Here is a 275,607-nt window from a genome sequence, read left to right on the forward strand (position 1 = left end):
ACACTCTCCTCCTCCTAGGAACACTTGGAAGGCTCTGGAACCCTGAGTGCTTCTCACTCAGAGAGGCCCACACCTGCGCAATGGCACCACCACAGTCAGGTATCCGATCCTGGCCCCTGCCTGGCACGTGACTTTGAACAATGACTTACCTCTGTGAGCCCAACGGTGAACCCAGAAACACTGTTTCTGCCTCTGTAAAATGGGGAGGATATTAACACCTGCCTCATCTGTGGCTCTGCATTAAAGAATCAAAACCCGAGGAGGGCTTGGTGGAGCCCCCAGCACGTATTCTAGAAGCAGCCAGCAGTGCTCTTGCCACAGGGATCTGAGACACAGAGAGGTGCACACTTTCTGTGATTTAAAACTCTCAAGAGCCCCATGAGGTAGATGACACCATCCTCTTTTTATAAAAGAGGGTGAGCAGGACTTATTCTTACATTGAACATCTATTGAGCACCCACTGCATGCAAGTCATGGGGCCAGACCACAGGGCGCACAAAGATGAAAGGGCACGATGTGGCCATGGTGGCCCACAGCAGGAGCCTCACATCCAGCTGGGGATCTATGTGGCTGGAGTCCAGGTCCTGGGGCAATAGGGGTGAAATTGAAAGCTGGACACAGAGCCCTGGCTGAGTCCCCCACAGCAGAGGAAAGGACAAAGTCCCAAGGCTAGAGTCTGAGGCCCCACTGCAGACCAGAACTCAACAGCAGGAGTGGACTCTCCCACTGCAGCCCTGAAAACACAAAATACTGTGGCTGGAGCAGCCACACCAGCGAATCTCACAGGCACCATGTTGAGCCATAGAAGCTAAATGTAAAAGAGCATGTAGTGCACGCTTCTGTCTGTGAAGTTCAAGAACAGACAGCGTGAATCTAGGGTGATAGAAGTCATCATTGCAATTTGTGGGGAGGGAAGCATGAGGGAAACTCCCTATCTTGAATTGGGCGAGTGGTGCACACAGAAGTTCTCATAAATCATGTATAAAATTTATCAAGCTGTACACTTAAGATGTGTGCATTATAATGTAAGTTATACTTTAATAAATAGTATTCTTTTTTAGAGACAGGGTGTCACTGTGTCTCCTGGGCTAGAGTGCAGTGGCATGATCATAGCTCACTGCAGCCTCAACCTCTGGGGCTCAAGCAATTCTCCTGCCTGAGCCTCCCAAGTAGCTAAGACTACAAGTGCACACCATCATGCCAGGCTAACTTTTTAATTTTTTGTAGAGATGTGGTCTTGCCACATCTCCGAGAGGAGAGTGGCCTTTCCAGGATCTCCCAGCTGTCGTGCAATGCAGCAAGGGTTTCCTTGTATATTTAGCAGAGGCCAGCCTGACGCCAAAGCTCTTGAGGAGGCTTGGGAGACCTCACCTGTGGCCAAGACTGGGGCTACAGGTGAGTTTCCGCCCAAATAAGCTGTGGCTCAGGATCTGAGTGGTAAGAAGGGGAGCCAGTCAGGGGTTTCCTAGTGCTGCCAGCCTCCCAGAGTAGACCTAGCTGTTTAAGGTAGGGCATAAGGGACACACCTTGGCCCCTCTGGCCTCTAGGCAGGCCTGGTGTCGAGAGTGCCCCTTCAATGGTTCCTCCATTCTTGCTTGGGCCCCAAGAAGAGAGGCAGAGGCTCATCTGGGCCACACACCTGCACTTCCGGGAGGCAAAGGTCTAAGAACCCATCCCCACCCCCCTCTGCTTTTCCAGAGCAATAGCATTGGCTCAGCAGAAATGCTTTCTGTGCATCTGAGTCACCCAGGAACGGGCACCTTGCCTTCTGTACAGTGTGGGCTCTGTGCATGTTCATGGGACAAATAAACGGCAAACAGATAGGCTGTGAGTAAATCTGGTGCAGATGGGAGCTGCAGGGGACTCTGGGGCGCCTGGTCCTGAGACAGCCTCTGGAATCTTCTGTGCATCTGGCTGTGGTCAAAGCGGTCTTACTGTTTGGTATAGGAATGCTCTTGCCTGGCCTCTGTTCTTGAGCCCCCTCCACCAGCCCCTCTCTGGAATTTATTTACAGCTGCCCTGAGAGATCTGCTGCAGGACCTGCCTGGAAGCCCTGCTCAGAGCTGGATGCAGGGACCCCAGGCCCAAAGAGGAGGAAGTGTGAGGCCCCACCTTCAGTGCAAGGTTAAATGCAGGCCAGAACCCAAACAATGTCCCCATCATGGGCTCCCCTGTCCTTGCCACACACATCAGAAGCACCTACTATGTGCCAGGCCCAAATGTGGGACACAGAAGTGACCCAAGCCGGACCCTGCCTTCAAGGTGCAAGGGCAAGTGACAAGAATATGCATCCTAGATGAGGGGTTTTATTGAGCACGTACCATGTGCTAAGCTGTGTAATAAATCCTTCTACATCTCTTACTCAGTGCCAGGAGCAGTTAAGAGTGATTGGTACCGGCCGGGCGCAGTGGCTCACGCCTGTAATCCCAGCACTTTGGGAGGCCAAGGCGGGCGGATCAGGAGGTTATGAGATCGATCGAGACCATCCTGGCTAACACGGTGAAACCCCGTCTCTACAAATACAAAAAAAATTAGCTGGGCATGGTGGCAGGCACCTGTAGTCCCAGCTACTCCAGAGGCTGAGGCAGGAGAATGGCGTGAACCTGGGAGGCGAAGCTTGCAGTGAGCCGAGATCGCGCCACTGCACTCCAGCCTGGGAGATGGAGCAAGACTCCGTCAAGAAAAAAAAAAAAAGAGTGATCAGTACCTCTCTCATCTCCACTTTATAGACAAGGGAACTAGAACACAGAGAGGTCATGTGACTTCTCCCAGGGTGCACAGCAGTAAGTAGCAGGAGGTAGAAGTTCAACCCAGGCCTGTGTGGACAGCGTTGAACCATCAGCCACATGAGAATGACATCAGCCAAGGTGGCAAGCCCTGAATCTCAGAGGAATTCCTTAACAGGCCTGAAAGGAGCAGTGGCTGGGTCTGCTGATGGGAGTTGGAGGGAACTTAAGGGTCCCTCATGGGGGATGGGATGAAGTCACACTGGGGAAACCAAGGCAGCAGTCAGGAGCCACTCACTAGGAAGGGGCTGCCAGACAGATCTGAAAAACATAGAACTCAGTGGAAAAGAGGAAAAATGGAAGGAGGCTGTAGCACCCACCACCTACCTATATTAAAAACTCACAAAGGCACAGGACTCAGGAGCCCACTCTCTGGCTCCAGTCTGTAATCAAATGCCTGCTAGCTGTGAGACCTGGAGCCAGTTCCTTTAGCTTTCTGTGCCTTGATTTCCTCAAATATAAGGAGGACGTGGTTTGAGCACCTATCTCAAAGGCGCTTAGCACATAGTATGTACTCCATATGTGATTATTGAATGAACAACCTCACTATGTGTTTACAAGGACACGTGCAGACAAATCATCCAAGTTCAGGGATGCAGATCCTGTTGTCAGTGGGGAGCAAAGGAGAGGCATGCGGAATTAGGATCAAGGGAGAACATTGGTAAATTAAGTTTAGAGGGGACCCTGTTCAGAAGGGGACCCTGTTCAGAGAGGGACCCTGTGTAGCCTTGGCAGCATGCCATGAACCCTCTGCAGCACTGGTACCAATAAATCAACATTGACAATGAAAATAAGTCACCCTGTGTGATGCCTATGGGCCTGACTCCTGGAGAAAAGGCAGAAGATCACCCCCAGGACCTGCAATCTGCACACTCCTACCTGGCTCAGCCAGGATGACGGCCACCTCCGTCTTTCATTTACCCCTTGATGCTCCCTCCATAAGTGGTTCCTGGAGACCTGAAATGGGCCTCATCTTCCTCTCAGCACCTTGAGGGAGCAGAGTTTGGCTCTCGAGGAGCATGTGTGGACACATTTGTCTTCTCCTCCAAGTATTTCCTCCTTCCTCTCTTCATTCTTCAACCCATACATCCCTTCACCACCTTATTCATCTACTTCTTCATTGGTTCATTTGGTCATTCACTAAAAAATATGTCTCAAGTACCCTCTGCATGCCAGGCTCTGTGCTGATGCTGTGGACACAGTATAGATAGGAAGATGTGGGCCTGGTCTCACCCTTGGACCTCAAAATCTATGAGGGAAATGATCAATACTCAATAAACAAACAATGGCACACAGGGCTAGAACCATGAAGGAAGAAAGTGGGTGATTGAACTACAGACCAGCCCGGAGGGCCTATTTAGACGAAGTGATTAGGACGGGGGACATCCTTGCGGAAGACTGTCCCTGGAAGTCCTGGGAAATGGGACATTCCAAACAGTGGTATGATCTCCCCACACTTGAGTGCATCCATCCCTCTGCCCATCCATCCATCATCTACTGAATTCATTCCTTCCTTACTTATTCATTTATTTGTTCAACACATGAGGAAGCTGGGTCTACCTGGGGAAGAAGTTGTTTGAAGCTGCACAGATCTGTGTTCAGATCACAATTTTGCCATGTACTAGCCAAATGGCAGGGAAATGTTACTTATCTCTCCATGCCTCCATTTCCTCATCTGTCGAATGGGGATAATAATGTCTAATGGGAGACTGGTTGTGAGAATGAATTGAGATGAGGATTTGGTGAGATGGTGTCACCTGGAACACAGCAACTATTGTTCTGGTCCACTGGCCAGACACTTAGTGTTTGCCCGGCTCTTGCGGGGATGGACACACAACCACCCAATCGTAGCAGCCTAGGCTGCGGCCCATACTGTCTCCTCTAATCAGGAAAGTGGGGACACACCAATTATCCCCTTTTGGCCTCCTGAGGACCCTATCTGGTAGACACTAACATCATTTCTTTAAACAAGCAAAACTGAGGCACAGAGAGGTTGTTGATTGTCCGAGGCCCCCAGTAAATGGAAGAGCTGGGGGACACCTTGTCATTCTGCCTCCAAATCTACCATCCTGGCCAGGTCACTGGGCCGTTTGTTTTCAGTTTCACTGACATCGAAGAATGGCAGGTGCCCATGAGGCCCACCGGGTCATGTGAGGTTTCACCCACAGGTGGAATGGTCAGCACTTTGATCATGTTTTGGGGTGCCTGCTTCAATTGCTCGAGACCATTGGATTTCCTAAAAATGATGGTGGAGTTCAATGGCTTCCAGCTCTGCAGGATCTTGTTACACTTAACATTGAGAGGCTTTGGCAGGTCAAGCTGTCTTGGAAATGTCTGGTCCTGACTCTGTGCCTTGTCTGAGGTTAAGAGACTTTAGTTTCAGCCTCAGATCTACTACTCATACGTGTGCTCTGAAACCATCTAGCATCTCTGAGATGTGTTCCACCTATTTCATAACACTGTCTGCCTTGTAGTCATGAGATGCTCTACAGCACAGAGCCTGTTCATACTTAGTGTTCATCAAAAGCCAAGTGAGCCTAGATTGGCCCCTAACACCTTGGGTTATTTATTAATGACACCTGTCAACAATGCTGGCCTCCTAGGATTTATTTTTTGCTTTGTTTGTTTGTTTTGTTTTGTTTTTTGAGACAGTCTCGCTCTGTCACCCAGGCTGCAGTGCAGTGGCGCGATCTCGGCTCACTGCAACCTCTGCCTCCAGGGTTCACGCCATTCTCCTGCCTCAGCCTCCCGAGTACCTGGGACTACAGGTGCCCGCCACCATGCCTGGCTAATTTTTTATATTTTTAGTAGAGACGGGGTTTCACTGTGTTAGCCAGGGTGGTCTCGATCTCCTGACCTTGTGATCTGCCTGCCTCGGCCTCCCAGAGTGCTGGGATTACAGGTGTGAGCCACTGCGCCCAGCCTGGGATTTGTTTTTAAGCATCAATAAATTAATGAGAAGAAAATGACTGACATTTATTGGGCAGTCCTTATGTGCCCCCCACATACCCTGCCCTTTAATTTTACATATATGATTTTAGTAATCTTCATGTATCAATTAGTATACAACTTGACTCCAACAAATGAAAATTCAGACTAACTACAGTTTAAGCAATAAAATATTAAATTATTTCACGTAATGAGAAGTCTGAATGGTGTTTCCAACAACAACATGAAGTCCCAACAACTCAGACCTTTTTTTTGCTTCCACTCTGCCATCCTCAGTTTGTTGACTTTTTATTTTCAGCCTCATATACCCAAAATGGCTGCTGCAGCTCCAACCATCACATTTGCACACAAGGAAAGAAAAGAATGAGTAGATGGTCATTCTCTTCCTGAGGAAGGGAATCTTTTCTAGAAGACCCTAGCAGGTTTCCCTTATGTCTCATTGGCCGGAATTGGATCAGAGGCACATCCCTAGGTCAGTAAATGGAGAAATCATCAGCACCATCTCTTCTGGGGTCATGTCTATAGGGATCATAAACCTCTTCCATGAACACAAGCCTGCTGCTACCTCCAAGCAGCCACACATGCTTCAGCATCCCTTGTTAATAAGCTACAGGAAAAGAGAAGAGAAGGAGTAACTGTCATTTAAACCTCAGTGTCGAGTATTCCTACTGAGACCTGGAGATGCTGAGAACTTGCCAAGGTGTGAGAGGAGTTGCAAGGAGGCCATTGTGGTTGGGCATGGTGCACGAAAGGGAGAGAGGAAGAAGTGTACAGGGAGCTGGCTGGCCCAGGGGCCACGCCAGGACTGGGGATTCTGTGCTGTGTGATGGGCAGGCTTTGGACAGTTGTATCCAGAAGATGATCTATACATGACGCTAGTTCAAGGATTGCTCTGAGATGTGTGGATGGTAGAAGGTGGGCAGGGAGGCTGGGTATCAGTCAGGAGGCTGTGGCAGTGGTCTCCATGGGGAGCACAGGGCTGGACTAGGACAGCCCATAGAAGACATCCCATCTCCTTTCTTGCCTAAGGAAGAGACTCAGTGGCAGCAGTGCAATAAGGGTACAGGCCAGGAACCCCAAGCCCCCAGGGATAGCAAGCATCCAGAGACACGTGGGGACAGCTCCAGCACCAAACGGCTTCTGACCAATGAGCAGAGAAGGCAAACAGCAAATGCGTTACCGTGGCTTTCACGTGTCATGAAGGTGATGCTGTAACCTGAGCCTCAGAGCTCATTTTATTTGTGAATTCCTATCATTTCTAGATGGGTGGACTGAAAGCCGCCTCTTTCGCTTGCAGCTAGGTAGAGGGGAGTGCAAGAGGGCAAATGAAAACCAGAAGTAGGGTTGGGCGCAATGCCTCACGCCTGTAATCCCAGAACTTTGGGAGGCTGATGTGGGCGGATTACCTGAGGTCAGGAGTTTGAGACCAGCCTGGCCAACATGGTGAAACCTCATCTCTACTAAAAACACAAAAATCAGCTGGGTGTGGTGGCACATGCCTGTAATCTCAGCTATTCAGGAGGCTGAGGCAGGAGAATTGCTTGAGCCTGGGAGACAGAGGTTGCAGTGAGCAGAGATCGCACCACTGCACTCCAGCCTGGCCGACAGAGCGAGACTCTGTCTCAAAAAAAAAAGAAAAGAAAAGAAAAAGAAAAAGAAAAGGAAAAAGAAAACCAGAAGTAGGAGCAGCCTGAAGAAATGACAGGGAGTTGATTTCCCACTGGGAGCCCTCTCAAAGCCCACACACCCGCCTGCCTGGGGTAACAGTATCTCCTCGGTCATCCTGCACCCTCCCACGCTCCCCCCTCCCTACAGTAGTGAAAGACCTAGGCAGGATGACCCCAGCTCCTCTGTGAGAATTTCACACCCTAGTGTGAAGTCATAGCCTTGTAACTTTCCCTTTAAGAACTGTCAGAGCTGGGGAGGCTGGCCAAGCTCAGGCTGGAGGTGGGGACAGAGGGAAGAAAAAAAAAAAAAAAGAGAGAGAGGCAGGAAAAGTTTTTTCAGAGGAAAATGCAGGGTTTGTCCTTCACCCTGACGTCAGATCTTGCTTTAATAAAACCCCCCAAGGGCTGCGGAAGAGGCATATCTGGTGCTCCTGATGGGCCGGCCAGTCTGGGCCCAGCTCCCCCGAGAGGTGGTCGGATCCTCTGGGCTGCTCGGTCAATGCCTGTGCCACTGACGTCCAGGCATGAGGTGGTTCCTGCCCTGGACGCTGGCAGCAGTGACAGCAGCAGCCGCCAGCACCGTCCTGGCCACGGTGAGTCCTGCCTGGAGGGGCTCAGAGGGAGACCCAGCTCCCTTCCCTACTGGGTCCTGCTACATGGGGGCTGGTGGGCAGGATGAAAAGGGCCAGGAAGGTTTGGGGCTGGAAGGTGGCCACTTACAGGGCAAGGACAGAGCCCAGGGTGAGGAGTCAGCTGCCCAGGTTGGCTGAAGCTGGCAGGGTGAGGAGGACGGTGCGACACTTGGGGAAACAAACTGCACAGGTCCAGCCTGCCCTCTCTCCCCACCTGAAACAGTGCAGAAAGAACGGGGCCCTCAGCAGAACTGGGAGTCAGGGGCCCGGGCTCCAGACCTGTCTTCGCCTAACCTGGCTGTGTGGCCTCGGGTGGGTCACTCACCCTCCCGGAGCAGCGTAAAGCGACGAAGTTGTTAGGTGACTTCTAGAGTCTCTGAGTTTGAAAACTCCAAGACTCCAAGCATTGGAGATGCTGCGAAGATGGGAGATGGAAAAAGCCAAAAAAAATTGGAAAGAAAAATGCCAGCTTTCAACAAAAGCTCCTTATTGAGCAAACAGTGCTCAGGGTGATGTCTAACCCCAACTGCTGTCACCTCCGGTCTGCACAGCCCTCTGCAGTCTGCAGTGTCCATACTTGGGTCCTGCCTATGAAGCCTGCTGTTCCAGGGTGGGGGTGATGTGGGCACCCCAGAGTCTCTCTCTCTTCCACCTGCACCCCAGGGTACACCAAGGGGAAGGGACAAAGGTCTGCACCTCCAAAAGCCAGGGGAGTCACATATGTGACCGTGTAGAGCCAGCCTGCTAGGGCCAGGCATGGTGAGGAAAAGGCAGAGGCAGGCAGTGCAAGGAGGGCAGGAGGTGGGTATCTGGCAGCTTCTGAGCCCCAGATTCCACAGCCCAGGGCAGGACCTGCTTCTGGCAGAACAGCCTAGAGACGGAGGGGTGATGGCAAAAGAGTGTTTATCCCCAAATGACACTGATGGCTTCCTTAGGGGTTAAGAAGCCCCCTTCACAGATGAGGAAACCGAGTGTTGGGGTTAAACCACTTGCCAGAATCAGACTCTAGGTCTGCTTCAGCCAGAACTGAGGCCGAGAGCTGACAGCAAACTGAGACCTGGGAAATAGGAATTCCTCTCAATGCCTCGGTGTGTGTAATGATGACGGGGAGTGGGTCTGTCTCATCTTGGTTAAATCCTCATGCCTGGCATGGTGCCTGACTATAGTTGGTTCAGAACCACCTTACCAGAAAGTTATCAGCTCCATTTCACAAATGAAAGAAATGGAAAGTGAGAGCAAGTAAAGGACTTGCCCAGGAGCTCCTCATTAATAAGTGGCCAGGGCCCAAACTTAGATCTTCTGATGCCAATTTCTAACCATTCCTACTTAGGGGAAGCTGACTGTGTCCTACAGGAGTGCCCAGGAGCTAAGTCACTGTTTATTTCGGCTCTGGGTATGGCTGCGCCTTTATTTGGGTATAGCTTTGCAGGTTGCCATGTCTGGGAGGGCAGGGAGTGGATGGAGAAAAGGTGAGCGTTTGAGAGAAGCCAAAGTCTGAGTGGGCAGAGGAGGCGGGAGGTTTAAGCATGAGTCCAAGTACGCTGGAGCCCCAGTCAGCTCCCAGAACAGCTGGTGCTGAGGAGGAGTGAAGGACAGAGCCGAGGACTCAGCCAGAGGAGACCAGCAAAGGAGCAGAGCGTGTGGAGGGACCCAGGGAGCAGGTTGGAGGGAAGGCTCCCAGGACCAGCACAAGGTACCTCTCTTCTAGGCAGCCCCTGCCTGGGGAACCCAGACCACCCACCCCATGCTTGTTTCATGATTTAGATGCTTCTGGGACAGAGGTGTGCACGGCACTGGAGTTCTCAGGATGTCCTGAAAGCCCCGCCCCCTGTGTGGGCTGTGAGACTGATAGAAACGAGCTGGACTCCACTCGGAAACCAGCCTTGTTTCATAGCCAAATTCCATACATGGTCATCCTCCAGAATGAATATGCAAAGGGAGCACATGTCCAACCAGGGTCCCAGTGAGATCTTAATGGAAAAAATGGTTGTAAATGTTCATATTGAAGAAAATGCATGTGAGAATTGCCAAGAAAGCTTTGAGGAAGTAGAGTTACAAGGGGGACTTCTCTGGGAGATATGAAAGCACTCTGTAAAGATTCTGCAGCGGAAGGAGGAAGATGGCAGCCCAGAAGGAGATCAGCCGAGGAGGAAGGCACTGGAGTGATCTCAGGAACAGCCGAGTGTATTTGGGAATTTAATCTGTGCTAAAGGTGTATTGCAAATATGACTTATGTTTTCATCTCTTTATTCTTTTCTTCTGCATTTGTTGAGCATGTCCGCCATGTGCTAAGAGAAAGGGACTTCATTTAATGTGCATTAGCAAGTACTGAGCCAACACACGTATAAGACCAACCTCAGTTCACCCAACAAACATTTATTAGGCACATTCTACAATTCCCATAACAATATTATTTAGCAAGTGCAATTATCCTCCTTAACAGATATGAAAACTGAGACTCGGAGAGGTTAAGTAATTTGTCAAAGGTCACACAGCTGGTAATCAGGGAAGCTGACATTTGAACCTTGGTCCAGCTCTTGGTAATGTAGCCTCCTGCCTCCCTGGTCCAAGGGCAGAAACCAGGGGCATGTAGTCCCTGCCCGACAGAGTTTACTGGCTAGTGGGGCAGGTGACAGGGGTAACGTCAGCCAGAGTAGAGGGGCTGGAATCAGGCTCTGCCACTGGCTGTGTCGGCCGCAGTAAGTCCCGTTGCACCTCAGACCTCACTTTCCTCATGTGTTAATTGGGACTAACAGTCTCACCACACCAAGCTCCCTGCTGCTGAACGTGAAAATGTGCCTGAGGAAAACCTCTCAGAAGTGTGTAATTCAGCAAACGAATGCTGAGTGATAAAATCCTGGGCAAGCATTAGGCCTGTGGTGGTCTATGTATAGGTCTACAGGTAAAACCCACATCCTCCCTCCCGTATCAGTGCATGTGGGATGTGCATAGCTGCACTGTGGGTGTGTGGGGTGGGGTGTGTTTGTGAGAGGGTGTGTGGGGGTATGCGTATGGTGTGTATGTGGGGTGTGTGTGGTGTGTGTGTGTGGTGTGTGTGTATGTGTGTGTGCCTGTGTGGTGTGTGTGTGTGGGTGGTGGTGTGGGGGTGTGTGTGTGTGGGTTTGTGTGGTGTGTGTGTGGTATGTGTGTGGGGTGTGTGTGTGTGGTGGGGGGTGTGGTGTGTGTGGAGCGTGTGTGTGGTGTGTGTGGGGGTGTGTGTGGTGTGTATGTGGTGTGTGTGGGGGGGTGGTGGTATGGAGGGGTGTGTGGGGTGTGTGTGGTGTGTGGGGTGTGTGTGTGTGGGTTTGTGTAGTGTGTGTGGTATGTGTGTGTGGTATGTGTGTGGGGTGTGTGCGTGTGTGCGTGTGTGGTGGGGGGTGTGGTGTATGTGGTGTGTGTGTGGTGTGTATGTGGTGTGTGTGTGGAGGGTGTGTGTGGTGTGTGTGGGGATGTGTGTAGTGTGTGTGTGGTGTGTGTGTGGCGTGTGTGGTGTGTGGGGGGTGTGTGCAGTGTGTGTGGTGTGTTTGTGGGGTATGTGCCTGGGGTGTGTGGGGGGAATGTGTGGTGTGTGTGTGTGGTGTTTATTGTGTGTGGTGTGTGTGGTACGTGTGTGTGTGGTGTGTGTGGTACGTGTGTGTGGTGTGTGGTGTGTGTGTTGAGTGTGTTTGTGGTGTGTTTTTGTGTGTGTATGTGTGTGGTGTGTGTACTGTGTATATGGTGTGTTTGTGTGGTGTGTGTGTGGTATCTGTGTATGTGTGTGGTGTGTGTGTTCAGTGTGTATGTGGTTTGTGTGTGTGTTGTGTGTGTGGTGTGTGGTATGCGTGTGTATGCATGGTGTGTATGTGTGTGGTGTGTATTATGTATGTAGTGTGCTTGTGTGTGTGTGGTGTGCGTGGTGCTTGTGCGTGGTGTGTGTATGGTGTGAGCATGTTTGTGGTGTGTGTGTGTTGAGTGTGTATGTGGTGTGTGTGTGTTGAGTGTGTATGTGGTGTGTTTATGTATGTGGTGTGTGTGGTGTGTGGTGTGTGTGTGTGAGGTGTGTGTATGGTGTGTATATGTGTGTAGTGTGTGTCTGTTGAGTGTATATGTGGTCTGTTTTTGTAGTGTGTGTGGTGTGTGTGTGTTGAGTGTGTATGTGTTGTGTTTGTGTGTGTGGTGTGTGTGTGTGTGAACCTTGTGTTTGGGTGTGAGATACAAACTCATTCTCTGCTTCCAGAAGCAACTGCAGAATCATGTGGGTCAAGTGTATGGCAAAATATCCCCTTTAGAAAACAGAGAATGTGAACAATATGTCTTTTCACACCTCCTGTTTAGAGTTGGAATCTGAGTGAAGATTTCAAACCCCATCCAGGCCCCACACCCCCAACTCCCCACCCAGAGCCTCTTTGGGCTCCCTGAGGCCCCTGCTGCCAGCTCAGGGCCCCTCCAGCCGACAGTTTATCTTGGATGCTGGCACGAGGACGGCACTGAAAGGCATTTCCCCCTCGGCATGGCATTTGGAGAAGGAGTGGGCACGGGAACAGGCCTCCGCCCAACCAGCTCCTTGAGAGACAAAACGCTACCTTGTGGGCTGCGCAGCACTCCTGGCTCCACAGCAAGCCCCGCCAACCACCCCCAGGTTTTAGAAAAGGCTCCGGCCCTGTGCCAGCAAAGCACCCACATGCCAGGAGGCTGCCCTCGGCTTTGTATAAACAGCAACCCAGGGATCTTCCCAGGAACCTCAGCCATCCTCTGGGCAGCAGGGAGGTAAACTCCAAGGGAGGTGGGCTCTGATATGGAAGCAAGGGTGGCGAAGCAGCCATGGTCCAGGTGGGTTCCTGGGAGGGGCTGAGAAGGGTGCCAACCACAACCAGGAAGCAAAGCGAGCCAGCCAGGGTCACCGTGGAGGTTTCAAAGCAAGGCTTCAGCACAGCTGTCCCCTCATTCAAGGACACTGTGGTGGGCCCTGCATCCCTGTGATGTGGATGGTGGCAAGGGTTCACACTGAGCATGTGCCCACTCTACTCTGGGCACAGTGCCCTTTTGCTCACACCTATGAGGCAGTGGTGTTGCTGTAATCTAGACCAGCCAGTCAGTAGCCACGTGCGGCAGGAGGCCACTCAGCACTTGAAATGAGGCTGGTCCCAGCTGAGATGTTACGGAAGCATAAGATACACCATTGATTCCAGAGACATGGTATGAATGTGAGAGTGCAATATTCCCATTAATAATTTTTATATTAACTCCATATTGAGATGATAATATTTTGAATATACTGGGTTAAACAAAATCTATTATTCCACTAAACTTCATCTGTTTCTTATTACTTTTTAATACCGCTACTAGAAAATGTAAAATTTCATCTATGGCTCTTATTGTATTTTACTAGATAGTGTCGGCCTAGAAAGACACAAGTGTGCCTAAGGCTATGATAACAGGTAAGGAGGGAGAAATGCCGAGGGTTCTAATCCCAGTGTCTCCACTTACAGGCTGTGTGCCCTCAGGTAAGTAGCCCAGCTTTTCTGAGCCAGGATCATCTCTGTATAAAGGAATATATTAACATTAGTACTATTGGCTTGTTAAGGGTGTTGAATGGGGAATGAAGTAGACACAAAGCCCACAAGGCCCCAGAACACCCAAGGGAAGGATTCTATTGTTCCAATAGCAGGGCAGAGGGATTCCAACTTGGAGTGGATGCACCAGCTGCAGGCAAGGCCCTATCCAATGAGCAGGGGTTTATAAAGACCTCAGGCTCAGCACCAGGTGGCTAGGAGGAGGGGCAGGCTGAGGGGCAGGCTAATGGGCAGGCTGTCCTGGCTCAGTGCTGGGCATGTGTTCTAAAGATCCCACAGATTCCACAGCCTGGCTAGCTTACCTGGCACATTTAGAGGGTCAGTGAACACTTTTGGGTTATTATGTAGGAGAAAGAAATGATGATGATGATGATGGTGGTGGTGGTGGTGGTGGTGCCTGTAGGTGAGATGTGTATCTTACTAACCTGAGTCAGGATGACCTGGTCCCTCAATGCCAACTGTGAGTTTCTGAGCCTATTTCCTTTTTCCATGGACCCCAACAGACCCAACTATATGCCCAGCCACTTCCAGTTTCTAGAGGTGTGGTGGTGAGTGGTCTCTCTGTGTTTAAACTGGAGGATGGTTCCAGTGTGGAACAGAGGTTTATATTAGCAGAGCGGGGTATGTTTAGGACTCAGAGGGGGAAGCTCGGAGAACATGGGAGATGGTGAAAAACATGTTCTGGAACCCTGAACCAGAATTCCTACAAAGACCTCACCCTCACACATCTGCACATTAACCAGCACCCTGATGATTCTTATGTATACTTGATTTCAAACACCAGTGACTGAGATAGACTCTAGTCTCTCCCCTAGCTCTGACATTCCATTAACCAGTCAGCTCCCCTCCTCCTCCTCTCTATGAAAGAAGGAAGAGAGACAGAGTCAAGGGAGAAGAGACTGCCTTGCAAGTGTGAACGATGGGCATTCCAGGGGATGCGATAAAATCTGAGCTCGCCCACCCCACGGTCTCCAATCTGGAGGCAAGTTCAGGCTTGGGGCTTTGAGTGTGGATCTGCTAAGTCTTAATTAGGGGTAGGGGGTAGGGTGAGAGAAAATGAAAGCCCAGGCCCAAAGGAAAGGAAGGGAGGGGTCCACCCTACAGCTCTAGGAATCCTGCTCTGAGTCTGGGAGTGGAGAAAGGCATGTGTGCTATGAGCCTGCCCATGACTGGGAGGGGATGAAGGCGGGTAATTCTAAGAGTAGGGGAATATCCTGAGAGAGCAGGGACTCATACCCCTGCCCTCAGAGCAGAACAGCAGACTCCTTGCCTAGAGAGCTAGAAAACCAGGGGGAAATAGCTCCTGCTGTGTGGCTTTAGGCAAGCCACTTGCCTTCTCTGTGCTCACTTTCTCATCTTGAAAGTGAGGAGATTGGACTTGATCCCAAAGCTGGCTTCCAGCTGGAGCTGCCATATATTCCAAGAGTCCACTCATTCATTCATCGGGCAGATCCATCATTTAACAAGCAGCAGGGGAGCTCACACTGCTGCTTCTCTAGAAAGGGGTTGTCGGCACCCAAAATGTATGTCCCTTGCTCTAGGTGTCTATTTAGATGTGCTTTGTCCCTCTTACAGTGTCCAAAAATATTATCCTTTCAGCCCACGTCTCTTTTGTCAATCCTCAAAGTGTAGCTGTGTTTCTGGCCCACAGCAGCCTCATAAAACTGAAAATCACATCAGCACCTGGACGTCCGAGGGGTCCCACCATCTCAGTGGTTTCCCAATTAGGCCCTCTCCCTGCTCTTCCTACACAAGCCTGTTTTCCCAGTCTCTTCCTTTGGTTCTTCTCCCATTCACCTTCTTTTCTACTTCATGAGCCTTGCTGTCAAATACTCCTGAGTTCCGCCTCTGTGCACATGGCCAAGCTGTTCCTTTGCTCTGAAATGCCTTCCCCATCCTTCTCTGATTCATGAAATTGAAGCCATCTGAACTGGTGGCCTCCTCCAAATGGAGCTGCAGACATCCTCCTGTGGGCACCCATGGGTTCTTGTTCTTGCCCACGTGGAAGGAAACACGTCGCCCAGCTGGGACTCTCTGCTGGCCTTGCCCTGTGTTTGAGCCACCCTCCCTCCTCCCCCTACCCTCCTGCAAAGCCAAGCCCTTTGTCGCTTCCTGACCACCTATGCCCTCAGGCCCCAGGGCCTTTGCACATGCTGTGCCCTCTACCAGGCTTGCCCATACATCTTCCCTGCTCTGTTGCTCTGTCACTGTCTATGCCTGCATATTGCAGGTGCTCACGGTGTACTTCCTGATAGGATGAATTAAAGCAAGAACCAGACCTGGCATGGGCTGGGGAGAATATGTGTATAGGAGATGGGGGAGGCTGGGAGGGAACACCACTGATTTTTTTTGAAGTGGAAGCTTCATGCTGGGGAGGAAAAGGAGGGAATTTGGCAAGAGGGCCTGGACTCAACTGCTAAGAGGACTGAGTGGCAAGCGGCAGCTTACGGGCTTGGTTCTGGAGCAAGGACAGAATGAGGAGTCAGGAGACTGGGGTCTCTGCAGGCTCTGCCTGCATCTCTGAGCCTCAATGTCTTTATGTGAAAAAGGAAACAAGAAGAACGCCCCTCTGCTCATGCTTGTGCTCTAGACAGGGTAGTGCGGTGGTGAAGAGGAGGCGGGCAGCACACAGCCTGTGTCAAGAGCCAGCTCCACCACATCCCAGCCCCAAGCCCTTAAATTTCCTGGGTCTCAGTTTCTCACCTGTAAAATGGATGTGAATGCCTGTGTCACAGAGACCTTAGGACTCAGAAAGAGGACTTAGAAAGAGGTTGGGTATGGAGCATGTGTCGAGAAGGGGCTTGGAGGAGCCATAATTAAACAGGGAATATCAAGCTGCTTTGAGATTAGACAGTGTTGTCTCATGGTCCTTTTGGGAGCTCATGGATAACAGAGCTGGCAGGCGCTGCGTGGAGTGAGATTGCAGCCACCTGTCTTCCCAGCCATGCTATTTGTATTTAAATCTGTCACCTACATACACATGCACACACGCATACACAGGCACGCATGCCAGTTGACTTCCTTGACAGCTGTTTCTGGCCCTGTGCTCCAGTGGCCAAGTCCTGATGCTTGCAAACTTTGGCTCTTAGATGATCAAAGAGCCAGCCCTTGTTGGGCCCTTAGTGTGAGCCAAGGCCCACGGCGAGCCCCTTCCCACAGGTCTCATCTGATGCTCACGAGAGCCCTATGTGGCAGGAGCTCCTATCAGCCTCATTTTAAAGAGGAGAAAACTGAGGCGCCGAGAGTTTTACGCACTTCCATGGCATGCAAGGTTCAGAACACCACCGTGTGCCCCAAGCAGGCTGCCCAGACCAGCTCCTAGGGGTATCCTTGTGTGTCAGTCCCTTAGGCCAGTTCTGTTTCTCCCCATCTGAGCCAGGGATCCAGTGCAGGAGGAGGGAAGGGAGATGGAGTCATGCTCTGGGCGGTGGAGGGAGGACAAATAGACTTTATCCCCTGCTTTATTTCCCTGATTCACGAACCATTGCCAGATGTGGAAGGCCCACAGTGATCCCTTCATCCCAGCCTGCTCTTGTTACAGAGAAAGTGACTTGTCCAAGGCCACCAGCTTCAGCATGGGGACTGGAGCCCAGGGCCTCTCCCCTCCAGGGAAGGAGCTCAGGAGACTGGAAGACTATCCCCACTACCCCATCTGGCAGATGCCCACTCTGCCCTTGTAGGTGGAACAAGCCCGAGCTCAATGACAGCAAAGAGCTTCATTCTTCCACCCGTGTCTGTGTTCGCTGTGGCTCCAGGGCTGGCCCCCTCCATGGTCACCCCATAGCCACCGCCAAGCCCAGGCCTGGAACATGAAAGGCCCTCGGTTACATTTGGTTATTTGAATGAACTGGACAGTGGGCAAGAACGAGGTGCCTTAGAGGTCGCTGGAGGAGGATAGGACCTGGAGTCAAAACAGCTGACTGTGTCATTTTCTTGTTGTGTCTCAACCTTTTTTGGGTCTCAGTTTCCCATCTGTCAAATTGGGGCCATCAATGCTGACCTCATGGGGTTGTTTTGATGATCAGGAAACTGACTTCAGGAAAGACCACTGCCTTCCCCAGGGGAGGGAGCACGCATCCTCTGTCCTGGGCCCCTGACTGCCATCTCTGTGTCCTTGAACACTAAGCCCTAGCAACATGGCCCACTGGTCATCACATGTCATGCCACGTTGCTTCTGCCTGCACACCCCTGCTCATGTCGTCCCCAGCTTCAATGCCCTCTCTGCCCTCCCTCTCGTCAATTTCCACTCATCCTTTAGGATTCAGTGCAAATGTCTGCTCCTCTAGGGAGCGCTCTCTGCTCCTACTCCCAACCCCATGCCCTTTCCCCTCTTCATCTCACCCTCGTAGCCCTTACCTAGACTATGCTAAGTTACCTTATAGTATGGCCCTTAGGTGTGAAGCCTTAAGAAATGGATGCTTTGAGTCCCAGGGCTGAGGTTCAAACCTCAACGTTGCCATTTGCTAGTGGCTTTGGAAAAATTATCTGACCTTTACCTTTTTGTGACTCAGTTTGCTCATCTAACAAATGAGGAAGCTAATAATAAAAGCAGCCTGCCTCTTAGGATAATCACAAGGATTAAATTACTTACTTAAAATGTAGATGATCTTGATTCAAAGAAACCATCTGTTAAAAAAAATTATTTGGGAGAGTGCAATCTGAATGTGGACTGGGTATTAACTAGAAAAAGTTACAAAATTGTAACTAATTTATTGGTGTGATAATTGCATGGGGGTTACATTTTTCCCAAAAATTCCTCATAATTTAGAGACACACTGGAGAATTTCAGGTAAAATCTCAGGCTGTCTAGGATTCGCTAGATTTTTAAGAATAAAAAAAGCATACGGCCAGGTGTGGTAGCTCATGCTTGTAATCCCAGCACTTTAGGAGGCTGAAGTGGGTGGATCACTTGAGGTCAAGAGTTTGAGACCAGCTTGGCCAACATGGTGAAACCCCATCTCTACTAAGAAATGCAAAAATTAGCAGGGCCTGGTGGGAGGCATCTGTAATCCCAGCTACTAGGGAGGCTGAGGGACAAGAATCACTTGAACTCTGGAGGCAGATGTTGCAGTGAGCCGAGATCACACCACTGCACTCCAGCCTAAACGATACAGTCAGATTCAGTCTCAAAAAAAAAAAAAAAAAAAAAAAAACCAACCATACATGTGTGGGGAAAATGGAAGGAACAAGACCAACTAAGTGTTGATAATTATCAAAGCTGCCGATGCGTATGTAGGGTTCGTTATATTATTCTCTCAACTTGGGTGAATATTTAAATATGTCTCTAGCAAAGAACACAGTTTAAATTTGTGTACAGTATTCAGTGTTTTTTGTTGTGGTTTTCTCACTACTCTCTAAAACTGTGAGAACATTCAGCATTCTTTCCCCTGCTCAGTAAGCAGGTCTTGTGCAGTTAAATGAAAATGATGTATTTTACCCTTGATGTTTTGTTAAAATGACTGAAAATGGGAGAAAACCAAAAGGAGTAGCTCCCGATGAAAAGACCCTTAAGTTCTTCACCTCCCTGGACAAACAGGGTTATCATATAGTGGGCAGGCCCTTATAAAAATGTCATGAGCCATCTACGGCTCTTGGGCTGTAGTTTTTGACCTTTATAATGCGGTTGCCTGTTTTACGTTCCTGTCTCCTTGGAGGCTGGACGTTCTCAGAGGCTTTGTCTCTGACACTGGCCACTGCATGTGGGACTTAGTAGATGCTTTATATACAGATTGACACATGAGTGAATGCATGAGTGAACACATGGACTAGGGCTCGTTATCTGGAAAAAAAACCTGGCTTCTTGCCCCTTGTACCCTCATCATGTAAAGTTGACTTTCCCCGCCTGCATGTTTATAAAACCAATTAGTAGAAAATCTCGAAAACCTTCTACATCCCATGACATGCAGCCTGGCCAACAACTTTCTGGAAACCACCCTTGGGAGATTCTGGGCAGTGCGGTGGGGGAAGGAGGAAGATGTACCTGGCTCAGACACCTTTCACGGGTTTGGAGCTAAGAGCTTTCAAAGAAGGTGATCTACCCAGGACCACTGTCCCAGGCCCCACTTGAAGGGGAGCCCCCACCAGGGCCCGGGATACAGGTGCCTAGGGGTGCAAGTGCCGGAGGTGTTGGGAAAAGAGGTGTCTGTTACCTGTGGCTGACTCAGAGGCACCCGATGCTCTTTGAAACAAGCGTGGGGAAGACATGGGCACCGGCCAGGCCTGTATTCTCTCACGGTCCCCAGGGCTTCTTTTTTCAGCAAAGCAGTGAACAGAAGCTGCTTCCAGCAGGACAACCCTGTCCTGAAAGCTCCCGGGCCCAGCTAGGGCCGGCTCCGGCCATTCCTGCCTCAACCCTGCCCCCTGGTGGAGTATCTAGGTGCGGCCTCCGAAACAGGGCAAGCCAAGGCCTCCGACCGTCCACACTGCTCACGGAGCACTTGCCCAGGGTGTGCCAGGCGCAGTGCCGGGCACCCAGGAGGCGGGAAAGGGCAACCCGTCCCTGAGAATCCCCACAAGTGCTCCTCACTCCTCTTCTGGGGGCCCTTGGCAACCTGGGCTCAATTCCACTGCTATCTTCCCAGGGGGTGAGGACCCTGCCTTGTTCATCTGAACAGCAGGCACATGGTAGACGCTTGGTACATGTGTGTGATGGGCGGGTGGAGGGAAGAATGAATGAATGAGGGAGCCGTGCAGCAAGGTGATTACAAGTAAGGGTTCTGCAGGGACACTCTGGGTCAATAGACCACCTTCCAGCTGTGAGATCTTGAGCAAGATTCTTGAGCTCTTGGAGCCTCATTTTCCTCATCTGTGAACTAGGGATGACACTAATAACTGCTCATTAAGGCTGCTGGAGGATGTTGACATCACCATCATTTTAAAAATGATGAAACAAGCTCAGAGCAGGTGAGCACGGCTCCAGATCCCAAAGCTGGGAGTGGCAGGAGGTTGGGGAATTGTCAAATGGGGTCCCCTCATTGCAGATGACGTGCCCTTTCTGCAAATTCCATGCCCTGTTCACAATAAACTGCACACACTCTTAGAAGAGAAAGGGATCTATCTCCTTCATCAAACGGGACGCTTCAGGTATCCTGGGCAGTCCATCCCACTGCTGCTAGCCTCCCACGTTCTGCTCCTATGCCTATTGCTAAGCATTTTTGTAAAAATGAAGTAATACTGATATGCAAACGCCTACCTACTGATAACCCTGTTTGTCCAGTGGGGTTAAGGACTTAGGGGTCTTATCGTCGGGAGATACTCCTTTTGGTTGTCTCCCATTTTTCAGTCATTTTAAAATATCAAGGATAAAATACATCATTTTCACTTAACTGCACAAGACCTGCTTACAGAGCAGTTGTGTCACCCTGATGAATCACAGAATGTGGTATGTTCTGCAGGTCTGCGTGAACTGCTGTGTGAAAGCAGCTTAGCAGTGTCGGTGGGTAATGAACATGGGTGTGGGTTGTAAAAAAGTCAGATGTTAAAAAAGGAAGATGGTCTAAAATCTCCACACTTTTCTCTTATCCCTGCCCAATGTTCTAAGGCAGTGGTTCCTATTTCTGTAAAAATTCCCAAGGGTTGCTGGTCAAACTACTACAGATTCCAGCCTTCAGCCTAGAGAAACTTAAGGCGAATATTCAAAGAGGGATCTAGGAATCTGGTTTTTATCACTCTGTCACCCAGGCTGGAGTGCAGTGATGCAATCTTTGCTCACTACAGCCTCTATCTCCCGGGTTCGAGCAATTCTCCTGCCTCAGCCTCCTGAGCAGCTGGAACTATAGGCATGTGCCACTACATCCAGCTAATGTTTGTATTTTTAGTAGAGACAGGGTTTTGCCATGTTGGCCAGGCTGGTCTCGACCTCCTTGACCTCGAGTGATCCACCTGCCTCAGCCTCCCAAACAGCTGGGATTACAGGTGTGAACCACATGCCTGGCTGAGGAATCTGTATTTTAACAAGTTTCACAGGCCAGTGATTCTGAAACTTTGGGGCATTCAGAACCACCTGGAAAAAATCCCAATGCCCAGGCTCCTCCCAGGCCCCTTAGGTTGGGATCTCTGAGTAGAGTGTCCATTAAAGCCTCAGGGTGGTTGTACTTTGCATTAAAGTTTGGAAATCAGCATCCTAGTACCTGGGTAGCTAGGACGGGTTGCTGAGGAGGGAGGGGTATGGCAGGAGGAGTCTCAGTGGGGTGGGTGGGGCCTGGTGGGCTCAGAGGCTGCAGCAGGCAGAAGTGAGCAGGACCAGGCTGTGCCTGAGCAAGCCCTGGGCATCTTGCCAGCAGAAGCACCGCGGAGTGGCCACCACCTCTGTCTTCCCCATAAACATAGTGTTATCTGCAGAGTCTATTTCCAGAAGTACATCATGAAAGAGACTTTTATGTGAACATCTGCAATTTGGAAATCCCAAGGCTATTTTGGTTTGTTGTTGTTCTTGTTTGTTTGTTTTTGTTTTTGTCTTTTTTTCCCCCTCCTCTGGCCTTCCCTAGACAACATTCTCCTTGACTTACTATCTTTTCTCCTTTTTGCCTTCTTGGCTTCCGTTGTTGGACAGAATGATGTAGGCTCCATATGACAGTGTGTTTGCAAAGATTATTTTCTCCATCTGCGGAACAGGCCCAGTCACCCAGCTCAGGTAGCTCATGGTGGGTAAGAAGATAGCCGTCAGGGCTCCCTGGGGACTCTACAGGATAGGATATGGGGCAGGCTCCTGCCTGTGGCTGGGGAAAACAGGAATAGCTTCCAATCCCCAAGGAAAATGAGAGCCTGGTAGAAACCTCAGAGGGTCCCAGGGGCCCAAGCAAGCATCCTGGGGTTCGAGGATGAGCCCCAGCCCCCAGAAGGAAAGTACTATTTTTGAGATCCTACAGAAGCCTCTGGAAAATGTGCAGGCCTATTTTTGTATTGTTTAGCTGCAAAAAGATTCCTCTAAACGTTCATATTCTACTAATTACCTCTCTCTCCCAAACCCAGGCAAGCCAAGCAAATAGGTATTTGTTTTGCACAAATACCCATTGCGTACACAGAAATGGGTTTATCGTTTTTATTTTGACAAAGTACTCTCATTGTCCACTAAAGATAAGGGCCAGGTGTGGCTTAGGGGCCCGAGCTCCCGGGCTTCTTCACCGCACAGCACCACAGGTGCGGCATGGGAGTCCCACCAGCAGCCAAACCAGGGTACTAGAGGCTGGGATGATACAGCTGGGTTACCTATGGAGCCACAGCTCTGACCCAGAGGCGCTACACATTTCCTTCAGGATGTGTTGATGTTCTGGACCAACAGAGACACCCCCAGAAAGGCCCCAGACCAACCACTCAAGGTCAACACACATACGTGCCCCAGATATTCCCCCAGTGACTCCCCATCATGACGGGCCTGGGTGCACTGAGGAGGTCCCCAGGCAGCAGGAAAGGGTGGGGCTGGTGGTACCTGGGCCCTTGGATGACTCCGCAAGCGGATGTGCAAGGAATGGGGAGTTGAGAGCCCACATAGGATGCACAGAAAGAAGGTGGTGTGGGAAACTCTCATCTCCCTTCTCTGGCTGAGATGCTTCCCCCACTCCTTTTTTTGGGGGGTGGAAAAAGAGAACCATTCAGTGAAAAGAGCTGTGAACCAAAGCAAAGGACAGGTAGAGATGTCATGCCATCCTGGATGTTGAAGGAGGCTGATGGTGTGTGCGCATGTGTGTGTGTATGACAGAGAGAGAGAGAGAGACCCTACACTGGCCTTCCAAGCAGCTGAAGCCCCAGTGAGTAGCCTTCAAGGGATGCTCAGGGGATGAGCTGCCTCAGCTTTTCTGGGGCCGAGGGAGGCTGCCAGTGGATGGGCACAAGGTGCCAGGGATCACACTGGAATTAAGGTCCCAGAACTAACTGGGAGGTTCTAAGATGTGACCTCGCCACCCCTACACTCCAAGCCACTGCCAGAGGGTTCTTGGACAGGCTTTTTCATTAGAAGCTGATATCATTCAGTGTATATGCCACCGGCCCAGGAGGAGTGAAAGCCGCCATGGCACCATGCACCTCCAGTTGATCAGGGCCCCAGAGCAGCTTTAGAATGGAGCAAGAAGGCAGGAGGGAAACTATGGCTTCACTCAGGGAGAGGTGGAGACTGTAAACACAGGCTTAGAGTCAAGCACTTCAGACTAGAGTCCTTCTGCCATTCCCTGCTCATGCAGGGACAGATTGGGTAAAGGAGTTCTAAGATGACTCATAGCATTAAGACTCACCGGCTCTCCAGAAGAAGTTCTGGCCATGAGGCCCCTCCCAACCCTCACTCTTCAGCAATGAGCATCATTTGTTGTCTCTGGAAGCTGAGTGCTCATGCACTAGACCACCCGAATGGCAGCTTAGGCTGGACTTCGGGGGAGAAGCAGGGCAGTGGACCGTTATCAGCTCATCTTTCACAGCAACAAGAACCCTGAAGGGACAGGTACCCCCACATGGGGATCCAGCTATGTCCCAGGATCCCAAAGCCTCTCCTTGAGCTCCCAGCCCCCATGAAATATTTGTTTTGCTCAAGATCTGATGGGAGCATGTCCCCAAAATTCATATGTGCACAGTGTTCCTTGTGCAGTGATCAGAGGCAGAAGAGTTAGTGGCTCGAAAACTCTGGACAAGGCAGACCTTGGTTCCATCCCTGACTACCTGACCTGTGTGGCCTTGCACAAGACATTAACCTCTCTGTGCCTCTGTGTTCTCACTGCTCAGGGGAACATTAGCAGACCTGCCTTGTGATTTGTTAGGGGATTATATGAGATAGTGCAAACAAAGTTCTCCACATAGAATGAGCCCTCACTCAAATCTTAGGTATGTTGATTGTAAGGGCCTGTGAGTTTGTGCATGCAGGGGAACAGATGGGGGGCATGTGGTTTCTGCCTTCAAAGGATGGCAGATTAGTTGGGGAAATGAACATTCACTCATGTATTCATCCTATCAACAGATGCTTATTGACACCTACTATGTGTCAGGCTTTGTGAGGCTTGATGTCCCTCTACAACTGCCAGCCCAAATAATTGTCTAGCTTCTTCTTGATTACCTCCACTGATGGTGCACTCACTACCTTTCAGCTGGTTTTTTTTTTCATCAGAAAATTCTCCCTCATGTACAGTAGTGGGAAAAACATTAACTGAAACAGATCTAGATTCAAATCCAAGTTCTGTCACTTACTAGGTGTTGGGCATAAGTAAGCCACTTTACTGATCTGTTAAATGGGAATAATAATACCAGTCACTGTGCAGAAGACAAATGAGATCAGCCAGAGTCACTGAGGGCTAGGGCAAGACAGTCCCCAAGTGGTCATCAGAGTGATGGTTAGCAATGGATGTACCAGCAGGAGGAATTCCAGCTGTGACCTCATATGAAGCTCACTTCCAGTCACTTGGGAGCTAAGCAATGGTAGCAATGCCATTTTACAGAGGAGAAGACAGGCTCAGAAAGTGAACTCCCAGAGTAACATGAACAGTGACAAAGCCTGGACTGGATACAGTGTGGTGTTTCTAAAACACAAATCTAACCCTGCCGTCCTCCTGCTAAAATCCTTCAACAAACCATTCTTCCAGACCTCAGCCCAAACCAAGGCATTCAAGGTCTTCCTTGATGTATGCTGGCCTTGAACCCATCCTCATCCATCCTAGCCTTCACCTCCTCCTGCCTCCGCCCTGCACCCTACACCAGGCTCTGCAGGCCCCAGGCCCTGGCACATGTTGCCAGCTCAGTGCCTGTGTACTTGAGGGTCTTTGTGCATTGGGTACCCTCTCCTGCTTCCTCACTGATCTATTCCCACCCCCTCTTCAAAACCCGTTCCCAATGCCTCCTGTCTTGGGAAGCCCTCTTCAGCCCCAGCACACACACAGCCCAGCCACTCCCCTGTCATCCCACAGGCAGGTCTGCTTCGTTCTCACACTGCATCCCCAGCACCTAGTGCTACACCTGGCACAATATAAAAGCTGACTACAGGTGTGGTGAATAAATAAATGAAAGGGAGAATGAATAAATGAGTGGATGCCATTGTTATAGCATTGATTGCACTGAATTGCAATCATTATTTATGTGTCTGTTGGCCTCACTAGGTGGGGAGCCAGTCAGGGGCTCTGTCTTAGGCACCTTCGTCTCCTCCCAGCCTGGCACAAAGCCTGTGCATAGCAGGGATTCAATAATCCTCGGTCCCTAGAATGGCTCAGTCAGTGTGCACATCCCCAGCTAAACTGTCAGTGCTGGAGGGCGGAAACTGCCCTTGCTCCAGTCATCTGCTTTCCCTCGTGCTCACACAGAGATGTGAGGATGGATCGATTATCAGGAGTCTGGACTCACTTGTGGCCTGCAGACACAAACCCTAGGTAAGTGTCTATGCTGGACATACCCTAGGTATGTGTCAATGCTGGACATACCCTAGGTATGTGTCAATGCTGGACATACCCTAGGTATGTGTCAATGCTGGACATACCCTAGGTATGTGTCAATGCTGGACAAGGCAGCTGGCACTCAGAGGCTCACACACCAAACCCAGCAGTCCTCATGCCCTGGGGTCCAGAGGTTTTTCCCCTGCACAGATCTTGTCCAGCACCTTCTCCCGTGGCCTGAGTCTGGGAGATTTTCTACCACTAGATGGTGCCAACTGCAAAGGCTGGCTCAGCCGACTGCCCACAGCCCTTCCCTCCTCTGCCCAGGGATGCCATAAACGGCTCCCCTGTCCAAGGGAGGACTTCTCTGCAGCTTCCCCTCACCAGCTGCATGCCCTGGCACCTCCAGGCACTTAGAAAGGAAGCTTCCTTCTGGGCATCTTTAACTTGGGATGGAGACAGGAGGATGGATAGTGATCCCAGGAGTGGGATACCCACCTGGTTCCAATCCATTCCAGCTCAGCTCAAAGTGTCCAGATCCCCAACTCTGTTCTGGGCACAGTGGGGTCAGGGAGGACACACAACCAAATGGGTGTAAGAGGAGACAGGCTTCTGTGTGCCATGTGACATGTGCCAGGCCCTACCTAGTGCTGCCACATCCACAATGCCCCTTCACCCTTCCAACTGCCCCCAAAGGGAGGTGAGCGTGATTGTGCCCATATCACAGATGGGAATGCTGAGGCTCAGAAAGATGAAGATGCTGTTCCAAGGCCACATGGAAAGAACGTACGTCGGACTGTCTCAGGTTGCATGTTCTTTTCTTGACACTCAAACTTAGGGCCCAGAGGAGAGGTTCCAGTACATGATGCCTTAAATATCATAGATATCCAAGCCTTTTTAGCCGACAATCCCCCATCCATCCATTTCACCAGTCAACACATATGAAGCCCTACTGTGTGCTCTGTGCTGTGTTTCAGGCGCACAGAGAGATGCAAGGCCCGGGCCCTGCCCTTTCCAAGTTCACACTCCAGTGAGCGAAGTTAAGGGCAGGGAAGCCTTCCTGGAGGAGAGGGCATCTTTATTTCCTCTGCCAAGAGCACGTCCTGAGTGTGGTGGCTCTGAGAGATGGTCTGCTAGTGCTCATGAGGTTCTGAGGCTTCTAGAATCATGGCCTAACAAGGAAATGTCTCTCCCCAAAGTCAAAAAGAGGGGTGTGTGTGTGTGTGTGTGTGTGTGTGTTTACTGATTCGGATATGTAGGGTTTTCTTGCATCCTGTTGTGTTTTTGAGGAAATATGAACAGGGCAGGCTAACTAGTGCCTCCTCGGTGAACCACCCAGAACTGCCAACCCCAAGAGCTCTCTGTTCCCTACCAGCAAGGCCTTCCAAGGCCACATCGCCCAGAGCCTTCCTCCCTGCAGGGGGCTGCAGGCAAGATTTTTTTTGGACATTCTGGTGTCTGTCTGGGCCATAACAGAGAAGTCACCCATATGTCCCCAGTGAAGACTGGCACTGTGCAGGCACTCTGTGGGGGCCTGCCCCACCCTGCCCTCACCCCATGGAGTTCACCGGCATTAACCTCCAAACACACACAAATGTCTAATTTCTGAGCCTGCCTAGTGGCTTAAGGGAAAGCCAGGCACACGCAGGTCAGCGAGTCGGGAGAGTCCGCCCAGAGAAAGGGGCCCCAGGTGAAAAAGATAGGAAGGGCCTCTCAGCCACAGGGAACTGCATCGCAGCGGCCTTGAGGTAGGGAAAGGGTGGATTTGACCAAGTTCTGAAATCAAGCCTATGGGAGATGAAAGCTTCAAGTCGGGTTTTGTCTGTTGACTTGCAAGGGCTTTATTTATTGCATCAATATTTACTACATTTATTGTGCGCCAGGTTCAGAGGCTAGTCAGACTAATTCAGAAATTCATCTGAACCACTTTCCTCATCCCTGGTCCTTCAAGGTGCAAGAGTGGACCCCACTCTCCTGGGCAGAGCAGTTACTGCCCTGGTGTTCAGAGAGCTTCCATGCCTCCGCGGAATGCCCAGCACTTTGCGTAGTAAATCCCTCAAGTTGCAGTAAATCCCTCGAGTTGTAGTAAATCACCTCTAATACTTGCCTCTCCCATAAGCTGTGGGTTCCTCAATCATAGGGACTTCTAATGCTTATCTTCAAATATCTAAAACTTAAGAGAGACTATGAGCTAACTCTGCAAATGTCTGTTGAGTGAATGAAAGAACCCAGAAGAGGCAAAAGTAGAAGCTGTTGTAATGAGAGTTAGGAGATTAATTTGCATCTTGGCCTTGCTGTGAACTGTGTCATCCTGGGAGTGTCCATCTGTCTCTTTGGGTCTTGCCTTCCTCCCCTGTAAAGGAGGAAAGAATTTGTCTGAGTAGCTCAGCACCGGAGCCTGGTGTTCAGAGAGGAAAGCAGATCTGTGATCCCACAAAGCAGGCTCCTCTGCTTCCAGATGGAGGGAGCAGCCCAGAGCCCAGCCAGCCCCCTGTCCCAGCCCCACAGAAGCCCTGGATTCTCCTCTGCTTACTTCAGAACCCAGCCGTCAAGGACGAGAAGTGCTGGGCAGGATGCTCCATGGCCTGCCCAGGAGTGGGAGGACTGACTCAAAGCCTGGCTCCAGTCCCCGCTCCTGTGTCCTCAGGCGATTCTCTTCCTCTTGCAGGCCTACGTCTCCTTCGAGATAGAGCAAAGGGCACAGATGGGATTCAGGGGGGCAACCAGATGGGACAGCAGGTGACTGGGTGCTGGAGATACAGGCAGCTTGAAGCTCCTGCACTCAGACACCCAGGCATCTCCATCTGCCGCTCCTCAGGCCTGGGCAGCTCTTAGGGCCTTGGTTTCCCTTCCCAGCTGGCCTCTTGTGTTCATCATATTTGCCAAAATAAAGATGAAGCTGTTGACTGGGGGATGGGAATGGGGATGCTGGGGAGGAGTGCGGGTTGGTAGAGTGGAGTGTGTACGTGTTGGGTGGGGGGTCTCATTGCCCTGAGAGCAAAATAAAAGGGCTCCTCCATGTACGGCTTGTGCTGGCAAAGGAAGCGCCAACTCACTCCCCAAGGGCTGGGGCCCATGTAGCTGCCAGGAGCTATAAAGTTGAATACCTGCCGCTGCACCACGCCAGCCCTTTCCGGATACTCAAAGGGGAAAAAAATAATAATAGGTCAGCGGGCCGAAACCGGTGTTAAGTAGGAGTCCTCTGACTCAGAGAGGCCTTAAGAACTCTCGGTGAGTGAAGGAACTGGCCCTGCAGGTCGTCACAGAAGAGCCATGGGATCTGAGCCCCGCGCAGCCACATGACTCACAGCCAGCTTCCACCTGCTCAGGGCCTCGGCTTTCTCCCTGTAAAGTGAGGCCACCTCCCTTACCTCGGGGCTGCAGCGACAATCACTCAAGAAAGGAAAGGAGCAGGGTCTGAGGTGGAATTTGGGCCCCACCGCTGACCAGCGGAAGGATTCGGGCAATTGGTTTAACTTCGCTGCATGTTGGGCTCCTCTGTTCTATTTGTTTTATTGAGAATAAAGGAGATGTTTGGCTATCAAAAGCATGATAGAAAAAATAATTTTATGAAAACCTTTTGAACAGCATGAGGACAGGAATGCAATGGCAGGGCCCTTTGGGCGTTGAAACCCCTGCCTCAGCAGCCCCCCTTTCCCTCTGCCCTCCCTCCGCAGGCCCTCTCTCCAGCCCCTACGACCATGGACTTTACCCCAGCTCCACTGGAGGACACCTCCTCACGCCCCCAATTCTGCAAGTGGCCATGTGAGTGCCCGCCATCCCCACCCCGCTGCCCGCTGGGGGTCAGCCTCATCACAGATGGCTGTGAGTGCTGTAAGATGTGCGCTCAGCAGCTTGGGGACAACTGCACGGAGGCTGCCATCTGTGACCCCCACCGGGGCCTCTACTGTGACTACAGCGGGGACCGCCCGAGGTACGCAATAGGAGTGTGTGCACGTAAGTGAGTCCCTCCATGCCTTCTGACCAGCCCCTGAGCACCCCCAGCTCTGGCCCCAAACCCCTCTCCCTTGGCACCCCCACAGCCTTTCACCTGGCCAGGCTTCTGTTCAGCAGGAGATACACCCCATGATCAGAGGCCAGAGGCTGAGCCCTTCCTGGGAAGGGGAGGGAAGGATGCCTGCACTCCTCTCGCCTCCAGAACTTTGCTTCTTGCTTTATTCTCAGTCCTAGAGGCACATTCATGGCTGTCCCCAGGGAAGAGGGAGACGCCATGAAATACCTAAGCCTGGTTTTGTTCTCTTAGTGGTAGGATATTTTAACAAATGTCCATGGCCTACTAGGACACACCAGCATACTGCAGAACTCCAGATATTTTGGTAATATTGTAAATTAAAACAATATGGTTTTAAAAATCCAGTAGCCTTGAAAGAATGAAAATCAGCAGCCTGCAGTCATCCCTTCCCACCCGCTACCTACATTTCTCAGTTACTACAGTCACTTTAATTTTCTAGTTATTTCTTCTGAAATATAATATAGTATATTATAGAAATCTACTATATATTCTATATAGTATAGAAATATAAAGATAATATATACACTATAAATATTATCTTTCTAATGAACTTGAAGAACAGTTTTCACAGGGGGAAATATACTACATATACACTATATATAGTAGTTAAATATACTATATATACACTATATAGTAGTTAAATATACTATATATACACTATATATAGTAGTTATATATACTATATATACACTATATATAGTAGTTATATATACTATATATACACTATATATAGTAGTTATATATACTATATATACACTATATATAGTAGTTATATATACTATATATACACTATATATAGTAGTTATATATACTATATATACACTATATATAGTAGTTATATATACTATATATACACTATATATAGTAGTTATATATACTATATATACACTATATATAGTAGTTATATATACTATATATACACTATATATAGTAGTTATATATACTATATATACACTATATATAGTTTATATATACTATATATAAACTATATATAGTAGTTATATATACTATATATAAACTATATATAGTAGTTATATATACTATATATACACTATATATAGTAGTTATATATACTATATATACACTATATATAGTAGTTATATATACTATATATACACTATATATAGTTTATATATACTATATATAAACTATATATAGTAGTTATATATACTATATATACACTATATATAGTAGTTATATATACTATATATACACTATATATAGTAGTTATATATACTATATATACACTATATATAGTAGTTATATATACTATATATACACTATATATAGTAGTTATATATACTATATATACACTATATATAGTAGTTATATATACTATATATACACTATATATAGTAGTTATATATACTATATATACACTATATATAGTAGTTATATATCCTATATATACACTATATATAGTAGTTATATATCCTATATATACACTATATATAGTAGTTATATATACTATATATACACTATATATAGGAGTTATATATACTATATATACACTATACATACACTATATATTTATGTATACTATGTATAGTAGTTATATATATACTATGTATAGTAGTTATATATACTATATATACTATGTATAGTAGTTATATATACTATGTATAGTAGTTATATATACTATATATACTATGTATAGTAGTTATATATACTATATATACTATGTATAGTAGTTATATATACTATATATACTATGTATAGTAGTTATATATACTATATATACTATGTATAGTAGTTATATATACTATATATACTATGTATAGTAGTTATATATACTATATATACTATGTATAGTAGTTATATATACTATATATACTATGTATAGTAGTTATATATAACTACTATATAACAGTAGTTATATAGTAACTACTATATATATATAGTTGCTACTATAAAATATATGTGTTCTGCTATATATTAATTGCCTTGATATATCAATTTTTGGATAATATATTAATATTCTAAGATAGCTGATGATTTAGCTCCTCAATACCACCTGATATACCCCTACCTTCCAAATGACATTGCCATAATTTTTGGTTATACAATCATCAGTATTTATAATATTATGACTATGTAAATACTGTTCACTGCAGTATGAGATCATGTACTTGCTTGAATTTCCTTCCTTATGATGCTTTTTGTTTTTCCTGGACTTTCTAATGGCCTTTGCTTTTTCTTTATTCTTGGTGTATTCTGATATCCTCCTGTTTGGACGTGGTTGTTGTTGTTGTTGTTAGTTGTTGTTTTCTTTGGTCTTCAAGTGCTCCATCACGGGTATTCTATCCTTTTTTGTTCCAAGACACCTCCTTTATGAAACTTTCTGACCCCCTGCTTCTGTCTGGACTTGTATTCCCTTGAATTGTGTAAGCATTACCCAAAATATATGACTCATCAGATTAAGAGAGCTAACTAGGTATTATGATGCAGCAGCCTAACTTCTGAAAACTTCCACAAAGTCTCATAAACCCAAAAACTCCCTTCTTCCCTTAGTGCTGAATCAAGCCTTCCCCTTAACGATGACTCCATATACACCCCATCACAAAGTCACACACAACGTAGTCTCTCATCCTCAGCTAACCATTATATTTTTGAGGTGGATTGTCCATGAGGGTTATGTACATCATTTGCAGTCAGACAATTTTATTTTATCTGAACCTCATGGTTAATTTATGACAGTTTCTTCTATCATTGGTTCATGCTTCAACTTTCACACTAATCCTTGTGTCTTTGGCTTTCTGTGAATAACCATCCCACTTCTCCTATCTTTCTAATTTTTCTTCTTTTACTGAAACTCATTAGCAGCCACATAAATGGTATGTTCAAAGAGAACTTGCAGCATCAGCTGCACAGAATCATCTGATATGTTGGTTATAAATGTTATTCTTGAGCCCCACCCCAGACTTGTTGAATCAGAGTCTCTAGAAGTGAGAATGAGGATCTAGTCCTTTAACAAGACTCTCAGGTGATTCTCATGCATGCTAAAGTTCAAGAATTGCTGCTAATATACTCAGTCATCTGTTCCCTCCCCATAACCCAGGTAGGGAAACCTGGCCTGGACTTCTTATACTAGAACCACCTCCAGTTATATGAGCTTGTCTCATAATTTATTCTGCCAGTAAAAACTGTTCTTCAAGGTCATTAAAAAGATAATTCTGTTCACTACCATTGCATTAATCTCTAAAGCTGTATTGAAATCTTGTCATCTGCCAGGCACCACTCATTTATAGACGCTCTGTCATGGATCCAAAGATTGTGTGAACCCAGAAACTGCCTGTCCTGCCTGCCTTCCCCACCAGTGGCCTGGAAAACCCCCTTCCCTGTCCTCCTCACCCCCTATCTCTGCATCTTAGGTCCTGCCTTGACCCAGTACAGCCACTTAACTTCCCAACACCATGGGCTTCTGTGTACTTCCTTTCCTTTTATTTGAAAAAAACCAAAACTGTAGGCCAAAGGAGATTGTAATAGATTTTACACCTACCAATGGTTCCCTGGTCGTGAAGTTTTACAAGCATTGAGATAAATAAAGCTAACCAGGAGCTATAGAAATTCTCAGAGGCTTCAAATTTTCATGTCCATTGCCAAATTCCAAAAGAGAGGTATCATAAGCTTCATAATAAATTTTTTAGATGTATTTAATACTAAATTTTTTCAGTCAGATAGTTTCTTACCCACCCATTACACTACACACACACACACAAACACACAGTTATACATATACACATCACACACATACGTGCCCACACGTGCACAAACACAACTCACTAGTGCTGTATCGAACATGTTCCCAGAAGTGCTACCATAGTGTCTGAATTCATGAGACCCTAATGCAGGAAAGAAGAGAATGTGAGGTCTGAAGAAGAATACACCTCTGGGCCAGAGGGTAAACAGAACAAAGGGTTCCTCTAAGAAACAATCTTTCCACAAATGGTCAGCTAAGCCAATGGACAGTTCCTAGGACAGGCTAAATCTGTCCTTAAAGATTTGCATGTAATTAGACCAGAACAAGGCAGGTAATAAAAATGAGCAATTGCAACCCTGGCTTATGTAACTCAAACAGAGTATGATGGGGACAATGGCAATCTGGTGTGTGCAAGCCCTGGCTTTCAGAGATGACCCTACTGGGCCCAGCCACTCTGGCCAAGCAGAAAAAAGCTAGGTCTTGTTCAGCATGCTTAGTTTTCAAGAGAATCCAGGTACATAGATTTGTGTATGATTTGTAAACATTGGCAATACATTCAAAAATATTTTTAAAACCACTCTGTGGGCCAAACTAAATACATCTGTGGGCAGAGGGTGACCTCTGAGTTACATCATTTGGCTATTTCAGTTGCACAAACACTACTCTACGTTTAAATGAAGCTGGGTCAGGCCTGAGGGCAGTGTGGTTTGGTGGAAGGATTATGATATTTACAAGCTGACAGACTTGGGTTTTAGATCCTGGCTCTGCCACTTGCTAGCTACGTGACCATGTGCACATCACTTAAGGAGCGTCATAAAACCAACCTCACGTGCTTGTCGCAGAATAAATAAGGAAATGTCAAAAAATAAAAATAAAAGGAATTGGCTGCTCTTGGCTTGGCTTGCAAGGAAAGTTACCTCAGTCTTATTCACGGCCACCTTTAGAGGAGGGAGCAGGTCTAGCTCCTGGCCTAGATCCCCCATACTGAAGAGTGAGGGAATAGTAAATTCATGCATGCTCTTTGGACCTAGACAACCGAGCTAGAATCCCAGCATCATCACTCACTATTACTATGACTTTAGGCAAACTACTTAGCCTTTTAAGTCTCAGTTTCTTCTTCAAGGAAAATGTGACAAAGTTTATATCTCTGGGTGGTTAGAATGTCAAGTGCCTGCTACATGGCAGGAGCTGAATAAAGAGTACAGCTCACCCCAGCTCCCATCCATCCATCCCTCCATTGATTCTTCACACAATAAACATAGGTGAGGCAGCAAAAACAAACAGAGCTACAACAAGGCGTGGCCCACTGTCCCTGCTGACAGCGTGAGCTGACAGTCCATGGGAGGTGTGGGAAGGGAGGGAAGGCCCCATGGCAGAGCAAGTTGACTTGAATTCCTGAAAGTGCTTCAGTAAGAGGAAAGCTAACTCGATCACACCTGCACTTGCAGATCTGAGATTAGATAGGAGGTGGTGAAGGAAACCAAACTGTCTTCACCATCTCGCCTTTGATTAGTTAGAAACTTAATGAGTCAGCTGACGGGACCATCTGCAGCCATCATACATCCCACTAGCCTGTGGTGGGCAGGCTGGTCAGAGCCAGTAGCAGCATCTCACTTCCCCACCCAAAGCCCCAAGGAGAGAGACTGGAGTGCCTTCTAGTTGCACTGGTTTTCAACCTTAGCTGCAAACAGGATTCACCTGGGGAACTTTTAAAATACGGAGATCAACAAAAGAAGAATACTGACACCCAGGTTCACCCCCATATTCTGAGGCCTGGCATGAGCATCACAATTTTTAAAAGCTCCCCAGGTTCCCCTGGGGTTACCCTGTGCAGCTGGTGGGGAAAGCCACTGTGCTGGGGACTCCGGGCATCTAGCACTGACCTCTCCCTCCAAAGTCTCCACATGCAGGGGCAGAGTTCCGGGCTTAGCCCACTCCCTTCTCCACACACACACACACACACACACACTCTTCCTGGAGAGACAGTATGCAAGCAGAGGCAGGGTGACTCAGAATGCAAAGATGAATGATTCACCCAGCGCTTCCTCTGCTTTTTTTGCCTTCCTCTGTCCCCTCCTTCACTGGTGTCTGGTGGCAGGAAATGGGCTGTGGAGTCAGGTCTCCTGGGTTTGAGTCCCAGCTGTATCATTCAACAGTTTCGTGACCTTGAACAAACGAATCATTTAACCTCTCTGAGAGCTTTCCTGCCCATCAAAGGAGAAAAATAAAACTCTCTTCATGAAGTCATTGGGAGAACTGAATGAGATAATGTATCAGATGATACCTGGCACTAGATCAGAGGGTCAGTTGATGTTAGCATCTTTCCTTTCTGCACCTCCTGCATGGATAACCGCACCCCAAAAAAAAAACAGTAGCCGCAGCAAGGTTCACACAAACCTGGATTCTGCTTCCCGCTGTGGTCACCTTGGACGTGATGTGTCTTCACCTTGCTGAGACTTTGTTTTGCTATATATATAAAGACAAAGATGATAATGTGATAGTGTTTCTGTACAGAATAAAATAAGTAATGCAATGCACAATACAGAGGAGACCCAGTATCCAATAACAGAGACAGTACTTCGAAAACCTTCATGCCTGCTAGACATTAGGATTATTGCTATTATTAATAGCCACCTTCGGGCAAACCCTGAAGGACAGAACTGTTGGCCCACTGCAGATTCCAAACTGCTTCTCCTTGGGTGGCCACTCATGATGTCCGGGGCTCTTTACCTGCATTTCCAGAAGCTGTCCTCCAGAGACAGCATGATATCAAGGGTGATATCTGGCCCAGAAGTCCCCAACTCTCCCTGACTCCAAACTGGCTTAACTAACTCCACATGGCCACTTGGTTGTCGACCAGCCATCTCGCGCATAATGGAGAACACTTGAGTCCACCCAACCCAAACCCTGCTTGTCCAAAGAGGACAGAGCATCTTCCTCCTTCTCGACTCCTCTCCTTTCCCCCACACAGCCCCTCTGTCAGTAAGTCCTGGCAGCTCTCCTTCCAAATCTGTCTGGAAGCCGAGCTCTTCTCTTTCTGGCTTCAGACCGCTCTCTCCCACCTGGGTCTCAGGGTGGTCCCCCATGCTACCTTTGCCCTCTGACTCAGCACCGTGAGTGTTCTCATGTCCTCAACTCAGCACCATGAGTGTTCTTGCAAAGCATACTTTTCATCATTCATTCAGCAGTTGCTTACTGAGCACCTACTATGTGCTAGGCTCTAACAGCTTTGCACTTCCTCTGAGCCTACAAGGAAGCCTTCTCTGACCTCCTCTCCTTCCCTTTTCCTTCTTGTCTCCCCTCCTCAGACCTCTCCCACAGCCCAGGCTTGCTCCCACCTGTGGTCTTTTTACTTAAGTGGGCCCCTCCCTACCTGGAAATCTCCTCCCCCAACCCCTGGGCGGGCTTCCTTCCTCACCCCCTTCAGGCTTTGCTGAGCATCATCACCCAGTGAGGCCTTCCCCATCCACCTGATTTAACCCTATTCCCATTTGCTCTGAGAATACTCACCAGCAGCACTAGAGGCTGCAGCATTTACCCCAAAATAACTTTGCCACAAAATATCTCACTTTTGTTATTCTATTCACATCATTCTAGAATACCAACTTCGAAAAACAAAAGATATTATTCTATTTACAGCATTGTGTTTTTTTAGTAGTGGTATTTCCATTTACAAAATATAGTAATTCTCGATCACTGAAAATGTCAAATCCTAGAAAACCCAGCATTCCTATGCATAATTGTTCTTCAACAGTTGGCTGGGATTCACTTGATGAATCTGATTTTTCTGAAATAGATTATTCTGATGATTCAGACAATTCTGATGTTAGTTCTATTTAGAAAGAACTCCAAGAAACAGTTTTTATATTTTATTTTTACATGGAAAATCAGTCAGATTTGCTTTAACCTCAAAAAGTGTGTTTATGTAAAATTAAATGAGCTCTGGCAGCCAGCTGAACTTTTTTTTCTAAACAGGGAAAGGATTATTAATAAATTTGCAACTGTCTCCCCCCGCCCAACTCCCCCTCCCTGCTCCACTTTTCTCCCAGACACTTGTAACTGCCAACATTCCATATGACCTTTCCACAGCATAAGCTCTTTGAGGGCATGTCTTTTGTCTGTTTTGTCCACTGTTGAGTCCCCAGCACATAGAAGGCTCCATGAATGTGTATGGAATGAATGGAACACGTGTTTCGAAGTGTTCTGGCTTTTTTTTACAAGTCGGTCACCTTCAGAACCATGAGCCCTAACGGCAGGTCTTTGTCAGTACCAGGCTTTGTGCCTAGTGCTGGGGACCCTGCAGGGAGCAAGCCAGCCAAGTCCCTCGGGATGCTGCGTCCTTCCACTCCCTGGGTGCTGGCTGAAGCTATAAAGGAACTCCTGCACTCCCTTTGCTGAAGTTCCACCAAACACTCAGCCCTGCCCTGTGCGCTCTCACACCTCCCTGCCTTTGCCTTTGTGCCTCTGTTCCTCCTCCATGCTGGGAGCCATCCCCGGGATTGGGGCATGGTCCACATGGAGCCCCTATAAAGGCAGCTGGGCCAGCCAGGGGCACCAAGGCCACTGGGCCTGACCGGCCACCTGTGTTTGCAGAGGTGGTCGGTGTGGGCTGCGTCCTGGATGGGGTGCGCTACAACAACGGCCAGTCCTTCCAGCCTAACTGCAAGTACAACTGCACGTGCATCGACGGCGCGGTGGGCTGCACACCACTGTGCCTCCGAGTGCGCCCCCCGCGTCTCTGGTGCCCCCACCCGCGGCGCGTGAGCATACCTGGCCACTGCTGTGAGCAGTGGGTATGTGAGGACGACGCCAAGAGGCCACGCAAGACCGCACCCCGTGACACAGGAGCCTTCGGTGGGTGTGGGCCCGAGTGGGCTGGGGGTGGGACCCTACAAATGGGTTGTGGACCCTCCTGGAACTCTGACCACCATAGAATGACTCATTCCCCAGTCCACTACCTACTAGCTTTGTGACCTTGAGAAAGTCATACCTCCCCTGAGACCCTATTTCCCCATCTGTAAAACAGAAATAATCCCATCTGTCTAGTCTGTCCTGTGGGATCCTCCCAGCATAAAATGAGGAGTGCTTTGTAAAGAACAAAGCCCTAAAAGTGCAATCCACTATTATCCTACTAAAGAGTTAGGGATGGGTGGTGGAAGAAGGGTAGGTATGTGGGTACCTGAGGAGAGGAGGTATGAGCAAGAGGAGATGGGTCTAGTAGAAGCTTCATGATGATTTGGGGCTTCCCCCTTGCTATGCAGATGGGTGGGCAGGTGAGATTTCAGCCAGGTAAACCAGATAAGAGGAAGCCCTGGAAAAGAAGAGTGGGGACAGGCCCAATTGTTTCACTGCTGCTTACTGGAATCTAGCCCAGTGCCATACACTTAGCAGGTATCCAATTAATGTTTGTCATACTGATGGGTGGGTAGATGGATGGATGAATAGATAAATAGATGGATGAATAGATAGATGGGTGGGTGGATGGATGGATGGATGGATTGGTGAAGAGATGGATGGATAAATAGATGAATGTATAAATAGATGGATGAGTGGATGGATAGATGACGGATGAATAGGTGGATGATGGATGGATGGATGGATGGATGGATGATGAATGAATGGGTGGATTAATGGATGGATAAATGGATGTATGAATAGATGGGTGGATTGATGAGTGGATAGATGAATTGATGGATAGGTGTATAAATAGATAGATGGGTGAGTAGATGGGTGGATAGATGAATAGACAGATGAATGTATGAATGGATGTATGGATGGATGGATGGATGGATATATGTATAAATAACTAGATGAGTGGACAGATGGATGGATGAATGGATGGATGGATGAATTGATAAATGGACAGATGGATGAATAGATAGATGGATTTATAAAAAATTGGATGATTGGATGGATAGATGATGGACAAATAGGTGAATGATGGATGGGTCAATTAATGGATGGATGGAGGATGGATGGCTGGATGGATGGATAGATGTATAAATAAGTAGACGAGGGGACAGATGGATGGATGGATAGATGTATAAATAAGTAGACGAGGGGACAGATGGATGGATGAATGGATGGATGGATGAATGGATGAACTGAATGGATGGGTGGAAGAATAGGTAGATAGATGTATAAATAAATGGATGATTGGATGGATAGATGACGGACAAATAGGTGAATGATGGATGGATCAATTAATGGATGGATGGATGGAGGATGGATGGATGGATGGATGGATGAATGGGTGGGTAGGTGGATAGATGGATGGGCTAATGAGGATCTGAACTAGGGCAGTGGGAGTAGAGGCAGTGAAGAAGGAACAGACACAAGAGGCATTGCTTGAGTAAGACTGAAGGTCTTAATGTCAATCTAATGCATGGGGTGAAGAAGAAAGAGGGACAGAGGCTGACTCCCAGGGCTTGTCATTGCCTAGGATCAAATACAAGAGAAGGAGCACATTTGGGCCAAGGGAGATCTACTTTGTTTGAAACAGACTGAGTTTAAGGCAGAGTGCCCTGCCCACGGGATCTTAAGAGGAGCTTCCAGTTTCTCTTTATGGGGAGGAAGGAGACGAAATAGGAGAGCTCTGAAGTCATCTGCTTGGAGCTGCTGGTGGTGATGGCTGGGATGGCCTGAGGGTAACATCCACAGTGAGACAGAGGGGGCCTGAGGCAGAGGTCTGGGAATGCTGACATGTGAAGGGTGAGCAGAATAAGAGGAGGCATGGGGAAACAGAGAGGAGGGTTGGGATGTATGAAGAAAACCAGGAGCATCTGATGCCATGGCAGGCAGCAGATGAGGACATTTCTAGAGGAAAGTGCTTACGAGGCAAGCAGTAGAGAGCAGTAGAAAAATGGCAATAGAGTGGGAGTTCTAAGAGTATTGGTAGTTTTTTTTTAAAAAATTATATATGCTAAAGATTGCTCAGGGACGGTGTGGGGCAGGTTTCTCAAGCTCGGCACTGTCAACATCTTGGATGAAAGAATTCTTTGTGGTGGGGTTGTCATGTGCACTGGAGGATGTTTAGTAGCAATCTAATGCATGACTACTAAATCCCAGCAATCTAATCCCTGGCCTCTACCCACTAGATGCCAGAAGCGCCCTCTCCCTCAGAGATGTGACAACCAAAATCATCTTCAGACATTTCCAAATACACCCTAGGAGACAAAATTGCTCGGTGGAGAAGCAGTCCTGTGAGGATAGGAGGAGGCGTGGAGGAAAGCTTTGTCCCCAGCAGCCCCAGGGCAGCAAGGCAGCTCTCCCACCACCACCTCCCCAGCAGGGCCACACAAGGGTCACGGGGGGAGCAGGGAGGCAGAAGCTGTCTGCCATTGTGTGTGGCCCAGTGACCCTGTTCTGACCGAGCACAAGCGGAGCCCCTGCCTAGCCGAGGTGACCCAAAAACCAAAGCCTCTTTATCCTCCTGGGCAATTCCCTCCCCACCACCTCCCAAGATGCTTGCAGCTCCAGCTCCTGTCAGCCCTGCCCCTCCTGTCCTTGGATGCCTCCCATTTCAGGTCTTTCCCTCTCTCACTCAGTGATTCCTGCATTCATTCATCAATGTTCCCAGCACACCTATAAGCTTAGAGGAACTGACTTACCTTTCCTCTTTATCCTTCTAATCCTAGTTAGATTTCTCTTCTTTTCTGTGTTTATCTTTTCCCCTCTCTTTCCCTCCCTTCATTCTTTTTATTACTTTTATTACCTTCCTCCTGTTTCTTTCTCTCTCACACACACACACGCTTTTTCTCTCTCCTCCTCTCCTTCTTTCTCTCTCTTTTCTCTGAGCTTCCATCTGTCTTTCCATCCCTTCCCTGTCTGCCTGTTCCCTCCTCTCCTCATGCACACGTGTGTTCGGATGGGACAGGCCTCCTCTCCACTGCATCTTGTTCCATCTTTCTGTGGGCAGTTCTGTCTTAACAGCTTTTAACCTGCTTTGGTCTCGAGCTCACTACCATTTTCCGTTTTTCAGATAGTTAGAGAGCACTTACTATCTTCTAGATGCGGGAGATACATGCATCAATAGGAACATCCAAGAGTGGGTAGTTGAGTTGGCTGACAGTCAAATGACCACACAGACTCACATTAACTAAGGGCTTTAGCTTACTAAAGGCCGGGGACAGCCTGGCTGCTTTCATAGGCGTGAAGTCATCTTTTCTATCATGGCACTAGAAAGAGATGCTATAGCCAACCCCATCTGCAGGTGGGGATCCTGAGGCAAGGAGGTGTGAGCTAGCTTATTGGAAGTTACATAGCCAGCAAGTAGCAGTGCTGCCAGTTGAACCCTGAACCCTGGTGATTTGACTCTGAAGCCTGTATGTCCTCTTTTTTTTTTTTTTTTTTTTTTTTTTGAGACAGAGTCTTGCTTTTTAGACCAGGCTGGAGTGCAGGGGCGCGATCTCGGCTCACTGCAACCTCTACCTCCCAGATCAAGCAATTCTTGTGACTGAACCTCCTGAGTAGCTGGGATTACAGCACACGCCACCACGCCCGGCTAATTTGTGTATTTTTTAGTAGAGATGGGGTTTCAACATGTTAGCCAGGCTAGTCTCAAACTCCTGACCTCAAGTGATCCACCTGCTTTGGCCTCCCAAAGAAGCCTGTGTGCCCTCTTACCCACTATGCCCTCGGCATCACTGCGACAAAATGTTAGGTGCTGGGATGTAGCTACTTGCCTTTGAACTTCCCCCAAATAAGCTTTCTCTCTGCAGAGGCAGGAGAATGTCTTTTAAAACTCTTATTCCTGGTCAGGCGTGGTGGCTTATGCCTGTAATCCCAACACTTTGGAAGGCTGAAGCGGTGGATCACCTGAGGTCAGGAGTTTGAGACCAGCCTGACCAACATGGTGAAACCTCATCTCTACTAAAAATACAAAATTAGCCGGACATGGTGGCCCATGCCTGTAATCTCAGCTACTTGGGAGGCTGAGGCAGGAGAATAGCTTAAAACCCAGGAGGCGGAGGTTGCAGTGAGCTGAGATTGTGCCATTGCACTCCAGCCTGGGCAACAAGAGTGAAACTCTGTCTCAAAAAAAACAAAGTCCCATTCCCAGCACCTAGCAAGATGATTGATGCATACTCAGTAAAAATCTAGGCCCTATTATTGTGTTGCCAGCCGCACAGGCAAGTGTTATTGTTCTAATAGGGAGACAGGCCCAGGGTGGGTTATCTAAGATCACACATCTTGTAGGTGGTAGAGCAGAATTTGAACTGGGATCCACCTGTCTCTAAAGATGGGTTTCCTCCCATGCTTCCACACTGCCTCTCTTGATCAGAAACATACAAGGAGCTGAGAACATGTCCTCCACTCCCTGGGTACCTTTGCTGGTTAGAAGCCAACTTGCTGTCCTGTGGGGAGGTACAGCCAATTTCTGTGTTCCTCTGAGTTCTCGGAACCGCAGACCTTAGTGTGGTGAAAGTGAGGGTTGGGGGCTGGTGGGAGCTGTAGATTCATGCAGATTCTGTTCCCCACACACAGATGCTGTGGGTGAGGTGGAGGCATGGCACAGCAACTGCATAGCCTACACAAGCCCCTGGAGCCCTTGCTCCACCAGCTGCGGCCTGGGGGTCTCCACTCGGATCTCCAATGTTAACGCCCAGTGCTGGCCTGAGCAAGAGAGCCGCCTCTGCAACTTGCGGCCATGCGATGTGGACATCCATACACTCATTAAGGTGGGTCCAGAGCAGGTGTGGATGTCTAGACTTCACAAGCAGACAAATATGGGTTTGAGCCTGGCTCCTGAACTTCCTCGTGGGGAGCATTTGTAAAGTGGGAATAGTTAAGCTCACCTGGTAGGTCTGGTGTAACAGCTATTTCGGATAATGCAGGTCACCAGATTGGTGCATTGTGAATTTCAGTCAATGGAAGCTTTGGTAGGTATCATATTATTAGAATCAGGATCACTCCGGAGAAACCTCAGGGACCCTCAGGAGTGGTCTTCTATAATGATTCTGAGGGATCCTTACCAATTTCCATCCTCCCTTCACTCCTGTGCCAGCCCACCCACACACAGCAGCCACACTGGGTGATATAGAGAGCACTAAATGAGGCTCAGGACCCCTAGAGTCAAATGTCTGCTTGCATTAATTGCATGTGACTGTGGCCAATCTCTGCTCATCACTGAGCCCCCATTCCCTCATCATTAAGATATTGGAGTTGATCTCTGAAATCCCTTTCAGCTTTAAGAGTCCAAGATAATTAAAATAAAGCATGAAAGAAAATTGGGCCACATTAGTTTGAGCCTCAGTCTCAGAGTTAAAAGTGGATCTGATTTATCTAATTCAAGTCCCCCTCACTCATGCCTTAGGAGTGGTCAGCCTTTTGTCACAGGAAAAACAAAGCAAAACAAAAAATTCAACAGTTATTCCATTTTTGGAATGCTGATGGTTTCTTAGGGATGTTGAGGACAGGGTTGCCTCCCATGTAGAAAAGACAGCACAGCTTCCTGTGATCCTCTTCAGACATCCAACATCACTCCTCATCCCCTAGACACCTTCTCCAGTCATCTATATATTGATCAACTGGATCCATTTTTCTTCTTCCTTCTCCTTCTTCTCTTCTTTCTTCTTCCTCTCTGATTATTTTTCCCTGTAATACTAGCTTTTGTATTTTCTGCGCTTGGTATACAGTAAGCATTCCATAGACATCTCTTAACTGAAAACGTACATGGAAAAGGTACCAGCTGCAGAGGAATGACAGCAAAGGTCGTTAGCTGAGTGAGATGGCTCTACCATTACTGGACCACGTAATGCAAGTCCAAGCCAATTTTGATTTCCAACCATTTTTTTTCCAGAATTATGTGCCCTCAGAGGGTTTCCCAAATTGGGCAAGCTTCATGCCGCCATACAGCCTAGATCTAGCATACTGCTTACACAGTAGACCCTGAGAACCCTCAATCCAATGGGTTTAGTAAGTGCCTACTCTGTACTAGGCATGAAATTATACCACAGAAACACAGAAAGAACAGTAAATCTCAAGTGGCCCATAGCCCAGTGGAAGGTAGCGTTACCTTTAATGTCAACCATTTGAATACGTTGAATATTAAAGGTATGTGTGAAAGGCCACGAGAGGCAAAGGCAGGCGGGGAGGTTAGGGCAAAGTGTGTCCCCTGAGTGTGGAGTCCCGATGCCAGTTCTGCCACTAGCTAGCCAGGGGAACTTGCTTGGATGAAGGAGCTACATAGGCTCCCCATGTTGGTGAAACCATGATGAATGACTGGCCATAGGCAAGACAAAAATGCAGGACAAAAGAGAAACTGCAGGCTGTGAGATACAACCCAAACAAAACATTTTTCTCTGTGGTCCTCCATTTACCCCTGTGCGGTATGCTGGATCTCACTGTGTTTGCTGTTGGCCCTCCTTGCTTGAGGATGCTGTGAAGCTGAAAGTAAGGTGGAATGCTCCCACATAGTGAGAAGGGAAAAACTGGGGGCTCAGGGGAAGAAGGTGGTTGTCCATTCTCTGAGCACTCCCACTGAAAGCTCCTTTCCTTTCCTTCAGGCAGGGAAGAAGTGTCTGGCTGTGTACCAGCCAGAGGCATCCATGAACTTCACACTTGCGGGCTGCGTCAGCACACGCTCCTATCAACCCAAGTACTGTGGAGTTTGTATGGACAACAGGTGCTGCATCCCCTACAAGTCCAAGACTATCGACGTGTCCTTCCAGTGTCCTGATGGGCTTGGCTTCTCCCGCCAGGTCCTATGGATTAATGCCTGCTTCTGTAACCTGAGCTGTAGGAATCCCAATGACATCTTTGCTGACTTGGAATCCTACCCTGACTTCTCAGAAATTGCCAACTAGGCAGGCACAAATCTTGGGTCTTGGGGACTAACCCAATGCCTGCGAAGCAGTCAGCCCTTATGGCCAATAACTTTTCACCAATGAGCCTTAGTTACCCTGATCTGGACCCTTGGCCTCCATTTCTGTCTCTAACCATTCAAATGACGCCTGATGGTGCTGCTCAGGCCCATGCTATGAGTTTTCTCCTTGATATCATTCAGCATCTACTCTAAAGAAAAATGCCTGTCTCTAGCTGTTCTGGACTACACCCAAGCCTGATCCAGCCTTTCCAAGTCACTAGAAGTCCTGCTGAATCTTGCCTAAATCCCAAGAAATGGAATCAGGTAGACTTTTAATATCACTAATTTCTTCTTTAGATGCCAAACCACAAGACTCTTTGGGTCCATTCAGATGAATAGATGGAATTTGGAACAATAGAATAATCTATTATTTGGAGCCTGCCAAGAGGTACTGTAATGGGTAATTCTGACGTCAGCGCACCAAAACTATCCTGATTCCAAATATGTATGCACCTCAAGGTCATCAAACATTTGCCAAGTGAGTTGAATAGTTGCTTGATTTTGATTTTTAATGGAAAGTTGTATCCATTAACCTGGACATTGTTGAGGTTAAGTTTCTCTTCACCCCTACACTGTGAAGGGTACAGATTAGGTTTGTCCCAGTCAGAAATAAAATTTGATAAACATTCCTGTGGATGGGAAAAGCCCCCAGTTAATACTCCAGAGACAGGGAAAGGTCAGCCCATTTCAGAAGGACCAATTGACTCTCACACTGAATCAGCTGCTGACTGGCAGGGCTTTGGGCAGTTGGCCAGGCTCTTCCTTGAATCTTCTCCCTTGTCCTGCTTGGGGTTCATAGGAATTGGTAAGGCCTCTGGACTGGCCTGTCTGGCCCCTGAGAGTGGTGCCCTGGAACATTCCTCTACTCTTACAGAGCCTTGAGAGACCCAGCTGCAGACCATGCCAGACCCACTGAAATGACCAAGACAGGTTCAGGTAGGGGTGTGGGTCAAACCAAGAAGTGGGTGCCCTTGGTAGCAGCCTGGGGTGACCTCTAGAGCTGGAGGCTGTGGGACTCCAGGGGCCCCCGTGCTCAGGACACATCTATTGCAGAGACTCATTTCACAGCCTTTGGTTCTGCTGACCAAATGGCCAGTTTTCTGGTAGGAAGATGGAGGTTTACCAGTTGTTTAGAAACAGAAATAGACTTAATAAAGGTTTAAAGCTGAAGAGGTTGAAGCTAAAAGGAAAAGGTTGTTGTTAATGAATATCAGGCTATTATTTATTGTATTAGGAAAATATAATATTTACTGTTAGAATTCTTTTATTTAGGGCCTTTTCTGTGCCAGACATTGCTCTCAGTGCTTTGCATGTATTAGCTCACTGAATCTTCACGACAATGTTGAGAAGTTCCCATTATTATTTCTGTTCTTACAAATGTGAAACAGAAGCTCATAGAGGTGAGAAAACTCAACCAGAGTCACCCAGTTGGTGAGTGGGAAAGTTAGGATTCAGATCGAAATTGGACTGTCTTTATAACCCATATTTTCCCCCTGTTTTTAGAGCTTCCAAATGTGTCAGAATAGGAAAACATTGCAATAAATGGCTTGATTTTTCAATGTCATTTTTCCCTCTTATAGTCTTTCTAGCTCCTTTTCAAAAGATGAGAATATCTGATTTTCTGATAATTTAGGTGCTTAAGCATCCAAAATACATGGGACACACAAAAATCCAGGAATCCCCTGTAGCTTATTCCCTCTTTCCCATCGGAACCAGCTCTCATCACGCATTTAAAAGATGATTCTGTTTACCCAATGCTGCATATTGAATGTTGTGTAGTTATTCACAGGGAATTCTGTGCAGTGTGCAGAGAGATTCCTAAACGGGAAAAGGACTGGGAATACATCCTCCTTACTGTGACCTCCCCAAAACCTAGTCCAGTGCAAGGTATACAGTGGTGCTCATTAAATACTTGATGAATACAGGAAGCTGTGCATGTGTTCCTACTTTTATTCGAAGCTCTCTTCTTCCAAAGCTACATGAAAATAGAATTTTAACAGTCAAAATTTTATATTAAGTGCCTTAGCAAAAGAGACATTTAATATTTTAAAGAAATGCATATGTATGTATACATATATTTGTGTATGCGTATGCAAGAATTCTTGTATAAAGAGAATTCACTCCATGAATGATCTCTTCTGTAAGTCAGTGTGAATCATGTTAGATTTTCTGAGAGTGAAAACACCTGCCATCTACAAATTACAAGGCTGGATAACAGCTCACTCCATTTGAAATTCAGTGGAAACCCAAGAGCTAGGTTCTTACTGAATTTGCATCTCAATTTGGGAAACTGAACTTAGCTTTCAAAGATCATAGGAAGTCTGGTTGGAGAAACTAGGGATTATTCTGGCAATGGGTGGAGGAAGGTGATCAGAATAACCCAGTCGCCATTGGTTTTGAGAAATGGAACTATCTTACGCAGAGCCCGGAGGGCAAGTCTCAGACCCATGGGTTGAAGCCATGGAGAAGGAAATTTGGATCCAATGTAATGAAGCTCTTTCTGAGTCAGAATTTCCCTGCAATGGTGTGGCCTGATTCAATAAAAATTAAGAATAATAAATACAATGGAAAAAAATCTCCACTGATTGAGTGTTTACTTGGTGCCAAGCAGTATGCTAAGTTGTTCATTATCTTATTTAATTGTTACAGCAATTTTGAGTATGCATCTCTTCACTATTTTATAAGTGGAAAAGAGAAGTGCCCCCAAAAAGTTAGAGCTCAAACAACAGCTTATTCTACCAGCCCCTGCTCTTGCGGAGGCCTCTAGAAAAGACCTGAATGACACCTATTGGAGAATCACATCTACAAGGGGCTTCAAATAGACCAAATAGATCATCACCTCTGTGGTCCCGTGTTAACTATATGTTCTGAGACAAAGGAAAGGTACCCTAAGGGTTAGTTAACCTTTGCTGAGGAAATTTACATTCATACTCAGAGTGAATTACTCAGGTGTGCTTAGGTGTGCAAAAGGGAAGGAGACCTGAATTCACCAAGTTAAATCTTGCTAAACCTTATCATAAGCATTTTTTTGAGCGCTTAGCATACACCAAGCCTTGTGGAAGGTGCTTTCCTGCTATATCTCATTTAATCCTCACAGCAAACCTACAGAATATGGCATTATCATCTGAGTCTCACAGAAGTTTAATCGTGTACTCAAGGTCTTACCAGCTAGTGAACAGCAGACCAAGACTGAAAACCCAAGATAGTCTGATACCTGAGCCATCTCTTCTTGTGCTACGCCTAGTTATTCTGTCCCCCAAATCAAAAGGCATGACCTTTATAAGAGGCGCTTTACTGACAATAGCTGCAATTTTAACTTTGAAAATGATTCAGAATTATCAAAGATAGTAGATTCAAATGACATGATTGTCTATAATCTCGCTAGCCTTGTACTGTGTGTGCATAGCAATTACAGGGAAGTAATCTAGCTCCTGACTATTATGTTGAACTATGTCGCTGCTTTTTACAAACTTGTCTTGATCCAAAGCAGTCACAATGATAACCCTGCATATCTGGGAATCATAACAGTCAACTATGTATCTCTGTGTGTGTATATATATGTATGTATATATCTATTTTCAAACTGTGATTTAATATTTAAATATTCCTACTGCCATTTTTGTGACTGAAAAACTACACATGAGGAAATGTCTTAGAATTTTCCAATAGAGGAAAAATAACACTTGGGCAATCTGTCATGTTTCACAACAGTCCTCATTTTTCTCATGATTTGTGTAGCGTGGAATGTGTTTGCTCAATGTGAAGGGTTTTCATTGCTCAATTTCTCTGTGTAAGTCTTTTCCTTAAGGTAATAAACCATCAGCAAAGTCACATACTGGAGTTGGTGGCTTTTCTTGTACAGGCAGTTGTTATGAGACAATGATGGAGCATTGAGTATGTTCAATAAATGTGCAGATGGTGGAAACGAGGTCCCAGATACTTTATATACTGAAATTAAAATGGCTAAAAAAGTTTGGAAATGGGCTTAGAAACACAAATTTTAGAACTCAGAGAAGACAAGGGCTGCCAATGTATCCAGGCTGGAAGACACCTCATGTAAATATAAAATGAAATTTTTGGCATTCATTCATTCACTTACTCACATATTCACTGTCTGTCTACATTCCCAGCGAGACTGAGTATCATGAGGTCAGGGACTGTAACTGCATCCTCTGAGCCTAGCTCAGAAGCAGGCACATGTCAAGAACTGAGTAAGCAAGGACTGGATGGATGGACAGAGTATCTATTGCCAGCTGCCTCAGGAAACAAGAGGAGGAAAAAGAAGCCTAAGGGAGGGTACAGATGCAATGGAAACAATCCTGACTTTGGGCCTCAAGTGGATCTTGATATACCTTTTTCCTGACTAGGCCCGTCTGAGCCTCAGTTTCTCCAGCTGTGAGATGTAGAAAATGATAGTACCTACCCCTCAGTGGGATGCGTATTGCATACAAAATTTTAAAATAGAACTTAGAATACTAAGCACTTAATAAACTTAGAACATTAAACACTTACTAAATACATCTATTATTAGCTGAGTTTCTTCATAAACTGGGGGTAATCAGCAAGGCAACAGTAAGAATTAATGTCGACGTGTGTGTTTGTATATTTACTTTATGTAGCCCTTATTTAAAATAGCAAATGTAAAGAAAACTATCTGTACTCAGTTATAGTGTCACTATCTATACTCAGTTGAATGCTCTTTTACCTCAACCATAGACTGCTTAGCCCCTTAAATTTTTGCTTTTTATGTTTTCATTTTATGCTGTAACTTGATTTGAAACCCAGCTTCTCTAAAGCAGGAAGGGTGTGTTATACTTTTCTGTGTCTCCCAAGCCCAACACAGCACACAGCATATGCTGAGCTGTATGAACAGATGTGCAGATGGCTGGGGCACATTAAGTGAATGCCTCTTTTGATACCTCTTGGCCAAATCCCTCTCATCTACTTGCCCCCAGAACACATGATGAGAGTATAAAGAGTCAAGGGGAGGCTCCATTCCAAAAAAAATATAATTGTCACACGAATTCTTTCTAGGAACACCTCTATCCTGAAGCATATTGGTTTCAAAATTGGAACTTAGATCGTGGAGTCCTGTGGGTGCCTCAGATTAAGATGAAAGTATAGATGTTAGGGCAATGTTTTAGGACATCAGGTGGCTGAATTTGGGGGGAAAATGGGATTTAGGGGAAACGGCCAGAGCACTTTATTATGAAGCATTTTGTTTTCAAAAGCATATCGCAGAGATGCCAGTGTTCTCCATCACCCCTACTGACAAAATCGGAATTCAAAGGCATCCTCTGTATTCAGAGAGCCAATTTCTAGTTGAATCTGGGTTCTTTCTAAATGTAGGACTGAGCAAAAATGGCTTCTGAGGAGACAAACAAGCTGTCACAAAGCCCGTGCACTGTTTCATATGTTTTATTCTGTAATGAATGTCTCCAGATCTCCAGCCTAAACCTCATCGCTCTTGTTTTTCACACAACCCTAACAATGTAGATTTCTGAGTCCATTCCATACAAAGGGAGAGGAAGCTGCCCGAAGCAGGCTTATTGATAGCAGAGGCCAGCCTGGCAGCAGAGGAGGAGGTGGAAAAATTAAAAACCAGATGAAAGATATAAAAGCAGGCCACCCAAGTCAGAGTGGGACTATCTAATAACAGAGGGACAAACACCCGCCGCAGTCAATAACAACCTTACGGGCATCCACAGTCTTAGTTAGTCCCAGGAACTTACTGATGCTCCACAATCCCAAGACATCAATAGGTGGTGGCATGAGTCACGTGCTCAGTGAACTGTTTTAAAAGACAACAAGACAACAAGGGATTTAATCCATTTTAGAAATGGCTGGGCAAGCCATTTAATCTCTCCGAGCCTTGGTTTTCTCATCTACGAAGCAAGGAAAAGTCCTCACAAATAAATAATGAAAACGGGGAAGAATCTATAAAGCACACTAAATATTATTAAAGGAAGTGTGCATCTGTTAATTTAACAAAAGTCTCCTGTTATGTGCCTTGCTCTATGCTGGCCCTGTCAATACAGAAGAAATCCCACCCGCCTGGCCAACGTGGCAAAACCCCGTCTCTACTAAAAATACAAAAAGTTAGCCAGGCATGGTGGCACGCCTGTAGTCCAGGCTACTTGGGAGGCTAAGGTAGGAGAATCGCTTGAATCCGGGAAGCAGAGGTTGCGGGGAGCCGAGATCACGCCACTACACTCCAGCCTGGGTGACAGAGCAAGACTCCATCTAAAAAAAGAAGAAGAAGAAGAAAAAATCCCTAGTTTGCGAGAGAAAGGACACCCACAGTGACATGTGTTACAAATGCTAGAGGTCCCATCTCTGCAGGGTGGCGCCTGCCTCGTGGGGCAGGCTGGGCATTCAGCAGACACTTCTCAAAGCAGGGATGAGAAAGGGCATGTTCTGCCACAGTGAGCTTGGCTGTCAATGGGCTCAATCATGCAACAGATACACTCAATTCACCACCACAACTACATCAATTACTCAGACACCTGCTGCATGTATGTGGGGGGAAGGGGGCAGGAGTAACATGAGCCCAGTCACAGTTGATTAGACAGGGAGTGGCACCTGAGTAGAGCTGGACCGATGAGATTCTTTCCCTTAAGAGACAGAAACACCTGATTAGTTTGGGGTTCAAGAACCAAAAGGTCAGGTAGCCCTTGGGTTAGGGCCACCATTTTATGCTTCAGAGTTACACAAAAATCTGATCTTAGAAAGGAGGAGGCTAACTCCTCCCCAGTCCTGTCTCCCACCCCATAAGGCCAAGCCTCACCTTCTGCTCTTGGATTCCATGTGGGACGCTAGCGAAGGGTTTCCATGCAGCCTGTGAAGCCCAATATAAATACGTAAGCCGATGGATTTAGGCCAGATCTAGGGGTCAACCTAATGACTCTCTTAGGGAAACTATGGAAAGGGCCAAGGACAGACCCTGCGCATGCTAATCTCAGCACACATTTGGCCTCCCAGATGCTGCTGAAACCCAAGAGTCAGGAGATTTGAAACCAAAACAAGCAGCTAGGAGACCAGAATCAGATCCCCAGCTGGCCAAACAGCCTTTGGGCATGTAGCTCTAAATAGCACTGATACATGTAAACACCTGCAACAGTTCCTTCCTCGAGGAAGCCAGACCACAGCAAGTCTCTGTGCCACACTGACTCCTCAAAGCTGGCACAGCCCCCCTGCTGTGATGCTTCCTCGCCAGTTCCTTCACCACCCGCTTTATCTTAGTTCCCGACTCACACAGGACACAAAGTAGGAAAGGCACTTCTTATGTTTGTTGAATAATCACAAGCCAACATGCTCCTCCCTCCCCTGACTTTAAACAGGGCTTCTTAACCTGGGGTCTCTGGGCCCTCCAAGGATCTATGTATAGAATTCAGAGGGCCCTGTTCTCAGATGGGGAAAAAAATGCATCTTTGTTGTTCCTAACCACTAATTGCAACTTAGCATTTCCTTCTATCTAAATGTAGGCGACAAACCCTAATAGTATCAGCAGTTGTAATCACAGATAATCCTCTTATTTCAATTGCAGCAGATAGCTCAAAGTACAGGACTTTGAAATTGCAGCGATGTTGAGGTCTGCTTCCACATTACTGCTGAAGAAGCGCATGTGACTAGGTCACACAATAGTCACATCTGGATAATTATACTTCGCTATAAGTGGTTTTTGTAGTCGTACGTATTTTATTTTATGCATTTAAAACTCTTCGGAGGAGTCTGAAGCCTTCTCTAACTTATCAATAGGGCCATCCGTGGCACAAAGGAGCCCGAGGACCCTGCCTTCCCCTGAGCTCCTGCTGGGACAGGGTGGAGTTGTAAGGGGGCCACTCTCTCTGAAAACATCACTCCAACCTCACCTCCTGCCATGCACAGCTCACAAGGTCATCTGCCCAGGTCTACACGGCACGTTCTTCACAAGGACACATACCAGGCTGGGCATGGTGGCTCACTCCTGTAATCCCAGCACTTTGGAGGCCGAGGCAGGTGGATCACCTGAGATCAGGAGTTCAAGACCTGCCTGACCAACGTGGTGAAATCCTGTCTCTACTAAAAATACAAAAAATTAGCTGGGCATGGTGGCACATGCTTGTAATCCCAGCTACTCCAGAGGCTGAGGCAGGAGAATCGCTTCAACCCAGGAGGCAGAAGTTGCAGTCAGCCGAGATCATGCCATTGCACTCCAGCCTGGGTGACAAGGGCAAAACTCCAACTCAAAAAAAAAAAAAAAAAAAAAAAGATGCATACCATCCACCCTCGGTGCTGGTGCCCAAACTGGCCCCTCTGCTGGGAACGCCCTCTTGCTCTTCTGTGCTGAGGTGATGTCCCCTCTTTCTTCCAAGTCTAGATCCTAAACAGCAGGGCTGTGAACTATGGCACATCCACATGCTGCACGATGGTGCAGACTTAGAAAGTGTTTACAGCTAAACATTTTACGCAGCCTAAGAAACTCTTCAAGGGAAGTGAAGAAAAACCAACATAGGGAACAGCATGATAGCTGTTTTCAGTGGGGGCATGTCCTTGAGTGTGGGCTGCACTTAGTGACTTGCTTCTATGAAAGGAGAATCTTGGGGCCCCCAAAATCACTAAGCTAAAGGGGAAAGTCAAGTTGGAAATTGATCAGGGCAAACCTGCCTATTCTATTCAAAGTCATCCCTCTGCTCCCTGAGATAGACGCATGTTCTGATTGCCTCCTTTGGAAAGGCTAACCAGAAGCTCAAAATGTGCATGCTGTGCACATGTACCCTAAAACTTAAAGTATAATAATAATAAAATAAAAATTTTAAAAAAAGAATGGAACCAAGTGTCTGTCTCTCACCTAACTGTGACCTGGAATTCCCCTCCCTGCTTCTAGTTGTCCCCGTTTCTGGATGGAACCTATGTACGGTTTTTTATTTTTTATTTTTTATTTTTTTTTATTTTTTATTTTTTTTATTTTTTGAGACGGAGTCTCACTCTGTCGCCCGGGCTGGAGCTGGAGTGCAGTGGTGCAATCTTGGCTCACTGCAGGCTCCGCTTCCCGGGTTCACACCATTCTCCTGCCTCAGCTGGGACTACAGGCATCTGCCACCATGCCCGGCTAATTTTTTTGTATTTTTCGTAGAGACGGGGTTTCACCATGTTAGCCAGGATGGTCTCTATCTCCTGACCTCGTGATCCACCTGCCTCGACCTCCCAAAGTGCTGGGATTACAGGCGTGAGCCACCGCGCCCGGCTGTATGGTTCTTACATGTATGGATTGCGGTCTCATGTCTTCCGAAAATGTATAAAACCAAACTGTGCCCCGATCACCTTGGGCACAGGTCGTCAGGACCTCCTGAGGCTGTCACAGGCGCCTGTCCTCAGCCTTGGCAAAATAAACTTTCTAAATTAACAGAGACCTGTCTCAAATTTTGGGGGTTCACACTTCCAAAGAATGAATATGGAAAAGTGGAAAGGGTAACCTGACGATAGAGAAATCTGGCAAACACTACCCCAGCCACGCCATCACCATTAATCCCATCAGTGATAAACCACAGTGATAGCGTGTGGCCTGGATATGATGTGAGAAGCAGGACAAATCACCTCTGTGGGTTTCCCCGAAAAACCCACAGCCCCAAGTTGTACTGTGAGAAAAACTACTTACAAACCTCAGTGGGGAGACTTGCGACAGAATGCCTGACTAGTGCTTCTCAACGCTGTCAAAGAAAAAGGAAAATCTGGTCGGTCGCGGTGGCTCACACCTGTAATCCAAGCACTTTGGGAGGCCAAGGCAGGTGGATTACCTGAGCTCAGAAGTTGGAGACCAGCCTGGACAACACAGTGAAAACCCGTCTCTACTAAAATACAAAAAAATTAGCTGGGCGTGGCAGCCTGCGCCTGTAATCCCAGTTACTTGGGAGGGTGAGGTAGGAGAATTGCTTGAACTTGGAAGGCAGAGGTTGCAGTGAGCCGAGATCACACCACTGCACTCCAGCCTGGGCGACAGAGCAAGACTCCATCTCAAGTAAAAATAAATAAATAAATAAATAAAATAAAATCTGAGAAACTGTTACAAGCCAGAGGAAGCTGAGACATGATGACAAAATGTAATGGGGTGTCCCAGATGGGATCCTGGACAGAGAGAGGACATTAGGGGAACCCCAGTGAATTCTCAATATGGTCCAGGGCTTAGTTAACAGCAACGTCCAACTGATCTCCCGGTTGTGACAAGTATGCAGTAACGTCAGATATTAGTGACAGGGGTCACTAAGTACAGGCTATATGGCAACTCTCTGTATTGTTTGCAACTGTCTGTACATTTTAAACTAATCTTAGTTTAAATAAGAGGTTACACTAAAATCTCTTTTTTTAAATGTAGAGTAGAAAACAAGCATTACAATGGTTGTCATTGGGCATGAGAAAAGGAATGATCTTTCCACATACAGTTGTTTGTAATCCAAACAAAATGTAGCCTGGGTACGGTGACTCATGCCTGTAATCCCAGCACTCTGGGAGGCCTAGGTGGACGGATCACTTGAGGTCAGGAGTTCGAGACCAGCCTGACCATGGCAAAAACCCCATCTCTACTAAAAATAAAAATAAAAATAAATTATCTGGGCATGGTGGCGCATGCCTGTAATCCCAGCTACTCAGCAGGCTAAGGCACGAGAACTGCTTGAACCTGGGAGGTGGAGGTTGCAATTAGCGAAGATTGTGCCACTGCACTTGAGCCTGGGTGACAAAGTGAGACTACGTTTCAAAAAATAAAAATAAATATTAAAAATAAAAAAGCTGTTTTCCTCGAATTATAGGTTGAAAAGTTTTTTATCCTCATCACTGTGCTGCCCAAGCTACTGGGCAATTGAAATGCAGCTGGTCTGAATGCGTTGCGAGTGTGAAACACACTGGAGTTCCTAGAATGAAAAAAGCATGCAAAATACCAGGTCAATAGTTTTTATAGAAGTGGTAATATTTTAGACGTCTTGAGATAAATGAAATGTATTATTAAAATTAATTTCATCTGTTTCTTTCCACTTTTGAAAATGTGGCCACCGGGAAATTAGAATTAACATATGAGCTGACTTAAATTTCTGCTGGATGTGATGCTCCGAGGAAAGAATTCCAGAGATGAGGGGCTGGGGTCCCCTAGGTGTCAAGGACGGGCAACCCCCCAGTGAAACAGCCATCCCTGCACTGCAATGTTTCACACACACAATCTCTCAGGGACAGAAAAAAGACACAAGCCGCTGCAAAGTTACAAATTTATTGGTCTGGAAATAAATACAAATATCTCATTAAGAAATTCCTCTGGAAAGACTTGTGCACAATAGTTTCCCATCCGTACTCAGCCTCTCTTGCCCCGATCCCCGACTTTTCTACTCAAGGCCAGGGAAGGCCTCCAAGGTGATGGGCGGCAGGTAACGAGTCACTGCCTCTCACGCCACCTGGAAGGCTGGACTACTTCCTCCTCCCAACTGCGGGGTCCCAGAAATCCTCGGGTCCCAGTGGCTGACTTACAACATTCAATTCACTCCGACCAAACTTCCTATGAGAAAATCCACGGTGAGCCAAAATGAAAAGTACAAGGCAGTAGTACAGGAACCTGGCAGCCGCACTGGCCACCCAGAAACGTCAGTGGTGCTGCCCCATTCGGCGAAAGGTTAGGGAGCAGGAAAAGAGGAAGCAGGAGAGGGAAGGAAAGTCCCATGGAATACGTATTCCAGAATCCTTACATTTTCTCAGCCACCGCTCCCCACGTGAGTTCCCACCCCCACCCCGACAAGAGCAAAGAGTTCTGAGGATCCAAGAACGTGACCGGGTCAGACAGGTTCAGCTACTGAGTTCACGTTCCAGCCCAGCTGTCGAAGATTGAAAACTGGATTTAAGCCAATCACACAAAATTCCTGGAACCAAGCTGGGATCCACAGAAATCACAACTGCACTGGATCTCAACACAACCATAAGGAATCCCTTACATCGAGTAACCCCAATTCCGCCCCACCCCAGTGCTCCTACCCCGGCCCCTGCAAGGACACTCATCACAGCCAGGGCAGCTGTGGAATGTTGCCCTCCATTCTAAGGAATGCAAAACGAATCTAAATGATCTTCTCCCTGAACAAGAATAATCACTGGCTCATGTATCAGGGGTGGGAGGTTGGGGCTGTGGAGGAGAGGCAGAAAGCAGAACTAAAGCCTTCAAAAACCATGATGCCCAACGTTTGCTGAAATATTTTTGTCTGTAAAGCCAGATTTTGTTGCCTGCTTTGGAGCACATTAAGAGGATGCTAGAAAAATCAAGCTTGTTTGCTTCTGCATTCAAAGCTTTCTAGACGCACCAACTTTAAAAATCGGTTTCTTCAAGTTAACTACACAGATTTGTTGTTCCAAATGCCTCTAGCCTCGACATAAATCCCACCTTTTCCCCTTTCCTGTTCTGCCTGTTTAAAAGAGGTGCCTGCATGTCACTATTACCCCCCTCCCCAAATGAGAAAAGGATTTTGTTTGCGGAAACTGGATCAGCTTCTCCTCAGTTAAAGAGGAAACGGGAAGTGGGCGGCTGGCCTTCTGACCAGGCACCCGTTTGAACCAGGATGCTCAGGGCAGCCTAGGCTTGGCTTTGTGAAGTGTGTGCTGCTACACGTCTTGTTTTTGGCAGTTTGGTGTCTCTGAGGGAGGGGAGGAGAGTGGCAACAGGCCACTAGTTAATGGAAGAGGATGCGATGCGGAGATGCTTGTTTCCTTCCTTTGGTCCACCGCCACCCCGCCTTTGGAGAGGGCACCCACGTAATAGACCCCATTTGTCTCCACCAGAGCTCACTCTTACAAAATAAGCTTTGGATTAATACCGAGTTAGGCGCAGTGTGGCAGGCAGGGGGCGAAAAGGGGCTGGGGAGGAGGGGGCCACTACAGAGATCAGAGTCCGGGGGCGGCAGCTGGGCAGGCCGCCTAGCAGGAGACCTCCATGGACTTGGGCCCGGCGTTGTTCCCAGCAGCACCCGAGTTGGGGGTGATGTCCAGGTGGGCCCCCTCGCTGGTGTGGGAGCGGCTGCGGGTGCCCTCGCTGGTGTGGGAGCGGCTTCGGGTGCCCTCGCTGGTGTGGGAGCGGCTGCGGGTGCCATCCAGAGAAGTGACGCTGGAACCAGAGGCTGTGCGGGACCGCATCAGGCGGGTCATGCTAGCCGAGGGCACTAGGGGAACAAGAGACAGCCGGTTAGAGGGCAGGAGACTGCCAGGTGAGGAGCCAGGCATGCCCGTCCACCAGCCACATGCTCTTCTGCGTGCCAGCCCCAGAGAAGACTTGATCCCTGCAGCCATCCAGCTGCTGGTCCCCCGTCCTCTCCATGTCCACTCGGAGAGAGAGATGGCAAGGCCCAGATGCGGGAAGGAACTGCCGCAATCACACCATGAGTGACTTGAACCCAGATCTGGGTCTGAACCCCAATTCTGCCACCTCTTAAAAGCTGTGTAATTTTGAGAGTGTCCCCCTGAGCCTCCCTGTTCCCATCTGTAAAGCAAGTATGTTAAATACTGACCCCTGGTATCAGCACCTGTGTGTATGCCCATGACCCCATGCTGTCCATGATCACTGGAGCAGGGAGGACACCTGGGGTCAGTGGCCCTGCACATCACAGGTGGGGAAAGGGAGAGGGGCCACACGGCAAGTTCCTGGCATGGCTATTCGTTGTCATCTCTCCCAAAGAAGCCTGTCAGCCCAGGTGCTAACAAGGGCGCTGTCTATTCTTTGGGATCTTCTCTAAGACCTCAAATGCTCTTGCACATGGCACGTGCAAGTGGCACATGCTGATGGGGTAGCACGTGCTGATGGGGTGGAATGAGGAGGAACAATCCTGCCCACCTGTACCGGATGGGACAGTGTCCCAGAAGATTCACACCTACCTGAAACTTCAGAAGGGAACCTTATTTGGAAATAGGGTCTTTGCATATGTAATTAGTTAAGGATCTTGAGATGAAATCATCCTGGGTTGAGAGGGAACCCTAAACCCAATGACTGTGATGTCCTTATAGAAACAGCACACAGGGATATGCAGGGGAGAAGTCCACGCAAAGACAGAGGCCGAGATTGGAGTGATGCAGCCACAAGCCACGTAAAGCCAAGGATTGCTGGGGCCACCAGAAGCCAGGAAGAGGCATGAAGGTTCTTCCACAGCAGCGTTGGAGGGAGCAAGGCCCTGCCCACACCTTGATTTTGGACTTTAGGCCTCCTGAACTTTGAGAGAATGGATTTCTATTGTTTTCAGCCACCCAGTTTGTGGAGATTTGTTACGGCAGCTTTAGGAAACTAGTACTCCACCCAACTGAAGCATCATGGCTAGGAGGCCACACTGAGTCAGACATCAGAAACAGGGGCAGTTGATCCACACCAAGCATGCAGGGCTTATGTTATCTCCTTGATAGGCACAGGGAGGGGCTTTTGATGGCAGGCACTCCCAAATAGAATTAATCCTTGCTGAATTGTCTTAAAGAGCTAGTTTTGAATTCAGAAAGAATTGGGGTCAATGCCACATCTGCAGCTCACATATTTCTCTGAGCCCCTACTTCTCACCCACAAATCTGGGATGTCTACTGAGCAGGATGAGAAGCGTACAGTGAGCACTGATGTCAGGTGTGCAAAGGGTTCATCAAGCCAGCACCCCGTGGTGTGCAGAAGGCCAGTGACCAGTTCCTTTCCTTCTCTTTGGCTGATGCCTTTGAGACCATAGCTCTTCCTGTTATTTTCCCCCCAAGACCTGCAGGAGGCTTCGGCTTTCTGGTAATAGAAGCCGATTTGGGGAGAAAGATGAGGTCTAGCATTCACTTCCTTTCTCTCCAGAACACACTCTCAAAGCAGAAATCCAAACCCTGGCGGGACCAAGACAAATGGGAGCCACAATTCACACCGTGCAGGGTAAAGCAGGGCTGCCCGCGGCTGTCTCCATGGCTGTCTCCAATGACAGCCTTTGCCTGCAACTTCAGTCGGGGAAAGCAGGCTAGAAAGGCAGGAGGCCCACTAGCAGATAGCTTCTGTTGGAAGAGGGCACCTGGGGATGTGGATCCTGCCTGAGCCTGAGGCATGGAAATCAAACCTGCCAGCCTTGCCTTGCTAGAGCTAATCATGGCTAAGGTCAATGCTAGGACTGCAGTCAGCTTACCAAGCATACTCTTACTATACATGGGCAAACAGTTTAAGGAAATGATAAATGGGATCAGAAGTTCAATAACTTCCTAGTAAGGAAGGACACACGAATTATAGTTCCAAACAGTAGGGTCAGAAGGACCATGGCTGACAAGCCAACAGCACTGAGTGTGGCTGCTGTTCAGCCGAGTTACAACTCGCCAGGGTCTGTCCTAGTCCTGGGACAGCACTTCTGGAAAAAAGGCTGTATGTGTCTAACAAACTATAACTGCAAAATAAGAACGAGTGATTTCCTGAATGATGCTTCCAATGTATCCTCCACTTCCCAAAGCTCATGACTTGACTATGGCATGCTCCACCCTGAACATAAGCAACTTTGTGAGCCACTTCCACAGAGCTTCACAGTCTTCAAAGAATTTCCACAGATCCGCCCTCTGCTCCCTGCTTACAACCCCGAAGCCTCAGCTTCATCATTGATAAGATGGGCTAAGAATATGTCAAAGGAGTACTGTGATGGTTCAGTGAGATAAAATAATGTGTTAGTAATCTTTCATCAACGTCGACACCATCTTCATCATCACTGTAGCTGGTGGTCTCTTAAAACTTGTGATCAAAATTTTTAAAAACGTTATTGTTTCACTGTTGGTCATTGTCTTGGTGCTTAAAGGGACAGTCTTCATCTAAACCCCCCAAAATCCCTGGTGTGAAACAACTTCTGTTCAACAAAGGAGGAAAAATGAGCCTCACTGATACATGAGAGGCTAGATCCTCCAGGCTGCCACATGCCCTCCACACACCTAACTCTTTCCTCCCAGAAAGCTGAAGCTGGCCAGGGGGACACAGAATTGCTCATCCAAACCTGGCTCAGGACAGAGCACTTCCAATTCCGACACATGCCCCGACCCACTGCACACGGGGAATGCCATACTCACTGTATCCCATGCCCTGCACGAAGTACTTGAAGGCCTCAGCGAGCTTGGCCGGCTGCGAGAGACAAGGAGAGAAAATGCAGTCAGTTGCTGGGGAACCAGATCACCCGAGGCCATGGGGGGCTGTGCCTGTGGTCACCTTCATTTGAGAGTTTGGCTCAAGACAAAAGCCATCACGTGTTGACAGGACAAAACACAAAAGTAAAAGGAAGAGTATGGGACAATGATGGGAAATTCACCCCACAGCTGTGGAACTTGGACAAGTTACATGACCTGTCTGAGCCAGTTTCCTCACCTGTAATACAGGGCAGAGTATCACAGCTATTTCTGTGTGTTTCTGGGGAGATTACCATCCACAAAGGGACATGTCTAACCCAGCAAGTGGAACATAACTGCATCGGCATCATGAGCCACTCCCAATGCAAGGGGCTTTGCTGCGTTCATTCATTTACTCCTGACAACCCCTCACGAGGTCAGTGCTACCTTAGATACATTTCACAGCTGAACAGATTTGGACAGCTAAATCCACTCAGGGTCCCACAACAAGTAAGTGGTGGGTCCTGTACATTAACCCAGGGCTCTCCAAACCTAAAACACTTGTTCTTGAGGCAAGTCACTGTCAGCCTCAATAGCAGGCTGGCTGAAAGAAGGGATGATGGATAGATGGATGGGTGGAAAGAAAAGGATGGATGGAAAGAAGGAAGGAAAAAAGAAAGAAAGGAAGACAAGGAAGGAAGGAAGGAAAGATGGATTAAAAAAAGAATTGATGGACAAAAGGAAGAAAAAAGAGAAATATGAACAAAAGAAGGACAAATAAAGGAAGAAAGGATATGAAGAAGAATGAACGGATGATGGTTGGATGGTTCGTTGGATGGGTAAACAAACCAATTAATTAACAACTAACTGGGCTACTTTCAGTGAAATGCGTATGGAATGCTGAGACCACATCCAGTTCTACCAGTTCTCTCAGTTCATTTAATGTAAACTTGGAGGTGAATGCTCAAATATCAAGGGCATACGTGCAAGGCGTATCTGTTCTTCAGTTAATCCCAACTGTTCTATCCAGTGCCCTGGGTCCTATTCTCCTGAGGCAGTGAGAGGGCACTGGTAGAGGCTGGGCTGACCCCCCTCCCTGCTCTCCACTAACTCCTGCCAGGGTTCCACAAAGAGCCAAATGACATTGAAAAGAGCGGCTATGCTCAAATTGCCCTCTGGAATTTGTGTGACAGTGGAAGAAAGAGACAAGAGAAGCAGGTCAGGGCTGCAGGGAACAGGGACGCCTGTGTTCGAGATGGTGGAGAGAACCAAGAATACAGGCTTGGGAATGAGAACACTTGGGCCCAATTTTAGCTCCAGTAATCATGGGCAATCTCTCTCAACTTTTGGCCTCAGTTTCCTCTTCTGTGACACTGGGATAAAATGCTTGCTCTTCCCACCTCTGAGGGCTATTGCAAGGACCTAATTTAATCAAGGATGGGAAAACCCTGTGTAAACATACACCCAACCTGCAAGGGCATGAGGACGACAGTGTCACACAGGAATTGCTCCCCCCTGTGCTGGTGTCCTCGAAGCCTGTGCTCGTTGCACTCCTCTGAAGCTCTGAAAATTCTTTTCATTATGACCAGGGTTACATCTGTTCTCATTTTAAGTAGAGAAAGAAAAAAAGGAGGAAGAAAGGAGGCAGGGCAGGTTTTGGATAAAAAAGATGACAAAAAACTCTATTTCATTTTAAGATGGAACACAAAACTGTCAGGATATAAAATTATAAGACAACAAATTAAAAGTTTACTTGTTAGGTTGGTGAGATTCTTTATAGGAGGGGAAATTGAAGGGATCAGTTACGTAGCAAACACATTACGTTGATCAATGTGTTTATTTGTACATGTGCACACACATTTACACATGCACACACACAGACGTGTACAAATGCACACACACAGACGTGTACACATGCACACACACAAACATGCATGCACACACACACAATTTAGCTTAATCTCCTCCATGTCCCTCTGCTCTGGGCTGGAGCTCCTTGCGGCCCTTCACTCCAGCAGAAGCCCGTGGTCTTTGGGGCAGACATACCCAGATTCTGACCCATGATGACCAAGGTGTGTCTACTTGGCAAATCCCCCAACCTCTGTGAACCGCAGTATCACCTACTCCACAGGGGTTGGTTCCTAGGGAATCAGAGTCCTCCTATATAGCACCTTTTCCCAACAGTCCACAAACTGTCATCCGATGTCACAGCAAGGTAATGAGGGAACAGGTGTCACAGAGGCACATGCACTCCACCCAGGGGGAAGCGACAGCTGTATAATGCAAAAGCCAATGTGGCACTCACCTGGGAGATCTGCGGGAGGCCGCCACAGTCCGCCATCTAGGAGAGAGGGAAGCTCGTTAGTGCCAACCACCACAGCCAAGGCCCTCTGCGCTCTGAGTTTTTTCCGAAAGGATGCCCATCCGCCCGCTGCCCTGCCCTGCCTTGTCCTGCCTTACAAAGGAGGAACAGGGTGGACCGTGGGTAGGGAACACTCCAGCCCCACCAGCCAAGGCTGCTGGTGTCTCCGTGGCAACCATCACTTGCAGCTTGCTACGTGCCAGGCACTACGCTAGGCCCTACAGATAATTTCACTCCATTCCCCAAGAACCATGGAAGGTACAGCTGTCCCATTTTACAGGCAGAAACTGGGCCAGGAAGAGCTTGAGGGACTCGCAAGGTTCCAGGCCAGGATCTCTCCGACCCGAAAGGGTTTGATAAGCAAGACCCTCTTCATATATTCCCTTGAAAGGTTCCCTCAAAAGGAAGTGGTTGAATTTGGGTCTTCAGGCCGGATTCAGCTCCTGACCGGTACCCTTCCTAAATGGTGGACCTTCGAAGTCCCTGTGAAATCACCGAACCGCAAGAGGCCATTGCAGGCTGTGAGACTGTGCAGCCAGCCTGGAAATGGGCAGGGCTGACAGCAAGGGAGCAGGCGGAGGCTGCGGGGAGGGTGGCCTGGGGTGAAATGGGGCTGGAGGAGTTCGTGGGAGTGGTGAGGCTGTGGGCATCCTACAGCCCAGGGCGCCTCAAGTCTGGACCCCCAACACTAGCCACAAAGCGACACTGACCTGGGGCAGCCCTCAGCTCAACCAGCACGCAGGGAGCAGGATGCCCGAATTTTTCCTCCAGGCGGGGCACTCAGCACATTAGACTGGCGCTGTGGAAGTCTCCAGAATGAGGCCTAAGTGAGTTCTGTTTCCGGATCTACCATCAAATCGGCCACCCCACCTCAGTCAGGCCACCTACCCTTCGCTGTAGGTTGTGGTTGAATTGTGTCCCCAAAATAGACATACTGAAGTCCTAACCCCAGTACCTATCACTGCGGCTATACTTGGAAATAGGGTCTTTGCAGGTAAAATCAAGTTAAGATGAGGTCATGTCGCATTAGAGCGGGCCCTAAATCTAACGGCTGCTGTTATTAAAAGAAGAAGGAAATCTGGACATAGACGCAGAGATACAATCGGGAGAGCGCTGAGTGAGGATGGAGGCAGAGACTGGAGTGATGTGTCTACTAGCTAAGGTGAACCAAGTGTGGCCAGCAGCCACCAGAAGCTGGAAGAGGCAGGCAGCATTCTCCCCTAGCACCTTCAGAGGGAGCACGGCCCTGCCCACACCTTGATTTTGGACTTTTAGCTTCCAGAACTAAAAGGGAATAAATATCTGTTGCTTTAAGCCACCCATTTTGTGATACTTGTGACAACCGCCCTCAAAGTACGGCATTATGCAAGCTTGACGCCCAGCAGCTTCTAATCTTGCAATTTCCTTTTGAGGGAATCTTGAAAGAAAATCTACGTAAGGAGCCCAATACAGGAAAACAGGCTCCCACTCAATAAGTATCGGACACCCCCTACATGCCTTCCAAAGGCATTCTACTTCTATGGGGGAAGTTGAGGGCACGGTGACCTACAGATGCCACCTCTTTGTCCTTCCCCCAGTGCGAGGGAGCCGCCTCATCTCCACCCAGGTCCCGCCTGGTCATCTGCCCCTGCAGGGGTGCACCCCAGCTGAGAGGCCCCTCTGAAAGGTTCCCACTCTTGGGCTGCATCTCCGGACGAGGCCGCCACAAACAGCCAGTGGTTTGCATTGTGCAATCAGTCATAACTGGCAAGGGACTGGCGGAGGTTGCTACAGACCCTCAAATCCAGCTGCGAGTGAGCTGGCTCACCATGTGCTCAGATGAACTTGCTAGAGAAAGTCCTGACCTTCCCCGGCCGTGGGACACGTCTCTTCTTATTGTGACAAGCAGAGAGCCCCTCTTGGAGGAATGTCCTGGCCCCAGCCTATGGAGGGCCCTTGCCAAGCCATCCCTGGTCCCTCTATCCCCAAAGCCCCCAGACCAGCAGCCTATTGATTCCTGCAGTCCCAGAGAAGGATCCCTCATCTTTGCAGCCTCAGATCACCAGTCAGCACCCAATATATGTTCATAAACAGATAGATTAAATCATTAATTCTATCGTTTCTGATCGTGTGCCTTGCCTTTTTCAAGCCTAACTCAATGTTGCAGAAAACGTCTGAGAGTTTCTAAGAAATAACAAACACGAATCCCCACTGTTTTCCCTGTACCTTGAGGAGAGTGGTCTTTGTTGGGTCTAATTTTGAGTTGCACTCCACCTGCACAAGAGGGAGGAAATCTGTTAATTTTCTACATGAAGCCAAAGCCAAAACATCTCCCCCTTCTCCGCCACTCCGCCACCGTCACCAGAAACTCCAGTATTTCTGCTGGCAAAGAAGAAAGTATGTGGAGTTTGGGATTCAGCAGATGTGGCTTGAAATCCCAGCCTTGCCATTACCAGCTGTGACAACTTGGATAAGTGATTTAACTTCTTTGGGCCTCAGTTTCCTCATCAATAAAATGGAGCTAATATCTTTTTTCAAAAGGTTATTATGAAGATTAGCTGAAATGTAAACAGTACTGTAGAAATATCTGCTAAATAAATATCCTTGTTTAACCAGCAGCTGCCAGAGATTCTACAGGTTTAATATTCCCAGATCTAACAACTATTCTTCATGTAAAATCACACTGGTTTCTCTCTTCATTTTGTCAGTGAACCTCTTGAAAGGGGCATCTGGAATTGGGCAGAATACCCACATGTAACCCAGGATGTTCAAAATGCTTAAAGTAAAACTATCACCTCCCTTGATTTGAACAGTGTATTCTATTGATGTATCCCATGATTATCTCCAGTCAGTCAGCCCGTAAGAAACTCATGGTTCACTAAGGCATGCCAGGTATTTACTACATGAACATTTGCAAATGTCACTCTGCAGATCACTGCAAAAGGCATGGCAGTACTGCAGGACTCTGATCCATAGCCCCTAAGTCTTCCATCTCCCCAGCTGTGGGGTTGTCTGAAAGGCAGATTCCTCTCTTTGCTGCCACAAAGTTGCAGGTGGGAGTTAAAGGGTGAAAGGAGTCAGGAAGCTTTGCTAAGCCCTGCCTCCCAGTGCCTCTCTCCCCTGCCAGCTCATCAGGCACCAGTCAGTTTGGAGAGATCCAGCTGCTTCCCAAATAAGAGGCGAGTCTCTTGGCCAGGAAGCCAAGTGGCAAACACGCCCATATAAACAAGCCGATGGGACACAGATTGGCGGGTGAGGGGACCTGGGAGAGGAGACACTGCCAAGCAACCAGGGCTGGCAGCCACCAGGGAAAGAGAATGAGTGGCTGGGCCCTCTGCCCAAAGGCCAATATGGCATTTCAAAAAACATCACCTGCCCTGATGGGGCAGAGGAGAGGAGGGGCAGGCAGGGCCACTTCAACAAAGTCAACCAGACTTTGCCTGTTGAATTAAACACAGAAATCAGCTGTGATTTCTACATACCACGGCATCCACTGCAGGCGAGCTGTCCCCAACCACCAACAGAGCAGGGCACCTGGGGTCAGGGATAGAGCAGAGAATTAGCACAAGGTTCCTTTAAAGATTGTCCCACTCCCAGGCCTGCCAGGCTGGGGCCTGCATTCTACAATGTCATTTTGGTTTCCCCAACACCCTTTGCTCTTTTACTTCATTCTCCTTTGATCTTAGGATAAAATTGGTTACTAGTCATTCACAACTTAGTATGAATTTCAGCCAGGGAATTTCTGTAACTCAGTGCTTTTATTTTAAAGCATCTTCTCCTCAAGGATGGTTAAGCAGGACTTAGCTGGCAATCAAGACCGAAACAAGAACAGCATGAAGGACAAAGGCAATGACGTGCCAGGTTCCCAAGTGTCACACAACGTGGTGCACTCAGCCACAAAAAGACACCATCATTACTGGTGGAAACCCAGTAATGCAGTCCATGACTGCCTTTTCCTCCGAGGTGTATAGAGCACTTTAAGGTTGGGTTCTGTGCCATCCATCCCTAGGCTTCATGGAGCAAAGCCTCACACAGTTATTGATGTAGTAGGTGCTTAATAAACGCTGTCCCAAGTACAATCAACCATCCTTCTCCAAGATCAAAGGCCTAGGTCATGGGGACACCCTAGAAACGGATGCCACCGGCACAGGGAGAAGTCCAAGTCAGGCTGGGTAACGCTCAGTCTCTGGGTGGAATATATCCAGGTCTCACTGACACAATGTCCTGCCACACTCAGAAAGAAGGCCCTGCCAGCAAGGCCACCTTTACAGTGGGCAGCCCCGACTGCAAGTGCTGGGGGAGAGAAAAGCCACTCACTGCAGGGTGACTGTGTGGGTTCCCGGCATTGGTCGCTCAATCTCCAGGTCGCGCCGGCTGCAGGAAACAAATGCATCATTAGCATGAGGATCCCTCCCCTGGAGAAAGCTCCCACTCCCATCCAGCCAAGCCCAGGAGGTCCTGCCAGTGGCCATTCTGGTAAGCTACCCACATCCCCAACTTGAGAGAGGCCCTGTGGCTTTCAGGACTCCACACCCTCTTGGTGTCCACAGACCTGGTTAGAGGGACAGCACGACACATGCATTTCAAGCAGAGCCCCCTCATTTTGTCACAAATATTTGTGGGGCTTTTTTTTTCCAGGAGTAGAAGTCAGATTCTCCACCATAGAGGGTCCCCGCCTTCCCTGTCCCCCTAGTCAGAGCCCCCACCTGACAGAGGGGCCACCTCCCAAATGCTCTCGCAGCCTCTTAGTTTAAGTCCCAGCCTCACCAACTCTGAGTCCTCTATAAAGCACCCAAATGATCTCTTTAAAACTCAGGCCTCATCTTTCCATTCCCTGTCTCAAACCCTGTGGTGGTTTCGAACTGCACTCGTGTGAGGCCCAGTGTGGGTCCAGCCCAGTGCCGACCACCTTTCCTGCACGCAGCCACCCACCCTCTCTGCTATCTTGCAGCTCCCAACATGAGAAGCTCTTTCCCAGCTCACAGCCTGGAGTTAGACAAGCAGGATCCAAATCATGCTCTGCCACTTTCTAGCTGTGTGGCCTTGGGGAGAACACAGGATCTCTTTGCGCCTTTGCTTCCTCAACAGGAAATGACAGTAATTCCAGGACCTTCATAGTGGGATTTGGAGAGGGGTCAGTTAATTACGGTGCTATCTGCACGGGCGAGTTGACAGTGTGGAGTCTGTGGGCTGTGCTGGTCTCCTCTGCGTCTCCAGCGCCCAGCCGAATGCCTGACTCGCTCCAGTTCTCAGAAAGTGTTTACTAAGTGAACCGCACTGCCAGGTTTCGGTTTCTTCAGTCACATCCACAGTGAGGATGTTACCACTGAGATGAGGGCAGGATTGTAAAAGGAGGCAGATACTAAGCTCTGTTACAAATGTTAATTTCAAGAAGTCACGTTATTAACATTTGAGCAGAGATAAACACTATGAGGCTCATTTCTATCTCCTGTTCTGCGAGCGTGGCAGAGCTAGCTCAGCAGGTTGAGCGAGCTCCCTGGAAGATTACAGAGTCTCTGGCTGACACCAATGGCCCTGAGCTGTCTCCTCCCCTAGCTGAGCTCCAGATAAGCACCTAGTGCTGGGTGAGAGGGCCACGCCTTAGGCAAAGGCCATGTTCAGGTCCTCCTTATCCTTGGAATGACAAACTCCCAGAAGCCTGCCTGGATTATCTCCGGCCTCCAGGAGTGCTTTGCTGCTCTCTCACTTAGCTCTTCTTACATTTGGCCTTTCGTGAAGGTCAGCAGCGGGCACACATATTTACTCTCAACCCTCTGAGTGTGCGACTGCGTCCCTCTCACGTCCGCACCCCCAGTGGTCTGGAGTGTTTGTTCAGATCCCTGCAAGACGAGCTGAATGCCAGGAACCAGCTTACAGGCCAGGTGTCCTTCCTGGGGACACCTGTCCTATTAATCTATTTGCTCAAACTCAGAGCCTGCCTCTTCCACTCATTTTATACCCTCCCTCTCACCTGTCCCACATTTCGGATCTACAGAAGACACCTCATAAATAGCAATGATGTGGCTGAACAACATCCCGATACCTGTTGTAGGCATTGATGAACAGGTGCAGGTTGCCGGGGTTCATGTCATTCACAATGTGCTGGCGGTAGGTGTGGACCACTTCCACGTTACTCTGCATTTCTTCCTGCATTTAGAGAGGTGAGAAGATGGTCCTCATCGCACTGTGGCCCTGAGCTGGTCACTACTCTCTCCGTTCTCCAGGTTATTTGGATACAAACTAAAGATAATAATGCCTAATCCACAAGACAGCGACGGACCTAAAAAAAATCCTTTGGGAAAGCAGCACGCCCAACCAGGTGCAGACAGGGGTTTCACTATCCGCTGGGAGCAGAAAAGACCCCCATCCTGGAAAGGCCACACCCCACCCTTCCAAATTCATTACTTTGGGAGTTTCAATTTGAAGTCAGACATCCTGGATCTAGAGCTTAGCTTCATCACTGTCCCTTTCGTAGGCAAATCTTTCAACCTCTCTGAGCCTCAGATCTCTAAAAAAAAAAAAAAAAAAAAAAAAGGAAGAGAGAGAATGTTGCCTACTTCACTAGGTTGTAGGACTTAATGGAGGTTGTGTTCTCACCTCTACTAACAGTAAAAATTGGAGGCAAATGTTAGTAATTGTTTTCCAATGGGAAGAGCTGAAAAGAAGTTTTTCATGCTTGAAAAGCAAAATCAACTCATGCCACAGGAAGTTACTGAAAAGAAGGGCAATTGCAACTCCCACCACGGCCAACCAGAGCCTTGGGGAAGTCGGCCTCAGCCTCCCCGTCTCTGGGTGCTTTTTGAATGTTATTTGCGACAAACAACTTGTTTGCTCTGTTTCTCATTTGTACGAGGGCAGACACTGTAGGTTTCACACAAGGGTCTGATATGACCAGTGGCAACCAGATGAGAAGTTGGAGTTGGGGGTCAAAGAAAGCCAGTGTCAAGCTTGAGCTGCATCAAACAGTCCAGGATCATTTAGGCAGCAAAGAGGTCAACTGGCTACTAAGAGCAAACTCTGGAAAAAATAGTCAGGAATCACGCTGGGATTTCAAATCAAAACCAACTGTAGCGATCTGGGGGCACCCTCAGACACCATGGCCGGACCAACCAGTCTCCAAATAACTTGGGGTATAATCACATCAGATGCTCAACGCTATGTCTGACATCCCTCCTCCAGTGAAACAGAGACAGTGGCTGTGAATTTTTCCCAATTCCCATCAGTTTCAGATTACACACTCAGGACAGGGAAAATGTGTCACACTCTGTGGAATGAATCGTAAAAGGGGAAAGAGGACTCTAGTGGGCTAAACTGTGGCCCTCAAAAGATATGTCCATGTCAAATCTCTTGAACTTGGGAATGCAAACTTGCTGGGAAAAAGGGTTTTTGCAGGTGTAATTAATTAAGGATCTTGATATGAGATAATCCTGGATTACATGAGCCAGGATGAAATCCAATGGAAAGTATCCTTAAAAGAGGAAAGAGAGGTGGAAATAAAACAGACACAGAGGAGAAGACCATGTGAAGACAGAGGCAGAGAGTGGTGTGAGCAGCCACTAGGCAAGGAATGCCGACAGCGACCTAGAGCAGTAAGAAGCAAGGACAAATTTCCCCTGGAGCCTGTGGCGGAGGGGCGGACCTGCCAGCGCTTGACATCGGAGTTCTAGACTCAGAGCTGTAAGAGAATACACTTTTGTTTTCCTTTTTCTCTTTTTTTGAGACAGAGTCTCCCTCTGTCTCACCCAGGCTGCAGTGCATGGCGCGATCTCGGCTCACTGCAGCCTCTGCCTCCCAGGTTCAAGTGATTCTCCTGTCTCAGCCTCCCGAGTAGCTGGGATTACAGGCACGTGCCACCGCATCCGGTTAATTTTGTATTTTCAGTAGAGACGGGGTTTCACCATGTTGGCCAGGCTCGTCTCGAACTCCTGACCTCAGGTGATCCACTCGCCTAAGCCTCCCAAAGTGCTGGGATTATAGGTGTGAGCCACCCTGCTCATCCCACTTTCGTTGTTCTAAGCCATCCTGTTTGTGGTAATTTGTTACAGAAGCCACAGGAAACAAACACAACAGGCAAACCTAGCAGTTGTACTCGCCAACTCCAGAGTGGAGCCTCTGTTCCCCTGGTACACTCGCCAACTCCAGAGTGGGGTCTCTGTTCCCCTCGTACACTCGCCAACTCCAGAGTGGGGCATCTGTTCCCCTCGTACACTCGCCAACTCCAGAGTGAGGCCTCTGTTCCCCTCGTACACTCGCCAACTCCAGAGTGGGGCCTCTGTTCCCCTGGTACACTCGCCAACTCCAGAGTGGGGCCTCTGTTCCCCTGGTACACTCGCCAACTCCAGAGTTGGGCGTCTATTCCCCTGGTACACTCGCCAACTCCAGAGTGGGGCCTCTGTTTCCCTCGTACACTCGCCAACTCCAGAGTGGGGCCTCTGTTCCCCTGGTACACTTGCCAACTCCAGAGTGGGGCCTCTATTCCCCTCGTACACTCGCCAGCTCCAGAGTGGGGCCTCTGTTTCCCTCGTACACTCACCAGCTCCAGAGTGGAGCCTCTATTCCCCTTGTACACTCGCCAACTCCAGAGTGGGGACTCTATTCCCCTCGTACACTCGCCAACTCCAGAGTGGGGCCTCTATTTCCCTCGTACACTCGCCAACTCCAGAGTGGGGCCTCTATTCCCCGGGTACAATCGCCAACTCCAGAGTGGGGCGTCTGTTCCCCTGGTGTACTTGCCAGCTCCAGAGTGGAGGCTGTGTCCCCAGGACTCATGGGAGTGCCAGATGGTCACACATGTTAGCTCAGAAGCAGACAGTGGTATGTAAGCAAAGCAGGTCACTGCAATTTCAGGCAACCAAGGGGTTTTCCAGACCCTGGGCTTGCAACCAAGCCCATGGCATACCCTTCCTGAGGGTAGCTGGCCCCAGCTAGAGACACAAAACCAGTGTCTGGGGCCAGGCAGGCTGGGCTGATAAGATGACTGCTCACTTCTAGCATGCTGTGAGGGGCTTGGCTCAATCCCCTTCAGTGGGGTGACTCTGCAGAAGAGCAGCTCATCTCAGAGCCAGGCAGCAGCACAGGCAGCCGCCATCCTGCTGTGGTGACCAGAATGAAGCCAGATTCATAGGTTCTAATACCGGCCCCACCTCTCCCTGGTTGAGACCCTATGCAAGTCACTCAACCTCTCTGGTCTGTTTCCTCTTCCATAAACTGGGAATGAGAACAGAATTTATCACACAGGTCACAGAGCACCTGGGTGGAATCCTATTCCTATAGTTAACACTTGTGAAGCTCTTAGGACTGAGCCCAGCCCAGCACACAGCTAACTCCACGGACATGTTTGCTACTGACCAGATTTATAACAGCCCAGAACTGGGAACAACTCAAAGGTCTTATCAACAGGTGAATGGAAAAACAAACTGTTGCACATACATAAAATGGAATACTTCTCAGCACTAAAAAGGAATAAACTTTTTTTTTAAGAGACAGGGTCTCTCTGTCACCTAGGCGGAATACAGTGGGCAATCCCAGCTCACTGCTCACTGTAGCCTCAAACTCCTGGGCTCAAGCAATCCTCCTGCCTCAGCCTCCCAAGTAGCTAGGACTATAGGCATGCAGAACCACCATGCCTGGCCAATTTTTAATTTTTCTGCAGAGACAAGGTGTCACTATGTTGCCCAGGCTGGTCTTGAACTCCTGGGCTCAAGCAATCCTCCTGCCATGGCCTCCCAAAGTGCTGGGATTATAGGAATGAGCACTGCACCCAGACTAGGAATAAACTATTGATCCACTCATTAACATGGACAAATCTCAAAATGGTTATGCTGAGAGAAAGAAGCCAGACCAAAAAAAAAAAAAAAGAGTACCTACTATATAATGCCATTTATATAAAAATCTAGGAATTGCAAAGCAATCTATAGAGGCCAATGCTGATCAGAAGTTGCCTGAGGAGGAGGGAGAGGAGGACTATCAAGGGGCACAAGGAAACTCTTGGAGTGACGGAGACGTTATTCTCCTGATTACAGGGATGGTTTTACAAATGTATATACATGTCAATTGTACACTTTAAATACGTGCAGTTAATTTTACTTCAATCAGCTGTTTTTAAAAGACACATAAAAAAGAGAGAGAATGAATGACTTGTTGCTTATGAATGAATAATGTCACATTATCTCATGAGCACCAGCTCGGTGGCCCCCAGTTGATTGTGTCTTGTTCTCTCCACCCCGACATGGGGCCCTGTGCTGAGCACCACACAATGCATGGCTCAGCAGGAACAACAGATTCGCCAGACAACGCAACTCACCTTCCCAAAGAGGTGGGACACCACCATGTCCGGCAGGGCTTGGGTCCATCCGGAGATCTGGAAAGGAGTAAAGTGGGTGGATGAGAAACCAGGAGCTAACAGTAGTTAACAAGGTCAGCAAAACCCCACTTCCCTGGGTGCAGGGTGGCATTGCTGGACTACCCCCTACATGCAGGCCTCAAGGATATCCCCCTTGATAGAAACTCAGTTCCTGTCTCCAGCTCCCTCCTGGACCTGATCCCCCAAATGCAGGGCCTGGGACTATATCCAGTTCCTTATTTTCAGAGGCCCATACACAAGATGCACAGCAAATAAGTGCTGAATAAAGACCCAGCTACTGCTAGCTTACCCTGCTCCAAACATTCACCAAGTCCTCAGCAAAGAGGGCCGTCCATTCACCTCTTCTAAAAACACACCAAGCTCCCCAGTCTACACCCCAGGATATGCTTGGCTCCCAACTATCCCTCCTCTCTCATCTCCAAGCCAGTTTCCCCTTTCTAAGTATACTGATATTACCAAAGACACTGACAATCTTCTTTTCCTACCTCTTCCCCGTGACTAGGTTTGCAGCAGGAGCCTTATAAATCCTAGTATAGAGCAGAACTCCATAAATGTGTGCTGACCTAAGCATTAGGCAAAAATGAGTAGGAGAGAAGCTCTAGACCTAAGGGTCTTTGGCTGGCCCTTGCCTGCCACAGCCTAGCTGTGTGGCACTGGGCAGTCTGCATACCTCTGGGTCTCAGACTTCTAATCTGGAACTGGGAGTGCCAGGAACTTCAAGGCCACAAGGTCAAGGTAAGGACTGCAAAAAGTAACTGCACATATCACAGTATCTAATACCAATGCCTGGTAATCGAAAGGCTGGAGTTGAAAAAGAAGGGAATAGTACAGCTATTAAAGCTGTACTGAAGGGAATAGTACAGTTATTAAAGCTGTACTGAAGGGAATAGTACAGCTATTAAAGACAATCCTCAGGCTTCACATTAGCCAGTGGTCAACATCCCCAGACCTTCGAGTCTCACTCAGAACAGCTATCATGAAGCCCAGCGGGTTGACTGGAATGTCACTTCCTTTGCTGGAAAATCAAATAAAAAACAGGGAGTGTGTTCCACTCCAGAACGTCATACAGGCAGGAGGCAAGGGCTCCTGCATTCTGGAGGAATGTTCAAAGAACAAATGCAAAATCACAGTGGCTGGGACAGGGCAGGGGATGGGGCAAGAGGCAGGGCCCCTTCAAACCATCGGTCCCTGGCAGCCACCCAAAATTGGGCAAAAATGCACTTGCAGAATGAGAAGCTGGGATCACCTCAGCTTGAAAGACTCTGTCCTATTTCAACTGGAATGACCTCCCCCTCTCCTTGGCCAACACTGAGGCCTTTACAGGGAAAAAAACAAAAACAAAAACACCACAATTATAATTTTTAAAAGATAAACAAGGAACCTTAGGACACCAGCCAGGACAGAGCTTCCCAAGACAGCACAGGTCCCTTCTCCTCCAGGCAGCCTACCCTGCTGGCCAGGCCTGCCTGTCTCCCACCCTGGACAGGAGCCCCAGGGGCACGGGTGGTCAGGTCCACGAACCACAAAGTCAAAGCAAGCTGCATCCAGTCCCCGTTCTACTGCCTAGCTTTATGTGACCCTGGACAATCCCCTCAGCCACACCGAGTCCTCACCTCTGAAACGGTGATAAAAATTCTCACCTCCTAGAGTTACTATGAAGATTAACTGAGATCATGCACACACAGCAACGTAGAATGAAACTAGCACATGGTAAACTCTCAATCTACGTTAGCTAATTATTATCGTAAAATTCTGTGGCACAGTCCGTACTAAATACATATTTATTTTTCTTTAATAATATGTGAATGAATTCCTAAGATTCATTCCTAGAGGCTTTTGTCTTGTTCATCTCAAGAAGTCTTGTTCTTCAAGATGCTCAGCATCTTGACCAAAGCCTGGCACAAGTTATGTCCCCAGCTAATACTCATTAATCCAAGCAATGCTTCTCCAAGCTGGCTCAGGGACCTGTGTCCCAGTGCTTTCCCTGGCTTAGACAGCTTGGTGGTATTTAAGTCTTCTGAATGGCAAACGGCTGAGGTCATGTGTACTGTTCTAAGTAAAGCAGAGGGAACTTGAGTGGGCAGTAGAGGGTAGTGGAGGAGTGGGTAAAGAGAGAGCTCGTAGCTCCAGGGATCCCCCAGGCAGAGGCTGTGTGCACCTGTCCCTCTTCCTGCAGGGATCCCGCCGGCCTGACAGGCCCCCACCTCACCTTGGAGGCGGCCCAGTCCATCCAGCCTTCCGCACAAGGGTTCACGTTGATAAGGACGAGGCCCTCCACCATCTCAGGGTTGTTTAGCTGCAATTCAAGACACAAAGTGAGACAGACATCCCAGCAATCTGAAACACTAGGAACTTTCCAAGGCAAACCAAAGCTTGAGAGAAGTACCCAGAAAAAGGCAGTGTGGGCAGCAGAGCAGGCTGCTGCTCCCCGGCCCCACCCCATGCAAAACTGAGGTTCCAGCACAGCAGACACGGGATTGGGTCCTAGAGAGAGTGGGAAGGAGAAAGAGGAAGTGCAGGAGAAGTAGGAAGCCCGCTGCCTTGCAGACCTGCCTTGGGCAAGTCACTTCAACCCACGGAGGCTCAGCTTCTCCAGCTGTCAAATGGGTGTAACACACCATCAACCTCATCAATCAAACAGGGCGCACAAATGCTCTCTAGTTGTGGCAGTAACAACTGTATTACTTACTTCCAGGATAAACACATGCATACACACACACACACACACACACACACACACACACAGAGTTATGCATCGCTGAATAACAGGGATACTTTCTGAGAAAATTCATCATTAGGAGATTTTGTCATTGTGTGAAGATCTCAGAGTATACTTACGCACACCTAGACAGTATAGTCTACAACTCACCATGGCTGTATAGTACAGCCCTTTGCTCCTAGGTTTGCTGTACAAACCTGTACAGCATATGACGCTACCCAATACTGCAGGGAATTGCAACACAATGCTAAGTATTGATGTATCTAAGCAAATCTAAACATAAAAATGGTACAGTAAAAATGAACCATTATAATCTTATGGAACCACTGTCAAATGTGCAGTCTGTCATTGACCAAAATGTCATTATGTGATGCAGATACATACAGATATAGATATGTACACCTGGGGTACAGTTGAGACCATTTTTAATTTGCTGAGAGCCTATATGGCCAGACCATTTTGTATTCATGTCAGCATTCCTTTCTTTTTTTTGTAAGATGGATGTTGTAGAATCATGTCAGTATTCCCAACCTCCAGCAAAGCCCAGCAAATAATAGGTAGTCAAAATACCAATGGATGAACAAAATGAGTATTGTTGCATTCTTACACAATTGCTCGGTGAGGATACAAAGGAACAGTGGCTCTTGACCTGAGCCCAGAGAAATAACAATGACAACTGTCATGAAAACTTCCTGTGTCTGATTCTAGTTTAGAATCAGTTATGACCCAGGAGTGCCCTGACTAAAAAAACCTGTACGGCTGTTACAAAGCAGTGTCATAGCAGAGTACTCAGTGAGTGAGGAGCGTCCTCACTAGATGGCTAAGCGGACAAAGCCCATGACAAAAGAATGTGTCCAGTATCATCCTTGAGTGGAGGAAGAGAAAAGGCTGTGAGTATACATATACATATATATGAGTACCCATGCACCACACACACACACACACGCACACAAAACTGTGGAGCATACGGGTCATTTCTTTTTCCCTTTTGGGTTTTTGATGCTTTTCCAATGTCTTCCTTCATCTTAAAATGTTATTTAAAATGCGATTTTCAAAAAATGCCAAAGCACTCACAGCAAATCGAGTTAGGATGTAGGCGCCTGCTCCTGTTCCCATGCCAATAATGCTTTTCAGCCTGGAAGCAAAAATACAAATGCATGTCACACAAGGACAGAGTGACGGGAGCCTCCAAGGACCCACTTAGAACTTCCTGAGGGTGACCGCCTGGCTAGGCAATGCGGGAGCATGCTGCCGTAACTGCCTGCACAGCTCTGAGGTCACCATGCTTTAGGACTGGACAGAGACCTCGACCTTGGAGAGCCGCGCCCCTTCTCCTCACTTCCCTCCTGGCCGCCACCCAGGCTCTGAGAGACCGTCTGACATTTACGGGAAGGCCCGTTACGGCATCATTTCTTCCCACTCTTAAGCTTTATTTTGGATTCTAAAACTTGGAATGAAAACAAATTGAGCAAGAACCATGAAGTTGTCATTCTTTGAAGAGCTCAAGACAGAGAGGAACACTGGAAAAATGAGGGTGTGGAGAGAAAAGCTAAGGACTCAGGCAACTCCATTCCAGAACATTCCATGGGAAAGAGAAGGGAATGGAAGAACAGGAGGCAAGAGCAAATGGGTGGGGCAGCTGCCATCATGCAACATAACATTCACGCAAGAGGAAAACTGAAGTTACAGGAGACAGACTAGAGCTCAGAGACTGTGTGAAGAACAGTGTTCACAGAGTGACGAGCTAATTTCTTGCCTCATGTTTAAATTGCAACCTTAATTTTAGTGGTCAGTCCAGATCAAAGCCAAGGGACAGGAAGATGCTAGAAACCAGGCTTCTCTGCAGACAGAGGAGGAGCTGATCCTTCGCTCTTACCCAAACTGTTGAAGGACTCCAGGAAGCATTTCAGCCAGCTGATCCATGGAGGGGTACATGTACCTGGGGATGACACAGAGAAGCCATTAGTGAGCGCCCGGACAGAAACGGGTAATCCAAACAGGGACACGCTTGAAGGGTGGGGACCATGCAGCAGCCTGCCCCATGCACCCAGACCCCCCCAGTCTAGTCCCTTCCCACCCTCCTTCCAAGACCCCTGCAGCACACTCTATCAATTGCTTCCTACGCTCCAGGTCCCATGGACACATTCTGGGAATTAGCTCATTCAATTTTCACAATAACTCTAGGAGGCTGCTAGGATTTCCCCTCATAGCAAGATTATAAACATCACTGAGGCTGAGAGATGAGACACTTGGCCTCACAAGAGCAGTAGATGGTTAGCCAGAAACATGTCCTCACTGTGTTTGTCTGGTTTTGGGTCTAGGGTGTTGCAGAAACTGACTAGAAGGCATTTCACAATTCCAACGTCAGGGAGAAGGAATTAAAACAGGCATGAATGAGTTCCATCCGCAAAGGAGTGATTGATCCTCACACATGCCGGGCTCTTGGTGAGGCAATGGCAGGGGTCTGTGAGCAAAGCAGATGCAAACCAGGACAGGAGCCAGCCCTCAAGTCAACAGAAACCGGGGGGTGTGACTCATAACAAAGCCTATCGAAACAGAGACCTGCCGTGATCAGATGATCAGGGAGGACTTCTTGGAAGAAGTGACGCTGAAGGGGTCATGGGAACCTGATGAGTAAAGCGTGTGGGCAGGGAAGCAGTGTATGCAGACGCCCTGGGAAGAGCCAGAAAGAGCCCGTATGGTGTGGCTCCACATCAACAGAGCCATTGAGCTGAGAAGCCGCAGGGCAGAAGTGGGGCAAAGACATGAAGCTCCTCTGAAATGGCCATGGCTCAATTTGGAGCCAGCAGCTCCTAAGGCATGACACTGGAGAAGCCACTTAATTGCAGGGCCCTCTGTTTCTTCCCTGTTCCCCAGGGCTGGTGTGAGGCGAGGAAGCAGCAGAATTCTACTTCCAAGGTCCCTCCTGTGTAGGTGGTGGACACCGGGGCCAGGAGGAGCCCAGCCAGGGATCCCCTACCCTGCTCTGCTGTCTCGGCTTCAGAATATAGGGGGCTCACCCTTAAAGGGCCTGGGAGATGCTCTCTCACCCCTCCCAAGCCCCACACTCTCCTCTGCCCTACTCCAGGAGGAAGAAACAAGTCAGGTCCCACTCTGACAGTGGGTCCCACCAGATGCACACGAAAACCACATAGTAAACTAGGGGGAAAATGCGCTGTAATACCCAGACCAACTGAATAAAAATTCCTGGGGGTGGGGCTCAGGCCTCAGAATATTTGTAAAACTTCACCAGGGGGAACTAAGAGTCTCTGCTTTCCCCCAAGTCTTTCACACAACTGGTCCAACCAAAGATTTACGGACACACCTCTGGCTTTATCCGCTGGTTAACAATTAACCACGTCCCACTGTTTTAATACACTTTTAATTTTTGGTCCTGGCCCCATATGGTTGGCTGTCCCTTCCCTTCCTCTCTGATAAAGGTTAATTATTAAGGATAATTCTGAACACTAATAAAAAAGGATATCTATTTATAAATGCCAAGAAGGCCCCTTCTGGAAGACTTTAAGCCCAAGAACCTGCTCCTGCCCTAGTTTAAGCACAGGTCAGGTGCAGGGACAAGAGGGGTTATCTCTGAGGTCTGCCACCCCCACAAGATGCTGATTGGGGGATCCAACAAGCTTGACCATAATTGCACAAGGGGAAATTGAAAGGCCATGCCCATACAGATCACGAGCTGACAAGGGCCAGGCAGTGTAAATACTCTCAACTAAGGCAGCCTGATGTTCCAAAGAGGATACACGTCTCAGTAGATAGGATCAAAGCCAACTCCCCAGTCATCAGCTGTGCAACCTTTTTTTCTTTTTTGGAGACAGAGTCTTGCTCTGTCACCCAGGCTGGAGTGCAGTGGTGCGATCTTGGCTCACTGTAACCTCTGCCTCCCAGGTTCAAGGGATTCTCTGGCCTCAGCCTCCCGAGTAGCAGGGATTACAGCCACCCGCCACCATGCCCAGCTAATTTTTGTATTTTTAGTGGAGACAGGGTTTCATCACGTTGGCCGGAGACAGGGTTTCACCATGTTGGCCAGGCTGGTCTCAAACTCCCAACCTCAGGTGGTCCGCCCACCTTGGCCTCCCAAAGTGCTGAGATTACAGGCATGAACCACCGTGCCCGGCCTCAGCTGTGCAACCTTCAGCAAGGTAGTTAATGCCTCCATGCCTCAATATGTTCATCTGGAAAATGGAACTAACAACAGCAGCCACACAGAGCTAGCTGTAAGGATTAAGCCCAATGTTACATACAAATGATGAAGCCTAGCCCACAGGAAGGGCTCCATCAATGTTACTTCTCTCCCTCTCTGTTTCTCCCCTCTAGGTTTTTCTTCACACTATTTGGTGGTGTCAAGTCCTCCTCCACTTCAGTCCTGTCCAGGCTGAGCACATCTATCGTAACGCCAGCCTTGCAGGAAGGCTGGGGGAATGGGGAGATAGCATCTGATAAGTATGTTGCTTCAGTTTGGGAAGATGAAAAAGTCCTGGAGATGGATGGTGGTGACGGCTGCACAACGATGTCTGCATGTCCTTAATGCCACTGAACTATATATTTAAAAATAGTGAAAGTGCTAACTTTTATGTTATGTATCTTTTCCCACAATTTAAAAAGTGCTTAAGATGATACGTTTTATATTTTACCACAGTTAAAAAGTATTTAAAAGAGCAAAGCAGCTGAACCCCTCCCCGACACCCAGTTTCCACCCTGTAGAGCTCATAGGGTAAGAGGCCTCTCACCCTGCGGGGAAGGAGGCTGCGCCGTCCTGCTGGCCAGGGGCGTCCACATGGCAGACGGCAAAGTGCTGGGTGATCTCCTGCATGTCCTCGTAGTTGAAGAGGGGGTTGTAGCAGGTTTTGTCTGAAGAACAGCAGTGAGGGAGAGAAGAGAAAAAAGTAAGATGAGAAAAAAATTAGGTGTCTCGGTGGCAAAGCACATTCATTTTGTTTCATTCCTATTCAGAAGTAGGAAGTGAACTTAGAAGAACACAGATGTTGGCGTTTTTTGTTTTTTGGTTTTGTCCCCATGCCCACTTTCCGCTGGTGACAAAAAGCAAGAGTAAACTTCATGGGGCAAGGGAGTGGTAGCTGGCAGGTGAGTCTTGCAGTTGGTGCTGGAAGGGGCTCCCAGGCTGGCTCCTGTAGCTCCTCCAGTCAGTCAGGGTCAGGATGGCCCTGGCATGAGATGGGTTTGCCTCCCCGATCCTCTCTTTCCATCTGGGTCCACTATACCCTCCCATCTGGGGTACTGGTCCAGGACACACATAATTTTCAAACGAGGAGGAGCATGGGAGGTGAGGCGTGCCTCCTCCTTTCATGTGGCCTGGATGAGTCTCCTCACTGCTGAAGCCTAAGGAAGTCGGGCTGCTCACCCTACCTCCTGTCCCTTTTCCTCCTGGGCACTCAGCTAGACGGTATTTCCCAAGCTCCCTTGCAATGAGAGGCAGCCATGTGATCTGTTTCTGGCCGATAGCCTGTGACCGTCACCATTTCCTCACCATACCTGCCACCCAGATTCTCTAAGATCCTCTAAGTTTCTCTCTTCTCTCATCTACCTGCCAGAAGCACAGTTTCCAGCAGAAGGCTCTGCAGCCCCAGGGGATGGCAAACCCACAAGCTAGAAGGAGCCTGGGTCCTTGAATTGCCAAATAGAACATGTCCCACTAAACACCCACTAAACTGTTACATGAGCGAGAAATAAAACATATACTGTGTTAAGCCACAGAGGGCTTGGCATCTTTTGTTACAGTGGTAAGCCTATTATAAACCAACAATGAGCCTCTCCGAATGGGGAGAGACGCTGCCATATGCAATTCCAGTTCCTTGTCAGAGTCAATAAAATAAGATAGTGTAAATCAAAATACCTAGCATGGACCTGGTACAAAATGGATATAAGGGAAACAGACAGGGGAAGAAGTGAGATAAAAGAAGGTGAGAATGAAGTGAAAAAGTGTTTTCAGTGGATTTCAGTGACATCATCCCCAGCCTCAAGGTATTAACAAGGTATTAATAAGCTTTATAGAAACAAATGAAAATCAGGCAGTCCATCGTCAAAAATCAAGCAAGCTTGCAATACTCAAGTTCATAAAAATTACGGGACCAGTGAAACCTGTGTCTTCTGATTCCTCACAGAAGAATTCACCTCTATTCCATGACATTTCAACATTCAGTAGATTCCATTCCATTCTCATCTATGAGAAATGGGGAACCCACCTAAGAAAACCCTCCTGGTAATCTTGGAATTCAGTCTAAACATTCATAGCAGAGTTACTCACACAGCCAAAAAGTGAAAATGCCCCAAATGCCCATCAACTGAAGAATAGTTGGCCGGGCCCAGTGGCTCATGCCTGTAATCCCAGCACTTTGGGAGGTGGAGGTGGGTGGATCACCTGAGGTCAGGAGTTCGAGGTCAGCCTGGTCAACATAGTGAAACCCTGTCTCTACTAAAAATACAAAAATTAGCCAGGCGTGGTGGTGGGTGCCTGTAATCCCAGGTACTTGGGAGGCTGAGGCAAAAGAATTGCTTGAACCCAGTAGGTGGAGATTGCAGTGAGCCACGATTGCACCACTGCACTCCAGCCTGGGCAAAAGAGCGAGACTCTACCTCAAAAAAAAAAAAAAAAAAGAAAGAAAGAAAGAAAGAAAGAAAGAAAGAAAAAGAAAAAAGAATAAAGTGTGGTAAATCCATACAATGGAATATTATTATTCAATAAAGGAATAAAGGAAATACAAATATTAATGCATGGCCTGGATAAACCTTGAAAGCACTAAGAAAGGAGCCAGTTACAAAAAAAAAATCACATATTATTTGATTCAATGTATACAAAATTCCAGAATAGGCAAATTCACAGAAAAGGAAAGTCAATGAAGGGTCAGTCATCTGAGGGTGGGGTGACAGATAAAAGGTACAGGATTTTTTGGAAGGATGAAAATGTTCCAAAATTGTGCTGATCGTTGCACAATTCTGTGAAAAGACTGAAAACCATATGCGTGCATTAATATAGAAGTCACTGCCACAGATAGCAAACAGCTTCCTGTGTTCCCAGCGCCTCCGGGCACACAGACAACTCTGTGCCCACATGCAGCGCATTTCTGGCTTTTCCAGGCTGTGGCAAGACTTGTTCCCAGAACAGCCCCAGGAAGTCCCAGGCAAAAAGAAACCACCAGCTCCCGGCCATCAGCCCTTCTCGGCTGCCTTTTTCCGCCACTCTCTTGGGAACCGGCTGACAGGGAATCAGAGCTCCTCAGAACTTACGGTTCATGCCGATGTCATGGTAGGTGAGGATGACAGGCCGGTTTCCCTTGGGAGTCCCACACAGCGTGACGTGAACAGAGCCATGTAAAGTCTCGATGTCCTGCTCCTGAGGAGACACAGCAGACAGTGGGCTGGTCATGTGGGGTTCATGGCATCCGCGTGGCTGACGACAGCCAGCCTGTTTCCAACTGTGTTTTGAGGAAGCTCACTTCTCATCTGGCCATAAGAGCCCCGGCTTTGGGCAGCAGCTCTCTCTGGCCAGAAGCCACTCCAAGGACCAGGGCTAGGAGGGGACTCCCAGGAGGCAGGGGACAGAGGCCTGGCTCAGACTGCGCTGTTAAATGCACCAAATGCCGGGGAAAGGGCTCGCCCGCCGCCATCTCTGCCCCGGACTGTTTGCTCCGTCTGGAAAACAGGCCATCAAGCCTGCGCTTCCTTGCTTCCTTGCCCTCAGGCCCCACTGGCCCCACAGGTTACTGTACCTGTGACTAACATCTGCTGGCTTGGGGCTACCCAGAATTCACTCTCCACTTCCAAGAACAGCCCTCAGTTTCCTTCAGGAACCCACCCAACCCTCACCCTCAGTCCTAAGCGTTCTGTTGACAGTGACCCCCCTCCCCACGTTTCACAAGTCAAGGCCAATTCATGCACTCCACCTCCCAGTTGCAAGGACTGGATCAGGAAAGAACACATGGGTTGGCTCAGGCCAACTAAAGCCAGTTGCACTTATTTCTAGTAATTGGGGAACTGGATTGGACTTGATGGAGCAAGGTTGGGAGGGCTGGATCAGTAGCAGCCACATTGTCACCATGAGGCAAGGGCCTGCCTGAAAGTATGGCCAGCCCAGGGATGGAAAAGAGTGAAAGACGGTTTGGGGATGGCATCCACCACCTGGGATTTTTAGTTACATGGGCCACCAACTTCCAATCCCATGTAAGCCATGTTGAGTTGACCAAAAGATTCTGAATGATACCATGCCCATCCTCCCTCCTGCCCTTCCTTCTTGTTGGGCCAGATGGTTCTTTGGGTCAAGGCCAACTCTCCAGCTCGGCCAGCGACCCCCAGTCAGCTTACTCCCAGTCATCCCTGCACCTCTCCACACCAAACCTTCCTAACAGCTGAAGACCTGCTCACCTTTCTTCCTCTGGAAAACAAAAAAAAAAGGCACCCTGCCTTGGTTCCAAGCACCCCAGCTCACTCATGGACCAATCTGTCACCTGCCATGTTCATCTAAACTCCTGCAGAGGGTGGTCGTGACTCTTTCTCAATTGTCACTTCCACTCACCCTTCACCCCATGCCTACCCTGGGCTTCCGCCCTCCTCAAGGTCAACCAGAAGTTCCCGAGGACCCCAGTCACTCATCTCCCTTGAGCAATTTCCACATCTGAGAGCAGTGACCTCCCCTTTGAAGTGCCCCACTCTGGGCTCTGCTCCCACAGGGCAGTTGGGGAGCAGGAGGCAAGGCCATCAGGCTGCTGAGACCTGCCAGGTGTCAAGGCAGTGCTGAACCATGTCCCTCCATGTCCTCACCCTCACAGGAGCCCTGCCAGAGCCATGTGACCCAGCTGGCTGAGGAAGTGAAGTCAGTATCCCAGAGTCACACGGGCAGGCAGCACAGAGGCAGGTCCCCCAGACAATCAGCCTCCACGGGGCCCCAGGCTTCTCAGCACTTGACCCGCCCGCGAGCGGCGCACACTCAGGCCTCACGAGGCCACCTCAGCTCAGCACGCTGCATTGATTTTCCAAAGATTAAATGAGGCAGTGAAGTGGAACACAGAACACTCTAAATGCTGTTGAACCTGCTTCCAGAAGCTGGCAGAAATGTGACCCATGCAGATCACTGCCATGTGGCAGCAGAGAGGAGGGTCAGCGTTCACAAACTCACGCTTGAGAAGAGGGGATGGGACAGATCACCACTTAGGCGCCCTGTGGGGGCAAGTCACCTCCTCCCCAGCTTGAATCTTTAGAACAGGAACAGCCTGGCCCTTCCTACCTCCTAGAGGTGCTGAAGGCCCAGAGAATGTAGGCTGCTCCATCTGTGAGTGACCCCCCGTGAAGTGGTACGAGGCAGCCACCCCCACGCCATCCACACCCGCTGGTGATCGGATTCCACCTCTGCTACTTCTTACCCCTGATACTTAAGGCAGTTCAATTTCATCCGAGAAACATTCATTAGGCACCTATTGTATGCCAGGTCCCCTTTGTCCCCGCAGGGACGAGTGGGTGACAACTCACAAGCTAGTGGGGGCAGTGGAAATGGCCCCGGGGGGCTGCAGTTCCTCTGGGTCCTCTGAGAAAAGAGGAGAAAGAGGATTTAACCCACTGGGGGTTGCTGGGAATGGGACCAGGAAAGCCTCCTGAATCCCTTAAGACCAACGATTCTCAACCTGAGGAACAGGTTCAAAAATAAAGAAAAATGGCATCCAATTCCCAGGTTCCCCCGCAGCGTATGAAAGCTCCGTACTGAGTTTCCAACAAGAACTCACCACCTCCCCCTCCCCAGTGGAGGAGTGCAGGGGTTCCCGACACTCAATTGGAGAACCCCGAAGCCAGCCAGCCCCAGGCCACCATCGTGCTTCTGCAGAAAGGAGACAAGCACCCCAGCTCACTCATGGACCAATCTCTCACCTGCCATGTTCATCTAAACTCCTGCAGAGGGTGGTCGTGACTCTTTCTCAATTGCCACTTCACTCGCCTGCCCTGGATTTCCACCCTCCTCAAGGTTACCTAAAAGTTCCCTGTTCCTGAATGACACAGGGACGCAGCAGTGGTTACCAGGTGAGGGTGGTGACACATAAAGAGGCACTGTACAGAGCCGGGCCTAGCCCCCTGGGAGCACCTGGGCCCACCCAGCACGGAGTCATCCTGGCACCTGCATTAGCCCCCAACACCGTTAAGTCCCCTGGCACACAGAGCTCAGCCCCATCTCCCTTCTCCCCTCTCTGCCCCTCAGGGCCCAACACTTCTTTCCTGCCCATAACAGGCACTGGAAAAATCCATAGATGAGGGAGCAGTGGCCCAGCTTCCAGCGGGGGCCGGAGATCATCTGCTGGGCCCAGCCCAGCCCTGAAGCCACTGTGGGAACAAAGGTCCATTTGTGTGTGGGGGCACATTCTTCATTGTCTCCCCAGCTGACCCACATGGCTCCCTCTAAAAGACAGGCCAGGGCAGGCGGTGTCCCCACCGCCACGGACATCGGAGTTCAAATCCAAGTCCTACCACTCCCCAACCTCTGAGCCTCCAGGTCCTCACCCCTGAGCTGGGAGAGCCGCCTGCACCCCAGACTCCATAGCAGGAGAGGAGTCACCTGCACGGAGCCCAGAGCACAGCACCAGGCAGGATGGGGACTCCCGGTGCAGGCAGCAGAGGGTGCTAATGTGGCAGCAGGTATGGGACACGCCACCCCAGCTGGCATCAAGAATGTCCCTGGCAGCCCCCGGAGTTGCGAGTGGGTAGCAGATTTTTGACTCATCTCTTTGAAGGTCTTAAAATTATACAGCCATGGAACCAGAACTAAATTGGAGGATCTATTCCTCAGTCCAAGAAGGAAAGGCTGCCGGGGTCTCACTCACTTTCTGTCCGCAGGCCTCTGCACAGCTGCCTGCTCTCAGTGGGCACCCGGTATCTGCTGGATAAGAGATCTGATCCCGACAGATGATGGTGAGCATTACACCCTAGAAAGGAACTTTCTCTCCTAAGGGCATCGATCCATGTTGGGATCTTCCCCACTCTGCTCTTGGACTGGCCATGAGATGCTCAGCTCCCTCCTGATAAGACCCCCAGGGTTGGTGAGAGCCTCACAGAGCACTAACACTTCACCCCAGCTCATGAGTGTCAGGACCCTGGCTGCTGCCTCATCACTGCCCCAAACCTCAGCCTGAGCAGGACTCAAAAAAGAGGCTTTCGACATTGCTAGCCTTGGTGGGAAGGACAAAGACCCCGTCTGAGAACATGGAAGTGAAGTGGTGAAGGTCACACAGGGGCAGGGCTGCTTCCCAGGCATAGGTGAGCAGAGGTGAGGGAGAACATTTGCTAAGCACCTACGAAGAGTAAGGCAGGGTATCAGACCTCCATGCCCCCGGGAGGCCCATCAATCCCATTTTATAGGTAAAGAAGTTGAAGGGACTCTCCCAAGGTCATAGGCTTGTGGTGGTAGAACCAGGATTCGAACTCTCTCCGCTGGGCCCTTGCTCCTTTGTGCCAGGATCTGCTGGCCCCCATCGGTCCTCCACTCAGTTCCTGGCCCCCCAGCACACACAGGAGGAGGAGGAAAAAAGCAAGTGTTGTCATCTTCCCTGTACCCAAGTCCCATCCCCTAAGTCACACACACACACACACACACATACACACAAACACACCCACCAACAAACACACGTGCACGCACGCGGTTCTAAGCCAGTCAGGAAGACTGTCTGAGATTGAATGGGAGAATTACAACACTCACAAACACAGGCCTTTGTCCTATTCAGTCCCAAAGGAATGTTCTGTCCTTCTGTCCCTGCGGGGATCAATCACTCAGTGTTCTGGAGAGAGGAACCCGTCCCGTGTCTTCTATGTTTTCCCAAAGAGAAAGCACAAGGAATCCAGAACATCAGAACTGCAAGGTGCACTGTTCGTCCTCTTGCCTGAGAGCAAATTGCCTGTCTCGAAGCTCATGAGGGACCCCCCAACTTCTGGCTGGGACAAGGCTGGCAACACAAACACAACTCCTCCACCATCCAGAGCCCCACACCCAGCTCTTCCACAGTTCAGGACCAGGCCACAGAAGACCCTGCTCACAGGGCCTGATCCAGACAAGAGGATGAAAAGACAAAAACCTGGCTGCACACACTTTCCTCTCACCTGCTCTGGAAGAGTCTAGAAAGCTGCTCTTTCAAGTCTAGAGGTGATGGCAGGGATGGGGGCAGTAATAAACAGCCACTGCATCTTACCCCATGCCCGCTTTGAGTTTCTCACACGTGTTTTCTCATTAAATACACGGAACAACCATTGCAGAGATGAGAAAGCTGAGGCTGAGAGAGATTAAGGACTTCATCCAAGGCCACACAGCTGGAATAATGGGGCAGGATCTGAACCAAGCTTGGATTCGAATGTCTGCATCCAAAGCCTGTTCTCTTTAACATCCTGTTTCACATTCTGTGCCGGGCAGAAGAGGGGAAGGAAACCTTTCTCTGCAACGTGCACTGTGACTCCCTAAAGGGGATGCAGCAAGTCAGATTTCCCACACTTATTTGACTGCAAAACACTTGTACCTCCCCAGCGTCTCCAAGGACTGGCCATCCATGCAGCACAGGCTGTTCCACTACCAAACAGAATCGAGAAATAATATCTGCTGCTCCCGTCCTCCTAAAACAGGCACCTGCCCCCAAACTGCATGCATGTGTGTCTTTGTGAGGAAGTGTGCCAACACTGGAAACACCTCAGCACAGACATCAGACGTCACCTCCTCCTTCCTGCTACCCACCATACACACACCATGCAAACCCTGTTCTCTTCTTTGCAGCACGACCACAATTACAAATATATGTGTAACAGCTGCCTCCCCAGCCAGGCCGCCAATTCCCAGAGGGAAAGGCTGGCTCTCCAATTGACAGAGTCTGGCCCGGAGGGTACACTTAGAGATTTACAGTCTACACTGCCTGTATGCTGGCAAGTAGCAAACACGGCACGTACCACTATGGTCTACACCGCCTGGAAGCTGTCAAGTGGGGAAACAGGACCTAACACTAAGCATGCCCTAAAGATTTCATCTCTTTGGCTGTCAACCCTGGCTTGGGAGTTTTAAAACTATGGCAGACTCTGTTGGTTGGCATCCCAAACATCTGTTGTTCCCTTCTTTTTGAGGATAGAATTCCAACTGATGTACTAAGCAGCAAAGTGCCTGATAAAGTGGTCCCCTTCCTTACTCACCTCCCTTGTAACCAAAGATGGTCAGGAGGTTCAGTTCTGGCCAATGAGATGCCAGCAGAAATTCCTGCAGCTTCAAGGAGAGCTTTTTAAAAAGGGTCAAACTTGACCTTTTGATTCTTGTCCTTTCACCCTCCGGCCTGCATCCTACTTGGAACGTGGATGAGATGCTTGGGGGTTCGGTGGCTATCCTACCAATCTGAGGACCAAAGCCGCATGCTCAGGTGACAGTAGGAAGCTGTAAGGACTAACTCCAGCTGGGCTGGGTGACCTTCATAGCTGGGGTGTTAGCTTTCTAGGTTGGTGAGAATAGCAAACATTTCCTTGGCACAGCACTGTTTTTTGAGCAATACTTATCCTAATGATATAACCACCACATGCCCTTGGCCAAGTTATCAGCCTTCTCTGACAATCCCTGCCATCAGTTGTAAGCTGAGGTCAATGACAAGGCCTCCTGCTCCATTAAGATGCTCCCAAGACTAAAACCATGGTACAGACCTGAACGTGTTTTGCAAGCTGCAGCATTTCCCTCCATGTCAGTTGTTATGGACAACCGCTCCAGAGATGATTAGTGTGAAGCTCCCAGGGCCAGCCCCACTGGCTTAAGTCAACTCTCTGGATGATCCGGAGGGGCTCTGGAGGCCAGCTGTGACTGTCTCCCCGCTGCCCCCGGTAATCCCCTCCTTCCCAGCAGGCCCTGGGCAGATGCCAACCGTTCTGGGCTCTAAGAGGATCACCGCATACCCAGGCTCTAAGTCAGGCACCTATACTTAGGTGCCACTGAGGGTGGGCTTGGCGACCCTCCCTCAGTCTAGCAAGTGGGGTCCAAGCATGGCCAGAGCAGTTACGGTGCCCTCTGGAACAGCTGTCCAGGAAGCTGACTGTGGCTCATCAGCATAAAGTCAAGGCCCATGTCAGCAAGAAAGACAAATCATGGGAACAGAGGCTCAAGAGAGAATGTCAGGGGCCTGCCCCCTCCCCACCATCTTTTCATAAAATGATACACTCCTCCCCCTATATTTTCCTGGTTCATCGCCTATGCCCATGGAGGAGGAGGTGGAGACACAGCAGTGCCATTCATCTTAATGATCCATTCCATTAAGTAACAAACATAGGCTAGGTGTGATGGCTCACACCTGTAACTTTGAGTTTGAGACCAGCATCTGCAACATAATGAGACTTCCTTTCTACAAAAAATAAAATTAGCCAGGCATGGTGGCTCACGCCTATAGTCCCAGCTACTAGGGAGGCTAAAGTAGGAGTATCACTTGAGCCCAGGAGGTCACAGTTGCAGCGAGCCGAGATCACACTACTACACTCCAGTGTGGGCAACAAAGGGAGACCCTGTCTAAAAAAAAAAAAAAAAAAAAAAAGAGTAAAGAACACATAAAGTACCAGAGATAACCAGGGGAGGTGTGTGTAGCCAGGAGGAACACGATAAAAAGACAGCCACCCACTTACTGAGCAAGTCCGATAAAGCCAGCTTTGTCTCCTGTGCTATATCATGACAGCCACTGAACAGCCTTTGGGGCTGAAGTATAGGTGCCCAATGAGATAACAGAATTAAGATTCAAGATAGATAGGTCCTTGGGCTTCCAAAGCCATGATTCCCCTGCAAGCCTCACACAATGGAAGACCTTCAAGAGGTCAAGCTGGGCCTGTCACTTCTCGCTTCATTCCCCAGTCTTCTTTTATGTTAACATCAGGTCAAGAGAATTAAACAAAGTTACACAGAGTCAGGGAACAGGCTGCAGTGGGCAGAGGGTGTCAGCCTGGGAATATAGCATGCAACTGGAACCCACACTGAAGACCTCAGTTCTCCAAGGAAACAAGAATTAGGAAGAACATCTTTGTTTGGATTAGGGTGAAGAGATGGAGCAGACCCCATCATCCATGGAGCAGGGGAGGGCGACAAAGACCTGTGAGCTGAGCCCGCTGCTGTGTGCATTCAGTGTTTGCAATGCGCTCAGGGACAGCGATGCTCCCCACTGTTTCACAGATTAGGAAACTAAGCCCCAGGGAGGTCAAGCGAGTGGTCAAGGACATGCAAGTAGCAAATGACAGGGCTGGGTATGCACTCGCTGCCACTCACTGCACCCTTTCTGGGACACCAGGAGATGAGTGAGGTCAGCCTGGCAGAGCAGGCTCTGGACACACCTCGGAGGCCTGGGTATGAGCCCCACCTCTCCTGTTCCATTGGAGGGTGCTCCTAGGAAACCCACAGCAGAATTGCAGAAGTATGCCGTGTTTATTTTCCAAAGCCTCATTTTGCGCTGATCCAGATGAGCGTTCCTGCCATCTGTCACTCTAAGGGTTTGCTCTAAGTCCCAATGGCTTTGTTAGGAAGTAGGGCTGGGGGGTGGCGAGAATGGGAAATGGCGAGTTGAGGATTTCCAGGCTTCTATCTGAGTTCTGCCCACCTTCAGTCATGGGGCATGAAAACAAGAAGCAACTGTGTGGAAAGAGAGAAATTAGCAAAAGGTCACCATTTCCATTTTCCCTGTGAGCTGGTCCGCTTCCAAGAAAAGGAGGGAAAACAGCCCCCCACCGAATGGGATTGTACATCCCTAAGACCAGCTCAGCTCTGCTGAACAAGAGGCCTTGCAGCAGAACGGGAGCCAGACCTCCAGAGCCCTGCCCGGCCCTGGTGCTGCCCCAGCCCCCTCCACCGCTCCACACGGAGGCCCTGTGGGTAACATCAGCTCATTTCCCAGGGAGCCCTGGTGAGCACACAAACACAGATTCCCATGGAAACCAAATCAAATCTAACCATCTGAATAACTGAAGATCCAGGTGGAGGGAATTAGAGGCAGCAAATCCAACAGAAAAAGCAATTTGAAGCCACAGAAAGGCACCCGGCCCACGAGGTACAATTTATCGGTGATGAAGTCAACTCTGCCGTCCCTTCCCCAAAACTCGTTAAATGAACTTTGGCTCCAGACGTGCGGATTGAATCAGCTTTCACCATCTATCTCACCATGGCGTGACACTGGGCAAATCCCTTCAGATTTTCTGGGCCTCATATCTTCAACATAAAACAAGGATGGCAAGGATAGATGGCAAGGATACCTCCCTCAACAAGGTTTCATGAGGATCACATGAGCGGATGCAGGAAAATAGCCCAGCACGGTTTCTGACGTACAGCAGAGCTCAAGAGAGGCCAGCCATTACGACTTCCATGACTATAACATTTTTCGGAAGCAGATGGATCTAAGTCTAGGACTATCTCTACAGTACCCTTTGGCAAGTTCCCTAACATCTTCAAATGGGTCTCTCATCTGCAAAAGAGGCCAACACCCCTCACCTTGGCAGGGAAGCCCTGAGACAATGAGTATGCAAATATTCATTCTTCCTCCTCTTCCCTCCCCCAGGTGGCCTTCCACAAAGCTCCCCAACTGGAGCAGAAGTCTTGGACTCTAGAATTCTAGCCAAAGAAAATAAGCTGGAACCCAAAATACTCCCACTCTCCCTACTCATCAAATTTGCAAACACAATTGCCTAAAACCTGATGCCGGAGGCATCTCAGCAGAGCCAGATCAGACCGTGTCCTTCCTGCAACCCTGACACCTAGGCCAGCAGCCCGCCCACCCCGTGCTCTGAGGGTTCCGGAATCTTTTCAGGAACCAGAGCCAGGTGGGGGCCTGACAGCGCTGGCAGAACCTCATATGCAAATCACCAATCACTTTGCCCGAACATCACCCAGGACAAAACAAAGAGACCACCTAAAGGCGATGCCAGTGATGGAGAGATAAGGCCTGATGCCATCTGCTCTGGCAGGCGAGCTGTCTCCAGAGACAGGCCACCCAGCAGCTCAATGCAGACTCCGCCAGCAGCTCCTCAGTGCCGAGCTCTGGGCTCAGTGTGTGTGTTTTGATTCATTTAAAAAACAAAACAAAACAAAAAGCCTAAATTATTGACTACATTGGGAAAGGAAGTAGGAGTCTGCCTGAGTTAGTCAAAGTGCTGAAGCGGTAATTATTTTTCAAGGAATGACATCAGCTGCTTTCAGATACACAAAATAAAGCGACTCAGACTCCTTAGACTGGACCAGGAGGGAAGCTATGCCCAGGGGAAGAACTGCCCAGGAGGGAGCCCTATTTTAACAAGCAGGTAAGAAACCAACTAAATGAATAGATAAAATTCATTTGCCATTAAGGCACAGCAACTCTTGAGTCCTACAACAACTCATAGTCAGTAGGCTAAACATAAGCCCAATGAAGTGTTGCTTAGATTATCTGCTTGGCTAGATTTTTTGACAAGTAGACGTGTCAAAGGTGAACCACAATCTAGTCCATAAGGGCTTGATCAGCCTTTCCAGGAACAGGGCTATACTCAAGCATCACGGTTGAGAGAACTGTCTGCGTCAGACAGCCCTGGGCTCAATGTGGCTCACTTCACAGCTGCCGCCCCTGGGGAAGCCTCAGTTTCCTTATCTGTAAAGGAAGGATGATGGTACAGGTCCCCAAAGATTCAGCAAGAGGGCGTGGGAGGCCCTCAGTGCTGGCCTGGCTCATCAGAGGACACTGAAGTGCATGGCAGACAGGTGCTGTCCTGTCGCTTTGCTGCAACTCCCACGTGAATCTGAGGTCAGATTATGCTGACCAGTCCCCGGGCTGATACGCCCTGTAGGCCCCCTTGACCAAAGCTCTGTCCTTCTCAGTTCCTGGCCCTGGAACCCATCAGGCCCCAGAGAACTTCCGTCGTCACACTGCACTGCATCTTCTGAAGGAAATTCTACAGCAACCCTACACCCAAGATTTTGGAGACTGCTGAAAATCTGGGGGACGCTTTCATCAATCTCATGAGTCCCTAACACCTTCCAATCTAAGAAGCCAAATCTAAATGAATACAGTTTTGTACAAAGATTTTCTTTTGGTAACAACCTTGAAAAGTGTCATTCAACACTCAGATTTCAGCTCAAATATTGTGACTTACTGGGAACACTGAGCCTGTTAACAGCTTACAGGAATAACACATTTTTGCCCTTGGAAATTTCAGAATTCAGATCAGAAAGGCCTTTGCTTGTGCTGTTACCTCTGCTTGGAATGATCTATCCCCAGTCTCTTTGTCACGTGACTGGCTCTATTTATCTTTTAGGTTTCAGTGCAATGTCACCACTTAAAAAAAAGCCTCAACCTAAGACAGCACCCCAGCCATGCCCTATCCCATCACCTGGCTCCATATCACCCTTCACTGTTATCTTCAAAGCACCTACAGAAGCTGGAATGCTCACATTTGCTTGTTTGTATGTTTGTTTGCCTCTTTCTTCTAAGGAATCAGGATTGGTTTCAAATATGTGCCCTGGAAGCACATGGCTTGAGGTCCCCTTTCCAGCTCTGCGATCTCAGGCAAGTTCCCTTACCTCTCTGTGCTTCAGGTCCTCTCTCTCCGTAGGATGGGGACAGGATCACCGTAAGCACACGTGGGGCACATTTGGCATGCTGCCAGACACATTCTGTGCTCGGCAGTGCTGAGCTATTATTCCAGTATTTAGGTTCCTGAAAACACAGGTCACTGCCTGTCATGCTCATCACTGCATCCCCAGCACCTAAACTAATGCCAGGCACAAAGTGGGCATTTGTTAAAGAAATAAAGGAAGGCACAATAGGGAAAATGCTCCGACCTCATAGGACAGCTTGGGGAATTAACTCAGAGGGCTCAGCCCAGGCTGGTGCGCAATGCTGGGAGATCTTATCCTGACCTCTGCTCTATCCTTCCAAAGGCTTCTCTGTGTGGTCCCCACTTTAATGATGTCCTAAGGGGCAGCTCCTTAGCCGACGCCAGCCTGAGCCACATAGGTTGACCTTCCCTGGGAGTAGGGGCAGGAGCTCCTATTCTCTGTTCTATCAGTTGCCTGTGTCCTGAGATGGGAGAATGTAAAAGTGTTTTGCAGACTTTCCAGAGAAACAAAAATGTGAGGAATTATCTTCACAGGGAGCAGATAAACTATGCTTTCTAGGTTTCTCAGAATTGGTAACCAAGATTTTAAAATCCAAAATAACCATATGATCCAGTGATAGGGTTTGGCTGTGTCCCCACCCAAATCTCATCTTGAATTGTAGCTCCCATAATCCCCACATGTCGTGGGAGGGAACCAGTGGGAGGTAATTGAATCATGGGGTCAGGTTTTGCCTGTGCAGTTCTCGTGATAGTGAATGAGTCTCAAGAGATCTCATGGTTTTATAAAGAGCAAGAGATCTCATGGTTTTATAAACGGCAGCTCCCCTGCACACACACACTCTTGCCTGCCGCCACGTAAGGCGTGCCTTGGTTCCTCCTTCACCTTCTGCCATGAATGTGAGGCCTCCCCAGCCATGTGAAACTGTGAGTCCATTAAACCTCTTTTTCTTTATAAATTACCCAGTTTCTGATATGTCCTTATAGCAGCTTGAGAACGGACTGATACCTCTAGCAATTCCACTTCTGGGTATATGTCCCCCAAAACTGAAAGCAGGATCTCAAAGAGATACCTGTACACACATGTTCACAGCAGCAGTATTCACAACAGCCCAAAGTGCCCAAAGTGTCCACCAACGGACAAATGGATAAGCAAAATGTGGGGCATACATACAACAGAATATGATTCAGCCTTAAAAAGGAAGGAAATGCTGACACCTGCTACAACACGGATGAACCCTGAGGACACGACGCTAACTTATACCAGCCAGACACTGGCAAAGAACAAATCAGTGCAAATTCATACAGTTTTATAATAATAATATAGTGTATGATTGCACTTGTATGAGGTACTTAGAGTAATCAAAATCTAGAGTAATCAAAATCACAGAGACAGAAAATAGAAGGATGACTGCCTAAAGCTAGAATGAGGAGTTGTTTAATGGGACAGAGTTTCAGTTCTGCAGGTTTTAAAGTTCTAGGGGTACAGTGGCTCAAGCCTGTAATTCCAGCACTTTGGGAGCCTGAGGCAGGCAGATCACTTAAAGTCAGGAGTTCGAGACCAGACTGGCCAACATGGAAAAACCCATCTCTACTAAAAATACAAAAATTAGCCCGGTGTGGTGGCGGGCACCTGTAATCCCAGCCACTCAGGAGGCTGGGGCATGAGAATTGCTTGAACCCAGGAGGTAAAGAAAGGTTGCAGTGAGCCAAGATCACACCACTACACTCCAGCCTGGAAGACAGAGCAAGACTCTGTCTAAACAGAAATAAAAATAAATAAATAAATACAGTTCTGAAAATGGACGATAGTGATGGTTGCACAGCAATATGAATGTACTTAATATGACGGAACTGTACATTTAAAAGTAGTTAAGTTGGTAAACTGGATGTTACGTGTACGTTTCCACAACAGCAAAAATAATTCGGGAAAACACTCCATGATAGTTAGTGGATAGGGTGTGTGATGTTTGGCCCGGCACTGATGCGGGAAGCACCACATCATTGGCCCTTGTCAGTGTCCTCTCTCCACCACCACTTAACAAGCCTGGAGCACTGTCTCCATTTCACAGGTGGGGAAACAGAGGTGAAGCATCTCGTGCTAACGGTCAATCACCAGGAAAGGGCACCCATGGGGCTTGCGCTTCACTCTTCCTGGCTCTGGAATGGGGCCTTCACCTGAGGAGGATGTACAATCACATCCCCACTGCAGGAAGATACAACCTCAGTGCCAGCAAGCCGCTCCCCTGGGGAACACAAGGAGCTGACATTTCAGCCACAGGGAAGGTTGGCAAGGGCAGCTTCGATCAGGCTGAGGGAGGCTGGGGTGGCCCGGCCCATCCCTGAATGAGCAGATGACCCCTGGGGCTAACTTCCAGCTGTTCTCAGCTCAGAGAACCAGTCAAATAACCAAGGCCATGGTGCTGGTGCCACAGCCACTGCATCTATTGCAGCTCTGACTGCCCTGGGTGCATTTTTTTCCCATTCTCAGGAGGGTGAAAAAGAGGATCCGCTACCATAACTCTTAGCTGCCCCACCATGCCACCCTCAATGAGTGACTTCCCCCTTTCTCTGTCCCTCAGGTTCCCCAGCTGTAAAATGAAGGCTTGGACTTGATAAACCTCAAGATAGTACATTCACCTCCCACCCTCCTGGAGCACCTTCGCATGCCCAGCGTCCTGCAACATAGAGAGGAACGGGATGGAGCTCTGGCCAGGGCATGGGAGAAGCCTGGACCTCAGCACATGAGTGGTGCGGGAAGAACACGGGCTTCCTTCCTGGTCAGGCAGAGCTAGGTGTGGCTCCCAGTCCCTCCACTCTGGCCTCAGTATACCCATCTGAAAAATAAAGCTAATGGTGCCTCTCATGTTATCATGAGATATTGTGGCATTACATGAGATACTGACTGGCAAGCTCTCAGCACAGCACCTGGCAGGTAAGAAGCCCTCACCAACATCATTAAAACCTACACAAGCAGCAAGGGGAGCACTCAGGGCTGGAAGAGGCGAGGCCCAGAGTCTGGCACCACTTCCCCAATCACTGCTGAGTGACCCCAGGCAAGTTACTTCCCAGTGCTGTCTCTCTTCTTCTTTTTTTTTTTTTTTTTTGAGACAGAGTTTCACTCTTGTTGCCCAGGCTGGAGTGCAATGACATGGTCTCGGCTCACTGCAACCTCTGCCTCCCAGGTTCAAGCAATTCTCCTGCCTCAGCCCCCAAGTAGCTGGGGTTATAGGTGCTTACCACCATGCCTGGCTAATTTTTGTATTTTTTGTAGAGACAGGGTTTCTCCTTGTTGGCCAGGCTGGCCTCGAGCTCCTGACCTCAGGTGATCTGCCTGCCTCGGCCTTCCAAAGTGCTAGGATTACAGGCATGAGCCACTGCATCTGGCCCTTCTTCTTAAACACTGAGGTCAGGGTGATCTCTAGGGACAGCCTGACACAACCAGGATGATGAGAAAATACACACCTTGGTGGTGGTATAGAAAGCCTCGATCATCTACTAGCCAATGCTTCCAGCCCCTCTCCCATCCTTTCCTTTCCTTCCAAAGACAGTGCAAGATTCCTCGCCTCGGGATGGATGGGGGAGCATTCATGAAATCAGAGATTCAAGAGGAAAAGCGGAGTTGTTTTGAGGTAAGGAGGTAGAATAGAGGAGTGAGATGCAGAGTGCAGAATGGGTCCCAAACTGGGGACACCTGTGCAACACATGGGTAGAGGTTCAGGTGAGAACACCTCAGCCACCTCTGGCTGGTCCAGGAGTGTGCCTCTCCTCCTTCAAGGAGACCACAAGCTCGCCATATGCTCAGGCTTTCTGCCCCACCCTCCAGAGGCCAGCACAGCATGGGACCCACCCGAGCTTGGGGCTAACGAGTCCAGGACTTAGATTTCCTGAAGTTCTGACCCAGCCCTCGGCTGAGAGAGCCCAGCCTGTTCTCCTGAGAGCCAGTTCTTGGACACGGCTGAGCTGCACCCCCTGGCCCGCCCTGCAATCCTGAGTGGGAATGGAGATACTTCAGTTCTGGGCCAGTAAACCACAGAGAAGGCTGGTTTCAGTTTCCCAAGTGGAGCCAAGAACATCAAGCTTTTGCTTCCGTTCCCTCCCCTCACAGGGTCCCAAGCCAGCCCAGCATCACACCATTTTCCCCACACACGCCCCACCGTTCTGGCCAGCTCTTTGGGGCTGAAACAGGCGGTGTCTCTGTCCTGCTTTCGTGGGAAGTGACTGGTTCCTGATTCTCTGGCCAGCACTCAAGTCAGCTTCTGTCTGGGAGCAGCAGCTGAGGGTGAGGACCTAGCTGAGACCACTGCCTTCTCTCCCCTTGCCCGCAATGTTTGCGCAATGATCTACTTAAACCAATGGAAAGAAAAAGGAAAAAGAGAAGATGGGATGAGGAAGGGGAAGGAAAGCCACATCCTCTACTTGCCTGGACATCAAACTCTTGCAGGAGGCCAGTGATGGTCTGTGGAAAGACAAAAAAGATTGTCAATTTCATCTGTTTTCTCTGTAAGAGAAATAATGTTGGGACATATGGGCCTTTCTATGACCTGAATCTGTACCTACGCTTCCTCCTTTGTGGGGTCTCCTTAATTCCTCACAAAGGCAGGCTTTCCTTTTCTCTTTTTTTTTTTTTTTGAGACAGAGTCTTGCTCTGTCGCCCAGGTTAGAGTACAGTGGTGTGATCGCAGCTCACTGCAAGCTCCGCCTCCCAGGGTCACGCCATTCTCCTGCCTCAGCCTCCTGAGTAGCTGGGACTACAGGCGCCCGCCACCACGCCCAGTTAATTTTTCTTTTTTTTTTGTATTTTTAGTAGAGATGGGGTTTCACCATGTTAGCCAGGATGGTCTCGATTTCCTGACCTCATGATCCACCTGCCTCGGCCTCCCAAAGTGCTGGGATTAAAGGTGTGAGCCACCATGCCCAGCCCAGACTTTCCTTTTCATCTCAAAATAGAAGTCCAGCAGAAAAGCAGACACACTAACTGGACTCCTTTCTGACAATAGCCTTGATAGATAAAAATCTGAAGGTCTAAGCTGATCACAAGCTTGAGAGATACAGAAATTTGATATCTGACTATTAACTGGTCTCCCTGGCTCCACCCATGTGCTATACTTTTAAAACTCAAACCTGACCACATCATGGTCCTCCTTACATTTTTTCCATGGCTGCTGTCATCTGGACCTGGATTAAATTTCAGTCTCTTGTGAGTAGAAGAGGCAGTGGAGACCTCTAAGCATTTCCCTCAATCTAAAAATTCTGAGTTTCAGGCTGGGTGCTGTGGCTCACGCCTGTAATCTCAGCACTTTGGGAGGCTGAGGCAGGAGGATCACCTGAGGTCGGGAGTTCGAGACCAGCTTGACCAACGTGGAGAAACCCCGTCTCTACTAAAAATACAAAATTAGCCAGACATGATGGCGCATGCCTGTAATCCCAGCTACTCGGGAGGCTAAGGCAGGAGAATTCCTTGAACCCAGGAGACAGAGGTTGCAGTGAGCCTAGATCACACCATTGCACTCCAGCCTGGGCAACAAGAATGAAACTCCGTATCAAAAAAAAAAAAAAAAAATCTGAGTTTCAGCCCAAATTCTATCTTTTACCAGAGCTGTCCATGGCAGGACAGGCCCAGGAAGACAGAGAAAAGTCCTGTGTCCCCTCTGGCCTGGTGAAAGTGTGACTCGGAGGACCAACTGGAGTCTTGGCTGGCCAACATTTCTAAGAGATGTTGCTGGCATGTTTTCCTCCTGACCCAGAGATGGAGTCCCAACACTGTGAAAACTGAGCCCCAGCCTCACCCACCACAAACCCCCAGAAGACGGCTCAGCAGAGCGAAATGCAAAAGCGATGAGGGGAACAGGATGATGGAATGGAGCTCCCATTAGATGGCAGGGATTGGAAGACTAGATGACAACACAGGCCCTTGTGCTGGGAATTCAAATAGCTCCACATCCCCTGGGCTGTGGGCAAGAACATCAGGGACTTTGGGTAAATTCAAGTGGAAGCAAACGTGGCTGGCACCTATACCATTGCCCTGTGTGTGTATATGTGCACGTGAGTGTGTACTGGTGGGAAAGAATGGGGAAAGCCATTCTGTACAACAAACACCAACCTTCAAAACGTCAGCAGAGTACAGTGGCAATCTAGATTGAGGACAGACACAAGGAAGAACTTCCCAATAGTCAAGCCTAACTCTAAATACTTTGCTGAGTCAATCTAAGGAATTGAAAGAAATTTATTTCCGTCTAAACCTTGAAAGAAAGGGTAAATATTCACTGAGAGATGCACTGGCATGTAACCCTGAATGGACAAGCTCTTAGACATGTGTTTCATACATAAAATGTTCTAAGGATTCCAGTAGGCTGCCTGAAATAAATAAAAAATGTTGTTTTAAATGCATTTACCCTTGGACCCAGCGATGCCACTTCTGAGAACTTTTTTCTAGGGCTGTAGCTGCACATGTATGTAATGACACACATGAAAGATACAAGGATGCAAATTTCTTGCAGTGCTGTCTGTAATAGCAAAAGGCTGGAAAGACACATGTGTTCATATACTGGGCACTGGGCAAATACATGTAGTGGAATACTATGTACCTAAAAAGAGAAAAGCAAGTGGATTATGGACTGATGTTGAAAAGATCTCCCAGAAATGTCAAGTGAATAAAGCAAAGTGTGGGATACTATTTTCACAGGGTTTTTTAAAAGGGAGAAATAAGAATATGGTGATATGTATTTGTTCTATCTAGAAGTTTCTGTTTGATTATTTCAGAAGACTATGTCACAGACCCAGAGTTAAGAGGACACGGATTTAGAAATTGCATAGTATACAGTAGGGGTTGGCACGCTGCAATCCGCCTCACCACATTTTAAATTTTTGTTGGAACACATTAAGTACATTCACTTATATAGTGTCTATGGCTGCTTTCTTGCTATAATGGCAAAGTTGAGCAGTTGCAACAGAGATCATGTGGTCTTCAGTGCCTAAGATATTTACTATTTGACCCTTTGCAGAAAAGGTTTGCAGACCTTAGTGTGGAATGATAAGCAAGCATCTGTAGCCTCCCCAGGCTTGGTTTCTAACTCTAGTTGTACCAGCTATCTGGATGAACTTGACCAATCCCCTTCCTGTCTAGGACCAGTTTGTTTTTATTTTTAAATCTGCAAAAGGGGAAAAGAGATGGTTGCCTCACACATTTGTAAAGAAAAGTCTATGAAATTATGAACCTAAAACAGAGCGGCCACATGTAGAGTCATAAGGAAATTAAATGAACAGTCTATTCACCAACGTCTGCTGGCCTGGGTTTGATTCCATGTCCCACACTTTGTAACTATGCAAAGAAGACAAATTAACCTCCCTAAGACCCAACTTCCTCCTCTACAAAATGAGTACAATCACAGAACCTGGGACCTGCATGAACCAAAGTTGAAATACGGTCGGCAGAGAAGCAGGCATGCAGGATGTGGTTAGCGCATGGTAATTATCACTTTTAAAAGCATTTAGTTGGCTTTAGACTAACTTCACTTTTGGACCAAAGCTTCCACATTTTTAAAAAGACATATCAGAGGCAGTTATGAGGCTAAGTGAGAATTGGGATGTAAACATGTTTTGAAGCTACGGTGTCAACTGTGCAAATGTAAAGGTTCATTCATCTTCAGAACAATCAGCCCAGGCTGGGCCCTGCCAGCCCAGCCTATAGGACAGGGGCTTCTGTTTCCAACAGGAAGAGCTCTGTTGACAGAAGAGGTTTGCCCAAAAAGATAATAATAGCAAGTGAAAAAGTGACTATGCATTGCCCATCTCCTCTATGGCAAAGTTCTAACTGCTCCCTATGAATTAGGTCACTCCATCCTCACTTAGCCCCATGAGGTAAGTCCTAATGTCACCATTTTACAGATGAAGAACTAGAATATGAAGATACTGAGAGGTTAGCAAGTGGACACCAAGCTGTAAAGTGTCACAGCTGGGATTTAAGCCCAGACAGTGCGGCCCCAGAGTATGTGGCTTTAATGAGAGCTGAGGCAGGCAGTCCCTATGGGCAACTGGGCCCCATGTTGCATGTTCTATAACCACAGAATGTTAGAGACGGGAAAGCTGAGAGAACCTCTGGTTCGATGTCTTCACTTTACAAATGAGAGCAGAAAGGCCCAGAGAAGTGGGCAAGGGGCCCAGCTCTCGATCCTATGGGACTTGAACCAGAGCCTCTCACAACTTTGCATTTCAAGGAAGCAGTGGACACATGTGTTATGTGTGTACGCATGTGTGTCTGTATGCTATGTACATGTGTGTGCAGCATGTTTGTATGCCATGTGTATGCTGTATACATGTGTATTTGTGCAGTGTTTGCATGCCCATAAGTACAAGTGTGAGCTCTGGTGTGCCTGTGTGTGTCTATGTGCACATGTGCCTGTGATGGGGTAGCCAGGAAGATCTCCACTCACCTCCCCTTTCTCCACCAAAGGCTTCACCTCAGCGAGGTCTACGTCCTGCATCTCCCGAGACATGTCCCTGCTGTCACCTGCCTGCAAGGAGACAAAGGCCAAAAGGTCAACACTTCCTGCTGAGAGGTTTCCTAAAGGAAGCAAATCCAAGACCAATGGCAAGAAGGCCAGGCCTGCGCTCTGCCCAGCAGCTTCACCTCCCTCGTGGTGCACTGCAGGGGATGAGGAGGCTCCTTGTACACACAGCCCATGGACCCAACCCAGTCTTCCCATTGGGGCCAGCGCAGTGGATTTCCTGGGAGAGGATACTGAGGCTCACAGACACTACCCTCCCAATGAAATGGATAGATCAGGCTCACAAACAGGTCCCCATACCAAGTTCAGGCCCATCCACCATACCCAGGACGCAGCTCACTGCATTCTAGAAGGGGACCTGCATTGCTGATCCCAAAGTCAGGCAGCCCCAGTGTGACAATGAAAGGGGAACACAAGCTCACACGATGCTTACCATGTATAGGCATAGTGCAAGCTTCAGCCTCACAGTTAGCCCTAACAGAAGGTTGGTGATGCAGATGCACAGACACACAGGCACACGCGTGCGCATGCACACACATACACACCCCACGGTGCAGGACTCTCGGCTGCCTGCTAAAAGGGAAGAGGGGCAGAGGAAAACCTTAAGTCAAGGAGTTTGGCAGGCATTTGAACGCACAGTACAATTTTGTAAGAAAAAGGACCTCCAAGGCAGAAAGCACTTCCTGGATCAAAGCAGGGGATGGACCAGAGGGGTTACCTGTGCTCTAACACAGGGCAGGTGCAGAAGTGTGGGCTGCAAAACCAGACTGAAGCACAGCCCAGGAAGACTCGGAATGCTGCCACTGACTCCTTGGGGTGCAAGGCTTGGGCAGGTGGTGCTATCTATTAAGCATGCCTCCAAGAGCTGAATCTAGAAACCAGAGGTATAAGCATGTATTCTTCTAGATCAGTAGTCAAGTTAGAAAAACTAAATGCCCATCAATCCCTGGGGTGAAGCATAAAAAATGCAGAATAAGGTCAAGTCTTACAGACAGCAGCAGAGGACCGGGGGAGAAGGAGTAAGTGACAAGAGGGAAGAGCCCAGGCCACCCACCCAGTTCACAGATCCAGACTTTCTGAATGGAAAACGCCTGACCAAAGCCCTCACACAGCCAGCTTCAGAGTGGGAACCTGGGCCCTGCACTGCCCAAGGACCCTCGGATGCAATGGTCAAGGGAATGCAAGCCTCTGAAATTCCTCTCTAGGGCTCCTCTGAAGACCCAGGAACTCCCAAGAACCTGGTGAAACACCTCTTAGAGGTCAGCCGGCAAGTGCGGGCCACCCCGAATCCACCCCGGATCCATCCCTTGTGCCAACACGTGGCATTCCGTGGGCAGATCCCGCTCTCCACTGGGGTGCTCTGGTCTGGGGCCCCAGCATGATTTTCCCCAGTAGATAACCAGCCCCACAAGAATGGCTTTATACAGACTTTGGAGTCTGTGCTCCAGAACATTCTGAAAACAAAGTCGGTTTTATATTTGTGAGCATTCCTGGGCAGCTGCCAGCTTGGAGGCAGGAGGCATGAAAGGCCCGGGTCTGTTAGCCTTGCTAATTCAGCAGGTTCGTGGTCCCAAGACCCTGGCCTGTGGGACACCTCGCCTACATGGCCTAGGGAGCCTTCCAGAAACCCAGGGCCCTGCCAACGCCACCCCTCATTCTGGGAGTGAAAGGACTTCTCATTTCACAGGAGCTTCTTAGCATACCCTGCTCAGCAAAGCATGCCAGGGTGAAGTCAGGGGGCTCTCACTGTCCCACCAGGTGGGTTCAAGCAGTCCTATCTGTGAGCTTCATCAAGCAGGTAGCTTGTTCTTTTCTCTACCTCTAGCTCCCAGCACGAGAGACTCTCCTAGGCAGAAAGTCAGGCTGCAACTCCCTCTCTGAATAAATGAGCAATGTAGCTCAACAGCATGCTTTCAGTAAAATTCACTTTTAAATCATTGCTAAACCCCAAGAGTGCAATGTCTGGAAAACAAATTCTACATTTAAAAGGACTCGAGAAATGCTGTGGTTCAGCCCAGTTTGGTCAGTTCTCTTTGGCTTCCAGAAACCGTGATCACATTAGGATATAGTGTCAGTCTCCACCAGCTCTCTCCTTCTCCAGAACAGAAAAGACAGAAATGTCCACCTTCCCCGTTTCCTCTATCTGGTGAAACCTCTTTACCCTACCCGGCACCTTTTTTATTCCTACAGCTTAGCTTCCCAGACCACATGAGGCAATGGGTTAAAAAATCGCTGTGTCTCCTAGAAATATCAAGTTCTTGAGCATCTGCTTTTGGGAGCTGGTGGGGCCTTCTCTGACCCAGCCCCCTCACTGCTAAAGGCCTTTGGGAAGTCTAGAGATAAAACTGCTGAGGATGATCACGGGGTATATCTAAACTAGGGGGGATTTTCTCTCCCAGGGGACATCTGGCAATGTCTAGTGACATTATTTATTGTCCCCCAAATGATTCCATTGATTTTGAACCATTTAGGAAGTGTCCTAGACTCTGAAGTCTGCCGGGAGACTGGATAAAGCTTTGCACTAGTCTGGGGGGACTGTGGGGGCTGCAGGCCTCAGGGTAGCCTGCATGTTGGTCGCGTCCTGCAATACTAAGGCCGCATGAACCAAGGACTGCAGAAGGTGCTCTCTGCGGGTTGACTCAGCCAGCTGCTGGCGGTCCACCATCTGGCCAGCCTGCAGGGCAGGAGGAGAGCGGCTCCCTCACCTCAGTTCTCCCGAGTTGGGCCCATCAAGCAGTCCTTACCTTGTCCCTGATGCCTCAACCAAAAAACTTTTCAAACTTTTTTTGCAGGAGCTTTTATCCAAAGGAAATCATGTAAGGAAGTTCAACATACAAAAATGTTAAAAAATAAAAATTTTAAAAATTAAAAAGCCAAGGTGCTTCGGCTCAAGCCAGGGAAAGGGGCCTGAACCCCACTCCACCCCAGGACTTGGCTCCCTACAATCTGCCCACTCCCAGCCCCCACACCACCAGGCTGGCCCTCAAAGAACATCTGAGTTCTCAGAAGCAGGATGGAAAACTCAGGATTTATTCAGAGGTTTCTTCCCACTAGGTTCTATGTGCCCAACACAGAGCTCAGAACAAAAATAACACCAGCTATGGTGATGAGACTGGCTATGGGACTCATCTGGGGATCATGAGCAAACAGACCCAGTTCCTGCCCCCACGGAGCTCACAGTTCCGAGGGGACAGGCGCTCCCTTGGGCTCACTCATCAGGCTGCATCTGGGCTGTGTCCACTGTCCTGTCTGTCCCCCTGGAGGGCAGAGCGGATGCTGTCTGGACAGCATCCAGGACAGCATCTGTGCCTCCTGGACAGAGATCCTCAGCTCAGCACTGCTGACATTTGGGCCCCGCAAGCAGCCTCTGCCTTAGGGGCTGCCCTGAGCACGGGAGGAGGCTCAGCAGCATCCCTGGCCTCTGCCCACCACATGCCCACAGCATACACCCCACGCTGTGACCAGCAAAAGAATCTGCAAACGTTGCCAAATGTCCCCTGGTGCGACATCCACCCTCCTCTGGAACAGCTGATTTTAGTAATTCCTAGTAGGTAACAGTATCCAGAAAATGTCAGTTGGATGCATTCTTATTTAATCTAGTGCACGCGTGCACACACACACACACACATACACTCTCTCTCAAATGCACTCACACATTCCCTCACACTGACACACTTGCAAACTTTCATTCTCACAGACATTCTCACATTCACACTTACACTCACACATACATACATTCTCACAAACACACTCATTCTCACACACTCACACTTTCTTACACACTGATACATTCTCACTTTCATGGACTCTCACATCCACAGTCATTTATACTCACACGCGCACGTGCACTCCCCACCACCTTCATTCACAGAGGAGGGGGCTGGGCCCAAGCGGCTGCCAGCTGTCCTGAGCTCACCCTGCTGGCTGCAGCACAGGGGCTGGAGTGGAGTCAGATCCAATGTTCACACTCTTCCTTCACTCCACTCTCCCCAAAACACTTTTTCTGGGATTCAAAGTCACCACCCGAGAATCATGGAAGGACCCAGTTCTGGCAGAAGCTGCTGTCTTCTGGTGTCTGTGACCTCCTTCTGCCAGCAGGAAATGGCAGGTGATACGTGACCTGGTTTGGCAGCTCGAGCTGGTGCTTCCACTCCTGCTCCCTCCTCCCGGGCACCTGAGGCCCTCATGGCTTAGCAGGTGTGGCAGGTGGAGCCTGTCCCTGGGCTTGAGGTCCTTGCTGGACTCCAGCTCCTGCCCTCCCTCTGCCTCATGCAAAGTCCTAATCACAGAATGTTGGGACCCACTAGAAAGCATCAAAGAGGTCCTCCAGCAGGTAGGGTGGCAAGGCAGGGCCACACACAGCATGGCGGGGGAACCAGGGCTGACTCCTAGCCCACCTGCCCCACCTTTGGAGTGGCTTGGGACTGACAAACCGTGTCTCCATCTCCAAGGCCATCTTTGCTCCCCAAGAAGCACAGAAGAAACCCCTCCAGCAGGTCTCCTTCAGCTAAAACCCAGCTTAGCACCAAAAACAGGGCTCCAGGTCACAGCACCAGCTGCCAGCCTGTATCTTCACTTCTTTTCCCATCCACCTGCCTGGGAGGAATTCCGAGAAGACCAATGCCAGAGAAGTGAAAGGTAGCCAGGAGCTGGGGGAAGGCTTGCAGGCCATGGTGTCACCATTTATTAGCTCTGTGATCCTGCATAATTTATTGAATCTCTTTTTAAAAATGTATTATTCATCTTGTTTTTTAGAGAGACAGGGTCTTGCTATGTTGCCCAGACTGGTCTCAAACTCCTGGTTCAAGTGATCCTCCTACTCCGGCCTCCTGAGTAGCTGAGATTACAGGCATATGCCACCATGCCTGGCTATCTAACCTCTTTGCCTCAGTTTGCTTGTCTGTCAATGGGCATGCTAACTCCTGCTCCCAATGATCAGCAGTGGGGCTTAAATTCAAGAATGGCATGGAGAACCTGGCAAACAGTTGCTTAATTCATCAGCATACTTTCCTTTCAGGGTTGCCTTGGAGATGCCAGGACATCTGTGAGGATGTGGCCTGGGTTTCAGTCCTAGAGTCCCAGCGAGGAGAGGGACACATGGAAAATGCTCAGCAAATGCCACCAAGGTTTCTGATTATCAGGCCCAGTGCGTCACCACTGGGGCCCTTCTCTCCACCAGCACTGTCTGTCAATGAGTAACGAGGGCCCAAGAGGGGCTACACAAATACCCTTCCAGTCCAGCAGACCCAGGAGAGTCAGAGGAGAGCTGGATCACAGGTTCCAGGCAAAGCCAAGGCCAGGATCTGCCCGAGGAAGAAAAGAACGTGACCCGTGACCCTGGGGCCTGGGAGGGCAGTGGGCAGAGGCATCTTCGGTAATCCGACACCACTTGAGAACTGTTCAACAGCCCCTGGGGGACTGAGGGGGACACACAGAGCCTGTGATTCCCAAAAACCTCAGTGGGGCAGCAGGAACGCTGGCCTAGGAATCAGGGCATGGGGACCCTGCCACTTTCCTATTCCGTGACTCTGAGCAAGTCACTTCCTCTCTGGGCCTTGGTTTCTCCATCTGTAAAGTAGGCACAGTGTACGTCTATGGAGATCACGCTGTCCACAACAAACTTACAGGCAAATGGAAACCCAGGCAGGAAGGTGCTTCGCCAAGACAAAAGGGCCACAGGGTCTTACCAAGGCCCTGCCGGGCTCAGCTCTGGCCAGATGAGCCCCGCACCTTGGACCAAGGCCCCCACTTCTGCCAGCCTCAGACTCCTGTCTGTTAAGACTAGTGCCTTGCTCCAGCTCTGCCACCCATCTGCACACCCTCTTGAGCAAACTCTCCTGGGCACCCCAACAACTCCCACAGGGTGGGGCTGAAGGGGTATCCAGCAGAGAAACATCCATGATCTGTTCTAGAAGTTCCAGGTTCTACCCACCAGGAAGAGCAGCCACAGGAAGGCAACAATGTAACCCTACACAGACACACCACAAAAACAGCACCAGGAACAGTATCTGTGGCACTAACTGGACTCTAAACCCGGTACTTCCTTTAAGCCTCACAGAAACCCTAGGAGGGAGGTGCCAGCATGTCACCATTTAACAGATGGGGAAACTGAGGCATCAAGAGGTTAAGATGTGTGCCCCAGGTCAGCAAGCATCAAGCTGGCTGCTTTAAGGTTAAAGTAACCTTAAAGGGAATGTTGACAATGATCTCACATTGCCCTAAATATATCCACAGTCCTCACCACCACCCGTGGCCCAGATACAACGTTGTAAGGTGGGCTGCACGTGACCGTGAGGCTTTCAGCGTGTGGAGGTCAGCTGGAACAGTCACATGCCTCTCCTCCACCCTGCAGTCACCACTGAGCCATCATGAGCAGGACTGAGCTTTTGGCAAAACCAGCGTCTTGAACTTTTCTCCCTTCACAACACCCAGAAGGTTCTCTGTTTTCAGCTCCCCCATAGTACCTTCCTAAGATGGCCAACTCAATGCTTTGGAAAAGCGTTCACTCAGCACACTGTTTCACTTGCTCCTCAAGGAGGTTGCCCCGGGAGAGGCTGGGTATTATACCCAGTTCACAAATGGGTAACCTGAGGCTCAAAAACAAACACAAAGGCCCACTTGACTTCCAAAGGCCACATGTCTAGATTCCTCCCTACTGAGGAAAAGGTGAAAAACTCACTGGTTTGTTGTGGGTGCAGGTGTGGCACTCACTACCTCGGGGGAGGGCGGACAACAGTCCCCTGGAGGCCTTCAGTGAAGCAGATAAAGGGAGAGCAGGCGGATTGCTGACAAGGGTAGCATCGATTGTCACCAACAGCAACTGGCCCAGATTCCACCCTCCGTAACATGCCTGGTTTTAAGGCCACATGAAAGCCAGTGTTCTCTCCAGCACACTGTGCTCTTTATAGAACAGATTTTTAAAAGGAGGGAAAAAATCAACGTGTGCTGTGGCTGTTTGCTGTAGCAACTTCCCCAGAAAATTGCCGAGAACAGCACCATTTCTGCCTGAACCTCAAGGAAAACCACCTTGAGATACGCCCTGGATAGCCCTGCCTTACTGTGGATACAATCCTTTGTCATTTCTTCGCCAAAAGAGATTTTTGAAGTCAAACTACAAAGCAGTTCATGGGCTCTCTTGGTGTTTTCTGGCCCTTTTGAAACTCAAGGCCCTGGGGAGGGTGAGGAAGTTGGCAGTCTTCACGCACTGTCTTTCTTAACTAATCAACTCAGCAAACAATATGGGTGGATTCACTGGACCTTCAAGAAAGTTCCCTAGTTTAGAGGTTAGGGAAATGTATCAGAGCAATCAGAATCAAGGAAACAGTACAAATGTCACACAGAGAACAAAACCACACTAGGAACTCCTCGAGGGCCCCTGTACTTTGCAGTGGAGCCTGAAACCCAGGAGGCATCAGTGATGTTTGATATTCAAGGAATGAAAAAGGGATCACTAAGAAGGTGAACCCCACTGTCTCCCTCTCAAACATGCCAAAGCCGCATTCACTCCCTGGGTGTGGGTCCAGAGGGGCTGGAGCTGAAACTGAACTGCTGTGTGTTCAACTTGAGCACAGCACCACGGAGGTCAGCAAGAGTGTCCCAAACACAACAGCAGGAAGAGGGAGGTGTCAGGAATCTCGTCAGGGCCCACCTCTTTTCTGCAATACAACCGAGATCTTCCTGGAGATTCTCAGTGGAGTTTTGGCAGTACGAGTAATTTGTTTGGCAGACAGAAGACGACCGTCTGAGGGGACAAGGTGAATAACTGGAAGTCCAAAGGAGGACACTGGTCTCCTTAGAGGATTATTTTGTGAAATTGCAAGACAGGCATGAGCTGCGCTGGATGGTCTGAGATAATTTGTGGAAATCACACAAACGGAGCCAGTGTTAGCAGAGGACGAGGAAATGGCTTCCTCAAAAGAACCCTTTGTCCCGAGATGGGATGCTAGCCACGCTAACAGGATCCTTCCCCAGAATGGTCTTGCAGTTTCCACCCTCTGGAATGGGCCTCCGATCTTGTCTATGCAAGATGGTCCAAGTTACTTCCTTAATCAGTGGAGATGTCCTTTCCACCACCACTAACACAACACCTACTAAGGACAGGCTCTCAGGTTTCATGGGAGACATGGACAGGTCCCAGGAAGGACCCAACCCAGCCTCCCCTCCAGCAGAGGACAGCCAAGGAGGCCTTTCTGGAGAAAGGAGGAGAGTTCCATGATTAAAAAGGAGGAAGGAGAGGTGGTAAGCATTCCCAGCTGAGAGAGGCCATAGACCCACCTCTTAAATGGCCCCCTCACATCCATATTTGAAGAGGGTTACTTGGAATCTTCTTAGGTTCCGTGGGGGTGGGGCAGAGGGTGAAGGCAGGAGAACAGGGTGGACACCTGGGCCCCCACCCACCTCTCTTCAAACAGAACTCTATGCAGATTTAAAATGTATAGCTGCAGAAAGTCTCCCCACAGATTTAAAGAAAGGAAAGATTAAACTGCTGGGGAGGGCACTCAAGGCCCCCAGACTGTTAAGGAGCCTCACTTTCTACCAGCTCAGTTGCAAGAAGACCCGCTGGACTCAAAAGGTCAGAGATGGAGCCCAGGCAGGTAGGGCATAGGCAGGTCTGCAAACAATGTTAGGTGGGAAAGTCAAAGATCTGGGTCAAAGAGACCTGCTTATGGCCCCGATTGTGTAATCCATTCCCATTCTGTAGTGCTGGGGCTACGCCCCACCCGAGGGAGCCCAGGTTTCTTTTCACATGGCCCCCACCCCGAGAACACGGCTCCAGGTTGGCACCTACTCATGGCCCTCTACCTCTGCAGCCGCCTTCCTGTGGGGCCTCAGTGTCCCCAGCCCTTCTGCCTACCTGCCTGGGCTAAGTTCTCAGCCAAGACCGCTATCTAGCCTGCCTCTATCTCCAAGTTGAAAGATAAAAAGCAAGTGGACACGCAGTACTTCCATCACACAGCCATCAAGAGAGGCAGGAACAACAGCCTGGGGTGGATCCAGGAAACAAGCTCATTCTCAAAAGGTGGGCTCAGAGGGTGTGGGTGGCCTCCAAGTGCAATGTTGGAAGGTGGAAAGGGCTCAGGAGGCTCACCTTGGGCAGAACCCCACTCACTGGACTCTGGACAGAAGAGTCACCAGCCTGAGCCTCAATTTTCTGACCTGAGAGGTGGGAAGAATGTCTTCTACCTCAGTTAGCTGATGTGATGCATTGAACCTCCAAGGCACTATAGCAAACAAGAGCTATTTACTGAGCACTCACTAATTCCCTGGCACTGTGGACACAGGGTGGCCTGAAGGTACAGCGGCATGTATGACTACACCTTCCTTCTTCTCTCCCCTGTCATTCCAGAGCAGAGGTTCTCAACTCTGTCTGCCTGCAGGATACCCCATTCCCAACCCAGCCAAAGGAGCTTTGAAACAGTAGCATATCCCCTGATGGAGAGAGAATCGCAGGAGACTGGGCCTGGAAATGTGCATTTCAGACAAGATTTTCATGACACTATTATGCAACCTACATAAGCTTAGCAAAAAGCAATACCTAGGTCAAGCATTTGCAGGCACTTTCACAGCCTTGGGTAGGTTTAGGACAAAGGGTCCCAGACTCTGCTTGCCAAGAAGATGCCTTGAGAATGTCTTCTGTGGGTGCTACTGACGGCAAACACCTACACGCTGTTTTCCACATGCTGAGTGCTGTTCTCAGGTTACACAGATTAATAGTTACACATTCTGATGGCATCATGTCTGTTACTCTCATTTTACAGAAAAGCAAACTGAGGCATGGAGCTCCTGATTGCCTTTTCATTTGAGCCTGATTTCTTCAGGCGCCCCAACATGTTGTCATGGAAAAAAAACAAAGGCTCTGAAGTCCAACTGTCTGGGTTCAAAGTCTGGCTCTCCCACCTGAGCCATATGGCTACAGGCAAATCCTGAAACTCTCCTGGCCTCAGTTGCCTCATCCATTCAATGGAGCAATACGATCCAGGCAACGTTCTTGCGAGGATGAAGGCAGATGGAGGGAGACAGTGGCTGCTCTGGAGGGAGAGAGATGTCGTGTCCCTCCCTGGCCTTCCTTCCAGGCTGAGTCAAACCTGAACCCTGCTTGAGTCTTAGATGCTGAGTCATCACGCTTTCTCTCCCAGGACAAGGCCTCTGAGTCACGTCTGGAATGGGATTCTCTGGGGTTGGGTCCCAAGGAAGAACTGCAGCTTTGGGCCACCCGAAAAACACAATGCTATCTTTCTTTCAGGTCCATGAGGAGGCAAGTTCAGGCCAGCGGATTTCAACGTACTCCAGGGGGGCCCTCAGCTCAGTTGAGATCTGTCTTCTGTCATGGGGGTGGGGGGGCAGCCCCATTCAGTCAAAGGCCAACTCAGGGGGCTACAGCCTCTAAGCCCCTGCTCTTCAGGCTGGCTTTGCTAATCTCTCAAGAACACCTGATTTACACTTAAAAAAAAATCATTCCGCTCTGCCCCTTTGGCCTCAAAAGTTTCCTCACCAGAAATTCAGTGAAGATGCAATTTCCTTTCGCCCCTCCATAGCAGGCAGGCAAAATCCTGCCAGGAACCCTTTCCACTGCCTTCAGTCCCACCCAGGAGCCTCTCAGAAAGCTGAGCTCCAGCTCAGTTTGGCCTGGGCACATCCCTCCCCATCCCTGTGCCTCATTTTCCATCTGTAAAATGGAAAGAAGTTAGACTAGGTAGGTCTTGTGTGAGTTTTTTATTCCATTCCAAATGATCAAACTTTGTTGCTCCAAAAGAACTTCCTCACAAGAGACCCAAACAGACACTCCAGGATCCCTCAAAAGCAAAACCCAACACCTCCACCCATGCACAGTCTATTACCTCGCCCGAAACTCAACCTGCTGGTTCACAGGAGAACGGGGCAGAAGGCCCAGAGCCATCCACTTCATCCCATGTGCATATTTCAACTCCTCCCACCTGCCAGGCGCTGGGCCAGGGGCCAGGTTACAGGGCAGGGCAGGCAAATCCTCCTCCTTGCCCAGATGCAGTGGGAGACACGGTCCCACAAAGCTAAGAAGTCACAGGTCAGGGGAACACCCAGTTTTCCATCCACACCAAAACCCTCTCTCTCCCTTACACCTTCCTTCATCCCCGACACTGTGCCACCCCAGCCTGGGGCTGGCTCTGCCGCCACACACACCACACAGAACCGGTCTGCGTCTCCAGCCGTGTGTCTTCCCCACCAGAAGGCAGCCCTTCCAAGACAGGCGCTGGGGTTTGCCCCCTCTGTACCTTGCTTATTTCAATCACATTTGTGAAACTCAATAAGGACGCCAGAATTTCTCAACAGGAAGAGTCTAGACTGAAAAATTCGCCTTGAAACTGCATTTCTGCAGCAAGAACAGGGGGTTTGTATTTAGATATGTTAATTTGAGGCAGCTTAGGAGAAGGTCCCGTGCAGCTGATGGGTATTATAAGGATGTCTGCCGCCCTCCTGCCTGGCCACTGGCTGACTTCTGAATCTTAGATATTTCCCAGTAGCTTAAAGAAACCAAACAAACTGAAGTGCCCCCAGCGTCCGTGAGGAAGGGGTGTTCTTGGATGGGCATAAGATAACCAAGGGCCCTGCCTCCCCCACCCACTGCCAGGCATCTCCCACTTCCAAGCCACAGAGGCGTGCTGTTCAGGACCCCCAGGGACAGCAGGGACAACAGGCGGGGGACATGGGGGAGGGGTGGGTAAGGAACCGACCCACTAAATCCCAGCTCCAGCTACTAATTTGACAGAGGCGTGACAGCGTGTTTCCCCCAGAACCAGCCGCATTCCCCAAGCCCAGCCCGAAATCACCTCCCGAGGCTGAATCAGAGACCGCGGCGGATCCCCCAGGAACGTCGAAGTAATTCCAGCTGTTTTCCCCCGTGGAGGGCAGGAGCGGCCAGCACCGGAGGCAGGGGAGGGGAGGAAAGCGGGGGAGGGTGGGCGGAGGCGAAAATGACGCCACTCCTAGCTCCAGCCAGCTCAAGGGGCCGCCAAATGTCCGCGAGACCCCTCTCGCCCAGGCCACTTCTCCCACGCCGCCGATGCGCCAATCCCGGGTTCCTCCGGGGGCGCACCCTGCCCAGTGGCGCTCGCAGACACTTGCTCCGGCTTGCGTGTTGCACTGTGACACACCCTGGACCCTCCCCCCACCACACACGCTTACACTCACACTCACATGCACACCGCCCTGTGTGTGCTACGGGACTGAAGCGCCACCAGCCTCTCGGATCCACACCCGTTCCCGACCCAGTCTGCAAGCCAGACACACCCACGCCCCCCTCTCCAGCCTCCTTGCCAGCGCCACTCACCTCTACCAACCCCTCATCTACACACTCGCGCGCAATCTCTCCGTTCCCAGACACAGACACACACACACACATACACACACACACACTCACCTAGTCCCTTCTGCACCCACGTCCAGCGCGCACCCCTGCCAGCGGCGCCAGCTGGGATTCGGAGACGACGCCAGGAAACGCTATCCTGGTATTTTTTCGGACCGTCTCATCGCCCCCTTCCCGACCTCCAGAACCCCAATCCCCAGCTAGGGGGGAGATGAATGGGACCCTGTCTTTTTTTCCTCCCTTTCCGTAATCGAACCCCCCACTTCAGCGGTGTCTGCACCCAAAGCCCCCTCGCGCCCGCGCCCCGGGGTGACCGCGCACTTGCAGCTCCGGGGCGCTTACTCCTGGAGTCCGCGGGGCTACAAAGGGCGGTCCTGGCGCTCCAGCGGCACCGCACGGGCGGCCCCTTTCTGCTCCGCGTCGCGCCTGGGAGAAGAGGGCGCGGGCTTACCTAACGCGAGGGAGAAAGGAAAGGACGGTGCCGAGGCTGGCGGCCCAGCGCCCCGCGGAAGCCGAGGGCGGATGGTGAACCGACGAGCTTCAGCACCAGCTGGGAGCCAGGCGAGGTTTGTTTACGTCCGGGCGGAGGGCGACTTTATAGGCGCCGCGGCCCCGCCCCCGCGCCTCGCCCCTCCCAGACCCTCGCAGTCCCAGCACGCAGCCGGGACACACCCCTTCCCCGCTCCCTGCTCCCTCCTCCCGGGCGCGCCGGGCTGGGCTGGGCTCGGGCAGCGCGCGGCGGGCGCCCACTGGAGCCGCCGCCTGTTGCGCAAGCAGTCGTAGGGGCGCGGCCGGGAGGGGCATCGGGGCCCGGGTTGTGGGTCGGCTCTGCAGTCCCCTCCGAGTCCAGGGCCTCGGCCTGTGCAGCGGGCGCGTGTGCCCTGCCCGGAGGAGGCGTTTGTGTGCTCGTGCGTGTTCATGTGCGCGCTCGTGCGTGTGCATGTGGACTTCCTTGTGTCTCCGTATGGGCGGAGGCCCCCCATCTCTGCCTCAGAGTTTCTTCTAAGAGTCTCGTTGCGCCACGCCCTGAGCGACTCCCTTCACTTCCTGTAGGTCTCACCAGCTCGGCTCTCCAGCCGGATTCAGCTGCCTGCCCAGCAGCCGCCTTCGCTTTCGCCCGACAGGCTCCCTCCGATTCTCAGCCTTCCTTGTCGCCAAAGCTCTCGCTGAAATCCTCGCTCCCGTTTAATCTCGTCCATCTTGCCCACCGCCGCCCAGCGCTTACCCTTCCCCTCATCTTCCCAGTTCTAAGCACACTCACTGGACCTTGCCCACTGGGCTCTTCTCTCCTGCCCCACAAGCCCAGATGAGAGGATTCTCACCCCTTCCTATTCTGATTTCCTGAACTTTCATGACTCACCCTTTCCAACCTTAGCACTGTCCTGCTCTGCTGCTCTGTGCGTAACTATTGGCCTGCATGTTCCCATCTGGCCAAAGAAACCAGCAATTCTCACCCCCTACTGCATATGAGAAGTCCCAGAGGAGCCGCCAAATTAAAAAATAAATAGATAGATAATAAAAAGAGAGAGACGGACTCCAGAACAGTTTAATCAGAATCTCAGGGGGCGCAAACCAACTGGGCACTGGGGTTTTTACAAAGCTACCCAGGCGGCTCCTGACGTGCAGCCAGGTTGAGAAGCACTGCATGGAGGAACATGATTTTATGAATAAAGGAAGTCTGACTCACAGCTGGCACCGTCATTGTCCTCAGGCCACCTGCCCAGCGTTGAATTTGCCACTGAGCCCAGGACCAGACCCAGGGCAAGCTCAGGTGACCCTCCCTGCGCCTCCACAGACACACGCGCGCACACGCACAACACTTCCTGCTGAATTGTAAACCTCTTTTGTGTGCCAACCCATGCTGTCCCCAAGGCAGGGGCCATGGCTTTCCCCTCTGTATCCCCTCTGATTATTAGGGCCAGTTTTGGAGAAGGGTTTTCTGGAACAAAAGAAATATGGAGAGGGGCAAACAGCACCTCTAGGACCCAGGACATCTGTGTTTCAGGCCTGTCTTTGGCACTATCGATCACAAATCAACAAATCTGGGCTTCAGAATTCTCACTGGCAAAGGGAGAGGATTAGATTCAATGATCTTTCAGAACCTACCTAGTGCTAAAGCTCTGTTATTCTATTACAAATGACCAGTGTGAAGAACAGAGTTCCAGTGTCATGGGTTTTGCTGCTAGAAGAGTTTGGCTAAACTACAAAGTTTGGCTACATTCAAGAATGCCTTGAATGTAGGAGCACATTCCCCCACCCTAGAAAATTTAACATCTAGAATTAATGAGTGAATGAATGACCACTGGGCAGTCTTCCATTCTTTATGGATTTGATCTAGTTCAACTGCAGCATTCCCAGTGAGGGAAAATTTTTCTTATTTCAAGTAAAATGTTGTGTCCAGGTAGAGTGGCTTACACCTGTAATCCCAGCACTTTGGGAGGCCAATGCAGAAGCCTCTCTTGAGTCCAGGAGTTTGAGACCAGCCTTCACAACATAGTGATGTCCCATCTCTACAAAAAAGATGAAAGCTAGCCAGGCCTGGTGGCAAGTACCTGTAGTCCCAGCTACTTCAGGGGCAGAGGTGGGAGGATTGCTTGAGCCCAGGAGTTCCAGAAAAGTCTGAGCAACATAATGAGACATCATCTCTACAAGAAAATAAAAAATCAGGTGGGCTTAGTGGCATGCAGCTGTAGTTCCAGCTACTTGGGAGGCTAAGGCAGGAGCCTTGCCTCCCTAGGCCCTGAAACTTATTTATTCTGTCATTCCACAAATGACAGAATTGAGCTGCTCTTATGAGCTGGGTCCTGTACTCCGCCACTGGGAAAGGACTGAAAAGGCAAAAACATTTTCTACAGGTGCATAGCATGGTACAGCCCCAAGACGCAGTTTCTCCATCTATACAGCGTGGTTGAGATGAACTCATTCATTCCCTAACTATATTAAGGACCTACTATGCCCAGGCACCATTCTAGACCCTGGGGACATGATCATGAACAACAACAACAACAAAAGTGCATCTCTGGGAGCCATCCTGCTGTCTAAAGACCCTCCCAGATCAAGCAGCCTGTGTGCCTTTTATCCTTTAGCCAGCTTACACATACCCATTTTCCCATAGGCTCCCCATTGCGGCGATTTATTGAGTGAGCACCTTTGGTTTTTTACCTGCTAAAGATACAAGAGTGTCAAGTTCAAAAGTGCGGAGTGTCAAGATAAGGAATGTCAAATTCAAAGGCGCAGGGAAGGCGGCCCACTTCTTCAGTAACAAATGGAACTCCTCGTGCATGGAATTAGAAGGGCATTTTGCCAGGGGAGGCCCTTGCCTGTCTCTTTGAGGAGGTCCTCAGGACAGAATGCGAAGAGCAGCACAGATTTGCAGCTTGAAACCCCGAGGAGGTTGCCTGGCAGGAGGCTGGGCTTGTGTGGGAAGCCTAACCTTCTGGAAGACCATTAGCATTGAATAGGTCAGAAGACAGAGGAAGGAGAGTGGAGTGAAGAGAAAAGAGCAGAGAGGGGAGGCAAGAATTTGAGCAATGGAACACAATTTTCCAAGTGATGGCATTCTAAAATCAGAGTCCACATCACCTTGGAGAAGGCCTGAGGAAGACACCATTTGGATTCCACACTCCCCTCCCTCAGCCCAACACAGCCAATTTTCCTTCCCTGTTGAAAAGGATGTTTTCTTCCGCTGAGCACCAGATGAAGTAGTTTTCTTAGCTAAGTGTCACGCTGCAGGAGAAAGACTGTCTTTAGTACAGGCCTGGATGCACATAAAGCATAGAGGACGCCCACCCTATACAGAGGCCCCTCACTGGGACCTGGGAGCTGCATGCACCTCCACATCCCCCACCGCAGCCAGCTGAGGTGGCAGAAGCTCACGGAGCTGAATGTGGGTGCAATTGCACTGACTGTTTACATTATTCCTCTTTCTCGCTGGTCAGCAGTAGAATCAGATTTGCTTAGTAAATGCACACGCACTGCAAATCCGTCACAGGATGAGATTGGATTTTCTGGACTAATGTCCACTGGAAATTTCTACTTAACAACAACTTAGATTTTATACTAGAATATTCTAACCAAATGTTCCAAAAATGACCATAGGAATCACCTATTCCCAACTGTCTTTCTTAAAACTCATGGGTACTCGGGGTTGGGAGAGACCAAGATGCAGCAGGGATTCATGGAGAAGAACCCAGTGGTCTGTGGCCCCCAACTCCAACTTCACCACTTACGAGCTGTAGTACCTGGGGCAAATTACTCCACCTCTCTGTGCGTGGAGGAAACGAGTGAGAGAAACCATCAGACCTTTCAATCACAATTTATGGGTCTACTGCTGCAGACCATCATCTTTTCCGTCTGTCAAAATGAAAAAGTGTCCGTAAAAGTGAGTGTCTTCCCACCTCCAGTCCTGGGCTCCCTCGGGACCCCCTCTCTCCTCCAGCATCCATCTCTCCCTTTCTTCTGGATCAAACTAATCAACAAGTAAATATTCACGGCAATCAATGACCCACCCTAAACCAATCCCCTCTTAATTCCAAGTCCCCCACTTCTGTACTGCAGCCCAATCAACAAGTAAACATTCACTGCAATCAATGACCCACCCTAACCAATCCCCTCTGATTCCCAAGTCCCCCATTCCTGTACTGCAGCCCAGTTCCTCTCACCCCTTCCTCCCTAAACTTTCCAAAACAAGCATCTGTACCCAAAGGCCCACCTCATCTCCTCTTCCTTTTACTTTGTAGTGATTATCAAGTTTTTCTTGAACCTGGTCAAATAAGTCTTCAAAACTTGTTAGGAAAAACAACAGCCTTTGTCTCCCTACTTTTCCACTTCCCTATCCCCAGAAGTCACCACTGTCTGCTCTTGGAGAATTATTTCTATCTTATCTTTGCCACTTGCAGACTCTATGCTCTTGGGCAAGTTATTTCATTTCCTTCCTCTGCCTCCTCATGAATAAAATACACATAACAATACAGGGTCATTGTGATAAATATATGTGTTAATATATGTAAAGTGCCTAGAACAGTCCCTGGCACATAGAAAGCTCTCATTAAAGTGTTCACCCTCATCCTCACTGTCATCATCACCATCATCATCATCATCATCATCATCATCTTGTCTCATCCCTCCTGGCATCTTGCACACCTGACCGTAGAGAAGTTCAGTAAATATTGGTTGAAGAACTGAGCAAATGCAGATGTTTCTCTTTGAATTCATCCCATCTTATTCGGTCTTACTGCTTGGACTCTGTTAGGAGGGAAAAGGGGATCCTCCTACCTGCTTCATGATCCCAGGTGGAGGGACCGCCATCTGGTATTTTTACTTAAGTAAAAGTAAATTATCCCAGTTATCTGCAAGCATGCCTGGCCTGTAATATCATGTTGTGAGCAATGAAAATCTAAAAAAAAAAAACCGTGAAAGGAAAACAATTCCAAATGAGGGTGAAGGGTAGGCTATGTTCAGGACGTGTAATAAATCCTTTACTTTGAACATAAATGAAGAGTTGTGCAATGTTTGGCCCTTAGAAAATCAGTTTCTCCTCACTCCTGGCTTGCATGAGTTTCCTAGGACTGTCATAACAAATCAACATAAACTGGGTGGCTTACAACAGCAGCCATGTATTCTCCCACCGTTCTGGAGGCTAGAAATAAAAACTCCAGATGTGGACAGGGACCTGCTGCCTCTGAAGTCTCAGGGAAAAAATCCTTCCTTGCCCCTTCCTGGCTCCTGGTAGTTACTGGCAGTCCCTGCTGCTCCTTAGCTTATACATGCATCACTTCAATCTCGGCCTCTGTCAGCACATTCCTTCCTCTCTCGTCTCTCTGTGACCTCTCATCTTAACTTACCTAATTATATTCTGCAAACACCCTGTTTCCAAATACGGTAATTTTTGTTTGTTTGTTTTTTTAGAGATGGAATCTTGCTATCTTACCCAGGCTGGCCTCCAACTCCTGGGCTCAAGAGATCTTGCAATCTCAGCCTCCCAAGGAGCTGATACTACAGACATGCACCACCACACCAAGCTGTTTTGAAGTTTTGCATGGACGTGAATTTTTGGAGGGAAACTGTTCAACCCCATACATGGCTAATATGGATTTAGCAAGTATTTGTTCCATATTTGCTGAGAGATGTACTCAAGGGGCTGCTCAGAGCAGCCATGACAACACTGCAGTCGTAGGATCCCACAGCAGCCCCCTTTTGTTCTCTGTCCCTCCCATGCACTTGATCACATGGCCGGTTCCACCATTGTCAGCTTGATCCATCTAAATCATAGGTTCTGCCTCATTAGGCCTTTCATTGCTCCTGTTGCCTGCCAAGTTCACCACGCCATCCGTGGTGTGGCAATAGGGATATTCCTCGGTGAGCCCAAGCTTGTGTCTGCCTCCCCACATTCTCCTCCAGCCAGTCACTCACTGCTTTTCCTGAAAATACTCATCTTCACCTACATCTCTGAACTTTTGACTAAACTGCTTTCTCCTCCTAGAGAGCCTTGCCACCCCCTTCACCTATGGTGACTTCACTCATTCACTCTTCCTGGAAACACAGCAGGGTTGATCACCACCCATTTCCGTTCCCCTTCTTCCTGCCCCTCCCTCCTTGAAGTCACGCATGTCAGGGTGACTTGCACCGTCAATGGATGATGAATGGAAGTGACCTGTGTCACTGTTGGGTGGGAACTTTTGTAACCACTGTGTGACTCAGCTGCTCTTCTGACTCTTGCCACTGTAACTAGCCAAACACCAAATGGTGGAGGCTCCATTCCCTGGGGCTTGGAGGAAGGAAACACGACGCAGAGCCTGCAACTGACCTAAAATGGACATGTAACATGGCAGTTGCTAAGGCAGGAATGTGTGTGTCCCCACTGCCCCACAGATTCACATATTGAAAGCCAACCCTCAATGTGATGGTGTTAGCAGGTGGGGCCTCTGGAAGGATATCAGGTCATGAGCGTGAAGCCCTCCTGGATGGGACCAGTGCTCTTATCAAAGAAACCCCAGAGAGATGCTTTTACCCTTCTGCCTTGTGAGATTATAGTCAAAAGATGACTGTCTATGAGGAACAGGCCCTCACCAGGCACCAGGGCCTTGATCTGGGACTTCCCAGTGTTCAGAACCATGAGAAATAAATTTCTGCTATTTATAAGCTACTCTGGTTATAATATTTTGTAACAGTAGACAGGAAAGAAAGAAAACCTGTTTCCATCTGCTGCTAAGATTATGAGGGAGGTTGTTACTGCAGCTTAACATGGCCCATCCTGACTGATCCCCATCCTCCAGGGCCCATGCAAACTGCCAGCTCCCCCAGCTAACCTCTCATTCTCCTGCAATGAAATTCTTTTTTTAAAATTCAGTACACATTTGTTGAGAATTCATATCCTACCAGGCACTGTGTGAGATACTAAGAATAAACAGATAAGCAACAAAAAAAGCATATTCCCTACCCTCATGACAGCCACATCAGACCAAAAAAATGGCATAATTATATAATTGCAACTGTTGCAAGTGAAGACTATATAACCCAAGAATCTCACCTACTCTGGAAAGTCAGGAAAAGCCCGCATGGATGAGCATGACCTTAACACCTTCAGATCTCCTGAGTATTGTGTATTTTTATTTTTATTAGTTAGAACTCTTTAATGCAGCCAGGCATGGTGGCTAACATCTATAATTCCAGCACTTTGGAAGGCCGAGGCAGGCAGGTCACTTGAGGTCAGGAGTTCGAGACCAGCCTGGCCAACATGGCAAAACCCCATCTCTACAAAAAGTACAAAACTGGCTGGGCTTGATGGCGCATGCCTGTAATCCCAGCTACTCAGGAGGGTGAAGCAGGAGAATTGCTTGAACCCAGGAGGCAGAGGTTGCAGTGAGCCAAGATTGCACCACTGCCCTCCAGCCTGGGTGACAGAGTGAGACTCCATCTCAAAAAAAAAAAAAAAAAAAAAGAAAAGAGAAAAAAAGAACTCGTTAATGTATACCTGGCATCAATATAATTTTGAATGTCTTCAGCAATAAAGGGGGGCAGGGAGTAGTTATGGGCTCATGCAGCAGTAAGGTCCAGAGGAGAGGCAGGTTCAGTGTGGAAGATCCAGGGCTGATATCACCAGGACTCTGTCTCTAGATCTCAGCATCACCCAGGTTAGTCTTATTTGGTTTTGGCTTTGTTCTCTGACAGGTTCTTTCTGGATTAAATCACAAGGCTGTCAGGTTGTATTAGGTCAATTAATTAAGGACTTCATCTCTGAGGAAAGTAGATCCCTGAAAATTTTTCCTCATTTTTGGAGAGGTTTGGGGGAGCTTTCATATGCCTTCTTATATGCTTGGCAGCCACTTGCTCTGAAATTACTGGCCCTTCACACTCTACTAATGTTTTTTGCCACCCCTGATCATCTGCCTCCACCACCATCACCACCAACTGCACCTTCCAGTCAAACTGCCTGCCTGCCTCATCCCATCAGGCCAGCCAACTTCATGTCTTTGTGCCTTTGCTGTTGCCTCTGCAGGGTGGAACTCGTTGTTGGGGGGCAATGGCTCCTCTATCTTGGAAACACAATACCTTACATGGGATGGATAAGACTGAAGTGATCTTTGTTAACTAAAGGGAAGGAAAGGAGTGAGAGGAGGGAAGAAGAAGAGAGAGAGAGATGGAAAGAAGGAAGGAAGGGAGCAGAGGAAGAAAGAAGGAAAAGAGAGGGTTGAAGAGAGGAAGGGAGAGAAGAGGAGGGGAGGGAAGGAGAAAGTGAGAAGGAAGGAAGGGAGGGAGGGAGGAAGGAAGGAAGGAAGGGAGATAGATTTCAGTCTAATATACAGACAATTGGCTTAAAACTACCCTCATTCAACCAGGATTAGAATACAGGATGGTTCTTTGGCATTTTCTAAGCTTTAACCTGCCTCCAAGGCTGCATTTACCTTATTAAGAGAGGGGCTCAATGACTTTCTGAGAGAGAATGATTGTAGAGAGAATGATTGTCTTTACTGAGAGAAAAGTTAGATTTAGCCTCACTGGATCTCCCACCTGGCTCTTGACTGATGATTCCCTGCCGCCATCACCTGGGATCTGGCTTAAGCATTGCAAAAGGATTTTGTAGCAATCATTCAACTTATTCCCTAACCTGATTGTGGGATAATGACACCTGACTTTGCATTTTTTGTACATAATTAAATTTCAAGTAGGACATACCTTTGCTGGACCTGGAGGTACATTCCATCTTGGTCAGTAAATTATCCTGCTCAATGTGATTAGAATTAGAAATGCAAGTGTAAGTCTTTTATTTGTTCACTTGTAATGCTTTCTGAAGCTAAAGTCTAAATGGCTCTTAGATTCATTCCTGATATGTAGCCTACTAACCCACAACTGAGCAACAGCCCTGATTCTGTAGGAGCCTGTTTCTCCCACTTTCTGGAAAGAGACTGAAACGTCTACCCCATCCAGGCATCCCAGCAATGTGTAATTTTGGCTCCCACCAGGACAAGATGCAAGAAGAGAGGGGAAATTCACCCCAATTCTAGGCAACACAGGGAAGACTATTCACCCTGTGTGCTGCAGAAAATCAGACATACGCACAGGGAATGACAGGCTGCAGCACAGAAGAGCTGATGTTATCTTCAAATTACAAGACAGACCAAAGCACAGCTGCCCTGTTGTTAAGCAAAAAGGAGAGGAGAAACCAATGGGCTTTTGTGAAAATTGTCAGAATCAAAATGGGGTCAATTGTGTTAAAAAAAAAAATTTGAAAATGGAGTGAGGGAAGGCCATAAGGACAAGGTGCTCATGCAAAAATGCCGGATAATAAAAAGTATCACAAAAGACTACAAATAATAAAAAGTATCACAAAAGACTACAAAAAGCACAACCTTACACAAAGGCCATTGCAACCTTACACACACACAAAAATACCTCTGCAAGGGTATCCTCCCAGCAAGTCCCTGCCCAGCCTTGGACGGATACCATGCTTGTTATTAATTCTTGTAGCCAAGGATAATTACCAAAAACAATTATGTGGTCCTCCTCATTTTTCCTTTAAAAGTCTTTGGCTTTTTTTTTAACCTCCCTAAATATGAATATAGTTTAGTATTACACATGTATTCCCATTGCAATGTTCATTCTCAAAGAAATATTATTTTCTTTAAGAGATTCTCCCTGTCTATTATTTAGGATAACGTAACTGGTGTCAGAAGTGGGATTTGAAGCCCGATAATCTTTGGAGAAAGTGTGTGATTCTTGGAAGTGGTGTGCAGTCAGCACATCTGAGTCCTTTGAGCTCTTTTCTTCCACAGCTCACCTTTTCATCCCTGGTGAGCATTCTCTTAGGCCAAGACTCCATTTTTTTGGTAAAAGCTCTTTGACTTTATTTGAGACCTGATTTGGGCAAGGCCAACTCAAATAAAAGACCTTGCATTCCTCCTGGGAAAATAAGACTTTTTTTGTTTTTTTCTGACAAGTCCCTTCTAGTACAAAGTGATCTTGTCTTTCTGATGGGTATACTTTTCTGGTTTCTATGGAACTTATGTTCTGTTAGTGAGGCATGCCTTTACTGGTGCATTCACTATTGATTCCTTCTGCATACCTGGTTTAATATTTTGCTTGATCTGCATGCCTGGCTTAAAATTTTTGTAAACACTTTGATTTTGGTTTATTTTAGTTTGGCTATGCATGTCTATATATAATTTGGATTATTTCCCCCCATGCTTGTTTCTGAGCGTTTTCTGAGAACAAAAATAAACATTCTAAATGGTGGATGTGAGATGACCAATTAAAAGCCACTGGGGAGGTTGCCATCATCGAAAACACTGGTCTAAACTCTTGACATTCCCTGACAGCATTTATAGGATTTACTCTGCTCTCAAGAGAATAAGAAATGAAATGGGATTCTCCAATATTAAGGCATGCCAGTTTTCTGGGACTCCATCCAGCTACATGGCTTTTCCTCATGCGCATTTTTAAATCAGTGGCCCTCATAGGAATCGTCAGAACTCCCCAAGCTTGTTTTCCTTGGTACCAAATTTTAAAACTGCAACTATAAGGTTAAAATAAAATGCCAGCACGTAAAAGCTCTTAATTGATCTATCTCTCTTTATTTCCCTTTTTTTTTACCTCCTCTCCCATTGCTTTAAATCTGCTCTCTTTTTCACTGTTATTAAGATAATCTACTGTTGTTAATTTCAAAAACACTAAAAGGTTTTTCTTAGGGCACTTCAGCCAAGACTTTAGAAGGGAGAGAGTGCTTTCAAATTATAACAGCTCCATGACAACCAACAACCTAACCTTGCACACCTAAGAGCCATCCCTTTTGGAAAGGCAAATTTAGGTTTACTGCGCTATAATCACTTAGTGTGATGGAACAGTTAATTAAAAGATTGATAGTCTAAAAGAGAAAGAATAAGACAGCATGTTTATAAAAGTTATGTTCTCAGATCAAACAGGTCAAAGTCTTGAGATCAGAACAATAATATAAGGTTTCCCTATCCAGCATAAAAATTTTGCTTTGTCTGCCACACATACACCAGCAAAAGCCAAGGAAAAAACCCCGAAACTATAAACATCTTTCTCTAAAATGTTCCCTGCCCACATCAACTAATCAAGCAAACCAGACCTATAAACAAAAAGATAAATGTGTTGCTAAAATTCAAGGCCACCTGGATATTTTTCCCTTGTACAATTTAGCCAGTCATAACTGAAATATAAACATTTAAATATTTAAACCCTGAACTCATTTAAGCTAAAAAAAAAAATGATAAAAAGAGGTTTTTAAAAATCAAACTGCAATGAAAACCTCTTTACTCGAAGCTTTGGTACACAGCCTTCATGAGATTACCTACTGAGTAAAGTAAAATGTAGCCAGAAAAACAGGTTCCAGTTTATCAGAAATATCATTTGGATCCAACTGTCCTTGCATAAATCAGTGAATTTATATTGCTATGTTTTACTGGTAGAGAATCTGCTTTTGTGTATTTGTGTTGTCTGTCTGTTTTCATTTTGTTTGTATATTTTTCTACCAAAATATATTAGAAAGCCTTAATTAATTAGTTGACTTAAAAGGAAACCTTAAGTACTTAAATCAAGTATTTCATCAAAAATATACTAACTCGGTTTTAAGTTCATAAAACTTAGATAAATCTTTGGTAAATAAAATAATTTAAAAATTGTTGGTAAAATAAAAATAGAAATGTCTTCAGAATTGCCAACATATGTTTTTCCCTGGGTTTAGTGATCAGATCATTTTATATTTGTCTTTGCTAGATGCTTTAACATGTCAGGCAAGGTTTAACACTAAGGTCATAAAACGATAAACCCAGCCTAAAAAGAGAATGATCTTTGTTTATGTAACTCTTTGGTAATTAAAACTAATTTAATATTATTGATTTAATGAAAACAGCTATAGTTTTGAAGTTATCCACAAAATGCTCAAATATTTAACTTTAAGGTCCTTACTTGGGTGATAAACACCTGATTTATTCACAGGCTATAAAAATGGTTAACAAAATAATAGCTTACGATAATGACTAGCCTTGTCTAATATCTCAGTTTTCATAAATAATCTAAGTATAATTGTGAAAAATAAATAAATTAGGTAAATGTAAATGGCACAAATGTTTATAAACTCTTCATAGTTTCAAAAAATCTTTTTGGTAACTTTAAATCTCAAAATTATATTAAATTAAGAAATAAATACTCATTAAGCATCTGGGTCATTTTCAAATAAGATCAAATACTAAAACATACATTGCTAAACATAAATATATTTGTTCCTGGCTTTTAAAATTTTATAAAAAGACCAAATAAATTAATGTCTATTAATACTCCTTGAAAATTATGTTATGGAGAAATATGTTTCTAATGTTATAAAATGATTCTCATCTATAAAATATTGATATGTGACAGAAAGTTCAAACTTTCTTACTTCCTATGTTTCACTAAAATTTAAGGTTACTAAGAGTTAAAATTCTTTTTTTTTTTTTTTTTTTTGAGACGGAGTCTTGCTCTGTCTCCCAGGCCGGAGTGCAGTGGCGCGATCTCTGCTCACTGCAAACTCCGCCTCCTGGGTTCCTGCCATTCTCCTGCCCGCCCCCCGCCGCCAGTAGCTGGGACTACAGGCACCCGCCACTGCACCCGGCTAATTTTTTTGTATTTTTCAGTAGAGACAGGGTTTCACCGTGTTAGCCAGGATGGTCTCGATCTCCTGACCTCGTGATCCACCTGCCTCGGCCTCCCAAAGTGCTGGGATTACAGGCGTGAGCCACCGCGCCCGGCCGAGTTAAAATTCTATTAATTTATATATATTACTGTATACAAAGTATACCAAAAAAGTAAAATATCTTTTACATGAGAAAAATAATAAGAAGGACATAAAACATGTTCTTTATTGAAAAAAACCTTTTTTTCTAATTCATAAATTATTTAAAGATCATTTCAAAGTATGAATTTAAAAAGAAAATCAAACCAAGACATAAGGAAGCTAATAAGTAACACAGAGAGAGAGGTTAAAAAAAAAAAAAACTGTTACAGATACAAAAATGTATTTTTGGTAAGAAAAATTAAAAAGAAAAAAGGAATTTTCAAAACAATAATTTAAAAATTTGTTCTACGGTAAAATGAGTGGCTATTTATAAAAGAAAAGTGAAACAAAACTAAAGACTTAAGCCTGTTGTCAAAGATCTGCACAGGTCATGAAGATTCCTAAAGGATAAATTTATTTTTAAAAATGTGTGTGTAATCCTCATGTTCTCACTTATAAGTGGGAGTTGAACAATGAGAATACATGGACACAGGGAGGGGAACATCACACTCTGGGGCCCGTTCCTGGATGAGGGCAAGGGGAGGGAGAGCATTAGGACAAATACCTAATGTATCTGGGGCTTAAAACCTAGATGACAGGTTGGTAGGTGCAGCAAACCACCAGGGCACATGTATACCTATGTAACAAACCTGCACGTTCTGCACATGTATCCCAGAACTTAAAGTAAACTAAAAATAAATAAATAAATAAACTTGTGTTTAATCAAGTTGAGTAAAAGAAAATTATTTATAAGTCTTTCTAAAGATTAAGACATACACACACACACAGATACAAGTTTTCTATGTTATAACTACAAAGTTTTCTTACAATATTGATCTTCTATAGTAATATTTACAAGAAGTTACAAGTTTTGACTTTTAATTCTGAAAATTTTCAGCCATCATCTGAACCACAGCTTTTATTTGTTTTATAGCCTCCATTTAATGTCCCTGGTTTCAGGCTAACAATACTGTCTTCTTCACTTAAAAAGGCAATTTCATTTCTAGAGGTAGAGTGTTTTTCTATAAACTTTTCAATTCAATTTTGCTGTATCTCGCAACACAGAATTTACAGGTCACACATCATTGCCTTTTGTTCTTCCTTTTTCTCCCCTTAAACAGATTCTCTTTGCTTGGCTGGGGTGATAACGCTGTCTTTCAACTTTTTTTGTCTGCCCTAGTAACTTTTTCCTCTGGTCCTAACTGTTGGCATGGCCCAGTGTGAAAATGTTTGTCTTAAAGGCCTAAAAAAGCAATATTTTCTTCCAGTATAACTTGGTTCTGTACTGTTGACTTTTCTTGATTGTTCCATTTAGCAGGAAATTTTACACACTTTTACTTTTTTTAAGAGCCATGCACTCCTCTGCTTAAAGCAGTAGTTTTCTTGTTTACTTCTTCTATGATATGGTGTAAACGTTAACCTTAGACACACACTTTTCTTGTGCCTGGTTAAAGTTAAGTACCTTTTCACCAGGTTTAACTTCCAGATTATCTAAGCAGGCTTTCCCTAATGCAAAACGATCACACTGTACGTTTTTTCTTCACCTTTTGGTAACTGGCCTATAAAATAAAGAATTTGAAATTTCCTGTGCTTCATGTTGCTTTTATTAGTTTTTCTGATTACTTTAAAAAACTAAGCTTTATAAGGGTTATGGTTTCTTTTTAATATCCATGTAACTTTCTGTATTGCTTTTGAAGTCTTTGATTGTCACTCTGGTTAAATAAATGACTACTATTTCCGTGACCTGTTAACTTGTAAGATCAAATGTTTTGAAACTTTCGACTTCTCTGACAGGGTTTTCCAGGACCAAGTTCTATATTAAGTCATTTTGACCTAAAATTAACTTTGAGATTTTCCAGTTGGGGCCCTGGAGAATCTGAAAGGATATATCTCTCAGTTTGTAGAGATATTAAATAATTAGGTTTATTTTGTAGATTGCATTGGAAGAAACATTGCCAAATGATAAGTGATGCTAGATTTTCTTTTAGTTACATATATGGGTATGTTATTGATATAAATGTTCTAAAATTATAGAAAACTCTTAAAAATATTTTATCAGACTTGATTCTGGTTATTATGCTGTATGCCACAAAATAACCGAATTTCCTTGTCAATTTCTGGTTCTGATAAACTTTCATCAGGTTTTTAACCATGGTTATTCTAAGTTTTTGTATCTACAGTTATTATTTAAAATAGTTCTCTAAAGGCATCTGCAATCAGATTCATGAAAAAAAACCTCTAATTAGTACATTTAAATACAGGCTTCTAAAAACTTAAAGATCAATGGATTAAATAAAAATTTTTGAAATTCTGGTTTTTAAAAAAACCTGATAAATTCATGAAACTGCTAAGATCAAGTACAACAAAATTAATTACATGAAACTAACTGAACTAATGAAAAAAGTATGGTTTTTACGGCCTCTGTTGACCAGGCTGGACTGCAGTGGCGTGATCTCACTGCAACCTCTGCCTCCCAGGTTCAAGCGATTCTCTCCTTCCTCAGCCTCCCGAGTAGCTGGGATTAAAGGCACCCACCACCACGCCTGGCTAATTTTTGTATTTTTAGTAGAGTTGGGATTTCACCATGTTGGCCAGGCTGGTCTCGAACTCCTGGCCTCAAGTGATCCGCATGCCTTGGCCTCCCAAAGTGCTGGGATTACAGGAGTGAGCCACCACACCCGACCACAGTGCTGATTCTTTATTTAAATGCTTTGCCTTCCAGATTTAAGAAGACTTTCTGTCTTAAACTACCTATGATTAATAGCAGGCTGGGCACAGTGGCTCATGCCTGTAATCCCAGAACTTTGGGAGGCCAAGGTGGGCCAATTGCTTGAGACCAGGAGTTTGTTGGAGACCAGCCCAGGAAACATGCGGAGGCCCCATCTCTACAGAAAATACAAAAATTAGCCTAGCATACTGACAATTGCCTGTAATACTAGCTACTCTGGGACTGAGGCAAGAGGATCCCTTGAGCCTGGGGGTTTGAGGCTTCATTGAGCCTCAAACAGTGATCATACCACTGCACTCTAGCCTGGGCAACAGAGAGAGACTCTGTCTCAAAATAAACAAACAGCAAACAAATAAATAAATAAATAAATAAATAAATAAAAGAGTATAAAGCAATTTAGTAAAGTATATCTTTGTAAACAAAAGAGAACATTTACCTTTTCTCTGCACACTTGATTCTTCCAAAATTTGAAAACTGTTCATAAGTCTTCTCATTCTTTATGAAAATATAGCTGTTTATGTAAGTTCAGTAAGATTCAGCTCTTTTTATAACAAGATACAATTGAAAATACTGCTTAAATTACCAATGTTTGACTAAAATATCATATTTATATTGTTTATAGGTACTACAGCTCGAAATCTGCCTTGGTTTGGCTTCCTAGGGACAAAAAGATTTTTTTTTTTGAGACAGAGTCTCGCTCTGCTGCCCAGGCTGGAGTGCAGTGGCGAAATCTCTGCTCACTGCAACCTCCACCTCCCGGGTTCCAGTGATTCTCCTGCCTCAGCCTCCTGAGTAACTGGGACTACAGGTGTGTGCCACCACACCCAGCTAATTTTTGTATTTTTTTAGTAGAGAAGGGGTTTCGTCATGTTGGCCAGGCTGGTCTCAAATTCCTGAACTCAGGTGATCAGACCGCCTCAGCCTCCCAAACTTCTGGGATTACGGGCGTGACCCACCGTGCCCAGCCCTCAAAAGGTTTTTAAATCTGAGAATAATATGTGGTCAAATCACTATTCTCACAGACAACATTTGCTAAAACTAAGGTTATCTAAAAAACAAATGTCTTACTCTGATTGATAAAAATCAGGATGTCTATAGAGAAAAAAAGTTTGACTCTAAAGAAAAAACTAAGCCGAGCACCTTGGCTCACGCCTGTAATCCCAGCACTTTGGGAGGCTGAGGCGGGCGGATCACCTAAGGTCAGAAGTTCGAGACCAGCCTGACCAACATGGAGGAACTCTGTCTCTACTAAAAATACAAAATTAGCCGGGTGTGGTGGTGCATTCCTGTAGTCCCAGCTACTCGGGAGGCTGAGGCAGGAGAATCTCTCGAACCCTGGAGGTGGAGGTTGTGGTGAGCCGAGATCATGCCATTGCACTCTAGCCTGGGCAACAAGAGTGAAACTTTGTCTCAAAAAAAAAAAAAAAAAGAAAGAAAAAGAAAAAGCTATGATACACCTATTGGTAGATTGCAGCCCTGTACATGGTTTCCACATTCTCATTTACCTGTAGAGTGGACGTAGATCCTGAATTTTCTTGATTGCCTCCAATATTCAGCCACAACTCTCCAATAAGAACAAAAATTGCTCTGTTCTTAAAGTCCTGAATGCTAAAGCTAGTTAACTTAATGTAAATTTCGAGGGACAAGTCTCATGCCTAATATATGGGCCACACAAGAAGCTCACCAAACCTGATGTCATAACCAGACACAAGCAGTTGATGACTTCATGCTGTGGATGACTTTCCCAAGACAACAGAACAACACCCCTCATATGACAGTCTTGTCCTTCTTAATTTTTTCTTTCTTATGCCTACCTTTTTCGTGCTTTACCCGGATACATTCCTCCATGAAAGCTGAGACCCAATACACAAAATTTGTTTTAAAAGCAGGCCACATGGTTATGATAGGTCTCACCTAACTCCCCATGGCCATTTGATTTACTCAATTGGTTGCGTTTAAGCCTTTTTTTTTTTTTTTTTTTCTGAGACAGAGTCTTGCTCTGTTGCCCAGGCTGGAGTGCAGTGGCGTGATCTCGGCTCACTGCAACCTCTGCCCTTACCTTAAACCTAAACCTAAGGATGATGCCCTTAACTTAAACCTAAGCAGGTTCAAAGAGTTCACCTGAGTAGGTGGGGAGGTTGCACCTAATAATTTTCCTTACAAGTGTAGAGCACAGGGAGTTTTCAGAGGGAATTCCCATCTGTCCTGTTATTTCACAGATGAGGAAGCTGAAGCCACGCTTGACTAGCACCAAAAAGAAATCCAACTCCTGGCCTAGGCTTGGGAAAGGGGTCCCAATGACCCAGGGGCTGCATAGTTGCTGGACAGGATCTGGTGACATGGGCAGTCTATTGGACCCTAAGAAAACATGCAACCAGTGGCTGTGACCATGGAGGAGGAAGCAAAGCCAGCCAGCACCAGGAGAAGAGAAAACGTGGCTACAGCTGCCCAAGCAGCCAGCTGGACGAAGCTGAGGACAGGGTGGATTCTGAATTGCACATCTGCCTAAAAGAAATGGGCCATCCGTAGTTTTATAGCAGGTCAATACTTATATTTGCCCAGGTAAACAGAGACTTCATCTTCAGCACATAAGCATCTAGTGTAAGTAGACCAAGTTTTTTTCTTTTTAAGAGACAGGATGGGATCTCACTGTGTTGCCCAGGCTGGAGTGCAGTTGCTGTTCACTGGCACGACCATATCGTACTACAGCCTCAAACTCCTGGGCTCAAGTGATCCTCCTGCCTCAGCCTCCTGGATAACTGGAACTGACTGCAGGCACCCACCACCACACCCAGCTATTAGACTTAGTTTTTTTCTCGAGCAGATAGTAAACTAAGAAAAGCTATAGAAATGATTGTTACTGTCATAATAACTATTTTTCAGCTTTTAGAAAGAAATGCTTCATGTACAACTGTTAGAAAATTCAGATACTCACAAAATACATACATATATACATATATATGTACATGCATCAAAAAAGGAAATCACAAAAATTAAAATAAACTACCACTCAGAAATAATCACTGTTAATATTTTTATGCTTATCCCTCCAGATGTTATTCTATGAGTGTGTGTGTAAATATATATTTAAAATATATTGATAGTATTCAAGTATAAATAGAATTTTTTTTTTTTTTTTTGAGATGGAGTCTCCCTCTGTCACCAAGCTGGAGTCCAATGGCAAGATCTCGGCTCACTGCGACCTCTGCCTCCCAGGTTCAAGCGATTTTCCTGCCTCAGCCTCCTGAGTAGCTGGGACTACAAGCACACGCCATCACGCTCAGCTGATTTTTGTATTTTTAGTAGAGATGGGGTTTCACCATGTTAGCCAGAATGGTCTCGATCTCTTGACCTCATGATCTGTTCGCCTCAGTCTCCCGGAGTGCTGGGATTACAGGCATGAGCCACCACACCCGGCCATAAATAGGTATTTTGATGACAGCATTTAAAAATGCTCTCATACTATATCGACTTTTTAATAACCTGCTTCTTTTTTCCCATAACCGTACATGATGAACATCTTTGCATTTTTAAAAATCTGACATTTTAAAAAAACTTTCTTATTATAAAATACAACATGCATAAAACTGAAGTATACAGTATAACAGAATAAATATAAAATGAACGCTCAAGGATACAGCAGCTACCTGGGATAAGATGGAGAACACGGCCACTCCCCAGGGGCTCCCGACTCCCTCCAGGACCACCACCACCACCACCCATAAGGCTACATGATCTTTTCTAAGAACCCGTAATATTTGCTCCGTCACATGGATGAACCACAGTTCATTTAATGTAATGTGTCAAATTGTTGGGCATTTTGAGTGTTTCTGGTTTCTGCTGGAATGAATGTGCCATAGGTACTTCCGCATACTTACTTGTGTCTCTCAATGATATTTTTGGGGTAAAGTCATAGAAGGGAAATCTCTGGTTCAAAGGGTGTACACATTGTTTAAGGCTTTTGATACATTGTTGCGAGTTGCCTTTTTTTTTTGAGACGGAGTCTCACTCTGTCACCCAGGCTGGAGTGCAGTGGCGAGATCTCGGCTCACTGCAAGCTCCGCCTCCCGGGTTCACGCCATTCTCCTGGCTCAGCCTCCTGAGTAGCTGGGACTACAGGCGCCCACCACCATGCCCGGCTAATTTTTTGTGTTTTTTTAGTAGAGACGGGTTTCACCGTGCTAGCCAGGATGTTCTCGATCTCCTGACCTCGTGATCCGCCCGCCTCAGCCTCCCAAAGTGCTGGGATTACAGGTGTGAGACACCACGCCTGGCCGCCTTTTTACAAGCTGTAGGAGGGTTGGGTCTCACCAGGCCTTCAGCCTGGTGGATGTTTGCTCATCTGATAGGTGAAAGTATCTCATTGTCTTGATGCATTTGCATATCTTTTCTGTTGATGAGATGACATCATTTATGTCATGTAATTATACTTGTCCTCCAGGAATTACCAGTGAGAGATCCTATTATTAAAATATATAATCTCAAGAGCTTGTCCTGTCTCTGTGTCCACCCATAAGTAATAAAAATCCCACCCCACCCTTTCTCTTCCCCACTCCACGTCTGGAGCCATTTATCAGCTCCCAGACTTGAAGCCAAACCTGACCTCATTGCAAAGTCCTTGGTTGTGCTAATAAGCAGCTACCGGGAACTGGGCTAAGTCACTCCCCTCTCTGAGCCTCAGCTGACAAAGGCTTAGCAAATGAGAGAAACATGGAAGTGGAATAGAATTATGAACTCTAACTTTAATAAACTAATATATGTTGAACATCTATTATATTCCAGGTATTGTGCTAGATACTTTGCATGCTTCATTTCTGAATTTTGTAACAACCCTGTGAAGCAAGTATTATAATCTCCATTTTACACATGAGGAAACTGAGGCTCAGAGAGGTGAAGTGACTTGCCCATGGTCCCACCGCTGGGAAGACTAACAGGCCTGGCTGATTCCCAAGAATCTGCTCTTTCTGGGAGGCATATGGACATCTCTGGACAGGCATATGGAATGACTATCATTAAATGGTGTCTGGAGCATGTCTTATCAGAAATGTTCTTGGGGAATCCCTTTTTTCCTCTATGCTGGTCCCATTGCTGTTTGTTCCATGCACCCCTCCAGAATGTGGTGGGGACTGTTCCTTGCTGGAAGACCTCCCCAGGGCTCAGGGCCCACTTTAGTTAAGCTCTGCAAGAATGAGAGGAGGCTCATCCCTCCTGTGGCTCTGTTCTTTGTCTTCACCTCCTGTTACCACCACTTTCCCCACCTTCTCTTGGCTTCTCTGAGTCTCACCTGTCCAGGAAGCCCTCCATGATGAAAACTCAGAGTTAACCTGAAGGCCTTTCAGAAGAAAAGAACAAGAAGAGAGGGCTTGCCATGACTAAATGTCAACCCTACACAGGGACTTCACCTACATCATTTCATGCAATTAGCACTCCAACTGTAGGAGTTATTATATCCGCATTTTGCCAATGGGGAAGCTAAGCTTCAGGCAGGTAAATTTCTGGACCAAGTGTTCATGGCTAATGAGAAGAACTAATACTTATTTAGCATATAAGTACCAGGGATGGTTATAAACCACTTGTATGTAATAACCATAGTCTTCAACACATCTCCAAAAGTAAGGTACTGTTTTTATCATCCCCACCGTATAAATGGAAATACCAAGGCAGAAAAAAAGTAATTTGCCAAAGACGTCCAGTAGAGCTGGGATTGGAACCCAGGCAGTCAGTCAAGTGTGTCCCTAACCACCATTATCTGGATGACCCCAAACCTCCATGGTTTCTTTTTCCTAAGCAACCAAGTGTCTTCTGAATGCAAAGGTTGGTGGGGAAATGCTTGAAGTCAACATTCTCCCTGTGTAGTCTGAGGAACCTGACACCCAGAGAGAGTGTTCCTGGCTCTAGGTCCCAGGTCTTATGACTGCAGATCCAGTCTTACCACAATCCAGCCCACACTGCCTCTACTCAAAGAGAGAAAGGGCATTGCTGCTGATCTCACCTCCTCCCTGCCCCCTCGGTGGTGGTGGGCCAGGACTCTCTCTCTGAAACAGTGATCATGGTTTAATCATTAGGTGACTAACCGTGGGAGGCTTCCTGGCTGATTATTAATAGAAGCTGGAGAAGGTGTGCGTGTTTAGCAACAGGCCAGCAGTTTGGGATGCCAGGCTGGCTTTGTCTCTTGGTTTCTGGAGTCATCTGAATGATTTGACTCATCTCCTGGCTGAGGGCTTGGCTTCTTATTCGGAGACACCCCATTCCCAAGGCAAATTGCTGCCTTGCCTCTCTCCTTACACTCATTTACATCATCTGTTTCCAGGCTGCCTGCAGGAACTGAAGCTTCTAGACAAAGAGACCTGGGTTTAATCCTTGCAGACCTTAGCTATATTGTCTAACCTCTTGGGACCTCAGTTTCCTCGTCTTTGAAATGGGCATGCCAACATCCAACTTGTCATGAGGACTTATGGAGATGATTGCACAGCAGACACTCAGGAAGCTGCCACCATTGTGACTAGTACCATTCGGAGGCTGCCACGCTGGAACCTGCGGGCCACAGGCCCTAACAAAACTGTTCCTTTGCTGCAAATGTCTTTTCCAGGTCTTTCCCCCTTTTCCTCACATTGGGAGTGACAGTCCTATGAGGAAGAATAATGTGTTGCAATATTAGAGAGTGAGGTTCTTCTTTTTGTTTTTTTTCAGCAGGGCTCTTGGGAAGAAAGCTGGCCATTTGAGCCCACTTTACCTGGGGGTCAGGGTGACTGGGCCTAAAGCAAGACACAGTCATTGCTGGCTTTTGTTTTGATAAAACTTAAGGCATGAAAATATTTGATCAAGAATTCCAGAAGGGAAGGAGAGAAACTTAAAGTTGGAGAAGGAAGAACACTTTGCCTGAGCTGGGGGCAGGGTCTGGGGTTCTGTTAGCAGCAGGGACCCTTGCTCCTGACCTAGGGAGGTAGACAGGCTGCTATGTCCTCAGCCCACCCTCTCTGGAGAGCCTGGTGCCCAGGCAGCAACCCCTGCTCCGAAGAAACCCTGAGTTCCCCAATGCCTGCCTGCTCTGTAACACAACCCGTGAAACTTTGCCTGACATTGGTGCAGGGGAACTGGGTGCCCACTCATGACAGAGACTGAATTTCCCCACTGAGCCAGCGGAATGAGGACTGCAAGTCCCCACGGACTGAAAAAAAAGTAAGAAAAATGGATATTTCTTGCACACCTGAACTTGTGACCTCAGATCTCTGCCCACCACCCCTGTGTTGGGACCTCTGCCTCACTGCAAGGGCCAGAGCAACAGTGCGTGAAGCTCCCATGTAGAAAACAGGTCTTGAGAAGAAATGTCCATGATAATACAGTGGCTGCAGTTCTGCGAAGGAGCAGCCCCTGGTGGCTAGACCTGTGCCGTTTAATACAACAACCGGTAGCCACACAGGTCTGTGTTTAAATTCATTCAAAGGAAATGAAATTAAAAATTAGCCATGTTTCAAGTGCTCAATAACCCTTGTGACCAGTGGCTACTGAGACTGGCCAGCACACAGTTCTATCACTGCAGAATGTTCTATTGGTCTACTGGTTTATTTGTCTAGACAATTCTATCTAGAGTAAGGAACACGGAACAATTCCCCAAAAAGCACTGGAAAAAAACTTTCTTTACCCTCTGCACAACAGGTGAAGATTACCTCTGTTTTCAGGGACAGTTTTAATGATTTCTAACAGTCAATGTGGAGGAGGAGGCCTACAATTATGCATGGGGGTGGATACAATTTGTGCGGAGGAAGGATGTGTGTGCAAATAACTTCTACCTGGCAGGCACAGGAAGTTTGTGGACACTTTGTTCCTCGAAACACATCTGTAGGGCCCTCCTTTGGAGACCTTCCAGGCTGGCCTCTCCAGCCAAGTCTCCATTGCCCACGTATCCCAGCCCCTCATGGTGATGACTCTGAAAAAAGGTATTTTGGAAAAGCAATGTCACGTGTAAGCCCCATTTTCTGTTTGCAGGCCTATCTCTCCTCTGTGGGGGTTAGTTCTTTGAGAAACATCTCCAGTGTATCCCCAGCATCCAGAGCCTGGCTACACACAGTAGAGGCTTAATAAGTGTTGATGAGATGAATGGGCACGTTGGCAGATGGCAGGCTGACTTGGGGCGGCTGCCTTTGACCTCCAACAAAACTGGGTGTAAACTTCATCTTCTCCAGAACATCTTTGTGGACTCCAAACCCCAACTCTGGGCGCCATGGTATTCCTAGATTCCGTGATTGCTTTCCTAGATTCCCAGAATGGGTTGTGGTATAACAGGTGGAAAAGCTGACGATCCATAACCAGAAAACAGGGAAGGTTGGGAAGGGGAGGGCTCAGATAGAAACTCAGTAGACAAGGCGGAAGAAGAAAGCCTCATGGGGGACATTGGGGGTGGACAGGCCCTTCTGTCCAGGGGTTTCCCCAGCAGTGGGGGGAAGTAAGTACCAGGTAACACCTCTTTGTGTTGCTCAGAATCTTTTAAAATTTGTGCAGGGAGAACACAATGGAATATTTCACATGTGTCTTATATCCAAGCAACAGAAATTCCATTGCAGATAGGTGCTGCAGAAGCCTTTTATAAAGTTTCCTGGGGCAGGGCAGGAGGAGGAGCCAGGCCCAGGAGTCAGTCCCAAGTCTGGAGGGTGGGCCCTGCCCTGGGCGACCCACCAGGCAGCCGGGTGACCCCCTATCCAAGGGCCTTGTTCAGCCCCTGTCGGCTCTGCTGGCGGCATCTGGGGGCTTCTCTGTAGGATGCTGCTGCAGAGCGCTGTTCTGCCAGGTGGCCCAGCCCGACAGGTGTCTCCCTAGCTTCTCCGACAGCTTTGCCACCTTGCACCCACTTGCCCGCGTGCTCAGTCACGTCCTCCTCGTCGGCCGCGTTCCCCAGGCAGCTGCGTCAGCCTCCCAAAATACAGGTAAGCCTCTGGCCTGGGGCCGGTGTCTCTGGCCTGGCTCACCTGCCGGGTAGGTGACTGTTAGCATCACTGCCTCTCCCCTAAAAGAAATCCCCTATTTTCACCCTTGGGCACTCACGTACCGTACCCACTACCAACAGTTTCATCTCTGCCTTTAAGCATTTACAATTAAGATATCCACCGGTGTTGATTGAAACACTTGTTTCCAGTAAACGTTCAAGGCTGCATTCATTCATTCATCATGCATTGAGTCAGCTCAGGCCTGGTTTGTCCAGGAGTGTTCCCTACTAGGAGCACAGCCCCCAATTCCACTGAATGCTAGAGGGAGGGGCATAGACAGGAACCTCGGCCTTTGAGGTCTGGAGAGGAGGTGGGCGGGTACTCACCATCATAATTGTAGCTTATGCTTACTGAGAGCAAATCCTGTGCCAGGCCCTGTTCTAAGTACTCTCCATGTTGATAGCCTCAGAACATTCTTAGGAGGGAGATGTTACTGTACTACCAGTTTTGTAAATGAGGAAAGTGAACACAGAAAGTTTAAGTGAAAAAGGTGTCACATCACAGAGCTCGTAGCAGTTTGCTAGGGCTGCCATAATAAACAACTGCAGGCTATGGGGCTCAAACAACAGAAATTGATTCTCTCACAGGTCTGGAGGCCAGAAGTCTGAGATCAAGATGTTGGCAGGGTTGGTTTCTTCTGAGGTCTCTCTAGCTTGTAGGTGGCTGTCTCCTCTTTGTGTCTTCACATGGTCTTCCCTCTGTACCTGTGCCCATGTTTTCTCCTCTCCTAAGGACACCAGTCACATTGAATTAGGCCACCCTAGTCATCTTATTTTAACTTGAGGACCTCTGTAAAGACCTGTCTTCCAATACAGTCACATCCTGAGGTACTAGAGGTTAGGGTATCATCCTATGAATTTGTGGGACACAATTTAACCCATACTATAAGCTAGTAGGTGACAGAGTCAGGATTTAAATTCAAGCTGACGGGCTCCACAATCCACGTGCTGCCTCTCAGAGAGACTCCCCACCCTGGGTAAAAGGGCTGCAATGATCCTCTACCCTAGGGTTAGAGAAAATTTTCCAGAGTCAGGCTACTGTGGGGAGTGAGTGGGAGACTGTTGGTGCCCTCCAACCTCCCCCGACAGCTTCCAAACCCTGGGCACCCCACACTCCCTGGATGTCCTGAAGCTCCAAATGCATTCTCCTTACATGGTCAGGGAATTTCCTTCTTCTTTAGAAGAGACAGGAAGACATATAAACAAAAGACCCCCTTCTCTGCCAGGCACCTTTCTGGGCGCTTCCCCATGGGACCCACCCAATTTAAATAATAACCCAGCAAGTTAGTGACTGTTATCCCCAAGGAGTAAATGGAAGCCAGGTTCCTTATCATCTGACCTTTCCCCTAAATCTCAGAGACACCTCATCAGGGAATATGCTAGCTAGAAAGTGCTTATCAGTTACAGGATCCAACAATTCTGTAGATAACAAAACCAACGCTCAGAGAAGGACGTGGTGTATTGGAGTCACAAAGCGTGTTAAAGTCAGAGGCATGACTTTAACTGTATGACTATGAACTGTAAGACTATGGCAGCAGAGACTGTGTGTGTCTTAGTTACCCTGGGTCCCCAGGATGGAGAATCAGATGAGCACAAAGGAAACCCTTCCTACATATTTGTTTTAAGAATAAATAAATTATTCAACAATGAATACATTAATTCCCAGCCCAGGCCCTTGTTTTGGCCTCAAATAAAGAAATAATGGGTTGTATTCAATCTCCTCTTCATCTTTCGTAACAGAACACCAAATTTTAACAGATAACCAGCCTAAATAAATATTTCCCAGTTTCCCTTGTATGTGACAATGTTTTGGCCAAAGCGATCTAATTAGAAGTGTTTGAAACCTTCTAGAAAATATGCTTCAAGAAAAAGCATGCACAAGTTAATTTGTTTCTTCCTTTATGCTGGCAAGAGTGAAATGCAATGGCTGGAGCTCCAGCAGTTACTGTGGACCAGAAGGTGACCTTAGGCATGAAACCAATGCAGCACAGAACAACGGAGAGAAGGAACCTGATTCATTGACGCTCTGGGGCTCCATACCAGCCCAGACAGCTCCTTGGAATGCCTTGGACACAACAGAGAAGTAAACGTCTATGTTGCTTAAACTGCTGTTATTTGGGTTTTTTTCTATTACTCATAATTAGACATAATCTAACTACTACAAGTCTCTAATGAAGGAGCCCATTGGAGGCAACATAGATTAGTCAAGAGCTCAGAATGTAAATCCAGATGCACTTGCTAAGGGCATGACCTTATACAAGCTACTTCACCCTCTGGAGTCTCAGTTTCCTCATCCGTACAATGGGTTTAATAATAGCATTTATCCTCTTCCTCAGCGCTGCCTATGAGGTGGCAGCCATCTCCTCAGCATCATGGCCGCCCTTAGACCCCTTGTGAAGTCCAAGATCGTCAAAAAGAGAACCAAGAAGTTCATCAGTCACCAGTCAGACTGATATGTCAGAATTAAGTGTAACTGATGGGAACCCAGAGGTATTGACAACAGGGTTCACAGAAGGTTCAAAGGCCAGATCTTGATGCCCAACATTGGTTATGGGAGCAACCAAAAAAGCACATGCTGCCCAGTGGCTTCTGGAAGTTCCTGGTCCACAATGTCAAGGAGCTGGAAGTGCTGCTGATGTGCGATAAATCTTACTGTGCTGACATCGCTCACAATGTTGCCTCCAAGAACCACAAAGCCATCATGGAAAGAGCCGCCCAGCTAGCCATCAGAGTCACCAACCCTAATGCCAGGCAGCATGGCAAAGAAAATGAGTAGACAGCTCATGTGCACGTTTGTGTTTAAATAAAACTGTAAAAACTGCCAAAAGAATTAGCATTTATCCCATGAGTTGGTATAACCCATGGTGTGGATAAACGGAGATACATCTTATAAAGTACAAGCGCATAGCTCACTCTGAGGCCCAGGCAGTGGCGTGCTCAGCCGAGATCTTGTCTTTAGCACCCAGGCCCCAGCATGGGGACTGGGGTGGGATCAGTTTTTGTCAGTTGATGATGATGATGGGGATGCTTTACTTATTGTCACAAGTGACCGTGAGCCAGCTTGGTCTTGATGGAGGGGCAGCCCAGGACTCCTGGCTGAACCTTCATCAATGGAGCAGAGGGCTGCCAGAAAGAAAAAGGCACAGTGGGGGACTTCCTTGACAATCCAGCCTTTACCAGCTTGGAGGATTTTTTGGAAAGGTGGGTGGTTCCATAGGGATGTGGGCTGACTATTCCACAGTGCTGCAGAAATCAGAACAAAACAAAACGAGCTATAATCATGAAACCATGTACACTGTGCATCCAAATTAAACAGTTCTACCACTCTATGGCCCCAGATATGTTCCAACACTTCAAGTTAAGGAACAAACAGAAATCAGATCCAGACAAGTTTCATTTGGGAGGATTTGTTCTGCCTCATAACTGTTGTTTAAACAGGCAAGAAATTTACTCAGTCAGCTTACTGGCTCTGAGACCTTGGGAAGAAGCCATTTAAACTCTCTGAGCCTTAATTTTACCACTGTACAATGGGGGTAGTAACATCTACCTCAAAAGATGACTAAAAAGAAAAGATTAAATAGATTGTTTAGCAAACAGTCAGTACTAAATAAATATCTTCTGTCCCTTCCCTTTCCCGCAGGTCTACCACAACAAAGCCTAGAGAACTAGTGCCAAGTGAACTGGATACACAGAATTTATTTCAAGCGTGTAAATGTAGGCTGGGTGCGGTGGCTCATATCTACAATCCCAGCACTTTGAGAAGCCAAGGTGGGAGGATAGCTTGAGGCCAGGAGTTTGAGACCAGCCTGTGAGACCCCGTCTCCACAAAAAATACAAAAAAATTAGCTGGATGGGGTGGTGCATGCCTGTAGTCCCAGCTACTCAGGAGGCTGAGGAGGGAGGATCGCTTGAACCTGTGAGTTTGAGGCTGCAGTAAGCTGTGATTGTGCCAGTGCACTCCAGCCTAGGTGACGCAGCAAGATCTTGTCTCCAAAATAAAGAAACAAAATAAAAAGTGCGAATGCAGAAGAACATGTGTTGGTCCTACAGAATCTCCTGACGAAAGGTGAGCCAGACAGGGGTCGAGTTCATGCCAGGTGACAGTCCCTCCAGGTATAGTAGGACCTTGCGGGAAAGCTCTGCCTGTGACCTGGTCCACATCACATCAAATGTTTTGATGTTAATTAAATAATGTGAAAGTGGTAATCTATTTTAATGTTCTTTAAAATTAAATATTAAAAGTGTTTTTTATTGTCATTTTTGATAGAATCTGAGAAATCAGAGGAAGCAAGATTGTGATGGGGCTTTAGATATCTATCTAGAATTGCTAAGTGGATTTCACCTCTTCTGCACGGCAGTCAATGGACAATGGCTGTCTGGAACACGGCATTGAGAAGAATTCTCCATGCCATAGGGTAGACTAGCGATGTCTAGGGTAGACTAGAAATGTCTAGGGTAGACTAGCAATGTCTACCCTAGGCATAGAGTAGAAATATGACATGTACACATGGTCAGGGTATTTGCCATTCCTGAACTAGTCCCTTTGCCCCATCTGGCTAAACCTAGACTATGTAAACATAACCAATTATCTAATGAGGCTAGATAATAGCTAGGTAGTTGCTCAGAGATCTCTCCCCGGTGAAAGTCTCCACTAGGCAGAGCTGGAAGTGAAAGATATGTTAACACATGGATCCCACGTGGTTACCCTGAACTGAGCACAAAATGCCAAGCACTTTACATGCATTATTTCTAATCCTCCCAAGAATTCTGTGAGTTGGGCACAAGCGTACCCATTCCACAGATAGGAAACTGAGTTCTCATGAGCTTCAGTGACTTGTCCGGAGTTACCCTTAACTGTTGAGCATCAGAGCTGGAAGCTGCTCCCCTATCTAACACAGAAACCCACACTGTCTTTCCTTGGGCTACGCTGTGTTTTCAGGAAGGAAAGGGAGTGAACCGTCTGACTAGGTGATGGCTGATGGAAGCTCTCTTTTTCCTCTGCCATTGCTGGGTTTTCTGGACAACCTCCTCGGGCCTCTATTTGGCTTCGACTGTGGGACACAACCTTGGCTTTCGCCACAGACAGCTGGGTGTGTCCTCCAGTTGGGAAAGTTTGGTAAAGCCTGCGTTTTGCCCCAGACAGGTAACTCAGGCCAGAAGCACGTTCTTCATGGACTCACCTTGAGAAAACCACTTCTCTGCATGCAGAGGCAGGGCTGGATGCTGACTCAGGGCTGCCTGGATGGTCTGGGGTTGCTCATTCTCACACAACTGGGAGTATTATGACCTGTGTTCTGTTGGCCAGCCCCTCACCTGTGAGCAGAGACTCTGAGGGGCCTATCCAGGCTCCTCCTTGGAGAACCGGAGCCACTCCTCCCCTCTGCCTTGCACCCCTCCATCTCCACAGTGACTTTGTGCTAACTTTGCAAAGGTTTCAATGCTTATCAAGTAACTTTGAATAGGAAATACATTTCAATAGCTTACAAAATAAGCAGTTTCAAAAGGCACACAGGAAAAGTTCTTATTCCCATTTTTGCCTGCTATCCACTGAGTTCCCCACCCCCGCCATAATAACCACCTTTATTATCTTCCTGAGATTCCTACAGAAAACAAACATGTATAAAGGTATATGCTTATCACCACGCACTTCCATCACACAAAGCAGCATACCTAAACACCTCTTGCGTCCTATTTCAAGTACCAATACATCCCGAATCTCTTATAATATATAAAAATATTTGTATTCTTTTTGGCATCTGCATATATTCCACGGAATGGATATACTAGGATTATTTAATTAGTCTCCCCTTGAGGGACATTATGTATGTTTCCAAGGTTTTACTACAAGCAATACTGCAGTAATTTGTCACTTAGTAACTGAGCAAGCTTATCAGTTGGGTAAATTCCCAGAAATGAGATCGATGGCTCAAAGGGTATATATGCTTTTATGGCTTTGCTAGTATTCCAAAATTGCCCTCCATAGAGTTTGTACCAATTTACACTCTCTCCTGCAATTTACCAGTTTCTACCCAACCTCACACACACAATGTGTGGTCAATATTTAATTTTTTTACCAACCTGATAGATGAAAAATGGCATCTCAGTGTTGTTTCAATTTGATTATCTCTTATGTTGTGTCTTTCTGTATTTTAAAAACCATTTATGTTTTTTACTGTGAACTTTCTATTCATATCTTCTGCCCATTTTTCTTTTTAGTTATTACTCTTTTTATCATTTCTAAGAGCTCTTTACATATTATGAAGATTAAAAGCTTGATCTGTAATATGACTTGCAAATATTTTGCCTAGCTTGATTTTGTCTTTTGATTTTGCTAATGGTTTTATTATGCTAGGTAGAAATTTTTAAAAATTGTTTATCATATAATTTATCAATCAATTCTTTTATAAATATTGGATTCTGAACTGTAACTAAATAAGCCTTCTTGCTCCATATTTTCTTCTAATATTTTTATAGTTTGAAATTTTGTATTTAACTATTTCATCTATTTGGAGTTTATTCTAGTGTATGAAGTGAGCTATGTTTAGACCGATATTCAGTTGACCTGCTATCCTTTATTGAATATCTTTTCTCTGCTGACTTAAGATACCACTTTTATCTTATTTTATACTACATTACAGAATGTATCTCATTGTATTAATCAACTTTCTCTCCTGTTCCATTGGACTATTTATGTAATAGTGCAATACTAATTTAATTAATGGTTAACTAAATTCATTAATTATTGTGCTCCGTGACATATTTTAATATCTGATATGACTGGACCCCTAGTCATTGTTATTTTTGTTCAGATTTGTCCTTGTTTGTTTTCAATATAAACTTTAGAATCATCTAGTTTACTTTTTTTTTTTTTTTTGAGACAGTGTCTCACTCTGTTGCCCAGGCTGGAGTGCAATGGTGCAATCTCGGCTCACTGCAACCTCTGCCTCCCAGGTTCAAGCAATTCTCCTGCCTCAGCCTCCCAAGTAGCTGGGATTACAGGTGCCCACAACCACGTCCAGCTAATTTTTTGTGTTTTTAGTAGAGACAGGGTTTTACTATGTTGGTCAGGCTGGTCTCAAACTCCTGACCTTAGGTGATCCCCCAGCCTCTGCCGGCCTCTCAAAGTGCTGGGATTTCAGGGGTGAGCCACCGTGCCTGGTCCATCTAGTCTACTTCTAAAACCAAAACCAAAACTTGATATTTTTGTTAGGATTACACTAAATTTAGAAACCAACCTAGAGAGATTTGGCATTGTTACACGATTGAATTTCCCTAACTGAGAACAGATTACATAATTTCCTTTGTTCAAGTGTACTTTTGTGTTTTATATAATTATTGTAATAAATTATGTTAACAGATTTTATAATATTGAACACATTCTTGAATTCTTGCATAAATTCTACCAGGTCATGATGTTTAATTTTCTTAGTGTCATGCTAGATTTTATTTGTTAATATATTATTTAAAATTTTTGCTTTAACATCTATTAGGGAGACATTGTTTTTTCCTTTTTTTGTGAAATCTTTCTCGATATTTGGTGCTGATGTGTTTTTCACTTCATGAAAGAATTATAGAATTTCCCTTTTCTCTATGTGCTGGACTAATATAAATCGCGTTGGAACTGTTTACCTTCTAAGGATTTGGCAGATGTCCTCTGTGAAAACATCTTTTTCCTTTTGCTGGGAGGTGGGGAAAAAGAGAAGGTTAACTTTCTGGCAACTTTTTATATTTATTCTCTGGTAATTACAAAGTTTGAATTTTCATTATTTTCTGGGGTCAAATTTCATAAATTTTTTTTTTCCGGAAAGGTTTATATTTCAACTGGGTTCCAAACATTTTTACAAATTTATTTGTATTATGAAAAATTTTAGACATATATAAAGTTACGAAAGAATAGTATACTGAGCTCCAGCTACCCAGGACCCAGCAACTATCGGTTCACAATCACTCCTATTGAATGTGGAATCCCACCCTACTTCCCCCCACCCTCCTCCCGAGTCTGGAGTGTTTTGTAGCAATCCTGGGATATTGTATTCTTTTGCTTGCAGAACTTTCAGGCTGTGTCACTGAAACATAAGTTTTTTTTTGTTTTTTTTTTTCTGAGACGGAGTCTCGCTCTGTCACCCAGGCTGGAGTGCAGTGCCGCAATCTCGGCTCACTGCAAGCTCCGCCTCCCGGGTTCACGCCATTCTCCTGACTCAGCCTCCCCAGTAGCTGGGACTACAGGCACCCGCCACCACGCCTGGCTAATTTTTTGTATTTTTAGTAGAGATGGGGTTTCTCCGTGTTAGCCAGGATGGTCTCGATCACCTGACCTCCTGATCCGCCCGCTTCGTCCTCCCAAAGTGCTGGGATTACAGGCGTGAGCCACCGCGCCCGGCCCATAAGTATTATTTTTTAAACAGGAAGTCATTCAGTTATTTGTTGAAATCAGGGTCCAAATAAGCTCTAGACAATTACACCTGCTGGATATGTGTCTTAAATCTCTTCATTTATAGGTTTTTCTATAAATCTCACCTCCTCCTCTCCCAGATATCTTTCCTCAAAATTTATTTATTGAATAAACAAGGTCATCTTCCTGGCAGACTTTTTTTTTTTTTTGAGATGAAGTCTCACTCTGTCACCCAGGCTGGAGTGCAGTGGCATGATCTCGGCTCACTGCAGCCTCCACCTCCCAGGTTCAAGCGATTCTTCTGCCTCAGCCTTTTGAGTAGCTGGGACTACAAGCGCATGCCACCACGCCTAGCTAATTTTTGTATTTTTAATAGAGATGTGGGTTTCACTATCTGTGCCAGGCTGGTCTTGAACTCCTGACTTCAAGTGATCCACGTGCCTCGGCCTCCCAAAGTGCTGGGATTATAGGCATGAGCCACCGTACCTGGACTTCCTGGTGGACTTTTTATAATCTGAAATGTGCTGATTTTCTCTTTAGGTATCATTTAGAATGTTCTTATTTCCCCTGTATTGGTTCATCTGGAGGCTAGATCAAATTCAGGTTTTGTTTGTTTGTTTGTTTGTTTTTGGCTAAGAGTACGTTATAAGTAGAAGTGTGTCAAATTTATTTGAAAGTTGAGCAACGTGGTCTCATGAATTTTCTCTCTTTTCATGATTATTTCCTACTTATCATTTCTTATTTATTGACTTCTTTTCCTTTTCTTCTTAAGCAGGTTGGATTATAGTTCATCTATTTTATCTTACTGTTTTTCAAATCAATACATGTTAGTTTCACTTATTAGTTTGCTTTCTGCTTTTGTCCTTAAAGTTACTTCTCTCTAGTCATATATTTCAATGTTCTTTTTCTAACTTTTGTGTCTAATGCATACGTTATTTAATTTTACATAATTATTTAAGTCTATGAATTTTTCTACGAGCACTTTTTATCTCTATCCATATGTTCGGCTGTTAGACATTCTGCAGTTTGGGTTTGTATTTCCTTTTTGACCAAAGAGTTATTTAGAAGATAACACTTTATAGAGTTTCCAAGTAAAAGAGCCTATAGTTTTATTATTAATTTCTAGTCTTATTGAATTATAGTCAGAAAATGGTTTGTATTGTTTTGACATTTTGGAATTTATTAAGGTTTCCTTTTGGCCTAGTATGTTCAGTTGTAGATGTTTTAAAAACATCTAAGAAGGGAGGCTGAGGCAGGAGAATTGCTTGAACCTGGGAGGCGAAGGTTGCAGTGAAAGTGAGCTGAGATCGCGCCACTGCACTCCATTCTGGGTAACAAGAGCAAAATTCTGTCTCAAAAAAAAAAAAAAAAATCTAAAAAATAAAAAAGGAATATATTCTATTTTCACGGTATGCCATTTGAAATATATGCCAAATATAGCTTATACATTATATTTTAAATTCTCTCTTTGAATGTTTGGATCTGTCACGGACTTAAACAAAAATGAATTAAATTCTCCTAATAACCGGTGTGTTTTTGTTTCTTCCTCCTTTTAGCTTCTATAATTTGTACTTTATGGCTATTATTACTATTATATTTAGTTATCAATATTTATAACTTTAATTTTTGTCATGAATTATACCCTTTAGTATTATAAGTTTCCAATTTTGTCTTATTTAATGCTTTTTCTGCAAGAATTCCACTTTGTCTGATATTAAGATTGTGACCACCACTTTCTCTTGGTTGCTTTTGCCTGCAAATGTTGCACATCTTTGCATTTTCAATTTGTATGAACCACTTTATTTTAAATATGTCTAAATGTGATACATTATACGTTGAGTTTTTCTCTGTAGTTCAATCTGGGAACTTTTTTCTTTAGTAGGCAAGCTAAACTCATTTATAGTGACTGATAAGACAAATAACATTTAGTCTTTTTTGTCATATGATTTTATGTATTCTTTTCTATTTTAAGAGTTTAAAAATTTAACAGGTGGTCTCTGTGCGTGTGTGTGTGTGTGTGTGTGTGTGAGTGATTCTTATAAAATTTGGAAAGTTAATATTTTTATTATAATACCTATCTGCATAATTATATCTTGGTCTATTTCTTTAGTTTCTTTTATATTTCACTCCCATAAGTAATAACAAAATTCACAGTCCCTGATCAGATTTCAGTTAAGACTATTATTTTTCTTAGCAGTACCTTTTAATTATTAACTATGCTTAGAACTCTACTATTTGATGTGTCAACTGTTAACAACAATTCTTACACTTGCAACTATTGCAAATCAGCAAAATTACAATCTTCCCATTCCACTTTTTGTTAGCTATATTTGCATTCAGCTCTGTCACCTAAACTCCGTCTTTGTTTTAGCCTCAACTTACCAGTTAAATATATTTAAATATATCCATGCTCACAATCAACTTTTGTCAAAGTTCTCCATGACATTTTGGTGAGCTGAAATGAGGTTCATCTTTCAGTACTTCTTTCCCTCAAAAAGGACTCATGAGAATGTTTCCTGAGTTCTTGCATAGTTAAACCTGTTTGTCTTTAAGACCAGCCTTGCTGGGTATAAATCTTTGTCTCACACATTCTTTTCTTGAAGGTATTGTGGTGTTGTGTCATTCCACTTCATATTCTGATATTGAATCTTCTGATATTGAGTTGCTGTGGCCTGTAGAAAATCAGACTGATTTTTAACCCTTTATTATATGTGACTTGAGCTTTTTGCCTGGCTGGCCAAATAATTATTTCTTTACCTTTAGTTCAATAACTTTATAGGCATATATTATCAGTATTGACTACTTTGGATCAGTGTTCTCTGATATACAGTACCCTTTGAATATATAGATTCAAGTCTTCTCTTATTTGAGGAAAATAAATAAGTTAATCTCAATATTCACAAATTGTGTTTAATAGTTTCTACCACATAGGGTGGTTGTGAAGATTCCTGCGCTAATGCATGGGAACCACATGTTTCAGTGTCTAATTTCATCTTCAGAAATAAAATTACCATTATTATTATTACTATTTTAAAAGTATTGAATGAGTAGCTTCTCTCAGTTAAGCACAAAGTAATGCCAAAAATAGGTAAGTCACACACCTTATCCTTAAATACCCATGTGTGGTCATCATGTGGTGTGTGCTTTCATCGTGTAAACACATAATACCAAAGAGCCCCAAGGAAGGATGCAGAAACCAGGGAGGATCAAAGACGTTTTCATGGAAGTAGAGACTTTAATTAAGTTGAATGTTGAAGGTTATTAAATTTTATATGGAAGTGAGATGATGAAATCAAGTGAAAAGTTGTAGGCAGGGGCATTTTGGGCAAAGAGAACCGCATGAACCAAGGTTTGGAGGTGAGAGAGAGCATGGTATGTTTGAGAAACTGCATATGGCTATAGAAAGGAAGAGTGATGAGTGGAGAAGTGGGAGAAGCAGATGGAGGCCATGTCTTGCCAAGTCCTGGGAGCCAGGGAGGAGCTGGGCTCCATGATACAGGATGTGAGGGGCTTCTGCAAGACTATAAATAGAATGTCCTAGTTACATGGGGGCTTTATATTGGTCACTCTGGTTACAGGATGGGCAATGGATTGAGGAGAGTGGCAAGACCAGGAAGGACAGGGAGGGGACAGTTCCACTCATCTAGGTAAGCTGTGCTGGTATTCTGGCCCTCAATTGCATCTGTATTAGTTAGTTCTCACATTGCTATAAATACCTGAGACAGAGTCATTTATGAAGAAAAGAAATTTAATTTGTTCATAGTTCTGCAGGCTGTACAGGAAACATAACAACTTCTGCTTCTGGGGAGGCCTCAGGAAACTTAACAAGCATGGTGGCAGGGGCGGGGGAAGCAGTCACAGCTTACGTGGCCATAGCAGAAGGAAGAGAGAGGGGTGAGGTGCCACACACTTTTAAACCACTAGATCTCAAAATAATTCATTATCATGAGGACAGGACCAAGGGGGAAATCTGCCCTCATGATTCAATCGCCTCCCACCATGTACCATCTCCAACATTAAGGATTACAATTTGACTTGACATTTAGGCAAGGAAAGAGATCTAATCCATATTATTCCACCCCTGGCCCCTCCATATCTCATGTCCTTCTCACATTGCAAAATACAACCATGCCTCCGTAATGAGTTCCCCAAAGTCTTCACTCATTCTAGCATTAACTCCAAAGTCTCATCTGAGACAAGGCAAGTCCATTCCACCTATCAGCCTATAAAATCAAAAACAGGTCATTTACTTCCAAGATACAATGGAGGTATAGGCATTGGGTAAATACTTCTGTTCCTAATGGTAGAAATTGGCCAAAAGAAAGGAGCTACAGGCCCCATGCAAATATGAAACCCAGCAGGGTAGTCATTAAACCTAAAAGCACCAAAACAATATCCTTTGACTCTATGTTCCACATCAAGGACACACTGGTGTGAGGGGTGGGCTCCCAAGGCTTTGGGTAGCTCTGCTCTGATGGCTTTGCAGGGTTTAGCCTCTGTGGATGCTCTCACAGGCTGACGTTGAATGCCTTTGTCTTTTGCAGCTGCAGGGTGCAAGCTGCCTGTGGATCTCCTATTCTGGTGAAGGATGGCCCGCTTCTCACAGCTCCACTAGGCAGTGCCCCAATGGGGACTGTGTGTGGGCTCCAACCCCACATTTCACGTCTGACTTTCCTTGTAGAGGTTCTCTGTGAGGGCTCCATCCCTGCAGCAGATTTCTGCCTAGACATCCAGGCTTTTCCATACATCCTCTGAAATCTAGGCAGAGGCTCCCAAGCCTCAACTGTTGCACTCTGTGCACCCATGGGCTTAACACCACATAGAAGCCAGCAAGGCTTACAGCTTGTACCCTCTGAAGCAGTGGCCCGAGCTGTATCTGGGGCCTTTTGAGCTGAGGCCTCCCAGGATGCAGGGAGCATTGTCCAGAGGCTGTGGAGGGCAGCAGGGCCCTGGGCCTGGCCCACAAAACCATTTTTCACTCCTAGGCTTCCAGGCCTGTGATGGGAGGGGCTGCCATGAAGGTCTCTGAAATGCCTTTGAAGCCTTCTACCCATTTTCTTGGCTAATAGCACTGGGCTCCTTTTTACTCATGTAAATTTCTGCAGCCTCCTTGAATTCCTCCCCTGAAAATGGGCTTTTTTTCTACCACATGACCAGGCTGCAAGTTTTTCAAACTTTTATGCTCTGCTTCTTCTTTAAATATAAGTTCCAATTTCAGGTCACTTCTTTGGTCATCCAACTGAACATAAGCTGTTAGAAGCAGCCAGTCCACATCCTGAACACTTTATTGGTTAGACATTTCTTCCACAATATACCCTAAATCATCAATCTCAAGTTCAACATTCCACAGATACCTAGAGCAGGGGCACCATGCAGCCAGACTCTTTGCTAAGGTACAGCAAAAGTGCCCTTTACTCTACTTCCCAGTAAGTTCCTCATCTCCATCTGAGACCTTATCAGTCTGGCCATCTCTGTCCATATTACTATGAGCATTCAGGTCTCAACCATTCAACAAGTTTCTAGGATGTTCCCTCATCTTCCTATCTTCTTCTGAGCCTTCTAAACTCTTCCAACCTCTGTCCATTACTGAGTTTCAAGCCACTTCCACATTTTCAGGTATCTTTTTAGTAATGCCTTACTCCTTGGTACCAATTTTCTCTGTTAGTCAGTTCTTGCACTGCTATAAAGAAATACCTGAGACTAGGTAATTTATGAAGAAAAGGTTTAATTGGCTCATGGTTTTGCAGGCTGTATAGGAAGCATAGTGGCTTCTGCTTCTTGGGGGGCTTCAGACAACTTACAATCATGGTTGTGGGAGGTTAAAGGGAAGGAGGTGCATCTTACATGGCCAGAGCCATAGCAAGAGAGAGAGGGGGAGGTGCTACCTACTTTTTTTGTTTGTTTATTTGTTTTTGTTTTTGAGACGAAGTTTCACTCTTGTTCCCCAGGCTGGAGTGCAATGGCGTGATCTCGGTTCACTGCAACCTCCGCCTCCCAGGTTCAAGTGATTCTCCTGCATCAGCCTCCCGAGTAGCTGGTATTACAGGCATGCACCACCACACCTGGCTAATTTTGTATTTTTAGTAGAGACGGGGTTTCTCCATGTTGGTCCGGCTGGTCTCGAACTCTTGACCTCAGGTGATCCACCCACCTCGGCCTCCCAAAGTGCTGGGATTACAGATGTGAGCCACTGCTCCTGGTCGTGCCACATACTTTTAGACAACCAGAACTCATGAGAACTCACCATCACAAGGACAGTACCAAGCGGGATATCCACCCCCATGTTCCAATCACCTAACGCCAGGTCCCACCTCCAACACTGGGGATTACAATTCAACTTGTAATTTGTGCAGGGACACAGATCTAAACCATATCGGCATCTATGTGGATCAGGGCTCCTGCCAGCCCCACTGCCCCTAAGCTAAGTGCCCTTTGCTGGCTACCGTGTACTTAACTGAACCCTTGGTCCCAGTGGAGTGAAGAGTGAACAGCTCTAAGACAAAGGATGGCATGACTCAGTTGGTTGACTGAGACAGATGAGGAAGAGGAAGAAGTTAAGATGACTCCCTAGGTTTCTGGTTTGAGCAAGGATGAGCCTGGAGAAGCCATTCACAGAGACCAGAAACACAAGGGAAGATGTGGGCCTGGTGTCAGATGAGTTCAGATGCCTTGGGGACATGGCAAAGGAAACACCTTGGAAATGTCCAATAGATGATTGGTAACATATTTCTGGAGCAGGAAAATATCTGATCTGGAGTGATCAGTATATTGTAGGTGGCATCTGAAAGCAGGGCACATATTTTACCTTCTGTAGATTAGAAATGTATTTCCTAAGATATGGTCATAAAAGTTCTGGACCAGTGGTTCTTAACCAAGATGATTTTGCCCCTAGGGGATACTTGGCAATATCTGGAGACACTTTTGGCTAACATAATTGATGAGAGGGGCTATTGGCATCCGTTGGGTAGGGACCAAAGATGCTGCCACATATTTTACAATGCATAGGGCAACCCCCTTAACAAAGAACTATGTTCACATTGTCAATAAAGTGATCTGATACATAAAGCAACAGTGAGATCTTAATGATTAAGGACTCAGTGTGTTACCTCAGCAAGTGAGATCATATCTCAAATCCCATTTCCCACCTGGGTGACCAGCTGAGAAATTTATTTGCTCACCCAGGCCTCCAGTTTTCTTGTCTTTAAAAACAGGCATAAATCAGGCCAGGTGTGGTGGTTCACAGCTGTAATCCCAGCACTTTTGGAGGCTGAGGCAGGTGGATCACTTGAGGTCAGGAGTTTGAGACCAGCCTGGTCAAAATGGTGAAACCCCGTCTCTACCAAAAACACAAAAATTAGCCAGGTGTGGTGGCGGGCACCTATAGTCCCAACTACTCGGGAGGCTAAGGCAGGAGAATCGCTTGAACCTGGGAGGCAGACGTTGCAGTGAGACGAGATTGCGCCACTGCACTCCAGCCTGGGCGACAAGAGCAAAACTTTGTCTCACAAATTTTTTTTAAAAAGGTATAACTCATCCTTACCTCATTAATTTTGTAGGATACTTAATTACACATTAAAATGTGTATATAATAAGTACTCAGCCAATGTTAGTTTTTTTTTCTCTTACCCTACAAATCTCCTACCTTAGAAATCTAATTTCCATGGGGAGCTTGGGCATTCCAATCCTCCTCAATCAGGAGCTAGGTGGCAGGTGGTGGCAGACACAGTGGCCTTCAGACCTCATGTCAACTCTTGGCTATACCGCAGGGCTCTCCATCACCTCTATTCAAAGATGTCTACCTCCCATTCTCCCTCTATCGCATGAATCTGTCTCATGCTCACCATGGCACTCAGAATGATGGTGTTTCTGTCTTTGCTAGCTGACCTGTTGCTTGCTTTCCCGCAAAGTGTAAGACCAGGAGGAAAGGGGCCCTGTTTGTCTTAGAATTCTTTGTGCATAAAACACTGCCTAGAACATCATGGGCACTCGATACATATTTTGCACATGAAATGAATAAATACACAAATAATTCTGCCCCAGTTTAAGAACAAAACAAACAAACAAAAACCCGTCAGAGCAAAGCTATAGTCACAGCCCTCTGTGACTTAGGGCTGAGTGTCTTCAAAGACAGAGACGGAGGCAGGGGAGGTGGCCTATTGGCCACAAAGACCCTGCTTGGGGAGCACACACTTGTAGCAGGTCTAGATACAAGGCCAAGCTCCTGGAGCTCAGAGCTCTGGAGGGAGCTGAGAATAAACTGTGGGAGGGAAGATGCACATAGCTTCAGATACCTCAGAAGGTGCTGTCTGCCTGACATTCTTAGTGTAGAAGAATTTGGAGCTCAGCTCCTGCTTGGTGGAAACTAAAAGAGCATCCACAGATAAGTAAGTCCATTTCCTTGCTGCTCAGGAAAATACCCAGATCTGCAGAGGAGCAAGACCTGCCCAAGCCACAAGGAGAGGTAAGGAGAGGGAGGTACCAGGACTGCAGAGAAAGTTTAGGATTACATTTATTTGTCAGAAGGTCATTCTTACTGGCCTTTTCGTTCACACCCCTGTTACTAAAATTGCAGCATTGTCTTTCAAAACAGCCCCTTGAATGCTGCAGCATCCTTTACTGTATGGTGGCTCAAAGCTGTCTCTGAGACTACCCAGGTTGCTCCAGTGTTGGCTATCAGGAAGCATTCTCCTCTGCCCAAACCTCAACAAGAACTCATTCGTTCAAAAGTAATTTCCTGAGCATCCCTCCTGTCTGAAGGGTGCAGACACAGAGGAATAAGATGCTGTCCATGATCTTGAGGAGTTCACAGTCCAGCAATGGAGGCAAACATGGGGGACAGCTTCACCCTGATGGCAATAGGTGGAAAGACATTTGTGGGTTTTCTAACAACCAAAGAAATCTTTATAGAGTTAGAGAAACAGAGGCAGTTGGTCTAAAGAAGCTTGTCTGGAATGCTCAAGTCAAAATGAGAAAGCTGAGAAAACACAGAGTGCCCTCTTAGGTGACTTGAGACTCTCTCATAATGCCACCCATAGTTTTCCCTTCTCCTCCAAGGCCCCAGGTAGAATTTTCCCTTCTCCTCCAAGGCTCCAGGTAGACAGGCCCCCTGAAGCCATGTCACATGAATAGGCATGGCCAATGGGTCAATAAGGTGCGAGCAGAAGTGACTGGTGGCACCTGCAGTTGGCATCTCCAGTGTCCACTCTGCAGGCTCCCCACTTCCTGCTGCAACGCTGAGTAGTAATGCTCATAATGGTGGCGGCCCCACCAGCTTGGGCCCTAAAGGTAGGACAAGTGTGTGAGCCCTCACCTGCTCCATGACAGTTACATAGGGAAAGAAAGAAATAAACTTTTATTGGTTAAAGTCACTGACATTTGGGTTTTCCTTGAAGCATAATCTAGTGTGCCCTGACTGATACCACCCAACCCCAAATGACCTAACTCACAAAGTCTACAATTTAACCCCTAGAAATTTCTTTTTTCAGGGTAAAGATGGATACATTTTATTGTATTAGTCAGGTGTAGCTAGTTTAGTCAACAACAAAAATTCCCTAATCTAAGATGGATTTATTTGGTGCTCAGATCAGAGTCAGATTTGAGTCATGTGGCTGTACTCTATATTGTACCTCTGCCATCAGGACACATAGCCTGCAAGGCTGCTGTAACAGGAGAAAAGGGAGGCAGCAGATTGACTTGTAACTGACAAAAGCCACTCTGCTCACAGTCCATTGGCCAGAAGTAAACACATGGCCCCATACTGGATCTGGGATGGTCAGTCTTAGTGTCAACTTGAATGGGCCACGAGATGCCCAGATTAAACATTTGTTCGGGGTTTGTCTGTGAGGGTGTTTTAGGATGAGATTAGCATTTGAATCAGCAGACTCAGTGAAGTAGATGGCCCTCCCCAGTGTGGGTGGTCACCATCCAGTCCATCGACAGCCTGCATAGAGCAAGGTAGAGGAATGGGGAATTTCCCCCCATTTTTACAGCATTACTGCTTGAGCTGTAACATCACATCTCACCTTCTCCTGCCCTCAGAATGGGATTGACATCATTGGCTCCCCTGGTTCCAGGCCTTTGGACTGAAACTGGATTATACCATGGGATCCACTGAGTCTTCAGCTTTCACATGGCAGATCATGGGACTTCTCAGCCTCCGCAATCACATGAGCCAATTCCTCATAATAAACCTCTCTTTTCTCTCTCTCCATATATATGCGTGTGTGTGTGTGTGTGCGTGTGTGTGTGTGTGTGTGTGTGTGTATTAGGTCCCTCTCCTGTGGACCCAGAGCATGATCAGTTTCCATACTGCCCCTGCAGACAGCAGGTAGGAGGTATTCTTGGGCATTTGTCATGCTGAACTAAATGCCTTTTACCTGTGTAACCTCCAGAAAGTCCTATAACCTCTCTATGTCTCTGTTCCTATATCTGTAAAATGAGAATAATACTGCCATCAATCTGACAGGATTGTTATGAGGAATCAATACATTAATATATAGGAAGCATTTAGAAGTCCCTGACATGGCCTGGCGCGGTGGCTCACGCCTATAATCCCAGCACTTTGGAAGGCCAAGTCACATGGATCATGAGGTCAGGAGTTCAAGACCAGCCTGGCCAAGGTGGTGAAACCTTGCCTCTACTAAAAATACAAAAATTAGCCAGGAATGGTGTCAGGGACCTGTAATCCCAGCTACTCAGGAGGCTGAGGCAGATGAGGCAGAGAATTGCTTGAACCCGGGAGGCAGAGGTTGCAGTGAGCCAAGATCGCACCACTGCACTCCAGCCTGGGTGACACAGTGAGACTCCGTCTCAAAAAAAAAAAAAAAAAAAAAAGAAGTTCCTGGCACAAATTATACAAGTGCTAGCTATTATTTTTATTATCGTTATTTACTATTATCTACCTATCTCCCGCCAAACCCTGTATTAACCACGATCTGGCTAGTGTGAGTTACATAGGTGTACTACCCTACCTTGCATCCATCATTTGTTTACTGTACAAAAATTACTTCATATCCCACCCTACTTAAAAATGTGCTACTGAAGTCAAGCTAAGGGTATGAAAAAAATGTGCCAGTGGACATTCATGCAAGTAAAACAGTCGTTTATGATGATCTAAGCTCAGAACCTAGCTACATGTTACATAGACACTCAGACGGGCTTTTGTGCACACTGTTAATATTTCCTAAATGTTCTAGGAAGCAACTACAGTGTAAAGTGAGAGAAGCTTGTGCTTTGTTTGGTCTGGAGTTCTTTCAAGAGTCACTTGCTGTTTGGGAAAATTACAACACTCTCAGCAATTCTACTCATAGTCTTTGAATCACCAGCAAAACACACCCAAGTTGGTCTGTGTTTGTAAGTGTGCATTCACAGTGGTTCCTTATTTATAGGTGTTGGGAATCTAATTGTTTCATCATGTCTTCCAGTGTGGTCATGCCCAAGCACTTGCATATTTAGAAATATACTACAAATCATTTTTATTCCATTTCTCCTTTATATGTAAAAGCACATCATATCTATTGTCTTAAAATTACATATGTAAGGAGATCATAGGATCTATAATTTGGATTTCAGATAGTAAAGAATATCTACTTTACAAAGGGGAATGGAGTCATGAGTTTTAGTTCTTTTCTAGGAAATAAATGGGTCAGAAAGAGGAAGCTTGCACTAGCAGAGGGTGTGGTGGAATTCCAGGTATGTAAACAGCATTTAGAGAAGTTACCCTGTGCTCCTCTATCATTCTTCCCTAGCCTTCTGAACTGTATTTTCTTCCAGCTTCTAAGACACAGGCAGTATCTATGCATCTTTGCCTTTTAAATTATCTAGAAACAATTACGTTTCTTGGTCCTTGTATCCCAATGGGTTTGGGTTTTTTTGTTTTTTTTAGAAGAAACAGCACTGGGTTAGGAGACAGAGGACCTCAGTTTGAGTCTTCTGCTGGTGACCTCGGGACACTGCACTTGTCTGGGCCTCTGTTTCCTCATCTGCAAAAGTGAGAGTAATCATCTCATTTCTGAGCGGGGAGTGTTTTGAGCTCTGTAAGGGGCCACGGGAAAACAAGGCAGCAGGCCCAGGAGGGCCAAGACCACAGCCCCTGGAAAGAATAAATCAGGCTCACTGGAGAGCAAGGCGTGCTGGAAGGAGCTCAGACTGGCTCTGCCTCACAGCAGGCCCTGGGACTCAGGTCTGCTCTCTGAGCCTCAGTTTCCCCATCTGCAAAGCAGGCACAGGGGCAGAACTAACTAGATGAACTCTAAGATTCCTTTGCCCACAGAAGCCCTGTAAAATTAATTAAAGGTAGATTTGTCCGTGGAAAGGAGAAATATATTTATTCAGAAGAGATAGTTTCTGTGATGGTTTAATTTTGTGTCAACTTGACTGGGCCAACGGGTTAATGCTCTGATTCACCAATTTTTTCCAGGTGTATCTGTGCAGATGTTTCTGGATGAGACTAACATTCAAGTGGGGGAACTTAGTAAAGCAGATGGCCCTTCCCAGTGTGGGTGGAAACCATCCAATCCATCGAGGGGCTGAATAGAACAAAAAGGCAGAGGAAGGAGGGAAAGATTCATCCCTTTTGCTTCCTGCATGCCTGGTTGAGCTGGGGCATCTCATCTTCTCTTGCCCTTGGACCGGGACTTATAGTGTCAAATTCCCTGGTTGTCAGGCCTTTGGATTCAGGCTGGAATTACAGCACTCACTTTCCTGGGTCTCCAGCTGGTGGATAGAAGATGGTGAGAATTCTCAGCCTCCACAACCACATGAGTCAATTCCTCACAATCTTTTCATTAATTTATATCTATATCTATATATCTATATGTCTTTCCTATTGGTTCTGTTTTTTTGGAGAGCCATAATACATTCTATTCTAATGATGGAAAGAAGTTAAGCCCCAGTTGTTCCACATGTCTGGGAATTGCATTGGAAGAAACAGTCTCCTAGTGGAAGGTGACGGTGGTCATTTCCACATACCGTGGAAGCTCTCAGACAAGGGACATTGTATCTGAAACACAGGCAAAGGGCTGTCACTCATACCCTGGGTTAGCACCAGAGACATACATTCTCTCATTTGACTCACATCTGTTCTCTCTAACCATGCTCCGTGCTGGGTGCACCACTTAGGCCACTCTAGGTCAACAAAAGAAGCGGGTACAGAGAAAAGCTGAGCCCAGGCTCTGCGCTAACTGTGATGACTGAGGTAGCTCAGACAACTATAGGAAGGAGTACAGAGCAGGGTCACCTAACCTAGCCAGGGAACGTAGGTGTCTGGGGAAATGCCAAGGAGGCACAATACTTCTAGATAAAGAGAAAGTTTGGAAAGCATGGTAGTTCCAGGCAGTGGGAACAGCCTGTGCAAAAGCATGGAAGCATGAGAAAATGCGGTGGGTTTTAGGAATGATTAATAATCACATCTGTTGGGCATAAAACAGGGGATTTGGAAAATCTAGAATTGAGGCTGATTGAGTAGATAGAGGCTGGCCAGGAAGGCCCTTGCATACTCCCATGAGTAGTCGTGATTTGCCTTTAGGCAATTGGGAGCCATTGAGGAATTAGAAACAGGAGGTTGACATAATCAGATCTGTGTTTTCAAAAGACCTTGATGTTTTCCACTATGTGTGGAAACACCAAGTCAGGGAGAAAATGCGAGGCAGAATGAAAACTGAACCACGACTGTGTCTATGGGAGTCAATGCAAGACTGATCTGAAAGATACTATAGGAGGAAGAAGAGAAAAGGGAGATCAGAGGGCAGCCTGGGTGGCTGCTATCAACAAGTCCTTGGGCAGGGAATATTGCCCAGACACATAGAGGATAAATGTAAGGCATTTGAGATATAAGATGATGATGGGCAATTGATGTAGGACAATGTCACATTAGTCTTTGTGTCAATCCTGAAAGTTGGTCGCTTTGGGATGTTGGATTTTCAGAGAGAGAAAGTGACTTGCCCAAGTTCACACCTCCAGGAATCCAGCTATGATTACAAGTGCCCTATATTAACTGGGACCTTGAATGACAGAAGTTTGAGAAGCCCTACCAGAAGCTCTCAGTGGCCTGCTGCTGTGCCATTGAAATGTATTTCAGTGTCTAAGAGAAACTGCATTGTCCTCCCGGCAGCCCTGGACTGGACCCTGTAATATCATGAGCTACTCTGGAAGAGGAGAGACAAAGTTCACTGCTCTGAGCAGCAGGGTCTTTGGTTGCCATGTGACTGAAGATGGGTACAGATTTTTTTTTGTAAACGTAATAAAAATCAAAAATAATAAAACGAGGTGTGATTTCTTCCATGAAAAATCATAAAATCTCTCTCATAGTCTCCCAGTCTGAATGCCTCCTTCCTTCTCTCTCCCCTTTGGCTCATGAATTTCTCATTCCTGCCAAATAGGTCGGTTGAGTTGGAAACATTAATTGTTTGCTCTAGTGGATGCCAAGGTTCCTGCCTGGCCTTCCTCAACTGACCCAACTTCATGTGCCTTTCAAAGCCCAGCTTAGATAGCCCCTTTTCTTGGACCCTCCCTGCTGCCCAGCCATGCCCCCACTGCACACATGCAGCTAGGTGAGGTCAGTCACTGTCTCTTGAGCCCTCCTCAGCTCTGGGGAGACCCTCCTCCTCTCAGCACCTGCTCCCATGGCCTTCCCCCTTAGACTCTGAGGATCCTGTCCTGGAAGTGGGGGCCTTGTCTTCTCTGCTTTCATATCTTCCTTCCTAAAATGACTGCCACCAAAATGCTGAATCAATGGACAAATGGATGAATAAATGAGTGGATTCAGAAGATGCTAGTGAGGTGAACTGTCATGAACACACTATCTCTGAGACATTAAAAATGTTTCATTAAGTTATTTTTATAAAACACACATACCATACACCATGGAATACTATGCAGCCATAAAAAATGATGAGTTCATGTCCTTTGTAGGGACATGGATGAAGCTGGAAACCATCATTCTCAGCAAACTATCTCAAGGACAAAAAACCAAACACCGCATGTTCTCACTCATAGGTGGGAATTGAACAATGAGAACACATGGACACAGGAAGGGGAACATCACACACCGGGGCCTGTTGTGGGGTGGGGGGAGGGGGAGGGATAGCATTAGGAGATATACCTAATGTTAAATGATGAGTTAATGGGTGCAGCACACCAACATGGCACATGTATACATATGTAACTAACCTGCACGTTGTGCACATGTACCCTAAAACTTAAAGTATAATAAAACAAACAAACAACAACAACAACAAAACACACATACCAAGCCCAAAATATCCTTACAGTGCCCAAGGTTGTAAAATGAAAAGTGAGTCTTCTTTCCAGCTCCCAGGGTCACTCTGCAGAAGGTGCTGCCCACAGGCGTCTTCTTCTGTTTTGAGACATTTCCCTTTTACATTCTTTACACAACTGGAGGCATGCTGCACAAACTGTTCAAATAAAAGAAATAAAATAAAAAGAAATCTTTTCGTTTCTTTTAACAATATCATGGAGATCGTTCCACACCATTTTCTGTTCAGAGTTATGGAGTTCCTTTTTACGTATGTATAATAGTTTATTTGGCCAAGCTTCTATTGGAAGACAAGGATGACATGCCAATTAATATTCTCAACTCCAGGGCTTCTTAGCCTTCATCCTCACTAGCATTAGGTACTCTTTTATTCATTTTGGACCTTGCTGGTGACTTCTGGATGAAAGAGATGGTGTTGTCAGTCAATGTGCATTCAACTGTTCTATTTGCATTGTGTTTACTTAATAATTAATGTTTTTAAATACTTTTGCCAACCACGGTGAAAATACTTCAGAGACAGGGACAATATCATACACAATTACTGCTCTCACGTGGCACTAAATACATGTCTGAAATGAATGGGTAAATGAATATCTGGGTGCTCAAACCTGGATGATAAGAGTTGGGAAGGGTTGGCAAATATTTTCTGAAGCAAGGTCAGTGGCTTAAAAGCCCAATTGATTAAGATATTTCCTGCATTATATTCCACCAGATCAATGAAACAATTCATTTAATCCACTTTCTATTAATGGCTGGTTAACTTCCTTTCAATCCTTTACTATTATAAACAATGCTGTGTACTTTTCCGAGTATTTTCCTATGAAATAGCTCTAGAAAGTCCTAAACGACAAATTGCTGAATCAAAACATTCACTGTTTTTAGAAGTTTTTGATATATATATGATTGATTTTTTCCTCTAGAAGATTTGCAGAAATTTTCACTCCAACAGGGACCTCTGAATCTTTGCCATACCTTGTTCCATCCTTGAGCAGGGAAAAATCATGTGAAATGTAGACATGTGTTTCCCCAATTATTAGTTCTGTCGAGCATACTTTTACATGCGTGTTGGCCATTTGTATTTCTTGTGTGAATTATTTGTTCATTTCCATGGCCCATTTTTCCACTGGGATTTTGCCTTAGTTCTTTCCTGGCAGAATGTCACTGTGGGGTTTCCAATGAACCACGTCCCCTGGTGTGTGTGCCCTTGTTCCATTCCCCCTTGAATCTGGCCAGGCTGCTTGGGTGACCCACTCTAACTGACAGAAAGTGGCAGATGTAACATTGGGACAGTTTCAGGGCTAAACCTTCAGAAAGCCTGGTAGCATCTGCCTTTGCTCTGTTGGAAGCCAGCAGCCATATACCAAGCCCAGCTACCTTCACACCCCCAGACTGTGAGAAGTCCCAAGCAGCCACATGGAGAAACCACGAGGGAGAATGCTGACGTCCCAGTCAATAGCCTTGCCTGAACTCCCAGCCAGCCACGTGTGTGAGCCATCTCAGAGGAGGGTCCCCCAAGCCTCCCTTAGCCACCTGAGGTGCCACTCCCTGTCGAAATTGTAGAATCAAGAGCAAATAAGTAAAACAACTGTCGTTTCAAGCCACTAGTTCAGGGTAGTTTGTTACACACCAAACTACCATTAAAAAACCAAAACACTTACATTGTGTAAGAATTCTACAGATTAAGATTTGTGTTAACTGTCAGAAGTTAACTATCATGGTTAGATATCAAGGTGAGATCCAAGAAAGATTCATACAGTACATTCTGTGCATGATGCACTGTAAGTCTCTTTTAACCTGGAGGCATGTCTCCAGCCTGCAGCTTGATTGTTTTGTATTTTTGTCCTGGTGGAGAGAAGCCAGACGTCTTGAAGCATGTCTCCTCTAGAATCGTCTGCCGCCTCCTCAACCACTTGCAGTTGGTTTCCAGCTGGGCTCGGACATGGTCATTTTCAGAGCCAGCTCTGGCCTGTGGTATGTCTTTATCAGCAGCCCATCTGCAAGCCACAATGAGAGGCCTCAGAAGAAAGTCACCCTGCCAAAGCCTTCATTTCAAAGTCCAGCCCCCAGAATTGTGAGAAAATAAATAAATTTCTGTTGTTTAGTTCTGTGGTACTTTCTCATGGCAGCACAAGCAAACTAATATAGCTGATAATCCTTAACGTACACCCAGTATGTAGGAATCCTTATCATTAAATATTATAGGTGAAGGAGGTGAGGTTAGAACAGATTAAGTCACCTGTCCAAGGCCATCTGATATGGTTTGGCTGTGTCCTCACTCAAACCTCATCTTGAATTCCCATGTGTTGGGGCAGGTACCTGGTGGGAGGTAATTGAATCATGGAGGCGAGTTTTTCCTGTGCTGTTCTCGTGACAGTGAATAAATCTCATGAGATCTCATGGTTTTAAAAAGGGGAGTTTGCCTGCACAAGCTCTCTTTGCCTGTCAACATCCATGTAAAATGTGACTTGCTCCTCTTTGCCTTCCGCCATGATTGTGAGGCCTCCCCAGCCATGTGGAACTATAAGTCCATTAAACCTCTTTCTTTTGTAAATTGCCCAGTCTCAGGTATGTCTTTATCAGCAGCCCATCTGCAAGCCACGATGAGAGGCCTCAGAAGAAGGTCACCCTGCCAAAGCCTTCATTTTGGACTTCCAGCCTCCAGAATTGTGAGAAAATAAACAAATTTCTGTTGTTTAGGTCTGTGTTATGTCTTACGGCAGCACAAGCAAACTAATATAGCAGTTAATCTGTGACACACTCCCAGCGTTTAGGAATCCTTATCTTTAAACATTACAGGTGAAGAAGGTGAGGTTAGAACAGATTAAGTCACCTGTCCAAGGTCATCCTATTAGAAAATGGCAGAGCAGATGCTCAGACCAAAAACTGTCTTACGTCAAACTCCCACACCAAACTCTCCTCCAAAAAATGTCAACAGAAACACCAACATACTCAGAATGTTGTATGGACTGGGGATGGTATAAGATTCCTGCCCTCTGCCCCACTTTCTTGTGAAATTTTCTCCGGACCTGAGAGGACCAATAAATGACCCCTCCCTCACTCAACACTTCTGTCCTCTCTGGGCCACATATATTGGGGTTAAGAACATGGAATTTGGAGTTAAACTGGCCAGGATCCGAGCTCCTGGTGACTTGGCCATGGGTTTGCTGTGTGAAGTTGGGTGTGTTATTTAACCTCTCTGAGCCTCATTTTCCTCATGGAGAAGATTCATTTGCTCTCAACCTTGTGAAGTAACTGTGGGAACTCAGGAGACAAAAGCTGTAGCTCATGGCCCAGAGCTTGGCCCCGAGGGGGACCCAGTAACTCAGAAGCCTCAGGGCAGGAGTCCCCAGGGCAGCTCTTCTCTCTGGGCTGGCCTCAGCAGCATCCCCCTCTCCCCTAAGAGGTCTCTTGGCCACCAAGGGGCTGAGTCTCACTGGGCTGTGTATCTTCAGAGCACAGCTCAGTGCCTGGCTCCTAGTAGACCCTTGGGAAATATGGGTTGTACAAATTAAAGTGGAAAGAGTAAATAGAAAAACAAATCTGGTCGGAAACTTCTGTGATGCTGTTTGTGCTTTTAGATACAATCTCCTGGAATCCTCTTATTATTTTAGTAATTTAGAATTTTATTAAGCTCCTTAAGAAGATGCCAGTCGACCTTGTGGTACTACAGGGTGCAGGCCCATTCCAGAGCTGAGCTTCAAAGTGGGTCGGTGGCCTAGGTATAGTATTCTCTCTCATGGGATCTGAACTCTAGGTCTTGTGATTCACACAAACATATGCGGGGTGGCCCTCAGATGTAATTTAATGAACCTCTCCAAGGGACAGGGCCAACTCTGGCTGGAAGTGCCATAAGTCCACTAGTAGGGTGGGCAGAAAGAAAAGACGTGTGGGTGTGAAAAGACACATGTGTGTGATGTTCCTCTCCCACCGCGGGAAGCATCCAGGGTGCCAAGGCTGGCCCACACCACCTCTGTGACCTCCCTTCCCTACCCTGCCAACATCCGGTCTACTCAACACTATATCGTGCGTTTGAAGCCCGGCAATCGTTTTCTAGGGCACGACTTAGAAACTGGGACATAGATCACTATTGATTGGTGAAGACCAAGAGCATTTCCTCACAGGGCAGAAAAGGTCATTGGCAATTCATTTATTCATTCACCCATGCATTCACTCACTCAAGAAACTGGCTCTGATCAAGTGCTTGCTGACCTGGGGGATGGAAAATAAATGAGACCTGGTCTCTGCCCTCTAGACACTTCTGGCCAAACTCAAACAAGCATGACGCTAAATGCCCACAGTGGTGTGTGCTTTGCAGAGCCAGGTATGGCACTGGGGGAATAAGGGGTCAGCATCTTAACCAACCTAGTGTGAGGGAAGGGAAGGAAGGGGGCAGGGGGACAGGATGGTCTAATTAATAGAAGTGCTGGTCTTTAGGTTCCTGCTCATGAAAATACAGCACATACACCGTCATCTTTATTCTCCTAAGAACTCCAACAAGGTTTAATTCTCAGCCCTCATTTTACAGACAGAGTATCAAGGTTGACAGAGGTGGGGTAATTTTTCCTAACAAGAAAATGATGCAGATGGGATCTGCATCCAGATGCCTGATGCTGAGTCCAGCCACTACCATCAGGCAATCAGGAAGGGGCAGATGCAACTAAGACAGAAACTCAAAAGCTGAGAAGGGAAAGAGCAGCCCATCAGAGCTGCAGTGAGTGTGGCAGAGCAGGGGAAAGGGTGAGATATGGTGGGGCAGAGGGGGAGGATTGAGACCTAAGGGGCTCTTGCCTGGAGCCTCCATTAGCTCAGGGTGGGGCAATGCCCAGAGAAGTGAAGGGAATTGTCAAAGATGCATGACCCCAGTGGCAGAGCAAGAATTTTGATCCAGCATTCTCTTCATGAGAACCTGCTGTTCTTGGCTGGGTGTGCAGGCTCATGCCTGAAATCCCAGCACTTTGGGAGGCTGAGGCAGGTGGATAACTTAAGGCCAGGAGTTCGAGGCCAGCCTGACCAACGTGGTGAAACCCTGTATCTACTAAAAATGCAAAAAATTAGTCGGGTGTGGTGTGGTGGCACACGCCTGACACATGGAAGGCTGAGGCATGAGAATCATTTGAACCTGGGAGGCGGAGGTTGCAGTGAGCCAAGGTTGCGCCACTGCACCCCAACCTGGGTTACAAAGCAAGACTCTGTCTCAAAAACAAAACAAACAAACAAAAAAAACTTCTGCTCTTTCCTCTGCAAGGGCTGCCTGGCCAGCCCTGGTCAACCTTGGGCCTGAGAGGAGCCAAGGTCAGCTGGGCAGTGAGGTGGGGGATATGGGAGGGAGAGAACCAGTATCTGCTTTTTTTCTCTTCCAGTTAAATAAAAGCTCAAATAACAAAAGTGCTACCTAATCCCTAAGCCCTCGTGCGCACAAGGCCATATCCAGATGGATTCGCTAGGCTGGTTGGTCGAACTCCTCTGGAGACGGGGCCAAAGCTGGCAAATATTTAACCAGGGAGGGGACGGGTAGGTCCCATGCTTCCCCAGACCTGCACGACTCAGCCCTAGCGATGACCCCAGGTACTTGGAAAAAGTGCTGTGTGAGATTTCTGCCTGAATCTGCCTCCCTGTCCCCTACCACTCTGGTCTGGGGATGTCTCCAAGCAGCTGCAAGCCTGAAAGGTGCAGGATCCATCTTTTGCTGGAAAGAAAACTTCTCCAGACCCTCAGCACTGAACAGCTGAGGTGAAGAAATCTTCTACAATCAGGGCATAAACGCTTAGAGGGAAGGTTTATTGTCTCTTCTTTACAGATGGGGAAACTGAGGCCCAGAGAAGGGAAACCCTTGCCTAGTGTCACCATAGCAGAATAGGGATGTAAACTCAGTCTCCTGACAGCCAGTTGTGGGCTTTATCCTCCCCAGCTTAGTCTGCCCGGGCTGCCATAAACAAATACCACAGACTGGGTGGCTTAAAGAACAGGCACTCATTTCTCACAAGTTTGGGGGCTGGGAAGTCCAAGATCAAGGCACTGGCAGATCTGGTGTCTGATGAGGACTCGCGTCTCGGTTTGCATGTGGCCACCTTCTTGCTGTGTCCTCACATGAAGGAGACAGAGATTTTGTGTCTCTTCCTTTTCTTATAAGGACAGTTACATCACAAGGGTCCCAGCCTCATGACCTCCTCCAATCCTAATTGCCTCTCAAATGTCTCGCCTCCAAACACCATCACATTGAGATTCAGGCTTTAACCTACAAATCTGGAGGAGGCACATTCAGTCCATTGCACTCCCCAAGACTGGGTTATACCTTGTGCCTCTTTGGTTCTTCACCCAACTGCAAAATCTCCATCCCACCCCTCCCACTCTATTGTCAAAATCAGTCTGTCTCCTCCCTGGGTCCTGAGCACACTCCTCAGGGGCTCAGGAACCTCTTCATCTCTCTCTGCAACTCTGGAGCTGGCTCAGTGCCTGGCCCAAGGCGGGTGCTAAGGGAATATTTATTAAATCTATTTAGCTTTCTCTCTTAATGCATTCCACATCCTGCTTCCAGAGTTATCTTTCTGTTTGTGTATAGGAGGGTAAGGTAGGTAGAGGGTTCAGCCCATGCAAAGGCCTCATGGCAAGAGTGTTCATAGTCAGTACTAGGAACTTGGAGGAGGCCAGTGTGTGGCTGGAGCAGAGAGCAAAGGGAAAGTCTCAGGGCAGTGTGTTAGTCCACTCAGGTTGCTGTAACAAAGTACCACAGACTGGTGGCTTAAGCAACAGACATTTACTTTCTCACAGTCCTGGAGGCTGGAAGTCTGAGTCCAAGGTGTCAGCAGGACTGGTTTCTTCTGAGACCTGTCTCTTTGGCTTGCCATCTTCTCCCTGTGCCTTGATGGGGTCTTCCCTCTGTTTGTATGTGTCCCAGTCTCTTCTTATAAGGACAACAGTCATATTGAATTAGGTCCCACACTAGCAGCCTTATTTTATCTTAATTACCTCTTTAAAGACTCTCTCTCTAAATGCAGTCACATTCTGAGGTCCTGGGGTTTAGGACTTCAACATAGGAGTTTCTGGGAGACACAGTTTATCCCATAACAGGCAGGGCCTTGGAAGGCTTTGCAGAGCCTCAGGGAGTTTGGACCTTATTCTAAGTTGCTGTGAGACCAGCAGAAGCCTTTCAGCCAAAAGATAAAGTACCAGATTTGCTTTTGAAAAAGATCCCCATGGCTGCTGTGTGGTGACTCAGCTTCCAGGGGGTTAAGGGTTGAAACAAAGAAGAGGCCGTTGGAGTGGCCCAGTGGACAGATGATGGTGGCCAGACCAGGGCAGGTTGGGGAAGGTGGGGAGAAGTGGCTGGAGTGGGGTAAGTTTAGAGATAGAAATGACAGTCCTGCTGACAAGTGGGTGGATGGAGGATTTGAGAGACAGAAGACATAAAGGAAAACTGGATTCAAGTCTTGCTCAGCCTCATGGTGGTGAGGTGACTTTGGGGAAGTGATTTCATGTCTCTGCGGTCCTGCTGAGATGTGTGTAAAATCTGAACCAGGAGGCACAGCTCACTGGCAGACGGGGAAGTAATGTGTGGAAGGTGTTCCGTGGAGGCGCATTCATGGGTAGTGATGCTGAGCATCTGATATATGCCCCCCAGGCCAGACACTGGGCCCGACATCCACGTTGGGGGTGATCCACTCCCTGTAGGGGTATCTCCCGTGCCTCCCAGGGAGTCCATTCCAACACCTAGATGCTCTGTTAGATTTTCAGCAATGTCCATCCTTATTTCTCAGTTTTATCTCTCTGAGTCACCAAAGCAAGTCCACATCACACCTGTCCCTTCGGGTATGGGAGCCCCCTGTTGTATTCCTGTCCTGTGGCAGGATACCATGGAGTCAGAGATTTGGAGATTTGTATTTGCTTTTTTTTTTTTTTTGAGACAGGGTCTTGCTGTGTTGTCCAGGCTACAGCCTCAACCTCCGGAAGTCAAGCTATCCTCCCAACTCAGCCTCTCGAATAGCTGGGACTACAGATGTGCACCAGTGAACCCAGCTAATTTTTCTATTTTATGTAATGTCGGGTTTTCTCCATGCTGCCAAGGCTGGTCTTGAGCCCCTGGGTTCAAGCAATCCTCCCACCTCAGCTTCCCAGAGTGCTGGGATTCTAGGCGTGAGCCACCATGCTTGGCCTGGAGGTTTGAATCCCAGCCCTGGCTCTTAGACACTGTGTGATCCTGGCTGGTCACATCACCTCTTGGGGTCCTGCTTTCCTCAGACATAAGGTAAGCGTAATCATAATCGAATCACAGGCTGCCGTGAAGAATAAACAAGATGAGCTCATACAACGGTCAGGACCCAATAAAGGGCAACAATTTCAACATCAAAATCTATTTGTGAGAAAATAAAAGTTACTTAAACTTTGTGTGGGAGGCTTCTTGCAAGCTTTAGGATGGGGAAAAACAGATATGGTGGATCTCACAGTTTTATTTCCTAGACCATGCCTATGCCACCAGTGAAGGCATTGGCCGGATCATTGGTTGTGGTTATTATCTTTGCTGGGGTCCTAGTCATCTCCTCCCTGAGCACACTCTTCATGTGACCAGCATCTCAGTGCTTCTGTCCCGCTCTTGTTACCGTGAGTTATGGCTGTCATCGACACCACCCTACAGCCCTTCAGAACGACTTCCACCTGACGCCCACTCACTTCCTGCCGTCCTCAGCCAAGCATCATGGCCGCCCAGAACAGACTGGATGGGGATCAGGCTCTGCTTGGCCCACGGGCTTCTGCTGAGAGGAAACTCTCTGCCAACTGGGACATACTAGGGAAGGGGCTGAACTCTAGGTGGTCCCTACCCCACCTTACCAACCACACACCCCTTATGTCTTCCATTCCACTCTGCCTTCCCTTCCCCCCACCCCATAAGAGGCCCTTCCAGACCCACTCACCTTTTACACAGGAAATGACCAACAAGACCACCAAGGCCTGCATATCCCAGAGAGGGGCCTTAGGAGGATGCAGTTGGGGTTCCCCAACATCATTTTTGAGGCACATGCATAAGGTGTTAAATAAAATCAAGCCACAGCAGACAAAATTTCATCCTAGTTCCTTGCATCCTTCTGGTTACATCAAGGAGCAGGCCTCAGTTTCGCACCAGGGCAGATGCTAACACCTCCTCTGCTCTCCTTTTCACCAGGAAGGAGCAGCCTCTGGGCTGGGCACCTCCCCCAGCAGCTAGACCTAGCTGGAAGTTAATATCTTGTTTGCTTTTGATTGTGTTTATTTTTACCCAGGCCTTTGATTTATGACCAGCCAAACTACTTCTCCACTCAGAACAGCTATACACTGGTTATCCTTTAATTTTTATATTTCAATTTATACAAAGGGATCCATTAAATTTTCAAAAATGTAGAGGAATGAGTTTTACAAAGTGTACTTGGATTATGTCAAAAATCATAATTGTGGTACACAAAAAACTACCATTTGGGAAACATTACTTGGACACAAACAGGAATCCAGGCAGGGAGAAAGTGAGGCCCTGGAAGGGGCTTCCTCTCAGCTAATACTCAGTGGAGCTGGGCCGATGGAGGGAGTCACATTTGTTATGGGCTCCCTACGCACTAGCATTGTACACAACCAGTTACTCTACACAAGCAGCCTGTGAGATGCTATTTTCCCTGCTATGGTTCTGCAAACTGGGTTTCAAAGAGGTTGGGTGACTTTTCCAAAGTCACACAGCTAATTGAGGTACAGGCAAGACCAGAGGCCTTGTTTCCTGGGCATATGTTCTTAGAAAGAACTGTAGCCTAAACCCCTCACCCCAAACCCCCCTCTCCTTCCCCTGCTCATCTGGGGAGCTGAGTGTATAAGGCCTGAGCTGGCCTTTGTCTTGACATGAAGGGTGGAACTTCTCCTTGTACTGACCCACAACCAAATGCTGACTCACCTCCTAAACCCACAGAACTCAATTTTCTCCTACAAAAGCCACATGCCAAGGAGTACCTACTTGGAGCTAGGGCCTCATTTATATTAAGTTGACTTTGCATACAGCCTTGTGTGTTAGCCCATTTTAGACCTCAGTATACTGAGGCCCAGACTGGTTCTATAACTTGTCAAAACTCACCCAGCTGAGAAGAAAAAGAACTGAAATTCCCACTCGCATTGGTCTGGCTCCAATGCTGACATCAGCATCAGTATCCCTGCCCTTGACCTACAATTTCAGAGAAGCCCCAGTCTTCCCTGACCCCACTATCTCTGCAGTAACCTGAGTCTCTCACCCCTAATCTCCCTCCTGGGGCTGGAAGCACTGTATTTGGCAGCATCTGTTAAAAAGGCCATGTGGACTCCCATGATGACAGTGGGCTCCTGGGAAGAGGTGGGATTGGGGATCTGAAGGAGGCAGGTAGGCCAGGCTCCTCCCATGAGAGATCCTGCCTCTGGGATGTTCATACCCTTGGCCTCAAGGGGCCAGAGCAGAGGGAAGGGTCTGGACTGGGAAATCAGAAATCTCTCTGCTGGACACTTACTCACTCCCAATGACCTTGGGCAAACTGTAGCCCCTCGGTTTACTCATCTGTAAAATGGAAAAGAGCTTCAGGAATTTTGAACTCGCAGGCATCATATGGCCCACAAGCTTGTCCTGGTGTTTTTTACAAAAGAGGAATAATTCTCATTATTTAATCTCTCTAAAGTAATGTCAGGGGGAGTCAGATAGAGGGTCTATCTACAAAAGGTACATGTCCGTCCCTCCCTCCCTCCCTCCCTCCCTCCATTCCTTCCTTCCTTCCTTCCTTGCTCCCTCTCTCCCTCCCTTGTTCTTTCCTTCTCCTTTCTTTTTTTCTCTCTCTTTATTCCTTTCTCTTCCTTTCTCTCCCTCCATTCCTCCCTCCCTCTAATGTCCCACCCTCTGTCCCTCCTCTTTTCTTTCTTTTATCTTTGCTTGTTTGTTTGTTTGTTTGTTTTGGGGGAGGGCACACTGATGCATGTATGGAAAGGAAAACTCTTCCTGTTAATATACAAAGTGAATCTGTGGCCACGGCTGCACTCCTCATTTTCATGGTCTGCTGCCTGTCCCGGGAGGCTGTGGCTCTGGACTGGAAGGGCTGGAGGTCCCCTCCCTGAGGACAGCCTCTGCAGCTGCTGGCCAAAGGCATGGCAGCCCCAAGAGTCAGCCGCCCAAGGCTGAGTCTGGAATGTCTTGTTTTGTTTTGTCATTAACACAGTGTTCATTTTTAGGGCCTGACTTGGGAACGGGTGCCAAGAGCATTCCTGAGGGGTCAGAAGGGAGCGTGTTTATTGTCAGGCTACAGAAGTAACTTCCTTCAGTAATCCCTCAAGTACTCAGCAAACCTTCATTAGGCACCTACTACTGTATACCAATCACTATACCAGGCCCAAGAGATGCAGAGAGGATCAATTAGCTATAATCCCTGTCCTTGGACAGCTCCCAGGACTGTGGGAGAGGCTGACCTATCAAGGGACAGCCCCCAGGGGTAAGAACAGTGACAGCGGAAAGCCCAGCGCACTGTAGGGTAGAGATGGTGACGCAGAGGGGTGGCCTCCAGGCTGCTTGAGTGCACCGGCCCTTTATTCTAGGGAATGTGCTAGAAGGACATAGTTACCTCTCCAAGAGGGCCTTTTGCAAAGGTATTCTTTTGCAATTCGTGATTTTTTTTTCCTAATTGCAAGACTCACTTATTCCTACTTTCAGAAATCTTAAATGCTATGAAATGTGTGAGTCCAACAGTAAACATTCCTCAGAGAGAACCAATGTTGGCTGTGTGCATTTCTTCAGCATTTTCTTGCAGGCTTCAGCATAACTAACACTCCTGGGGGCTTACCGTGCCCCAGACCTCCTAAGAAGGCAGCATGCAACCGCTCACTAAGGTAAGTACCATCTGCGTGTCCAGCTTACACGCAGAGAAATTGAGACACACTCAGAATGAGTCACTTGGTCCAGATCACGTAGGAAGGAAATAGCAAACCAGGACTCAAACCTGGGATATCAGGCTCCCTCCAAGCCCTTAATCCTGAGAGGGAAGAAGTCAAACATGGCTGGGCATGGTGGCTCAGGCTTGTAACCCCAGCATTTTGGGAGGCTGAGGCGGGAGGATTACTTGAGACCAAGAGTTCAAGACCAGCCTGGGTAACATAGTGAGAGACACCATCTCTACAGAAAAAAATAAAAATTAGCCAGGCATGGTGGTGCATGACTGTAGTCCCAGCTGCTCAGGAGGCTAAAGTAGGAGGATTGCTTGACCCCAGCAGTTTGAGGCTGTTGTGAGCCATGATTGTGCCACTTCACTCCAGCCTGGACAACACAGCAAGACCCTGTCTCAAAAAAAAAAAAAAAATTAGCCCAGTCACTCCCCCATCCTCACCTGGCTAGTGTAGGAGCCAAGGTGCGCACCCAAGCAGTCTTATTCCATAACACTTGGACTTAACCACACTCTTTGCTGCCTTCAACCTAATGATTAAATATATATACTTAACATGAAAACATTATTTACCAGCGTCTCATGGTGAATGGGACATTCTGCACTTCAAATAGAAGATCTTGTATCACTTTCATTGTTATTACAAGCAAATCTGCCTCCTTCACTTCAAGGTCAATTTGGCAATCCAAATCTCAGCATACCATTGTTGATTTGCCCAGTGTCTTCTTTATGATTTTTTGGGTGGTTTCTGATTATCTGCTCTTGCAAACAATGCTTCCACAGAGATCTCAGTAGAGGTTGCTGAGAGTTACATGAAGACTGATTCCTAGAAAAGGGATGGCTGGGTCAGTGGTGTGCACCTGCATGCCCTGGCATACCTGCCCAGCGCCCCATGCAAAGACTTCCAGGGCTCATTTTCATCACCTAAAGAAAGAATGTCAGAGCCGGGTGGTGTTTAAAGGCTCCTCCCCACCATGGCTGGTGGCGGGATCCCATTTCACAGTTTTCATGCATTGTGCATTTTTATCTGTACTCCTAGATGGCTTTGGGAAGGTCATGATCTAAAAAGGAAAAAAAAAATCAATCATGCTATCAGCAAAAGCCACGGTGCAGTCAGCAGCTGGCATTTCCAGGAGGCTAGTCGTGGCTTGGCAGTTCTTGTGTGTAAGTTACACAGTGGTGCCTCTTCCTCCAAGCATCCCCAGAGAGCAGAATCCCAGCTGGATTTCAGCTTCTCTGTGCCCCCATGGCCAGGCGCCCTTGTGCAGTGCACAGCCTGACCAACCTCACACATTATTCTAGTTAGAGCTGTAAGCTGGATCCCAGCTGCCTGGACTCAAATCCAATCTTTAAATCCTATTAACCATATGCCCTTAGACAAGCTACTTAAACTGTGTGTGTCAATTTCCTAGTGTGAAATAGAAGCTGATTATAATAATAGTGCCTCCCTTATAGGGCACAGCAGCAGCAGTGAGGAATTAAGTTAAAATATCAAAAGCCCTTAGAAGAGTACCTGGCATATAATAAACACTCCATAGAAGTTTGCTACTAAGCAATTAATAATCCTACTGCGCCATTATTTAAGGAGGCCCTACTATTCCGCCCCAAGGCTTTATTTTTCTCCAAATACAAAGACTTCCTTGGGCTTTCAAGGTAGCACGTTTTAATGGAAAGATGCTGGGTTTGGGAACCAGAGATAATGGAGCTGGAATCCCGGCTTCTTTCCCTTCCATCCTTGTGACTTCAAGCAACTCCCTTTGCCGATCTGATCTTTACTGTGCAGAGGTTTGTTTCTATGTTGGAGACCTAGCAGTGTCCCTGGCAAGGAACTGCACAGTGGATACTGGTTTCTCTCCCAACTCAGGGCACTAGGACTCAGCACAGGATGGAAGGTGAGGGTTTGGGTCACTCCCCAGGAGGGAGGTGGAAGAATCCAGAGAGAAGCACACATTTTGTTCCCAGTGCAGCCTTGCCAAACTCTCCAAGGCCTGCCCCAGGGCCGTCCCAATGCCCAGCCCCTGGCAGGCTCCCACATGCCAGGCCAGCATTCCTGCACTTCCAACCTTGCTCATTCAAGAGCCAACACTTGCACCACCTCCTCCTGGAAGCTTAGAACCTTTCTCCAAACTAGGATTATTCCCTCCTAAGACCTCTCACATCTTTTAGCTTGTGCCTTTTTTGCAGGTGCTTTGATTCCACTTGTACTTCAACCATCTGTGAGCTACTTCTATTCTCTTTAGGAGACTGGCAACTTCCTAAAGGCAGAGGTTGGTGTAATGGGGGTGGGAGCATTGGCAGATGGTGAGATTGGGGCATTGGAGTTGAGGCTTTATCATGGACCAGTTCCAGGGTTTAGTTGTAGTCCCACCTCTCACTAAGCCAATATCCTTGGGTAAGGCACTTAACATCTCTGCTTTTCTTTTCCCTCCCTAGCATGAATTGGGGGATAATTGGCCACCATTACTGAGTGTCCACTTTGCCTTGCTCTGCACCTGTGGATCCTCCGAACAAGGAAGCTTAGTTCTTCTTCTGCCCATTTTGTAGGGGAGGAAACAGTGGAAACTCAGAGATGCAGACATTTGCCTAAGGATATACAGAAGATAAGGAGCAGAGCTGACATCAGAACTCAAGCTTGCAAATGTGTATGCGGGCCACCATGCCACATCTGCCACCTCTCTCACAGCACTGCTGGGGGAACAGGAGAAGCATTGGAGGTGGCAGGCTTTGCCGTACTACACATGGCATATGCATTTTAAATAAGGACTTTGATCTGGAAGCAGGAGAGCATATTTATTGCCTCAATTCAGCTTGATTTGGGCTCTTCTGTCCCACAAATGACACCAACCCTCACCGGCCTGAAGACCTTGCCTGAAAGAGAAAGAGCAGTGGCGTGAAGTCAGAAGAGGTGCGTTTACCTGCCAGCTTTGCCTCTGTCTGTGTTCTCTCCCTGAGCCTCAGGAATCGCACTTCAGTAATGGTTTTGCTATGAGAATTTGGAAGCAGCATGTGTAAAAACCCTAGCTCAGATTGGGTACTGGATAGACATCAGCAGTGAAGATTCATTGAGTTTGCCCCAGGGCAGGCAGTGGAACGGGTACATTAATGCATATCCCAAATCCTCACAGCCACCCAGAGGTAGATCCTGTTACTGTCATCACGGCTACCTGATCAGAAAACTGAAGTTCCAAACACAAGAACTGCATTGCGAGTGGATTTTCAACCCAGGTGAGTCGGCAGACATGTGTATATGCTAGATTTGACCATTTAGTTCATGACACAGCACAGCCCATAAACTTGGAGTGTTTACTTGAGAATTCAGAAATGCAGACTCAGGGCAGGCATTGCCTGGGTCCATGTCCTTTCCCCCCGGGCTGTCTGCCCCTGGACTGTTTATAATGTTGCTAGAGTTTACTTAATGCCAAATGAGTAACAGACTGTTCACCAGCACTTGTTTTGTGACTCTCACTTTTAAACCGAGTTGGAGTCTAACCCGATGAGGCCCGACCCAGTAAACAGCCTATGGAATGACAAACATTTCTGTTAGCCAGCAATGGCTGCATATGATGCCTCCCATTGGCTGAAACTGCCCCTTTGTAAAAGAGATGGTAGTTTGGGGATGACATAAACAAGGGTAGAAAAAGTCAATTCCTGCAAAGCTTTTTTTTTTTTTTTTTTTCCTGAGATGTAGTCTTGCTATCTCCCAGGCTGGAGTGCAGTGGCGCGATCTTGGCTCACTGCAAGCTCCGCCTCCTGGGTTCACGCCATTCTCTTGCTTCAGCCTCCCGAGTAGCTGCGACTACAGGTGCCCGCCACCATGCCTGGCTAATTTTTTGTATTTTTAATAGAGACAGGGTTTCACTGTGTTTGCCAGGATGGTCTCGATCTCCTGACCTCGTGATCCACTCGCCTCGGCCTCCCAAAAGCTTTTTTCCTCATCTTACTGTATCCATCCCTTTTATGTGGACTGGCATGTTGGAAGAACATTGCAGTGACAGGTGCCTGGGTTTGGGCTGTGTGACATCAGGCAAGTCACTTATCATCTCTCAGTATTACTGTCTTCAAGAGGAATAATTACACATAGCCACCTGAGTGGTGAGGAATAATAAGATAGAAAAAAGCAAAGACAGTGCTGACAGATGGGCAATGCTTGATTTATGTTAATCTTTTTCCTTTCCTCACTGTTAGGAGCAATTTTATCTGTTTCTTTTTCAGAAATGCACTTTGAAGAGACATGCGTTCGTAAGAGGTGGCTCCTGAGAATGTGACAGAAATCGCTGTGCCACCTGGCTTTCTTCTTTGTGAGTCTATATCTAGGAGTGGACTAGACTGATGCTCTGTGGTATTATTCTAACCAACAGCAGGCCAGGCATGTTGGCTCATGCCTGTAATCCCAGCACTTTGGGAGGCTGAGGCGGGTGGATCACGAGGTCAGGAGATCAAGACCATCCTGGCTAACACAGTGAAATCCTGTCTCTACTAAAAATACAAAAAATTAGCTGGGCGTGGTGGCGGGTGCCTGTGGTCCCAGCTACTCGGGAGGCTGAGGCAGGAGAATGGCATGAACCCGGGAGGCGGAGCTTGCAGTGAGCGGAGATTGCGCCACTGCACTCCAGCCTGGGCAACAGAGCGAGACTCCGTCTCAAAACAAACAAACAAACAAAAACAAAAAACAAAAAAAACAAACCAACAGCATTTACTGAGTACCACTGTAAGTTTGGCTCGATGGAGCCAGGGGCTGGGGAGTTGAGGAAAACCTGGTACTGCAGAAAGGAGCTCACATCCCAGTTGGGGAGGCAGGAAGCTCTGGCCTGAATAAACCAGGGATTGAAGAGACAAGCACAGCCTGTGAGTATCCCCAGGGAGTTATTCCTCCAGACTGTGGGGATCTGGGGATACTTTCTGGAGGAGGTGGCGTGTTCAGAGTCCCCCAAACATGAGTGAGCCTGCTACTGACAGAGATAGGGAGAAAGGCATCCCAGGTAGAGGGAACAACAAAGGAATGGCTGTGCTATGCAATTTGTGAAACAGTCATGGCGAGCAGCGGCTCTCAAACTCGAGTTAGCATTGGAATCGCCTGGTGGGTGCATTAAAACACAGACTACTGCACCCTGCGCCAGCACCAGAGTTCCCAACTTGGGCAGTCTGGAGAGCAGCCTATGAGTTTGCATTCTAACAAGTCCCCAGGTGCTGTTGCTGCTGTTGGTCCACATGGGAAGAAGACATTGTAGAGGAAGCAGATAGGTTGGATGGAGCCAAAGCATGGAGGAATGTGAGCACCCATCTGGTGCATCACTCACTGGCTATAGCCATCAATGTGTTCATTCAGTCCTTTACTGAGCAAGCAGCACCTCTGAGCCCTACTGTGTGCTAGTACAGTGATGAACTCTAGGTATACAGCGATGAATACAACAGTCTGGGTTTTGCCATATCTTTACCCTGCTGAGGCTCTCAGAGGAGGATGGATGACATTCCACGTGACGACACAGGCTGATGACCCTCTGGGCATCCAGGCACAGAAGGCAGGGGCTCTGGAGGTGAAAGTTGCCTTCATTCTCATGGCCCTTTAACAAAAGACCTTGTCTTACCCATGTTAAATTCAGTTTGGTTTAAATGTTTCTTCATACATAGTGAACTATCACCGAACTGGATGTGTAAACAGGCTATAACCAACTCTAGTACCAATCTCTGGGTTTCAGCCAATCACAGACAGCCAACTCTTCAAACCATGTTCAAAGAGGGCAAACGCCAAGCTAGAACCCATCCAGCTGTTTCTGTTCCTTACTTCTGTTTTCCATATGTCACTCTCTTTTTTCTGCCCATAAATCATCCTCGACCACGCGGTAGCCTGGAAGCATCTCTGAACCTATTCTGTTTTGGGGATTGCCCAATTCAAGAACCATTTTTCACTCAATTAAATTCTGTTACATTTAGTTTTTCTAAGGTTTTTCCTTTAACGCCCAAAACACCCTGTGGTGTTTAAGGGAAGAATTGCTGCAGAGCTGACTTTCCTAATAATGAGGGTGATTGAGTCTGTTTGTTGCAATATAGGGTCTGCTGCTCCAACTGAGACCAAAAACAATGTGATGGAAACAAAAGAGTATTTTATTTCTCCTTTCATGCAATGGTCTGGGCTTGGGAAATTCCTGGAAGAAATGTTTGTTTCATGGGGGCCCTGGCTCCTTCCCCTGTATTCTCCACCCTCCCTGGAGTGTTGCTTCATCCATAGGGTTGGTGATGATTTATGGCCAGGTGCTGCAATGCATAACTCGTGGGCATGTTGCATAGAACACAAGGAGAGTGGTGCTCTCTGGAGCCATGCAACACAGTGCTGCCTCTGTGAGGACAGAAACAGGAAAGGAGTGTGAAGAGGACATCCCTTCCCTTTTAGGGCTCACCCTGGAAGCTGTGCACCTCACTTCTGCTCACAAACCACAGACTAAAACCATCCTGTGGCCTCAGCTGGCTGCAATAGAGGTTGGGATGTGTCATCTTTATTCTTGGCAGTCTTGTATTCAGCTGAACCCCAGCCACTTAATGAATGCAATCTATCCTCTTTTACTTCATTCTTTTAGAGTAAGTTTTGTGTAGCCATTCTCTCTAAGATGTCCTACTGCATCGCCTTGCCTCCCTCCTTTGTTTATTGAAGAGATACAAATATTTCCTTGTGGACAATTATTTTACCCCAGCAAAATTCTCTGCAAACCTTCTAGAATTATATCCATTATTCTCAATTCTAACTTTTCAGCAGAATCACTGGAGGAGTGAGGATGAAGATAGGGGAGGCTCTTCATACTGATGTTTCAGGCTTTTTGCCGGAAAAACCAATTTAATTTGTTTGTGGTAGGGTTGAAGCATCAGGAATTTTGTAAAGCCCCCACTCATTGCCCAGGTTTAGTTCTTTTCCCTTAAAGTATTAGGTTTCGGCTATTGGCCAGTGAGCTGAAAGTTGAGCCATAGTGAACAGGAGGTGTGCAAAGGTATGCATTGAAACGTTGAGTATTGGGTACACAAAAACTGGGCCTGACATAAACACTCAGCATCCACAAGTGCTTGCCACACTGCCTCTGAAATGGAGCCTCCGTCCTACTGGCCCTCAGATGTCAACTCTTTGATAATTGATCACCAAGTGTCCTGTGAAGATGCAATCCACAGCAAGTTTCTCTGTAGTGGGAGGGGAAGGAAGATAGGTTTAAACAGCAATGTCAAAAAGAAGGGGGGAAACAAAAGATATTCTTCGGTGGTTATCTGGAGCTGTAATTTAACTTCCCTCTACAAAGGTTGTATGCCCTTAATTATAGTGGGTTTTCTGTATTTATTTATGTATGTATATGCATCAATTTAATAGTCTGTGTTTATAGGTTAATACCCCAAATGACCCTTTACTGGGATAAGACAGAATCATTCTTTGATTCCCTGCATCCCTGTTCACATACCCATTCCTCCAGATGCTGACTTGCTTGTCCCCTCTTCCTTGAAACATTCCCCTCAGGCTCCACATGCACAGTGAAGAAGCAGGCAACATGGCGTCAGCCAGGTAGAGAACCCAACTGCATAATAAAAGATTAGGGTGGGACAGCCAGCTTCCTCGCAAGCTATGCAAATGGCACACCTAGTCCAAACCAGTTCTTCCCTCACTATGCAAGTGGCATACCTGCTCCAACCAATCCTTTGTATCCTATGTAAATCAGACACCATCTCCTCAAGCTCATCTGTAAAACCTCCCGCACTTTGCCACAGACTGGAAGACCCACTCAGGAGCCCCTCTCTCTCTGCAGGAGAGAGAGCTTTTCTCTTTCTTTCACCTATTAAACCTCTGCTCTTAACCTCACTCCTTGTGTGTCCACATCCTTGATTTCCTTGGCACGAGGGAATGAACCTCGGGTATTACCCCAGATGACGACGATGCTTCACCCCCACTGGATGTGAAAGATGAAGAATGCAGCCCAGATTGCAGCTGGCAGCCACTTTGTGATCAGAGGAGAATGAGCCTGTGGATGAAGCCAACACAGTGGAGGGAAGGATGGAGACATGGAAGAAACTGGGCCTTGTCGATAGCCATGGAGATGCTGAATCAAGCCTTTCCTGAAGCCCTTTCTAACCGCCAAGATTTTCAGATCTTTCAGATCTTACACCAACAAATTCCCTTCATCATTTAGTCTGGTTGTTGTATGTATATGCTGTTTCTTATAGCTAAAACCATTGTAGCTTTTGTGAGATATTATAGTAGGTTCTGGAACATAGAAGATACATGCTCAAGTTAGCTACCATATGTCCTAGAGACTGCCAGGGTCAGAAAACCATGCATGCCACCAACACATCTGTCCCTCAGCATTTTTATGTAGACAAAATCAAGTTAAAATGAATACCATGGATGGTCTTAAGTGGGCACAGAAGTCCTTAGCCTTCTTCAGTATTATGGAGGGGGCTATCTAACCTTTTTTTACTTTCTTGAAGGTAGAGCTGATTGGGGTGGGCAGTCAGTGGTGCTAGTATATAAGCTTTCTGCTTTTTTTCTTTCTCTTTTTATTTTTATTACTATTATTATTATTTTTTTGGCTGCTTCTCTGAGTCACTACCGAAGATTGCAGGACATCTTATTATTAAGATGGGGTGATTACTGAAATTAGCTCTAACTTCACATGGCTCTGCAAGAATTGGGTGAAGCATGAACCCTGGAGATAGTCATCTCTTTCTCAAGAGTCAGCTACATGCACACTGGTCTGAATGTGATCCTTCACTTTGTCCAAGGGTAGGAAGCATTAGTCCCTTTGTAATGATGATTATTTTTGTTTGAGGGTGGGTGGGTAATTACTTTTGGTGTCCATATTCTTTTATTGAAAATGAAAATATATTTTATTTTCTGATAATGCCTTAACTTTATCAGCCTTTATTGTGAATTATTGCATTGCTATACACGGCTTGCATAATCTTTGAAATCTTGCACAAAAATACCTTGGGGTTATAAATTCAGTCACATTTGAATTGATTGTGGTGTAGATGAAGGTGAATTCAAACTGGGTCTCTGAATAGCTGTGTGGCCTTGGGAAAGTCACTTAGCTTCTCTGAGCCATTGTTCTTCCTGAGGAATGGGGAAAAGGGTTGTGTTAGGCCAAGTAATGGCCCCCAAGATCATCTGGGTCTTAAGCCCTTAAACATGTGAATGATACTTTATTTGGCAAAAGGGATTTTGCAAATGTGGCCAAGCTAAGAATTTTGTGATGGAGAGATCATTCTGGATTATTCAAGTGAGCCCTAATTGTCATCATAAGTGTCCTTATAATGCAAAGGGGATTTGGCAGAGAAGAAAAGGCAATGTGACCACAGATATGGGGATCAGAGTGATGCGGCCACATGCCATAAAGTGCCAGCAGCCACAAGAAGCTGCAAGAGGCCAGGAACAGATTCTGCCCTAGACCCTCTGCAGGGAGCACAGCCCTGAAGCCATCTTGATTTTGGCACAGTGAAATTGATTTCTAAACTTCTAGCCTCCAGAACTGTGAGAGAATACATTTCTGCAGTTTTAAGCCACACAGTTTGTAGTAGTTTGTTACAGCAGCTCTAGAAAATGAATGCAAGCATCGCCTAGCACATTTAGAGTTCATGAGAGAACACCCAGCCTCCCAAAGTCTACTGCTCTGAAATAGCACCTAGAATGTGTGTCCAAAATTCAGATTCCCAGGCTCCACCCCAGAAATACAAAACCGGAATGTTTAGGGGGTAGGCCCTGGGCAGCTGCATTTTTAACAAGCTGCCAGGTGACGCATGTGATTGGGGAACTCCAGTTCTATCATCAACATCAAGCTTGGCCCTCCCAGCAGGCCTGGGAGACAATTACCACTGAAGAACCCAGGGAAGCTGGGAGCAAAGGAAATCTCCAAGGAAGAAGGCTGGATGGGTACAATGTCTGGGCATATAAAGTTTTTATCTATATTTTCATCTGCATATGTAGAGTGAAGACACAGTGTACACGCATTAAAATAACCTAAACAACACCTGCTCTATAGAAGAAAAGGAGAGAAAATAATCCACACTTGCCACTTGAATTATGTGGGTGGTTTTGCTTGCTCTTCCTTCCCTCCATGAGAGTGTACCCCCAGTGGGTGTGAAAAGGAGACAAGAGCCTGTTCCCTAAGTTTCCAAGTGCTCACATGGTGTGGGACCTTTCACAACACCAGTGCTGCTCCAGGATTTAGCCAAGTGTGTTTTGATAAAATGTGGCATAAACCGTTTTTGGTATGTATTGTGTATAACTGTGCAGAGCCATTGAACAGTTATGGGGGAACAAAGTGGCAAAGACCTTGTCCTTAGGGAGCACACATTCTAACAGGGGGAGCCAGGCAACACAAGAAATAAGGAACTAAACAGCTTGTTAGTTGGAAGTTAGTTCAGAAGAAAAATAAAGCAGACTAAGGGAGATCTGGTGAGTCAGGTTGAATGGAGGTTTCAATTATCAATTGCCACATAACAAAACCCAAATGTAATCATTTAAAACAACACCAATTTATTATTTTTTGAAATTCTGTCATCTGGGCTGGGCTCAGCTGAGTGGTTCTTCTGCTCCATGTGGAGCCTGCTGGTGCTACACCAACCGAGTGGGCATCTCCTCTCACATTTCTGGCACCTAACCTGAGATGGCTAGAACAGTTGGGGGTTCTTGGGCATCTCTTTTCAAGTGGCTTCTCCACCAGGCTAGCTAGGGCTTCCACACAGCATGGTGGTCTCAGGAGTGGCAGATTTCTCACATGGCAGCTGGATTTCAAGAGGGAGGAAGGGGAAGCTGTCAATGTGAGACATGGGCAGGTACAGTGTTATTTCCACCACATGTACTGGTGGGCGGAGTCAAAATCCAGCCCAGAGTCAAAGAGTGGGAAAAATCTTGCTGCCTTTTGCTATAAGGAGTGACATGCACATACAAAGAGGGAAGGTGTTGGAGGCAGCCATTGTTGGAAACTATCCTTCACACAGAGGGGCACTCTTTTATATAGGGGGGGCCTCACTGATAAAGGTGCACATAAAGCAAGGCCAGAAAAAAGTAAGGGAGATAGCAATATGGATATGTGAGAGGAAAGAATTCTAGGCAGGCTGGGCATGGTGGCTCATGCCTGTATTCCCAGCACTTTGGGAGGCCAAAGTGGGTGGATCACTTGAGGTCAGGATTTCAAGACCAGCCTGGCCAACATGGTGAAATCCCATCTCTACTAAAAAAATACAAGAACCAAAAAAAAAATTAGCTGGGTGTGGTGGCATGCACCTGTAGTTCCAACTACGTGGGAGGCTGAGGCAGGAGAATCGCTTGAACCCAGCAGGCAGAGGTTGCAGTGAGCCAAGATTGCACCACTGCACTCCAGCCTGGGCAAGAGAGTGAGACTCCATCTCAAAAAATAACAAAATTCTTGGCAAAGGGAATAGCAGGTGCAAAAAGCCCTGAGTCAGAAACATACTTGGCATAACCGAGGACCAGCAGGGAGTCCAGTGGGGCTGGAGCAGAAGATGTGAGGCCAAAGGTATGGAGGTGAGGTTGGAGAGGGTCTAGGTTGGCCATGGGGCATTGATGGCATCAGTGCATTTGGGGTCTTAGGGGCTACAAAAGGACTTGGTTTTAACCCTGAGAAGATGTGGTATAGAGTAACCAGCTGACCCAGTTTGTACCAGATGGAGACGATTCCTGGCATATGGGAATTTCCATGCTACAATCAGGAAATAGACAAAAGAGAAGAGGCAGGAAGACTCAAAGTATGAGGCGATTGCAGTACCCTAGGCATGGGAAGATGGCAGCCTGGCCCAGAGAGGTGGTCATGAGGCAATAAGAACAGACATGGGCAATCCCTGCATGGCATGGTTTCCCCCAGCTGCATGGCATGGGCACCTTACAAGCTTCCCAAGGGTAATTTTGATTACACAAGACTTCGACATAACCAGTTATAAATTAACTGCTGCATAAAGTACAACTTCCTTGATGCCATATGTTCGGCAATGTCCCCTGGGTCCCATTCTGCCCAGCAGCCACAGGCAAATGGGCAGGGTTTGAGTCCAAGGGGTCCTCATCATGAGGCTTCCCCCCGCCCCATGGCAATGTAGAATCTCCTCTGCCAAGCTGGTTTCAACTTCCTCCCACTTCACAGCTGTTGGGCCTTAAACTCTAGCCTTAAACAAGAAACACAGCACTGCCGGGAAAACCCAGGAAACTGGCACAGGTTCCCTGAACTCAGTGATTCCCCTGCTGGTTTTCTTCTCATGCCATATGGGCCAGCTGAGGCCAGTTCCCACAGTCTGCAAGGAGACTCCACGGTTCTTGGACACGTGTGTCTTGGTCCCTGTGGTGAAGGGACCACTTCCCCAGTGGGAGCCATGGAGGCCCCCTGCTTTCTGTGTCCATGGGTTACTTTGGCAGTGGTTCCCTAGCACTGGCTAGGGACTGGACATTCAGAGAGAACTGGGGCAGCCCAGCCCGGCCCCTAGGAAGAGAGAGCAGCCCGCAGGGAGGGAGACATCACACACACTTCAGTTCAGTTGCAGGGAGCCAAAGTTCTGACAGATGGAGGCCCAAGGGGATGGGGAGGCTCAGAGGAGGCCCGGGTTCCTTCCTGGAGGAAGTGGCAGACAGAGGAGGACTAACCAGGGGCAGAAGGGGAGAGGACGTGTCCCAGGCAGCCCAACAGCTGGAGTGGGAACAGGAAGCCCCATGCCTATGGTGTGGGGGTAAAGAGGCACAGAATTTCGGTTTTGCCAGAGTGAGAAAGTAAGAAGGGAAGGAGCAGAAGGAGAGGAAGAGAGGCGAGGAAGTTGGCCTCCTCCCTATAGCAGGGAGCTTGTAGAAGTTTCCATGCCAGGCAGAGACAGGGGCATCTTTCCCTGAACCATCCCCCAACCCCAAGCCTTTGGCCACCTGAGCACCCAGCGGAGGCCCCTCTGCCTGCCCCTCACACTGCACATGAGCGCCCTGCACCTGCCTCTCAGCACTTTGCACCCTCCCCTCCCTGCTCCACCCTACCTGCAAGGAAACAAAAGGCACTTTCTCCTTCCTCCCATGACCCACTTTCCAGGGCCAAAGCAGGCTGCTGACTTGATAACCTCGGCCATAGGTACCCTGCCCACAATAACATGTTTGCTCACACCCAGATTCCGGTAGGGCAGGGCCTGATAACTGGAGTGATCTTCACCACAGTGCCTCAGATGCGAAAGGAAAGGGACCTCCCTCAAGGTCCCTCAGGTCCCACCAGGCCTGGAAGTAGGTTTCCAGACCGAGTCTCCCATCACTAAAGGTAATCAAGGATTGACCGTGGAAAGATAGAGATGGTCAGGGAGAATCGGGACCAGCCAACCTCCAGACTCCATCCTCATAGGGTCTAATGCCCGAATTCGGTGTCTACCTCCTTGTTTATTCACTGCCAATCAGTCTGCAAGCATTCGCTGAGTGCCCCTGGGTGCCAGGCAAAAACGGGGCTGGCTTCCACTCCCAGCTCTGTCTCTCGCCAGCTGTGCAACCTGAGACACATAGCTTATCTCTGTGCCTCACCTACAAAGTGAGAATTCAGAGTTACTGTGAGGGTCAGAGATAAGGCACGCAAAGTTCCCTCTATACTGGAAGTGCTCAATAAATGCTAACTGTCGTCATTCCTTAAGACATGAAGAGGTCTGAGAGCTCTGGAAAGTTCTGACATTATAGGGTATCTCTGCTGGCATCCCACAGCCCAGGAGGCCCTGGTATTAGCAACTTGCTCCTTTGCAGGGAGACAGCTGGTCCCACTGAAAATGTAGACACCCTTGTGGCCACACGTTCACCTGCATGCGCGCATGCCTCACCCTCAGCCCCCATGCCCTTATTACAGCAGTAGTTTTGAGGGGGCTATTATCCTCTCCAGTTGTATAGACACAGAGGTAGTGTGTCCAGGGCCAGCCGGAAAGTATGGAGCAGCAAAAAGTATGAAGTCCAAGCCTCTCGGTTCCACAGACATGGTGCCTGGGCCATTTCCAGACATATCCGTGCATCCCATGGTGCTGCTCCTGGAGTGTCCTTCCTGGCTGTTCAAGCTCCAGCATTTCCTGCAGGCCCCAGTTCACAGGGTCCTCCCTGAGAGGGCTTCCCGTAGGCCCTAGCAGAGTTTTAGGTTTCCCCTCAGCTCCTGCAGACCTTGCACGTGGCTCTATTATGGCCTTTTGGAAAACCACCATTAATTACCTGTTTATGTCTCCATTCCCCTGATGTGGAGCGGCCCAAAGTCCAAGACCTTGACTTGAGAGGCAAATCTGTTATCTTTCGGACCTTATCACGCTCTGCCCTGGGTCACAGTCATTTAGGTTTCTGCCTTATCTCCCTAGCGGGCTGTCTTCACTTTAAAATATTTTAAAAACCATTTTTGTGTCTATTAGCCAGACTTTTCCTAGCCACAACTAGGTTGAGGCTGACAGTTTCAAAACCACAGGTTGGGGGCATAGGCAGGAGGGGAACATGCTGAGGGAGAGGGGCAGGGGATTGCCATAGCCTGGGAAAGTTGGGGAGAGGGAGGAGAGAAGAGAAGAGGAAGCAGGAGGAGGAGGAAGGAGGAAAAGAGAGAAAGGAAGAGGAGGAAGAGGGAGAGAGGAGAAAGAGGAGAAGAAAGAGGAAGAGCAGAAAGGAAGGAGGAAGCTTAATGCGTATAAAATGCACAGTGAAAACAGGGTTGACTGAGGTTCAAATGTGCCTCCCCGGGCAGCTCTTTCTCCAGCTCAGCTCTGGCTTCCCAGGGCCTTGTTTCCAGGTGCCCCTGTTTCAGGCCCACAGAGAGGCTCTTGTGTGGCTGATGCACGTCGGCCATGGAGAAGATGTTTCCAGTAGGCTCTTTGCTGGTGGAAACCTGCACCTGCCTAGGGTCTGGTACCACACTGTAATGGGCAGCCCAGCTGTGGGCCCAGATTCTGAGGCTGGCTTTGGCACCAGCTGGCTGTGTGACAGTGAGCAGGCTACTAGGACCTTTTAAGCCTCTATTTCTTCCACCACGAAACAGGACTAGTAATTCCAAGCCACAGGGAACTTATCAGGGTTAAATGAAATGATGGAAGCAGAGTTTGGGGTACAAGGTGGGAGGGAGCTAGGAAAATGGTAGCTCTTTTCCTGTGAGCAGCATGGTGACAGCTCAGAGATGTGTGAATGCAGCCCAGGACGTGCAGCTCCTCTTGCCGGGACTTGTGTAACTGATGGGATTTGTTGGGTGATCCTGTGACCTGTAGAGCAGGAAGGAGCTCTGGCAATGGGGAGTGTGGGGGAGAAATCCACAAACCAGGGAGCCTAAAACTGCATGGCAGAAAGTTCTGAGCATCAGAGATGATGTGGCTAGTGCCACAGTCTGAGAAGTTCTCATTTTGAATTCCAGAGTCTTTGGGGAAACAGAATCATAGGTATGTGTTTCTCAGGTCTCTTTCTATTCCAAGTGTCAGAAACTCAACTCAAATGGACTTAAGACACAAGGAAAATACTCTGGCTCATGTGGCCCAAAATTCTGAAGGGGCTGCGAGCTTCGGGCAGGGCTGGATTCAGATATTTAGACATTGTCATCAGAATAGCATGTGTGTGTGTGTGTGCGCGCGCGCGCATGTACGTGTGTGTGCATGTGTGTGCGTGCGTGTGTGTGCCTGTGTGTGCACACGCGTGCTCATGCGTGTATCCATGTCCATGTGCCATGGCTTTGCTCTCCTTTATGTTGTCTTCAATGTCAGGCAAACTTCCCAAGCAATGATTAAGTTTCGGTCTCGCAGCAGCTTCAGGCTTGTATCCTACCCAGTTACCATTTCCTATAGGGTTTCAGCAAAAGCCCTCTGGGCAACTCTCACTGGACTGGTTTGGGTCATGGTCCAATTAGAGTCAGTCACAATGAACAGGGAATGGAATGTTCGTCATGGCCAGATGCACTCGTTGGCTAAATAATGTCTACGCACCATCATCCCCTTCTCCTCTGTCCACATGCTAATCCCTGAAACCTGGGAATGTGTTACCTTCTATGGCAAAAGAGGCTTTACAGATAGATTTAAATTAAGGATCCTGAGATGGAGATGGTCTCCCCATTTGTCTGGGTGGCCCTGGTATAATCACAATAGTCCTTATCAGGGGAAGTTGAGAGAGAAGAGGTGGCCTTGGAAGCATAGTTTGAGCCATGGTTCGAAGATGGAGGAAACGGCTTTACCAGGGAATGCAAGCAGCCTCTAGAAGCTGGGAAGGGCAAAGAAATGATTCTCCCCTAGAGCTTCCAAGAGGGAGTTTGGCCTTGCTGACACCTCTTGATCCAGCAAAACCCATTTGAAACTTCTGATGTCTGGAGCTCTAAGAAAATACACTGTTGGCGCACCTGTAATCCCAGCTATTCAGGAGGCTGAGGCAGGAGAATCGCTTGAACCTGGGAGGTGGAGGTTGCAGTGAGCCGGGATGGCACCACTGCACTTCAGCCTGGGTTACAGAGCAAGACTCATTTCAAAAAATAAAAAATAAAGAAAAAAATACACTGGTGGTATTGTAAGCTGCTAATTTTGTGGCAATTTGTTACAGCAGCTGTGGGAAGCTCATGAACCAGGCTGGCTCACGTGTGCATCTCTGGAGGTGGGGCTGGGGGACAGAGAGAGTCCCTGAAACTAGATGGACTGAGTGTGAAGGAGGTACAGGACCCAAAGGCAAACAAAGCCCCTTTACCAAAGAAAGGGAGGGTAGGAGATGGGCTGGTGAAAAAGAAGGCAGAAGTCACAAAGACACAGAGGCATTGTGGGGTTCCTTTCGTAGGAAGTTCAAGATCAGGCAAAACAAGCTCATGGAAAGAGAGGCTGGGGTTGCTTCTCAGAGAAGGGCTAGATATTGACCAGGAAGGGGCACCAGGAGTCTGCGAAGCCGGGGAATGTTCTCTGTCTTGACTTCAGTGGTGGCTTCATGATGTATACATATGTAAAAAAGTCTCACTCTTAAGATGTACATCCACTTAAGATGTACACACTCTGTGCATTTTTCTCTCTGGGTGAGTCATTCCTCAATTAAACAGCAGTTATTGCAGGGATAATTCATGGCAGCAAAACTCTGCCATTTGAACCCAACTAGCTGTCTTCTCTGTGCCATAATAATATTCATTCATCTCAATCTTCACTCATTTGACAGAGGAGGAAACTGAGGCCCACGTGGTGAGGTGCAGAGCACAGGCAGAGTCATGTAGCCAGACCCAAGCCTGTCTGCCATGCCCTTCCTCAGCTCTGACTGCTTTGAGCTGGCCCAGTGTCCTGCTCTGCAGGCAGGGGTGGGTCCTTCACCGGCACTGCCCCCACTGCCGCCCGATGTCACAGTTACTCCTTGGGGCCTCCTGGGGAGAAAACATGAGTCTCTTCTTTTTTTCAGTGCTTTTGGGCTGCTAGAAACTTCCGATCCCTCACTCACCTCTGCGCTCACTCACCTTCTGTGCTCACTGACCGTCTGCTCTCACCCACCTTCCGCTCTCACTCTCCTTCTGCTCTCACCCACCTTCTGCTCTCACTCTCCTTCTGCTCTCACCCACCTTCTGCTCTCACCCACCTTCTGCTCTCACTCACCTTCTCAGGATCTGGTGCCCAGCTGGGGTCTCACAGCAACCCTTGTTACTGCCCCTATGGAAACACAAGACCTCCTGGGGCAACGAGGTGGGGGTGTACCTACTCTCAGCATGCCTTTTGCTATTCACTCCCTTTTATTCATTCAACAAGCATTTCCTGAGGGCTCAGGAATTGGGGGTACAGCTGCAAACGGGGCCTCAAGGGCCCTGCCCTCAGGCAGCTGACAGTCTAGACAGGAGACACACAGTAGCCAGGTGAGAAACCATATGACTCCACAGATTACCCAGGCACCTGCCATGTAAGGGAGAAGCCACCTGGGCACCCAGGAAGCCCCTGCTGCTCACAGCCATCCTCTCCTCACCTTCAGCACACACTTTGCCTTAAGAGGGAGAAGGAAACTAAGCCGGGGGTATTAAATGAGGTCCCAAGTCCTCCATCATCCAAATCCTCTGCATGGCAAAGCCAGGCTTCTCCCCAGCGAGAATCCAGTGCCCTCCCTGCTCCAGGCTGGCCTGCTGCAGTCAGCCTCCTCTGAGCCTCAGCTTCTGACTTCACGGAGGCCCTGCCATCTGCACAGCACATGCCCTCAGGTCCAGAAGAGACTGGGCAGAGCAGGTGTTCGTATCCATTTTTCAGACCTGCAAGCTGTGGCTCGGAGAGCAGAGAGTCCCACCCAGGGTTACTGTTGCTGGTGGCAGGGCCTGGCACCTAACATCCATGCACCTTGGGGTAGAATTATAGGCCTGTCTCCTCCACTGAACTGGGCTCCAGGAGGGCTGGGGCAGGGTCTGGGTTCAACTCCTAAACCCCAAGTGGGCCCTTAGCTGGGACCTGGGAAACCAGGGTCTTTTCCCCGTCAGGGCTTGCCCGGGCCATGGGTGCTTGTCACTGCCTGGCACAATCCCAAGGCCACTGTTCCAGGCTGGAGAAGGGGAGGGCAGTGGGAAGGCTGAAGGCAAGGGAGGGCTGAGGCTGGAAGCCACCTCCCATCTTCCTCCCACATGGAGACGTGCAGTGCCTCACGCCCCTCCCAGGAATCCCTCAAGGCCCAGAGGTGACTCAGCAACACGTGAGCTAAGCTGTCCGAGCTGTGTCCCACCTCTTGCCAGATGCAGAGCCCAGTGGGTGGAGGGAACGTGCCACCCGCCACGTGCACCCCTGCAGCAGCTCAGCCTGCAGCAACAGAGCCGCCCCTGCCTCTCCCTCCCAATCTCTCTCTTCTTCTTCGTGGGGACCTCACATGTTCCTTCTGCCTCCATTCAACCCTCACCTCGCTCTACAGGCATTAAACGCAGGACTGGTGGTTTGCTGTGCTGATGGTGCCACAAAAGCTACCTCCTGCAATCCTCTCTGCAATCCTGCCAGGCCAAGTGGGGAAACCGAGACTCAGAGACAGTTTGTGACTTATGCAAGGAACCGAGATTCAAACCTAGTTCAGCCTAACCCCGAAGACTGTGTGATTTCTCTTTCACGAGCCATGCTGAGTGGGATCATTGACAAACTCTACTCCCTTTTGCGCATTTTACAGAGTGGGAGGGAAGACTGAGGCACAGGGAAGGGAGGTGACTGGTGGGGGAGGGAAGGGACCAGCATAATGTTGTCCTAGGACAGAACGGTGGCTCTCTGTGTCCCCAGGGCACTGTGGCTGACACTGGGACAGACTCCCTGCCCTAGGAATGTGTGGTGAATGAATGAGTAGGTGCTGGGTGTGCTCTTTCAACGTGATGGTCACAGGCCACATGCAGCTATGGGGCACTTGACATGTGACAAAGAAACTGAGTATCTCATTTGATTTTATTTTAAATGTAAAATATCAATACTGTCTACAGTTGATATATTTCAAGACATACAGCATCATTTGCACCATGCTTTAGCACTTGCAGAGCAGTTTATAGCCTCCATCTGCTCTTTCGATTCTCAAAACTCACCAAGACCCACATCTCCACTTTCCAGAAGAATGTGAAGTTCAGAGAGGTCAAGAGACTTGCCCAAGATCACACAGCCAGGAAGTGGCAATGCCAGAGAACCTGGCCACCCTGACTGTCTGCCAAATCCCTTTCCACTTTGTGCTTTAGTCACAGTTGTAAGCGCTTATGTGGCATGTCCACCTCTCAGTGCTATGCCTGCGTTACCTCAATGATTCCATCCATTTCCCTAGGGGAAAAGGACACCAGTGTTAAAGTTCTAAGATGAGGAGACACAGACAAGCTGAATTCTTTGCCCACTGCTGCCTGGTTAGAAATCAGCAGAACTGGGGTTTGCATTTGAGGTTCTGGAGCTGGACTCCGACCTTTGTTATTGCGTGAGTGGCCTTTGAGTGGTGTGTGGGGCGTGCGGAGTCAGCAACGCTCCTGTCACTGAGCACCTTGGGTGACGCCTGAGTCTCTGAGCACTGGGAAGCCACTGGGAGGTGTCAAGCTCAGACCATGGGACTTTAGGAGAGGGCTCTGCTGAGGTCTGGGGAGGGACAGCTGGGGTGAGTTCAGGACAGGCGGCGCAGGGGGAGACTGCTCAATAGCCAGGCACTGGCCACAGAAAGGAAAAAACAGAATGACTAGTTAAAGGACTTGGCTGCAAAGTCAGGCTGTGCAAGGATGCTGTCCCAGCACAGATAGGGAAGGGACACAGCCCGGAATCCCAGGCGGCAGCCGCACTGCCACGTGGAGGAACAAGAAGGCCCATGCAGAACGTGGCTGGAGGCAAAGGTGCATGGTGAGGAGCAGGCGGGGTCTGTGGGTGGAGCCCCCTATGGTGCAGCAGGCTGCTGCCCAGGGCTGGTGACCCAGCAGGAGGACACAGAGACTGCAGACAGGAGGCTCCAGGGCACAGGGTTTCCACATGGCTCTGTCCTTGGTGGCCTGAGGCCCCCTGTTTAACTCCAAGCTGCAGCTGCAGCCTCCTACCCAACCAAGAACACCAAACATACCTTGTTGCAGGTTGCAACCAGACATACCAACGGTGACAGGGAAGATGCCTCCACCTGCATCTTCCACCTGCTCATGGCTCTGTGACCATTCACTTTAAGAGAGGGACAAAAACCTAAAGGGAAAACAAACAAAAAGCGTCAGGTGATTCTGCTTATAAAAGGCTGACGTATGATTAACTTTGAAGAAGGCTTAAAAGTAGCTTTATTGGGTAACAGGACAAAAAAATACTTATTTAAAGGAACTACTTATTTAAAATTGCAAACCTCCCACACACCTCATGCCCTGTTCTTTCCCATTTCTCTTCCTTTGTGGCACTGATCAGGGTTTCATATGCAGCTTTATGTAAGATACAAATTTATTTTGCTTAAAGTCTATCTTCTTCTATTGGAAAGTAAGTTCCACGAGAGAAGGAATGTTTTGGACTTTCTTGTTCACCATTGAACCTTTGGAGTCTAGAATTGTGCCTGGCATATAGCAGGTGCTCCATACGTTTCTGTTCAATAAATGAATGAAAGGGTGGCAACAAGAAAGCGACGATGCAACAGTGATAACGTGGCACCCATGGAAGGAGGTGAGGAAGCATCTGTGAGGCCAGCCAATCACCGGGTGTCGTGCATGTGACATGCATTCGGGGGCTGCTAGGGACCAGCACTGGGCTAGAGCTTTAGAGAGGTTTCAGGTGAGAACATTGTCTGCTAAGTCACAGTATCTGGCTAGTCTCAGGTGAGGCACATTAAGCTCAGCTCAAGGCCATGAGCAAGGTGATGAGCAGGTTTGCCTGCTGCAGGCCGGGCTAGCCCGGCTGTTGGCAGAAATAGCAGGGAGAACTGCCCTGAGCAAGGAGAGGAGGGGCTTCCTGGCCTATTTTGTGTGCTGGCCATTCCTGTCTGCTTCTCCCATACCCCACCGAGCTTCCCCTTTTGCCCTGGAGACAGTCATCAGTGATTTGAAGCTGGGCTGGTCACTGCAAAGAATCCGGAATCATTTCTAGGAGTTAGAGCTGAGAAGAAAGTGATGAGATGCAAGAGGCGAGACAATACCAAGCTTGTCGTGGTGGACACAGAGTCCTAAAAGGGGCAGCTTGTGCCACAGAGGGGCCAGCAGAGCCATATCTCCTCTGTGAGTGCGCTTCTGTGTAAAACAAGTACCGCATGTTCTAGAGTCAGATAGGGCCACGTTCAAATCTACCAGTGGCCCTTCCGAGCTGTGTGACCTGGAGCCAGGTACTTTTCCTCTCTAGACTCTGGTTTTCTGCACCTGTGCATGCACGAACATGTGCCCACACATATACACACACACACACGAGAGTGGTATATTTTTGCCTCACAGGGCTAGTGTAAATATTATTAAATGGCATACATATAAAGCTTCCCTTTCCTGCTTTGAGCTCAACTTTTAGATTCTTTTTAAAAAGATTAAAAATCAATAATCAAGTGATGCACACGTATTGAAAAACAATTATTAAAATGAGATAATCAAGAAGAAGAAATTTAAAATCACCTATCATCACAAGAATGAGAAGACAAGCCACAGGCTGGGAGAAAATATTTACGAAAGACATGTCTGATAAAGGACTGTTATCCAAAATATACAAAGAACTCTTAAAATTTAATAAAGAAACAATACAATTTTTTTTAACGGGCAAAAGGCCTGAACAGATACCTCACCAAAGGAGACACACAGATGGCAAATAAGCATATAAAAAATGCTCAACATCATAAGTCATCAGAGACTTGCAAACTAAAGTCTAATGAGATGTCACTATTAGAATGGCCAAAATCCAAAACACTGGCTGGCAACACCAAATTCTGGAGAGGATGTGTGGAGCAAAAGGAACTCTCATTCATTGCTGGTGAATTAGTCTGTTCTCACACTATAAAGAATATCACCTGGGGTGCAGTGGCTCACACCTGTAATCCCACCACGTTGGGAGGCCAAGGCAGGTGGATCACTTGAGGTCAGGAGTTTGAGACCAGCCTGGCCAACATAGTGAAACCCCCGTCTCTACTAAAAATACAAAAAAATTAGCTGAGCATGATGGTAGGCACCTGTAAGCCCAGCTAATTGGGAGGCTGAGGCAGAATTGCTTGAACCTGGGAGGCGGAGGTTGCAGTGAGCAGAGATCATGCCACTGCACTCTAACCTGGGCAACAGAGTGAAACTCTGTCTCAAATAAATAAATAAATAAATAAATAAATAAATAAATAAATAAATAGAATACCACCTGAGACTGGGTAATTACAAAGGAAAGAGGTTTAATTGACTCACAGTTCTGCAGGCTTACCAGGAAGTGTGGCTAGGAGGCCTCAGAAAACGTAACAATCATGGCGGAAGGCGAAGGGAAAGCAGGCACCTTTTTCACAAGGCAGCAGGAGGGAGTGTGTGGGAGAATGAGGAAGAGCCACACTTTAAAACCATCAGATCTCGTGAGAATTCACTCATCATCACGAGAACAGCGTGGGGTAAACCGCTCCCATAATCCAATCACCAACCACCTGGTCCCTCCCCTGACAGGTGGGGATTACAATTGGAGATGAGACTTGGGTGGGAACACAGAGCCAAACCATATCAGCTGGCGAGAATGCAAAATAGTACAGCTATGTTGGAAGATAGTGTGGCAGTTTCTTACAAAACTGGACATACTTTTACCATATGATATGGTTTGGATCTGTGTCCCTACCAAAATCTCATGTTGAAATGTAATCCCCAATGCTGGGGCCAGGTGGGAGGTGACTGGATCATGAAGACAATTTCTTGTGGCTTAACACCATCCCCCTTTGGTGCTGTTGTCGTGATAGTGAGTTCTCATGAGATCTGATTGTTTAAAACAGTGTGGCACCCCCCTTCCTCTTGCTCTGGCCATGTGAAATGCTGGCTCTCCCTTTGCCAGCAAAATTGAGTAAAAGTTTCCTGAGGTCTCCCCAGCAGAAGCCGCTGTGCTTTCTGAACAGCCTGCAGAACTGTGAGCCAATTAAGCCTTTTTTCTTTTTATTAATAAATTACCCAGTCTCAGGTATTTTATAGCGGTGTGAAAATGAACTAATACGCCACACTACCCAGCAACTGTGCTCCTTGGTATTTACCCAAAGGATTGAAAATGAATGTCCACACGAAAACCTGCATGCAGATGTTTGTAGCAGCTTCGCGCGTAATTGCCAAAACTTGGAAGCAACTAAGATGTCTTTTAGGGGGTGAATGAATAAATAGAATGTGGCTCATCTAGACAGTGGGATATCATTCAGCACTAAAAAGAAATGAGCTATCAAGCCTGAAAATATATGGAGGAAACTGAAATGCATATTACTAAGTGAAAGCAATTAATCTGAAAAGGCTACATACCATATGCCTCCAACTATATGGCATCCTGAAAAAGGCAAAACTAGTGACAGTAAAAAGATCAGTGGTTTCCGGGGGCTAGAGCGGAGGGAGGGAGGAATAAGCAGAGCACAGAGGATGCTTAGGATGGTGAAACTCTGCTTGATACTCTAATGCTGGATCCATGTCATTATACATTTGTCAAAATCCATAGAATGTGCAACATCAAGAGTGAACCTTAATGTAAATGATGGTCTTTGGTGATGATGATGTGTCTCCGTAAGATCATCAGCTGTCACAATGTACCCTCAGATGGGGGATGTTGATAATGGGGGAGGCTATGCATGTGTAGGGGTAGGGAGTATATGGGAAATCTCTGTGCCTTCCTCTCAGCTTTGCTGTGAACTTAAAACTGCTCTACAAAATAGTCTAATAAAGAAATCACTCATCATCCTATCCCCTGGTTGTATATACTACTCTGTTCCTAGCACTTAGTGTGCTTCCTGGCACATAAATGGGCTGTTAACTCAATAAATGTTAGTTGGGTGAATGAAGGAATAAATACACTCAAAATAACGTGTTAACATTGTGGTGTATACAATTCCAGTTATTTTTTTGCTGGGTGAGGAATAGAGGCTCGCTTTGTCGCCCAGGTTGGAGTACAGTGGCACAATCTCGCCTCACTACAACCTCTGCCTCTCAGGTTCAAGGAATTCTCCTGCTTAGCCTCCGGAGTAGCTTGGATTACAAGCACCCGACACCATACACAGCTAATTTTTTAATTTTTCAGTAGAAACAGAGTTTTGCCATGTTGGCCAGGCTGGTCTCGAACTCCTGACCTCAGGTGATCTGCCTGCCTCTATCTCCCAAAATGCTGGGATTACAGGTGTGAGCCACCATGCCTGGTCAAATTCCAGTTACTTTCTATGCACATATATCATGCTTTTTTCATTTAAATGACATTCTACCAGACACATGATTTTATAATCAATTTCATCTCTTGATATACTGTTGCTCCAGGGCAATAAATACAAATATTCCTTAGGAACACTTTAATGGCTGTGCATTGTTCTGCCATTTGGATAGACCATCATTCATCAAACTCAGCCCTTCTTTTAGCATCTGGGTTAATTTCACATTGTTACTTTCAGACACAACACAACAACAGGCATCCCCATATGCGTGTCATTTCCTACGTGACTGTTTATCTGTCAGGATCAGTTTTAAACAGTCTGGGCAGGAGAGAGGGAAGATGGTGGTGATGTCATCTTGGCTTCTGAGTCTCCTGCCTGTAGGGGCGTCTCAGTGATGGAGTTCTGCATGACTCATCTTCTCTGAGAAATATCCCTGTGAACACACCGGGAACATGCCACCTGCATCAGCCCCATGGCGAGGGTGACCACATGACCAACCCCAACAGAAGGCCTGGTGGTCTGACATGAAGGAACATGCTCCTGGGGCCAGCAGGGCAGAGGGGGGCCTGGTCCTGTCACCCCTGAACACCCAGCAAGAAAGCCAGTCAGGCCTGGATTTGAGGCCTGGGCTGCCACTTGTTAGCTGTGTGTCTTTGGTGAAGTGACTTAACCTCTGAGCTTTGATCTTCTTATTTGTAAAACAGACATCACTCACCTCGTAGGGTTATCAGGGGGATTAATGGTGATGATGCAATAATGCTCCAGAAGGTGTTTGTGCAGAGCCCAGCGTGGGCTGTGAGTTCAGCCTGAGTTACTGTGTTGGCATCACCACAAACCTGAACATAGGACATGCTGTGCACCTCGCACCACTCTGAGCATCTACCTGCTGTAACGTACTGCCTTTCAGCCTTAGTAGTGGACTGCTTCAGGAAATTTGTCAGATAGGAGCTGAGCCAGTTGGCCCCTGGGTTTAGAGTTTATTTTGGAAAGAAACATCCTCACTCTCCTGGTGGGGCTGTGTTCTCAGGGTGGGAAGAAGGGATTGGGCCATGAGACTGGAGGTGGAACCACAGCCCTCAAGAGCTCATGATCCTGAAGTCACCAGAGCTCTGAGCATCTGCGTCTCCATCTGTAAACCAAACTAGGGCTCATTGGGTCACTAGGCCTTCCCAGCTCTGAGAGTCTAAAAATTCCTTCTCAGAAATGATGAATACAACAATCTACACCAACCCAAATCCAGCCCAAAGCCCTTTCTTGTAAGGATCAAAAGCTAAGAATGGTTTTTACATTTTTGAATAGTTTAAAAAAATCAAAAGAAGAATATTTTGTGACATGGGAAGATGATATAAAATCCAGATATTAGTGTCTATAAATAAAGCTATAATGGAAGCCAGCTGTGTTCATTCATTTGCACACTGCCTATGGCGGTCTTGAGCTGAGGTGGTGGAGTGGAGTGGCTGCCACGCGCTTCTGGCCAGCAGAGCCTGGGAGGTTTGCTGTCTGGCTCTTCACGGAGAATCCTTGCTCTTCCCTGGTCTAGGGTTGACTGCAGAGATTACTCACCATCTTTGGAATATCTGGAATTTTTCTTTCTTTCTTCAAAGGTCACTACTTCCAAAGACCAATAATGTTTAGAAAATAAGACAGAATGAGTAGAGAACTTCTTTAGCTTGTCCCAGATGCCTGGGCAGACAGCCCACGGCCCAGGGCTCTGCAGGGCTGGCCCAGGGTAAGGGTTTGTGGATGTGCGGAGTCTCAGTGCCAACCTCTCTTTTGACATGCTCACCCTGCAGAGATCCAGTTAAGACATGCCCCTCTGAAGGGGCCAAAAAGGGATTAAAAAGGAAAAATCTGTGCAGTGCAGTGGGGCTAAGTGCATGTGTGTGGAATCAGAGCTGAGTTCCAACCCCATCTCCCTACCTCTTAGCTTGTGACCTTGGACATGGTACATAACCTCTCACTGACTCAGTGTGTTTATTGGTAAAAATGGGGGAAATAATAGAATCTATCTGTATTAGTTTGCAAGGGCTGCCACAATAAAGTACCCCAGACAGGGTGGCTTAAACAACAGAAATTAATTCTCTCACAGTTCTATAGGCTAGAAGTTCGAGATCAAGGGATGGTCCCTACATAGCTGGTTTCTTCTGAAGTCAATTTCCTCAGCTTGTAGCTGGCCTGTGTCCTCACTTGGTCTTCCCTCTGCACGCTTTTGTGTTCAAATCTCTTCTTTTGAGAAATCAGCCACGTTGGATTAGGGTCCACCCTAATGAACTCATTTTACCTTAATTATAGCTTCAAAGACCCCATCTCCAAATGCAGTCACATCCCGAGGTCAGGGCTTAGGACTTCAACATATGAATATTGGGGGCACATGACTGAATCCATAAATGCTACCTCATAGGGGAATGCGGGGACTGAATGGAATTGGGAATTTGGAATATTAGTGGTTTATGGAAACTTAGTGAGTCTTCAGCCAATGGAAGCTCTTATTTTCATTCATCACAATTCGTACACATCATGATGGAGCTATTGTAGTGTGTGGAAGAACACTGGAGGGACATACACGCAGGGTTGGAGGGGCTCCTGGGTGGTTCTGAGCAGCCCTGTTGGGGACAGTTGGGCAGTTTGTTCACTGCACAACCCCAGAGGCTGGTGTTTATATGTTATTATCATTATCAATTTGCATACTGATTAGAGACATTTTTCTGGCAGATGTCGGAAGAAAGAGCACCTTTTCTGAAATCCCCATGGAGACTCAGTACAGCCCAGGGCAGTGCTGCTTCCTAGCCTGACACTGAGGTTGAAGAACACCATGCAGAGACCAGAGCCCGACACACATTCAGCACTCAACACAGCTGTGCTGGACAAGTGCACGTGAAGGGTCCCTCTCCTGGCCATTCCACTAGAACGTAAACTGTGCAAGGGTAGGGCACTTTCCCAGTTTCCATCTTGGCCATTGATGTGTTTCAGCCCCTACACAGTTTCTGGCACATAGTAGGTGCTCAGTAAATATTTATTGAATAAAATAAATGGATCAGTTATAGCACGGTTTTTTCCTTTCCATTAAACAAGTCTACAAAATGCATAGGGACTCAGGATGCAGGCACAGTATCTATTGAACACTACTGTGTGTCAGCTACTCCCTCACTCACTGTAGCCTTTACGCTTCCTTGTCCTGTTTCTTAACATCACAGCCCCATGGGGTGGATCTTTTCCTGGAAAGGGAATGCACTGTCAGTCAGAGCCAGCTGCTTGAGCTCTGAGCCACCACTCTTTTTGGCTGGAAGTATTAGATGAAATGGCTCAGCAGTGTGTCACGCACATAGTAGGTGCTCAAAAAATGTTACTTTGCTTTCTCCTCTTTCTCACCCCAGGATGGTTGGAATAATTCTCTCTATTCCAGCCATCAGCATTTCAAGCCCTCTCTTCATCCAGAGGGCCCCACTGTTTGTCCCTGGGACTTCAGAGGTGAAGGATAAGAATAGAGCCACCGAGAGGAGGAAGAGGAAGGAGAAGGAGACCCCACCCAGGCCATGGGACAGGGCCTGAGGAGCCAACCCATGAGCCTTGAGGGAAAGGGTCACCACCCCCACCCTTGCAGGCCCAGGGACCTCCCATGCAGCAGCCAGGGGTCACAGGTGGCTTTGGGGATAGATAAATGTGACAGCTGCCTGGGCTCCAGGCCTGGAGGAAGCACTGAGCATCTAGGGCCTAGAGCTGAATGGGCCCTTTCTCTTTCAGTAACAAACACATCCCTTGTTTGTAGGTTTGTTTGTGTGTTTGTCTCCCCAGGCTGTTGATGTTCTTCTTCTCCTCCCACACAGCTCAGCCTCGGGCAGGCAGCTCCAAGAGCCCAGGGCTTCAGCACTTCCAGAGCATTGCTCATCTCTCCTCCAGCCAAGTGCAGAGAGCATCTGGGGATCAAAAGAGAAGGGAGGTCTTCAACTGATCCAAATCCACTTGGAAAAACAACCTGTCTGCTGAACCGACTTTAGGGAGCCCTTAACAAAGACCAGGCACCATGCTGGGCTTGGGCAGATAATCCTTACAACAGTCCCTCAGGGTCAGGCTAGTTAGCCACACTTAACATTGTGTCCCCCACCTAGCTTCAAGCCCTTCAAGGCTCCACTTTGCTCACCAGATGAGGAGCTTGAGGCATAGAGAGCTCAGTGCCTTTCCAATTACAGTGGTTGAATCTGACCCCTGGACTTTCTACCCTTCTGCCTTGGGTGAGGATCCAGGCTCAGTACCCTCCTGCTTTGGGCAAGGATCCAGGCTCAGTACCCTACTTCCTTGGGTGAGGATCAAGAATCAGTACCTACACCTCCCAGTTCAGCTTCCAACTCCATCATCCTTTTATTTACTACCACACCACTGGCACCTAAGTGCTCCTATGCTCCCTGGTCCTCACTCCCCTCTTCTGTAAAATACAGACACCAACAATCCTACCTACCTCAGAGTCTGTCTTCAGGATGAAATGTTTTAATTCTTAGGAAACACTGAGACCATGGCTTGGGCAAGAGAGTCCAGTTGTTCATGTTTTCTCATCTTTGAAAGAACATCTCAGGGAGATGCTGCTGTTATTCCCATTTTACAGGTGGGGCCACTAAAATGCAAGGAAATTAGGTAACTTGCCCAAGGGCATCTCACTGCTAGGAACTAGAGCTGGCATGGGGGTTGGCTCTTCCTTGTCAAGGTCCCACACTGGAGTCCAGATGGGATGGAGGTAGAGCTGGGAAGTCATGTAGCCTGGATAATGACCAGAGGAAATCAGGAAGCTGGAGAATTTCATGTGATTCCACACATTCAGATTTGTGAGGACCAGAGGCAGAGAAAGGCTGGGTGCCAAGATGTCTCAAAGGGGAAACCGATGTACTTGGTTGGCTTGCAGACTTTGAGGGAGTTTGAGGAAGTCCTGATGCCAGCACCTGTGCCTTCTTTTCTGTTTCCCTGCCAAAACCAATATAGCAAGCATCCCTGAGTCACTCAGAAGCCTTGGGCTGATGTGGCCCAAGTATCAGTGAACACTAGAAACTATCCCTCTCCATTTCTCTTGAGCCCCCTTCTCCTGTTCCCACACAAGGCCAGCCTCACTGACTGCTTTCTTCTGATGGAGTCTTCCCATCCCCCACCCCTCCCTCTTCCAAAGCAATGAGGCAAAGCAGTGGGGCTATGGGCTGCCAGCACTGTGCTGTGCAAAACAGAAGGCCTCCTGATTAAGGTGAAATGGCATCGTTGTCTGGGATAAATCCCGAAATCTTTTGTCTCAAGGCCACAGAAAGCTAGGATGAGGACACACAAAGAGTGATGTTCAGAGTGGAAGTTTAACAGGTGAAAGAAAGATAAGAGCTCTCTCTGCTGCAGAGAGAGGGGTCCTGGAGAAATGGGTTGCCACTTTGGCAGTGAAATGCAGAAGGTTTTATAGATGAGCTTGAGGAGGTGGTGTCTGATTTACATAGGGCACGAAAGATTGGTCAGACCAGGTGTGCCATTTGCATAGTGCATGAAAAACTGGTTAGGATTAGGTGTGCCGTTGCATTGCATACAAAGAAGCTGGCCACCCCAGCCTAATCTTTCATTGTGTAGATGGGTTCTCTACCTGGTCAGTGCCATGTTGCCTGTTCCTTTACTGTGCATGTGGTGACAAAGAAAAGGGAAGATGGAGCCTCCATGTTGAACATACCTGGCTTCCAGGTAGCCCTTTTTTATTGGTACAGCTGCCGGCATTCACCTGTGCAAGTTTGCAGCTTGCTTATCTACGTTTGCAGCTCAATTTTTCAGGCTGCTCTTTGTTAGAAAAGAAATGATTTGGGGGCTGCTTTTTGTTAAAAGAGAAACGTTGCGGGGGACTCTTTTGTCCTTACTATCTGCCTAAATAATTTCTTTCCATCTCCTATATCAAAGGCAAATGTGCCAAGGCCTCTCCAGTTGCCTTGACCACACCCTGGGGGCTTGCCCAGACTCAGAGAGAAGCATGCCCAGAAAAGCATATATTCTTCAACCAGGCAGGGTCTCCCAAGAAGATTCTGCACATGCGATGCTCTCCCTCTGGGGTGGGGGAGGAGGGCAGGAATAGGTGGAGAATGTGTGTAACTGGGGACCCAGGGTTGGCTCATGAGGGAAGACGGGGTCAGCATACAGTTCTCCAAGGGTAGTAGGACTTAGTACTCCACTTGGGGGTGCGGATAGTCTTGGGCAAGCTGCCGAGGCTTTTAAGCCTCAAGATCCTCTTTGGTGAAAGGAGAGCACTGGGATTTCAGGCTCACTTCACCACCTTTCCCCCTAAACTCTCAGCATCTAAGTACTGCAGACTGCAATTCCATCACCTCCCTATCCCCAGGGCCTGGGCCATTCCAGGTACCCCATTTACTGGCACTGTTGAGTGCACAGTGCATGCCAGGTACCCCGCAAGGACCTTCTCATGTTACCCTCCCTGGCCCAGTTAGTATCTCCATTTTACCCGTGACAAGGCAGAGGCTTGGAGAGGGGAAGTCGGCATGCCCCAGATGGAGTTAGGACATGGTGGCCATCAAATCACAACCAGGCTGATGCCTCCAGAACCCGCCAGCTTAACCACCCCACTACACTGGTACTACATGTGTTCCAGAATTACTTATCAAACGATGGAATTCAATGTTCAACTGAGGCTGTTGAGAGAATTGAATAAAGTGATGTATATATAGAACCTAACACAGGGTGTGGTATTCAGTAGGAGTTTAATAAATAGTGTGTAGCTCCTCAAAGGAGCTGCCCTTTAGGGCTTTTGGCAGATTTTCTTGAGATAAAGCCATACATAATCCAACAGCACAGAATGCTCAATAAATGCATCAAGTTCAAATGTCCTGACTTAGCCCTGGAGGGGCTGAAAATCCAGTCCAAGAACATCTTTCCCACTGAGAAAAATGGTTGGAAAGGCTGTTTGCCTTACTCAACTGATGTTTTGTCTGAGCCTGAAGTACCACCATAGGCACAGTTGGGAGGGGAAGGCTGAGTCCTGGCAATACTTCTCACTGGTTTGAAACTCTGAGCTCTGGCCACAGAAGCACCATGTTTTCTGGGAGTAGCTATTGCCTGGAGAGAATGTGGTGAGAGTGAGACCTCATCCTTCCCTCAGCAGCTTCAGGAATAATAACACACAACAGCCTATGATGATAAAATCTATTATTAAGACTGTTTTAAGCACTTTGCATGAGTCAGCTCCTGGGTAAGATAAATACTATTCTTTTTTTTTTTTTTTTTTTTTTGAGACAGGGTATCACTCTGTCACCCAGCTAATTTTTGTATATTTTGGTAAAGACAGGGTTTCACCATGTTGGCCAGACTGGTCTTGAACTCCTGACCTCAAGTGATTTGCCATCCTCGGCCTCCCAAAGTGCTGTGATTATAGGCACGAACCACCACACCCGATAATCACTATTCTTTTTTTTTTTTTTTTTTTTTTTGAGACGGAGTCTCGCTCTGTGGCCCAGAAGGGAGTGCAGTGGCGCAATCTCGGCTCACTGCAAGCTCCGCCTCCCGGGTTCACGCCATTCTCCTGCCTCAGCCTCCCGAGTAGCTAGGACTACAGGTGCCCACCATCACGCCCGGCTAATTTTTTTGTATTTTTTTTTTTTTAGTAGAGACGGGGTTTCACTGTGTTAGCCAGGATGGTCTCGATCTCCTGACCTCGTGATCCGCCTGCCTCGGCCTCCCAAAGTGCTGGGATTACAAGCGTGAGCCACCGCGCCCGGCCTGATAATCACTATTCTTATTCCCATTTGTAGATGAGGAAACTGGTACAGAGAGGTCAGATAATTTGCTGAAGGTCACACAGCTAGCTGGTGGTGGAGCTGGGTGAGGTCTGAACTTGGGCTTTCAGGTTTCATAGTGTTCTCTAGTAACCCTCCTTCCCTGCTGCCTCCCACAAGCCAGTCTCTAGCCAATTCTTCTGTGGTTAAGGGAATCATTTTTCATGGTACTAACAGACAAACATTCCTTGTTCAATGTTATTATTTTTCTGAATTTTCAAAGCAACTTTATATGGGTCCAGAGATGAGTAAGATAGCTTCCCTGGCCCTTGAAGGACTTATGCTCTACTGGAGAAGGAAAAATGAAGCTATAATTTCACTTTCTCCTTTTGACAGATGATGAAATATCAGGAGAGGCATGAAATCGACCCAAGGTCCCACAGGCAGGGAGTAAAGTTGGGATTCTACCCCAGGTCAGGCTGCCTCCTTTCCACGCTCCCAAGCCACTAGAGAATGTACTTTGGCAGACATGACAGCTGTGTGCTAATATTTGATGGACCCTTGAGGGGAAGAAGTTCTGCCTTCTTCTCTGCGATTCCAGAGGAGAGGACTACAGCCTTGGTTGGGATTTAGAGGGGACAAACAGAGATCTAATATGGAGCAGACTTCATGGAGGGGAGCTCATGTATTTCTGAGGAATGCTTGTGTTTCAGGGACTACAGTGTATCTCTGGTGGTATAGAGAGACTAAGAATCCAGCCCCAGGTTAGCTCAGGACGAAGGAATGCAATATCTTCTTGCGTCTGTTTCTGTCCTGTCTAAAATTGAAAGTGCTGTAAGGAAAATACCCAAGGCACTCATGTTTCCCCACGCAGCAGGCAGCAGGCAGCAGGCAGCAGACTGCATCTTGATTTGGATAATATTATTCTGTAGGTTCCTTCCATGATTTCCTCATAAATTCACCCTTATGAAAATCCAAGAGGAGCTCAGTGTTTATGTAAGACCCTGAGCTTATTCTTCTTCCTCTTATGAAGTTAGATTAAATTAGTTAAGAAATGAAGAAAAAAGAATTTTAAAAAATTTCATCTCCTTTTCTCTGCATGAGTAAGTATGTTTGCATGAAAAATAACAAAATGAATCAAGGAAGGAAGAAAGAAAAAAGGAAAGAAAGATGGATTCATGTTGCTGGGAAATGAATACATCTTAAGGAGAAAAATAGGCTGGCATGGTAAGCCTACCCACTGGAATAATATCCATCAGAGATCAGGCAGCTGGAGAAGCACCAGTATTCACTTTCCTGTTCTCAGCTTAATGATCTGGTTAGGGAATATAGCCTCCATCAAATCTGGGATTCTAGAATCATACATGAATTGCTGTTTTTTTCCTCCCTCCTGAAAATGACCCTAGAGATTGCCCCCACAGGATTTAGAATCACGCGCACCTGGATTTCAATACTGGCTGTGCTTCTTGGTGACAAGACTTTGGGAAAGCCGTGTCATCCCTCTGCATCTTGGCTCCTCCTCTTGTGAAAGGGAAGGAGCAGTCACACCTCTCCATGAGATCATGTGAGGGTGAAATGAGATTGCATGTGAAATGCTCAGGAAATGAGCTTGGCTCATGATAAGTGCTTTTATACAAAGTTATTTCCTTCCTCTCTTTTAAGAAACTTTCCTAATTGGATTTTTTAAATTGTGAAATACTTTTCATTGTATTTAGCTAAACAGTAGAAAGTCTATTTCAAAAAAAAAGTTGATAAACTTTTTGTGGCAGGGAATGCTATTTGGCCATCCAACATCCATTATCCATTTCTGGGTTAGTAATAAAACTCTTATATTATCTGGGCTGCCCAAACGCTGTAGCATACAACATGATACAATACAATGTAACACAGTTACTGTGGCCAGCTAAAATAAAACTACATTTCCCAGCTTCCTTTGCAGTTAGGTGTGGTTGGTGGGACTTCTGGGATAGCTCCCTAAAAGAGGCATAAACTGTTTCTTCCATGCTCCTGCCCGGGCATGATGTTGCAAGCACTGACTGTCATCTTAGACCACAGGTGGCTTGAGGATGGAAGGCCGTGGTTAAGGGCAGTGGAACAGAAAGGCAGACAGAGCCTGAGTGATGACCTAGAGCTACAGCCATATTAGTTCAGGACCATCTATTTCTGAACTTCCTTTACAAGAGAAAACTAAACTTCCTCTTTACTCAGCCACTTATTTTGGGGATTTCTGTTGTAGGAACCTGAATCTAATTATAACTGATGACATGTCTTTTCCTTCTAGTCCCCCTTCTTGACATAACAGGCATTAACAATTGCGTTTTTCTACACGTTTCTTTATGTTCATAGCAAAGATATTTTTATGTACACACCTGTATAAAATGGTATCATGCTCTACACCATACTTTTTCATTGCTTAGTAATATACATATCAAGGTAAAATTCCCAGATCAGGGTATGCAGATTTCTAACCTAATCCTTTTAACATTAGGCTATAAAATTATAGTATGGATGCATCGTAGTTTATTTTTTTTAAGTTACTCAAATATGTCAATTTTATTGTTTCTCTATACACACATTTATTTGATACTGAATATTGCAAAAAAAAAATAGCACATCAAAGTTTCCTTTCATTGGTATCCACATTTTTGAAAACCGGAAAATCTAATTATTATGCTCTAGCCAAACTACCCAATGTTTTCATTACATTCTTTCCCCACAAGTTACTTTGCATCAAATTCTTGATATTGGGTTTCATCTCACTGACTTTAGGCTTCTAAAATACATGGGAATACTTATGTCCTTTTCGTATTTCTTCGGGTCAAAACAGTGAGTAAAGGTAAAGTATACTGAGGTTATCCAAATACATTCAAACTACATACACTACATACATTACTGATTTCATGGTAGGAAGGAAAAAAAAACAAGAAGAAAAATATATCATAGAACTCATTATCAAAATTATTTGTATACAGTCCATTCTAGCATAGAGTAGCTTTCTCAACCTGCTACATAAAATTGCCAGCAAAAAAGAAAAGTATGAGAATAAGCTTTCTGGCTGAATTGGCTCAGTGCCATAATTCCCTATTCTAGCATTCTCAGAAGAATCCCATCTATGATACACACAGAAACCACAGCCACATTTGAATGGTTCACTTCTTGATCATTCTGAACTCCCTTAAGCCCAGTGTTTGTTTTCTTTCAAGCCTAGGAAGCCTGCTGAGTGACACGTATCTACATTTTAGCATCATTTCTTTCCATACAGACAGCAATGTTCTTACTCCCTCCTCCTGTAAGGTAAGCCATCTCTGATGTCCTGGAAGATCATTTCTCTTTTCTCCTATTGTTGGAGTGAACCTTCTGGTAGAGAGGAAGGGAATTTGATACCAGAGCTGAGAATCAAGTTTAAGGTTCTTTATCAATGTCTCGGAGCAGAAGTTATGAGAGGCCTTGAATTGTCCTGGGAATTTTCTTCAGTGAGCATTTTTGAAGGCTTTGGGATCAAAGTTGGGTTAAACTTCTGTGATGGGTCCATTGGCAATCTAGACACAGCACTAAGCTCCTCCTGGATCTTTGGAACCCAGCGGAAACTGATATTAGACTTTCAAATTGCCGCAAGATAGCCGGGAAAGAACTCTCTAGCCCAGAAAGAGCCTGAAAACCTGAACTCCAACAAATGGTAATGAAAGAACTGACCAGAAATTTAGGTCCCATCTCCTCTTAAAATACAGATAAGCCAATTATACATGGTAATTCATTCAATAATTGTCCTATTGCTATACTGAGAAGGTTTCTAGTTGTTTTTCAGCTAACATAAACCTTGCTGCAATAGACACTTGGTACAAATAGCCTTGCCAATACTGCTTTTATTTTTTAGCACAGACGTCCCCAGTGGGGTGAGTAGCTCTTTTCACTTTTACGTCTCCTCTACCCCTTCCTTTTATAGCTGAGGCAAGAGAGGTCCTGAAAGATGGTGTGCCAAAGACAACAGAGAAATACAAAGCCAACAATGCCTCCAGAATCCTCCTGATTAGAATCTGAGGTCCACACCCCTATTTTCCTGTATTTTGTAGCAGTAAATATTTGTTGAAAGAATATGCTAGTAATCTCTATTAAAAGCTGTTCCACCAACTCTGCTTAAACATATCTGATGAAAAAGAGAGTATCAACTGCTAGAATGTTCTTCCTACATTGCTTTGCAATCTAATTTCTTGAAACTTCCATTTGCTAGTCTCTGTTCTGACTTCTGGGGTACTGGAGAACTGATCTACTTCCCCAAAGGACAGGTAGGACTCACGAAGGCAGGCACTTGGTGATAAAGGCATTGAGGATTGTCTCTTTGGGGCGCTCCACACTTCTCACATGTGGAGTGTATGCTACTGGTTAGGCAAGGAGCATGGCTCTGAGGATGCAAAGAAGAATACGACATGGTCTTTGACCTCAAGGTAGTTACTATCCAGGGTTTGGGGGACAACTCACAGAGGTGTAGCTCATCTTCTGACAAACTCAGCTTTGGGGTGACCTGAGAACCCAGAATAATGGCCACAGGGCACTACTTGAGGAATGTTCAGAGCGGGGAGAGGGGTGTTTGGAGGGAGGAGAGGAAAGCATGCTGGTGGGGCTAAAAGCTCATTTGAGAGAAATAACTGGAAATAAAGTTGGATGAGGAAGAGGGCAGCCTGTTCTCACCCAAAGGAAGAAATCAATTCTGCTATAAGTGATTTGCTTTTTCTGGAAATATTCCTTACTCAATAGCACAAAGAGTCACATTCTCATGAGTCCCTCTCTCTCTCTCTCTCTCTCTCTCTCTCTCTCTCTCTCTCTCTCAGAGAATTTAGAAAAGAACCTGAAAGAGCACAGGCTCTATCTGCTTTTCCCTCCCAACATTCTAAGAAAGTCTGCTTGACTTGGTCATTACTAAGAGACATTACAGCAATTAAATTTTCCTCTTATTAAAACATTAGGTAATTTGGTGGCAAAATAAAAGTTAAAAAAATGAATGGTTGAAATCTATAGAAATTAAATCTTAAACAGCAAAAGGCAAGCAGGCAGTACTTTGGTGTAGAAAAAGCATGAGGTATAAAGCAGGGGGCATTGAGTTGGAATACTAACTCTGTCACCTGTGGCTGGGGAATCTGACTGTGTCACTTCTCCTTGCAGCTTCATTTTCTTGTTGTAGAAAAAGGAGAGAATGGTACCTACATAAAAGGTGTCTGCAAGAGAGTAAATAAAATAAAATAAATAACTTCTATAAAGTGCTTAGCCCACTGGAGGTGGCAAGTGCCTGTGGACTTTCCCCTTGAATGTATTTCCACTTGCCATAGTTTGGGCACATACACAGAACATTCTCTCTGTTTTTGTTGGGTGGCTGAGGTCCTGCTTTAATTTTCAGAAAATAATACATGAAGAATGTGGATCAGAAAAGGCACAAAACTCTACACAGTTCTCAGGGGTCCAAAGTGTCTGCTATGGTCTAAATGTTGGTGTCCCCACAAAATGTATATAGTGGAATCTAATACCCAATGTGGTAGTTTTAAAAGTTAAGGCCTGGCTGGGCGCGGTGGCTCATGCCTGTAATCCCAGCACTTTGGGAAGCCAAGGCGGGCGAATCAAGAGGTCTGGAGTTTGAGACCAGCCGGGCCAACATAGTGAAACCTCGTCTCTACTAAAAATACAAAAAATTAGCTGGGCATGGTGACGGACACCTGTAATTCCAGCTACTTGGGAGGCTAAGGCAGGAGAATCTCTTGAACCTGGGAGGCAGAGGTTGCAGTGAGCCAAGATCATGCCATTGTATTCCAGCCTGGGAGATAGTGCGAGACTCTATCTCAAAAAAAAAAAAAGAAAAAGTTAAGGCCTTTGGGAAGTGATCAAATCATGACGCTTCCAACCTCATGAATGAGATTAGTTGTCTTATAAATGAGGCTCAAGTGAGACCCTTTGCCCCTTCCACTCTGTGAGGACACAGCAGGAAGTTTCCATTGATGGGGAATGGGCCCACACCAGACACCGAATTTGCTGGTGCCTTGAATTTTTTAATTTATTTGTGTGGGTTTTTTTTGTTCGTTTGGTGTGTTTTCTTTTTCTTTTTTTTTTTTTGAGACAGTCTTGCTCTGTTGCCCAGGCTGGAGTGCAGTAGTGTGATCTCGGCTCACTGCAACCTCCACCTCCTGAGTTCAAGCAATTCTCCTGTCTCAGCCTCCTGAGTAGCTGGGACTACAGGTGCATACCACCACGCCTGGCTAATTTTTGTATTTTTAGTAGATATGGGGTTTCACTAGTTCACCATGTTGGCCAGGCTGGTCTCAAACTCCTGACCTCAGGTGATCTGCCCACCTTGGCCTACCAAAGTGCTGAGATTATAGGCATGAACCACCATGCCCAGCCTCATGCCTTGAATTTGGACTTCCCAGCCTCCAGAGCTATAAACAATAAATTTTTGGTTGTTTATAAATTACCTAGTCTAAGGTATATTGTTATAGCAGCCTGAATTGACTGGGACAGTTTCTCTTGGGCCTTTGCCCAAATCCCGTGATGCATAGATGGCCCACAAGGTTACCAAGCCAGGGGGTCTGGGCCACAGGTTGGGTTCTTCTATCCTATATATGGCTGACTGAACTTTACATAAATCAATAGATGATAGGAGAAATGCAATGGATTTAAGGGAAAAAAAGGGGGTGGGGAAAGGGAGGGAGCTAAGGTCTTGTCCTGGTTCTGCCTCTGGTGACCTGTGTGACCCGGAGCAAGTCAGTTAACCAGAGTATCAGGTCCCTGCTGTGTAAAATGGGGGTATTAACCCTCTTCTTGTCTCCCTGAAGAATTCTTCACAAATTCTATGGAATGCAACAATGAAGCGGTTCAGAAAGTTATTTAGTGGTAACAATGTAAAGGTTTCATAGGGACAAACTGCATGGGTGGTGAGAATACCCCATCTAAGGGACCACCAGGGAGTTGAGTTTTTTGCCTTTGCTTTGTGGAGAGAATACTAGGCGGCCCTTGTTCTACCTCAGCCCCCATCAGGCTGTACCTTTGCCTTTTAAGGTCTTGCTCTATTTTTTATGAGAATCCTAAGGCCCCCCCCATGGGCTTGGCCTATCACATGCTGGTGATCAATTAGCAGCCTGATCTCTGCTTTGGCAAAGCAGGAGGATTCCAGGTTGTAAGATCTCTGCTTGCTCGGGTGAGTGTGGGTTACTGAAGATCTCAGATAAACAGCTGATGTCTGCAACAACCGAGACTCTTGCAGATGATGTCTACAACAGCTAGGCCTAGGTACAGCGGCCCTAGTCCTTGGAGTAAGGTGGCTGAGTTACCTTTGTTACCAATACACTTTGTTAACCCTCATATGGAACCAAATGCTGATTGGGAAGCATTATTGTTTATATTCTCATAGTGATACTCTTTATTGAAGGATTATTCTATGCCAGGTGCTTTTCTTACATTATTTTTCTCATCTGCTCCTCTTGCAGACTTTTGAATTCAGTGGCACTTCTACATAAATTAGTGCTTGACTAGTCATACATATGTATATTTGAAAACCGGTAGTACATTTTGTGTGAGAAAATGCTCATTTAGTGTACATGCCATGCCGGGTGAAATATGGCTTTAGGAACCCCTTCCACTACTCTCTAATGCTTTGGCAAACTTAGCCACAGGTCAGCAGAACGTACTGATTGTGTTGGTTAACATATCAGTTTGGCTGCTGTAACATAAAGTCCTAAAATAATAATGGCTTAAATAACACAGAAATTTAAATTTAATTATTTTTCCCATAATGGTTGGGTAGGTGGGCCAGGTGTGGTGGTTCACGCTTGTAATCCCAGCACTTTGGGAGGCTGGGAGGAACATTTGATGTCAGGAGTTCAAGACTAGCCTGGGTAAAACCCCATCTCTACCCAAAAAAACAAAACAAAACAAACAAACAAACAAAAAATACAAAAAAAAAATTAGCCGGACATGGTGGCCCGTGCCTGTAGTACTAGTTACTTGGGGGGCTGAGGTGGGAGAATCACCTAAGCCTTGGAAGTCAAAGCTGCAGTGATACACGATCATGCCACTGCACTCCAGCCTGGGCAACAGAGTGAGACCTGTCTCAAAAAAAAAAAAAAAAGTTTGGGCAAGTGACCCAGGGCTCATACAGTGACTCTATAGTAATCAGCATTCAAGCTTCTTCTGTCTCATTGTTCTAGAATTCTCAATATGTAACTTATATCTCATGATCAGAGATGGCTGCTTCAGTTCCATCTGTCATATTCTCATTCCATCTAATGCGCATGGGGAAAGAGGAAGTTGCACATAATATTTCCCCTCATATCCCATGAATGAGAACTTAGTCCCATGATCAAATTGCAAAGGACTCTGGGAAATGTATATTTTAGCTGAGTGTTCTGCTTAGGTAAAAATTCTGCAATTCTAAAAGAAGGGGTGAATGGATATTGAAGGGCAACTCATGTCTGCCATAGAGGTCAAGATATGAACTTGGAGGCCTATAAACATGAACTGAAACCCCAGCGCCATAGCTTCCTAGCTGTGTGACCTAGCAAAAGTATATCAGTTATCTATTGCTGTGTCACAAATAATCCCAAAACTTACCGGCTAAAAAGAACAAGTGCTTATTATCTCACTGTTTCTACAAGTCAGGAATTTGGGGGGCAGCGTAGCTGGGTGATTCTGGCTCAGCGTCTCTCATGGAATGAACTGTAGTCATGACATTGGCTGGGGCTATAGTCACCAAAAGCTTGACCATGGATTCCAAGAAGGCTCATCCACATGGCTGTTAGCAAAAGGCCTCAGTTCCTTACCATGTTGACGTCTCCATAGGGCTTCATGGCTGTCCTCATGACATGGCAGCTGCCATCCCCACAATGAGAGATCCAGCAGAGAGAGCAAAGGCGAAGCCCAGCGCCTCCTATGAGTCCGTCTTTAACACCATCACTTCTGCTGTATTCTATCCATTACAGTCACCATGGGCAGCCCACACTCAAATGGAGGAGAATTAGCCCCATCTTTTGAAGAAAGGAGGATCAAAGAATTTGTGGACATATTTGAAAACCAGCACAGCAAGTTAGTCATTTTTGCTAGCTGAAGTGCAATTTCTCCATCTATAAAATACCAGTAACACCCGAGTCATAGGGCTGGGGAAGGGTTTATAAGAGAAAATGCATGCAAAGGAGCAGATACATACTAATTACTCAGTAAGTGCTAGCTAACATTGTTCCCCAATTTTCCCAGATAGGCCTGGCCTCACTCTCCCACCACCCACAATGGCCTGTGCAGACACACAGCACACCTGCAGCACTCATTGCCAAGATATCATCGGAGAGACGTGTTCGTAAAGATCACTCATAACTGTAAACATAGGAAATGAATTCAAGAGCAGTGCTGCAAAGAGTGGGGATGAGCATGTCGGTTCCCAGCTAGGGCAGCACAGCCATGTGGGGCAGCATAAACACAGCTCATAGCGCACTCCACATGCCAACTTTGAAATTATGTGATTCATATATGGTGGGGCTGGAGTGGGAAATTTGAAATACTTCAGATTTTGCACACTGAGAATGTTTTCTCATTTTACACTGCATGACATCAAAATCACAGGGTTTGGATTCACTCGGAATGTGATGACATTGTAGGTATTCATGTATCTGTTTCTGCCGCTACATGAATTGTTCGAGGACAGAGATCAGGACCCTCAATAAGCCAGTTCATCTTTGAATCCTCAGTTTTCTTCATCTGTCAATGGGGATGATCTTATTCACTCACACAGCTGCTGTGATGATTAAATGATCTAATGCATTAAGTGCTTGACAGAAATCTGTTCTAACTGAGCACTCATTAAATGGCAACTACTATTTCTTTTTAACTTTTATTTTAATTTCAGGAGTACAAGTGTGGTTTGTTACATAGGTAAAGTTGTGTCATGGGGGTTGTTGTACAGATTATTTCATCACCCAGGTATTAAGCCCATTACCCATTAGTTATTTTTCCTGATCCCCTCCCTCCTCCCATCCTCCACCCTCCAAAAGGCCCCAGTGTGTGTTGTTCTCTATGTGTCCATGTGTTCTCATCATTTAGCTCCCACTCATAAGTGAGGATATGTGGTATTTGGTTTTCTGTTCCTATGATAGTTTACTAAGGATAATGGCCTCCAGGTCCATTGATGTCCCTGCAAAGGACATGAACTTGTTCTTTTTCATGGCTGCATAGTATTCCATAGTGGATATGTACCACATTTTCTTTACCTAGTCTATCATTGATAGGCATTTAGGTTGATTCCATGTCTTTGCTCTTATGAATAGTGCTGCAATAAACATACCCACGCATGTGTCTTTACTGGTGGTAATCACAGAAAGTCTTTCCTCAAGGGCTCAGTGGAGACAAAGTCCAGGAGGCCTGAGGTAGGGGGAAGTCAAGGGTAAGGGGAAAAAGTGGGAAGTAGACAAAATAGAGGAACCCTTCAAATAAGGACTCAAAAACTAGTATCCATGAGAAGTCAAGGCTCCCACAGGTCAAGGGTCTAAGCCAGGTTAGCTTCCAGAGCAGGAGCCGACAGAGCCCATGGGAAACAACCGGAAATGGTGGCTGGGCTTGCCTTGGGCTGGGGACCACTCATCTTCCAGCTGCTGCGGCCAGACACAGAGCTGGGCGTCCAGGTCTTGATGTAGCCAAGAAGCCAGGGACTACCAGCAGCCCTGAACCCCTCTTCTGGAAGCAGCCACCCAGGCTTTCTTAAGCTGTAGATTTCCAGGACCTGGCACTTTCCTGCCATCTTCTTTGGCATGTCCAAATGGGTCTCCTCCCCAACCGGCCAACTGGCTTCCCGTCATGTTCTTTTCCTTGGCCTGCCTCTGGACCAGCCATCTCCCCCATCCTGCCTTCTCCCCATGTTTCTGGCCCACCTGTCTGTGCCTCATCTCCTGTCACTTTTCTTCTCCCTCCCTTGGCTGGCATGGCTGGCGATGGCCTCTCCTGCTGCTGACCCGTCCTCTGCAGGGCCCTGCTAATGGCAGCTTGGAGCACTCCCACCCCTGCTCCAAGACCTTCTGTGACTTTTTCTGACACACAGCTGGAAAAAACCCAGCAAACCAGGAGGAGGAAGTAGTTTACCTCCCAAAACACTCAGCATGAATTAATCCCCCAGCCCAGGAAACCCAAAACTCACCCTCGAAATTCCCCTTCCTTCCCGACAGTCCCTCTCTCTCCTCCCCAGGTCTTCGTCACACTCGGAATCTCTCCAATATACCTCATCACCACTTTTCTGCTAAATGGCTATTTGTGTACCTATTGATTTTACTCCACTCAACTGTAGCTTAAAGACTTTTTCTTATCCAACTACATAAACATGATAAGTATCAGGGCCAATACTCAGAATATTAAGCCCTCTGCAGGAGCGTCCTGACTGAAGAGAAGGCCTAGCTGTTGGATTAACAGAAGTAAAAGAGATAAAGAAGAATCAGATGGAGATTTCAGAATGAAAAACTGTAAAAACTGACATAAAAACCCCATCCACCAATGGGCTTAATAGCAGAATTGGAATATAATCCTAACTTCAGGATTAATCTCCTTTGTCTCCTGCAGTATACCAATGGCTCCTGAAAATCTGGGAACTGGGAATAACCATTTCTGTACCATGGGGGGCTAACCCCAGGAGTGGCTCAGTGGAGAGGCTTGCTTAAGTGTTAGTGGAGTTTGATTTTGGCTGTGAGGCCACTAACGGGTAGATGAAGCCTCTAGAGAAGTTGAAATCTCCTTCTCCTGGGTTAATGCAAGGGCAACATATACTCACCTCCCTGGATAAAGCTATGGCTTCCAATTTAATTCAGCTTGCCCAACGCACCACTGGAAAGTTTCATCCTTCAGTGGTCCTTCTTCCAGGAGATCTCAGCCTGCAGGGAATAGTTTCAAAGTTTCCAGCCTACAGTGTTGACAGGGTCATCGAACAGCATCACACCTGGCCCATTTTTCCTCCAGGGAAACTGAGGCACAGAGGAAAAGGGACTTAGCTAAGGATCTATTTGAGTGAGCCTGTAAAAGAATTAGAATGAAACCTAGGCCTTCCACTTTACAGTTTTTTCCCACCAACTCCCAGGAGTCCTTATATTTTAAATCATGATTCTTAGTTCCTGGGAGCTGAGCCTGGGCTTGGTAGAAAGGCCAAGGTAGGGAAAGAAGCTGTTTTGCTCTCCATTAGTTCAAAAATTATTTACTAAAAACCATATTGTCATTAGAATTTGTAATGTTTGCCATTGCTGTGTAACAAACCACTCCAAAACTCAGTGGCTTGAAACCGTAAAGTATTTCTTATTGCTCACAAGTCTATGGGTCCTTCAGTGGGTGGTTGTGGTCATCTAGTCAGGATTGGCAGATCTTGGCTGGGTTTTGTGCCAGATCAGCTGGCAGTGGCTGGCATGAAAGGGCCTCACTCATATGTCCTGCAGTTGGCTTGCTGTGGGCTGAGGTGACAAAGGTGTCTGGGTCATATATCTCTCACCCTCCAGTAGGCTAGTCCAAGCTTGTTTACATGGTAGAGAAAAGTTTCCAAGAGAAGATGAAATGATTCAAAGCTTCTGAGCCCTAGGTTTCAAGCTCCACATCACTTCTACCACATTCTTTTGCCATAGCAAGGTCCAAGGCTGGCCATGATTCTAGGAGAGGGGAAATAGCTTCTACCTCTTGATGGACACAACAACAAAATCCCAGTGCCAAAAGGCATGGATGCAGGAGGGCTGGACAATTGTAGTCACTTTTATAGTTTACCATGAGGCTGTTCAAAAATTTTGATTCTATTTCTGTCTGGCTCTTTAGGGCTGTGTGAGCTGCTTTGGTCAATAAATTCGAGTGAATGAAATACGGCACTTCTGGGTGAAAACTTAAAAATCCAATGTGTGATTCTCTTCTTTTCCTTCCTTCTACGGTGGATAGCAGAGGATCACAACAGGGGCCTCCATGACCCCAACTCCATAAATGACTGGGATGATCAAATTCCATCCCCTAGGCCCTCTGTCACCCACGTTGCACATGTAGCATGAGCGAGAGCTACAACCTTTGTTGCTTGAAGTCCCTGAGATCTGGGAATATTTGTTACTGCATCATAACTTGTTATATCCTGACAGATACAAGCCCCTACTATGTGCCAGACACTATCCACTGGGCATAAATCAGTGAACAGGAAAGGCACAATCCTTGCCCTTGGTCAGCTCACAGTCTTTTGAGAACGAAATACAAAACAAGTGAACAAATAAATGTATACTTATAAGCATGTAAATTATGATCTGTACTGTGAAGGAAAAGAATTGGAGTGAAAAAGAAATGAGGAATGAGAGGGATTGTGAAAGAAGGGAATCAATGCAGATCACGTGGTTAAAGGCAAGCCTCTCTGGTAAGGAAGCCTGGAAGCCAAGACATGGAGGGTGGAAGGAAGACAGCTGAGGCAGCCTGGGAGCAAAAGCAAAGCATCCTGGGGTCGAACAGTGGATGAGAAGGCAGAACAGAGTGTGAGAAAGCAGAACAGTGTGTGAGAAGGTGGAATAGAGTGTGAAAAGGTGGAACAGTGTGTGAGAAGGCAAAACAGTGTGTGAGAAGGCTGGAACAGCATGTGAGAAAGTGGAACAGTGTGTGAGAAGGCTGGAATAGAGTGTCAGAAGGCAGAACAGAGTTTAAGAAGGCGAAACAGAGTGTGAGAAGGCAGAACAGTGTGTGAGAAGGTGAATCAGAGTGTGAGAAGGCTGGAACATGTGTGAGAAGGCTGGAACATGTGTGAGAAGGCAGAACAATTTGTGAGAAGATGAAACAGTGTGTGAGAAGGCTGGAACAGTGTGCAAGAAGGCGGAACAGTGTGTGAGAAGGCGGAACAGTGTGTGAGAAGGCGGAACAGTGTGTGAGAAGGTGGAACAGTGTATGAGAAGGTGGAACAGTGTGTGAGAGGGTGGAACAGTGTGTGAGAAGGCAGAACAGTGTGTGAGAGGGAGGAACAGTGTGTGAGAAGGCAAAACAGTATGTGAGAAGGCGGAACAGAGTGTGAGAAGGCGGAACAGTTTGTGAGAGGATGGAAGAGTGTATGGGAAGGTGGAACAGTGTGTGAGAAGGCAGAACAGTGTGTGAGAAGGCGGAACAGAGTGTGAGAGGGTGGAACAGTGTATGAGAAGGCAGAACAGTTTGTGAGAGGATGGAACAGTGTATGGGAAGGTGGAACAGTGTATGAGAAGGCAGAACAGTTTGTGAGAGGATGGAACAGTGTATGGGAAGGTGGAACAGTGTGTGAGAGGGAGGAACTGTGTGGGAAGGCAAAACAGTGTGTGAGAAGGCAGAACAGAGTGTGAGAGGGTGGAACAGTGTGTGAGAAGGCTGGAACAGTGTGTGAGAAGGCAGAACAGAGTGTGAGAGGGTGGAACAGTGTGTGAGAAGGGTGAAACAGTGTGTGAGAAGGCAGAACAGAGTGTGAGAAGGTGGAACAGTGTATGAGAAAGTGACACTGTGTGTGAGAGGGTGGAATAGAGTGTGAGAAGGTAGAACAGTGTGTGAGAGGGCAGAACAGAGTATAAGAGGGCCAGAGAAGGAAGGGCTGGCTCACTGCAGAAGTGAAAGGAGGCCACATAGCAGGGAGAAGTGAAAGGGGAGGGTTCCCCAGGATGAGGATGGTGTGAGGAGGGGGCCAGGCCACAGGGCCTCAGAGCCTGTGGAGAGGAGCTTGGGCTTATTTGAGGCACCTGGGCCCCCCCAGTGCTCAGGGATGTGAAATGGAGTCCTTTGGGAAGATTCCCATTTCCTGCTGGGCTGGGGGCGGTGCAGCAAGCTGCTCACATCCCTTGTTCTTGGGCATAAGCTCCAGAGATGTCAAGGCTCATGCCAGGCCTCACGGCTGCCTCAGAGAAAGGGAAGCGTGACTTCCCCACAGTAATTTTGACACAGTACAATAAACACTCCTCTCTTCCTTGGCTGAGGCCCTGGTCAGGTGGACGCTGGCCATAGGCACCTCTCCGGGCTCTAGCCCCACTCTGGATCCTGCAGAGACCCAAGTAGGGGCAGCTGGTGACCAGAAAGCTGCCTGCAGTTGCTCACCCCTGCCAGGCTCCAGCAGGGCAGGAGACATAGGCCCAGGGCTGGCTGGAGTGACTCAGATGTCCTCGTAAGACACCAAGGCCAGGCCAGGCCAGACTCTGGGATCCTCAGTGGTGTCCCAGCTAGGGTTTCAGTCCTCCCTCACACAAGCCTGCAGGAAAAATAGTGTGTTGTATGGTGCCCATGAAGACCAGAGGCCAGCGAGGCTCAGGGCCTGGGATGGGGCTATGCAAACACACTCTTCTCCTCCATTCTCTCAGACTGTGTTTCTGTCCCCTGTGACAGCTACTGATGGGTGACAATGTCCAGGCTTGTGGTTGAGTGTTCTGCTTGACAGTGGGTGGATGGGGGCAGGGAGAGGTGGGGGAAGCACAGACGGGGCTTCAGCTGGGCCTCCCTTTGTGTTCCACCCTTCTCAGTCTACACACCCGCACCACACACATACACACACCACACCACATATCACACCACACACATACCACACACAGATCACACCACACCACATACATCACACCATACACACCACACACACACCACACCACACACGCACATCACACACTACACACATATATCCACACGCCACACACATGCCACACACAAATAGTCACACAACACACTACACACAACACATACCACACCACACACACATACACATACATATATCACACACCACACATAAATACCCACATGCCATACCACACACACACACACCCCACACTTATACCACACACCACACACACACCCCACACATATACTCACATAGTACACACCCCACACATATACTCACATAGTACACACCCCACACACACCACACACACACCCCACACACTTATACCACACACCACACACACACCCCACACATATACTCACATAGTACACACCCCACACACACCACACACATATACCCACACACACCATGCACACATTACACACATATACCCACACACCACGCACACACCACACATACCACACACATATACCCTCCCACACACACCACACACCACCCCCCCACATAAATACCCCCACACACACTGCACACACCATACACATACACCCACACACACCACACACATACCACACTGCACACACAGCCCACCCACTCTAATCTCTGCCTCCATCTCTATGTGCCATTCCCCTCTTTGTGCCTCAAATCTCCCTCTCCTTTCATCTATAAGGAGATCTACTTTGGATTTAGAGCCCACCCTTAAATCCAGGACCATCTCATCATGAGATCCTTCATTACATCTACAAAGATACTTTTTCCAAATAAAGGTTTTTCCAATGAGGTTCCAGGCAGCTACATTTTTGACCCACAGGGTCAATGGGTTTCACCAGACTCCTAAAGGCAGTCTTGGAGCTTGAGCCCTATGACTTTTCTCACTTGGCGACTCTGCCCAAACACACCACAGGTCACAGCAGTAATGAGAGCAGAATGGTGCCTCCTGCGCTGGGCCCCGCGAGCCACCATGCAGAAGGGACTGGAAGGGCAGGGACTGCAGGAGCTTCCTGCGTTCTCTCTTGCCTCCTCCCCTTGGGTAATGGGGTCCTCTAATATGAGCATGGTGTAGTTGCAGCTCGCCCAAGTGCCCCATGAACAGGTGAGGAACCTGAGGCCTGGGTCACATAAGGAGGCTAGGGACTGGGACTCTGGATTTTTGTATTACCTGGAGTAGGACCCAGAGGTGAGAAAGTAGTTTGATAAACTGAAAGAAGTTATTGTGGCAGACGTAACATGGACCCTGGGTAAGGCTGACAGGTGGGCTGGGTGGGCTGGGGGAGACCTTGCTATACCCACTGGAACAGCAGGAGCCCCTGATCCAGGATTCGCTTCTATCTGGTGACCTGTCCCATAGAGGGGCAGACCCTACCTATCTTCCCAGATCAAAACATGCTTTTGAGGGAGACACAATGAACTCCTTCATGCTAAGGCACAAAGGGTCATGGGGACAATCAGAGTTGACCTCTTCAGAGGTGCAGGCTTTTTCAGACCAGGACTCTGAGAAGACTCCACTTACAGGACAATCTCCTGAACCCTCTCCCATCCCCTCTCTCCAATGCGTAAGGATGCTGGATTCAGAGAAGGGATACGACTTGCCGAAGTCGCACAGTGAGTTAGTAGCAGAGTCAAGACCCAAGCCACGAGACTCCTACAGGTATCCTGCGCTGTTTCTAGCCAACAGCCCCTGCACGCAGTTCTCCCAGTCCAAAAGCTCTCATTCTACAAACGAGCAAGCTGGGGCTGCCGGCTCAACATTGCTTTGTTGGTTTGGGAACAAAACAATAAAAACAATGTGTTGTGTAGACTCTTGTTTTGCTCACAAGCTGAGATCTCTTGGGGCAGAGTTCTTGCTGGGCCCCTCTGAGTCATTAAACTTCAGGCCATCGCAAGCCAGAGCAAAGAGATGTTTTCTGGGTCTGGAGTAGAATGAGGGTGTCTTCCTCCAGCCCCCCAGATCCAGTCCTTGGTTCATGCTCCTTGATCCCAAGGCCACTTCTGTTCTGAGAGTCATTTCAGGAGGCAGGCTATGCGGGCTCTGAGGTCTGGAAGAATCAACTTTGTGTCCTGGGATCCCCTCTTCCCTGCTGTGTGACCTCAGGTGGGTTGCTTAACTTCTCTGCAGTCTCTGGTACTCCCAGCTCAGGGATGCACTGAAGAAAAGCCGCACCCTGCCTGGAGTCAGGAGCAGCACAGTCCTCCATGCAAGCCAGTTTCCTCCATTCCACTTCAAACTCAAGGCGGTCCTTTCCTAGTGGTACAAACAGGAACTGAGCAGGCTGGAATGGCTGTTTGAAAGAACTTTCTGGCCAAGAGGGTGTGTCTACACAACTTGGTTCTCTGCCCCCAGGGATCTGGGAAAAGTTCCAGGCCTGAGCAAGTTTATCAAATTCCTTTCTTTACCCACCCAGCCTTGAATTTCATGGAAAACAAAATAGAGAAGAAAAAAACAAAGTAGCCTAACATTTGCTTTAGTTAGTGCATGGATTTTAAAGTCTCTCGAAGCTGGGTTTCTGCACTTCGCTGTCTCCTTACTGGGTCTCCTGGGTAAGATATTTCAGTCCCTCTGAGCTCAGTTTCCCCATTTCCTGCATGTAAAATGGGTTCAGTGATGAAGCTCCTGCTCTGTGTTAAAGGGCGAGTGAGCCATGCCCGAGAGCGTGCAGCACAGCTCTTGGTATGACGTCAGTGGTCACGGTATGACAGAACTGGTTGTTGTTGCCGTGGACAGCCTTTTTCACACTCTGCCACAGTGTCTCCTGCAACAGTTCTTGGCTCTAGCCCTATTTCTGTGTTCATCCAGAAAGTTCTCTTTCTTCTCCACACGATTGCTCAGCTGCTCACTTGCTGGTCTCTCTGGGCCACAACTTTCTCCCCTGAACAAGCAGAGGCTTAGTGACCTCTGAGGGGTTGTTCAGCTGTGACATCCTCAGAGCCAGCGTGGCCTTTGCATATTTTCAGACAGCTATAACGTCCTTCTCCTCATACGTTAACCTCCTCTTCTCCAACCCAAACGGAGGCAGCGCATGTTTTGGCTCTTCAGTATCCATTCCCCCTAGAGTCTGACAAGAATTTTGTTTAGAGGGTCCGGGCGTTGAGCTCTGCTCAGTGCATGCAGCCACACAATATGCTTTTGGACGTGGCTTCCTAGAGGGGATGTTATGTTCCACCTCCTTGAAGGCGCCCATTTCTGGGGTTGCCCCTTCCAGGGAGCTGGTTCCTAGTTAAGAATATGAGAATGTATGCAAAGGGAGGCAGGCAACAGCACGAACAGCCACGCTTCTAGAAGATTCTAGGGAGCGCGCAGGAGCAGCGCAGAGGGAGTAGGAATGAACAGGCGGAGGACCCGGGGTCACGAGACCGTTGGGTGGGAGGAGCCAGCAGCCAGGGAGGTTCCAGTCTGTTCTGCCTCGCGGCAGCCGCCCTCTTCTGCGTGGTCATGCCAAGCCAGCGCCTGGGCCTGGAACCGGGCCGCAGCCCCCCAGCTTCGCCCACCACCTCCCTACCATGGACCCCTGCAAAGTGAACGAGCTTCGGGCCTTTGTGAAAATGTGTAAGCAGGATCCGAGCATTCTGCACACCGAGGAAATGCGCTTCCTGAGGGAGTGGGTGGAGAGCATGGGAGTTAAAGTACCACCTGCTACTCAGAAAGCTAAATCAGAAGAAAATACCGAGGAAGAAAAACCTGATAGTAAGAAGGTGGAGGAAGACTTAAAGGCAGACGAACCATCAAGTGAGGAAAGTGATCTAGAAATTGATAAAGAAGATGTGATTGAACCAGACACTGATGCTCCTCAAGAAATGGGAGATGAAAATGCGGAGATAACGGAGGAGATGATGGATCAGGCAAATGATAAAAAAGTGGCTGCTATTGAAGCCCTAAATGATGGTGAACTCCAGAAAGCCATTGAGTTATTGACAGACGCCATCAAGCTGAATCCTCACTTGGCCATTTTGTATGCCAAGAGGGCCAGTGTCTTCGTCAAATTACAGAAGCCAAATGCTGCCACCCAAGACTGTGACAGAGCCATTGAAATAAATCCTGATTCAGCTCAGCCTCACAAGTGGCGAGGGAAAGCACACAGACTTCTAGGCCACTGGGGAGAAGCAGCCCTTGCCTGTAAATTGGATTATGATGAAGATGCTAGTGCAATGCTGAAAGAAGTTCAACATAGGGCACAGAAAATTGCAGAACATTGGAGAAAGTATGAGCGAAAACATGAAGAGCGAGAGATCAAAGAAAGAGTAGAACGAGTTAAGAAGGCTCGAGAAGAGCATGAGAGAGCCCAGAGGGAGGAAGAAGCCAGACGACAGTCAGGAGCTCAGTATGGCTCTTTTCCAGGTGGCTTTCCTGGGGGAATGCCTGGTAATTTTCCCAGAGGAATGCCTGGAATGGGAGGGGGCATGTCTGGAATGGCTGGAATGCCTGATTCAATGAAATTCTTAGTGATCCAGAGGTTCTTGCAGCCATGCAGGATCCAGAAGTTATGGTGGCCTTCCAGGATGTGGCTCAGAACTCAGCAAATGTGTCAAAATACCAGAGCAACCCAAAGGTTATGAATCTCATCAGTAAATTGTCAGCCAAATTTGGAGGTCAAGCGTAATGCCCTTCTGATAAATAAAGCCCTTGCTGAAGGAAAAGCAACCTAGATCACCTTATGGATGTCACAATAATACAAACCAATGTACCTTCTCATCAAGAGAGCTGGGGTGCTTTGAAGATAATCCCTACCCCTCTCCCCCAAATACAGCTGAAGCATTTTACAGTTTGCCATTAGGTTTGCCTTTAGGGTATTCATTCAGATAATGTTTTCCTACTAGGAATTACAAACTTTAAACGCTTTTTAAAACAAATGTAAAGGGTCTGTTAATTCTTATATTTTTCTTTACTCATCATTTTGGATTTTTTTTCTTTGAATTATTGGGCAGGGAATATACTTATGTATGGAAGATTACTGCTCTAATTTGAGTGAAAGTTATTAGCGCGAGGCAAACATAACTCATTTGAGGATAAAAAAAAAGAAGAATTTTGTTTAAAGAGTTATTCTCCCTCACTTGTGGGCCAGTTTGGTGGGATATAAATCAGGATGGGATACACAGCCCTGGATGAGCTGTCGGTGTTTGGCCAAAGCCAGGCCCTTTACACTATCTTACCAGACTTTGAATCTCTGGCAGAAATATATGAGATGGAGGAATGAACAGAAGTCATTTGCTCCAGTGATTGGCCCCATGGTCATCTGAATACAGCCCCCAAAGATATCCATGTTTCTAATCCCTGGAACCTGTAAATATGTTACTTTACATGGCAAAAAGCCGGGCGCAGTGGCTCATGCCTGTAATCCCAGCACTTTGGGAGACTGAGGTGGGTGGATCATGAGGTCAGGTGTTTGGGACCAGCCTGACCAACATGGTGAAACCCCGTCTCTACCAAAAATACAAAAATTAGTCAGGCGTGGTGGTCCACACCTGTAATCCCAGCTATTCAGGAGGTTGAAGCAGGAGAATCACCTGAACCTCGGAGGCAGAGGTTGTAGTGAGCCAAGATCATACCACTGCGCTACAGCCTGGGTGACAGAGCGAGACTCCATCTCAAAAAAATAAATAAATAAATAAAAATAAATAAACAGCAAAAAATTTTTGCAGATGTTATTAGGTTAAGATTTGAGGTGATGTATTAGTCCATTTGGGCTGCTATAACAAAATACCTGATACCAGGTAACTGATAAACAGCATAAATGTATTTCTCACAGTTCTGGAGGCTGGAAAGTCCAAGATCAAGGCTCCAGCAGATTCAGTGTCTGGAGAGGGTCTGCTTTCTGATTCATAGATGGCAACTTCTAGCTGTCTCCTCACATGGTGTAAGGAGCAAACAGGTTGCTCAAGCCTCTTTTATGAATCCCATCCATGAAGATGGAGCCCTCATGATCTAATCACCTCCCAGAGGCTGCACCTCTTACTACCACCACTGTACGGAGTAGGTTTCAACACATGGGTTTTGGGGGAACAAAATCATTCAGACTATAGCAGTTGAGGAAATTATATGGATTGACCTGGTAGACTAATATAATTACAAGGGTCCTTAGGAGAGGGAGGCAGGAGGATCACAGTCAGAACTAGAAGAAGGTGATGTGATGATGGAAGCAAGGGCGAAAAGGGCATTTGATATGGGGGCCATGAGCCAAAGAATGTGGCAACCTCTAGAAGCTGGAAAAGGCAGAAAATAGATTCTCCCCTGGAGCCCTCAAAAGGAAAGCAAACCTGCTGACATCTGGATTTTAGACTTCAGACCTGAAGAATTATCGGTGAACAAATTTGTGTTACTTCAAGCCACCAAATTTGCAGTAATTATTACAACAGCAAGGGGAATCTAATGTAGGCCCTGATGAGACATCGGCACTGAAGCCCTGGAGCTCCTGATTCCAGCCTTTTCCTGAGCCTGCCTGTCCGGCCTTCTCTTTGATTCTGCAAGATTCCTGATATTGCATTTTGCCCATGCTCCACTGAAGAGCCGCTCTACTGTGCTTTCCCCAGCGGAGCATGTTCTCCACCCTGTGTGGTGCTGTTTGCTCCACATGGTTGCTCCTTTGGTTGTTTATTTCACATTTAGGTTGGCAGTTCTGACTCATAATAGCTGATAAGGCATGGTTGATGATGTTTGTTTGGACTTGTTGCAAACACTCAGAAGAAGAATATTATGCTGGATGTAACAAATGCAAGTTTTCAGGTTCCTTAAGCTGCCTTTAAGAAAATGTTAGAGAAAATACAGGAGAAAGATGAGCAGAGTCTGGAATCCTCCTGAGAAAGTTGGCCACAGTTGTATGCATCATGGTAGTTCATAGATCATAGAGGCCACCCCATTTATGACTTCAGGGTTGGAAGAGAGCAGAACGTGTGTGATACAGAGAGCTCATGCAAAGACCGCTCCCTTTAGCTTTGATTTTGTTACTGCTTTCATTTCCATGAAAGCATTCTTAGTGCTAATGGTCTGAGCCTTCAGTTATTTATTTAACTCAGATATCTCTGGAAATCATGTTTTCCTGTCTTCACCCATCACCATCTTCATTTTGTTGTTGTTGTTCTGTTGTTGTTGAGGCAGTCTTGCTCTGTCACCCAGGATGGAGTGCAGTAGTGCAATTACAGCTCACTAGAGCCTCCACCTCCTAGTCTCAAGTGATCCTCCCACCTCAGCCTCCTGAGTAGCTAGGACTACAGGCATGTGCCACCATGCCTGGCTAATTTTAATTTTTTTTTTTTTTTTTTTTTTGTAGAGATGGGGTCTTCCTATGTTGCCTAGGCTGGTATCAAACTCCTGGGCTCAAGCAATCCTCCCACTTCAGCCTCCCAAAGTGCTACGAATACAAGAGGCATGAGCCACCACACCCAGCCATCTTTACATTTTACCTGTACCCTTCTCTGTTGGCCTCCAGACTCTTCTCCTCTGGAACAGGAGTGATCTAAAAAGCTAGGCTGCTGAACATTAACTCTCCCCTGCTTTACATTCATGAAAGCTTTTTATTGATCTCAGGCTAAACGTTCAGCCTTTAAGCATGACTGACCAGGCCTTCCCAGGTCCATCCATGCCCTTTCCCACAATGGGCCCATGACATCCCCTCTTATTCCAGCCACGTGAGATGTCTCTAGCTCCTGATCCACTTTGGATTTCCTGTCCTCCAACCCTTTCCTCTGCCCACCATGCCAAGCCCATGAAGATGATAGAGAGCAATGGTTACATGGGCACGCGTTAATGGTCATAATCCCAGTTCTTCCATCTCCTAGCAGTGTGGTCTTGGACACATGACTTAACCTCACTGGGCCTTTGTTTCATCATTGCTCTGATGAGGAAAATAATATACCTCCTTCTTAAGGGCAGGGGTAAGTTTAAATGAATTTTTATAGGTAGGGCTTAGAACAGTGCCTGGTATGTGTTATATGATATTCTAGTTGCTATCTCATTTCTTTAGCTAAGAAAATATTTTCCGGTATTTCAAAACTGCATTCAAATGTTAATTCTTCCATGGAAACTTCTTTGAATTCTGCTGTTTCACCTTCTGTTCTGCCAATGTTTGCTTCATATATCTAGAATCGCTCATGTTTGGTACACAAATATTTATAATTGTTATGTCTTACTGCTGAATTGACCCCATTATCACTATATAATGTCTTTCTTTTTTTCTCCTGTGTCAGTATTTGATTTAATGTCTGTTTTGTCTGATATTAGTAAACTATCCCTACTCTCTTTGGGTTACAATTTGCATAAAATATATTTCTCTATCCTTTTACTTTCAGCCTATGTGTGTCCTTAAGAGCTTAAGTGAGTCTCTTATAGGCAGCATATTATTAGATCCTATTCTAAAAATATCTGTTCGGTTCATCTATGTCTTTTGGTTAGGGAGTTTAATCTATGTGGAACCTTCTTTAACCATCCCTTTCACTGTGAGAGCTCTTGGTGCCCTCAGAGCCTGCACATCTCCCAGCATGGCACTTGAGCTACTAGACTGTTGTATTTGTTTAATCTCAATATTTCATTTAAGTCTGTGGCTCTTTGAGAACGGGAATTTTGCCATTTCTCCAGCCACTTAGTATAGTGCCTGGCATTTAGCAGCCACTCCATGCATTTTATTAAACAAACACTATAGATGAGAATAATAGTAGCTAATATTTATTGAACACTTGGACTAGGTGCAGTGTGCAGCTCTTTACTTACATTATTTCTTTCAATTCTTACCACAAACTTACAAAATACAGACTATGATTATCTCTATTTTACACATAAGGAAACTCAAGTTCAAAGGAGTAAAGGGAATTTTGAAATTTACCCAAATGGAAAATAGCAGACCAGGATTCAAGTCCAGGTCACCCAATTCCAAGCCTGAGTTTTTAACCCACCTCACCTTTGCATCAGTTAGCATTAGGGGTTGCTGCATGTAACAGAAAACCCCAAGTTGTAGTTTCCTAGACAGGAGGAAAGTTATTTCTCTCTTATGCAAATGAAGCCCAAAGGAATGCAGCCCAGGCTGGCCTGGCCACACAGCAGTTTCACCAGGAGCCCAAGTTTCTGTTTTCTGTGTGCCTCCCTCAGTATATAGCTTCTGTCATCGAGGTGTCATGGCCCAAGATGGCCTATATAGCTTATATAGCTCCAGTGAAACATGTATTAGGCACTGTTCTAAGCCCTACTGATAACATCCACATTCCACATCAACGACAGGGTGGGGCAGGTCAGAAGGGGCACTCTTTCCCTTCAAGGTAAATTGCTGGAAGTTTTATGCACAATTTTTATTGCTGTATAAGAAATTACCAAAACCTAACAACTTAACATGCCTGTATTACATCAGGTTCTGTGAGTTAGGAGTCTAGGCATGGCCTAGCTGGGCTCTCTACTTCAGGTTCTCATGAAGCTGAAATCCAGGTGACTTTGGCTATATTCTCATCAGAGGCTCAACTGGGGAAGCGCCTAGCATAATAATAGACTAGTAAGAAATCCACTCCTTTAAAACAGCAAGGATGCAAGCTTTTGCCTATCATACTAAGTTTACATTTATGTATGCCTGCTGCATTAGCACATCTCAACACACCTATTCTGTCTTTGGCATCCTTAATTTTTGTAGAGGCTGTCTCGTCAGTTATAGTCAATATTTTTCTGGGCAATAACACAAAAACCAGGATGTTTCTTCAGTATATTCTTCTTCACAGACTTGTTCTGGCATCAGGTTTTTATTGGAAATGGCCTTGGCAAACTCATCAATTAATTTCTCTGTTGCTTCATCATCAGCAGATGCTTTATCATTACAAATCATTAAAAATTTAATGTCATGTCTTTTCTCCAAATTCTGCAACCATCTTGTTGAATTATCACAGTTTCCTTCGATTTGCAGTTCACTGGGGTTGATGTTTGCTTGTTTCACGATCACCATACTATTAAGTGGCATGTGTTCACTGCAATGCTGAGAGATCCACTTTTTTCAAAACATAACTGAGACCTTCATTTTCAGCTTGATGCTAAAAATTTAGTGTTTTTCTATTTTTTTAATGTATGTTCATCATTTTCAGCATAGAACTTTAACGACTTATCATCCTGTTTCTTCAGGTTCTATATGGTGGACATTGCAACACTACAGTCTTCTATAAGACATTTCACACTTACACCATTTTCTCAAACAGCTTTGACTTTCTGTGCTATAAGCATAAATGCTTTCTCTTTTTCTTATCATTCTTATCCATAGGGGTATCTGGAGGCCTTGCTGACATTTTCATCAATGTCTTTACACTACAGAGCAGAAAATAAGCAAATAAACCATGAGTAATGCATGATGGTCTTGGCCCCATGTGGGGCATCATGGAGAATCTGCTGCTGGTGCCTCCAGCCTGCACACATGTCAGGTAATTATCCTTTGTGTGCTTGCTTACATGAGAAAATCTGGGCATACTCAGAAAAGATACATCATGGCTAAACAGGGCTGGGAGGATCTTTTTTCCCTTGGGGACACTGAAGAAACTATGTGTTGTGTGCCTGAGTTTTGACTGTGACCCATCATATGAGGTCAAGTGTAGCATTTTTCATTTGTGGCATCATATTGACACTCAAAATGTTTTGGATTTTGGAGCATTTCCAATTTTGGATTTTCAGGTTAGGGATGTTCAACCTGTATAACAGCAACAACAAAGATGCATTAGGTTAAAAAAATAGGGCAGAGAACTGTATGTACAAAATGACCTCAATCATGTAAAACATATGTGCAATAAAAATAATATGAAAGATAGATTACAAAAATAATTACAATGTTTGTATTTGGCTGATGAGATTCCAGGTGCATTTTCTTCCTTCTTTGCATATTTTTATGTTTCCTATATTTTACATAATTGGCAAGGATTACTTCTAGTGTCATAAAAATGGAGGAGAAAGACAGACATCCACTTGCACTGACGGGGAACTGCATGAGTGGGACATGGTTGCAGTGGCAGCTGGCTTCAGGGCTCCCTCTGTCAAGCTGAAAAATGAGCATTCCTCCCAGAAAACCATCACCTAGCAAGGGGGGAGGGTCTCTGAGCCCATTAGGCTAGAGTTACTCTTCCCATTGCATCCAAAATGATCAGAAGTGGAAGAGTTGTTTTGAGGCTGGGGCAGGATGATATGCAATCCATCAGGGCCCATATGATGCTCACCCATAGGCAACAGCAACCTAGGAAAAATTCTCTGCATCCTGCCTGCAGCTGATGCTGTCAATGTCCTGTCTAGATGCCCTCAGCGGCCTGTTGCTTCCTTCCCAAAGCACCTGCATGTATGTCTGAGCAGAAGCTTGCTCATCCTGTGCAGAGAGCAGACCAGAGGAGCCCTGGAGTCCAGGAGCAGCCCGTAGACAATGACAGATAGGATTTGGTGGATACACGTCCAGCTCTTTCACCCACCAGTGCTGAGTCAAGCTCTCTGCTGTCTCCCAGAGACACCCAATAGGACTGAGCCATGGTGCTCACAGTTGTGACTGCTCGTTGGTGCATTCTGCATTGCGTTCTCTTCCCTGCCTCACTTTCTTGCTCCTGGTGCTTCCTGAGATCATTTCCTGAGTAAACTATGTCCACATATCCCTGTGTTAGAGTCTGATTCTTGGGTAGCTCAACCTAAGATTTGACACCTCTCGCTGGCTCTGCTGCAGCCTCGTAAACATTCTTAGCTCCTCATATATCTTACCCCAGGGACACAGGAAAGGCAACTGTCAGCATAGGACATAGAGGTGGAGAGAACGCCAGAAATAGGCTAATGATGAACACTGAGTTCATTCAAATGTTGAAGTAGTTCAAAACAAACGTGAGACTCATGGCTCGGAAACAGACTGCAAGTAATTTTAAAAATCACTAATAAAAAGTACAATAACTAGGTGATGGAAACAGAGGAATATTATAAACATAGGTAGGGGCACAGGCTTTCTCATTTTACGTAGTGGGAACTTAATGCCACTGCTTGACATTGGAGCATGTAGCCAAAATCAAGAAAAGAAAAAAGAAATGCAACCTCAATGTTTTTCCTATTGACATATATTTTTAGTAGAAAAAATATTCAGAAAATAGCATCTTTTGCTGTACAAATTTTTATCAAGTTCCGCATTCTCTTGAATTTCATTGGTATTTCCTTTTCTTCATTTTAATTTAAAATTTGAAGGGATACTCTAGTGATCTAGAGTATCTCATTTTTGTCAAAGTACTTCTATTATTAATTCAACGCCTATGTATTCGGCACCTGCTCTGTGCCGTGTGCTGTTCTAGATGCTGGAGATGCCTCAGGGAAGAAGGCAGACAGCCGTTCTCTCCCCAGGCGCTCTTGCTGTGGGGTCTCCAGGGTAGGAAAGACTTGCGGTCCATTCATAAACTGTATGTGATGATGTTTACCAAATAACAACAGTTTTTCTTCCGGGTGGTGGGATTTTGGATGACCTTTTACCATCTCTTTCTTCTTTACAGTATTGCTTGAACTTAAAAGAAAAATCATACATAAGTTTCACAAAAACACCAGCCGGGCATGGTGGCTCACGCCCAGCACTTTGGGAGGCCGAGGTGGGTGGATCACTTGAGGTCAGGAGTTCAACAGCAGCCTGGCCAACATGGTGAAACCCTCTCTCTACTAAAAACACAAAAATTAGCCAGGTGGGGTGCCGCACACCTGTAGTTCCAGCTACCCGGGAGGTTGAGGCAGGAGAATCACTTGAGCTTGGGAGGTGGAGGTTGCCGTGAGCCCAGATTGCACCGCTGCACGTCAGCCTGGGTGACAAAGTGAGACTCTGTCTCAAAAAAAAAAAAAAAAAAATTTTACAAAAACACAGAACTGCCTTTTTGTTTGTTTGTTTGACAATTCTTGGTCTCCAGATTTTCAAAGACCTCAGCCTGACACACAAGGCACTGGTGTCTGGGAACTGATGAGAGGATGTCAGCCCCTTGTCCCAGCACACAGCTGCGGGCCCCCTATGTTGCTGGAATAGAACCATAGAGGCAGGGCCCAGTGCGTTCCCCAGTGTTCCCCTCCCTGGGAGAGCCCCCTTCCTTCTGGAGATGCCTCTCCTGCATTCCTCACTGACTCGTAAAGTGTCCCCCTGCCCCTCCCCTTGGCCAGGTACCCACCACATCAATGTCTTTCTGTATCTGGAACCCTTAATGCTCACTGCTGGTTTCAGCCTGTCTGCTTCCTTGCAGTGTCTCGCTTGCCTAGAGAGGGCAGATTGACCATGACATTTGCATAAGAAGGACACGTGGACTGGGCGGTCCAGAGAAGCCCAATCCTCCAGCACTGGGGTGGTCTATGGTCTCTTGAGCAATGGGGTTGTGGAGAGGGCCCAGCTTTAGTCGGAGGGGCTTCTATCTGGTCCCAGGCTTGCCTAACCTCCCCACATCTTGGGGCTCCTGTTCTGAGGACTGTGAGGGCTGAAAGTGAACTTTAAAGTTACCCTTGTTTTGAGTTATGACCTGGCTAATGTCATCCCTGTCATTTTTTATTTAAAAAGATTCTGGAGATCACACCTGACATGGTTTGGATATTTGTCCCTGCCCAAATCTCATGTTGAACCGTAATCCCTAATATTGGAGGTGGAGCCTGATGGAAGGTATTTGGATCATGGGGGCAGATCCCTCATGAATGGCAACAATCCCATCTCTACCATCTCTTGGTAATGAGGAGATTCTCTTGTTTATGACTTTGGATATTGAGGTTCTATTTCCCATTCTATTACCTATTAGTTGTGTGGTCCTTGGAAAACTAATTGATCTAAATGGGTCACAGTTTTGCTTTTTGAGAAATTATAATCCTGCCATCCTATTTCACAGGCTTTATATTACAATCAAAGATTGTAATATACTACAAGATGTGAGTTCTTAAGAAAAGCCTGCAATGTAATTCCCAGTTCCATGTGATCTTCCTAAAAAGTCTGTTCAGACACGGAGTCTTTTTTTCCCAGGGCCTTGGCATCTGGGTCAGTCTTTGTGATTGCTTCAGTGAATGAGATGTGGCAGGAGGGATGCAGCATGACTTTGGAGGCCAGGGTAGCAAAGAGGATGTAGTCTCACCTTCTCTTCCCCAATTAAGGTGACAAGATCTTGAACTTTCAGGCTGACACTGTTGCCACAAAGAGAAGAGACTCTAGACAGTATCTAGTTCTCTCATCAACCTGTGGGGAGATATGGCCACCGTTCTGTGATTTACAGTGGTTTTAAGTCATGTGGACACTCCTGTGGATTGGGAGATAATCTGATAGACAGCTCTGACAGAAATTACATGGACTAGTGAGATAACAGTTCCCCCAGTCGGTTGAAGGAGCTGATAACAGAGGAAAGTGAGAATTCTTAAGGAAAAGAAAATCAGTAACAGGTTTGCACATGTTAGATTGAGTTAGTCCAGTAGACTCTACCTCCTTAACAATTTTCAAATCCAGCCACTCATTTTCATCATTATTAAATCAATCACTGTTAGTTAAGCACTCACTATGTATCAGACCCTGTTCTCGTCTCTGGGGATAAAACCATGAATGAGGCAAAGTTCTGCCTTTGTGGAGCTGACATTCTAGTGGGTACATGGATGGTAATTTCTGCAACTTGCTTAGTTTATCTTATTTTTATGGTTCCCTTGAAAAGCTCCAGAGCCCATCAGGCTTGTTAATGCTTCTAAGTGTAGTCTCTACCTGGAACATTTTTCCCAACCTTCTCTTATTTTGCCTTTTTAACTCCTACTCAACTTTACTCAGTTTAGGCATTGCCTCTTCCAGGAAGTCTTTCCTGACTTCACACTCTGGGTAACTAGGTATCCTGCTAATGTGCCTCCTTCAACCACATCTCCTCCTATTCCTGATAATTTTTCTATCCTGATGCTTATCACACTTAATGTAATTTGTTTTTTTTCAACTTTCAATTCTTTTAGAAGCTGAACTACTCAAGATAGGGATTATGTCTTTTATGCACTTGTGTTCTGAACAGAGTGCCAAGAAGATAAATAGACAAGTGTTTATTGAATAGAGACATGATGAATGGAAGGACTGAGAATGAATGAATTGAAGAATGGATGGGTAAACAGTTGAACAGGTGGAAAAATAAGTGGGTAGACGGATGATGAATTAAAGAGTGACTAGATAGTTGAATGAACAGATGGATGAATGGACATTTGGAAGGAAAGATGTTGAAATTAAAGAATAGACAGATTAGTTAATTGCATGTACATATGTATGTGTTGTAATAAAATGGTTTGAAAGATTGTGAGAATTACCAAAATGTGACACAGAGACACAAAGTGAGCACATGCTGTGGAAAATGGTGCTAATAGACTTGCTCAACACAAACCTTCAATTTGTAAAAAAACTCAGTATCTGTGAAGCACAACACTGCAAAGTGCAATGAAACGATGAATGCCTATATGTATTTTGGATAAACTAAAGAATAGACGGATGGAGAGTTGGATGGATAGATGATGAATTAAAGAATGAATGTGTAGATAGTTGAATGCATGAGTGAATGGATGGAAGGCAGTCAATGAGCTGGTCTCTTGTGCAGTGTCACCGTTTACAATGCAGGGTCCATTCTATCATTGCCAATGGGAAAACTCACAGTGTCACACCATGCTCTCAACCTTCCATCTTCTCTCCATCACCTAGTAGATAAAGTCCAAGCTCTTTCTTGTGCCATATCATGTGCTCTATGACCTCGTTTCCTCCTTCCTCTCTAAGTTCTTTTCTCAGAGCAACTCCTGCCCCTGACTCAGCATCGTATATAACAGAATCTACATGCTCTAAGCCACACTCCCTCACATGGCCTTTAACAGGCATCTTCTGATCTTTATGCTTCTGCTTTCTGTACTTGGAACTTACTTCTCTCCCAGGTCTCTTTCTCTCATCCTTTTGTTCCTTGTTTCTTTATATAGAATTACATCTTTGCCCCTCCAATTCCTCAGCTTGCCTATTTGTTTACCTGTTTGTCATTGGCGCTACCCTGTGAATTCCTTCAGAAAACAGGCTTAGATTTTATTCAACTCAGAGTAAGACACTGCACCTGGCAAAATGTAGGCACTCAATAAATATGTGTTAAAACATAATAGTATGACAAGGTAGAGTAATGGCCCCTAAAGATGTTCATGACCTAATCCCCAGAACCTGTGAATATGTTACTTTACATGGAAAAGGGACTTTGCAGGTGTTATTAGGTTAAGGATTTTTTTTTTTTTTTTTTTTTTTTTGAGATGGAGTCTCACTCTGTCACCCAGGCTGGAATGCAGTGGTATGATCTTGGCTCACTGCAAGCTCTGCCTCCCAGGTTCACACCATTCTTCTGCCTCAGCCTCCCAAGTAGCTGGGACTACAGGCGCCTGCCACCATGCCCCACTAATTTTTTGTAGTTTTTAGTAGAGACAGGGTTTCACCGTGTTATCCAGGATGGTCTCAATTTCCTGACCTCATGATCTGCTCGCCTCAGCCTCCCAAAGTGCTGGGATTATAGGCATGAGCCACTGCGCCTGGCCAGGTTAAGGGTTTTAAGACAGGGAGATTGCCCTGAATTATCTAGGTGGGACAAAGGTAATCACAAGGGTCCTAAAGTGTTAGAAGAAGGAGGCAGAAGAGCCAGTAAAGATGTGATGATGGAAGCAGATGTCAGAAAGATGTGATTGTTGACTTTGAGGATGGAGGAAGGGCCACCAGCCGAGGAGTGCAGGCAGCTTCTAGAAACCGGAAAAGGCAAGGAATTGAAATTTCCCCAAGGCTTCCAGAAGGAGTGTAGCCCTGTTGACACCTTGATGTTTGCCCATTGAGTTCCATTAAGTGTGCCTGACCCCTAGGTCTGTAAGATAATAAGGCTCCCAGGACTGTAAGATAATAAGTTCATGCTGTTTTAAGGCACTAAATTTGTGGTTGTTGCAGCAGCAATTGGAAACCAACGCAAATGGTAACAGCTCACATTTTTGGAGGGGAGGGGTTGATGACTGAGGCAGAGCTAAGATATTGTCTTTCTTTATGCTTCAACAATTATATGTGCAGCTTTTACATAAGATATTAGAAAATTGGATCAATTTTCCTAAGGATTTTTAAAGAACTTTTAAAAGACATTCCATTTACCAGTTAATATCCCCTGTGCCGTATGAGCCAATGCAATGTTGGATGTTTAAAATGACCAAAACTCAGTTGCTCAGTCCTAGGCCGTCTTGCCAACTGAACAATTGTTATTATACCACATCCACAGTTTCTGGCAGCTAAATGCTGCAAGTGAGAAGATGTTCACTAAATCTTCTGGAACAGCTAACAGTGATTGAAGCCTTCCTACGTGCCTCCACTGTGTTCCGCACATTGCGTTCAGCTCCTGGAGGCTGAAGGAAGTGATGTCACTGTCACCTGGATAGTAAGTGGCAGGTGGGGATTGGAACACAGGCAGTTTGGCTCCAGAGCCCCAGCTCTTAGTCTCACCCCTGAATAAAAGAAATCTAGAAACCTGCATCTCTGTGATCCAGAGACTCACCGGCTGGCTAATTTAGGATCAATTCTGAAGGAGAATCTAGAATGCTCCTAGGACCTTCCTTAATCCAGGCCCCAGAAGCAAGAATCTCTTCCTCCTCTTCCACATTTTTTCATCTTCTCTTCTCCTTCCTTCCTCACAAGGAAGCCATCAGCACTAAGGAAAACAGGCTTCATGGGAGCCAAGTGAGCTGGGAGGCAGCTCCCTGAGCCAGCCAGGCTGCATGGCTGCCTCTTCCTCAAGGCTCCCCCTCTCCTGCCCCATCCAAGCCTCCCACAGAGGAAAGGAGGTGGTGGGGTGCCAAGTCAGCCTCAGGTTCTAGCCAAGTGGGCTGTGGCTTTTCCCAGAAAACTTTGTGCTGTGCCAGATTCTTCTGGAATCTGCCTGCCCACTCTGCCAGGTGAAGTTCCATGCTGCTGCACTGATCTGCCTCCCTGGAGCAGGCAGCATGAGGCAGGGTGCTGAGACCCAGCAGCTCGGGGCAGACCGTCCAGACTCAGCGGCCAAGGCCCTCTCCAAAGTCAGTGCTTGAGGTCTACATCGTTGGCTCCCACGGGCACAAAAGACAGCAAGAGGAAATGTGAATGGTTGAGGAATTAATGGAAAAAGATTTCCCCCACTAGCAGTCAAAGAAACACATTGCTTACCTAGCAAATTCCCAAAGTTAAAAAAAATGCTAGTACTCATCACTCTTGAAGTTCCTGGAACACGTTTCTTACAATTCAACTTAGCCTTAGGTATTCCTTTATAAACTTCTTATCCTCTGAGCCCCTAATTCTACTTCTAGGGACTCATAATAAAAAGAAAAAAAAACCAGACATCTGGACAATTATTAATGTTGAAAAATCATCATTGTTGTGTTATCTATAAGAATAGAAAACAAGCAGCAACACAAATGTCAAACATCAGGGGGTGAAATAATTCTATATGATGCTATGTTAAAGAGACTAACTAGAAAATGAAAGTTTTGTAATATGTTGTTAACACGATACCTTTTTTCTGATGAAGGATTATGTGAAAATAAGAAGATTCAAATATGTATGAATCTACATGATTCAATAAGAATACACACACATGCACATATGTACATATACATGGGTGTACACCCACACTTTTTTAAAGAATACATGAGAATGTTAAGCATGGTTATCCCTGTAACTGGGTTGTAATTTTTTTTTTTTTTTTGAGATGGAGTCTCACTCTGTTGCCCAGGATGGAATGCAGTGATGTGTTCTTGGCTCACTGCAACCTCTGCCTCCAGGGTTCAAGCAATTCTCTGCCTCAGCCTCCAGAGTAGCCGGGATTACAGGTGCCTGCCACCACACCCAGCTAATTTTTGTATTTTTAGTAGAGACTTGGCCAGGCTGGTCTTGAACTCCTGACCTTGTGATCCACCTGCCTTGGCCTCCCACAGTGCTGGGATTACAGGCGTGAGCCACCGCTCCCAGCCTGGGTTGTAATTTTTAATTTTCTCCTTATAATTATCTGTGTTTTCCAAAATAACATTACATTAAGTTTATGTTACATTTAAATCAGAATAAATATAGGTGTTCTTTGTTTAACCTGCCTCTGAGCTATACTGTCTCACTCATTCATTACATTGACCAAGTGCCTACTATGTGGTAAGCACTCATAAAATCGGGAGTTACAGAGATAATTAAGGTCTGGTGTGAGTTCCTTCCAGGAGCTGTCAGATTTGTGGAGGAGGTGAAAGCCGTGGCTGGCCCAGTCACACAGAGCCTTTAGTGAACCACCTTTTTAAGGAAAGGTCTTAGGATAAAAACAGGTCTGTCTGTAGAGCTCTACCAACAGCTGCATCTTCAGCAATCAGCCTCCAGTGTGGCACTGACCTCACCTCCGCACAGGTTTCCAACATGCCTTCCTGGGAAGGGCTCCAGGCCTCTCAGGAGGTCGGTCATAGTTTTGAAAACAAAGCTGACCAACAATAGACAAAAGCATTTTCTGGCTCCACTTTTCAGGAGCCTGGTCCCAACTCTGGAGATTCAGATCTCACTCCACAATGGACCCTCACAAACCCCTCCCTTATACTCCACCCCAGGTTGGCCTGGCCTGGCCTCACAGGGCAGCCCCTATTCTCCCAAGGCACCAGGCTCCTTCCCTCTTCCTTCCAGCCATGGAGACTGTGCTTTTCTAAAAGGTTGGGTCTCGCACAGTTGAGAGCACAGTTTTGGAGCTGGAAACCTGAGTTTGAATTTCAGCTTCATCACTCACAAGTTATGTGGTTTAATAACTATGCAGATTGCTAAACTCCCTAAAGCTCAGTTTCCTAATTTGAAACATAGAGGTAATGCAATGACTCTCTCAAAGGACTGGATTGTGGGAGCATTCATCAGATGTGTATCACCAAGTTCTTTATGTGGGTGGGCCTGGTACAGAGGGGAAGAGGCTGTACTGGGAAACCACACTCTGCAAAAGAGGAAAAAAACCCCTGATTTGTAGCCTTTGCCAATTCTCATGCTGTAAATACTCCCACTCAGGCCAATTTCAAGCTACCAAAGTTTAACTGGTTGGCAAGAGTCCTGCGTATTTGACAATCAGCTTTTGGGATCTCTATAAACATCAGCACACCATTTGTCCCAAGAAGACAAACTTGGTCCTGGTCTTCGTGGAGTTCATGATTCAATAGGAGGAAACCAGTTTGTGCCATTTGTGTAATTGCTTAATATATACCTGTCTTACCTCTAGCCTGGAAGCTCTGTGATGGCAGGGACAATTTATTTTTTAAGAAAACATATTCTTGCTATGTCATCCTCAGCCCTAACAGATTGTATGTACCTTACAATATGTGTTGAATAAATGAATGTCTTTAGTAACAAACATAATAATCAGAAGTTGAGTTAAGAACTGAGATCAAGAGTGATATGGTTTGGCTGTGTCCCCACCCAAATCTTATCTTGAACTGTAACTCGCATAAGCCCACATATCGAGGGAGGGACCTGGTGGGAGGTAATTGAATCATGGGGGCAGGTTTTTCCCATGCTGTTCTTGTAATAGTGAATACGTCTCAGGAGATCTTATGGTTTTATAAAGGGAAGTTCTGGCTGGGCACAGTGGGTCATGCCTGTAATCCCAGCATTTTGGGAGGTTGAGGCAGGTGGATTGCTTGAGGTCAGGAGTTTGAGACCATCCTGGCCAATATGGCGAAACCTGGTCTCTACTAAAAATACAAAAATTAGCCAGGCATGGTGGCTCATGCTTGTACTCCCAGCTACTCAGGAGGCTGAGAATAACTTGAACCCAGGAGGCAGAAGTTGCAGTGAGCCAAGATCATGCCACCACACTCCAGCCTGGGCAACAGAGTGAGACCCTGTCTGAATAAATAAATAAATAAATAGCAGTTCCCCTGCACATGCTCTCTTGCCTGCTGCCATGTAAGACATGCCTTTGCTCCTCCTTTGCCTTCCGCCATGAATGTGAGGCCTCCCCAGCCATGTGGAACTGTGAGTTCATTAAACCTCTTTTTCTTTATAAATTCCCCAGTCTTAGGTATGTCCTCATAGCAGGATGAAAATGAACTAATACAAAAAGTAATAGGAATAACTATTTGAAATAGATGGACTCTTTAAAGAAGAGATATTTAAGAATGAAGTGACACCATATAGCACAATGGACATAGCACAATGTCCACTATATGGAAAGTGCTTAATAACTCAATACATGGTACTTAATATTTCCCTTGCTTTGCTCTTTGGACCAAATCTTACTACTATCTCAGCTCAAATGATTTGTCACTTTCTGGCACAGTACCCTCCTACTTCCTATCCTCACAATCACCCCCTGTGGAGACCCCCACAGTGGCTCTGCCATAGTTTCCTGGAGGTGTTGATGTCTTTTCCTGCCCTTGGCCTTGGTTGCTAAGTCAAGGCATCTTCATATTCCCATGTATGGGCTCTGGAATAATTCTGGCTGCCAGTGCCCAGCATGGATTATGGGGCCTTCTTTCCATCAGGGGTGGTTGGGGAGCCTGAAGACACTGGAGAGAAGCCTGTTAGGTTAAAACTGGTGGGGTTGAGGTTGCAGGTTGGCTCTGGTTATGAAGAACTGCTCAGATTCCTGGCTAATACCTTGGGCAAGTCCTCATTCCCTGAGAGCTCAGTTTCCTAGTCTGTAGGATGAAGGTTTAGACCCATTCGTGTCTGAGCCTTCTTCCAAGCTTTAACATGTTCCAATTACATGAGTGGATACTCTACGAAATGTCCTTGATGTTTTCAAACTTCTGGACCTGGAGAATAAGCTGTGAGTCCTTGTGACCCATCAGCTCCACTGCTCTCTTGCCCTCATGGCTCCTGGCTCCCCAGTGGTCAGCTGCCCTGGAGTATCCTGGTAGCTCCCTGTGGCTCAGTTGGATCTCAGGCCACTGAAGGTGGCCATCTTTGTCAATTTTTCTTAATGTCAGAGGCATTTGAACAGAGTGACTCCATCTTGAATAGGGGCTGGGTAAAATAAGGCTGAGACCTACTGGGCTGCATTCCCAGTAAGTTAGGCATTCTAAGTCACAGGATGAGATTGGAAGTTAGCATAAGAGACAGGTCATAATGACCTTGCTGATAAAACAGGTTGCAGTAAAGGAGCTGGCCAAAACCTGCCAAAACCAGGATGGCAAAAAGAGTGACCTCTGGTCATCCTCAATGCTCATTATACACTAATTATAATGTATTAGCATGCTAAAAGACACTCCCACCAGCGCCATGACAGTTTACAAATGCCATGGCAACATCAGGAAATTACCATATATGGTCTACAAAGGGGAAGAGCCCTCAATTCCAGGAGTTGCCCACCCCTTTCCCAGAAAACTCATGAACAACCCACTCCTTGTTTAGCTTATAATCAAGAAGTAACAAGAAGTATCTTTAGGCCAGCAGCTCAAGCTGCTGCTCTGCCTATGGAGTAGCCATTCTTTATTCCTTTACTTTCTTAATAAACTTGCTTTCACTTTACTCTATGGACTTGCCCTGAATTCTTTCTTGCACAAAATCCAAAAACTCTCTCTTAGCACCCAGATTGGGACCCCTTTTCTGGTACCATTAATGCTCCACATGCAGAAGTCCAATTTCTGCTGAGATGCTTCTATTTATGGGGAGCTCCCTGCCATACAGAATAAAGTTTTCCATTGTTGGGGGGCTCTGAGAGCATGGGCAAAGGCAATGAAGCTGGAGAGGAGAAAAGGGGGCCAACTTCTTACTAAGCCCTTAGGAGGTGCCAGTCACACTGGACACAGCTCTCTGCAAGTCATCTCACCAAATCTTCCTAAGAATCTTGGTGTCAGAGGCATTTGAACCAGAGCAACTCCATCTTGAATAGGGGCTGGGTAAAATGAGGCTGAGACCTCCTGGGCTGCATTCCCAGACAGTTAAGGCATTCTTAGTCACAGGATGAGTGAGATAGGAGGTAGGCACAAGATACGGGTCATAAAGACCTTGCTGATAATTGCAGTAAAGTAGCCAGCTAAATCCCAACAAAACCAAGATGGCAATGAGAGTGACTTCTGTTTATCCTCACTGCTACATTCCCACCAGTTCCATGACAGTTTACAAATGCCATGGCAACATCAGGAAGTTACCCTATATATATATCATCAAAAACAACCATAAAAATGGGCAACAGCAGCCCTCAGGGCTGCTCTGACTATGGAGCAGCCATTCCTTATTCCTTTTTCTTTTTTCTTTTTTTGAGATGGAGTTTCACTCTGTCCCCCAGGCTAAAGTGCAGAGGTGCCATCTCCACTCACTGCAACCTCTGCCTCCCAGGTTCAAGCAATTCTCCTGTCCAAGCCTCTGGAGTAGCTGGAACTACAGGCACACACCACCAATATTTGTGTTTTTAGTAGAGATGGGATCTCACCATGTTGGCCAGGCTGGCCTCAAACTCCTGATGTCAGGTGATCTGCCCACCTTGGCCTCCCAAAGTGCTGGGATTATAGGCATGAACCACCGCTTTAACTTTACTCGATGGACTCGCCCTGAATTCTTTCTTGTGCGAGATCCAAGAAACTTCCCTTGGGGTCTGGATCTGGACCCCTTTCTGGTAACATTGGGAGGCATGACTAATCATCCTCCTTTTAGAGATGAGAACATTGAGGCTCGGAGACACTGGGTCACTTGCTGGAGGATGTACATCAGGGATGCCTGAGCCTGAGCACCTTGCCTTGTGCCACATGCTGGTCGGGACACAAAGCCCAACCTGATTTCACTGGGAGGGCAACTTCTGCACCACTCTCACCTTAAGCATGCCCCCAGCCACTCTATGCTTCTCTCTTAGACGCCCTGGGTCTCTGGGAGCCCTTGGGAGAAAACTCTCACCACCTTTATCTACACCCACGGACTCAGAGGAAGATTTTCAATTATTGAATACTTACTAAGTGCTAAAAAAAAAAAAAATCTCACATCTGCTTTGCTCCATTGTATCACATGTACCTTAAGACAGGTTGCAGAGTTTATGGTTAATAAGTAAACCATACTTGTTATTGAGTGGACAAAGGCACGTCTCTTGCAGAGTTGGAAGTGGAGGCGCTAAGAGGCTGGTTGACATTCCCATCCCACAGCGGATAAGGAAAGCTGGGACTTGAATCCAAGGCTAGCTGGCTCAGGGCTCAGGACCCTGTCCCCAGAGGGAGCCACACATCCTCAATTGCATCAAATTTACCCCTGAACCCCTACCCCCAAACCCTGAGCTCAAAGTCCCCAGGGAGATTAAGGCTAATCAGCTGTGTTTATAAAAGGCAGGTATAGAAGCCTCCGGACCCTGGTTACTCATTACATTGTACTAAATGCTGATATCGCAAACTCTCATAAATAGGCCAAAGGGTAGTAAGTCACCAAAAGGCCAAGCCAGACAAACAAGAGCCTTGCTGGATAACCAAGGCCCTGCCTTCCAGGCCTGCCAGCTGCCCAGCAGCCATGGAGGGGCCAAAACTACTGCCTCTGCCAAGGTGGCCAAGCATCAAAGGCTGGGCTTGTTTGCTAGGCCTCGCTCATCAGGAATCTGAAAACCTGGCAGCGGAAAGGAGCCCTTGACTTTGGTGCCAACTCCCAGAGCCTCTTAAAGGCCCCATTGCTGGGTGACTTTAGGAAAGTTGTCTCTGAGTCCTGCTTTCTCTGACGCCATGTGGCTCACTGAGGGGAAATGGAGAAACGCGCTTTCCTCCTGCCTTCCTCAGGGACATCTGGGGGGCTTGACTGTCTTCTCTCCCACTGGACTCAGGGCCTCAGCTGCCACCACTGCTCTGGTCCTCAGGCTGGATGGAAGTCAGGGCCATTGGTGACATTCTTTGGTGCCCCCAAGATAAGCCCACTATTGTTCTTGGCTTCAAATTTTTCATGAATAATTTTTGTGGAGAAACAGAGAGAGGGGAAGGAGAATGACTGCCAGAGGAAACAAACAACCACTAAAAAAAGTTCTGGATATTTCCCTGTCACTGTCTTGGTTGCTGGGTGTATGAGTTTGCTATGGGGATTGTTGCAAATAACCACAAACTCAGTGGCTTAAAACAACATGAATTTGTTATTGTAAAGTTCTAGAGGTCAGAAGCCTAAAATGCATCTCCATGGGCTTAAATCGAGGCAGGACTGCATTTGTTCTGGAGGCTCCAGAGGAGAATCCATTTCCTTGCTCCTTCCAGCTTCTGGGGGGCTGCTATCATTCTTTGGCTCAGGGCCCCACATCACTCCATCATTACATCTCCTTATCTGCCTCCCTCTTATAAGGACCCTTGTGATGACATTGGGCCCACTCAGATAATCGAGGGTAGTATCTCCACCTTGAGATCCTTAATTTAATCACATCTGCAAAATCCCTTTTGTAATGCAGGGTAACCTATTCCCAGATTCTGGAGTTTAGGACATGGGGGCCATTATTCAGCAAACCACAGTGGCTGGAGCTCTTTCTGTAGTGATCATAGACAGACCCTTTGTCCCAAAGGTCACCAAGCTTCCCAATGACCCCAAAGCACAGGCATCCCAGACTTCTTTTTTGGGGCTCTCTCCCCATGGCTCAGGGAGTAGGCACTGGAGACCCCTCCCTCAGGAAGGCAGGGTGCACCTTTGAGCCTCCAGGTGGGGAGGTTCTCATGCTGCCAGGCTTTGGGCCTTCAGCAATAACCCTGTGGCCACTTCTCCACCCTTGGATCCTGATGGAGCTTTGGTTTCTGTTCTCAACCACATTTCCCCTCCTGGGCTTGGGTCTGAAATCAGACTTGACTGTGCCAAGGTCATGTGTGATTATAGTCTCCTTCTAACCCTCCATTTCTTCATAGGCATGAAAAAGCCCAGTATCATCTCTTTCCTAAGCTGTTGTGAGGATGGACTGAAATGGTGGCCATATAACTCAGATACCTGTGAAGGTTTCCTTGGCCCTTGGAATCAGGATATTTGAAAAACACAGCTCAGATACCAGTACTCCCCTGCTTTAAATCCTGCAGCGGCTTCCCATAGCACTTAAAATTAAGACCTAAATGCCCTTCCTGTAGCCTGTGGGAACTGCATGATCTGACCACTGCCTACCTCTGTAATCTCACCCAAAATCATCCTCTCTTTGGCTTACCAGGCACCAGTCACACTGAGCTATTTCTTGTTCCCTGAACACACCGAACTATGATTGTCTTCTTCAAGTTTCTGTTGCTATAAAAGAATACCACAGACTGGTAATTTACAAAGAAAAGAAGTTTATTTCTTACAGTTCTGGAGGCTGGGAAGTCCAAGGGCATTGAGCTAGGATCTGGTGAGGGTTATTCCAAGGCAGAAGGCAGAAGGGAGAGAGGAGGCAAGACGGAGAAAAACAGGGGCCAAACTTTTACAGCAACTCACTCACTCCCATGATAGCAACATTAATCTATTCATGAGGGCTACCACTATCACAGTAGCACCAAGTTCCCAACATAGGGACTTCTGAGGGACACATTTAAACCATAGCAAAGTCCCAATTCTGAGATTTGTCCTTGTTTTCCTTTTATTCTAGAACACTCTTCCCCAAAAAATTTGAATAGCTGTCTAATTCCTCTTCAGATCTCAGCCCAAATCCCACGTCCTCAAACAGTCTTGACCTGGCCACTCAATATGAATTAGTTATCCCAATATGAATGAGTATTCCCAGTCTTGATACCTCCTTTATTTCCTTCATAGCATTTGTCTCATTCCTCCTCCTCATCCTCCTGGGCACCCTGCTGGACCACATTTCAAGCCTTGTTTGCAGTGAGGTGTGGGTGGCTTTATGACGATGCCCCAGTCAATGGTATGTGGGTGAGAGTAGTGTGGTCTGTTTTGAGTACTGGTTTGAAAAAAATCTTCCACATTGTCCTCTGTGCTCTCTCTACTCCTGTCTGTAAGGGCAGGCACAGAGAATTCAGTGAGGACTAGATGTTCTTAGCCAATTGTGGAGTCATGAGATAGTGGAGCCTGTACCCCCACATCAAGGAAGACCTCCTAATAAACCCCCATATTGAGTTTCTGTCTGAGAAAAAAAAATGTATTTTCATTGTGTTAAGCCACTGAGATTTTGCAGGTGTCAGCCAACCTGACATTTTTATTTGTATTATATTTTCTTACTGTTGTATTGCCTGTCTTTTCCTACTAAAGTAGAACCTCCATGAAGCCAGTCCCTGGCTATTTTTGCCCCTATTGATGCCTCAGCAACTAGCACAGTCTCTGGTGCACAACCAAAGCTTGCTGAATGAATGAATAAATGAATATTCTATGGAGTTCTATGTTCTATGGAGATCCAAAGCCCACCTCAAGTGTCTGCTCATTTCTGAGGACTTGGGTTCAAGGGCTCAGGGTTCTGGCACTTTGCTTTTCTTCCTGTTGAATTCATTAATTTTCAGTGTCATCATTCCATCTTTATTTACATTATGATAAGTCAGGCATAAGACTCCATCCCTTTCTGTGACACACACACACACACACACACACACACACACACAGCATCCCAAGGCCTTTGTGTGTGTGCAGGATCCTTGGCTAAAGGTGGAAGGCAGAGGAGAGCCTTCACTCCATAGCTATGTCTACACATGCAACAACCTATTTTTTTTTTACTTTGTTTATGTATTTATTTCCTAAGACAGGGTCTCACTCTATTACCCAAGCTGGAGTGTAGTGACACCATTACCACTCACTGTGGGCTTGATCTCCTGGTCTCAGCCATTCTTCCATCTCAGCCTCCTGAGCATCTGGGACCTCAGGTGCGGACCACCACACCTGGCTATTTTTTTTTCTTTTTGGAGATTCAGTCTCACGACGTTGCCCAGGCTGGTCTCAAACTCCTGGGCCTAAGCAATCCTCCTGTCTTACTCTCCCAAAGTACTGGGATCCCAGGCATGAACAACAATGCTCAGCAATGACCCATTTTTAAATGTCTAGGGCCACCTCTTATCTCGCCCAGGCTGTTTTCACTGCCATTCCCTCCACATTTTGTTCTAATGGTATGCTAGTTTTCTGGGTTTCCTCTTCTTCTTCTGCCTCTCCTCTATTCCATATTATGCTTTTTGACTCAACAAAGGTTGCAACCATATATCCCATCTCACATGCTCTTCTACCATGTAACTCTGCCATGCTCCCAACCAGAGTGGCAGTTTCTGCCTCGCCCCTGGACTACTCAGCCTGCGACGGCTCCACCCAAGCAGGGCATGGAGAGAGTAATTATGTTCCCTGCAAAGCAGCTTCCAGCTCCTCCACTGGACGCTGCTTTTGGAAACCTGAGCTGACAGGTGAGAGGTTCGACTCCCCTGAGCCACAGTACTGTGAGGAAGTCTTGATCACCTGGAGGGGTTGTGACAGATGCTCTGGTCACCAGCCCTGAATGAAGCCCCATCTGTAAAAACCGAAAGTGCCTTTTGATGGCCCGAGGCGCCTGCTATTGAGTCACCCCAATCGGTTGAGTCTTCCCAGTTGAGGTCCCAGACACCCTGGAGCAGAGGCGAGCCACCCCTGCCATGCACTGTCCCAGTTCCTGACCCACAGAATTCGTGAGCACAATAAAATAGTTGTTTTATGTCACTAAGTTTTAGGATCTTTGCTCCACAGCAATATAGCAACAGGAACATCTCTTCCCTGCTCTCTCAGAGGCAAAGAAAAAATTCCCTTCATTTTCCTCAGCAGAGCTGTGCAGTCGGTTCTTTCGTTGTCTCAGTCCCTGCCCTCAGGGTCTCACATTCTACCCCAAGTGGCTTGTGAAGGTATTTTCTTAAACAAAGCTTGGAGGTGCTCTGATGCCAGCAATTAAGATAACAAAGTGTTTTATCTCTGCCAAGTTTTTTAGTACTTTGCACATAAGACGCTTAATGAATGTTGGTTTTAAATTCCGTATTCTTCTTTGAACTCATGGGGAGTGGGAAGGTGAGTAGAAGGCCGGAATAGGGAATAATCTCAGGATTCCAGAAATATGCATTGGCTCACATTGAACTCAGCATCTGTAGCAAGTAGGATCCAGCAATCAAAGAGCTTCTACTGAAAGTTTAATAGAGGAAATTTAATCCAGAGAATTAGGTTCAATGGTATTGGAAGAACTGAGAAGCCTTTTATGTAGGGTTGCCAGATAAAATACAGAATTGCCAGTTAAATTTGCATTTCGGATAAACAATGATTTTTTTTACATGAAACTGTATGTCCCGTGTAATATTTGGAAATAGGTTTGTTGTTTATCTGAAATGCAAATTTAACTGGGCTTCCTGTGTTTCTATTTGCCAATTTTGGTAACCCTACTCACAAGGAGGACATTGAGACAACTGAGAGGTTAGAACAGCAGGAAGCTTCCTTTGCTGGGGCTGGAGGATGGGGTGTTAGCATCCCAGGGTTAGTAGAGCTAGAACCCCAGGAGGGGCTGCCTGGCAGAGGCTGGGACCAGGGAGGAGGTGTAGCCACTGCAGAGATGCTGCCTGAAGACCAGCAAGAGGGGAAAACGCCCAAACTCCTTCCTTCCTCCTGCCCTCATCTCTTCTCTCAGTGTCTCCTATTGGTTGAACCCAGCCACAAGCCATTGGCAGGGAGCTTGGGAAATGTAGTTTGCAGAAGTCAGGCCTCTGGGACCCAGGCAGAGCAGGACAAGAGCACAGTGTCTATCCTGTAAGTGTCACTATATTTACCAAAAATGTGATATCAGACTTCTACAGCCATTTCTTGAGTTCTCCCAATATTTGTGGCTCCATATTAAGCAAACTCTATTACTTCCCTCAATCCTTAACCAAATGAGGAAGGCGCTATTTTTTTCCCCCCATTTTACAGGTGAGGACATTGAGTCTCAGATAAATTAAGAAATGTTTCCCAAGGCTGGGAGCGGTGGCTCATGCCTATAATTCTAGCACTTTGGGAGGCCAAGGTGGCTGGATCACCTGAGATCAGGAGTTTGAGACCAGCCTTGCCAACATGGTGAAACCCTGTCTCTACTAAAAATATAAAAATTAGCCAGGCGTGGTGGCGGGCCCCTGTAATCCCAGCTACTCGGGAAGCTGAGGCAGGAGAATCACTTGAACCCAGGAGTCAGAGGCTGTGGTGAGCCGAGATCACGCCATTGCACTCCAACCTGGGTGACAAGAGCGAAACTCCATCTCAAAAAATAAAAAAATAAAATAAATAAAAGAAATTTGCCCCAAATCTCACATAAAATGTATATGGTGGGGTCAGGTCTTTGCTGCACCAGCAGGGGGTGATTCAGCATGGTGGGCAGGCCGGGGAAGGTTAGAAGTCAGAGACCCATGGAAAGCATCCATTCATCATAGGGTGCTGGGTCTACAAATGACACTGCCCTGATCCATGGTGCCCATGCGCTTTGGCTGATGCTGTACCTGAAATGCCGTCTAATGCTCTCCCTTCTTAAAGGTATTACTTTCTTTCCAACATTCAGATCATACACGTTGGCAGCCAAGCACGGTAGAAAACAGCAAAGCATAGTATAATAGTTAAGAGCTTGAACTCTAGAGTCAGATGTCCAGGTCAAATCCAGCTCTGTCATTTGCTACTACTCTGTCATCACAGAGCTAGTCAATTACTAGTAATTGACTAGCTCTGTGACTCTGGGCAAGATACTAAAGCTTTCTGGGCCTCTTTTTTTTTGAGATGGATTATCGCTCTGTCCCCCAGGCTGGAGTGCAGTGGCGCGATGTTGGCTTACTGCAACCTCTGCCTCCTGTGTTCAAGCAATTCTCATGTCTCAGCCTCTGAGTAGCTGGGATACAGGCGCCCGCCAAAACATCTGGATAATTTTTGTATTTTTGATAGAGACAGGGCTTCACCATGTTGGCCAGCCTGGCCTTGAACTCCTGACCTCAAGTGATGTGCCTGCCTAGGCCTTCCAAAGTGCTAGGATTACCGGCGTGAACAACCTCGCCTGTGATCCTTTCTGAGCCTCTTATTACTCATTTTTTACAGTGCAGCTGGTGATGCCAGCTATAGTGTTGATGATGATGATGATTATGATGTCTATATGACAGGCAGGTCTGCCACGGACAGTCACGCAGGTTGTTCACCATTCAAGGGTGCCTCTGAGTGTCTGGGGCCAGCCACAGCCCTGCCCGTAGATGTGAAGGTTCAATAAATTCTTCCATATGAAGTCCTGGCCCAGTGCCTAGTCTGCACCCGACACATATTGGCTGTTACGCATATTACAGAAGAATCTAAGTGCAGGATAGTGTGTTAAGCATGGGGACACAAAGCTAAAAGTCCTTGTGTGTTGTATCACGGGGAGGTAAGAGGTGGCCGAGACCACACTATTTTAATGTCTTACACTGAGTTCTAACTTGGGCACTGTCATTAGTCTCAAGGTGGGCAGAGGACAGAAGGAACCAGCTCTGACTGAGGGGTGAACTGGCATTTCTATTATACTTCAACAAGGAGGAGTTGATCTTGTAGAGAGTGTGGGGAAGAGCATTAGAGGCAGAGAATAGCCGGGACAAAAGCACAGGGCATGGCAGACATACAAGTGGAGAGAATGGTGAGATGTGGGGCACCGCAGGGGCGAGATGAGAAAAGCTGGTGATGTGAGCCACGGAGCTGGGAGAGGTTAGCAAGAGGCAAATATTGTGGATCTCACTAGGACCTCTGGCTTATCAAAGATTTCAAAGGTGGGAAGTTGCTTGTGCAGTGGTAGGAAGGACAGGAGGGAGCAGGCTGGAATGAATGACTCTCCTAATGCCTTTCTTTACCCCTGGATACCAACCCTGTTTTCCTCCTACTCCCCCACACCCTCATCCACCCTCATCCTTCACTTTGCCACTCCTTGGACCCCTTGCCCTCAAATAGCACCCAAACTGGCAGGACACTGCATTCTGGAGCTTCCCTGCCCAGCCTGATCCCTTCAAAACATATGTGAACTCTATTCTCAACCCTCTGTGCCCTGCTAGGGACTCAGGAGAGCGTGCTAGGTAATTTACACAAAGGGGTCCTGGGCATCTGGACTTACTGAGCTCCTTCACCTAGATCAGTTTTGCATTTCAACAGACACCTTCAAAGTCCAACAAAGGACAGCAGTGTTATTTTGTTGGGAGCCCCTGGGTAAGTAACTGCACGTCCCTAAATGTGGAGCTGGTGGCCCCTGCTCCCTGGCTCTCTGCAAGAGTCAAAGAAAGCAGATACAATGGTGGACACTAAAGTATAAGGGAAAAGTCAGAATGCGAGTCTAAAGCAAAGAACCCCAGGGATCTAGATTGGTCCTCCTCCCTACCCCAGGTGGACCCTTCCGTGGAAGGCAACTGTCCAAAACTCCCTGACTGGAGCCTTTGGCCTTGGTAGGGTCCCCTCCATCCCACTGAGGAACATGGGCTCCAAATCTTATAGAGGATCAGAATAGGAAAGGCTTTGAGGGACCATGCTGCCTAAACCCCATATCTTACAGATGGGAGACCTGGGATCCAAGGAGAAACAGGGTGGTCCTATGGCTTCCCAGTGAGTTGGGATCGATGTGGGAAGGGGTCTCTGACCTTGACCTCTAGTCCCCTTTCATTTGCACTCAGCTCCAATCCTTCCATTTACCCATCTACCTATCCATCCAACTTTTAAAAAGCGATGCCCTTTTCAATTCAACCAGCCCTTACTGAGCTCCTACCAGATGCCAGGCACTGTGTCAGGCACTGAGAACACAAAGAAAACTCACACATCTCTAACTCAAAGCTCCCCATTACGGGAGGTAGACAGAAACAGAGAAACAGTTCTGATCAAATGAGAGCAATAGTGGTCCTGGCAGCTCTGGAAACCTGATAAGGGATAGAAAGAGGTGACTGATGCTCCAGCCAAGGCTGGAACGGGCAGGGGATGATTTTCTCATAGACCGGAAGGCTGCTCCCATCCTGGACGAACTAGTCCAGTAGCAGAAATGGAGACAATCGCTGGCAGCCACAGCAACTAGCTCAGCAGGGCTGGGGGACAGGGCCCTCGGGGAGAAGAATTTAGGGCCTTTTCACTACAGCTTGAACTTGATTTTGCAGGGGGTTGGGAGCTCTGCGAAGAATTCAGCCAGAGGGATAATCTGATCAGCCCTGCTTTTTCCAACACTCCCACCCTCACTGTGTCTACGTGAGCCAGGGCAACGAGACTCCCACTGTCCACGCAATCATGGCCCAGAGTGGCGGTGCACTCTGCATTTTCCATCTTACTTCGGAAAGTTCAGCGGGTAAAGGGAAGCCACGTTTATGTAACAGGAAGCCTGATTTCCAGGACGTGCAATACAATCAAAGCTCTATTTGTGGAACAATTCTGTGGGCTCCAATTTCCTTAGAAACTCAAATGAAACCTCTGCCAATGGACAATGGAAGGGCTCAGCTTTTCTCTCTCACTGTTCCTGTTCTGACCTTCCCTCCTTATTTTCCTCTGCTCCTTTCTATTCTAAAGGCCTGCTGCTGGGAATGTGTAACCTGTACCCCCTAATCTGGGCTTCTAGAAGAATTCCCACCCATCGAGCACAGGACTGGACAGCTTCCCTGAGACTCAGCCTGCAACAGGCTCCTGTCTCCCCAACCTCTGGCGCTGAGGCCCAGCAATGGAGATGCTTGACCCCTACATTCTCCCCAAAAGCAGTAAGGGGGCTAGCTTTATCTAAGCTTTCTACTGTTGCTAATGCCCTGTGAGATTCTGAGCACGTCTTCTAACCACCCTGGGCCAAGGTTTTGACATCCATGAAAAGGGGTTATTAACACATGCTCTGCCTGTCTCATAGGGCTCATTATCAAATCAGAAAATATATAAAATTTTAATATAATATTTATATTCATAATATAAGATGAATATTATAAGATTCATTTAATATAATAAATATAAATTTGTTTATTATTTTAGTTGTTTTTTAAGTTGAGGTGAAATGTGTATAACATACTGTTAGCCATTTGGAAGCGCAGTACTTACTGGCATTCAGTACATTCACGATGTGTAATCACTATTTCTATCCAGCTCCAAAATATTTTCATCCACTCCAAATATAAGCCTGTCCCCACTAAGCAGTCACTCCTCATTCTCCCCAACCCATGACACCCCTCCCTCCCCCAACCCTGTCAACCACCAGTCTGCTTTTTGTCTCTATGGATTTACAAATTATGGATATTTCATATAAATGGAATCATATGACACGTGACTTTTCCTACCTGGCTTCTTACACTCTGTATGATGTTCTTGGGGCTCCTCCACACTGTGGCATGTACAAGTACTTCATTCCTGTTTATGGCTGAATAATATTCCATCTTATGGTACAGTCGGCCCTACCTATTTGTAGATTCTGTATCTATGGATGCAACCAACCACAGATTGAAAATATTTGAAAAATTTGCATCTGTGCTACATATGTACAGACATATTTTCTTGTCATTATGCCCTAAACAATATGGTATAACAGCTATTTAAATAATATTTACATTGTATTAGGTATTATAAGTAACCTAGAGATGATTTAAAGTATACAGGGGGATGAGCATAGGTCACAATATATGCAAATACTACACCTGTTTATATCAGGGACTCGAGAATTTGCTAATTTGAGTATCCATGGATTTTGTTTTTATGGATTTTGGTATCCTAGAAGCACTTCCCCACAGAAACTGGGTGATGACTGTATATGCCATAATTTGTTTATCCATTCTTCTATTGGCCATTTTGATTGTTGCCACATTTTGGCTATTGTGAATAGTGTATGTGTTTATTTAAGTACCTGTTTCCTATTATTTGGGGTATATGCCTAGGAGTAGAATTGCTGGGTCATATGGGTAACTCTATGTTTAACTTTTTGAACTTCATGTTTAACAGCCAAACAGAAGCTGCACAATTTTACATTACCACCAGCAATGCACAAAGACTCCAATTTCTCCACATCCTCACCAACACTTTTTAGTTTCCATCTTTTTTATTATAGCTATTCTAGTGGGTGTGAAGTGTTACCTCAGTGTAGTTTTGATTTGTATTTTCCTAATGACTCATATGTTGAACATCTTTTTAATTGCTTGTCATCCATTTATATATCTTTTTTGGTGAAATGACTATTGACATCTTTTGACCATTTTGAATTGCCTTTTTATTGTTGAGTTTCAAGAGTTCTTTTGTATTCAAGATATTGGGCCCTTATTACGATTTGCAAATATTTTCTCCCAATCTGCAGGTTATCTTTTAAAAAATGATTTATAATACTAGTTAGAAATAATTTTAAAAAGTTGTGTAGTAGTAGCTTTTGTATTGCCTTACTTACTGTTTATTATTTATTTATTTAGGACACTAGCTATGTTCTAGCAACTGTGCTAAGAGCTTTACATGCCCTTCCCTTCCCTCTCTCCCTCCCTCTCTATCTCTTTCTTGTCTCTCTTTCTTTCTATTTCTTTTTCTTTTTTTGAGACAGCGTCTCACTTTGTCATCCAGGCTAGAGTGCAGTGGCATGATCACGGCTCACTGCAGCCTCAGCCTCCTGGGATCAAGTGATCCTCCTGCTTCAGCCTCCCAAAACATTTACATATATTTTATAATTTATTCTGGAGGTACAGTCATTTTTACTTTAAAGAGGAGGAAATGAAGGAGCAGAAGGGTTTTGCATGTGTTTTTCTGCCTGCCTGGACATCCTTCTGTGGCCTCTTCACTTGGCTAACTACTGCTGTCTTCCCATCTCGCCCAGCCCTTCTGTCTCCTTCCATCAGCCTGGGCTTCCTCTAGCAGTGAGAGGTGTCTTCTGGGTCCCTGAGGCATCCTGCCCCCTTCCTATCAGGCTTGTTCATTCAATGATAATGTTCCCCGACTAAGCACCCACCAACCCCCCAACTCCCTGACTGCCAGGACCAAGGGCCTCTCTCTGTGTGCCATAACACCACGTGCAGTGCAGTGCACAGTGAATGTTCAATAAGGTGTATCTCCTAGATGAAGGTGCTCACTGCTGTTGAAGGAGATTGGGAAATGTTTCAGTGTGGAGAGTAATGGTTATAGAATAACAAGCCAATAAATAAAATCCAAAAAATACATCACCCTCTATTATTGCAATTCTGTTAAAATACACCTGCATATATAAGGAGGGGGGAAGAAGGAACCACCTACTGGGTTCTTAACTCTCCCTCCCTCCAGCCTTTCCCTCCCTTCCTCTCTCTTCCCTTCCTCTCCTCTCTTCTCTTTTCTTCTCTTTCTTTCCTTTCCTCTTTCTTTCTCTTTCTTTTTCTCTCTCTCTTTCTTCCTTTCCTTTCTTTTCTTTCTTCCTTTCTCTTTCTTTTCTTTTTCTTTTCTTTCTCTCTCTCTTTCTTTTTTCAAAGAGAAAGAGGAATGGCCTTGTATTTCTGTAAGAGAATCCAGTTAGAACTTCTGGAGCTTTTGGGCTCTTTTGGGATGCCCAGGTGGCTATTGGTGAGGCATCTCAGACTGCCCTCTTTTGAACAATAGAGCTGGCCGTCCTCAAAGCTATTGGGTGCCCACTGCCCACCTGGGGGAGGGGGGCATTGAACCTGGGAGTGCAGCTAACCCCTGACCAAGTCTTTGTGACAAAAAAAAAAAAAAGCCCCAGAGCTTGAACTTGAACTTGGGTCTTCCTTCCCTTCCCTCCTTCCTTCCTTTTTCTTTCTTCTTTCTTTCTTTCTTCCTTTCCCTCCCTCCCTTCTTTCCTTCCTTCCTTTCTTCCTTCTTTCCTTCCTTCCTTCCTTTCCCTCCCTCTCTCTCTCTCTCTCCTTCCTTCCTTTTTTTTTTTTTTTTTTTTTTTTTTTTTTTTGAGACAGGGTCTCACTCTGTCACCCAGACTGGAGTGCAATGGGATGATCTCAGCTCACCGCAACCTCCGCCTCCTGGGTTCAAGTGGTTCTCCTGCCTCAGCCTCCCAAGTCGCTGGGATTCCAGGCATGTGCCACCATGCCCAGCTAATTTTTGTATTTTTAGTAGAGATGAGATTTCACCATGTTGGCCAGGCTGATCTCGAACTCCTGACCTCAAACGATCCACCCGCCTCAGCCTCCCAAATTGCTGGGATTACAGGCATGAGTGACCGGGCCCGGCTGGGCCTTTCTATTATAAATTGATTCAGTCCAAACCAGTTCAATTCCTCACACACATTATGTGCCTGAACCGGGCTCTCCCCTCATCTCTGGGGATCCAGGGTAGTTCTGGTTTTGCAGGATCTCCAGGCCATCTGGGGAGACACATGCTTCCTCCCTTAATCCCAATACGAGTCAGACTGTCTGGAAAGTGTGAGGAGTAGGCTGGACACTGCACCTGGGCTCCCTCGTCCTAAATCTCTGGGTGGAGTGGAGCCAGATATTTCACTGCCAGAGCCCATGCTGACTTAGTTGCCCCTTGTGGGATGTTGCTTAACTGAGAGCAAGAATGCAAAGACATTTTTAAAATGTGCATGTTATTTAAATACACATTCAACTACCACTCCGATGTTTTTCTTTGTGATGGCCCTTAAGATTTCCCTGTTGGCCTCACTCTGCACCCTTTGGTGGCCCCCAGTTTTCTTGGGATAAAGCCCATTTTTCCTAAAAGACCCAAAGGGGCCTGGATCCTGCACCCCTGCTCCCATCTTTTGCCACTGCTTCCCTTGTTCCCAGCGTCACTGGAACGAAGATCATCTGCCTTGTGATTGTGCCCTACTCTTCCTCAGCACTGGGACTTCACAGTGCTCTTCCCTCTGCCTGGCACACCCTCTTCCCCATTCCGTGCTTGGCTAACTCTTATCCCTCACATGTCAGCCTAATGGCCTCTTCCTCCTGGAAGTCCTCCTCCTCCTGGAAGTCCTCCATGACTTCTCTAGGCAAGCTCAGGCTCTGTACTCTTCCTTGGTCACTTGTCACACTGTCTTCTGGTGGCTAGTTTGGCCATCTCCATTGGGAGAATGCAAGGATTTTATCAGGGCAGTAAGAGCCTCCGACAGCTATTACAGTGCTGAGACCAATGAACTTGGCTGGAATGAATAGATGTGGTAGCTATCCCCAGGTTCTTGTGGGGCATCTGAATCCTCAGGTAAGGGCCAAACCAACTGTTATCTACCCCAGAGGTTGCAGCCAAGACTGAGGCACTCATGTGCAGGGAGGTGGTTGGTGGTTGCAGGAGGCAAGTCCCCTTCTTAGCTGACAGCTCTCCAGCCTCCTTTCCACTGTCCTCAAGCCAATGGGCTCTTGTCCATCCAGTCCATTCACACAGGCCAGAATTGAGATCACCCGAATACTGCTGCCCTCGCCCCACCCCCCACCAGGCCCAGCTCAGGAAGCATGCAGCCTATTTCCTCCTCTGCCTCTTCTGTTGGGGGAACGAAATGCTTGCCAACCCCTGTGGCAACCCACTACCCTGGATTACCAAGTCTGGTCACATGTGGGCTCCAGAGAGAAAGAGAAGATGTCAGCTATACCTCCATCTTCTGCTTCTGCCGGGGTTCCGCTATGCTGCTGGAAGACACCTGGGCTTTGAGATCCAGCAGACGTGGTCTTGCTCACAGCCCTGCCACACACTGGCTCTGTGAATTTGGGCAGTTATTGAGCCTTCTGAGTCTTGTTTTTTTTCATTTTTCATCTCATGAACAATGTCACTGCTGCCACTGCCACCTCCACCGCCACCACATAGGGAGCTTGGTGCTCGCTATGCAACAAGCACTGACCATTCTTCACTTCATCCTCACAACAACCCTCTGAATTCCTATTTCCATCATCTAAGGGAGGGAACAGATATCCACCGAGAGCCTACTATGCACTGAGGCGAGGTACCAAGAACCTCATGCGCTGGCACAGGACAGATAAGACAGAAAACTGCAATGGGCTGGAACAGTGAGAGAAAACCACATGGCATCTTGTGGAGGATGATCTCATAGATTATAGGGATGGATTGAAGTTTGGGAGTTGGTGGGAGAAAGTGGACTCAAGGCAAGTCCTCGTGGCTTAAGCAACCGAGCAATGATGGAGTCTGGCCTGGACTGAGACGGGGAGGGCCTGGGGATGTCTTGGCGCACTTCCTTCTCCATGTGCAGTGCCGGACCCCTGGCGCCTGTAGCCTTGCTCCATCAGGGCCTCATTGTAGGATGAGGCGAACAATGTTTTTACTTGCTATGGAGACTAGAGGTGGTTCCTGGAAGCACCCAGCTCAGTGCTTGGTGGAGCAGGTGCTCACTGGATATTTACAACTCCTGTTGCTCAAGTGTCCCTTCTGGTCCAAGCACGTTCCAGGCTCTGAGGACATCGTACCAAGTACAAACTGAGTCCTGGTCTTCAGGGGCCCCAGGCTAAGGTTGGAGATGGATGAGTACTGAGATGACTCCAACTACGTGATAAGAAAGCTTGGGATCCTTTAGAAGGTCTCTGTGCTCCTATGGGGAAATCATGGAAGACTTTCTGGAGGAAATGACATCAAATCTCGGATCAGAAGTTGGCCAATCCAAGGAGAATGAGAAGAGCACTTTAAGAAATACTGAGAGCAGGCACTGAGACCCAGAGGTGAAGTGCAACATGGGCCCTCAGGGACTGTTGCCTCACTGATGGGGCCTGTGGAATGTGGTGAGGAAGAAGGTTGGCTGGAACCAGCTCCTGGCTCTCTTTGGAGTTTGGTTTTTACTTTTTCCTCAGTATTAGATAAAAAAGTAATGTCTATCAAGATAAGTAAATTCTTGCATATCTACTAAGTATACACACATTGCTTATAATTAACCCTTTAAATACCCCTTGTATAAGTTTCCTTATTTTGCAGCTAAGAACATGAAGTCTAAGAAAAGATACCAGGACTAACAAGTGATCTGCTGCAAAGCCTTTATATCTGCCACCATGTCACTGTCCTTTAATGAATGTACTGAAGACAGATAAATTCCACTGAAATGTAAGCTTCAAGATGGTGGACGTTTTGTCTGTTTTATTCATTGCCATATTACCAACCCTAAGATGGAAACTAGTATACACTCAATAAATATTTGTTGAATGAATGAAATGCTTTGAGAAGTCCATTATCATCTTTTAAACATGTTTTTGTACCTGACAAAATTATATGTATATTTATATACTTTTATATTTCTACATAAATATATGTACTTTTATCATATTTATATATTAATATATAAACATATATAATGTATAGTTAACATATGCGTTACATCATATCTTTTAGTGTGTCACGAGAAAACCTTTTTTGGTGAGAAAAACTAAATTCTCTTAGCAATTTTCAACAATACAATACAATGTTATTAACTATAGTCAGCATAGTGTACAATAGATCTTGTAAACTTATTCCTTCTATTCAACTGAAATTTTGTATCTTTTGACCAGCACACCTAGTCAACCTCACCCCTAGTTTCTGATAACCATTCTACTCTCTGCTTCTATGAATTCAACTTTTTTAGATTCTACATATGAGTGAGATCATGTGGTATTTGTTTTTCTGTGCCTGGCTTATTTCACTTACCATGATATCCTCTATGTTTATCCATATTGTCAAAAATTACAGGATTTCCTTCTTTTTAAAGGGTGACTAGTATTCCATTGTGAATATATACCACATTTTCTCTGCACATTCACCCATCAATGGACACTTAGGTTAATTCCATATCTTGGCTACTGTGAATAGTGCTGAAATAAATATGGAAATGCAGATATCTCTTTGAGATCCTGGTTTCATTTCTTTTGGATATATACTCAGTAGTGATATTGCTGGATCATATGCTGGTTCTGTTTTTGATTTTTTGAGGAACTGCCTTACTATTTTCCATAATGGCTGTCCTAATTTATATTCCCACCAAGTGTGTGCAAGTCTTGGTCTTTATCTTGATGGGGGAGCCAGTGAAAGTCTGAGCATATGAACAACATAGTCACTGCAGTAAATTAAATGAGTGGCCCCAGTGTCTCGCTCCCTTGTAATGGGGTACAGCTATACCCTTGCCATGGCTTCCTAGTGCGAAGAGAGTCTTTCCTCATCATTGACGCTGGGCTATCTTTTCTAGTTATCCATTGCTATGTAACAAACTACTCCAAACCTTAGTGGCTCAAAAAAAAGAACAAACTAAACCAAAACAAAAAACTAATTTACCCAGCTCACAAACTTGCAATTAGGATAGGTCTTGGTGGGCATGATTCATCTCTGTTCCACATGATAGCAGTTGGAGCAGCTCAATGGGGACTGGAGAATACTCTTCCAACATGGCACCCTCACCTCGTTGGTGAGTTGGTATTGGCTTTGATTCCTGTCCATATGGTCCTCTCTGTGGGGCTGCTGGAGCTTCCTTGCACTGTCATGGCCAGCTCCCAAGAGTAAGTGTCCCCAGAAGCAGAAGTTGGAAGCTTCCAGACTCTTAAGGCCTGAACCCAAAACTGGCATAGGCTTCCCTGCCATTTTATATTAGTTGAAGGAGTCAAAGGAGCTTGTGCAGATTCAAGGGAATCTGAAGGAACACTCGATGGAAGAAACATCAGAGAAGTGGTCATCTTTAATCTGTCTCATCATGTGATTTTCTTCAGTTCACCTGATTTAAGAGGACATAACACAAAGGCTTAAATGTGCTTTAGCAGTGGGACTTGTATCCTTGTGCTCCTGCATTATGCGGATGTTCTGGACCAAGAGTGATGAATGGACAAGACCTGGATGCCCTTGCAGGCTGAAGGTAAGTGCAAGGGAGCAAAAACCTGGAGCAGAGCCTTCTCAGGTAACTAGTCTCATACTTTGTTATGCAGCATTACCACGGCAAATAGCTGACAGATACAATCAGATTTGGAATTTAGATAGGTTTGTTTGTACACTGTGTAGAGAATGGATTGGAACATGGTAAGATAAGTAGCAGAAAAGGAAATCTGTAGCTAGTAGGTTCTTAATATCATCTCATTAGAGATTACAGAAGCAGAATGAACAGAGTTTGGTGATGGGGCAGCCATGGAGGATCAGAGAGAGGGAGCATCCAGGATGGTGAGCTGGCCTCTACCTGGCATACCAGGGGGGTCAGTGTGCCTGCAATAGAGACCCACGGAGCAGGAGCAAGGGAGAGGGGAAGATGAGGATGGTGGCATGGGCCTGTGGTTGTTGAGAGTTTTCAGACATCCAAGGGAAGCTATTTAGAAGGTTATAGATGTGGGAACCCGAGTAAGGAAAGAGAGGAAAATGGGGAGCTGTGTACCCATGGCCAGGAAGAGTGTGCTGTGACTGTGGTTTATAGAAGTGGGCCAGGGATGGAGTCTTGGCGAGTGCAACTAGTTGAAGGCAGTGTTGACAGTGGGGGACCTGCGAAGTGCTTGAGAAGGAATCAGAGAAGAAAACAGCAAACAAGGACAGAGGCATGTCCTGGAAGTCACTGGAGGGCACCTTTTTGGTAAACTCCTAATTTACCCTCAGCACCAAGCTTGGTGTGACCACACTCTCATCTCTGAGCTGCATGAGCACTCTCCCTGCCGCCTGCTACACTCCTCCACCTGGGGCTGCTCAGTGCTCTTGGACAAAAGAATCTTCTGGCATCCCCTGGTATTCCCTGGACAGGGCTGGCTCGTTGGTGATGAACCTGCTGACAGGGGCCACCACTGTAGTGCCTCCGGAGCAAAGCTGAAAGTCTCCGTCCCTATGGCCTTGAGGGGGATGGAGTGCGAATCATCACTAGCCAGGGCTCATATCATTTCAGGCACATTTTCTTTCCAGGAGCTCGATCTCTGCTGGTGCTAACACAGCATCAGGTGTCTTGAAGGCATGTGTAATGGCTGTTTCAGGGATGCTGCAATGGTACGGTTTGGAACTCAAGCTTTGAGCCTGACTGCCGGGTTCACATTCGCGGTGATGGCTGCTCAGCCATGCACCCTGGGCGAAGTGGTCCACCTCTCAGAGCACTTGTTTTCTCTTCTGTAAAACATGCATGTCAGTGAGGCTCCCTGTCCCCAGGGTCATGTGAGAAGCAGATGGGTGACCTCATGCAAACACTGAGAATGGGCTGAAACATGTGAAATACTCAGCAAATGTTAGCTCTTATTCTATTTAAATAGAATAAACTCCAAAGGCCTACTAGTCAATCAACAGGATTTTTATTTGCACGCCTACTATGTGCCTGGCATTGTGTTAGGTGCTGGACATTCAGAAGGGAAAAAAGAATACCATTTCTACCCTCAGTGAACTTCTTTGTAACTATCCTGGGAAGTGAGCAATTAGGCAAAAAATTGTAAGACAGATTGATTTTTTCCAAGCCCTCCAATGTACAGATTTGGAAACGGAGGCACCAGAAGCCAGTGTAGGGAAGCAGCCAGCTGTCTGCAAAATAGCAAATGGCCTGGATTCATTAGCAGAACCCACTCTCTTTCCATTGTTTCTTCCCTGATGTCCAAATTGCTGTATAGCATCTCCAAAAAGCAACTCTCCAGCCTTTGCCCGTATGGCTCTGAGGACAGAGCTCACTTCCCCATGAGACAGCAGCCCAGCCATCACAGAGTCTGCAGTAGGAACAGGCTTTTGCAGAAGGGGCCAGAGGCCACCAGGAGCACACCCAGCTCCTATCCAGCACACCAGCCTTTCAGACAGCAGGAGGCAGAGATTGAGACTGGGGTAAACAGCCTTGATCCCAGCACATCTGTCCCCTGGAGTCCCTGCCGAGGGCCTGCCCTGGTCTGTCCACCCCACTGAGCCTGCAGCACTCCTGTCCCCTGGAGTCCCTGCTGAGGGTCTGCTTTGGTCTGTCCCACTGAGCCTGCAGAATGGAGCACTCGGCCTGTGTTCGCTCAGCACTGACAAGGGCAGCACCAGGAGCCTCTCACCAGTCGGCTCCAAGTCCAGGCCTGTGATATCGAGGAGAGGCATGAGGGAGCTGGTTAGTGCCCCTCCACTGTTCCGGAGGCTCCAAGGCACCTTCCAGTTTTCTTGCAGCTTTGATTGGACAATGTAGCTGGTTTTGGCTCCAGAGCTTGAATGAAAGCGATGGGTATCGACTCCATGGGGAGAGTTAGGAGCCGACAAGCCACCTTTATCTCCTTCTCCCCTTGTGCAGTGACCTTGAAGGGCACATGCTGAAGTTGAAGTTGGCAATGTCCCAAGATGAAAACAGCTGGGTAGCCTGAGCCGCCACATGCAGGGCTCACGTAGGATACTGCAATTTCCATCAGACTTTGACCCGGCAGTGAAGAAACCTTTGTTGTTCCATCTTAGGTTGTTGGGATTGCGGAGTTTGTCAGTATTGTAGCAGCAGCCTCTTCTGTCCTGACTGAGACAGAATCAGACCTGGTTTTTAACCCTGGGTGATCAGTTATGAACTGTGGCTACAGACACATAACTAACAGTCTCTGTGCCTCAGATCTTCCATGAGGATACCACCCCCATGTCATTCATGGGGGCTGTTGTGAGAATTAAAGGAGAAAATGCGTGTGAAATGCTTGGCACACAGAAAGGACTCAGAAAAGTCTGCCAGCCATCTTTCCTTAATATATACTATGTCACCTTATACCCATTTTATAGATTAAGAAACTGAGGTTCAAAGAAGTCAGGTTTTCCCCATTGGTCACACAGCTAAGAAATCACTGTAGAGTTAAGGATAAAGGGTGGGAGAGGGAGGCCAAATAGAAACACCAAGGTGTGGAGGTCTGGGCAGGCAGGAGCCGATGGCGCCATGTGGCCCTGTGAAGCCGTGGGCAGCTGGTCAGACACTCACCCTTGCTTGGGGCTTTGACATTTTCCAACTGGACACAGACTTCTTCTCAATCTATTTTGTTAGCTGGATGACAGAGATATAATCTCCTCATCTGGAAGGTGTTGTCCTTGTTACTATCTAAGATCAAGTTCTTTTAAGTTCTGGCCTTACACGTGGGTGTGTGGCTTTTCCCTTGAGGTTTTCAGCTTGTGTCTGGTTCCCAACCAAACTCCATGTTGAATCTGGTGGAAGGTGGGTCCGTTGCGCCCTCTGGTGGCCACCATCACCAGGCGCTCTTGGCCAAGGTCCTAATGAATAAACCTGGCCGTTGGGCCGGACCAGCTCTGTCGCCATGAGCCAGTCATGGGCACTCATCTCCAAAGTGCTTTTCTCTGGAGCAACACCGTCCCCTGTCCCCACACCCCTGGGGAGTATGGCGCACTTGCAATCTTTACCCGGGACTCAGGAACCCCAGCCCTTGCGATTTAAGTTCTGGCTACATCCCTAACCCCCTGGCAAGTCACTTAACCTCCTTGAGTGAAGCTCAGTTTCCTCTTTAAATTCCCCTCTCGAGAGACCAATGCCTCTTGGCAGGATTGTTGCAGGATTAAATGAGCTTAATGGAGGTAAAGCACTCAGCCCCCATTGCCAGCGTGTGAAAAGGAACCAGCCACGGTCATTAACAAGCTCCTTTATTTCATGGGTGTTGCAGCTGTCTGGCTGCCCGCCCGTCCCCCCACTAACTCTCACACTCTGGTGGCAGAGACCTTCTCTTGCCCATCTCTGTATCTCGAGTCCCCATGGCCCTCAGTGCGTATTTGCCAAGTGAAATATATACATAAAGCACATTCGCTTATCACAGTCCTGTGAGGCAGACACCCCCGGAATCACTGTTCCCGGTTTGCAGAGAGGGTCTATCCGTGGACCCCGGTCTTTGACTGCTGGGGCCTGTGACTGTCCATGGGTGTCCATGACCCAGTCATACCCTCCCCTTGGGTGGCTGACAAAGGAAGAAATCTTCCAGCCACCTGTAAATCTATGCAAATGATTGTTCCCTATTTTGGACATAGCTTCAGTAAAGCCCATACCAAACTTACAAAACATGGGGGGCAAGTTCTCAGAGTGCTTAGGTACCCACCGGAAGCTGGGTCTGAGTATCTGTGCATGGGAAAAAGCCCCCAGGATATCCCACTTCCCACAGCAATTGGCTATACAGAGACACCCTCCTGAGGGCTCAGAAGAGAGAGTTCTGATATCTGCCTAGGGTCCCCTGTATGCCACGAGGTGCCCAGCACCATGGTATCCCAGGGAGCCCCCAGCCTGCGAAGGGGCAGGCTCTTGCCTGACCAGAGCAATGAACCTGGGGGCTGTGTCCCCTGCCAACATCCCAGCCCACAGCTCTCTTGTTCGGCTCCAACAGCTGTGTTGGGGTGAGGTCTGCATCTTCCGTGGCCTACGTGGGTGTTTAGGACTTTTCTTTGCCACGCGCTGCTCTGAATTTCCTGTCGCCAGCACCCACCATCTGCTGCCTGCATTCCCTCACTCATGGCGGACTCTGCAGATCGGTGAGGGTGTTTCTTCCCAACCTGTGCCCTTATCTTGCATGACTCTGGTGTCCCTGTGGAGCTCATGTGCAGCCCCTGCCCTCCGAGACCCTGGATGTCTTGTACCGCCTTTCCCTGGGCCCTGCTCCATCCCTGGGAACTGCGCCATCTTGAAACCGCTGTTCACACTCCTTGTGCCCAGGCTGCCCAGGCTCCCAGCCCCCAGGTGGTTCCTGGGAAGACCCTGTGTCCTGACACCTGCAGGAATCCGCTCACGGGGCCTGCATCTTCTCCTGCCTTTCCTCTTTCACCCAGCTTCCACCCCCACATGGAGGCCAGCAGCCCACCTCCATCCCTGCACCCAGGCAGCTGCTGAGTAAAGGCACCTGGCTGCACAGAAGGCGCCCTCTAACGCATCCTCTCTAACTTCAACCCCGCCCTCCACCCTAGCCACCAGCTGCCTGTACTCACAGTCATTTTCTCTGATGGTTCACAGTCCATGGGAAAACGTTCCTCCATTGTTCTCTCCTCCTGCCTTCGCCTCAGCTCAGCATTTTATCTGCCCAACTCTAGGGGAAAAGGAAGCTATCAGACGGCAATGACCTCAGCTTCGTGCCGCTAAAGCTGTCTGCCCCTGCCTGGGTCCCCACCCCGGCCCCTTACCATCCTCTTGTGATGGAGGCGGGGGTCCCTCCAAGCCCCTTCCCTCTCGAGGGCCCTGGTCCACACTCCTCCTTCTCTCTGCTGCGTCTTCCTCGCTCTACTGGCTCCTTCTGGACAGCATTTAAGTCTGCTGCAGTCTCTGCTGCTAGACAAAGCATCCTTCCTCAAATATGTGACCTTCTCCTTTAACCCTGCACCCAGCCCTCACGGCCCTTCCCTGTTTCTCTCCTGGTACACTGCTGGAGTGCCCTACTCACTCCTTATACATGGGTCTTTGTAGCTATTACGCTACTCCAGCCTAGTTTCCACCTCCATCCCAAAGAGAGCTTGCTCTTACCCAGGCCATACATGGTGCCCCTTCACCTCTCTGGGGACAGGCGTCACCAGGGCAAGGCCTCAGCCTCCTTGAAGTGACCTTGCTATAGCCTCAGAGGCACCACGAAGCCAGAGACCTGTGGCCTCCCTGGCTGCTTCTTCTAACCTCCTTTCCTGTATTTTGCTCCTTGGACCATCTCATTCAACTCCCTGCAGGCCACATGCAGACCCAGGGCTTTGTGATCTATAGCCTGATGAGGCCCAGATTTCTGTCTCCAAGTGGGTGGGGTCTTAGGGCCTCAATCCCATTACCCTCAGTATGGGCTCTGAGCTAATGGAGGGATTGATTCAGGAACCACCTGCAGCTGTGTTCTGAGTCAAGCTGAATTGGGGCATGTGGCTTAGAATTGCAGCAAAATGTCCCTGTTCGTTATCTCATCCAATTGAACTGACTTTCTATACCCAAACACAACCTCCTGTTTGCGGCAGCCCCACCAGCCTGGAAGGTGAGCCACATGGAGCCACGTGGGGGCCCAGAAAACAGGAAGCCTCTGCTTTTCACAGCTGAGCTGAGAGGTGACTGAGCTGAGGGCCCCAGGGTCTGATCAGTCAGCTGAGTCTTTTCCACCTGCAGGAGGTGCAGGTCCAAGGGAATCAGAGGAGGGCAGAGCTGCCATATTCGGGGGGCTTAGGGCTGGGGAGAGGGGGAAAATGGTTCCCTGCACCAAGCTCCCTCCTCGAACACCATCTGCAGCCCGCTACTCCATGTCCCCTGCTTGGCAGACATGGGTCATTAGTCTACCCCTTACAGCAACCTTTCAGGGCAGGTGTTATTATTACTTCTATATTTTGAGGGAGGAAACTGAGGCTCAAAGAGGCCAAGTCCCTTGCCTGCCTGAGGTCCCTTACCCTGTGAAATGGTGGCAGTGTTAGTGTGGGCATGTGAGTCAGCTTAGGCTACCATTTAAAAAATACCATAGATCACTGATTTAAATAGAAATGTATTTTCTCACAGTTCTGGAGGTTGGAAATCTGGGATCAGGGAGCCAGCGTGGTGGGGTTCTTGTGAGGCCCCTCCTCCTGGCTGCTGATGGCTGCCTTTCACTGCAGCCTCACATGGTAAAGAAGTCTCTGGGGTCTCTTCTAGGGCACTAACCTGATCATAAGAGCCCCCAATCACTTCATCAAACCTTAATTACCTCCCAAAGGCCCCATCTCCAAATACCACCCCAACAGGGTCTTAGGGTTTCAACATATGCATGGGTGGGGGTGGCACAATTCAGTCTCCAGCAGTAGGACTGGAGTCAAGCACTTGCAAGATATTGGGGGGATACGGGCACGTAACAGCCGCATCTCTGAGAAGCAGGTAACCTGGAATTTGCTGAACTATGAGGACCTCAAGTTTCAGCTGAAAATGATCAGGAAAGCTTTGACTCTGACACGTGGATGAAGCTTCACCTTGTTCTCCAGGAATGGATGGGCCCAGGGCAGGCATCAGAGGGAGGGAGGGGGCAGGGCAGATAGATACGTTGTTACCATCATTGCTATAGGGAATGTCATCAGGGTAATATCCCACAGGTGTTTGAAAATGACCCCCAGGATCCTTGAATGAAGCAATGGAAACAGCAGAGGCTGGCCCTTCCCCAGCAGGCGAGGAAGGCCTGGAGAATCATAGATATTTCCTCTCCAGGTCCCCTAGGGCATCGGCTTCCTGGACATGCCTCAGATAGCCTCTGTCCCCTAGTAGGGGAGGAGACTCTGAGGGCACACAGACAATTTCCTTTTGTGGCATGCAGACATTCAGTGAATCCTGTGTGAATAAACCACCTGCCAGAGGCATTGGGAGGACAAGCGGGGAGGCTCCTATGACTGGACACTGGAGGACAGGGCCACCCCCACCCCCACCCCCTACCCTGCTAGGTGACACTGTGGTCAGGCAGGATGGCTGCCCCTGGAAGGTGCTCACTCAAAGTGGCAAAGTGGCAAAGTGGCAGCCTCTGAGGGTCACCCCTGGTCACTGTGGGCCATCGACAAAAGAAAAGAAAGAAAAGAAAAACGAGGGGGCATGGGTGGGAAACACCAGCCATGGCTGAATGTAGAGAATGACCCAACAGGGTCGCCACACTCTCCTTTCAATCCCTGTGCACATTAAATATCCTGGGAAAGCGAAGAGGAAATCGGAAAGTTCCACTTAGGAACTTCTTTTTAGTCCCTTCGCTTTTTGTTGACGGCCAAGCATGTGTTTGGAGCAGCCTCGCGGTTTTTCCTAGGACTTCCCAGGGTTCCCAGGCCAAATCCTGGGAGGATCTGCATTTTGGGGAGGGGTGGCAGTGGGGGTGCAGAAGCAGATGGGCCTTGGCTCTGGTCCCAGCTTCCAGGCAGGTGCCAGGGTGTCTTGGAGGAATGCCTTTAGGCCCTCAGGGCTGTCCAAGGAGGGCCCTGACAATTTCTTTCCCTGGCCATGGGCTCTAGCCTGAGACCAGGGTGTGATGTGCGGGACCTGGCGGCCAGGCGCTGGAGCCCTACAGAGCTGGCCTGGAAAAGTGGGCGGCGGGGCCGACTGCAGCATAGCACCACCTCGTGGCCGCCGGTCCACATTGCAGCTGTGATGTGAGGCCAACCAGGAGCGAATTTGGGGGAGGCTGTGTCTCCCATAGAATGGATGGGTGAGTGGGAGCGCGTGTTAGCGCCAGATGACGGCAGGGCCCTGTAGGGAGAGGACAGAGAAGTGATGGGGCAAGGAGGAAAGGGAACTCTAGAGTTGAAGAAACAACTTAAAGAAGATACACGGGCAACATGAAGGCCCGTGGCAGGGGGCAGGAGCAGGACAGAGGCATGGGGGGAGGGAAACAGACCGGGCTCCCCGACAGAGGCTTGCTGTTCATTTCAGTCTTGCACACAGCTCCTTCTCCTCTCCCGTGTCTGATGTACTAATAACTAACATTTGTTGTTGTAAGCCTTTTGCGTGTATTAACTCATTTAATCCTCTATGTGTATTTATATAGAGGTATTATATCATTCCAAACTTATTCATCAGGAGATTAGGCAGCGAGGTTAAGTAACTTGCTCAGACTCACACAGCTAATAGGTAGGACCCAGGGCGGCCTGGCTCCAGAGCCCCTGTGTGAATCTCTGCCCCATCCTTCCTCTGGGGGCTGCCCTCAGAAGGTCCCCATAGACAGTGTCTCAAATAACTCAACGTCTTTGCTAAGCACAGAGTGACAGGGAGGCGGCAGGGCAGACAGGAGGCCCGGGACTGGAGAGAGGCGCCTGGCTGTGAACCCACCTCTGCCCTCAGCCATGCAGCAGCCCGCAGGGCTGTTCTGAGTTAAAGATCACGCCCATGGAGGTATTGTGTGCCATACAAACTGGGAGGCCTGGTTACTGTGTATACCAATTTTATCTTACAGGCTCGCAACATTGGGTTTCTGAATCTGTTTTTTTTTTTTTTTTTTTTAAAGGGAGATTAGTGCCAACTTTGGACCAAACTCTTGTCCATCCTTGGGTGTGCCCGTCTCTGTCGGGGGAGGACAGACACTAGCCCAGCCCAATCAGGCCCTGGCCAAGGTGAATTCACTCAGCAAACGTTCAAGCAGGTGGTGCATGTCTACTGGGCCTCTGGAGATGCTTTTGTTTTTAATCTCACATCCCCTCTGACCGCCAGTGTTGTCGCGCCCATTTGATACATGAGACATGC

At 47.0% G+C, this 275,607-nt stretch overlaps 2 protein-coding genes and 2 pseudogenes across 5 annotated transcripts; 3 read left to right on the forward strand and 1 right to left on the reverse strand.

Annotated features, from left to right (window-relative positions):
- Positions 1–6,435: 6,435 nt before the first annotated feature.
- CCN4 (cellular communication network factor 4) lies at positions 6,436–49,354 on the forward strand. 2 transcript variants are annotated; one of them, XM_003830085.6, is made up of 5 exons: positions 6,436–7,995; positions 29,602–29,881; positions 38,251–38,511; positions 43,144–43,337; positions 45,165–49,354. In XM_003830085.6, the coding sequence occupies exons 1-5, from the start codon at positions 7,927–7,929 to the stop codon at positions 45,462–45,464; spliced, it is 1,104 nt and encodes a 367-aa protein (XP_003830133.1). In that variant the 5' UTR covers positions 6,436–7,926; the 3' UTR covers positions 45,465–49,354. The 2 variants fall into 2 exon arrangements, with proteins under 2 accessions (XP_003830133.1, XP_063462985.1); XM_063606915.1 differs by lacking the exon at positions 38,251–38,511 and having other exon boundaries at positions 6,437–7,995.
- Positions 49,355–56,743: 7,389 nt separating this feature from the next.
- On the reverse strand, positions 56,744–117,128 carry NDRG1 (N-myc downstream regulated 1). 3 transcript variants are annotated; one of them, XM_003830081.5, is made up of 16 exons: positions 116,880–117,128; positions 104,014–104,094; positions 100,005–100,040; positions 84,278–84,383; positions 81,763–81,883; positions 78,894–78,956; positions 78,092–78,152; positions 76,508–76,594; positions 74,239–74,295; positions 69,979–70,082; positions 68,253–68,309; positions 67,418–67,469; positions 66,162–66,209; positions 63,900–63,935; positions 61,562–61,613; positions 56,744–58,683 (listed from the first exon to the last, which is right to left on the reverse strand). In XM_003830081.5, exons 2-16 carry the CDS (start codon positions 104,074–104,076, stop codon positions 58,442–58,444), a joined length of 1,185 nt encoding a protein of 394 aa, XP_003830129.1. In that variant the 5' UTR covers positions 104,077–104,094; positions 116,880–117,128; the 3' UTR covers positions 56,744–58,441. The 3 variants fall into 3 exon arrangements, with proteins under 3 accessions (XP_003830129.1, XP_003830130.1, XP_024785721.1); XM_003830082.6 differs by having other exon boundaries at positions 116,483–116,999; XM_024929953.4 differs by lacking the exon at positions 100,005–100,040 and having other exon boundaries at positions 116,880–117,025.
- Positions 117,129–143,778: 26,650 nt separating this feature from the next.
- Positions 143,779–144,182, forward strand: LOC106635079 (large ribosomal subunit protein eL32-like; annotated as a pseudogene).
- Positions 144,183–228,349: 84,167 nt separating this feature from the next.
- On the forward strand, positions 228,350–229,550 carry LOC100988205 (hsc70-interacting protein-like; annotated as a pseudogene).
- Positions 229,551–275,607: the final 46,057 nt, after the last annotated feature.

Source organism: Pan paniscus, chromosome 7, assembly GCF_029289425.2.
Source record: "Pan paniscus chromosome 7, NHGRI_mPanPan1-v2.0_pri, whole genome shotgun sequence".
Classification (NCBI taxonomy): domain Eukaryota; kingdom Metazoa; phylum Chordata; class Mammalia; order Primates; family Hominidae; genus Pan; species Pan paniscus.

Coding starts and splice junctions, on each gene's coding strand:
- CCN4 (XM_003830085.6), top strand. CDS start 7,927: ATGAGGTGGTTCCTGCCCTGGACGCTGGCAGCAGTGACAGCAGCAGCC. Junction 7,996..29,601: donor CCAGCACCGTCCTGGCCACG/GTGAGTCCTGCC, acceptor CTCCCTCCGCAG/GCCCTCTCTCCAGCCCCTAC. Junction 29,882..38,250: donor CGCAATAGGAGTGTGTGCAC/GTAAGTGAGTCC, acceptor CTGTGTTTGCAG/AGGTGGTCGGTGTGGGCTGC.
- NDRG1 (XM_003830081.5), bottom strand. CDS start 104,076: ATGTCTCGGGAGATGCAGGACGTAGACCTCGCTGAGGTGAAGCCTTTG. Junction 100,041..104,013: donor CTTTGGTGGAGAAAGGGGAG/GTGAGTGGAGAT, acceptor GTCTTTCCACAG/ACCATCACTGGCCTCCTGCA. Junction 63,936..66,161: donor CAAAGACCACTCTCCTCAAG/GTACAGGGAAAA, acceptor CCTCTCTCCTAG/ATGGCGGACTGTGGCGGCCT.